This window comes from Rhipicephalus microplus, chromosome 6 (genome assembly GCF_043290135.1).
Source record: "Rhipicephalus microplus isolate Deutch F79 chromosome 6, USDA_Rmic, whole genome shotgun sequence".
In the NCBI taxonomy this organism is placed as follows: Eukaryota; Metazoa; Arthropoda; class Arachnida; order Ixodida; family Ixodidae; genus Rhipicephalus; species Rhipicephalus microplus.
In genome coordinates, this window is record NC_134705.1 from 167,514,598 (window position 1) to 167,802,955 (window position 288,358).

At 44.3% G+C, this 288,358-nt stretch overlaps 4 protein-coding genes across 8 annotated transcripts; 3 read left to right on the forward strand and 1 right to left on the reverse strand.

Annotated features, from left to right (window-relative positions):
- Nucleotides 1-12,132: 12,132 nt before the first annotated feature.
- Nucleotides 12,133-205,006, reverse strand: LOC119182319 (uncharacterized). Of its 2 annotated transcripts, none has more exons than XM_075866983.1 (3): nt 204,723-205,006; nt 132,874-132,981; nt 12,133-12,272 (listed from the first exon to the last, which is right to left on the reverse strand). In XM_075866983.1, the coding sequence occupies exons 1-3, from the start codon at nt 204,866-204,868 to the stop codon at nt 12,242-12,244; spliced, it is 285 nt and encodes a 94-aa protein (XP_075723098.1). In that variant the 5' UTR covers nt 204,869-205,006; the 3' UTR covers nt 12,133-12,241. The 2 variants fall into 2 exon arrangements, with proteins under 2 accessions (XP_075723098.1, XP_075723097.1); XM_075866982.1 differs by lacking the exon at nt 12,133-12,272 and adding an exon at nt 48,071-48,341.
- On the forward strand, nt 64,487-171,943 carry LOC142765644 (uncharacterized). Of its 4 annotated transcripts, none has more exons than XM_075866976.1 (26): nt 64,487-64,575; nt 95,994-96,068; nt 96,704-96,784; nt 97,338-97,430; nt 100,092-100,178; nt 101,992-102,072; nt 105,124-105,210; nt 121,929-121,982; nt 125,659-125,739; nt 126,450-126,503; nt 131,887-131,961; nt 134,266-134,343; nt 134,449-134,508; nt 136,388-136,429; nt 140,521-140,595; nt 142,088-142,204; nt 143,972-144,046; nt 149,358-149,420; nt 152,061-152,195; nt 154,030-154,101; nt 157,856-157,897; nt 160,011-160,070; nt 163,613-163,681; nt 167,119-167,184; nt 169,594-169,770; nt 171,679-171,943. In XM_075866976.1, the coding sequence occupies exons 1-26, from the start codon at nt 64,512-64,514 to the stop codon at nt 171,750-171,752; spliced, it is 2,037 nt and encodes a 678-aa protein (XP_075723091.1). In that variant the 5' UTR covers nt 64,487-64,511; the 3' UTR covers nt 171,753-171,943. The 4 variants fall into 4 exon arrangements, with proteins under 4 accessions (XP_075723091.1, XP_075723093.1, XP_075723095.1 ...); XM_075866978.1 differs by having other exon boundaries at nt 154,033-154,101; XM_075866980.1 differs by having other exon boundaries at nt 152,061-152,189; nt 154,033-154,101.
- LOC119182318 (uncharacterized) lies at nt 180,387-208,717 on the forward strand. The gene is made up of 8 exons (XM_075866981.1): nt 180,387-180,782; nt 184,609-184,692; nt 188,563-188,649; nt 189,028-189,117; nt 191,581-191,736; nt 194,898-194,963; nt 200,323-200,496; nt 208,526-208,717. The coding sequence occupies exons 1-8, from the start codon at nt 180,722-180,724 to the stop codon at nt 208,576-208,578; spliced, it is 771 nt and encodes a 256-aa protein (XP_075723096.1). The 5' UTR covers nt 180,387-180,721; the 3' UTR covers nt 208,579-208,717.
- Nucleotides 208,718-223,531: 14,814 nt separating this feature from the next.
- Nucleotides 223,532-240,115, forward strand: LOC119167924 (uncharacterized). Its single transcript, XM_075866984.1, has 5 exons — nt 223,532-223,742; nt 228,664-228,837; nt 232,185-232,496; nt 237,332-237,517; nt 239,816-240,115. The coding sequence occupies exons 1-5, from the start codon at nt 223,688-223,690 to the stop codon at nt 239,848-239,850; spliced, it is 762 nt and encodes a 253-aa protein (XP_075723099.1). The 5' UTR covers nt 223,532-223,687; the 3' UTR covers nt 239,851-240,115.
- The last annotated feature ends 48,243 nt before the right edge of the window (nt 240,116-288,358 follow it).

Here is a 288,358-nt window from a genome sequence, read left to right on the forward strand (position 1 = left end):
CAACGGTTCACGTCTTTCTTTGTGACATTATTCAACTTCTTGTAGTCGACACAAAAGCAAAGCATGCCATCTTTCTTTTTCACAATAACGACTGGTGATGACCAAGGGCTGCTTGAAGGCTGTATCACGCCATCCTGAAGCGTTTCTTTAACCTGCGTTCGAATTGCGTGCTGTTCGGTTGGCGACACACGATAAGGCTGCTGCCGTATGGGATGTGCGTCGTCGTAGGTGATAATACGGTGTTTAGTTATCGGTGTTTGACGTATCTTCGAAGAACGTGCAAAGCATGTGTGGAACACCAGCTACAGCTCGCTCAAATGCTGCTTGCTCGCTTCAGAAAGCGTTGGATTGATGTCGACGCTGCGGAAAGGCGCTTCAGCAGTACCGATAGCCTCGGAAGCAAAACACTCGGTGACATTGGCGACTGGGTCGGCATAGGCGATGACAGTTCCAGGAAAAAGGTGCCAGTACTTTTAGCTGAAGTTTGTGACAAAAACGTCGCAGTGATCATCACGAAGGTCAACAAGGCTTCTCGCTACGCAGACACCTTGAGACAGCAGAAGTGAGTGATTGCTTTCCACGACTGCTTCAACGTGCATCATTCCCTCCCATGCCACCTGAACCACAACGGTTGCATGGGGTGGTAACATGACAGCGCCGTCGACGACACGAAGAGACACTCAGGAGTGGCTGGGGTCGGCGTAAGCTGTTGTGGCGTTTGTGATCGCGAAAGAGACTAGACGTCGTCGAATGTCAATTATAGCACCATTCTCCCGGAGAAAATCCATGCCAATGATCAGGTCTCGAGAACACTGCCGGAGAACGCTCAAACTGGTAACAAATGTACAACCGCGGACTAGCAGTCTTGCCGTGCACATACCGAGTGGCGTGACGATATGCCCGCCAGCTGTATGAATCGGCGTTCGGTTCCAAGGCGTCGTTACTTTCTTGAGAAGGGCAGCCAGCTTTTCGCTAATTATGGAATAGTCCGCACCAGTGTCCACTAAAGCGCTGACTTCGCGACCATCTAGCAGAACAGGATTATCTAAGGAAACTCTTCCGCAATCAGCCTGTGGTGTCGTTGTCGATGTATTGTCGGTATCTTCAGTCCACGTCGATAGGGGGCCTTGAGCATGACCAGTCTGAGCCGCCTTGCCCCTGAAGGTCGCTTAGGCTAGTTTTCCCGACGCGGGCTAGGTGACCGGCCCTGCGCCACGCCCGCATAGGTGCGATGATTCGGCGAGAACCGCCGTGGTGATGAAGAGCGTCAGTGGTGCCGAGATGTCGATCCACGCTGCTGAGCAATGTAGTCAGCGATCTCCGGAGGCCACTGGCCGAACCTAGGAGGTGGGGAGTTGGCCGAAAAACCACGAAGTCCCAGCTGTCAATAAGTGCACTGTCGGTAGATGTGCCCAGGTTCACCGCAGTGATAGCAAAGGGGACGTCGATCGGGGGCCCGCCACACGTCTGATTTTCGCGGAATCGGTCGGCGGTCACTGAGGTACGGGCCCGCTTGGACTGCCTGAAGCATGGCTGGGGCTGTGGTATAAGGCGGAGTGAAATGTGGTGCAGGTTGGCGCAGAGTTTGGTCTGCTGGAAGCATGGCAGGGGCCGCGGTGGGAAGCGGAGCCAAAGGTGGTGCTGGCTGGAGCAGAGTTTGCGCATACTACATGCGAGGTAAGTCATTTAGGGGCCGCAGCTCTATCTGACAGGACGATTCTCGTAGTGCCTGCTGAACTTCATCTCGGATGATGCCGGACAAAGAACTGACAGTGGGCGCCGAGGGTACAGATAACTTCTGCAGTTCTTCGCGAATTACAGAGCGTATGAGCTCTCGGAAGAAGTCGACGTGGCCCCCAAGACCACCCATGTAGTCCGTAGCAGAGGCAAAGTTCACTTATCGCTTGTACATGTGGGTCTGTTGCCGAAGGGTGCTTTCAATCAGGACGGCTTCAGCAAGAAACTCTGACGTAGTCTTGGGGGGCTGCGTACAACACCACCGAACAACTGCTCCTTCACTCCACGCATCAGATATCTTACCTTCTTCTCTTCCGGCATGTGAGGGTCGGCTCGTCGAAAAAGACGCGTCATGTCCTCCACATACATTGCTACGCCTTCATTCGGCATTTGCATACGGCACTGGAGTTCACGTTCAGCTCGATCTCGGTGATCGGGACTTGCATACGTTTCTAGAAACCGGCGTTTGAAGTCCACCTATTACCTGAACACACCTGCCTGGCTTACGTACCAAAGACGTGCCCCGTCATTCAAACTGAAGTAGACATGTCGGATCTTGTCTGCGTCATCCCACATGTTATGAGCGGCAACGAAGTCATAGTGGACTAGCCAATCTTCAACATCCTCATGGACAGCCCCATGCAAGGGATTCAGCGTTTGTTGTTTGAACAGCGTATATTGCAATGGCGTTGCGCCTTCCATACCGGGTTTGAGCTGCTTGGGACGGCGCTGCCTGGAATAGTTGGGGCCGTCATCACATCTGGGAGAAGTCCGAACTCAGGGTCCAGTCCACAGATCCTGCGGCTAGCACGGTGAACAGGCGTAATCACCGGTGTGGGGCTGGAGCTTCTTGTACTGGGAGGGGTTCGGTGCATAGGGTACCCCGCACCTCCACCAGTTGTCACGCGCTAAGAGCTCGAAGGAAAGTACAAAGTGACGCGACTGTCTACATCTCAGAGACAAAGAAGGACGTCTTCGCTGGCACGCGTTGTTCGTCTTCGTCTTACTCGTTCACCGGCACAGAACTGCCCCACTGTTAACTGGCACAGAACACCAGGTGGCAATATGCTCTGCTGGTGCCCCGCGTTACGCTGTGGGGAAGCCATCACGCTGTCCAAATGGGAAGGTAATATTGCAAGTTCCGGATTTGAACAACAGCTATGGGCAGTCCGTCGGGCTCGCGACGCGGCAGAGAGACTTGGTCTTTCTGTTCCGACGTGGGAGTGGCCTACAACGGGCTAAAGCACGTTCTGAAGGACCAAATAAAGTTCATCCATCCATCTCGCTAGGACTAACCACATTGTGATGAAGGTGTATAGCGACGCGTTTCAAACTTTGTATATAAATTTGTTCATTATTTTCGGATGCAAGTGTTTTAAATTATCTCTATTTCTTACTGTGCGTGTGTGTACATGAATCTGTTCTTGCATTGCATTTTTGATCTTGCCCGCCAACTGCTTGTTGCGAAAAAACAAGGGGCACAGACCCCGTCAAGCTGTAATGTGGCTTTTTGTCTGTGTCCCTGTTATCTGTACAATGTATAGATGCGAAATAAAGTTCAAGTTCAAACATGCAAACAAGAATGCCCCCCCCCCAAAAAAAAACTACGTTCTCGCCATGAACATTATTATCACGTTTGGACACAAAATGATTTTATACAAAATGCTCACTCTTGCAGCTTTTGTTTAAAATGCCTTCTGTCTTGCTGGTTGGTTTCCGTAGAGGCACTCTGAAGTAAAAACACTTAATAATGATCAGTGAACTACCAGACGTTTTATTTTCGAAAAGGAAAGGTGTACTTTTCAACCAATACAGGCTCTAGAAATGTTGAATTATAGACCACTGCTTTCACATTGAAGCAATTAACAATATATAAATTTTTTGACGCAGTTATTGCCTCCACATTCAGCTGAAGGTATTCATATCTAATTCACTGCCGAATATTGCCGAATATTGTATTTCCATGACTCAAACAGAACACTTCGCATAGCTCATTCTAAAAACTTCAAGTACAGTTTTCTTTCATATATATTGCAACTCTACATTTTCATGCTGTGTAAGATTTCCTCAGGTGAGAGTCTTTTGGGTTCTCTTTTTAATTAAAACTGTGCAAATGGCAAACTTTTGACTGCGAAGCAAATTCAAAATATAAGTTTGAGTTCGAATTCAATCGAATATTTCCGGAACAGTTGACGAAGATTTGTTTAATATTTTTTGAATACTTCGATGAAAAACTTTAGGAAAAAGCTGTAGAAAATCCATAGGCACACTCATCTGAGATAGAAAGATGGAACCCTTTGTTTTGGCTGGGTTGGCGCAGTGTTGGTGGGCCGGTATACCCTTCTTGTCTTATCAAGGAATAGGCATTGCAGAGGCCAAATTATATCATTCACACTATTCGGTGCATCCAACACAGTGTCTTAACACTTTACACGTGTAGGCAAAGGACGTGATATCTTCGACCTCCTTCATCCTTTCACTTTTGTGAAGTGTAACCGTTAGGGCAGAGAAAGGTGCACTCTCTTTGACTTCGGAGTTGCTAATCTGCCTCATGAGTATCAAAATATCAGTAGTTCGGATATTTCGGGTGTTGGAAATGTTTGACGTCTGATATTTTGGACTTTCTTCTATACTTTCTGATCACTAGTTTTAATAACACACGCCCTGTTTTGTCGCATCTGTCATCCTCATGGATGAAAAAGCATTTTCTTGGTCCATACATTTGTGACTGTAGGACAAGGTGAAGGGCAGGTTTGTCGCAATGCGGTAGTTTTTTGGGGCATAGCACAAAAATAATTTGGATCATAAATAAATCATTGTTTAACGTATTTCTCTTGGCGAAGTTCAAATACTTCGAATAGTAAAATTTGGTGCAAATCGCTTCGAATAGCAAACATTATACGAAAAATGTTCAAAAGTTGGAGTATTCGCACACGCATAATTTCAATCCTTTTTTTTTCCAGAGTAGAGCTTCGTCTCAAACCGAGCAAAGTAGATGCGTTTCAGGTTTCACGCCAAGTGGTTTTTGTTTCCCTCTATTTTACTGTTTCTCCTCAGATACCACTGCCGAACACCTTACTAACTCTCAGATAGATTAATGTTAACGTGACCGCTATACACAGCGCTTGTCTGTGTGACTTCTTTTGTGCATCCCAGTGCCGATCATAGCCTTGTTTCTACTTCTTAATGCAGAGCAAACTAGGCCAAAGGTTCGCTTCACTAATATTGCGTTCGCATCAGTGCCATTGGTTATGAGCAAAAATTCGGACCAGATGGAAGTCACATACGTCATGCGCCAAGGCTAAAAAGAGAACGGGGCCTTCAGTGCCGCTACCTGGTGTTTACTTAGACAGCCAGGCCAGTTTTTTTAATGTATGAAAATTCCACCATACAATCAATCCTTCCTGCTATTTGAACAAAATTCATGAGTAAAATCTTCATACTTCCAGAAAAGAAGGCACCTCATCACGTGTTATATTGACGAGGAGTCGCGTTCAACAATGTGGTACTACGTAACAGCAGCATAGGCCCAGCCAATTCAAAGTGCTAACCCGTAAAAAATCATTATCAACAGCAAGATTATAAACAAAGCGTACAACAGCGTTGGAGTACGTATTTCATTGCGGAGGTGTAGCGGATTTTGCGCATAATGGATTATGATGTAGCGAGTACATCCTAGATTGACATTGTTACGAGTCGCACCACCGCCGACACTGTTGCGTTGTACAGCGAGGTCACGGACCGCCAAGGTTGTTCGGTAGCGCTTTTCTCAGCTCGCGGCTGCTTCTGCGCAAAGCTGATAGGTGAGCGGATAAGACGACGGTGAGTAAAAGCAAGATTTATGTACAGCGTAGAATAGAGGCATTACATATTCGGCACTGGGGCCGACAGTTTAGGAACTCGAAGATCCGAGGAGTCTTCGGACGCGCTAACGCTGTCGTCTTCTCTCTGACGCATATGTCGGCTGCTTGCATCGCGCCGCTTGGTTCTATACCGGCCCCGAGTGATCTCTTACGTCATACTTCCAATCGGAACCGCCGCTGGTCATGGCGTCAGAATCCTCCAATCGGAACTCGCCACTGGGTTGCGTCATGAACGAGTGGTATGGCCAGGCGTTGCGTAAGACAAGCCAGACTGGACGACGTCGACTGCATCATCGGGCTGCTATCGGACCCGTGTGTTGAGGGAGCTCGTCGTGCGTTGTGTAAGACGCACCAGCACCACCGGGCTACATGAAGTCGTTGAGGTGATGACGTAAGGCGGGCTCGCTTGCTCGCCTTGGCACTGGTTGCCTTCGCAGAAGCAATGGCGTTCGGTCTGGACTCCCAGGCATAACAACATGCAACAGGCATCCTGGGATAGATTAGCGTATAGTAGGGCCTGGAATCCGAGACAGGCAGCCACGCTGGCATAATGACCATGAAGCGGGAGTCTTTAAGAAAAATCGCAAATCGTAAGTTAGTATATGTTGATAGGAATAGTGAAATATATAAAAATAAACCTAAGTATTGAATATTTGGAAAAGACATACATAAAATACGTGTATAGGAAGTAACAAAAATAATCCCAATAATGGTTAGGCGATTGGAAAAATCAACCAATAACGAGTTAGTTTCGACAGCCTGAATCTCTTTGAACCTTCAATAAGTTCCTTCAAGATGCAGGGCATCAGCAATCATCCCGCCACTGTAATGAAGCGAAAACACAAACAGCAAAAGTACAGATCCTGCATTATAAATTAGCCCCGCCGCAGTGATCTAGTGGCAAAGATACTCGGCTGCTGACCCGCAGGTCGCGGGATCAAATCCCGGCTACGGCGGCGGCATTTCCGATGGAGGCGGAAATGTCGTAGGCCCGTGTGCTCAGATTCGGGTGCACGTTAAAGAACCCCAGGTGGTCGAAATTTCCGGAGCCCTCCACTACGGCGTCTCTCATGATCATATGGTGGTTTTGGGACGTTAAACCCCACATATCAATCAAATAAATAAAAAATAATCTATGCAGGCGAAAGAAAGCAGGTAATGGGGTTACTGGCACATTTTTTTTAAAGGTGAGCTTATTCTGTCACACAAATATTGTGTATACAGAAAAACGACTCTGAGCAAGTGTAAAGCGCTGCAAATACTGATAAGACATTTTATTTCATTATTAAAAAAATTTTCCATGGTTTCCTACCGACCTTGAACCTAGAAGGAGAAAACTTCCAAGATGGCTGCTTGTGCATCACCAAAACATGCAACATGGCTGATTGTGCGCCGCCAACAGAGCCATGTGGTGCATAGCAGTCGTTGAAACGTCACGTGACGAGACGCTCATATGAGGTCTCCTGAATTCGTGTGCACTTTCTGGACGTAGTTGAGAAAAGTGTCACGCCGGTTCCTCTAGTGTTACTGCAGCATGACACTAGCAGTTTTGTCGCAATGGTCCAACCAAGAGAAAAAGTGCAGCCACGCCACATACCTTGCGCTACTTGCACACGACAAGAATTCATGACTTAGCTAATGCTGAAGTGCCGATTACCTCGTGCAGCACGACGTGATATCGAGTGCAGAAGTGCAGGTGGCGGGAGCTACATTCGCCATAAAGAGGGCCAAAGCGCAGCCCTTTTGAGATAGCGTAGAAAGTGCAGCCAAATAGAAGAGACCTATGTTTTGATGTCAGGGTACAGTAAAAACCCAAACTAGTTTTTGGAACATATTACTGTAATTACTTTTCCAGGAGGCAGTCGCACTCAGCACTACAGCTTTTAGGATTTTGAGGGATTGGCTTTTCATTTGATGCAAAAAACCGGCAACTAAAAATTTTCCTATGAGGACACCAATCCGAAGGTAACAAGTTTACGTCACGACTGATGGCAGGTTATCTTTTCGTCTTGTTTACTTTCTTCTCCCTTATAACTATTACAAGTAAAATCACCTATAGTTTCCTAGGCACCATTATCTTTTAGTTTCCAATAACGCATGTACTGCTGAGACATGTTCTCTATTTTCTCTACCTCCTAGGGCTAAGTGTATAGGCGCTTTTGCAACACATACTTGAGTTTCACTTGTCTATGAAGTTCCTACATTACATTTTATAAGGAACTTTACGATTGTTTAAACACCGAAGTTTTTAAAGTTTTATATTCACTTGTATTTGATGGCCTAACAATGCACTTCTCACAAACAAAATGAATGACACTACTTAATAACGAAAAGTTTCTCACTCGAAGAGAACGTTGCAATGCCCAGTACACTACTCAAGCCAACGTAAGGGTGGATTGGGTGAGCATAGTTTTATTTTAGAGTGTGCTGCACAGACACACAAATACACGTCTACGTAAATAAGACGCCCAAACCAAAATGGTCACACTTGTGTTGATCGCTTCCCTACGTTTTAGCACAATTTTCATCTGTGCTTGCATAGCTGAAGAATAAAAAATACTTAAGTGGGACAAAGTGAACAAACCAGTCATGTCGGCGTATTATTATCGTCTCGTTTTAAGCGCTCTATTATTCGTCGTCTATCATGCACCAAGCATCCAAGTTAGCCGCAGCGGTCAAGTGTTAGTAGCGTAATGCAGAATTGGGTTTCCCATTATTGCATACAATTTGTTGCAAAAGAAAAGAAATAAACGTGCGCAGGCTAGTACTGAGAGAGAAGCGGAAGAACTTGGAAACAAGAACAGCGTCCGGTCTGGTTGCTTCGCCGATCGGCAGTTTTCCTTTAAATCGTGGTGCCGAAACCGTCGTGCGGACACGTTTCCTTCATCGCATGACTCGAGGGGACCTTCTACTCGACCACGTCGTTTTGCGGGTGGTGAGGACCGCAACGGATCGTTTCTGATCGGCGTAGACCGGACTAGACTCCAACTTTGGATCCGATGGATCACCTCAAGACCAAGCGCTCCACTCGACGAGCCCAGAATACCAAGCTCATGCAAGAAGCAAGGTAAGGTCACTGCTAAGTAACCCTACCGCGGAGAAGCCCAAGCTCACAAGTATTTATAATCGTTTGTCAGCGAGCAACAACCAGCTCTCGAAGATCAATGATGCGCTCGAGGAGCACGTAGCGGACGAGGATCTCGAAGCTGAGTATATCGCGGCAGCAGAGTATAGCGACGAAGCTATAAGTATGCTCGCTCAGACTCGCTGTAAGATAGACGGTTTGCGACATGGAGACAGTACAGCAGTGGCTGCTCCTTAGAACACAAACCCATCACCTTCTGACGTGCCGACCACAATTGGCCCAAGGCTGCCGAACCTTGGCATGCCACCATTTAGAGGTGATATACAGGAATGGTCGGCTTTCTGGGAGCAGTTTGAGCAAACTGTCCACTTGAACAACGCCTTGTGAACAACGACGAAGTTCTTACATCTACGTCATTATCTTGCGGGTGAAGCGGCAGCTACGATATGTTGTTTTCCTACTTCCGAAGCCTGGTATGCAGACGCTATAGAATTATTGAAGGAACGCTTCGGAGATTGAAAACTGATCGAGCAACATCACCTATCAGCGCTTCGCAATCTACCTCACTTCATCAAGTCGGAAAGCGACGTCCGTGGCCTTAGACGACTTTACGATGCTGTGCAGCTGAATATCCGTTGTCTAACTGCGCTAAATGTTCCTACGCTTAGCTTTTCCGCTATGCTGATTGACATTTCTGAGTGATTTCCATAATTTAAAAGTGGCATTAGAGGCACTGAGCCCATAAGGTCGTGGGTCATGACGTCGTAGTTGTAGTAGCCACTTCTGGCTAGTTTCAAGAATCGCTCAGGAGATGGCGTTGTGTGTATATGTACTTAACAATATTATCACTAGAAAGCTTTAGTGGCCTTAATATGAAAAGAAAAATATAACAGCATATCCGCGGAGTGAATAATTGACGAGTAGGGCAAAGCATCTGTCCGTCAGACGCGTGCTCTTGTGTGACAGGAGCTGACAGATAGATGAACGGACGTTTCGCCCCACTTATCATCATTGACTCCATGAATTGGCTGTGAATTTCTTTTCATACGGACAAGCAATGATGCAATCGCAGTAAATAAATGTTACTCTCATGGCTGAAATTAAGAATTGTATTCGAAATCAGGACCGAAAATAAACTGAGTGATATACACTTTCTACTTTCAGTCGAAGCAACACTTTGTTTTTAATGATGCAGGCTGGGGCAACCGAAAACAATGTCCCCGTAAAAGCAGCGGAAGTACGCATCCACGACTCCGCTGGTGCTGCACGGGCAACCACACTTGCCAACTATTGGACTCTCGTAATGCACACTGTTTGCAAGCACTTCGATCATGCTTTCAACGTTGCAAGAGGTGCCTCCAATTCTGCACCGGCAAGTTAAAATATGTTCTCTGGTCTTATTTGTTGAAGTTCTCAAAGTTTTTAATGCCATAATGTTTTCTTCAAGCGTCTATTCATGTCGATTTCTAACACACTTTTATTGTGTGAGTTTCAAACTGCGTTTTCTTAAGGAAGGAGGGGTATTTGCTTTGACCAAAAATTACTGTAGGGGCAACTCTGATTTTGATAATAATGAAGATCATAGGGTTGATTCTCCTGAGATCGTGGACTCCTACCCACTCAGTAAAATTGGCCAAGAGTGGATCACATATTCTTAAGCTTTCTCAAACTGGAGTACAGTCAAGACCGCTTTTATCGAACTCCCAGAAATGGGAAATAATTTGATGTATGAAACAAGTAGTAATGTTATTCTAACACGTGTTCGCATAAAATCTTCGTTCGCAAAATTAATTTTTGGCAAAAAAAAAACACAGGAATGAGCGTGGGTATTTTATTTTTTTTTTCTTTTTTCAATTTGTAGTTGAGAGTGCAAGCTAGACTCAGGAGTGAGTTATGGGCCAGAAAATGCGCTATCAAAGTAAACGCTGTTTCAACGTCAGCATATGCTGTTGTGAGTACTCGGGAGATATATACCAGCAGATCCTATAGTCTTCCTTGGCCCTGATGTTGGAATCGTTCTTTTTATTATTATAATATATAAGAAGACGTTGGCGCACAATTATGGCGCAGGATACTCCTAAGCCTTTGATTTAAACTTGAACATGTATCTTAAAGTAAAACATACAAAGCAGTACATGGAAAATACAACATTCCAGCACACATATGCAAAAGTACACATATGGGCACATATCACAACACAATGATAAGGAAACGTTCGAACGTCAACGAATAATATCCTCTGATAATATCCCTCGTTAATATTCGATCTAACCAGCACAAAACAATTGATCCTACGTCTGGTACTTATGAAGATGTATTCGCTCGTGTGTACATAACAGTCGACTTGTCATTCACATCAGCACACACATAAGATCGGTGTCTTATGATACTGCGCATAATAAGTACGGCATGTGTTATACAAATGAAAGTGTATTATTTTTGAGTACTTGTTAGCAATTCCACTGTCTTTTAAGAAGCGTGTTAGGGCTTCTAAAGCGTGCGTCTGTAAAACTCCAGTTTTCCACGGGCCTAGAAGTTTCTTCACGCTAAACGGTCTGCGGTCCAATACCAACAATTCCGATATGAGACGGCGTCTCGGCATGTCACGATGTGGACAATCTATGGAAAGCTAACATACGTCTTTACCTTTAAATCCACAATCGCATTCGGGGGTTCCAGCTCTGCCGATTCTGTGCAAAAAATGTTTTGTGTATGTGGTTCCTAGCCTTAATCGGTGAATAAGAGTTTCCATACTTCTATCTAATGCTAGTGTTATTTCGAGTTCAATGAATGGAACAATGTGATATAAACCACAGCTCTTTGTACTTTGGTCAAACCAAGCAGTTTCGCTCAGTCTGAAAGTTGTAGCCTTTATAATACTACGCAATCCACTTTTCGAAATTGGTATAGAAACAGTAGCATCTATACGGTGTGCTTGTTGTGCCGCTTCATCGACATCTGTGTTTCCAAGAATGTTGAAATGCCCAGGTATTCTCTGGAATTCGATCTCATGTTGCGCCTCTTTTGCTTTGGTGAGCTCTTTCAGCATTTCGTATGTCATACTATTGCTAATTGCTTTCGTGTTTGTACTAGAGAGTAATCTTAGGGCACCCTGTGAGTCGCTAAAAAGTACCCATTTTTTTCGCGTCTGCTGCCGAGTTTATAAACTTTATAGCATACAGAATAGCGAAAAGCTCAGCTGCAGATGACGTCGTGCGACATAATTTAAATGATTCCTGAATATTGGATTGCTTTATAATAAATGCTGAAGTTGAAGACGTTGTAATACATGAGCTATCTGTGTAAACGTATATGTATCCTGGATACCACATGTGTATCTGATAAAGCACTAGTTGTTGAGCAGCTTGGATGAACCTGTCTCTTTTTTTGATAACGCCATCTACTGAGAATTAAATGCTTTGTATTGCGAGCAGCCTTAGAGGATAGTTCATTTCAGAGCTCCGAAATTCATTTCTTGGTAATATATGTACATCACAGTGTATTGCTTCATAAGCAATGCTTCAGTGCCAATGGGTAGTCTCCAGTGCCAAAATCTTCAGTGCCAATGGTTGGTCCTTGTGTTGCATCTGTAAGCGAAAAAAAATGGCGGCATGTTTTGATTGTTCTCATGACTGTGAAAGGTGGTTGTCGAGTCTCTGCTATGACAAGGCTGCTGGAAGTCGGTCGTGGGACACCTAGGCAGACGCGCAATCCCCTAGCTAATAGTATTTGAAGGCGCTCTTCTGATGTGTGGGAAGGACTGTGTAAGACTGTGGCAGAATATGCAACCTTTTGTCGTAATAAAGCATTGTGAACAGCGAGCATGAATGTTACAGATCCGCCCCATGATCTCCCAGCAATTCTGCAGAGTATATTTGCTAGCGTATTCACCTTGTTTTAGAGTTTCTTTATGTGAAGTGCTCATTGATTGATATGTGGGGTTTACCGTCCCAAAACCACCATATGATTATGAGAGACGCCGTAGTGAAGGGCTCCGGAAATTTTGACCACCTGGGGTTCTTTAACATGCACCCAAATCTGACAACACGGGCCTACAACATTTCCGCCTCCACCGGAAATGCAGCCGCCGCAGCCGGGATTCGAACCCGCGACCTGCGGGTCAGCAGCCGAGTACCTTAGCCACTAGACCACCGCGGCGGGGCTGTGAAGTGCTCATGATAGCTGCCTATCAAGTATTACTCCAAAAAACCGATGCTTTGTCACAATCATTAGTGGTTCTCCTTCTAAATTTATATTTAAGTTCTTTAACTTTGCATTTCCGATGGAGGCGGCAATGTTGTAGGCCCGTGTGCTCAGATTTGGGTGCACGTTAAAGAGCCCCAGGTGGTCGAAATTTCCGGAGCCCCCCACTACGGCGTCTCTCATAAGCATATGGTGCTTTTGGGACGTTAAACCCCACAAATCAATCATCAATCAAGTTCTTTAGCTTCTTACAGTGAAGGGCAATACATCTGTCTTTGCGTGCGATAAAATCATTCCTCTTGTTTTGAAAAACTTGTTGATAATATTTATGCCTTGTTGCGATGCAATCTGAATTGACCGTATGTCCGTGCCAGATGCCTAAATGCACACATCGTCTGCATATAAGGAGTATTTCAACCTGGAAGGCACTCTTTTACCTAAATCAGCCATAACACAGTTGAAAAAAAAGGGCTGTGTACGCTTCCTTGTGGCACTCCCTGTCTGACGTCGTGTTGCGCACTCTTTCCTTCGCTCGTCTGAATGATATTTTGCGACCTGATAAAAATTTAGATATTCACCGCAAAGACCTGCTGGACAGTTGGAGTTCCAACATACTTAGGAGAACATAGGTGTTACTGACTGCGTCAAGTGCCCTTTTGGTGTCTAAGAACACTGCGACCGTCAAACTACCACAGGCGCCTTCATATTCCACATACGTTACTAAGTCCAGTATTGCATTCATTGCGCATCTCTGTTTCCTAAAATGAGCGAAGTAATTGGAGAATGCATTGGTTCTGTTGCACCACCACTGAAGTCACGCATCAATCATTTTTTTTTCTAATATTTTACATAAAAACTTGTCAGACTAATTAGGCGGAAGGATTCAAAGCTCAAGGGCGTGTTAGCCGGTTTTAGGATCCGAGTGATGCGAGCAAATATCCAAGGCTTGGGTACAATTTCTTTCATCCACACATTATTGTAAATATATGAGGGAATGTTTGTGCCTGTTGGCCTAGGGTTCTTTAGCATATTGTACGTAATGACGTCCGGTCCAGAAGCCGATTTTTCATGACATAATTCTGTAGCACATTTCAGCTCAGTTAACGTAAATATAGGGTTGCTAGTTGAGGTTGCTGGGGCAAGCATTAACTTTCTGGCTGGCTAACGCGAAAAAAATTGTGAAAAGAAGGCACATTGTGATGCGCTGGGCCTGCTGATAAGTTGACGAAATTCATCTGCTACCACAACTTGCAGTTTTTCCAAGCAAGAGCGCGAAATATGTAGCTCTGTGAAACAGGGCCACTGATTGCTCGATTTACAAGCCAAATTCATGGAACATGTGTGTGGGGAGAGAGCGTGCTACAAAAAAAAAAAACGCCAGCGTCGTTTACCTGAATTTTCTAGTCGTCTGAGCATTACACTGTGGATTTTCTGTGCATTTTTGTATGCTTCTAAACTTCCCCTGCGCTGATATGCCCTTTCGGAACGTCGTCTGATGGCTCTTAGATGTTCATACTCTCCGTCGACTGCAGCATAGTTTTTTCGGAATCGGGACCTTATTTGTACTTTTATTCGCATTATCTTGCAAAAGTTCAGTAAAGCTTCAACTGTCGTAAGTTCACTGTTTTGATTTGTTTGGCGGTATTGAAAAGCTTTCCAGTTTGTCAGTTTGCTGTAGCGCGATGTCGTCATTTCGCAAATAGGGGTGCCTTGTAGGATGAGAAAATGGTCACTTCCACGTGTTCCTACATCTGTGGTTCATCCCACACCATTCACTAGATCTTGGAAACAAATTGTAACATCTATGTAACTCGCTTAGTTTTACTTGGCGCGCTTCTTGGGACGTTGGCTTAATTGTTCTACGTCTGAGTGGGCTAATTGTCACCCACTTAGGAGAAAATTGCACGTTCTTTCATGTCACGGACCATCGTGTGAAGAAGTGTAGTGGGTAATCACAAAGAAGCTAAGAGGATAGGCATGCAGAGTCCTTCATTTGTATCGAAAACTAACTGTTCACGCTTTTATAGCGTGCGCATTTCCACATATTCTTCTTCACACATATTCAACTTCACATATTCTTCCACATATTCTTCTGCGCCGTCACCTTAGCAAGCTTCGGTCGGCAGCGCTGAAGTCTGTTTCAAGATGAATGTGTGTTCTCAATTTTTCAAGCTGCGAGCAGCTGAATGTAGTACATCTGTTTGGAATGTCACAAATTCTGTTTGGTCACATCAGTGTCTGTAAAAAAGAAAACGGTGACTATTTCACTCATAGAGCTTCTTTATTACTGGCATGCAACTAAGAAGAGGCAGTCAGTATGCCGACCTGCATTAACTGCGTCATTATCCATGGCATCTGTATCAGAGGCGCTCACGCACACTGTCGTTGCAGCCTCGACAGTCTCTAACTCAGGTGACGGTATCTGGTGATATATTGTAGGCGGGCGAACTCTGGACCTTTTTGTACATGACTAATGAAAGGGAAGGCCATCAAAAATTTTTGGCACGGCATTCGCCAAATGTTTCGGGACATCCCGCTCAGTCTTCACAACTCTTCCGATTAGACAATGCATTGTTCACGCAAAAGATCTCACTTTTATTGAAGTAATTTTCTCACACCAACTTGCGGGGAATCAAATGTGAAATGCCAGTTTCTTGTCACAGACACTCTGTTCACTTTCCAGGCAGCCAGAACATACATGTTCTTCGTCATTTACCTTCTAACTGAATCCACATCCAGGTACGCGAACGTACGCGACATCCTTTTTCTACCTTCAGCCACAACATGCTAACACCACCCATGTATTAGACGAAAAACGTGCAGTGAAGTGCGATGGTATGCAGCCGCCGTCTACCCTGTACCAACAGCGAGGGCGCAGGGCCACCCCATGGCCACCACTTGCAGTGCACAAAGCTCTCCCATAAAGTTACCTCTGAGCTTCATGACAAGTAAAAGTATTGAAACATGTTGACGCTTGGGGCATGGCCACAGGCGTGATAACGTGCAGTAATTTCCATTTTTTAGGTGGCGCGCACTCCTAATCCCATAATGCTCTCTCCATTGCAAGCAGAAACATTCATTTTGGTGAGGAAATGTCAGCCTTTATTGAGGGTAAGGCTACAACTTAAGGCATTTCGCACTGACTGATGGTAAATATATCAAATGTGACATCTATTTTTGTTTTCTTTAGCGATAATTGTTCTCACGTAGCAGGGATAAAGCAACGCCATGGGCTAAAGTATTTACATGTAAACGAGAATCTGAATAACCCAAGTCCAGTAGAGTCGGGTGGGACAGCTGAGGCTGCAGCGTTACTAAGAATGAACGATTAAATTTGAAATAACAACTCGTTTGACCATTTTTTTTCACGGGTGAGGCAGGGGAAAGAGAACATGAAACGAAATCACGTCCAATTTTTTGTCGACGATGATGGTGGTGGAGGAGCCTCAGGTGAAGTCTCGAACTTCTAAAGAACTTGTTCTGAATGCATCTCAATTTTAGACTTCTAAAGAAACAATTTAGCGCAGTCTTTAGAACAATCGAACAGTCAACTAAAATGCTTTGAGGGAAATTAATAACTGTAAAACATAAACAAGTAAAATATTAGCAAAGTTCGCTGCTAAACTCCTTTCAATCACAAGAGAACTAATTCACAGCTCTTTTGGGTGTCACAGCACCCCCCCCCCCCCTCCTATCTCCCCGAATGAGCGCATAACAACCAACCCTCCTTTCCTTCATATGTGACAGTTCCTGTTTTCCCTCTAGGAGCACAGGTGCTATTTTGCGCCTAAAAAACGAGCCCTCCCCCCCACTTAACGTTAAACTACCCTCACATTGTGTGAAGCTTGATCTAGGAAATTTGGGTAATATTAGTACATGTGGAAAGTAGGGTGATGAGACTGAGGCAGGAAATCGTATATTTGAGCTCGTTCATAGATATCAGTGGTAGGAACTGGTCAGCCGAGTGAGTGAACAAGTTTGCGTGTAGACTACGCTGCCCAACTGTGACAGATAACACCACTAAGCTACCAGGAACGTACGCAACTGAGTGACGCCTGCTGCCATATATTGCGTTTGTGGAGTATCTGAAGCTAGCTCGCATATGTATGCGAGGGAGTCGACAAGCTTTGGTAGTACAACTCATACTGTCAGAGAACAATCAGCCCATTAGAGGTAATGTTTAAATACTTGGGTGTTTATGTATTAGAAGTCATGTATGAATACTTGAGTGTTCTTATCACGACAAATCTATCTTGGGCAACTCACATCGACTACATTACTAACAATTCCAATCGCATATTAGGCTACATACGTCGTAACGTTTCCAAGGCACCGTCAGCATTAAACTTGCTCTGATATAAAATATTGGTAAGATTCAAACACGAATATGCCTCTCCTGTGTGGGATCCTTACCACAATAACTTGATCACTTCACTAGAACTTGTACAGAATAACTCCGTCTGTTTCACACTGTCCAACTACAATCGCATTACCAGTATAAATTCAATGAAATTCGACATAGGCCTCCCTTCAATTGCATCCCGTCGTAAAATATCCCACCTGGCCACTTTTCATAAAATATATCATCCCACCCTTCATGGCCAACTAATCCTCAATCTTCAGTACATATCTCATCGCACCCACCATCGTCATAAGGTTGGCATTGCATTATGCAACTCGCAATGTTTTATCCATCATTCATACATCGTACAACATCAGATTGGAACCATCTACCCGAAGACATAGTAACTATTACTAATCACCATCTTTACCGTCAAGAAATACAAGTTTTGTATTGTTAAAAAGTGTACGAAGTATTATGTTATTTATTTTAAGTATGATATTCATATTGTAGTTCTTACGCAGGTAATATTGTATAATGAGTAGATGTTGTTTTCTGAATAACTTATTTTTACTGCTGTAATTTGTTCCTTGTAATCTTGTAATCACTCCCCTCTATAATGCCGCATGGCATTGAGGGTAAATAATGAAAAAATGAAAATGAAAAGTGTAATGCGAAGCCTTGCATGCGTTAGCGCAATACAAGATGTCAACGTTCGTCGGCGTTGTGGATCCTACTTGGACCTGCAAGAAACTAAGCACGTAAATAGTTTGAAGCCTAGAAGGCGGAGAAAATCACACCGTTCTTATAATACGGCCTATAAAGCCAGGTAATAGGCGTGCGAATAAATCATTGTTGAAGTTCTGCTTTAGAAGGTTTCATAAGCATTGTGTCTGTGTGAGCTGAAATTATTGTTCAAGAACACGCGCTATTTTCAGCTCTGATCGTAATTATTCATTTCTCGCGCGATATCCTTTTCCTGCGTGTAATTTACAGTTGCTACAGTCAAGATGTGCTTGTATAATAAGAATTCTCGCTTAAAATAGCACCTTCACAATAAATAAAGATCACGTTTTTAAGGCAACGACCAAACTTGTATGCCATTAATAAAACTTCGCAATTGAACTAACATACGAAAACTCTTGTTTTGAGGAAACATGAGCGCCCTTTTAAATTTAGGCTATAAGCGCTAAACCTGAAGAAAAAAAATAGCACATGGAAAGAAGAACTAGATACCTCCAAAAATTAACCTGGAAATGAAATCAATAGCGGAAGCAATAATTATTTGATACCGAATAATCCACGCACTTCAGCTAGAGGAGTGAACTCTTCGCAAAAATCTCTGATTGTTAGGGGAAGACAAAAATAAACAGAAAGAAATCTTGACACTTTGGGAAATACACAATGTGAACGCTTTGAGTAGCTGAAGTTTTACTCTTATTCTGGATTTTTTAATGTTTTATGAAGGACTAACCCTAATAAAACACTCATATATTTGAAATTGTTGAGTGGCATAAACTTGAGTATGGTATGCAAATGGAGAAATGACAAAATGCATTAACCATTAGGGAAATTTTCTAATATATGTAGTTGCCAGTTATTTTAATTTTAAACTCTATACTAGTAGTAATAAATTTTCTTTAAATTGCAGGTGTTCCTCCCGGACCTGAGGTCGAAAGGGAAGTGCGGATGTGCCTTGGTTATCGCTGAATAATAAAGAAACTGAGACCACATTGTTATAAAAAGCTACACTAGACATTTCAATGAGCGTGTTAATGCAGTTACATTGGGGGTGATGATGCGATTTGTTTAAGAGCTCTTCTGTTTTAAAGAACACAAAGAGTGGACTCCCCCACTTTGGTTTAGTCATATATGACCTGACGCTCAGGGGAACGGTTACCTTTGTGTGTAACGTTCTTGCGTTCCATGAAGTAAAAAGCCAACGGATCTTTGAGTTTTGGGTGTAGCGGAAATTTCAAGACCATGATGTCGATACAAGTTCTTCTGAATATAGCACGACACTTGTGTTCACATAATTTGTTTGCACCAGAGATCATAACGGGACACCATCTGTTGAACTAGCCTGTCGTCGTTCATGATGTCTTCGCTAATGTCGCTGCTTCTCGTTGTGGCTGTTTCGCTTCGGCTTCGCGGGCCCTCAGCTCCGGGCTTACTTGTGACAAGCCTGCGCCGCTTCCACTGCGCAAGCATTCGCTGTCTCTGCATTGTTGGCTTGGGCTTACTGCCAGCGCTGGCGTCTCGCTTAAGCTCTCTGAGTGGAGTTTTGCACGAGGTTCCACCGATTTAGGACGCGTCTTTCTGCGCTTTCGATCTTACCCCGTTCCTCGCTCCAAGCTTATCGCGCGGAGCCCTTTATGGGCTACAAGTGGCGCCTCTTAGAGGCAACCAGAAAAAACCGCGCGGCAGGATGCTCTCACGGCTTCCCCGGCATCAGCATCGGTGCCAATCCAGCAGCAAGAGGCACAATCGAAGCCTGCACGCTCCAAAAATGAAACGCAGCCTCAAGAGGACAGCAGCCATAACACTTCCACCTTATCCCCGGCTTCGAGTGAAGCGAAAGTGAAAAACGACGCTGCCTCGTCTCATGCCAAGGCCGTTGCTTTTGCACGGGTTTATTCTCCCAGCAGCAACCTCCCTTCTCACCTCTCCAACACCACGGTTGCCGAGCAACGAGCACCCGCCCCCAATGCGCCGTCCATGCCTTCAAGCACATCATCACGCCCCGAATGTCCCCAATTCATTGGCGACCCTTAACTTTCTGTCTGTCTGGCCACTATCCTTTTTCAGCCGACCGGGAAGAAGACCAAGTTCCAGGCTGCGTCGAGGGATGCGATTGCCGCCTTTCTCTCGGGGTTCCCAGCCATCCACCGAGTGCGGGTGACTTTCCGGCGCAACCATGTTGCGATCGACACCCACCCTACTGCCGATCTGAACACTCTACTTCAGGTCGGGACAATTTGCGACACCAAGGTTCGGTCCAAACAACTCGACCTCAACACCTGCGTCGGCATGGTTTTTGGAGTGGACTCAACAATCCACTTCGAAGGCCTCGCCGAAAACATTGCTTCACCAGTGCCCTTCGTGTCCGGTGTGCGAAGAGGCAACTGGGTCACCCTCACCTTCGCTGAGACTAACGTCCCGCCGGATATACTCCTTTACAAGCAAAGGCGCCCTGTTCGACCCCACCAGCCCTGGCCACTGCAGTGCTCCCGTTGCAGCCGCATCGAGGAACGCAACCGCCACCTGCTCACTAGACGAATGGTGCCTGCGTTGCGGCTTCGAGCACTCTCCAGGATCATATGCAGCACGCCCTCACTGCATAAACTGTCGTGGGAAGCATCCCGCAACAGAGCCGCGCTGCCCGTCTTGGCAACTCCAGCACAGGGTTGCAGTCATCATGGATTCAACTGATGGCACCGTGACTGGCTGCCAAGCCTTGGAACACGCTAGGACCCGCGGCAGCTGCGCTACCATTATCTAGGGACTCTCTTTTCGAGATACCCTCACCGGTACCGGCGGCACAACCTCGGAGGCCGAGGTTGTGCCGCCGAGGTTGTGCAGCACCTTCTTGGCCCCCACAATTAACTTGTTGGTGCAATCAATACTTTCTGTGCTCCCGCTCCTCCCCGGACTGTGGACTGTAAGCAACAGAAATTTGCTGCCGCCGCCGCCGCCGCAACCGCAGCCGCCGCAGCCGCCGCCGCCGCCACCGCCGCCGCCGCCACCGCCGCCGCCGCCGCCGCCGCCGCCGCCGCCACCGCCGCCGCCGCCGCTGCCGCTGCCGCTGCTGCTGCTGCTGCTGCTGTCGCGGATTATGCCTCCAATTAGCTCCAAGCAGTGGGGATAACCGAACTTTCCATGTGAGTTTGGCGATCCCACTCTTCTTCCTGCCCAAGTTAAACTGTGCGCACCACTGTGTCCCCGGCTTTCTCGGTGGTCTTCTCGGTTGGCTGCGTGTCTCGAGCGTGTTTTATTACGCGCGTATGTGGAGGGTATCGAATGCGATTTTTTCATCCTTCCCTTACTTGTGAAGACGATAGTCATTTTGGAGACTTTCGACGAAAAAATTTTAGTCTGTCTCTGTCAGTACATTTTTGTGTTTGTCCACTCTTATTGGTACTCTAAACGACACCAAAGTGACCAAACGATGATCCAAATGGCCGACCCCATCCACAGCGCCCACCAATATTGGTCAAGGTTCCGCATTCATACTTGTAGGATTATCAATTAAAAAGCAAATATTCCGCATATCTGAGGCACTGTAACAACACTTCCATAATATGTATGTGTATTTTTTACTCTAAAAGGCATACATAGGTACCTTTAAAGATCAAAGCCTTTATATTGCTACATGCATGCGCATTGCTATTCTAGGGTGCGACACGCGTGTGTGCCTGGCGAAGAAGACGAAGGGTCGTCTCCGCTCGATCATTGGTCAACTGGTGACGCCATTACCACTGGTTTCAAACAACTCTAATCCACAGCCTCGTTGATATGGCGCCTCTTTTTTCCGTAACATAATTGGTGGAGGTAGAACATTCCCCGTCCTAACCACGAAGCTTCGCAGTGGCCGCACCGTTCAGTCTCCGGCCATGGCTACCAATGGCAACAACCTGTCAGCATCTCCATCCGTAGCTCTAGTCACTGCATACCTGACGATACCCTACCCCCGTGATCCCGGTACATTTTCCTCACCACCTGGGCTTGACGTTGACTACTGGCTCCGTATGTACGATCGTACGTGTTAGCCAGACACACCGATGGGACCATATCATGATGCTCGTCAACGTAATGTACTTCGACCGCACCCCACGTATTTGGTTCGACGTCCATGAGAGCGAGATCACCAGCTGGGATATCTTGTATGAGCGACTACGCGACATCATTGGGGACCCGTCCGGTTGCCAAATGGAAGCGCGAAAAGAACTCGCCACTCGTGTGTAGTCCTCAACTGAGTTGTATGTCTCATACATACAGGATGTGCTCGCGTTGTGCTGTAAAGTGGACGAGCAAATGACAGAGAGTGACAAGGTGGGCCACATACTCAAGGGCATCGCGGAAGATGCCATCAGCTTGCTCGTGTACACCTACGTCAAGACTGTAGATATGATTAATAAGGAAGGCCGCCGCTCCGAAGTGGTCAAAAGGCGCCGTGTTCTGCCTCAATTCACGCGGCTACCAAACACAGCTGTTTCATCAACCTGCGCCGATCTCGGTGCCGCACCACCCACGCAAGACAGCGTGACACGTATAATTTGACGGGAGGTTGAGGCATCAAGTCCAGCGTCATTTGCTTCACCTCCACTCGACCATGGCGCTGCACATACGCCTCCGGCGGTCTCCGTTATTCAAGCCATCGTGAGGCAAAAAAAAACTGCAAAGCTCGGTTTTTCTTGTGGCCTGCTCTGTCTCCCGACCCCCCTCCAGACCGATGACAAATGCACCGCGCCACGACTCACATTTTTTTCCGTGATCCCACCATCCGACGGAATGGACAACTGCAGACGGCAAACCGATCTGCTTCCGCGGTCATCGAGTTGGCCATATTTTCCGCTATTCTCGCAGCACTTGGACGCGCTCAACTGGAGCCCATTTTCATCTTCTCGCCCATACGACGACTCCTGTCGGTATTCACCCAGTCGTGTGTATCTTACTTCCGACGTTCCTAGCAGCCGCTCCACTGCTTGTTCACCGTCACCTCAATGCCGCTGTTCCCCATAGCCCCACAACGCCGCTATTCATCGCCGGTCAGCTAAGAATCCTCTCGGACAAAAAACTAGACCATGCAGCTCCGGGAGGTAGTGCTGCATCAATTGCGACTCCTCCAAATCTTCCGTTGACGCTCCCCGCTAATATGAACTTCATTGAGGTGTATATGGACGGCATTTCTTTAACGGCGTTAGTCGATACCGGAGCTCAAGTGTCTGTAATGAGTGCTCATCTGTGTCACCTACTAAAAAAAGTCATTACGCCAGCAGCGACTAAAGCCCTCCGTGTCGCTGATGGTTGAACTGTGGCCATCGCTGGAATGTGTACCGCTCGTATTTGCATTGCCGGCCACCATGTCCTCGTTTTATTTACGGTGCTCGAGAATCGCTTTCACGACCTAATCTTCGACAAGGACTTCTTGTCGACGCAGTGTGCCGGATCGATTGTATCGCCGGTACTCTCTGCCTAGAACTTCCTCTTCCTCCGGATTTTCAACCTTGAACTCGTGAACCGCTCTGCACCACTGACTTCTTCCGGCTACCACCCAAAACTTTCACATTCGTTGAACTGGCAACGTCATTTCCAGTGCTCGATGGTGAATACATCGTGACGCAGATTCCTGATGTTCTCCTATCGCGTGACATTACCATCCCACACTCCGTCGCAACCATGGCCTCTAACCGAACATATTTACATGTTATCAATTTCAGTTTCATAAAGCAAGTGCTGCCTCAAGGAATTTCCGTCCCCATGCTAAGACCCTTAATCTACGACCACGACACCAGTTTTGCAGCAGACGTATGTCCTGATCACCCAAGTCACCCGCAGGATTTCACATGCCTCGATGCGACCTTACGCTCCATGATCGCCCCGGACCTACAACCGGAGAATTCAGTCGCGCTATGCCGCCTGCTGGCTTCATACAACGACATATTCGACATCGACCATGATTCAATCGGCCAGACTTCACTAGTCAACAGGAAGTCACCAAGATGCTAGCCAAAGGGACTATTGAACCCTCACTGAGCCCTTCGGCGTCCCCCGTTGTGCTTGTTAAGAAGAGAATGACACGTGGCGCTTCTGCGTTGATTACCGCCATCTGAATAAAAACAGGAAAAGGACGTTTACCTTTTGCCCCACATCCATGACGCTCTCGATTGTCTCCGTGGCGCTCGATGCTTCTCTTCAATAGATCTACTTTGTGGCTATTGGCAGGTTACTGTTGATGAAAAAGACCAAGAGAAGACATTTCATTGTAACCCCAGACGGCCTATACCAGTTCAAGATTAAGCCATTGGGCTATGAGACGCCGCAGCCACGTTCGAGCGCATGATGGACTCTCTGCTACAAGGGTTGAAATGGTCAACATGTCTTTGTTACCTTGACGAAGTCCTTGCATATTCCCCAACATTTCAGACCCACCTTCAGCGCTTGTCAGCTATTCTCGACACCTTCCGCACTGCAGGCCTTCAATTAAACCCGTCTATGTACCACTTCGGACGCCGGCAATTTACAGTGTTAAGTCACCTTGTCGACGAACCCAGAGAAAATTCGTGCAGTTACCATTTTTCCCGTACCCAAGTCAGTCAAAGATACCCGGAGTTTTGTAAGACTTTGTTCCTATTTTAGAAGGTTCGTGAGAGCTTTCGCAACCGTCGCTCGACCCCTGACTGAACTTCTGGAGAAAGACGTCACTTTTACGTGGAGTACCGACCAAGCTGCTGCTTTTTATTACCTAATCACGCCACAGACGACTCCACCTATATGGGCTTACTTTGACCCATCCGCTCCGACAAAAGTCCGAACCGATGCTAGTGGTTACGGGATCGAAGCCGTCCTAGCCCAACGCCAACGGGGACACGACTGAGAGTTATCGCCTACGCTAGCCGCCTCCATACAGCTGCTGAGCGCAACTAGTTCATTACAGAGCGTGAAAGTCTTGCTTTTGTTTGGGCAGTCTCAAAGTTCCACACATATTTATATGGCACAACTTTCTCTGTAATAACTGACCATCTTGCGCTACGTTGACTTACGTCACTGAAGGATCCTACTGGCCGGCTCGGGCACTGTGCTCTGCGAATGCAAGAGTATACCTACACGGTGACGTACAAGTCCGGACGCCCACATCAGAACGCAGAGTGCCTGTCCCGCTTCTAGGTCGCTGAATCGAGCACTATGCCTGACACCGACACCGACCCTTGCGCCTTTCCCCTTCCCAAATGACATGCAACGGTGACGAGCAGAGATGTGATGCATCCCTACGTGCTATCGTCGAGAGCCTTGCATCACCATTTTCCGATCAGTCCCATCGCTCATTCATGCTCCGTGCTGGTGTATTATACCACTAAAAGTTTGAGCCGGATGAACTGGCCTTGCTGCTTGTAATTCCGAAACACCTTCGCTCAAAAGCTCTGCATGAACTTCATGACCTTCTCACTGCCGATCACCTTGTTGTGTCACGCGCTTATGACCAAATGAATTGACGCTTCTTTTGGCTAGGGCTTGCACGCTCAGTCAGGAGATACGTTTCGGCTAGTCAGAAAACTTTTAGCGCCGCAAAACCCCATTGACGCTTCCCGCCAGGCGCCTCACCCCCCTTGAAATTCCATCAGAACCGTTTTTCAACGTCGGCTCACTTTTACTTGGCCCTTTCCCCTTGTCTTCCTCAGGCAACAGGTAGATAGCCATGGCCAACGACTATGCCTCGCGTATTGCCATCACACGAGCTCTTCCAAGAAGCTGCGCCAGAGAAGTCGCTGACTTCCTCCTTAAAGACGTGTTTTTGCAACACGGAGCTTTGCAGCAGCTGCTTACAGACTGTGACCGCACTTTTTTTGTCGAAGGTCATAGCCGACATCTTGCAGTCCTGTGAAACGAGGCACAAGCTGAATACATCGTACCATCCGCAGACCAATGGATTTACGGTGCATTTGAATTGAACTCTTACAGACATGCTCTGTAAGTATGTTTCTACCAAGCATACCGACTGGGATCTCGCGTAGCCGTACGTAACATTTGCCTTCAATTCTTCTCGTTCTGACCCTGACGCTTAATACCCAATTTTCTGTTGTTCGGCCGAGAACCTACATTACCCCCAGATACAGTCATTCCGTCTTCCGCGACACCGACCAGCGATTATGCACTTGACGTTATGACTTGGGCAGCCCACGCACGCTAAATCACTCGCGCTCGCTTTCTGGTCTCTCAAAAGAACCAGCGGCATTTCTATGATCAACGACACCACGACGTACACTTTTCGCCCGGATCTTTGCTCCTGCTCTGGTCTCTGACACGTCGAGTTCGCTCGTCAGAAAAACAGCTTACTCACTACACAGGTCCATACTGAGTCTTTCGTGTGGTTACTCCTGTGAAATGAAATTCGTACTGTCGCTCAGTCGCCTTCATGTGCCCCACATGCTACCGATGTTGTAAATGTTGCGCGCTTGAAGACCTACAACTCTCCCAGTGAGGTTGACATTTAAATGCGACGAGACGGCGCTTCTGCTTCCGGGGATTATGCTACGTGCATGCATTAGGTATATTAATAATCTGGACAATGCACGTGTGTGCTTTACGAGGAAGACGCAGGGTTGTCTCTACTCAATCGCTGGTAAACCGGTCACGCTATTACAACTGGTTTTAAATATATCTCACCCACAGCCTCCATCTCATTCAGTGAACCGTATATCATCCATAGAAGCAGAAAGGTCAGGATTTATCCCTGGAGCAAAGGTGGAGGAAAACAAATGGCTGGCCCTGTTGTGGTTGAGCTGGCAAGGCGTCAAGAGAGACCAAAGATACCGGTTGGGTAGCCACATAACACGACACTGCAGAACCTTGAGTTAGGAGAACAGGCTCCATAGTAGGGTTCAGGCCAAGGATTGTAGCAGCACTGTCTTTGAACCACAATACGCTGGAGGGAAGTACAACGCGGCGAGTTAAACAGCGGATGGAAGGGGTGATAAGGACGTTACGATTGGCAATACTCGTAGAAGTGATGGTGACGAGTTGCTCCTGACCCGGGAGCAGTATTTAATCGGAAACTGTGAAAAAACGCAGTGGTGTTTTGTCGACGCGTTCGCTTCAGCGATCGGTATCAGTCATCTGGACTACAGGTTGATGGCAGGAAATAATACAGACGCTGATGAGAGAAAGTCCCAACCTAAATTTAGTTTATGAGCACACGAAATTAAGACAGCGAAGCTGATGCGATGACGAATACCATCAATGATGCACGTGCTGTACATTGGGCCCATATTCTAAATAGTGCTCAATTGGCACCAATCAAAGTTGATCTAAGATAGAGCGTCTTCATTTTCCGCAATCAAGAACATAAGTCGGCACGCATAAATGACATAGTCGCTTCCATGTCGAACAAAGCCAACAACCGCACACCTTGCACAGTCACCAATAACATGTTTGACGGTCGTTCAAGAGGACTTGGATCGATTCGCCACGATGGGGATTTCTCTCAAATAACTGTACTGTTTAGTATTCTGATCGCTAGGCAGAAAGTTGAGAGACAAGCTGAAGTGATAAACAGAGCTTCGGAGTGGTGAAGAGGAGCGTGGTCTGGAGCCACGTGTATTGTTGGTAGTATAAAAATGTGCACAAGAGACGGGGATGGGTGGTTGGAAGGCCTGTTGGCATAATGGTAGTAACCTCAAGCACATGTGTCATCACGTCCAAAAGTGGCATAACCACGACGTTCATCCTCCTGCCGACGTCGACAGAACCCGGAAATGTGTCCTCGAGTTCCACAGTAGTAGCAAATAGGCCGAGGGGTCTGCCAGGAAGAATGGTAGGTAGGGTTCGGCGGACGGGCGACAAGAGGTGTGACATTGTCGTGATCAGGCACAGGTAGTGGTATTTGAGACAGCGAGGATTGCATTGGAGCAATCTGTGCTTACGAAGCGGGTTGGGGGCAAGGTGGAGCGTGGTGGGAGCTTTCAAATGCTGACACTTCTTTTCTAATAATGCTACGCAGATCGCTAGAGACGAATTGAGCGGGAACATTGTTAGAAAAAGGTGCACTGTAGGCTTCCGATTTCTCACGAATTAAGGCTCGAATGATGGATTGGAGCCCCATACTGTTTGCCAGGCGGTTCTCAGAGAAGTTGGGTCACAGGCAGATTGACTGCACGTCATCAAGCCGCTGGCATACAAAGACGACGTCGGGAACCGTCGAAGTGTTGTGCAAGGCGAGGGCGCTGAAAGTCGTAGGTTCGATACCCTTCAGAAGGTGTCGGACATGATCAGCTTCTGGCATGGGGTCGTCGATACGACGGCAAAGTGCATTTTTCTGGTGATCTAATGAGACCTTGTTTTAACAAGTAGTTGGAAATCATAGTTGCTGCTCTTTGAAGCCGGGAACGTATCTGAGGACCTGTGACTGCCGAAGTCCAGACACAGATATAGTCTGCGTATATTGAGATTTTAATAGTACTTGGCAAGATTCAGCGAGGCGAATTAGTGCAAGATTGACTTTAAACTCAGCACAACGTTACGAGGTAGAAGTAAATGATGCCGTACGTGACTTCTGCGTAATGATTATCATGTTTGAATATGTCGTTTACCTTCGTCATCTATTCACGTCACGTGGTGCCAAATTTAGTATATGTAGAGCTAGCGAAATCACCGCGAGCACGCTATGAGCGTGGTATGTTGTCATGCTCTTACAAGACACGTCTGTCAGGATTATCATGTTTGCACCAGTCATATAATTCGTCATACATGGACGTCACGTAACACCAATTTTGGTGTATGTGAAGCTAGCACAACGGACACGAGCGTATCATGAAGGGCCCAATATACTCCAATGTAGCGTTTACGCGCGCGCACGCTGGGCACAGTGACGCAACGTTAGCAAAACGCGAGCACTCTATAGTCTGACGCCAAGCTCGACCAGCGTACGTCGGTGTGGCCTGACGACAACCGGTGAGAAAGGCGACATGATGCATTTCCAGCCGATGAGTTACCCAGACAAGACAGCCTCTACCTTCTTTCGTGACAGAGTGACGCCGGACGCGCTGAAACGCGCATGCGTCAAAGCAATGCAGCGCGGCGCGCACCTGCGAGTTTATGGCAACACCGGCGTCTGGCATGGCAACACCGGCGTGACGCGATGAAATGAACGCTGGTGAGCACGCGCACCACTTCACGTAAAAATGTATTGGCGCCTTGACTGTGGCATGCATAGTCATCTTTGCACATGACACACATCTCATGATTATTATGTTAGCACCAATCACATACATTGGTCATCCATTGGCGTCACGTAATACCGAATTTGACATATGTGAAGCTTGCGAAACGTGCGTGGGCGCACCATCACTGTGGGACGTAGTCATGTTGTTACTTGACACGCATGTCGTGATTATCATGTTTGTATATGTCATTTACCCACGTCGCCCGTTCGCATCGCGTAATACCGAGTTTGGTTCATGTGAGGCTAGCAAAACGGCCGCGAACGCACCATGAGTGTGGCATGTAGTCATATTGTTACATGACACGCATGTAACTAATTCATGTTAGGGTCTGTCGCTTGTGTTTGCCATGGAATCATGTCATAGCTTATCAATTTTGCAACATGCCATGTGAATGAAAACACCGCAAGAGCTACAGGACCTTGAAATGTGAATCGTGTTATTCGTGACATAAATGTCATGATTTTCAGGTTATGACTAGTCAAATATGTTCTTCATAAAGTCACGTTATTCTGTAGCAAGTTTGGTATTGATACCATTATAAAAACGGCCAGGAAAGCTAAATGCCGTAGGCAGCTAGACAGATAGATAGATAGATAGATAGATAGATAGATAGATAGATAGATAGATAGATAGATAGATAGATAGATAGATAGATAGATAGATAGATAGATAGATAGATAGATAGATAGACAGACAGACAGACAGACAGACAGACAGACAGACAGACAGACAGACAGACAGACAGATAGATAGATAGATAGATAGATAGATAGATAGATAGATAGATAGATAGATAGATAGATAGATAGATAGATAGATAGATAGATAGATAGATAGATAGATAGATAGATAGATAGATAGATAGATAGATAGATAGATAGATAGATAGAAAGAAAGAAAGATAGATAGATAGATAGATAGATAGATAGATAGATAGATAGATAGATAGATAGATAGATAGATAGATAGATAGATAAATAGATAGATAGATAGATAGATAGATAGATAGATAGATAGATAGATAGATAGATAGATAGATAGATAGATAGATAGATAGATAGATAGATACGCTGAATGTCGCCAAAGTTTGCTAAATTTCTTTTCAGCTTATCCTACGCAATTACAATTCATTGCTTTAACTATCATGCAGGCAAGTTAGACGACCTCAACGTCGTAGCTCGGCAATAGTCATAATAAGGGTTCGCTTATCCCGGTCACCTTAAGAACAGGCGCAGGAGCGCGTTTTTTTTTTTTTTCGGGCAGGAGGCAACAAACTATGTTCCACCGCAAATGAACAATCCCGCCTAACGGCCTGTTGAAAGGTCCTCGAGACAATCTGAACATCTGTGGTTAGGTATTCCAGATTGGCGCAAATGATTCCCACGACCTAACGACAAGGAAGCTACCGACTTTTTATAAGTGTTAGGGTAGATGTACCTGAAGCTTAGGTACCTGCCATTATGCGTGCCTTACCTGTATACGCTGAAAGATAGCACCCCGTTGTTCGTTTCAACTATAAAAAAAATCAAGATAGCCTCTGGTCAGATTCTATTTCCTCTATGACATGAATAGAGTGCGCTCGATTGTTCATATTGGTCCCCCAAAGCAGAGTGCTTCATTAAATAAAAAATTGATCACTATAGCACAGGAAAACGTTTGGAAAATAGTGAAAAGGAGTGAGAGTCCTATTTTATAGTCCGTCTATAGTGACGTTCATCGCAGTATTTGAGATGAAGATACCACTACGTGAACCATTAGCTTGCTTATAAATAACCTTATCGCAAGGTAACCTGCAAGGAACACCCTACTAGAAGGAAGGTAAATATGCACCTAATGTGTCTGTGAAGTGTGTTTTATCAGCAAGCACAAATACAGCTGCTCGTTGCTACCACGCAACGCGGAACATCATAAAAATGCTTGGAAGAATAGCGCCAATGTTCGTTTATAACCGTGAGCAGGAGCCTACACCAAAGTCACATCGTCTTCCTCGGCGCCTATCTAAACGCTTTAGTGGGACACTGTCTCATAACACAACCTGCGGGTGCTGAAGCACCGTCTCTGTGTTTTCTATGATGTTGCTGAGTAGTAAAGCTTAAGGCAAGATACATGAACAATGTCTGTAGGCAGTGAAGGGAAGGAGGAGGAAGACTCGAGCTATCTCGTAGGTCACATCTGTCACCTGGCGCAATACACGGTAAAGTCGCAAGTAGCGCAAAAGCTGTTTTTCAGACAGTCCAACGCGCCTAGTCAGAGTCCACAATAGCACAAAAGAACACGGAGTAAAGGAAACTTGGCGACGATGGAAGTTGTAACGCTGCCACTGCTGATCTTGCGATGCTAAAAGGCACTGAAGGGCAACTTCTCATGCACCGCGAGCTCTGGTAATAGCATCGTGGGCGTATTCGGTCGTCGAGTCGACAGCATTTGGAAAGATGGTGTCAAACGGTAAAGTTGGATGACGGCCAAACATGAGATAGAAAGGTAAAAAACCCGCTACATCGTGGCGTGAGGAATTACAGGCAAACTTAATGAAGAGCAATTCAACGTCCCAATCCTGGTGGTCGGATAATACGTACATAGCGAGCATATCAGTTAAAGTCCGGTTGAATCGTTCAGTGAATCCGTCTGTTTCCGGTTGGTAGGCTGTCGTAAATTATGTTTTGTCTCGCAGGCCTGAAGCAGGTCGTTGATAACTCAGGATAGGAAACAGCGCCCACGATCTGTGAGGAGTTGGTGTGGGTCGCTATGATAAAGTATGACGTAGTGTCAGAGAAAATTAGCAAAGACCGTGGCACAGCTGATTGGTAGAGCCCACGCCCCGGGCAATAGTGTACCGGGTTGTGTGATCTGTCACGACAGCTATCCACTTATTCTCAGAAGTGGATGCAGAGAAAGGGCCTACGAGGTCACGACCAAGTCGAAAGAAGGGATCGAAGGGAACGTTAAGTGGTTGGAGGAACCTGGCAGGACTCAAAAGTTTTTTTCGGCGTTGACACTGCTTGCATGAGGCAACGTAGCTGCAGGCCGAGCGATAAAGACTAGGCCAGTAAAATTAACGCTGTACGTGGTCATACGTCCGAGACAGTCCGAGATGACCAGCCGTGGGAGCGTCGTGGAGCTGGCCGGTCACACTTGTGCGTAAGAGGGAAGGTACCACAAGGAGCAGTTCGTGTCCATCAGGGTGGACGTTGTAATGGTAAAATGTGCTATCCTTGGGCTATGATGTTACGTAAGACAGGATCTCGGCACTATTCCTCGCGGTTTTTATAAGCGGAGAGACAAAACACAGGGCGCTTCAACGAACGCCTCAGGCGCATCCACTGGATTCCGAGATAAGGAGTCAGCGTCATGGTGTAAACGGCCAGATTTGTAGAACACCGAGTAGTTGTACTCTTGGAATCGTATTGCCCATCGACCAAGGCGCCCAGTGGGGTCCTTCAGAGATGCGAGTTAGCAAAGTGCGTGGTAATCGGTTGTGATAGTGAAATGTCGACCATGTAAATAGGGCCGAAATTTCGCTACCGCCCAAACGAGAGCAAGGCATTCCGTTTCGGTGATTGGGTAGTTTCTTTCCGCCTTCGAGAGGAGACGGCTGGCGTAGGTTGTAACACGGGCACAGCCGCTTTGATGCTGAGCCAAAACAGCACCAATTCCGTGGCCCCTGGCACCGGTGCAGGCTCCTGTAGGGGCGGCAACGTCAAAATGATTCATAACAGGCAGTTCTGTTAGCAATGTATTAAGTGTAGAAAATACCGTAGCCTGCGCAGCCCCCCATGTGAATGAGATATCCTTCTTCAGTACGTTTTTGAGAGGACGGACTACTTCCGCAAAGTTGTTCACAAAAAGTCGAAAGTACGAGTACAGACCGAGGAAGCTGCGGACTTCCTTAGTGCCGGTCGGAACGGGGAAGTTACACACGGCTTGCACTTTATTGGGATCAGGGCGTACACCAGAGGAGTCGACAAGGTGACCCAACATGTTTAGTTGCTGGCTTCTGAAGTGGCTCTTGAACGAGTTCAGTTGGAGACCGGCGTTGCGAAAAACAGCCAGTATTGAGAATAGGAGGTCGAGGTGGGTTTCAGAGATTAGAGAAATTACAATAATGTCGTCAAGGTAACATAGACAAATTGACCATTTGAACCCACGCAAAAGAGAGTCCGTCATCCACTCGAAGGTGGCGGAGCATTGCATAACCTTAAACTGGTAAAGACCATCAAGCGTGACAAAAGCGGTATTTTGGTGGTCCATGTCGTCGACAGCAATTTGCCAGTGCTCTGATCATAGATCAATAGAAGGAAAATACTTGGCGCCGCGAAGACAATCCAACGCGTCGTATATGCGCGGGAGCGGGTAGATGTCTTTTTTAGTGATCTTGGTCAGATCCCCTTTCAACCTTGTGCCAAGGGACCTCCTTCTGTATATACAAATAAAGATTTTTGATGATTTGATGTCTGTAGTCAACACAGAATCGCCAAGTGCTGTCCTTCTTTTTGACAAGAACTACAGGGGAAGCCCATGGACTACATGATGGCTCAATTATGTCTCCGGCGAGCATTTTCTCGACTTCTGCTTGAATTGATTGACAATTGGTTGGAGATACGCGGTATGGCCGCCGATGAATAGGGGACGCACCGCCGGTGTCAATACGGTGCTTTACAGCACTGGCTTGACCTAGTGGATGATCACAAAAGTCAAATACGTCCCAGTATGACTCAAGGACGTGAAGGAGTGTGTCAGCTTGATGCGGAAAACGGTCTGACGCGATCATTTTTTAAACGTCAGTAGACAGGCTTGCTTTCGAAGATCGAGCATGCGTGTAGCTGCAGTGTCCAACATCGTTCGAAGACACTGAGATGACGCATTCGTCAGAGGGAGTGAGCATTGCAAGGGCAATTACACGCGGCAGCACTTGTGGACAAAGAGCAAAGTTGCGCACAGGAATGGAGGCGCTGTTTTCACGTAACTCAATAACAGTGTGTGGTAAGGTAACGCTGTTAGGCAAGAGAATGGATGTGATGGGCGTGAGCACATAGTCGCCATCGGATACAGGTGGTGAGGGCGTTACGGTGGTGCAGGTCAGAGTCTGGGGTGACAAACAGACATGTTCAGCAGAGCCCATACGACATACGAGCTTGGGGTGGACTGGGTGGATCAATCAGATACGGTAGGTCAACTTGCACAGTACCAGCTTAACAATCGATGAGGGCAGAATGAGTGTACAAACAGTCAAGACCGAGGATCACATCATTGGTGCAGTGAGAGAGAACAGTGAAGAGAACTGAAGTTTGGCGGCCGGCCATAGTAACGCGTGCAGTACAGACACCAATAACAGAAGCCGTAACGCTATGAGCAACACGAACAGTGCGTGAAGGGGCTGGAGTAAAGACTTTCTTTAAGCGGCCATAAATGTGCAGGCTCATCACAGAAATATGGGCGTTAGTGTCCACCAAGGCTTTAACAGGTAAACCATCCACTTCAACGTCGATCAGGTTCTGACTGGTCGGGAGCGTCAACAGAGGAATCGGAGAGCAAGTCGTATCAGCAGCGTCACCTCCAGGAGCTGCAGCCGTTAGTTTTCCGAAGAAAATCGCCGTGCAGAAGATGGGGATGGGGAACGAGGTGGCGGCGGATACCGGGAAAATCTACGTCGAGGTGAAGACGAGTGACTGTACTGGGCAGTGGTTGTAGTGGTCGGGTCGTAATTAGCTGAGCCATCACGCCGTGGTGGTTGTTGGCCATACAGATGGGCTGGTAAGTGGAGGTTGGGGAAGCTTGAGTTTGCCCATATACGGTGAGGCCCACGTGCTTTAGCAATGGCGGGAAATGCGTCCAACTAGTTCACATCGAAAGCAAATTGGTCCGTCGTCTAGCGTCCTCCACGCATTTGGGTCACGGGTACGTGGAGCACGGCGGCGATAATTCTGGTGGTGGCTGGAGGTAGATGAACTGACAGTGTCGGGGCGGTGCACAGAACATACCGTGTGAATACCTGTGTTGGCTAGTTCTTGGCGAACAACGGTCTGTATTGACGAAATGGTTGGCCGAGGATAACTTGGTGCTAGTGCTCTCAAGGGTACCGGTGGCATGGCCTCAATTTCACGGCGTACGATTCTCGTAATGTCACCGGAGTGTGAATGGCGCTGGGTCGCTACAGGGAGATCTTCGCAAGTTGACGTCGCAGCAGTGTTGGGAAGGTGCGTAAAGTGGCGGGTAATGCGACGACGTTTAGCCTCTTGAAAGCGTTGGCACTCCAAGATAACATCTTGCACGGTGGAACAGCCTTCGCAAACAAGGAGGTTAAATGCATCGTCTGCAACTCCCTTGAGCACGTGCGCTACCTTGTCGGCGGCTTCAGCCATGATTCGGTCAACATTACGACAAAGGGTCAGCACATCTTGTACACACGCCAGGTGAGACTCCGTGGACGTCTGAACGCGTGTGCAAAGTTCCTTCCTGCAAGGCCTGCTTGCAGCCGGCAGACTGACCAAACAACCGGTTTAACTTGGTCTTGCATACGTCCGAGCTCGTGATCCGCATCCCCACTGTTAGAAACCACGCCTTGGCCATTCCTTGCAAATAAAAGATGATGTTTGCTAGCGTGAAGATTGGGTCCACCTGTGATTTTTCACTGACGAGCTCTTAGAAGTCAAGCCACTCATGCACGTCCTCACCGTCCATTCCCGAAAAGTTGCCGGGATCGCTGGGTGGAGCGGCCACGAGAAAGACAGGGGAGGTCAGCGCCGTTGATGCATTGGGCGCGGCAGTTGACGAAGCGTCGCTGCCGGTGGACATGTTGGGAGCAGAGACTAGGCGTCCGCTGCGTGACTCCTTCATGCGTTGTAACCCAGTATCTTCCACCAAAATGTTATGTGAAGGCACACGGGAAACTAGGCGTTTGAAGATATATTTACACAGCACCAATGCGCAAGCCAAGATGGAGCCCAAGAGCTGTAGATGTAGATGTAGTTGTAGATCTTAAACTCGCAGCTCACATCCACCCTGGGGCATCGGCCGAAAATTGAATAGCTTACCAAAAAAACGAATGTATATAAGTAAATACTGGCGAAAAGGTAATTACCAAAAAGTTGTTTTTTGTGAATTAGTTTAAAAAAATATTTTGATGAATTATTTCCTACCGACTGAGCAATAAATGACTGATATCAATGAAAATTTTTATATAGCCTGGATAGGTTAACTGAGAACCATTTGGTATTGAGGTTATTAAGTAAATCTCTTACACTTTACAATAAAATCTTGCACGGCCGCACACACTTTCCCGTTGCTCTACCCTAAGGGTATGTGCACCTAGGGACAGTAAATTTTACGTTGTCAAAGCTAAGCCAAGGATTCGTAATGGTATTTCTAGTATTACCTTTCTTAATGTCAGAACCTTTCTACAAGAGATGAATAAGCGCTCCACTGTTTCCTCTTCTCCACAAGAAGAATAAAGTGAGGTGGGAGTCAAGCCTGCTCTAAAGAAATAAAAATTCAACGGAGGAATACGACAGCGTCATCGAGTGTTTAAAGCATCCAGGCATTGTTTATGACATTAGGAAGTTTTCCAGCGTGTCATTAGATGGTTGAAATCTAGAGAATTTTTGAAAGATGGTGTAGATAGTTTTCGCATCATCATTTGCCTCCGAAATCTAGAAGCTACTATAGAGGCTGTTGTGGAGGTAATATTTATAGCTGGTCCGTCTGACGCCGCTTTCGCTAGTGCATCAGCTGTTTCATTTAGAGTTATGCCTTTATGTTTCGGCACCCATACTAATCGCACCTGGGTTAAGTGATTCGCTACTAGGGAGTTGAATTTGCCTAATGCTGTCGGATCACCGGATGCCGTGAGCGCACTGCAGACCTAAGGAGTCTGTAAATATTACGGTGGAATTCATTGATGTTGGCAGTTTTCGAAGAGCCAATACTTCGGCTAGAAATTCTGCAATAAATGTAGGTGTGAAATCTAAAATTTGGAAGGAAAAGGACAAGTCTAGAACGGGGCAGAATATACTGATGCCACTCTTTTCATCTCGCTGTGAAGCGCCCGTCACAATGACGACATGTGCTTGCATACCTAGCAGGTAATCCTGCAAAGTAGCTCTTAACAAATTACTAGGCAGGTGTTGGGCACTATTAACGAAAGCGTCATCAAAGTTTATTTGGAGAGAACTTGTGGAGCTACGAAATGACAGGACCTCGGTAATTTGCGCGGATAGTGGGTCGCGAAGAGATTGTACAAACTTTACTTGAGGTGTGTGAAATCTAGGCCAATGACAATTAAAAAATAAACCAGTTCGCGCAATGAAAACTGTTTCTTTACGCCTCCAATGAGATTCAAATGCCCTTAAGTACATTTTCACAAACAATTATTTGAATCTCGTGAGGAGTGAGGGAATTCTAGCTTCTTTATATAAAACGTTATTCGATACAAAGTTAGGTAGCCCTAACCGCAGGCGCAGTGCCTGTTTCTTCTTCTGAAGAAGGGGACGTAGCTTATAGGCAGGTGCCCCGGAGTATGAGACCCACCCAAATTCTAGAATCGGCCTCACATACATGCGGTATATTAATAATAACGTGGCTCTGCGCATTCCTAATCGCCTGTTGCTTATCCTCCGTAATAGGCCGACTGCCCGAACACCCTTTGCCGCAATATATTCGATGTGGTTTCCCCGGACTATAGAGCTGTCTTATATTACTGCTAGATATTTGATGATTTGAACTTGTGGAATGGTATAAGTTTTGTATGAGAGAAATATGTATATTGGGTCTTTAATCGGAAATGCTAATAATGCAGACTTGTTCACGTTTAGAGATAGATGAATAACGTCGAGCCAGTGCTCTATTGGAGATAAGTATATTTGGAGGTTTTGATAGAGAGCGTGAATGTCATGAGCGTACAAAAAGAACGCGATATCGTCCGCATATACATACGTCTGAAGATTCTCATTGCATGAGATCAAGCTCATTTAAATATTGAATACTAACGGAGACAGAACAGCGCCCTGCGGTACTCCTTTTTTTCTCTCTATAAGTACTTCACGAAACACCATCTTGCGAACAGTAAAATGTTCTATTTCCTAAATATTCTGTTATCCACGCTTCTAAATAATCCGGCAAAATTGATTTCTCTCAGACCACTGACTAGTCCACGATGCTCGACACTATCATACACTTTTGTTATGTCCAGGGTAACTAGAGCCGCGTACTGCCCTTGACGCCGCGCCAGATGTATGCGACTCTCAAGGTCGATATGCGCTTGCCAAATGGAGCATCCCTGCCTGAATCCAATTCGACATGGGCGAAGAACCCTGTCACTATCGACAAAATTTTGTATTCGAACATGCACTACTCTCTTTATTACTTTACAAAATTGGATGTTAGTGCAATTGGCCTGATATTGTCTAAAACGTAACCTTCACCTGGTTTTTTATAATAGGTATATTTTCGCGATTTTCCATTCAGAGGGAATGCAAGCTTTCTTATCGAATAATTTATTACACTAAGTACGTCCTCCCGTGACTTATCGAATAAAATTTGCAGAATTGCTGAAGTGACTTCATGCGGGTCTGGAGCCACCATAAGATTTTTTCTCATAACATCGGCCCCTTCCTCTATCAATATTTCAGCGAAACTGTCACTTGATCGTGAGATTACAGGAGGGGGATAAACATTAGTCGAGAATCTTCTTTCCAAGCCTTGAGCTATACTTTGCAATGACTGCTTCAATTCCTGAGGCGATAAACTTATAGATTCAGGATTTACTGCTTGGGGAATTAGATGGGCTTAGTTGTAAGTCAACTCCACGCACAACGCCTTTGGTGCATGCAAAATGGGGTTGGATATATGCCCAAACCGGTATATAGGCAAATGAAGCGCATTTCAAGAGATTCGCTACACAATTTTTGACTCGTGACTGGCACACGATACCTCCACGGCGAAACTGTCGTACCTCGGTGATGCTTTAGTACTCAAAGGTTATCGCCCGAGGCGGCTCCTGAATCGCCTAAGGGCTGTTAAACCAGATTGATCCATTACCGAAAGGCACTAGTGCAACGGGAATGCTGCTAACACAATTGTGTAGAAAGAGATCGATTGGAATCGCATCTGATCAAAGAGAGGCTGTCCATGCCGAACTGCTTTGCCCAGGAAAATTCCTGGCCATTGCTACGATCCCTTGACAATTCCTGAAAGTAAACTAACATAAAATGACAGATAAAAATATACTTAAACGATATCAAGCTACCCGATCCTTAACAATCAAAACCATCGGAACGGAGTACCATGCAGCGAAAAATGGCGCTTTGCTTTTTTGCACGTGTGCACGGGCAAGCAGGCACCACCTAGCTAGTCATCTTCTTCTTCATCTTCTAGATGAGTTGGACATAACAGTATTTATAAAAATTACCGCACACACGTGCATCAAACATCCGTACGTGCTTCATATTAGTAGTTATAAATAGTTGCGTAAGGATGCCAGTAGCTACATGAATATTAGCAACACCAGAAGCGTAAGCTGATTGAAGAGATGATTTCAGCATTCGTGCATGCGAAGATGGTAGCCCTTAACACTGTTACACAAATCAACTTCAGTGCAAGGTGCCTAATTTTTACGTTAACCCGACGTGACGCTTGTATCAGAGCTGTAGTTATAAGTAACGTATATCAAACTTGATAGCCTGTACTGCGGCCACATTCGGTGTTGCACAATGTTGCGTGAAAAGCATTCACATTCGAAGCATGTAATGCATATGTTCAACTAGTGTCCTGGCCTTTCCCAAATCTTCTAAAGATGCAGCAGAAGAATCTTGTGTATTCTTTAAAAATTTTGCGTTACGGTACACTTTGTGCTCAATGTGAGCGCTGCTCTAAGCGTGTTTTGATTGCACAAAGTAATTAGGCGCAGATATGGGCAAAGATACGAACGCAAGAACAGCTACAGAAGAATATTTACTTTCACACAATTTTTTTTCTTATAGAAAATGCCATCCAGGTCCTTTATGTCAATGAAGAAAGCCTATTTCTCTCTGCAACGATGGAAGTGGGTAGCTTCCGCATTTTTATGCCGCAAAGGCAGCCAGCGATAATTCATTGCAGAAAAATTCGACTTTTTAAAGACCGGAACAATACGACAGATCATTGGTTCATCACCCGAACTAAATCTGAATCTAATCTGAATGTGAAGTTAAAGTGTCCTAGGTGCGTGCATAAAGTAATATGACACATTTATGAAAAAAATCTTGGTGCATTTATCCACCACCAAGCCCCAAACTCGACAGATCCGAAGTGATGGACTGGAGGCAATCGCAAACTCACACCTTCCTTAACCCCATTCATTTTAAGAGGATATACCTATATTTCTATCCAGATGATAACTGCAACTTGTTTGACTGGACTCACGCACCACTTAGGCACGTTCTCCGGGAATGAGCAGTTCTAGCAGAAGAAAATGGAGTCTCCACAGAAGATGCTGTGGCGCGGTGCACAGCTGCGCTGCGCAGCTCCAACCTGCAGGATCAACTGTGGGCCATCCAGCAAGCCAGCGAGGTGGCGAGTGGACAGAGTCTCCAGTTCTCCTGGCCACAGATCTGCCAGACTGATTAATAAAATTGTAACCACCACCATAATTTTACGATAAGAATTTTATGCGCTCAGACGCCACAAAGGGTTGCGTCATTAGAAGCACGTGAGCCGTTTATGTCTGGATTCCTTGAAATCCAACTACGGCGATTTTTACACCATGTCAGGATAATGGTTCTTTTATGTTCCTTAGTCAACCTGCTCACGCGCCCGATAACTGAAATGCTCAAAATTTCACAAAATACTTTTTAATTACCGAAAAACCGCAACCGAAACCGACACCGAAACTCAACTGAGGGTGCTTTTATGTGTGACGTAAAGATTTGCTTGACGCTGCCGGAACCTGTTTGATTGCACATAATGCCTGCCCCGCCGCGGTGGACTAGTGGCTAAAGTACTCGGCTGCTGACCCACAGGTTGCAGGATCAAATCCCGGCTGCAGCGGCTGCATTTACGTTGGAGGCGCAAATGTTGTAGGCCCGTGTGCTCAGATTTGGGTGCACGTTAAAGAACCCCAGGTGGTCCAAATTTCCGGAGCCCTCCACTACGGCGTCTCTAGTAATCATATGGTGGTTTTGAAACGTTAAATTCCACATATCTGCACATAATGCCCGCCAGAAGGCACTACGTGTCTACGCCATCCTGTGTTATTGGCTAAAACGCTTACGCTTATATGATTAATATATGGCGAATCGTGTGTGGTTCACAACGAACACCAATTGCCACCTATCACACGCCCACCAACTCGTAAAATAAAATCGCACACTCAACCAAGGAAGCGCTAACCAAAGCCACACAATCCATAGCAGACAAGCAGACGATGCAGTGGCACTTCAGTATCGTCACTTCCGCCAGGCAAAACTCAACGTCACACACACAATGTTGCCATTAATTCTGGCAAGCGAAGTGAGCGTTTCAAGGCAAGCTATAAAATTTGTTTAAAAGAATCTGCGAAATTCTCAAGTCTGCAATTTGGCATGAATGGTGCAAACGTGCAAATGAACGTACCCAGTGAATTTCATTAAGATTCACAGACCTCGAAAAATTACCAGAGTTGGCCTTTAATGCTTATAACTGTAAAAAACGTCTTACATCAATGAATGCGCCCTTTCGTTTCCAATACAATGTGCTTCCAAGCTTGCAGCACCTGTGTGCTGCACTGGTGTTCCGCTGCTCCATTATTCTGAAGATGGATTGTAAGGAACATGTGCTTTCTGTAAAAACAGTTCACTTAGACATAACATTGTTGAACAGACACAATCAGGTATATAGCGAAAATTGAAATTGTTCGGTGGCAACCGGAAACGCTTGAAAGAACACGTGTGTAAATTTTGTCGCATGAGATCCGGCACTTCAGTGAAAAGTATCGGCTGATATATAGAGCCTTAAAATGAAGTTCGTAATCACCGTTTTTCTGCTGTGCATCATCATGTCGATAACTGTTGAAGGTAAGCCTGACCTTTTTATGAGCGGATTTGTTTTTCTACTAATGATGCTACCAACACGATGATCAAGGTGTTCAATGGTTGGTGGGGTATGTCGACCAGCGATTGGCTCTTCGATCTACTGATAGTGGATCCACCAATCTGAATGATATAGTCACATCCCTTTTTCAAGTGTTGTTTTCACCTCAAGGCACGTGTAAGTGCTGCCTTGCGCAACCGCGCCACTCAACTGAGCACCATAAAGATAATCGAATAACCTTCCATTGTGGTTACATACTCAGTGCGATAATTACAAATTTTTCTGAAAATTACGTGTTCCCTAGCGATAACGCTGGAGCCCCGCTGCGGTGGTCTAGTGGCTAAGGTACTTGATTGCTGACACACAGTTCACGAGATCAAATCCCGACAGCGGCGGCTGCATTTCCGATGGATGCGGAAATGTTGTAGGCCCGTGTGGTCAGATTTGGGTGCACGTTAAAGAACCCCAGGTGGTCCAAATTTCCGGAGCCCTCCACTACGCTGTCTCTAGTAATCATATGGTGGTTTCGGGACGTAAAATTCCACATATCAATCAGCGATAACGCTGGATAATTCGAAGGCACATGTATGAAGGCTGACGTGCGTCACTGTTTGTCAGTGGATCGATGGTTGACGCTCTGTTGGCTGCTACCACTGCCTGTGCGTACCGCTGTAATGTGACTTTCCGTTCACTGGCCACAAGTACAGCCAAATAAACAGCTTCATCTTAGACCTACAGTCTGCTCCCTTAGTCCACGTCACCACTCCGTGAGAACATAAGAAAACTCGTTTTCGCCGCAAGGGATGACGGGTCATGTCATTTCGCTCAGTATGATTTTGTACGTTGTCTTCGATGATGCAATGTAGGCGAGAATTTCGAAGGTATGTTTCGGTTCACATCCGGATTTCGTTGGTATATTGCCGGTAATTTGAACCTAAATGCTTGGTAAGTGTAGTAGTGGGCACCATTCTTTAACACATTATAATCTGCATGGATTGAAGCTGTGGTCCCCTCAGTTGGGTTTGTATAAAGCAAATAAAATTAAAAAGTGTAATACCAACTGCTTGCAGCCGAATGCACTTTTAATTCACCTCACGTTGAACGACTTCCTATATCTACGCCAAATAAGGTTGAGTTAACACGAAAATGTCTCTTTCTCAGAATATGTTAGGACTCATTTTTTTTATTATTCCGCCACCGTATCTTCGAGGTTATGTACTTTGAAAAGGTCCACACCTGGCAAGTCTAAAGCACCGATCGCTTGAGCACTATCTGCACAATAAGCAAAAACAAAAGAATTATGTTCCACGCATATATACCCATTATATTTTTGAAAACTAAGCCACAGCCTTTCCTAAAGCAACTATGAAAAAAATATGTGGTTCATAAGGGTATTCCTGAATAAGTATTAAATTTTAGTTCACATATTCTTTCCTTCGGTTTAGTACATTCATCTCCTGTTGACGTCGAAACTGTAGTTATCCTGGAACCTGCCATGGGTTCCTCACTGATTTGATCATATGTTTGTGGTTACACTTACAGAATATTTTATGAAATCCGTGTTTGTGGAGGTGATTGTGTTCAAAATGTATAAACACCAGAGATGCCCGTTACCACCTTGTGCAAGTCTTCATATCGCATTACGCTTCCTGTAGAGAATTGCAAATAAAAAAAAACTCTAGTAGAACAGCTTTTAGTACAGTTTAGCATTCTAGGTGACATCTTATATTTTATAATTTCCTGCAATCAAGTTAACGTTTGCAAGTTTCCCGTCAAAACTATGTAGTTCTAATTTTGAAGTAACATCTCGCTAGAACGGTCACGAGCTTCGCCAGAAAAACTGACAATGCCATCAGACTAATAAGAAGGGTTGCCAATTGGAAACAAGAACTTGGAGAAGATAACCTCGTAATGTTGGTGCACGGCTTTGTGATGTGTCATTTCACCTACGTTGCAGCCATGCACAACTGGCAGAGGTCGGAACGTGACAAGCTCAACACGTTAATCACAAAAGCAATCAAAAGAGTTCTCGTACTTCCTATGTACTTAAGCATGAATAGACTGTTCCTTCTCAGCATGCATAACACGCTGGAAGTAATTGCGGAGGCACAGGAAAGGGCGCAATTTGCCATGCTGTTCACCACACTTTCTGGTAGAAACATCCTGCGGGATCTGGGGATTCCAACGATAGAAATAAAGTCTTACTTCTGTAGCATTTCTCGTCAACAACGAGAAGAAACTACCGTTGTCCCCATCACACAGAATGTCCACTCAAAGCATAACGAAGGTAGAAGTCGAGCCAGAGCAAAGGCTCTACTACAAAGGACTCAAGAACATGCCGGGGACTGCTCCTGCATCGACACCGCCCGATATCCCGAGGAGAACGCGTATGCGGCAGTTAGCATCAAACACAAAGGTGGTATCAGCAACTCGACAACGGTCCGGACGGCGGTGGCTGAAATAGCAGAGCAAGTGGCAATTGCATTGGCCTTGCTGGATAACAGGAGGTCCCCAATTTACAGCGACTCGAGATCAGCGGTCCAAGCATTCGCCAAGGGAGCAATATCAGAACTAACCTTGGGAATTCTTCGCGAGAAAGAAATCGAGCCACAAAAACTTGTTTGGTTTCCAGCTCGTATTCGACGCATTGAGGGAGCTCCGCCCAAACTCAGCGAGTCAGCCCACATAGCTGTACGAGGACTAGTAAACCGCGTAGCTACGTGGCACTCATGTCTTTGAGAACCATGACCTTTCCATCTCGTATAATGAATTGACAAAACATTTTAACATGGCGCGGAGACAATACCCTCCACCGCACAGAAAACTAAGCAGACCTCAAGCTCTGACACTCAGGCTTCTTCAGGTGACGGCTCACCCTAATTTCGCGTCTTTGAACAAATTTTATCCCAAAATACAGCCAACAAATACATCTTCGTACTGCCCCAACATAGCTACCTAAGAACATTTGCTCTGGCGGTGCCCCGCGTTACGCTGTGGGGAAGTCATCACGCCGTCAAATTGGGAGGGTGCTTTTGAAAGCTCCGGACTTAAACAACAGCTATGGGCAGTCCATCGGAGTCACGACGCAGCAGAGACTTGGACTTTCTGTTCCTACGTGGGAGCAGCCTGCAACAAATTAAATCACGTTCTGAAGGACCAAATAAAGTTCGTCCATTTATCTCGCCAAGACTAACCATATCAAACATTCAAACGAGAAATCCATAAAAAACTACGTTCTTGCGATGAACTTTATTATCACGTCTAAAAACATACTGATTTTACATAAAATGTCCAGTCTCACAGTTGTGCCTTAAATTCCCTCTCTCCCGTTTGTTGATTTCCATAAAAGCACTTTGAAACAAAAGCACTTGACAATGCTCGGAGAACAACCAAACGTTTTTTTTTTTTTGAAACGCAAAGGTGCCCCTTTCCACCGGTACAGGCTCTAGAAAAATGAATGATAGACCACTGCGTTCGTTTTAAAGTAATGAACGATATAAAGTTTTCTGACACAGTTATCGCCTCAACATCCGGCTGAAGGCATTCACATCTCATTGACTACCGAATATTGTGTTTTCACGACCTAAACAGAACACTTCGCGTAGCTCATTCTAATATCTTCAAGTACCGTTTTCTGTCATATTCATTGCAGCTCTATATTTTCCTGCTGTGTAAGATTCCCTCAGATGACAGTCTTGTAAGTTTCCAGCCTAACTAGAACTGTGCAAATAGCAAAATTTTGGGTGCGAAGCAAATTTAAATTTCAAGTTTGAGTGCAAACTCAATCAAATATTTCTGGAACAGTTGTCGATGACTAGTTTAACATTCTTCAAATAGTTCGAAGCACAATCTTGAAAAAATGCTGGGGAGGATCTCTACGTACACTCCTATAAGATAGAAAGACGAAATGGTTTGTTTTGACAAGGTTGGCGCAGTGTTGGTAGGCCGGTATTCTCTTATCTTCTTATCAAGGAATAGGCAACGCAGAGGCCATATTACACCAATTTACATCATTTGGTGCATCTAACACGGTTATCATAACACTTTACACACGAAACCAAAAGACGCTATTCATTCTGCCTCTTTCAACCATCCACTTTCGTGAAGGCCAATCAATTTGGCAGACAAAGCTGCACTCCCTTTGATTTCGAAGTTGCTAATCTGCCTCATGAACATCAAAATATAAAATATTCGGTGATTTTGGTGTTTTAAATATTTGGCGTCCGATGTTTCGGACTTTCTCCTATAATTTCCAGTCACTAAGTGTAATAATACACGCCCTGTTTTGTCGCATCTGTCATCTTTATGGTTGGAAAATCATTTTCTTGGGACAATGCATTTGTGACTGTAGGTCAAGGTGAAGGGCAGGTTTTCCGCATTGCGATACTGTTATGGGGCAAAGCACAAAACTATTTGGGGGTTCACCATTAATCGATTATTTAACGTTTTTCTCTTCGCGAACTTCAAATATTTCGAATAGTAAAATTTGGGTGCGAATGCGATTGAATAGCAAACACTATACAAAAAATGTTTAAAAGTTCGAGTATTCGCAAACCCATATTTCAATCCCTTTTCCCCCAGAGTAGAGCTTCATCTCAATCTGAGCAAAGTGGACGCGTTTCTCGTTTTACGCCAAGTGGCTGCTTTATTTCCCTCTATTTTACTGTTTGTCCTCAGATACCACTGGTGAACACCTTGCCAACTCCTAAATAGATTCTTGTTAACGTGACCGCATTACAGAGCGCTTGCCTGGGTCACTTCTTTTGTGTGTCTCAGTGCCGAACATAGCCTCGTTTCTACTTCTTAATGCAGAAAAAACTAGGACAAAGGTTCGCTTCACTAATATTGAACACCTCGTCCCACCAAAACTTTTTTTGCGTTTGCATCAGCGCCGTTGGTGTTGAGCAAAAAGCCGGAACAGGTGGAAGTCACAAATGTCATGCGTCAAAGCCAAAAACAGAACGGGGCGTTCAGCGCGGCTACCTGATGTTCCACCAGAGAGACAGGCCAGTGGTTTTGTTTCTTGAATGTATGGAAATTTCACCATACAATTCTCTTTGTTATTCGACTAAAATTCATGAGTAAACACTTCATACTTTCAGAACAAAACAAAACCACCTCATTCAGGCGTTAAATAAAGGAGAAGTCGTGTTCAACAATGTGATACCGCGTTACAGCAGAATATTAATGCATCCGGTGTTCCTCTATACCAACATGGGTGACATAGAGTGGGTTGCTTATAGGCCCAGCCCATTCAAAGTGCTCACTCGTAACTAATAATTATCACCAGCAGATTATCAACAAATCGTACAACACCGTTGGAGTACGTATTTCATTACGGAGGCATAGCGAATATTGCGCCTAATGATTAATTATGATGTAGCGAGTACATCCTAGTTAGACATTGTTATGACTCGCACCACTTCGGACACTGTTGTGTAGGGCACCGTGGTCACGGGCAGCCAAGGTTGGTCGGCAGCGCGTTTCGCAGCACGCGGCTGCTTCTGCGCAGAGCTGATAGGCATGCGGAGAAGACGACGGCGAGTTAAGGCAGGCTTTATGTAAAACATGGAATAAAGGCGTTGCATATTCGGCCATGGGGCCGACAGCCTATGAACTCGCAGATTCGAGGTGTCTTCAGGTGCTTTAAGGCTCTCATCTTCTCTCTGATGCATAGGTCGGCTGCTTGGCATCGCACCGCTTGGTTCATTATAGGCCCCGGGTGATATCTTACGTCAGCAACCGCCAATCAGACCGCCGTCAGAATCCTCCAATCGGGACTTGCCGCTTGGTTGCGTCTTGAGCGAGTGGTATGACCAGGCGTTGCGTAAGACTCGCCAGACTTTATGGCGTCAACTGCATCATCGGGCTGCTATCGGACCCATACGCTGAAGAAGCTCGCCGTGCGTTGCGTAAGACGCACCGGCGCCGCCGGGCTAGATGACGTCGTTGAGGTGATTGCGTCAGGCGAGCTACCTCGCTGGCTTTGGCACTGGTTGCTTGGGCAGAAGCGAAGGCGTTTCATCTGGGCTCCCAGGCATACCAACATGCAACAGGCATCCTAGGATGAGTTAGTAGGGCCTGGAATCCGTGATAGGCAGCCACGCTGGTATAATGGCCATGAAGCGGGCAGTCTTCGAGAAAAATCGAAAATTGTAAGTTAGTATATGTTGATACGAAGTATGAAATATATGAAAAATGAACATAAATTTTAATATTAGGAAAAGAAATGCATAAAATACGTGCACAGAAAATAAGAAAAATATCCCCTTTAATGGTAGGGCGATCGGAAAAAGAATCAATAAGGACTTAGGATTCATTCGGCAGACTGAATTTCTTTGAACCTTCATTAAGGTTTTCCAAGCTGCAGGGCATATGCATTCATCCTGCCACTATAATGAAGCGAAAGCACAACCAGCAGAAGTACAATTCCTGCATGAGAAATTAATCTATGAAGGCCGAACAAGGCAAGTAAAGGGTTACTGGCACATTTTTTTCAAAGGTGAGCTCATTCTGTCACACAAATTTACTGTATACAGAAAGACAGCTTTGAGCATGTTTGAAGCGCTGCAAACACTGCTACGATATTTTGTTTCAATGTTAAAATAAAATTTTCCATTGAACATTGAATTCCCATTGAATTTCCATTGACCATTGACTTTCCATTAAATTGAATAAAATTTTGACATTGACCCGGCTTGATGTCAAATGCTAACGCTGCAGTCTGATAAGTTATGATGAAGTCCTAGAACAAAGCTTCCAAGATGGCCGCTTGTGCATCACCAAAACACACAAAATGGGCGATTGTGCGTCGCCGACGGACCCATGCGGTGCATAGCAGTCGTTGAAACGTCACCACGGACGCTTCGCCCCACTTATCATCATTCACTCCAAGGATTTGCTTTGAATTTCTTTTTTTTTCATACCAACATGCGATCACGCAATTGCAGTAATAATGTTACTTTCATGGCAGAAATTGATAATTGTATTTGAAATCAGGACCGAAAATAAACTGTGTGATATACTGTCAATCAAAATAACATATTGTTTTTAATGCTGCAGGTTTCGGCAATCGACGACAATGGCCCTGTAAAAACAGCAAATGTAAACGTCCACAATTTCACTGGTGCTGCTGGAGCAATCGCACTTGCCAACCGTCGAACCCTCTTAATTCACGCGGTTCGCATGCAGTTAAATCGTGCTTTCGAACTTGCAACAGCTGCTTCCGATTCTGCGTCGGCAAGTTAGATTACGTTTTCTCGTTTTGTTTGTTGATTTTCTCAAAGTTTTTATCATTTTTCCTCTGAATCTGTGGCATACTGTTTTTTCGCGGAGCGTCTATTTATGTCGATTTCTAATACACTTTTGTTGTGTTAGTTTCGAACTGCGTTTTTTTAAGAAAGGATGGCATTTGGTGAGACGGAAAGTTACTGTGTGGGGTGAGACTGATTTTCATAATGATGATGATCATAGGGCTGATTCTTCTAAGATGTTTGACACCTACCCACTCAGTGAAATTGGCCAAGAGTAGATCACACATTTTTCTGCTTCATCAAACCAGAGTATAATCAAGACCGCTTTACTGAACTCCCAGAAAATGGGAAAGAATTTGATGTATGAAACAAGTAACTCTGTTATTCTGGTACATTGTCGTATAAAATCTTCGCAATTCGTTTCATGGCAAGGAACCACAGAGCTAAGCGTGGGTTATTTTTTAGTATTGTTTTTTTTTATTTGTAGCTGGGAGGGCAAGGTAGACTCAGCAGTGAGTCAGGGTCCAAAAAATGTGCTATCAAAGTAAACACTGTTTCGACTTCAGCATATGCTATTGTGAGTACTCGGAAGACACCGGAAGATTCTAGTCTGCCATGGCCCTAATATCAGAATCGTTTTTTATTGATATAATCTATAAGGACATGTTGGAGCACAGTTATGGCGCAGGCTACTACGAAGCCCTGGAGTTAAATTTGAACACGTATCTAAAGTAAAACATACAAAGCACTGCATGGAAAATATAACATTTTGTACACATAAGGAAAAACACACTTATAGGCATATATTACAACACAAGGATAAGGAAACGTTTGAAAGCCAACCAATGAAGTCTCTGGTAATGTCCCTCGTTAATACTCGATCTAGCCAGCACAAGTACAGCTGAGCCTTATGAAGATGTATTCGCTCGTGTGTACATAACAGTCGACTCATCATTCACTTCTGCACACGCATAAGAAAGGTATCATATAATAAAGCGAAAAATAAGTATGGCATGTGTTATACAAATGAAAATTCGTTATTTCTTAGTACTTATCAGCATCTCCGCTCTCTTGTAAGAAGCGTGTTGAAGCTTGTAAAGCGTGCGTCTGTAAAACTCTAGTTACCCACGTGCCCAGAATTTCTTCATGCGAAACGGTCAGAGGTCTAATTCCAACAGTTCCGATCTAAGACGGCGTCTCGGCGTGTCATGATGTGGATAGTCTATGAGAAGGTGACATACGTCTTCATCTATAAATCCACGTTCGCATTCGGGAGCTTCAGCTCTGCCTATCCTGTACAAAAACGTTTTGTGTATACGGTTCTTAGCCACAATTGGTGAATAAGAATATCCATACTTTTATCGAATGCTAGCGTGATTTACAGTTTAATGAATGAATCGATGTGATTATAATAACAGCTCTTTGTACGTTGGTCAGACCAAGATGTTTTGCTCATACTGAAAATTGTAGCGTTCATAATACTACGCAATTCATTTTTCGAAATTGGTAAAAAAACGGTAAAATCTTTACGATGTGGTTGTCATGCCGATTCATCTGTAGCTTTGTTTTCTGGAATGTTGCAATAGCCAGGTATCCAGTGAACTTTGATCTCATGTTGCGTCTTGCTTGCCTTGGTGAGCTCTTTCAGCGTTTTGTATGTCATACTATTATTATATACTTTCGTGTTTTTACACAAAAATAATCTTAAGGCTGCCTGTGAGTCGATGAAAAGTACACATTTTTTTCGCGTCTGATGCCGAGTTTATGAAGTTTATAGCATAACGAATAGTGAAAAGTTCAGCAGTAGAGGATGATGTCGTGCGACATAATTTAAATGATTCCTGATTATTGAGCTGTGGTTTAATAACTTCAAAGTGTGGCAGTTTGGGCTAGTTGGTACGACAAGACAATAGTTATGGCACGTGAACGGAACGATGACAAAGAGACAAGAATGACACGAAGGTCTCATAGACAACTTCTCTGGTGCATGCCACATACCAGTTTCTGTGCTAACTCTACATTCTGTTGATGACTTCGTTTTCAGGTGGTTTGTGGATTTGGTAACGCTGATTAATTTGAACGGTGCAGAGAACAGGACACGAACTCACACTTATTTTCCAATTTTCTTAAGCCTGTAAGATATATGGTGTTTGTATGGAACCACGGCTATCCTTTCACGCTCTGTATGCGTGTTGCTCAGATCCTGTCACATCCTCTGCTCTGCCCTATTAGTCCACAGGATAGTCTCAGCAACAGAAGCGATAAACACCTCCGGAAAACCCGAAGCCTCAAGCCGGGAAACTTGAGCTTCGAAGTTCGCAGAGACGTTGTGAATGCACGACCTTTTAAGGCATTCTCAACACAGGTTCGTGCTATACCTCGCTTAACTAACTTGCTGTGAGCGAAAGAAAAAGGAAGTAAACGTTTCTGCGCACGTGGTTCATAACACCAACAAATGTGCTGTGGGCTAAAAAACACTCTTAAATTCAAAAAGCGTAACTTGTCATTTTCGGGCATTTCATGTGTCAACCCAAGAGACTTTAAACAATCGTCAAACACACCTATCGTTTGAGCCACAATGAAGTGAAACATAGGAGGGTTACGATCTGCAGAAAAAAAGGTGTTTAATTTGGATCAGGCATAGCACCTCTACTCAGTGATCTACTATTGGCGAAAATAGGCAATAAACTGCAGAAAACGTTAGCGGACACGCATGTCGACCAAGTATTCAGATACGTGGATGATTTCTTGGTTTTTATAAATTTTCACTTTTCTATGTTCCACTCGATTTCGGCTCAAACGATAGGTGTGTTTGAAGATTGTTTAAAGCCTCTTGTTTTGACACAAGAAATGCCCGAGAATGACAAGGTACGCTTCATGATTTAGGACTGTTTTCTAGCCCACAGCAAATTTGTTGGTGTTATGAACCGCGTGCGAAGAAACCTTTATTTCCTTTTTCTTCCGATCACAGGAAGTTAGTTAAGCGAGGCATAGCACGAACTTGTCTTGAGGATGCCTTAAAAGGTCATGCGTTCACAACAACTCTGCGAGCTTCAAAGCTCAAGTTTCCCGGCTTAAAACTTTGGGTTTTCCTGAGGCGTTTATTGTTTTCGTTGCTGAGACTATCCTGCGGACTAATAAGACAGAGCAGAAGCAGCGACAGGATCTAAGCAACACGCATACAGAGCTTGAAAATATAGCCATGGTTTCAAACAAACACCAGATATCACACAGGCTCAAGAAAATTGGAAAACAAGTGGAAGTTCGTGTCCTGTTCTCTGCACCGTTCAAATACACAGCTTCACCAAATCTACAAACCCCCTCAAAATGAAGTCATCAAAGAAATATAGAGTTCAGCATAGAAGCAGGTATGCGGCATGCACCCGGCAAGTTGTCTATAGGACCCCCCTTTCATGCGGTGCTTGTTTTGTCGGAACGACAGAAATGTGTCTGAACGATCGACTGAGAGAACACGCAAACAACTTAAGAAAGGGGGCAGATGGTTTTGTTGCTCAGCGCGGTAATTAGTGCAACTGTGTGCCCCTTTTCAAGGACACAGTGACGCTGTACAAGAACAGGGATGAGCGCACCCGAGCTATCGTCGAGGCCGCGCAGATGGCACGCGGACAGGTGACATGCATTGGCAAGCCCTCCGTATCTCTGCCCAAGAAGGAACTAAGGTTCCTCAAAGGTTTCGATGCGTACAAGTAGTTATAATACTTATTCTTGTCTGCTTCGGTTCCTTATAAACTTTGCTTTTTTCTGTGATTTTGTTTTTTCCCTCACTCATGCATTGCTCTTTGTGCCACACGGTTTTTGTCACATGGTTTACTCTCTCCTGTATCTGCTTTCGTGCTCTGCGCCATACACAAAGTTGGAAGTTAGCGCTCGTGTCCTTCTTTTCGCTTTGTCGTCGTTCTGTTCTTGAGCTATAACTATTGTTGTGGTATAATAAATGCTGATGTTGAAGACGTAATACTTGAGCCATCTGTTTAAACGTGTATGTATCTGGAGTACCACATGTGTTCGACAAAGAGCTAGTTGTTGAGTAGCTTGGGTGACCATGTCTCTTTTTCTGATAATGCCATTTACTGATAATTTGTTACGTGGTATTACAAGCAGCCATGAAGGACAGTCCGTTTCAGAGCTCCGAAATTCATTTCTTGGTAATACATGTACATTACTCTGAATTTATTCATAAACATTGCTTTTATGCATTCGTAAAATATATAGTGCCAATAGGTGGTCCTTGTGGTGCGTCTGTAAGAGAAAAAAATTACGGCATGTTTTGATTGTTCTCATGACTGGAAAGGGTGGTTGTCGAGTCTCTGCTATGACAAGGCTGCTGGAAGTTGCGCGTGGGACACCTAGGCAGACGCGCAGTCCTCTAGCTAATAGTCTTTCAAGTCGCTCCTCTGATGTGCGGGAAAGCCTGTGTGAGACTTCTGCAGAATATGCCACTTTTTGTCGTAATAAAGCATTGTGAACAGCGAGCATGGATGATATAAATCCGCCCCATGATGTGTCTAAGCAATTCTGCGGAGTATATTCACTAGCATGTTCACCTCGTTTACGAATTTCCTTATGTGAGGCGCCCACGATAGCTGCCTATCAAGTATTACTCCGAAAAAGCGATGCTATGTCATTGTCATTAGTTGTTTTCGTTCTAAATTGAGATTGATGCTTTTTAACTTTTTAAGGGTTTAGGGCAATACAGCTAGCATTGCGTGCGACAGAACTATTCCTGTTTCTTTTAAAAAGTTGGTAATATATTTATGCCGCCTTCCAATGCAATCTTAATTAACCGTATGTCCGTGCCAGATGCCTGAATGCACACATCATCTGCATATAAAGAGTATTTCAACCTAGAAGGTAGTCTTTTTGCTAAATCAGCCATAACACAGTTGAAAAAAAAAGGGCTGAGTACGCTTCCTTGTGGTGCTCCCAGCCTGACGTCATGTTCCGCACTCTCCCTTCGCTCATCTGAATGAACATTTTGCGACCTGCATAAAAATTTAGAGAACCACCGCAAAGACCTGCCAGACAGTTCAAGTTCCAATAAACTCAGCAGAACATGAGTGTGACTGACTCTGTCAAATGCCCTTTTGATGTCTAAGAACACTGCGACCATCAAACTACCTCAGGCGCGTTCATGCTCCACATACGTCACTATGTTCAGTATTGCATCCATTGTGCATCTCTGTTTCCTAAAACATGTTAGGTAGTTGGAGAATACACTGGTTCTATAGCACCACCCCTGAAGTCATCCATCAATCAGTTTTTTCTATTACTTTACATAAACTACTTGTCAAAATAATTGGGTAGAAGGATTCGAGGCTCAAGGGCATCTTAGCCGGTTTTAACATCGCAATGACGCGAGCAAGCTTCCAAGACTCGGGTATATTTTCTTTCATTCATAGATTATTGTAAATATGTAAAAGAATGATTGTGTATGTTGGCCCAAGATTCTTTAGCATATTGTACGTAATGCCGTCCGATCCAGAGGCTGATTTTGGTGACATGATGCTATAGCTCATTGCAGCTCACTTAACGTAAATACAGGGTCTAGTTGAGGATACAGGGCTCAATAGCAAGCATTAATTTTTTCGCTGGCTAACGTGACAGAATTATCAAATAAGGCACAATGTGATTCGGGGTTCCTACTGATAAGTTTACAAATTCATCTGCTACCACATCTTTCCGCTGGTCCAAGGCTACAGCAAGAGCACGAAATGGGAAACTTCGTGATACAAAGCTACCAAATGCTCGAACTTCAAGCCAAATTCTTCGAGCAGGTGTCTGGAGAGAGCGTGCGACGAAAAACACAGCAGCGTCGTTTACCTGAATTTTCTAGTTGCCTGCGCGTTGCACAGTGAATTTTTTGTGCATTTCTGTATGCTTCTAAACTTCCGCTGCGTCGATATGCCCTTTGGCACCATCGTCTGATGGCTTTTAGACGTTCATATTTTCCGTAGACTGCAGCATAGTGTTTTGGAATCAGCGGTTTTTTTGTACTACTAGGGTAAGATATCAGCGCCCGTCGAGGTTGTGGATCCTACAGGCACCTACAAAAACCTAAGCTCGTGAAGAGTTTCAAGCCCAGAAGGCGGCGAAATTTGCACCATTCTTATAATACTGCCTATAACGACAGCTGCTAGGGATGCGACTATATCATTGTTAAAGTTCTGCTTTAGAAGGTTTCATAAGGTTTGTGGCTGTGTGAGCTGAAATTATTGTTCAAGAGTATGTACTATTTTCTGCTCTGACCGCAATCGTTCATTTGTCGCGCTATATCATTTTCCTTCATTTAATGTGCAGTAGCTACAGTCAACCTGTGTTTGTTTAAGAAAAAGTCTCGCTTAAGATAGTACCTTGATAATAAATAAACAGTGATTACTGTTCCCAAGGCAACCACCACAATTGTAATCCATCATAAAAAATTCGCAGTTGAACTAACATACAAAACCTTATGTTTTCAGAAAACATGAGCGCTCTATTACGATTAGGCATAAGAGCTGAATTTGAAGAAAACAAAATAGCACACGGAAAGTATAGATACGTCAAAAAATTAACCGGTTAAATGCAATATTTAAAAAAAAGCTGCTCAATTGCGGACGCAATATTTATTTGATACCAAATAATCCACGCACTTCAGCCAGAGGAGTACTCTCTTCGTGAAAATCTCTGATTGTTAGAGGAAGACAAAACTAAACCAAAAGAAAGCTTGACAATTCGCAAAATACACATTGTCGACGCTTTTGAGTATACTGAAGTTTTTATCATATTCTGGATTTTTGAATGCTTTATGAAACACTCGGATATTTGAACTTGTTGAGTGGCATAAACTTCAGTATGGTATACCCATGTAGAAATGGCAAAGTGCATTAACCATTAGGGAAATATTCTAAAGAATGTAGTTGCAAGTTATTTTAATTTAAATTCTATACCAGTAGTAATGAATTTCCTTTAAATGTGCAGGTGTTCCTCCCGGATCTGAAATCGAAAGGCAAGCCCAGATGTGCCTTGGTTATCGCTGAGTAATAAAGAAACTGAGACCACATTGTTCTGAAAAGCTACACTAGATATTTCAATGACCGTGATATCAGTTACATTGGGGGTTGTGATGCGGTTTGTTCAAGAGCTCTTCTGTTTTAGGGAACACAAACTGAAGTGGGCTCCCCCATTTTGGTTCAGTCATATATGACCTGATGCTCAAGGGAACGTTTACCTTTGTGTGTAACGTTCTTGTGTTCTGTGAAGTACGAAGCCAAGGGACCATTCATTTTTGCGTGCAGCGAAAATTTCGAGACCATGATGTCCATAAACGTTCCCCTGAATGTAGTGGGACACTTGTGTTCATATAATTTGCACCGAAGATCATAACGGGACACCGTCTGTTGAACTAGTCCGTCTTCGTTATGTCCTCGTTAAAGTCACTGCTTCTTGTTGTGGCTGTTTCGTTCGGCTTCGCGGGCCCTCAGCTCCGGGTTCACTTAATTGTGACAAGGCTGCGCCGCTTCCACTGCGCAAGCCCTCGCTGTCTCTGCATCTATGGCTTGTGCTTACTGCCAGCGCTGGCGTCTCGGTTCGGCTTTCTGTGCTTTCACTTCCGGGTCCTGCAGGTAAGCCCGCACTGATGCCACTTTGCGAGCCCTCCGGTCCGCCACTGCGTTATCTTTGTTGATCATAGTAGTAGTAGTAGTAGTAGTAGTAGTAGTAGTAGTAGTAGTAGTAGTAGTAGTAGTAGTAGTAGTAGTGTAGCAGTAGTAGTAGTGTAGTAGTATGTAGACACGTTGTAGTAGCAGTAGTACTAGTAGTAGTAGTACTAGTAGTAGTAGTACTAGTAGTTGTAGTAGTAGTAGCATCGTAGCGCACTGACGGACGGCTGTCGAAACACAGCACATTTACGAAGTGAATCATAATGAGGGGGTAAAGCGCAGGGAGATCAAGGATTATCTGTCCGCGCTTCGTCCGTCCGCCTGTGTGTGCGTTCTTCTGCCCGTCCGTGCGACTGACAGCCATGTTTAAAATGACTGATCCCTCCGGCATAGAAGCAATTGGCTATCAAATATGACGTCCAAAATCGAACGCCGATGCGCTATCTTGTACACCCTGTTTTAAATGCGTCATCGACGAATTGTTCTTTATAGGCGCTACTAAGTTTCATGGGGCTTTACCCCTCACCACCGCCCACAGACGGTGGCACCACGCTGCCTCGCCATCAAAGAGCATTGTGCGAAATAGAATGTGTGAGAGATATAAGACTCGTTTGTAGAGGCTTTTCTGTTTACCTCGGAAGCTGAGAGGTTTGTTAGCCTGCCGCTATTATTAGTACAGATATCTTGACATACGAGTGGTCATTTTGGAATAATGTTCACTTCTTCACTGTTGGCGCAGAGTACGTATATGCCCTCTTTAGGCTGAGAAGACTCAGTCGTGTTTCCATATACGAACATTTTCATTGAAGTTGTATGCGTACCATCAATAATTTACTGAAAAAAATAACATACACTACTAGTGCTAACTTTATTTTATTCATAGATAGTTCACTAAACCATATGAATGACGCAAAACCGATTAGTTTTTCTTTAAAATATAGCCACGTACCAAATGGCGAAGCTGACAAAACAAAAGAAGCCTGACTTTTTTTTTAGATTACGCCAAGCTCTCGGTCAGATTCACAGTCACTATTTTTAGCCCTTCCAGCACCCAGAATTCGCGTCATTACTTTTATCAAAGTGTTGCGATGCGCTGAAGTTGGATGCAATAAATGAATCCGATAGAGTAATACATATTTTGGTACTTGAGTAGCATCTACCAGAAAGTGCTGCATTTTTGTTCGAAATACAAATGAATATGCGCCTTAACGTTTCCTATCGCATCATAGAAGCAGCCATGAAAATTGCGCTGCTTTTTTCGCTTATCTTAGATGCGATTACTTCGTTCATGTAATGATGGTGGGGCATCTCGCAAAAATATCAGAATACAATGAAATGTTCAATTGTTTTTTATTTGAAACAGGTTGGTGCAATATTTTTTCGCAGCATCCAGGCTGCATAAAACCTCATCGCAGAAATTTTTTAGACAATACCGTGGTCAATATGAGCCTTTAAGAATAAAACGTCTATTTTTAAATAGAATAAAATGTTTCTTATAGCCTTCGAATCGTCGCACGTTACGAATGCATTTCTGTATACCCTCGTTGTGCAATACTGCGTCTGTATACAATAAGGCTACTTGGCTTCCTTCTTTTTATAGGCACTAATATTATTGGAAAATTGGTTTCGCGGAATAAAGAAAAAGCGAACGCTGTCTTCGCTTTCTCGACATCCTGCAGTGCAATAATGTACGACTTGATCTATGGTACATTGTAGTGGCTATGCTTTTTGTACAAACACCTATAAATGCATATATTGTAAGAAAACGCCCGCGAACATTAAGAAAATACATATATTGTTTGCTAACTTGCTGACCCGCTTTCATGAATTTGGGGAGAGCAGAATAGTGTGAGCGCTGACTATGCACATCATCGTCCACATCTGTATATACAAACCATTAAAATCATCATCATGCCTAGTCATAGGGGCAGCGCCGCCGGAGTCTCACGCCACTGCAATAAAAGACAACAGTGCTAGTTTCGTATCAGATGTCGTCCTATGATTTATAACGCATCATTTGATTTTTTTCTCAGTTAGGGGATTTACTGCCTGCCAGGGCCTTTATGAAACACAAATGCACCTTACCATTGCTTCAAATATTGTCATTGTGGAATTACCCTCAACCTCATTTCGTGCATTGATTTCACTTTGACGTCAGAGTATCATTTATTGAATTTCCCCCAACAGCCACGTTAGTAAAACTGCCGCCTTAATTTGATGAGTATTGAATGGTTCATTTTTCAAGACAGCTTCCCAGTAAACCCTTTTGCAATATCTAAAAATCTGAAAAAAAATCAAACGCTGCTTTCTACAACCCTCATTCGATAATGTTTTTTAGTAGTAAAGCTCTTTTTTTGATGGCTTGCCCCCCTATCACCTAGCCAGCCGCTGATGACGCAGCCGATGACGCTGATAACGATGAAAAAAAGAACGTGCTAGGCCACACATTCTCTTTATGCTGTCACGGCACTGCACATTCTAGGTACCCGCTATACACCATGACGATAACGATGCAGATGATGGCAAATATGATCGCCACTTGTGTAGTTTATGGTGTGTCGATCTGCTCTACGCTGCATTTCGCATGACTGGCACCAACCAATAACTACCAAGGATGCCTGCACAGACCTCGTCTTTGCAAATTTCACGCTAGATCTGATACAACAAAGCTGTAATAATGAAGGTAAAACAAAATTGACAACTCAACAGAACATACCATTTATGACCAATAAACAGTCTATATAACTGTACGTCACTTTGTGACTCATATTAAATGCGTGAGGGGTCAAAGTCACGCTAACACCGAACAATACCAGTACTTCACCCATCCATCATCATTCACTTCAAGGATATGCAGGGATATTTTCGCCATAAACTTAGCTTCCTCTCTCTCGCGCGGCGTTGTCCGCCACCCTATTCTCCCATCTTCGCGCCTAGAAGAAACAGCATGCACTAGGTCATACTGTACTTCGTACACCTAATGCGGTGTTGTAGCATCTTATGTGACTTGAACATTATCCACAACACCACGGCGACAATGAATATTTGTCGAGAATATCTAAATTTTGCCAATAAATGCAGTAACTGTTATTGCGTGTAATTTTAATTGCCAAGGAGTGAAAATAAGTAGTACATGCTACAAACTAAGTGGCTGGTCTCTTGCAAGTAATTCAAACAATGTTTCAGAATACTGAAGTAATATTGAAAGACGGGCTAGTTGGTATGTGTGCATCGTAACTTATTTTTAGCGCACACTGACACACGGACAAAGAAAAGAAGGGTACAACACCAGCGCTACTATCAACTCAAGGTTTTATTCAAAAAAGGAACATTTATAGACCAATGTAGTCACCCTCTGCCCGTGCGCATCTTCGTAATTTCAAATCTGTGTCTATTGTACCATATCTCAAGAGTTCTTTATCTGCTTTAGCAGTAACACTTCTTTTTCAAAAATTGTCACTGACGGGCGGCTGATACAGGATGATTGCCTAATGTATTTGTGAAATGCCTCCACGATCTCTCCTGTGGTGTGATCACAGTGCTTAAAAAAGATGACTGCATTTGAAAAGCGTCCCTCACATCCACACTTTGCACAGTGTAAGGCCAAATGCGTAAGTGACCTGCCCTTTAAACATGACTGGTGCTTCCTTAGGCGAATATTTATGCAGCGATCAGTCTTCCCCACATACACTCGTCCACATGTGAGAAGAATGCAGTAAACAAGGTTAAGCGCACATGGAACAAAACACGTAGACATTGTGCTTAATCTTGCAAGTTTGTGCGCCTCCTAGTACAACATCATCCAGCTTCATCCCATCCTAACCATGCGGCACAGCTTCGCTAGTTTATTCTTGGCCGTGAAAATAACATTTAGCCCATACCTATGAGTGGTCTTTTTATTCGGTGGGACAGTGCATGTGCATACGGTATCGCCGCTACTCTGCCGCGTTCATGCTCCTGCTGTTGATTTTGGCAGCCTTTTATATCCTTAATAAGGCACCTACGAATTTTGTGCCAAACAGACTCGGGAAGACATAATAGCCTGCTCCCTGAAGCTCTCCTCTGACAAGTGATCACACGACTAACAGAGAATGATGCAAAGGGAAGTATAGGGCATGTTATAAGAAGTAATTGTAATGTTAATATGAAGAAACAAACGGGGATGAAGAGGTAACTTTTCACGGGAAAGAACCGAACCTGCAACCTTCGCATAACGCACGTTCGGTAACTTGAAAGCCGCGGCAACGAATGTCGGAAATTCTGGCATTGCCATCAGCCAAACCTAATGTTTTAGGTTTTAACGATGCAAGTGAACTTTCGGTACCCGCTCTGTTTACATTAACCGACAATGAGTATTTAATACTTCATCGTACATCAGCAAGGTTCTCTTTCGCAAATAAAAATTTTCTGCGGTGCTGTTCAGGCTGATATGGCATTGTTTTTTTATCGTAGGCTGTAACCGAGTGTATTATTTTGAAAGACCCTATTGCCAGAGGGAAAGCAAGCTAAATTTAGCAGATACCATTTGGAATTGCAATACGTGAGTAAATGACTTTGCATGTAATTTATTAGGGTCACTGCTCAAGCTTTCTCTGAGGGCAGCGAGCTCTTGAATCTAAAACGTGCGGCACAGGACATTACCACGAGGTTAATCACGATGGTGTATTGTAAACTTTCTCACTTCTTGGTTACGCCTTTCCCAAAACCTTAATTTTTATTTCCCACCGAAGTCTTCCTTCATTAATAGTGGAGCCACTGTGAGTAGTAGGATATGCCCAACTTCTGTGACACATATTTTTGTGCAATGGGTGAGTATGCCTCGTGTTTAAGGAACCATGTGTGCGTGACGTGGATGACACACTTGCCCTCGCACAGACTTGAGCAAAGAGTTTTTTGCGTAAATACTATGAAGAAAAACATTGATTTCACATAGTGGTATGCAGCTGTAGTGTAAAAGCATGTAAAATGCTCCTTAAAACAATGCAGAGCGTTATGCGCACCAAGGTAATACAATAGATGAGAAAGTTCGTAGCTCCGATTAGAAAATAAATATAAGCGTCAGATGCACGCCACAGTCCGCACCTTCTGAACAATGAATGATTATCACCAGGAGAATTTAAATTTGAATTTCAATCTAAGTATACACGTATTTTTGTATCCCTTCAACCTTGTTAATGCACGTCCACTGAGATTTCGAATAGAGCTCTCGAAGGTATAGCAACGCTCACATTAGCGCCTCACAATTTCACAATTTTTGTGAGATTTCTTCCAGCTGTGGCGGAACGGCTAAGGTTCCATGAAACATTAAAGCAGCTCTACTGTGATATAGGTGAAGCCACGTATTCGCAGCCTTTTGCTAGAAACAATGATTATTTCAAAAAATAACACGCTTCTACGTGAAAGATAATGCAGTGACATGTTTGTTCAACTCAATAACCTCTAGAATTTTCTCACAATAAGCGGGCTAGAACGTGCCAAAAATTATTTCCCAGTGTCACTGCACAGTGATATTCCGTCGTGTCAATAATGATTTAAGAATAATATTGTTACTGCATATGTGATTTGGGTGTAAGCCTCTGGGTAGCGGGCAACAGACAGATTAGAGAAGAGGACGTTCTGCTAGCGAGATAGGCCTCCGGTGCACGACATCTTCAAGTCTGCCGGTACGCCACCGCGGAATAAACACATTTCTAAACGTAACAGAGTGGTGGAGGTGCAGCAGGCACTGACCTTTGCATGGTTGAGAAGCCATGACCTTCGCTGTCAGTCATGACGGTTGTTGTCGGTGGCAGACCGGCAAGACGACGGCTGCGGCGAAGTTCAAACAGCTATGGCTCCGTGGTTTGTCGACGTGCTGTACCGCAGACCTCCACCACTCTGTTACGTTTAAAAATGTGTTCTTGAGCACCCTCGCTTCGCAAGACCGCTCGAAGACTCGTTTTGACCACCAACGTCGACACGTGACGTAAATCGCGGAGATCTTGTGTTGTTGTGGGCGCTAAATAGGAAGCGTGGGTAGTGTGAAAAATTGCTGGTGCACAATGCGGGAACTCATGTTGTTCTAGACCGTATAAGCGATTTAACTTACCACGTAGTACGTCTTCGTTCAAATGGATGACGGTCTGCAAAAACTGAACTTGTCCATATAGCACGTTTGAAGCACCATATTCCCAGAGAGACTCTTTAACTCGCCCGGTGGGCTTCTTCTGCATGGAGGAAAATGTTACTGCATATGTGATTTTGGTAGGAGCCTCTGGGTAGCGGGGAACATGAAGATTAGAGAAGAGGACGTTCGGCTAGCGAGATAGGCCTCCGGTACACGATACCTTCAAGTCTACCGGTACGTTGCCGCGGAATAAACACATTTCTAAACGTAACGATATACTCCAAGATATGCAGTAGTATTGAGCCTAAGGGGCATCGCGCTATCCTCGTTCAGCGAACTGGGAGCTCAGAGGAAGACACAGGAGTAGCACTAGAACTCTCTAAATAGTTTATTAGTGAGCACAGGTGTTGTGCGCCTCTTTGCTTCTTGTGTTTCTTTTTCCTTTTGCGATCCCAGTTCTTTAGCGATTGCAAACTACCAACCAGCCCACCTCTCTTTCCTGTCGTGTTATATATCGTGATATTCTGTGCACGCCGTAAACATGACATGCTATTATAAGACCCTGCACGTTAGCCTTTTTGGACAATAAGAATCGATTGTATAGTAAGGGTGAAACGACAGTGTTCAAAGAGCACTGTGTTTCATCGCAAAGGCCACCTAATAGACCATACATTAAGAATAATTGAAATGAAGAGACTATGTGAGCAAGGGCGTGCATTTAAAATTACAAGTTACTATTTAGGACAACTGAATGTTTCAATTCATATATTGGTTTTGAAACCACCATAAGCTTGGAAGTGGCAATTAGTGTCGAACGTTTTCTCAACTCCGTGAGAACTGAGGCAGCGTACGTCAGTTGGAGTAAAATTATTCCATTTGGATGTACTTTATTACATGAAGCCGCATGCTTTCATTCGTAGAAGAAGCAGCTGACCGCACAGGACAAAGCGTCGTTTTTTTAAGGGTGACCGTCATTGTTCTCTTATGGATCTTTGCACAACGCAGCAAGTGGAATGCAAACGAAAGTAACTCTTGTATGCGGAAGCCACGTGTACCGTTGTATGCAAAGTTCTTCCATGGACGCTGAAAAAGGATCAGCAGCTGTTCTGAAAGAATGCATAAACGTACCAAATTTAAAATTTTAAGGCAGATGTCCTGTGCCGCCTAAAGGACGGGTAATGACGTAATGCCCTTCGATAGCTGCATCTTTGGCAATGAATATAATTAAAGACGAAGCCAATAGACACGTTTCCTTTCAGTGTCCCAGTGTCTTTTGGGTGACCTACAATGAAGGTCCTCTTGTTCACCCTCACGGCTTGTCTTGTAATCTTCCTGGCTTCAGCCAGCAGTGGTAAGCCTGTTTTCCTAAATGTACGTGCTGAAGCAGAATGTTTAGTGCAGCATACCATAAGCTTGGCAAATGTATCACTCCCTTGCGAATAATATGTATCAGAAAGTTGATTAAAGCAAAATTACCAGAAGACGAAAAAGGCTAATGCAACAAGGGGATAACACTAAACACCTTATTGAAAAAACGTCCACCATAGGTATGGTGGATTCCACCATCCACTATGTTGGTGGATCATGGTGCTGTAAATGTTGGTGGTACAAGATGCATGGTGGCATATGGTGGAGCGGATGATGGATGGCACGCTCCAGCCGGCCGGCAATGCTAGAAAGCGAAGCAGCGTCAGAACCGCTGTGACAAGCTGCCAATAATAAATAATAAAAATAGTTGTATAAAAACAATGTAGAAACCACCAGTAAACAAAAAAAAAAAAGATGCGACAGCGCGGTATCGAACCTGCCACCTTCGGGTTCCCCACTGAGCACACTGACCACTGCGCCACGCCGACATTTTTTTCTTTATTTCAGCATGTAACATTCAAACAACAGCAAACACACTTGGACTAAGCTTCTAGCTCAATGTCACGGCTTCAAGGCAGATGAGCCATTTGCCAAACTTACCTAAAATGGTGTCGAATGACGAAATTCTTTTGGCAGTTCATCATTGTAACAATGTTTTGCATAAACATCTCGCAACTTGCACATATGTTCAATAAAATAAATACGTACTGGCCGTGCATCTAAATCACAATGTCTGACTGCCATGCGGCTTAGCCATATGCTGTATAAGCCAAGAAGAAAGAGCATATCATATTTTAGTAGGCCAGGTTCTATTGCTAAATATCGAATCCCATGTGAAGCTAGAGGTATATCTTTCTTAACTGTTCTCTGTAGAACATCCCGAAAAAAATTGGCAGCTTATCCACAGAGTGAATGATGGAGAGTGGGCCGAAGCATTCGTCCGTCCATTCCTTCTTGCTTCCGTCCATCCCTGCCATTCATCTGTGTGACCGTCCATGCGTCCATCCGCCCGTCCGTGCATGCGTATGTTCGTGCGTCCGTCCCTGCGTTCGTCCATGCATCCGCCCCTGCGTCCGTTCATGCATCCATCCATGCATCTGTCTGTGGGCCCATTCGTCCACCTAATCAACACTCCAAGTACCACCATCTCGCATCTTTTCATCATATATTCCCCATATAAAAGCACCGCCAACCAGCGGACATTCCGAGGACTAAACGAGAGATGGCACAAGCACACTTTCTACGGCTTGCTTTTCTGGTCTACTTCCCACCTTTAACCACCTCGAGTGCATGGTATATACTTGTTCACTGTATTCATGGCAGTGCAGCTCAACGCTTGCTAAACCTTTCTAAAACCAAGGAGGTTATGCCCAGCGAGTATAACGCAGCAATCTTTTCCTGTCAGATAGTGCTCAATGTACATGCCAATGGCTGCTAATAGAAAATGAGAGACAGAAGAATTGGGCTTTTACTCTCTTACGGCTTGCGCTTCGTATCTACTTCCTACCTTTAACCACCTCGAGTTCATAGTATATACTAGTTCATTGTATTCATGGCACTGCGGCTCAACTTTCGCGAAACCTTTTTAAAACTAAGGAGGTTACACCCAGCGAGTATAACGTAGCAACCCTTTCTTGTCAGATAGTGCTCAATGTACATGCCAATGGCTGCTAATGGGGATCACAGCGTGCGCGTTAACTAAAAGCCGAATGCTCCTGTCTCTCATTCCCCATTAGCAGCCATTGGCATGTAATTTGAGCACTATTTTTATCGTCCAACAATGTACGGAAGAAATCTCTCACCGGCACCACCTTGGAGGTCAAATTGTTATACTTGTTACACACTACAACAGCTAGGAGGGACGAACAGGTGTCGCTATAGGGAGCTTCGCCCCTAAAATGTGTCCCAGCAATCGATAAAAACATGCTCTACCGACTCAGGCTTTCGGCACAATAAGCAATCGGATCCCCACGGTAAAAAATTGACTCTTTGTCTAGCCACGTTTTAACCGGCAGCGCATTTGTGTGCAGCTAATAAAAGAACGTTTTAACTCCAGCTGTTACGATCATCTTTTTAACTCTTTTCAAAACGTCCTCTATTTGGCTTCCACTATACATAGAACGATACAAAAGAACAGGAAAAACAGTTCAATCAAATCTCTCGACAAACGCTTCCAAGTGACATTAGATAAGTACTCCAAACTAAATCTTGCACTAAGAAATAGAAAAGCCGCAACAATTCTCGAAGAAAGCTATTGACACCATAACAGAATTCATCATTCAAGGTAACGATAAAGTTCGGCAATGACGATGCTAGCCGGATTTGAAGGAAGGTACGTAAAAACGGATCTTGTTGATCTCGTAGAAAGAGTAATCTTGATACAACCTGCCTCAAAAAAAGTGTGGCAAGGCTAAAGCACCTCTTTTTAGCCTTAAGAAGAGGTTGTTGCGGCTTGCCCGTTCGTACTGGGATTGCCACACGAAAACAGCAAGAAGCCTATGAATCATCTGAATATTGATCCTGGAACACGACGGCACTTGCAGCAAGTAAACAAACCGCGATACTAAGAAAACGTTGCATATGGTCGCGCAAGCGAAGACGGACTGATCATGGCCTCCCCAGTTCTCTGTCAGGACAGATAGCCTTTGGGTTGTCTCGGCCCACAGATCATCGTTGTTCTTAAAAGCGGAACACCGATATATGTGTTAGGCTTGCTTAACAATTTGATCCGTTCATACACCGCTGGGAACGCTTCCCGATTTTCAGGCCACAGCCCAACACACTTGTCTATGTTTACAATGCTACTAGTAGCAACGCAAAACCTTCGTGCAATGCTCATGGAGGTGGGTATGCTCTCCTGATAGGTACAAAATATTGGACCATCATCAGCATATGCCAATATCTTCACCTCACACGCGCCTAAATGAAAACCTCGTATGTTTGATTTTTTTGTAATGGCCACCTACAGAGGTTTCCGGTACAAAGCAAATAATAAAGGCGAAAGTGAGCATCCTTGCCCCACAGATGAACATACATTAATTCTTCTAGTTAACTAGCGGTTCACAATCAACTTGGTTGAACAATTGTCATAAGCCATCTGAACACCCTGCAGTATCACAGAGACAATGCCAACTTGTTCTAACAATTTTAACAAAATGCTATGACAAACTAGATCAAAAGCCTTCGCTAGATTGATTCGCAACATTGCAACTCTTCTGAAGTCAGCGTCACAGCACTCCAATATGCTTCGTGTTACATAAATGTTCGTAAAAATTGATCTTCCTCTTATTCCACAGGTTTGGTGTTGGCCAACCAGTGTACATATTACTGTTTGTAACCGCATCAACAGAACTTTCATTAGTATTTTGTAGTCAGCATTCGTCAATGTTATCGGCCTAGAGTCAGACACATATCTATGTTTTACAGGGTCTTTACTTTTCGGGATCAGAACATTGTGTGCTTTCTTGAACGAAGGTGGTAGGCTATTCTTGTTAAAAGATTCAGTGAAAACCTCTTGTAAAACAGTGGTTAACTCTGCCTTGAAAGTCTTGTAGAATACTACCGTTATCCCGTCTAGGCCAAGAGATTTCCGGTTATGCAATTGGCCTATAAGCATTTCTATCTCTCTCGCAGTTATATCAACCGATAAACCTTCAGTATCTTGGCAATCTAGCGTTGACAAAAAGCTTAGAAAAAATTTTTAAAAGTGGCTTCTTTAGCTAGGTGTACGATTGGAAAATGATTCGCGATTATATTCTGCAAATCTATTCTTTAAATCTTCGGGTTTAGTCGTAAACTGACCATTATATTCAATTTTTGTGATGCTTTAGCACACGCATACTTTTTTGCGTGGTGAGAAATCGCTGATTAAGCATTTCATCTGCAAGTAACCTGTCTGCTCGAGCCCTGACAATCGCACCTTGGAATTTAGTGACGTCGATAGCCTCGAGTTTCTTTTTAATACCTCTAATAACTTCGTCGTGAAATCCAAGATTTTCTGTTTCTGCCTTGTTGTATTCCACAAGTAACTTCTTTAAACCATTCTCCTCCACTCATTGCTTGTACCGTATTTCTGCAGCCCTTTCCATGGCGCACATTTTCACAGTAGATTTAAAGGATTCCCAATTTTCCCGCCAGTTACTAAATGCAAGGGTGTTAAGTTTGTTTAATTCTTTTTCGATACAACTTAAAAACTTATCACTAAGAAGTTTGGCATTTAACTTCTAGAGGTCCCACATAAATGTACGTTTAGAAGCTTCTTTTTGGCGTAAGAAAAACATAACATGTGAGTGATCGTTGAATGAGACTTGTTCAACACCATAACCATCACAAACGTTTGCTAGCTTCAATACCACGTAAACATTTCCAATCTTGCGTGGCTAGATCCCTGAAAGTGGGTATAATGACGCTGCAATCCGCCTTTAGCAAAGAAAGCAACATCCTGAAGGGAATACATGTGAATACTTTCTTTTACGTAATTAGCACTGCCATCTTTTCTATCTAAGCAACTAGATCGATCATCTGTACTGGACACACAATTAAAAAAGCCAAGCACAACAAGTTACCAATTCGTTTCAAAATAAGGACACAGTTTTTTGAAAGAAATATATAAGCGATCTCGAGAATTTGTTGGTGCGTACACGCAAATTATTCTGAATTTTGCCTCTTCATAAGTAAAATCTGACAAAACAAATCTTCTATACATAAATGTAACCACTGTCTCTTCAACAATGCCTAAACATTTCTTAATAAATATTGCGCAGCGTGCAGAAGTACCTAGTGCATGGCTAACACACACATTATAACGCGTGCTGAAAGGAGCCACCATATGTTCGGTTCCACTCTCGCTTTCGACCTTTGTCTCTTGAACAGCAAGTATGTCCAAGTCTTTTTCTTCAATAAGATGCCTAAACGGATACTGTTTACATCTTGCAGACAATCCACGCACGTTAAGCGTGCCTACGTGAATTAGTCCAGTCAGACGCATCATTAACAACAGGTGTGAACAGACTTACACGGTTAGCTCAACACCACCAGTGCGCATCCAGGCTCAAGGCCACTTTCTGCGCCGTTCGGCACGCTCAGGCGACGAGGACGCCCATCGAGATTTGCAGATATATTGCCGTTTTGACCACCGGCCTTGGGTGACGGACACTCGTGGCGTTGCTGCTTGCAGTCGGATGACTTCTAGCTTGGCGAAGTAGCGTCCGTCCTCGGACGCTTTGTCGGCACTGCGCTATCCTCCGACACGTCACAGTCACGGTGGTCTCCGCATTCCGCTTGCTCCGCTACGTTTTGGTCTTCAGTCGTCTCTTCGACGGTGATCTCTGGCTCTGTCAGCAAACTCCCAGAACACTCAGATTGTCTGCCTGGTCCAGGTTGCGGAGAACTGTCTTCCGTTATCGGAGCATTATGGACGCCTCATCGGCGTCCATAATGTTCTCGTGGCTGTCGTCTACAGCAGGAGACGCGCCGATTACGCTGGCATAAGTTCTAGCACAGTCCTCCCTGATGTGCCCAAACGCACGACACCCCGTGGAGCGTGGCGTCTGGCAATCACGTCTGATATGCCTCCACCTTCGGCACCTCAGGCAAACTGGCGCTCGTCCAGGCACAACGACAAGTACAGAACCGTTGTGAAACTTCAACAGATGTGGTAGTTCCTCGACTGACACGCTTTTATTGAGGACCATCCGTAAAGCTCGCGTTATGGATTCTGCGAACTGAAATCCAGGAACACGCCGCTTGTCAAGACGCCTCCACTTACCCAAACTCACTCAGAGTCTTTCGAAGAGCCTCTCTCGGGATGTGGAGAGGCCCCCAGTGAATCTTCAGCGTAATTTCTTTCCTACAAGAATCAATGATTGCACAATATCCATTTATTCACACGTAAGCCGCCTTTGCCAACCACAGTGTCCTTTGCCTGTCACATGCGAAACTTGACAAGCCAGACATGGCTCATCTGGAATGCACCTATACCACTGACAGCCTTGACCTTGCCGGCTTCTTCAAGGGGTTCTCGAAAATCTTCGATTCGATAGGGCCTCTTTGAAAGGTCTCAGTGGAGAAAAACACAAAGTTCTATTCCTTCACCAGTCGGAAAGTCGGCAGTAAAAAGCGGTAGCCCGGTGGCGGGCACGAAACACCCTCCTCCCGGCCAGCGTCGGCTGTTTGTTCACCTCACAAGGAGCGATACATCCAACGTCTGGTCTAGTCGAGCGCCAGAAGCGGAATCACCGTGCCACTCCGACAGATGGCAGCGACGGTGTTAAGTAGTCAACTCATAAACTCACTGTGTAACTTCAGTTCTGTTTGTCGCTTACTCGAGATGGGCGGGATCTGCACCTTTTACTAAAATTTGCACAATTGATAAACACGAACAACGGCTGCCTGTAACGATTGCCACTGCAATAATGGCAACAACACTATGCTTTTGTAACAATTTACAACCTCAAGAAAAAAAAACTCAGTGTACTGAGGACCAGGTAAAGTTTATCGATGGTTACTGCCAAGTTTGATATCCGTTTTTTTGCTGCTTCCAAAGGGCGATATCTGTTTATGCTTTATGACGCTTCTATGCTCATTCGATTGATACGCCCGCACAACTGATTGTCATGTGTTGCGCGCAACGCAGAGCACAGTCTTGCTAGCGCACCGCTGTTGCTTTGTCGTTAAGAGCAACTACATAATGGCTTGGCCAAAACGAATGCAGTGCGCAAGAAATATTATGCTGTCATGTTGTTTCAGTAAGCATACGAATTGACGAGCCTTTCTTTTCGCATAAGAGCCAGTGAAGTGCCAGTGAGTGTGACGGGTGGCTGTCGGTGAGGGGAGGCGTACATTTGGTGGAAGTGCTGCAAGCGCGTCGAATCGATGTTTGTCGCTTCTTGCGCGGATACCATACACAACAAAAAAGGCTTCATTTAAGTTAAATGATGCCACAGCTGTGCTGTATTGTCCTTTTTACTCGTCAAAAATGTGTATTCTGAAACCCAGAAGCGCAAATAACACTTGTAGGGGCTCCGTCGGTAGTACTAACATTTGGTGGAAATCATGGTGGTAGAACCCAAGGGGGAGGGTAAAATTCGCTGGGGCTCGTCTGTACGCATTTCGAAAGTGAAAGTTTATGCATATTCGCACGCACTTTGTCAACTTAAAAGTACGGCTCAAGGAATATAATGTGCAAAAATTGCCAGAGCTGCGTTTCTAGCGTGGCGACATCAAGAGACCGCTGTTTCCTGCTCTAACAATAAAAGGGGCAATTGCTAACTGAAGCTCATTTATTTCTCGACAACTGCACGCCGATGTAAAGCATTCATTGTCACTGTTCCGTTACACCTTTAGTCTTCTAAGCATCACAACAAACAAAGACATTGCAGATGTCAAAGTGATGTAAGTACGTGCGCAAAATGTAAACATATTGTTACGTCTACGAGAGGGGTTCATTCAGAGCCGACGTAACGGTCGACAGGACGGTATACAGCAGTGAACACGCACCAGCGAGCTCTTGCCATCAACCGAACGTCCTCTTCTTCTGCCACCACCTTGTTCCCTGCACACAGGTGCAATACCTAAATTACATATGTGGTAACATTTCCGTCCGCGCAGACGAAGCCCACTGGGCGAGTCAAACAGTCTCTCGATGAATAAAGCGCTTCAAACGTGCAACATGAGCAAGTTCAGTTTTTGCAGACCATTGGTCGTACGAATGAAGATGCGCTATGCGGTAAACAAAATCACTGATGTGGTCTAGAACAAGATAAGGCCCCGCATAGTGCGCTAGCACTTTCTCGCTCAAACCGCGTTTTCTAGTTGGTGTCCACAGCAACACTAGGTCACGGCAATTGTACGTCACGTGTCGGCGTCAGTGGCCAAACGTGCCTTCGAGCGGTCTTGCGAAGCAAGGAGGAGGAGGAGGGGAAGGAATAAATAAGGTGTTAAGGAGTTTATTAGCCGGCAACGAGCGAGAATATATAATGGCGACAGTCACAGCCAAGCATGGGCTCTCAGCGCGAGCGGCGTCCTTGTTGGGTAGCCCCACTAGAAGGTACTCAAGACTTCCACCCATTTCAGAGTTCGGAGGCTTCGCTACAATTACCCCGGGGTCGAAGAAGGAGCCGCCTGGCGACCTAACAGCTTGTTATTATGAGTGGGTCATAATAAGCCTTCAGGCGCTCCACGTTGACGATGTCTCGCCCACGGCGGCGCATGTCCGAAGATGGTTCAACGGGTGCGATCAGATAGTTGACGGGTGAGGTGCGCTCGATGACACGGTAGGGGCCTTCGTATTTGGGACGTAGTTTGGAAGAGAGGCCAGCTGCAGAGGTCGGGATCGAGAGCCATACAAGCGCACCAGGAAGAAACGTGGGCTCAGAAGTGGTGGAGCCATCACGAATACTCTTCTGCCGCTCTTGCTCTTGCGTCGTAAAAGTCTTGGCAAGCTCGCGACACTCTTCAGCAAGCCTGGCTGTCTCGGAAATAGGTGTACACTCAGATGGATCCGGTGTGTACGGGAGTATCGTGTCCATGGTGTGCGACGGGTGCCTTCCGTACAGCAAGTAAAAAGGTGAAAAACCAGTCGTGCTCTGAGGAGCGGTGTTGTAGGCGTAGGTGACGAAGAGCAGTATATTATCCCAATTAGTGTGGTTGGCAGCGACGTACATAGAAAGCATGTCGCCGAGGGTGCGGTTAAAGCGTTCGGTGAGGCCATTCGTCTGTGGGTGGTAAGCAGTAGTTTTGCGGTGGACAGAATGGCACTCCGTCAGAATGGCTTCGACGACTTCCGACAAGAAGACACGGCCTCGATCGCTGAGAAGCTCTTGGGGTGGTCCGTGGCGCAGTATAAATCGATGCAGCAGGAAGGACGCAACATCGCGCGCAGTAGCCGCAGGGAGAGCGGCGGTTTCGGCGTATCGCGTTAAATGGTCAACGGCAACGATGGCCCAGCGGCTACCAGCCGACGTCAGAGGAAGTGGTCTATACAAATCGATAACTACGCGCCCAAAGGGACGGTCAGGGCAAGGTAACGGTTGCAGACCGGCGTGCGACATGTGGGCTGACGGTTTACGGCGTTGGCAAGTGAGGCAAGAGCGAACGAACTGCTGCACATAGCGGTACATCCCGCGCCAGAAGTAGCGTTGTCGAATGCGATGGTAGGTTTTCAATACCCCAGAGTGCGCGTTGTGGATCAGAATGGAAGGATTCACATATCTCTGACCGCAGACTGCGGGGTATCACGAGTAACCACTGCCGGCCGTCGGCGTCGTAATTGCGTCGGTGTAGAAGGCCGTCACGGATGGCTAAATGGCGAGCTTGACGACGCAAGGCACGCGTGGATGGCGTTGCGGATGGATCATAGAGCATGTCGATGAGCGGGCCGATCCAATTATCCTTTCGCTGTTCGGTAGCGATGATGTCAACATCAATGGCAGAAACAGCAGCCGAGGATACTGAGCAGAGCACATCACCTTCAGGCAGAGGGGAGCGCGAGAGGGCGTCGGCGTCAGCATGCTGGCGTCCGTTGCGGTACAGCACGCGGATGTCGTAGTCTTGTAAGCGAAGAGCCCAACGGGCGAGACGGCCTGAGGGATCCTTCAATCATGAAAGCCAGCCTAGTGCATGATGTTCGGTGACGACATCGAATGGGCGACCATACAAATAAGGTCGAAACTTTGTAAGAGCCCAGACGATCGCCAGGCACTCTTTCTCCGTGACGGTGTAGTTTTTCTCGGCTCTCGTAAGCGTACGGCTTGCATATGCTACGACATATTCAGGGAATCCGGGTTTTCGCTGCGCCAGGACAGCGCCGAGGCCTACACCGCTGGCGTCCGTGTGCACCTCCGTTGGGGCTGTAGGGTTCTAGTGGCGTAGAATGGGAGGCGACGTCAACAAATCGCGGAGCTTCGCGAACGCGTCGTCGCACTCAGATGACCGCGAATTGAAGGGCCCGTTGCTTCCAAGGAGCTTCGTCAGCGGTGATATGATCGTGGCAAAATTTCGTATGAAGCGTCGGAAGTATGAGCACAGGCCCACGAAACTACGCAGTTCTTTGACGGACGCAGGTTTGGGGAATTCGGCCACGGCCTGAAGCTTGGCTGGGTCAGGAAGAATGCCATCCTTGGACACTACGTACCCTAGGATGGGGAGTTGCCGTGTTGCAAAGCGGCACTTCTTCAGATTTAGTTGCAAGCCGGCATTGCTCACACGTGCGAAAACTTCTTTCAGACGTTGGAGATGCGTGGAGAAATCCGGAGCTAAGACAATGACATCGTCGAGGTAACAGAAGCACGTGTACCATTTCAAGTTGCGCAGAACGGTGTCCATCATGCGCTCAAAGGTCGCAGGTGCATTACATAGACCAAACGGCATGACGTTGAACTCGTACAAGCCGTCTGGCGTGACGAAGGCGGTCTTTGGTCGAGCGTCGTCAGTCATGGGTACTTGCCAGTACCCCGAGCGCAGATTGAGAGAAGAAAAAAAATTGGCTCCATGAAGGCTGTCAATCGCGTCATCGATGCGTGGCAGTGGATAAACATCCTTGCGAGTGATCTTATTGAGCCGTCTGTAGTCCACACAGAACCGCACAGAACCGTCTTTCTTCGCAACAAGAACAACAGGAAACGCCCGTGGACTGTCCGAGGGCCGAATAACGTCGCGTTGGAGCATATCGTCAACCTGATCATAATTTACTCGACGTTCAGCAGGTGACACGCGATAGGGACGTTGCCGTAAAGGTGGATGGGCACCAGTGTCGATGCGATGCGTAACAACGGACGTGCGACCGAGAAAACTTCGCCCGACGTCGAAAGAAGAACGATATTCTTGCAACAGGTCCAGAAGCTGGGAACGCTGTACGGCCGTAAGGTTGTCAGCGATGGAGGGGCCAAATACATCAGCAGATGACGAATCAGAAGTGGAAACCGCATTGATGGTACACGACCTGGGACCGCACGTGTCATCGGGTACGTCCAGGACTTGTGCGTCGTCGACTGGTTCCACTCTGCTGAGACATTCCCCTCGAAGCAAGGTAACAGCGTACGGGGACGGGTTGGTTACAAAACTGCCAGTGTAGCCCTGGTTGACCTGCACGGTCGCGAAAGGTACTAGCAACCCTTTCCTGCTGCAAGCGCGGTCAGATGGCGAAACAAGTCCAATGGTGTCGGAGAGACCAGCGCAGTAGACAGACACAGCCGTCGTCGAGTTTGGAGGCACTGTTGTATCGTCTTTCGTTAGAATCTTGCTCAGTGTCGGGGGACTGTCTTCTGGCGTCAAATGCGAGAAGGGTGAGAGCTCAATTTCGGCGGCGGCACAATGGATGACGGCGTCATGGTGGGAGAGAAAGTCCCATCCCAGGATGACGTCATGAGAGCATGCCTGAATGATGATGAACTGGGTGACATACATAACGTCCTGGATGACAACGCGAGCTGTGCACCCTGCTGTAGGATGAATCCGGTGCAAACTTGCAGTACGGAGGGATAACCCAGAAAGTGGCGTCGTCACTTTTCGAAGTAAGCGGCAGAGTTTTTCGTCCATAACTGATACGGCAGCTCCAGTGTCAATAAGAGCCGATGCACAAACAACATCCACAAGCACGTCAATGACATTCGAGGGGCTGCTCTGAGGGCTTTCACATTGCGATAGCATCGCAGTCCTTGCCTCGGGGACTGCGACGACTAGTTTTCCCGCTCATGAGCAGCCGCACTTGGCCGCATGGGGGACAGGGAACGACGTCGTGGAGACGGCGATCTTCGAGATGGACCTGGGCGAGACCGAGGTGACATAGATGGCGGTTCTTCGTGATAAGGACAGCTGAGTTGGCCAGCAACAGGTGAAGAAATCGGAGCCGGCTGTACGCGATGGCAATAACGGGCTACGTGACCGGCGTAACCACAGGCAAAGCAGATGGGCCGGTTGTCGGGTGTGCGCCATCTGTTCACCGGGGTAGGTCTCACCCATGTCGTAAGGGCCGATGGACGGAACGGTGGCTGCATGGTGGACTGAAGCTGAGGCTGAGGGGTTACGTCAACATACGTAGCGGGCATACCCGCTGCAAAGGACGGAGGTCGTGCAGCAGCTTCAGCGTAGGTCAGAAGGGCGGGTGCTTGAACGACTTGGGGCGGCCTGGCGACCACTTGCGCGTAACTCAGGGACGCAGGAGCCGGAGGCTGTTGGGGGTGGTAAGCAGGCATTACCTCCGCTATTTCCTGTTCAATCGCTCGGCGGATGGGAGGGAGAAGGGTAGTAGCCGATTGTTGAACAGCAGGTTGGTGGGCAAAGGGCAGGAGCGAGAACTGACGTTCGATTTCCTTGCGGATGAAGGACTTCAGGTCTGCCATCAACGCCACTTGGTCACAACTGGCCTCCAAGCCAGCAAGCGTTGCAGCTCGTGGTGGGGAGCGTCGGGTCATCGAACGCTGCCGGCGGAGCTCCTCGTAGCTCTGGCACAGTGTGATGACCTCAGCCACCGTGCCGGGGTTTTTGGCGAGCAGTATCGTGAAGGCATCATCGTCAATGCCTTTCATGATGTTTCGGATCTTGTCAGACTCGGACATGGTGTGATTGGATTTGTTACATAGGTCGAGGACATCTTCAATATAGCTGGTGAATGACTCACTAGCTTCCTGAGCACGTTCACGCAAGCGCTGCTCGGCTTGCAGCTTGCGAACAGCAGGGCGGCCGAAGACGTTGACGATTGCGGTCTTGAAATCGGACCAGGTGGCAAAATCGGACGCGTGGTTGTTGTACCACAAACTGGCGACACTGGCAAGGTAAAACACCAAGTTGGTCAGCTTGCCGTCTTCGTCCCATTTGTTGGGGACGCTCACGCGCTCGTAAATGGCGAGCCAGTCCTCCACGTCAGTGCCATCAGCGCCAGTGAAGATGGGTGGATCGCGGATTCTGGGGACACCGGGACAAGGGGGTGGCATTGGAGGAGGCGTTTCCTGAGAAGCGTCGTGGTACATAGTAGATGGCAGAGTACGTGATCGTAGCTCCAAAGGCATAGACAGGGATCGCAGCACTCTCCACCAAATTGTTAAGGCGTTTATTAGCCGGCAACGAGCGAGAATATATAATGGCGACAGTCACAGCCAAGCACAGGCTCTCAGCGTGAGCGGCGTCCTTGTTGGGTAGCCCCACTAGAAGGTACTCAAGAGTTCGACCCATTTCAGAGTTCGGAGGCTTCGTTACAAAGGAAGGACAGGGAGGTTAGCCATGCGAAGCATGAGTGCGCAAATAAGCAAGGCAGGAAGGACAGGGAGGTTAGCCATGCGAAGCATGAGTGCGCAAATAAGCAAGGTGTCTAGCTTCTTCTGCCCGACAAATGATCTCAGATATGCAAGGATCATGGTGGTCCAAACACGGGAAGATGGTATTCAGGGTATGACGAGGTGGTCGAGCATATAGAAAAAAGAAATGACTGTAGCCGGTAGTTTCATGATGTGCTGTGTTGAATGCATATGTGATAAAAGGCAGAATACTGTCCCAGTCCTTGTGATCTGATGCGACATACATAGACAGCATGTTCGAGAGAGTTATGTTCGTTGGTTTAGTTAGACCGTTGGTTTGGGGAATATATGGTGTAAAGTGCCGGAACCTTGAGGCACAGACACGAAGCATCTCTTCCACTACGTCTGCTGTGAATTGTCGGCCATGGTCACTGATTACAATTTCGGGAGGTCCATGTCGAAGAATTACAAAACGTAGCATGAAGAGAGACACATCGGCTGCAGTTGCCGATGGTATGGCAGCTGTCTCGCAGTACCGTGTTAAATGGTCGGTGCAGACGACTATCCAGCGATTTCCATCAGAAGACCGGGGAAAGGGCCCATGGAGGTCAATACCGACTTGCTCGAATGGAGTTCTAGGGGGCGGGACCGGATGTAATTGCCCCGGAGGAGCACTTGTTGGGCGCTTATGACGTTGACACTCGTTACAGCTAGACACGTATTGTTTCGTCGTCTGGCGCATTTTGGGCCAGTAGAACCTTTCTTGGAGACGGCAAAGAGTTTTTTCTGTGCCTAGATGACCGGATGTTGGGTCTTCGTGCATAGCCTGTAAGACATAAACGCGAAGACTCTTCGGAACCACCAGAATATATCGTGAGCCGGTGCTGGTGTAGTTCTTTTTGTAAACTAGCCCGTCTCGAATGCAGAAGCGTGTAGACGATGATTTTGGTTTGGTAGCAAGAAGTTGCTGTATGGTGCTGTCCCTTTGTTGCTCATCCTTAAAGGTCTTGGTATCGGGAAATGGTTGGTCCAGTGATGCGATTTAGGTGTCGAAGTTTTGCACGTCACATTCCGTCGTTAAAAGCGGTAGTCGCGAAAAACAATCTGCGTCAGTGTGATGTCAGCCGCTTTTATAGGAAACCGTGAAGTCATATTCTTGTAGACGAAGTGCCCAGCGCGCCAGCCGACCAGATGGGTCACGCAGATTGACCAACCAGCAGAGGGAATGATGGTCTGTCACGATGGTAACGGGGTGTCTGTACAGGTAGGACCGGAAGCGCTGCACTGCGAAGACTACTGCACGGCATTCTTGCTCTGTGACTGTGTAGTTACGCTCGGACTTGCTGAGTGAGCGACTTGCATACGCTACGACGTGTTCTTGGTTATTCAAGCGTTGAACCAGGACAGCAGCTACACCAATACCGCTGGCATCTGTGTGAAGCTCAGTGGCAGCCAGAGGATTGAAGTGCCGAACAATCAGATGACACTTCAAAAGAAACTTCAACTCCGAAAAAGCAGACTCACATTCAGGGGTCCAGTCAAACTGCGCACCTTTCTGAAGCAGACACGTGGGCGGGTATGCGATATTAGCAAAGCCAGGAATGAATCGGCGAAAGTATGAACAAAGCTCCAAAAAGCTGCGCAGTTCTTACCTCACCAAGTGAGGTTGCTGAAATGCTTCCACTGCGGCCGTCTTGGCAGGATCTGGTCGTATGCCTTCTTTGTCTACCAAGTGTCCAAGGACGAGTGTTTGGCGCTCCCCGAAACGACATTTATTTGAGTTGAGCACCAAGCGAGCTTTGCTTAGGCAGTCCAGCACGAGGCCGAGGCGCGTGTTGTGCTCACAAAAGGTGCGCCCAAAAATTACAACGCCATCCAAGTAATACATACAAACTTCCCACTTCAATCCACGCAGAATGTTGTTCATAAAGCACTCAAAAGTTGCAGGTGTGTCGCAGAGTCCAAACGGCATCACAATAAATTCAAATAGTCCATCTGTTGTAACAAATGTCGTTTTTTCCTTGTCTTTCTTGTGCATTGGATTCTGCCAGTAGCCTGACCTCAAATCCACAGACGAAAAGTAAGAGGCCGATGATCGACAGTCGATAGCATCATCAGTCCGCGGGAGTGGGTATACGTCTTTTTTAGTGATGGCATTGAGACGGCGGTAGTCTACACGAAATCGCCATGTCCCATCCTTCTTCTTCACTAGAATTACTGGAGCGGCCCACGGACTACACGATTCTTGAATTACATTTTTCTTGAGCATCTCGCAAACCAGTTCATTGATCACTGCATGTTCCGAAGGCAATACTGGATATGGTTTCTGTCGCAGAGGTCTGTGGGATGTCGTGTCGATTCGGTGCTTTATACGAGAAGCAGGAAATGACGGTGGATCATGCTGAGCGAAATTGAAAATACCGGCATGTTTGCGCAGAATAGTCGCCAGTTCATTACGTTCCTTGGTGCTGAGTGACTTGGCAATCATAGCCATAATAGTGGTGTCCCTGGCGTGCAGATTATCGCAATGGGTCTTATCCGGACAATCGCTGCTTTCTTCAAGAATGGCAAGCGGGGACACTATAAGTGTTCACGAATCTCTGCAAGCTTCAGACCCTCCGGAAGCACTCTTGGTTCGTCAGAGCAGTTAATCGATTACCCATAAACCAGTATGCCATTGCGCAACCGATAGCGTGCAGTAGGGTATTAAAACTGTCTTCTTTATGCAACCTAGATGCATGGGCTCCACAGTTGCGTCAAATGTTTTCTCACTTGCAGGTGAACAGACAAGAGGGACACATTTCGCAGACAATGGCGGCACACTTGTGTCTACGGACACGCAAAGACCACTTTCCTGACAGGGCGAGTTTTCTATAAACGCAACTGGGATATCGGAATCTACTGTAACTTGTCCTGTGTGACAATCGACAGTGGAACCACATAGCTTCAAAAAATCGAGTCCCAGAATAACGTCTTGCGTAGTGTGAGGGAGAAAAGCAAACTCTGCAACAAAGTTCTGGCACGCCAGACTAACAGTCACAGTGCAGGCACCAACAGGTTGTAACACCTCTCCGCTCACTCCACAAAACGTATCAGGACGGTCCCAACGAAACATAACTTTTCGTCCAAAGAAGCGGGTAAAACTAAACTCATCACTGACACGGTTGCACCTGTGTCCACCACCGCCATTGTTGATACACCATCGATAAGCACTCGAACCTTATTTCTAAACATGGAAGCTAACGGAGGTATATCTGTTGAAATAGAAGAGTGTCCGGTGACCTCACCTCCAACGGCCGCGCCGGATAGTTTTCTGTAGGAGGCGTGGAGTGGCGGCACCGAGGACACGGTGATCGGTTGGCGCGAGGGGCAGGTGGTAGTGTCACAGTGTGGTCAGAGGCCGGAGATTGGTTTCGTAGTGGTCCTGAAATTTCGTAAGACGCGCTTCCTGGAAATGTCGGTGCTCCGGTAACGCCGGAGCGGTTACACCTCGGTGATCAGTCGTACCTTGGCGGCTGCCTGTAGTTGCAATACCTGGCAACGTGGCCTTCGAAGCCACAGTTGTAGCAGACTGGTAGAGGACGCCCGCCGAACCAATGCTGAGATCGCTCAGCTTTGAAGGGTCGGTGACGACCTTGCTGAGCGGGGGCTGCCCACCTCTGTGTGGTGGGGCCATAACAAAGGCGTTGGCTATAGCGCTGGTCAGCCGCGAATGAGTCACGACGTGGCCACGGAGTTCCAGTTTCGCTGACGTCTGCCAGACATATCGATGGTGGCAAAGGAGCTAATGGCGCCGCCGTGTAGTAGGGTGGATTGGTAGGTAGATGAGTAATGGTTTCGTCAACCCCACCACCTTGTCGCTGCAGCTCTTCACGCACTATTGCCCGAATAGTAGCGGCAAGGTCGGTGGGCGGGCTCACGTCGACGCCGGCAACCATTGTCACATTTGCCAGCCTACCGAATTTCGGGGCAATCCTACGAGTGTTCAGTTTTTCAAACGTGCAGCAGTGCTGTTGGACGTCGGAGACAGAGGTGAGTTCATCCCTGCCTATCAGAAAATTGTAAACGTGTTCCGCTATGCCTTTCAAGAGGTGTCCGACCCTGTCTTCTTCAGACATCTGCGGGTTTATAATCTTGCAAAGCTTAAGAACGTCCTCTATATAAGCAGTTCACGTTTCTCCAGGAGTCTAAGCTTTTCCAGCCAGAGTCCACTCCGTGCTTTTTTCTTTGAGTCGGAGTCACCAAAACACTTCTTAAGTTCTTGAGAAAAAAGAGCCCACGTTTTTAAGGACTCTTCGTGGTTTTCATACCACATCAGGGCAGTGTCCGTGAGAAACAGTGCTACGTTATCCAGCTTATCGATACAGTTCCAGTGGTTGTACCGGCTCACCCTTTTGTAGTGCGGTAGCCACGCGTCCACATCTTCTCCTGCTATTCCCGCGAACGGGCGGGGTTCCATGTAGTGATGCCTAGGTGTAGCCAGCGTAGACCTGCGCGAAGTCGAGGGAGTTGATTCCCGACTTTTGCTTTCGGCCATGACGTTTGCTGTCGGTGGCAGACCGGCAAGACGACGGCTCCGGCGAACTCCGAACAGCTGTGGCTCCGCGGTACGTCGATGTGGCGTACCCAGCACCTCCACCCCTCTGTTACGTCTACGAGAGGGGTTTATTCAGAGCCGACGTAACGGTCAACTGGACAGTATACAACAGTGAACGCGCACCAGCGAGCTCTTGCCATCAACCAAACGTCCTCTTCTTCTGCCACCACCCTGTTCCCCACTAAACAGGTGCACATACCTAAATTACATATGTGGTAACAATATTAACGACCGCATATTCTACGCTCCACAAAAAATAAAGCGTCGTTGACACCGCAGAAATAAAAAATAAACGTGCTAGTAAGCGTATTTAGTACCGTTGGTTTCTTTTGACCATAAACATATATCTCTGCACATTCAAGAATGAAACACTACAAATAAGTGATTTCACCCACTGTCATATGCTTTTCCATTATGCCACCATACCCCACCAAGCTGCTATCATGCCACCGTCATCCACCTTGCTCACCAAGCCTTCTAAGAAACACGTTTTGCCTCACCACCATCAGCCGGCATTTTACACCGTCACCATCATTGGCTCGCCACCACCACCACTATCTGCCACCATTTTGTCCCCTCTAGCCATCATCAGCCGGCATTTTTCATCGTCACCACCATTGGCTCGCTACCACCACTACCATCTGTCATCATTCTTTTTTCACTCTCACCATCATCAGCCATTATGCCAACTACAGTTTCCACCATATCCACTAATATTTCCACCATATCCACTATTCTTTCCACCATATCCACCAACGATTCCAGCATCCACCAACGCAGGATTTTCAATAGGGCAGCTAGTTAGCTGCATTGAAATAGCAAAAAATACCATCATACCGTCCTATATATAACTGAAAAGTAGGAAATATAAAGTGGTACCATCTATAATTACTAAACAAAATATATTTAACACCAATTCAGTATCACACACAGCCCTTTAGACCTGTTAATATGTCTATACTTTAGATGGTTTGCACTTTTCTGATAAGTGCAATAGTTTGAAGTGTAAAGAACGTTCGCTATATCGATTTGTTGGGCAAAGTGCATGTGCAAGAGATGGGGGCAATGAGAACAAATATTTATGTTATGCAAAGAAAAGCAACATTTTCGCTCCAAGGACAATGCAATGAACGTGGTGGCAACATATTCGAATGTTTTACTAAGTGAGGGTGTCAGCAGACTCCTTTAGCGTGTGACCCGCTGCAATTCTTTATGACACTCGTTTACGGAAACGTGGCCGCTGCTTGGAGTGAAACTGACTTAATGCTGGCCATGACTCTCATGCAGAGCTTGTGATTCGAACAGAACACGTGTAAGGTATAAGGGTATTCGCCTGATTCCTGTAAATGCAGATGTCAAAGCGGGAGACATGCCTCGCTGCTAAAACTACAAATTTGCTGCCGTGAAGACAAGGCACCCCATCGGCTTCTTTCCTTGCACCTTTCGCAGGAAGGAGACGACCGACGTCTTTCATATCTACTTCCGTGGGCTGGGCTAGTGCGCTTTCACTCGGACTGAATATATTGATTTACCCATATATTTCTTTCTTGTTTAATTATTTACTGTTTATACTATATTGCTAGCCGCTGGATCAAGCTCAAAGCGGAAATGGTAGTAACAAGTACAAAGTGAAGTAATCAAATTAAGATGCAACGTCAAGTTACATAAATCAACAAGAGTGAGCAAAAAATAAATATCGCTGCTGAATAGAAATATAGAAAGCATATACGCAACGTTTCAAGCACAGGTATGCGCAAACTAATAGCTCTAATGACGCTTTACATACGACTCGCTAGGCAATAATACCTATTTGGAATGGCGATGCATGAACCTGACCAATTACTTTCCTTTTTAGATGCGAAGCAGCTTACGGCGGAGGTCAATCCGGTGTGCTGCGTGATCACCCTTACTACGCATGCGCGTCCCCTGTCCCTCTCTTTCCTGTCGTAAGCTCGCCTCACTATCTCCCTAGTCCGCGTCGAAGACAACGATACGCTTCCTCAGCAGTGCAGAGTCCACCCTTCCACTGCGTATGCGCATCCCCTCTTCTATGCGTTCTCCTTCTTCTATGCGTTTCACGTTTCCATGAGCAAGAGCGCGCCTGCTTCGTTCGTAGCCATTGAGCGTCGGTCTTGCGGCGTGTTACGTTTCTGCAAGACCACGTTTCCGTGATACTGCTTTCGTTAGCACAGCCTCACATTCAATAAAAAGTTTTAGCAAGCTACGGAAACACGTTACGAAAAGACGACCACATGTAACTGGCTGACGAGTGCGCATGCGAGACCATTGTACGTGCATACGGAAAGAAACCGCGTCGTGTTTCAGTAACTTGTTTCCCTAGCCTGCTAAAACTCTGGAATGCCTCTGGCATTGCATTTAGGTACCACCTTTTTAGCAGTACTACAGTCACGATCGCCGGCAGCATTTAAAGTGGTAAAAGGCATCAAACGATGGTCACCAGCAGCGTTAGTCAGGTATAGGTTCCGAATGATGGTGCACCTGCTTAAGACGACGAAAACGAGTTTATGTGGATGCCGTTCCCCGCTGCTTCGAATCCACACATGGTTCCCTTTAGTGGTAGATGGAGTAATTTTCTTTTTTACCCTCTTTCTTTCTTCTTCTCTTTATTTTTCTTTCCAGCGATTTGCACTATTCTCCTTTTTTATGTGTACCACAACAGCGTTAGAGAGCTCTTTTCGCAGATATACTGCTGTCGTCGTCGTTGGTTGTGAGTGAAAAAATCGGCGTTGCCATTAGAGAAAACTCGAGAGAGATTAAATTCAAATAAATAAATAACAAGCAATCTTCGCCCCGCCGCGGTGGTCTAGTGGCTAAGGTACTCTGCTGCTGACCCGCAGGATGCAGGATCGAATCTCGGCTGCGGAAGCTGCATTTTCAATGGAGGCGGAAATGTTGTAGGCCCGTGTGCTCAGTGTTGGGTGCACGTTAAAGAACCCCAGGTGGTCAAAATTTCTGGAGCCCTTCACTATGACGTCTCTCATAATCATATGGGGGTTTTGGGACGTTAAACCCCACATATTAATCAATTAACAAGCAATCTTGAACTGAAGTAAAGTTTGAACGGAGGTGTGAGTGGCGAGTGGATGTTATGCCCCAAAGTGCTTGAAATTACCTCGCTTGAAATTACCTCCCGAAAAACAAAAAAAGAAAAGAGTTCTATAAGAAGTTATTCTGATGGTGAGATAAACTAAGAAGTTATTGTGGGCGTTAGATAACGTACAGAAAGTTGTGTGGCAGAATTTTAGAACTGCACCAGGTGTCAAAACACGTGATTTGAGAAACCAGTGTGTGGTTTAAAGCTGCACGCCCTCTATAGAAAATCTGCCGCTGCGCTGATGCGCGCGGTACTCTACGCACGTATGCTGATTACTTCGGTAACTCGCAAACTAAACAGTTATGACTTATGGCGTAGTGGGCACTTGCAGCGTACATTCATGGAAAAAAATAAAATGGCTTATGTTACGCGCATGAACGTCTCTATATTCGAGGCACGATTGAAACCATTACACTATAGCGCACTTTGATCTTGAAGGCGAAACTCAAGCTTCCAGTAATTTTTTTTGTTTCCTTCGACCATTATGAGAATTCTGCATTCCCTCACGCACTTATTAGTACAACACATCGGTTTTTAGAAGTGTTGACTATTTCTAGAAGAATTCTTAGAACACTTTTTAAAGAACACTTCCATAGGAATTTTTAGTGGTGCTGGTGTTCACGAGCACAACTCGCAGCTATGGAGACGAGTGTAGGGCTCTTACTCCAGAAAGAGTCATGTGGCACGTCATCAATTACGGAATACACAACTCCGCACCGCAGTGGTTTAGTAGTTAAGGTACTCGGCTGTTGAACCACAGGTCATGAAATTGAATCCCAGCTATGTCGGCTGCGTTTTCGATGGAGGTGAAACTGTCGTAGACCCGTGTGCTCAAATTTGGGTGCACGGTAAAGAACTCCATCATCAACATCATCATTGTCATCATCATTGTCATCATCATCATCATCATCATGACTACGTCCACAGCAGGACAAATATTTCTCCCACATTCCGCCAGTCAACTCGGTCCTCTGCTTGCTGCTGCGAATTTATACCCGCAAACTTCTTAATCTCATCTCCCCACCTAACCTTCTGTTTCCCCCTAACCCGCTTGCCTTCTCTGGAAATCCAGCTAGTTACCCTCAATTACCAGCGGTTATCCTTTCTACGCGCTACATGCACAGCCCATGTCCAATTCCTCTTCTTGATTTCAACTATGATATACTTAACCCCCGTTTGTTCTCTAATCCACTCTGCTCTCTTATCGTCCCTTAAGGTTACTCCTACCATTTTCCTTTCCATTGCTCACTGCGTCGTCCGTAATTTAATCTGAACACTTTTTGTAAGTCTCCAGGTTTTTGCTCCGTAGCTAACTACCGGCAAGATGCAGCTGTTATACATCTTCCTCTTCAGGGATAGTGGTAATCTACCTTTCATGATTTGAGAGTGCTTGCCAAATGTGCTTCACCCCATTCTTATTCTTCTAGTTACATGAATCTCGTGGTTCGGCTCCGCGGTTATTACCTGTCCTAAGTAGGCATAGTCTTTCACAACTTGAAGTGCACTATTACCTATCTCGAAGGGCTGCTCTTTTCCGAGCTTGTTTACATTACTTTCGTTTTCTGCAGATTAAATTTAAGACCTACTTTTCTGCTCTCCTTGACTAACTCCATAATCATGAGTCAATTCGCCCCCTGAGTTACTCTGCAATGCAATGTCATCAGCGAAGCACAGGTTACTAAGGTACTCTCCATTACCTCTTATGCCTAACTGTTCCCATTCTAGGTATCTGAAAACCTCCTGTAAGCACGCGGTAAATAGCAATGGGGAGATTGTATCCCCGTGCCTTACACCCTTCTTGAGTGGTATTCTGTTTTTTTCTTTAGGAAGCACTATGGTAGCAGTTGATACTCTGTAGATTTCTTTCAGGATTTTTATATATGCTTCGTCGACGCCTTGATTCCGCAGTGTCTGCATGACTGCTGATCTTTGTACCAAATCAAACGCCTTCTCGTAATCTATGAAGGCTGTGTACAGTGGTTGGCTATATTCTGAGCATTTCTCTATTAGCAGGTTGATAGTATGAACGTAGTCATTTGTTGAATAGGCTGTTCGAAATTCTGCTTGTTACTTTGGTTCATTGAATTGTAATGTCTCAATTCTGTTAGCAATTGCCTTTGTAAATAGCTTGTATATCAGAAAGAGCAAGCTGATCGTCCTGTAATTCTTCAAATCCTTGTCATCTCCTTTGCTGCCTATTAGGATGATTTTAGCATTTTTCCAAGATTCTGGTACTGTTCCCGTCAGAAGACACCTCGTAAACAAGGTCGCTAGTTTTTCTAACACAATCTGTCCTCTATATTTCAGCAGCTCTGATGTTACCTGATTCTCACCAGCAGCTTTACCTCTTTGCGGGCTCACCAAGGCTTTTTTGACCTCTTCTATTATTACTGGTCTGGTGTCATCCGGCTTACTGCTAATTACTACATTGGGATTCTGGTTGGGCTGGATACTGTACAGATCTCTGTAAAACTCCTCCGCTAATTTTACTATCCTATCTATGTTGGTATTTACTTGGCCTTCCTTGTCCCTTAATGAATACATCTGGTTTTTGCCTATACCAAGTTTTCTCTTGACTGCTTTGACGCTTCCTCCGTTCTTCAGAACCTGTTCGATTCTTTTCATGTTATACCATCTTACATCGGATACCTTACGCCTATTATTCAACTTCGAAGGCTCTACTAACTTTATTTTTTCTGTTATACTTGAGGCATTCATGTTTAGACGCTTTTTAATGAGATTCCTCGTTTCGTGGGACAGCTTGTCAGTGCCCTGCCTAACTACAGTACCTCCAACTTCCACTGCACGCTCCATAATGATACTCGTCAAGTTATCATTAAAAAAACTCCAGGTGGTCGAAATTTCCTGACACGTCCAAACAACAAGGACGTGACTGTGTTGTTGCCTATGCCAGCCGCCTTTTTTTTACCTGCTGAGAGAAAATATTAAATAACTGAATGCGAAAGTTTGGCACTTGTTTGGTCAGTCAGGAATTTCGTCTCCATTTGTACGGTCGGCTATTCACAGTCAACACTGATCACCCCACCTCCTGCTGGCTTTCGTCCCTGAAAGACCCTTCAGCACGTCTAGGCCGTTGGGCCCTATGCCTTCAAGAATTTGACTGCTCAGTCCTGTACAAAACCGGCCGCTTGCATCAAGATGCCGACTGCTTGTCCCGATATCCTCTCGACCCTTGAGACGGCGACTCCTCTACAACCACCCTTTCGGTCGACGTTTTTTCTCTATGCGCATTTCATGACATTGGAATCGAGCAGCGACGCGATACTTTCTTGGACGGTATTATCCGAATGCTAACATCGATGAGGCCCAACCTTCCTTTCGGATGTTTCAGTTACATGTTGGTGCATTGTACCGTTGAAATACGCGTCCTGATGGCCCAGAAAGCCTACTTGTCGTTCCCCTTCAATTCCGTGAGACTGTTCTCGCCCTGCTTCATGATGCACCAATAGCCAGTCACCTCTACGTGTCACGGACCTACGACAGAGTTCACAGGTGCTTCTTCTTGCCTGGCATGTACCGCGATGTCTGCCGTTATGTTGCAACCTGCGACCCTTGTCAATGACGGAAAAAACCAAATGCACCTCCTGTCGGACGTCTTCAGTCACTGGACTTCCCACGAGACCCACTCTACTGTGTTGACGTGGACCTGCTTGGCCCTTTTCCTACGTGAGCTGCGAGTAATCGGTGGATTGCAGTAGAATTTGATTATACTACCCGATGCGCGATCACACTGGCACTTTCAACCAGCTGTGCAACTGATGTGGCCGATTTTCTTTTGGTGGACGCCATCTTACACCACGGCGCCCCTCGACAACTCCTTACTGACCGAAGAAGCTACTTCTTTCCAAAGTGGTTGATGACCTCCTGCACTCTTGCGCAACTAAACACAAGTTTTCGACTGCTTACCATCCACAAACAAATGGTCAAACGTAGCGCCTCAATCGCACTCTCAACGGTGAGCTCTCCATGTATGTCTCCACCGATCACCACGACTAGGACGTTAGGTTACCGTTTGTAACATTCGCATACAATTCCTCTAGAATGACACCGCTGGGTGTCCTTCTCTCAACTTAACCTTTTCTTTTCGATATATTTTAGCGCCAAAGAGAGTAGTTTTAACACCGGGAGGTAGTTCTGCAGCAGGGGGAATGACAGATGCCACTGGAGCAGCAGCAACGAGTGGTGAACTCTTTCGACTTCAAGCGCAATATATCTCAGGAATACAGAAACGCGTCTATTAAACTTCCGGGCTTCCCTTTTATGGAACATCGTATAGAATCGTTACTTCTTTTTTGCTACGAGGCACACGGAAATTATTTTTATATTACCGACACTTTTAGTTAGTACACGTAACAAAAGAGGAGTTACTCTATCGGACACAAGTTCCAATTATTCAACAATAGTATAAAAAGAAAAAAATACTCACGAATAAAGAGAACCAAATAAAAATGAGTGCATACACCATTCTAACATGCCCACACTACAGTACAAATCAGCAGAACGCAGGTGAGTCACTGAGTGCATTTGCACTGCCCAGCTCAACAGTGAAACTGATATTATGTAACACAAAAAAAATTGTGTTCAACTATACATACTCAAAGTTCTAACGTTCCTATACTTTAGAACGTCACTCTTAAACTTGTTCCACTTGTAAACAGCGGGTAAAATAAAATTTTTTAATAAAATATGTGTTACACCATAAATATTTTATGTGCCTAACGTGCTTCATCTGCGAATGTGACGTGTCTAGGCCGAGAATAGTTGCTATCTTCATTTTGTGAATGCCATGCAACAATTAAAATAGTAAGTTAACGCTGATGTCATTCATTTTGATCTGAGACTTTTTATTGAGTGCGTTTTTAGATAAGAATTGGAAATAAACTTTTGGGCGCGGCTTTGAACTCACTCCAATTGAGCTCTGATATTTTGCGTGTGTGGTTTATATATCCCGAATGCGTATACCATCAACAAAAGCACTGGGTATTTGTTAGCTCGAAGTTTTACTTCAGGCGCCACGTCACCGCGCTTCTACAGTGCTTATAATGCCTTCTATTACATATAATTTCTTTAGGTGTTTATAAACTCTTCTTGGTGGTAGCGAAATTTCACCTTTAGGTATACTACTCTGTCATTTGCAAAATCACCCATAAAAAGGTCAGGAAAGACACCACTGCTCATATCGCTCATATTAAGTAAGAACAGTAGTGGCCCTATGCCAGCACCACGGAACACCTTAACCTACCTTTTATTTCGTAGTAATAGCGCATTTATTTCAACTCATTAAAGGCGCTATGTTGCTCTTTATCAAATACGCTTTCATACAATTTATGAGATCACTTGGCTAAATGATGTTTAGTTTATGTACCCATTTCGGATGCGGTAATTTGCCGAAGGCTTTTAAAAAATCAAGAAAAATATTGTCAGCTGGTGCGTCATCATCTGCAATTCGTTTCATGAAATGTGTTGCTTCAGTGGGAATGATCACGGTCGATAAACCTCTTCTGATTCAGTGTTGTTGTTTTTCAATTAGTTGGTGCCCTTAGAGAAATTCTGTTGAGTGCTTAGTAAGCATTTGCTCGAGTATTTTAAAGGACGAATTTATCGAAAACTCGTACCTGTAGTTTTCTACGCTATATTCGGTGTCTTATTTGTGAAGTAGTATGAATTAGCTCATTTACAATCTTTAGGAATCCGTCCGTTATGAACAGGCTTGATAAATATGTCATTCGGATAATAGGAGTGCCACTCACTGTACCTTTGAAAGAGATATTGTATATTCTATTTAGCACAGTTTATTTCATTTCACTGATATTGAGAAGAAAGCAACAAACGTCTTTCTGAATTATCACAACGTAAGTTATTAGCACGCGCGACGGCCTAGGCAAAAGTGCGGCGACATGCTACCATCTTTCGTGAACTCAGAGTCTAAATTATCATCAAAGTGCAACAGAAAACTATCGGTAGCAGTAAACGTTGACAAATCTCGGTAACATTAGTTAACTCTTTCCAGCATGGTGGTCACCCCAGGCAACCAAATTTTCCTCATTTTTGCCTCTTAGTAGCTAACGCTAAGGACTGTGGAAATCAAGCGTTTTACTTGCACAGAAAGTGACCAGTAGATCCTGACTCCATGGAGGTCATTTTAAGTTACCACCTCATATCTTCTGAGCTAAATATGTCAACTTTTCCCTTTCTGCGCAACATCAATTTCTGCAATAAATTTCGCCAACTTTTCATTAAAACATTGTTACCCGCCAAAAATGGAGTTCTATGCATGGAACAGTTCAATATGCATCATTTTAATTAGGTTTTTGAATAAATATATAGCACTAAAAGATCTGTGGGGCTCCTTGACAATGCATCAGCTTGACTCGCTTCATATTCTAGTCAGTAACATCCTTGCTGTGAGCCTTACTGTGATGATCTATATAGTGGCTAAGGTACTGGGCTGCTGACCCGTGTCGTGGGATCAAATCCCGGCTGCGGTCGCTGCATTTCCAATGGAGGTGGAAATGTTGTAGGGCCGTGTGCTCAGATTTGGGTGCACGTTAAAGAACCCCAGAAAAACCGCAGGTGGTGGACATTTCTGAAGTCCTTCAATACGGCGTCGCTCATAATCATATGGTGGTTTTGGGGACGTTAAACCTAAAATACGGCTTGTGCTCGTATTTTCGCTGCTTCATCCACAACTTTGCATCAATTATAGTCCTTTTTACACAACTACTGAATGGTCCAGCTAATATTTTTAACTGAACCCCGGCATGTGACGAAGCCTTCCTTACACTGCGCTGCCTGCTTACGCTACCGCCCATTCTACGCCATTACGACCCTAGTGCTATCACTGATATGCACACAGACGCCAGTGGGCCAGCGGCGTTGGTCTGGGAGCACTACTCGCGCAACGAAAACCCCGTATTTCAGAGTACGTCGTCGCATATGCAAGTAGCGCACTCACGAAAGCGACAATGAACTACTCCGTAACTGAGAAATAATGCCTCGCAATCGTTCGGGCGTTAAGCAAGTTTCATCCTTACTTGTACGGACAGAGTTTCAACGTTGTGACAGACCGCCACGTACTTTGTTGGTTGGCTTCACTAAAAGATCCTTCAGGTCGCCTGGGACGTTGCACTCTTCGCCTACAAGAATTCTACATTCGTGTCATCTACCGTTCAGGACGAAAACACTCTGATGCGGATGCCCTCTCACGATCACCAGTCAGATCCAGCGCAGAGCTGCATTCGGACGCCAACTTTCCATGGCTCCCATTTCCGTCACAAGCATGTCGTCTGAACAGCAGAAAGACTCAGGATAACATCTCTCCTTACCATTGTTTCCGACTCCTCAACGTCTGCGTACCCACGCGCTGTTCCCCGCCAAGCCAAGCCACACATTTCGAGATACGGGACGCGCAACTATACCGCAGAAACTACCATGCGTATGGCTGTAAATGGCTCTTGGTTATACCACGCCACATGCGATCTGATGTCTGTGCGTATTTTCATGCCGACCCGCAACATGCTCATGCTGGTGTTTTAAGAACACATCACCAGATCTACCAGCGGTACTACTGCCAGGGCGTAGTATGTACACAAAATACATTCAGTCCTGTTCATTATGCCAACGATGAAAGACAGCGGCCCATTCACCGGGATTAATACAGCCTCTACTGTGATGGCGTGCCCTTTCTACCACGTTGGAATCGATCTATATGGTCCCCTTCCATACACCGCCGCTGGAAATCGATGGATCATTATCGCCGTCGACCATCTGACGAGGTGTGCTGAAACAGCTCCACTACCTACGGCTGGTGTACGTACCGTAGCCAATTTCGCCTTGCCACGCTTCGTACTGCGTCACGGGGCACCACGTGAACTACTGATTGATTGAGGGCGTTTCTTTTTATCCGAAGTTGTACAACTCCATCGGGCATGCCGCACGGTTCACCGCACCTCTGCAACTTGTACCACCCGCAGGCTAAGCGCTTCAACCGAACGCTGGGAGACATGCTCGCCATGTATGTCAATTCCGACCAATCGAACTGAAATGTCATTCTCCCATTTGTGACTTATGCGTACAATACCCCGACACAGTCAACCACAGGCTTCTCGCCTTACTTTTTTCTATACGGGCGTGAGCCATGCTCCTTGACACCATTTTTCCTTATCGTCCCGACGTCTCAGAGTTCAACGCTCTTTCTTAAATTGTGCACCACGCTGAAGAGTGTCGTCAGTTGGTCCGACCATTCATCTTGGACAAGCAAGCACTCGAAAAAGACCGCCATGACCACGACCAGCAAGTCGAGACATTTGCCATGGGCTTGCTCCTTTGGCTCCGACTGCCCTTCCACTCCCCACGTCTGTCCTCTAAATTTGCCCCCAAGTTTCACGGTCCTTATCGCGTCGTCGAACGTCGATCTCATGTCACATACGTGTTCGAGCCGGTCAAGCCATCTACAGACAGATGACGCCTTGGTCGTGAGACTGTCCACGTGAGTTTTGACAAGGCCTATCACGATCCACTCCTACTCTCGTCACCTTGACTTGCGAGGGTGGCTTGTCTTCGTCGCCGGGGTTTTGTAGAGAGGAAAAAGGTTTGTGGCGCAATGGGTCACGCTTTTAGCGAGAAGAGCCGAGCGCCAGCTGTTCCCCCGAGCGCTGCGATTTCTGTGTCGGTTGCTACCGCACGCTTTCCGTATCAATAGACCTGCTGTACAAGTACTACTTACGCCAATAAACCCCGTTTCACTTGCAACGCTGCCTAGCGTTGTCCCAATCGCCAAACATTGAGGGTGGAGCGCAAAGTCAGCCCCATACAGTAATATAATCTGGAGGGGAGCACTGGGACTCATGGTGGAAGGGGGTCCAATCGGCCCCATACATTGACAAATTAGGAGGGTGGGTGCTGCCACATACCTTCGCTCTCCCGCTCACTGAAGCAGAAGCTTGCACATGCCTATGGTCTTATGTAGGTTTCGCCGCAGGAAAGGGGCATTTGATAGACATTTTCCACATCACAGTCAACAAGCTTGTCCATATGCTTCGCCACGGATCCTGTATACCTTGCGCGAGAGCTTAGATGTTTCCTTAGTTTTGAGCATTGATTAGACAGCTTTCGGGGAGTGGAGAACACATTATCATATAGCATGGTAACATAGTTGATGCCCTGCGCTATGGTATGCACGCTCAGTATCACTGGAATCGTTTTTAGGAACGGCTTTTTAGGCGTGCTCCCCGCCATCACCACCGTCGCCTCATGAGTACTCCCCCCCCCCCCCACTCTTCCACCTGATTTCATCTCTCTTCTTCTTCGTCTCTGCCCTCTCCCTTGAAACCGGCGAATGTAGTTGCCTGCAGGACGACAGCAGTTTTAAAAATGATTTTGAGGATACATTTCTAGACATAAAAAAGTTGTATTCGTCGATATGTTCGGTGATCCTCTTACAAAGACATGTCATAATGTCATAGTGCGGAAGTGAATAATAAAAGTCTGTGACAAAGCTCGTTGCGTGAAAGGTGCTCGGTGTTTTTTTTTTTACGCGAGACGTTATACCGAGGTCAAAGCATTTTATACAATGTAAGGGTCATCAACACTTAGCATTGCTAATTTACTTTGTGGGTAGCCTGATACAGCGTGCTGTCATATGCCCTTTTTTGTGACAATCCTTTTGAATAAAAATTCAGATTTATGGGTTTTCGTGGCAGGGAACACAATAAAATTTTTTCTCAGTAATTTGACGTATTCGGGGAGGCGACGTTACTTGATAGTGTCTAATAGGCTCAGAACCGTTCTGTTTTTTTTTTTTTACTGTGGAGTGTTGCTCTGGGTCTGTTTAAAATTATTTTTAAGAGGGTTTTGCCCTTGTATAACATTGGTAAATGAAGAAGCGTTATATGAGATAAGAATGCCTCCAGAGCTTCGACTGACATCATTACAATAGAGCCGCTGGTGACGCAGACGGTACACAACAAACTGCAGTCAAGGTGTAAAGAACTGGGCGCTGAAACGTTTCACTCAAAAATTGGTGTGGTTACTGTAGTTTTAACATAAATTAAGAACATTGCTTCTAAAATATTGTCGTTGTTTACGCAGCACACTATTTTCGTGAAAAACGGGCATTTTTCAACATAGGTTGAGTACCTAAAAATTTTTACGCACAAGATAGTTGCTTCGCATTTTTTCTCATAATCAAATGTGCAGACAATCTTGAAATCATCTGAGAACCATTTACATATTAAGCAAATATAAACAAGTTTTCTAATTTAACAGAAAATTAATAAACATAAAACATTATACATTAAACATTTATGCTAGCAAAGCGATGTCTTAATCTGAAGTCTTATTTAGGCTCTGCGTTGGCGATCACGGTGTACCTTTAGACGAGTGCTATTTCCGCGTGCGCAAATTACCCGGTGTTCTCATTGATACCCATAATATTTCAGGTGGTGCAGGGGGCCTTACGACATCAATAACAGGTGGAGGTTCGGGAGGCAAGAAAGAGGTGGCAGGACAAGAAGGTAATTGCTTCGCGATTATCGTCATAACCATTTTGCCACTGACAAAGTAATATCTAAACATAGAGCACTACGTTGCTAACTTTATTCTGAGGGGCATGAATTTGCTACTTTCTTAGCGGAGCATCTGCAGAACTATTTTATCCACCTGTGATCGTCGTAGTATAGGAACAAGTTTGTGTCTAATGATGCTTTACATCGCGGGAAGTACAAGTGAATTATTTTAGCTGTCTACTGTCCCGGAGAAAACTCTAGCATATTTCCGCACGCACAGCATGTATTCCTTCAGAGGCGATGTTTCTAGCCATTGGTGAAGTCTGGGATGTTAGACATGAATGAATGAACGGTTTCCGATAGTCAAACGTTACGTAACATTTTATAAAACTCAGTTTCAACGATGCAATACACACATGTGTATATTTTAAGTAGGCCAATTCTTAAATCACGTTGCCTAGCAGTCGTTTGATCAACTAAGAATAAGATATAATCTATGTTAGTCGACTTGACATATCGCGGTAATATATGCAACAAGCTATGTTTTCAGAAATTGCGACAATGATATTTGCACCACACTGTGCAACTGCAACAATTATGGCAGTCACATGAGTAAATCCTTCATTACCATTGTTGTGATGTAGGTGCGGCAGGAAGCAGCGTATTATCCACGAGTGGATCAAGTACAAGTACTGAGTCAGGCACTTCGCTGACTGGAACTGAGGGTAAGTGTTTGTGCCTATTAAAACAGAAAACTAAGTGATCGACAGCATAGTATTCATGTAATAAATCAGCCAATGACTTCGTTCATTGAATGATACAGCGCCTTAAATCAACATAATTATCAATAACAAACTTTCGTTCAGGGCAGACGTGTTGGACAAAACGCCCGGCTGAACACTTTGTTTATATTACTTTGGAAGCCTCATTTTTAGATAACTGCAAAAGAAATGATGGGGGAGATCGCTAAGTTAAAGGTGACGTTTATTTCAATATTTTCTTGAATTTCCTTTGAATATTCAAAGAGAAACAACAATTAAATATATTGAAATTTGAGTATTACCTAAATATCAACACTTTGTTCTTATGAGATACTTTCTAATACCACATATTCAATTGATTCCAAATATTACTGTAGGTTGTCAGTAGATACACTTAACACTATTTCCAGAAACAGCGATGAGGTGAATAGTGGTCGAAACGTAAAACTACGACATTCATAGCATTCACACGATCAAAACTAACAGCGTATTCTTCATACTCATCGCGGTGATGCAGGTGGTGCAGTAGGAGGTGCAGCAGGGGGCGCGTCATCTACCAGTGCAACGACAACGGAGTCTGGATCTACTAGTTCAACAAACGAAAATGGCGGTAAGTGTGTCTATTAAAAACATATGTAAGTGATCTAGTTACACTGATAATCATATATCAGCACTCAAAAGATTTTACTGAATTGGAAGCTTTTTAAATTATATCTTCAGCGAGAAATAGCCGGACAAGAAACATTGCTGTAGCCAATAATTCAACAAGAGTGTTTCTTTTATTCGAGAAGCAGATGTTCTCACTTAACAACGTGTTTCATGCAAGCCTTGCGCACTGCTGCCATCCTATACGCTCTATCTGGCAAACTACTTTTCACATGTACGCATCATGAAACATAACAACAATAGAATACCTTAAAAGATGCCAATAAAAAAGTGACAGCTTTGCCAAAAGCAAATCAATGAACGTGATAGCAACCAATTGGAAGATCACGCGCTGAATGACCAGCAGATCGAAATGTGCCCCGTGTTTCTCACGCACAAATGACCCAAGAAACGTACTCTCATGTACAGATCAACGCGAATAAGCGTCCCAGTCGTTACCTTGCTGTGTCTGAAAAGCGCAATGTTTTTGGAAACATTGGCTGCAAAATGATTGCAGTGACTTTTGCGCGCCCAGTAACTAGAAAAAATTGCTCCGGTGAAAACCGTACGCCAGCCAAAACGTACGATGCTTACCCTACCGCGAGATGGGGGCACGTGAGTGAGCGTCGACCCCCTGCTTTTTGCGGGGCAAAGTGCACGTGGGAGGTGAGAGCACGGCTACAGCGTCGTGAGGATTTTGCGACGCGCTTAATGCGCCATCTTGCTGATAATCCTCAACACACGATAGTCCCCCCCGCCCTCTCCGTTTTAGATGCCAGTGAGCAGAGGTAAGTGGTAAATATAGATTACTTGCCGTTTGAACGTTAAAGGACGTGCTCCTCGGTGGTACAGTGGCTAGCGCCACGCACTCCCGATTCAGAAGATTTGAGATTGATTCCGTGCCAGAGTATTTTTCTGAATTTTGTTTATTTCTTCCATTATTATATATATAAATACGTATACATATGGTGAGTGACGGCGACGCCCACACCGTCGCCGGCGGCAAAATCCAGCCGAGAGTGCCCATAGAATTGCTGCCACAATAAACCAGTGACGTCCAATCACTTCGTATAGAGGGTTAACCAGCGAAAGTGAAAACGCGTGGCCTTAGTTGTGAGCAGTTGGTGCAACCCATCGTGGTACTGAAGTTTTCCACAATTCATAATTACATGTTCGTGCTTTTAATGAGGTTAGAAGCATACCTTTCGATAGGGTTTATCACAGTGTTTATTTCACATGCCATACGTTGTGCCTACTCTCATGATCACGGTTGATGGATAAGTGTAAAGATCAACTATATGCGTTTCGAAATGCATTGCTCACAGTGGTTGTCCTTGAACCATAGGCGGTTACAGACGTCGCCACCAAAGCTGAAGTGCCGCTGGAGAAACTCCCACTGAAAACTGGCGTTCGCCCCAACAACTGCACTCCCATAATCATGACGTTATCGCGGTTGCGCCCAAAACCGGGCTTGTTCGAAGCGGCGTTGTTACACGTGTTCGACAAGTTGAGCTAACTCAGCGGCGAGGTTTGCAGCATCAGCCCGCCATTCGCAATTTAGCGTGGCTTGGAAGGCTGCCGGATCATCCGTACGCTGTTGCTGCAGGCACTCGGTCTCTCGGGCCTCTTTTTCTGCCCGGGCAGAACTATCGGCACGGTCAATGTGAGCTCTCTCAGGTTTCCCCTGTCGGCGATCTTCTATAGTTTCCCACGGCTTATTCATGTGGAAGCTATCAGTAGGAACTGATGCACGCGTGCTCAGCGCTACGGCTGTGGCGGGATGGATGACGCCACTCAAAACACACGCAATAGCGCGCGTGTTTTCGTACGATGCTGAGGACAATGTAACTGATAGCACAGCCAATGAAGAACACTCTTGACACTGATGCCGATTGGGTTTTTGTTTCTCGTAGTACAGCTTTTGCTATATGAATCAGAGTTTCACCGCCACTGTGAAGCAATGAATACAATAGCAACAAATTTCAATGCTATGGGAAGTTAGGCTGGCTGATATATATATTTTTTGACTAATCTCACGCAACTCTACAAAACACTGGTTTAGGTGAATACAGCCTCTCCACTTCTCACGCCGCACGGAAAAGCGTATACGAGCCGCCCGCTGATGGCTGCCGAGAGAGTGAAGCAGTGCGTGCGACTGCAACAATCGTGCTCGTAAAATGAATGAATGCATGGTTCCTGAAGAAAAAAGGCACCTAATCTTTTTCAGCCTAATTAGTGACACGACACAGTGTTTGTAGGGTATTAGCGAAGGAGGATATTATGGAAAGATAAAGAAGACAGAGCACTTACTGCGCTGGAGCGGTAGAAGAAAAAGAGAAAAAATAGGAAAGATAGATACACAATCGAATGAGTCTGAGACCAGGGCACCACTCGGCGAGAGCTATATGGCATCAGGAGGTGTGAAGGGTGGGCCGATTGAGTATGGCCAAAAGAGTATGGCTTTAATAAGCACCCCGAGTAAATTGCTAAGCTCACAAGCCAGTGTTCAGATACTGGAAACAGGCACGCACACAAATAGAAATACTCGTACGATTTTCATGTCACTCGCCGAATGTACAGTTCCTAAAGGTTAAAATTACTGACTAATACGTACTAACTCTTCCAGTAACAGGTGTTGGTACAATCGGGACGTCTAGCTCCAATGCGTCAAGCGTAGGCTCTTCAAGTTCCACATCAATGAACGTAAACGCAGGTAAGTGTTTCTGGCTATTGGCAATGATCCCGATGACCAGTAAATAAATTTCACCGCTTGCAAAAACTTCTCAGCCAAACGTAAACAGAAAATAATTTAGTTTATTCAGTGAGACATGGGCAGTGAATTTAGATAGAAAAGCGAACCACTGCTGTTGCGAAGGCAAAATCAAGTGAGGACAACACATGAACCTCATGTGCACTTGCTTTTGATGCATTAATAAGCGTGCTTGTTGGCCACCTGTATATGCAGTTGCTCTCGTTATCGCTGTTCATTTGAGTAATACGGTAGCCAGAGAATCATTAGGTTGTTTCGATTTGAATTTGTGCAGGTTTAAGCAAGTACCTGTATAAAAATAATGTCGAATATTTATATCGCAGAATATTTACCAATCAATAAACTACAACTGTGCAAACTTCCCCAAGAACCACCAGTACATCTTATAATCAGATGCCTCTGCCACACTTTGCATATTTGCCATCAGAGCTAGCGCATAAATTTGTCCACACTGAAACAGGACTCGGCTAACAGGGAGAGCACTGAGAGAGCTGCTACCTTTTTGTATTATCTGTGAACTGCTAGTGAAACGCAAATTTATAAAAGGTAATACCTGAAATCATTGCTCAGGTAAAGATATACTCGATACGTGCAGCTTGGCTAGCGAGAAAACTATTTTGTGCTTCAGTCAGCACTCTGTTGTACTTTAACTAGCGCTGCTTTCCTCACCAATCATCCGCGTTTCTCTTAAATGCCAGAGAACATGGCTTTTAATAGTTTTGGTTTCTTCTGACAGTGGTGCTTTCAATGCGGCTTTTATTGTGTGGGCTGCGAACAAAAATTATCAATATCATGAACAGCCACGAGCTCTCATCGTTGTTTTCATCGGCATTATCTCTGTTGTCTTCTGCTTAGCTCCCAGAACAATCGCGCCAATTTTCCGGCGTGAAGTAGGAAGATTAGTAGGTTCACTTATTGCGTGGGCTTGTGCTGATAAGTTTCCGTACTTTCTTTTTTTTCCTCCCTTCTACGTATCTTCAGTTGTTCAACGGTGTTTGTTGTGTGCTTATTTCCTTCTTGTGTCCATGTTTTCATGCCCTGTCTTTCAAAACAAGCACCGCTTGAGTAAGCTAAAACATACCCAGACACCTCCTACCACCCAGCAAATATATTTTAGTGAATATTTTTCTTCTTACATTACGAAAAATTACTTCTTCAGTCACTCAAATAAATTAGCGATTCAAAGTGAAACTCAGCAGTTTTATTGTCAGAAGATCATGTTATCCTAAGTTGTTCTGGCCTGCTAAAATGCACTTGGTCGCGGTAATTTCAATTAGAGTTAAAAAAAAGAATATGAAAGAATGGTGATGTTTTCCCAACACACTACTTCCAAAAAAAAAAACATTCTTCAAGTTATATTCAACGTACAAAAGTACACGACGCAGAATATTTATTTTTGTCTTTTTTTATGTTCAAACATGCAGGTTATTTTTCTGTGCTCTGATTGCCTTTTGCGTTATCTGTGTATCTGACAGATTTTTCGGTTAAAACTGCACAAGCAAATGAAATCAGAAAAAAGATTTTATCCAGTAACTATGATTGACTACAAGGTAATTTCCTCTCTTGTAATAACGTTTAAGGTTTCTTTGTGGGATCACGATGTATCATAAGACGAACGCTATTTCCACATGTGAGTATTACTAGATGTTGTCGTTGATACCTGCAATATTTATATTCTTACTAAATTGCATGCCCTTTTGCAAAGCCTAAATAATCCCACCATGGTTTTCCTGCTTCGGTGTCTTTTTAAATTTAGGTGGCACAACAGGCAGTGAAACACCTTCTACAGTGGCCGGTGGAGGTTCTGGAGGGGAGACAGGGGTGACAGGACATGAAGGTAATTGCACCGAGTCTATCACCATGCCTCATGGTGTCACTACCACAGCAGTAACATAGCTTGGGACATACTTTCCCTCCATTTATTGTGAACAACACTACCATTGCTATTTTTCTGGCAAGGCAGTTGAAGGTTTTTCTTTTCCACGGGTTAGTGCCGTAAATAGGAGATGACGGGCTTTAAAGTTGAGTAAAATGCGAAATTGGGACTGCCATTAAAACTAAAGAAACGTGAAAAACGACAGAGAAGGTTGAATTGAAGGGGGGGGGGGAACTTACATTAGGAAATCCACCGGCACCCATCTATGCGGGCGGTAGTAGTGGGGTTAATAGATGTTGAAAAACAGTAGCGTCCGATTCATGGGTGAACGTCATGTTTTTGAAGCAACCATAATGCAATACAATGATTGTAAGGTTTTAGGTCTCCAAGCAACGATGCGATGCCCTAATGGAGAGCGCCAGACATTTCGACAACACAGGCTTTCTTGACGTGTGCCTTAATCTGAGCACATGTGCCTATAGCACTTCGTCTCTCCCGAATTGCGGTGTCATAGCAATGATTTACCCCGGCGATTTTCTGCAGCTAGACCCCCATAACTACTAGGCTACCACCTGTATGAGAGAACAAAAGAGACAGCCAAAATAGAATGGATTAAGCACTTGGAGTCTCCAATACACGTCATTGTCGTAGTATACTACTACTACTACTACTACTACTACTACTACTACTACTACTACTACTACTACTACTACTACTACTACTAGTATTAGTGGTTGCATTGAAGATAGATGTGGAAGACAAGTGTCAGTGAGGAGGAGAGAAGAATGGGGATAACGAGTGTGCAGAAAGATGAAGAAATAGAAATAGTAGTAGTAGTAGGAACAGCAGTAGTAGCAGTAGTATTTTTGTAGAAGAAACAGTAGTAGAAATAGTAGTTGTAGTAGTAGTAATAGTTGTTGTGGTAGCTGTTTTAGTAGTATTAGCAGTAGTTGTAGTACTAGTAGTAGTAGTACTTGCTGTAGCAATAGTAGTGGTGGTGATGGAAATAGTAGTAGCAGTAGTAGTAGTACTAGCAGTAGTAGCTAGCCAAACCCTCTGTATAGATGACTAACAAGAGAAGCTGAAAAGAGCAGCCCCGTTGTTTTTCACTGGCTTAATCAGCACGACTTGTTTAAATATCCCTACATTATTGGCCACATCTTTAAGGAAAAAAATAAGTGATGCTTGCTGCTAACGTGTTCACTTGTTAACTTTCATTGAACCACTGTGGTCAATACTGCCATTTGCGCAAGCTTCGTGGCACAAATGTGCTCCACGAGCTTTGCAGCGGAGCTAATATGGTCAATGCTTGTCGTGTGTCGTAAGCAGAAAATTGTCATCACGAACCGGCAGCCTCTTTCCCAGCAATCCGAAGGTGACCACCACAACCACTCGTCTATCCTGGCAAGCAAGTAGAGAAGAAGATAGTCCTATTAAATACGCGTAGAAAAGGGGCAGGACAGTGAAATGAGGGCGAGGAAGACAAATGTTAGTGAGGAGGATAGGAGAAAGAATATAAATAGGGAGAGAGAAAAAATCATAAGTACGGAAAAAAGAAAAGAAAGATAAAAGGTGAAAGAAAGACTAACGAGACAGATACAGAGAAAGACATAAACAATATGTAAAGACACAGAGATAAACAATGGAGAATACAAAAGAAATGAGTTAACAAATGGAGAGAAAAATACGCAGAATTTATAGAACCAGAAAAAAAACAGCAGAAAAAGGAAAAAGTAGAGCTTAAGTATGTGCAGTATGTTATAGAAATCAGTGCCAAAAGAAAAAGGTGAGAGGATGAAAGCTTAGCCAAGCCAGGACCAACTGGATGTCCACGAGCTAGCTTACCTTCGTAGAAGCTGCACCATTTTTTATTATTGCCTACTTGTTACTAACGGTTGGTGGCGTCTTGACGTCTCTCTAATCACCATGTTTGCGCAAATCTTTTTCAAAGGTGAATACCTGCTGAGTGGTTAGTCAGCGCCTGTGGCGCCTACCCTGCCCCTTTTCGCCGGTGCTCACCAGCCATGTCTTTTTAACATGAATACCTACCAGTTGTGAGCCTGCATTTCTGAAATCTAGACTTCTAGATTCACTGCATGTTTTGGTGATTTGATTTTGCACATGACTACCCAACAAAAAGCTCAGTTCTATGTCATTTTTTTTGGCCTACTTTGCACTTTTCTCCTCCCGGGAAAAGATCCCTTTTTCCATAACTCTGATGTCTTGTGTACGAAACGTTGTCAATATAAATTCCTGAACGTCATGCTGGCGTCTAATATTTTTTCTATATATTAGTAAATTGGCAGCCGGCGAAACTGCTGTCACTCTTTGTTTTCTCAGTAACGTCTCTTATCCACCTTATTTGGGATCAAGTGGTGCGGACGCCGATTAAGAGAAACTGTGAAGAAAGAACGGAGGAGTTACTAGAAATGGGTTAAACCTAGGTGTCCTATAAATTTACTAGTTAAGCCCACTTTTTAATTTCAAAGATTCTGCTTTGGGATCGTTCAAATGAAATGCATCTTGATTTGTTTGAAATTATTTACATAAATACCTTTTATAAGAGCGAAAGACACATGGTGGCCCTAAGCAGGGTTGTTGAAATTTTCATGCCGCCCTCCTTGGGTACCATTATAGTGCTGTTGTTTTTTTTTCACTCCCCTACCCTTTCAGTGATTTGAAGTACTCATTACCAAATAGCGCATTTTTCTTGCTATGATGCTGGTTCGTTCTTGAATTAACAATACCCACTTAATTACCCCCGTATTTGCAAAATCTATATACAATGAATGTATTGCAAACTGCTACGAAAATAACACGCGCATCCCGTGCTTTTACACTATTAATCAAATTAGGCTTAAATGCTTCATATATTTATGAAACCAGACAAAAATTTTTGGTTTCATTATTATAACCACCACTTTAACCTGAACCCCAAAAAGAGAGTTGTGAAAGTGTTCAGATAATAAAGGATTAACTCATTTATTTTTTTTCTTGTTTGGGGGTATATAGAGGGCAAAACAAGTGTTGTAACAAGCCCTACTGGAGCAGCTGGAGGATCGGCAGCCGGGTCATCAGCGACTGTACCTGATGGTGCAGGTGAGTAGCTAAAGCCAATAACACAGACACCACTTGTAGTAGCATAAGCCACAAGTTTGCCGCAAGGCGAATTACCATTTTCGTCTAAAATAACACAGTTTGACATCAAACTGGAAAGATTACGAGCTATACAAAGGCGTGCTGAACGACGATACAGACGCACAAGATCAATTTACGATCTGAGGGAAGAAGGCGGCTCCAGAAAAAGATTCAACGACGCATTTACAAGCTGGACAGCGAACGCTGGAAAGCATTCTGCGAATCTCTAGACCCTCATAAACCGCTGTCATATATCTGGAGAACAGTTCGTGGTCTTCGCTCCTCTCCGCAACAACGGCACACTTTTAAAGCTTTGGCACTCCATCAGAATTTTGCACGAGAGTTGCCGGGAATATTATGAACAAGAGCATCGACGCCGTGATCGTTCCTGAGACGCGATTACCAGAAATTGACATTCCATTCACCATGGAAGAACTGGAAGGTGCGTTAGTCGCTTCTAAGCGCATGTCATCGCCAGGTCCTGGTGGTATTACTTATAGTGCGTTGGGACACCTTGGGCAAAAAGCCAGAAAAGAACTTTTAACATGCTTCAACAACTCCTGGCTCAGCGGCAGTGTTCCCCGAGAATGAAAAATAAGTCGATTATTACCACTTTTGAAATCGGGAAAATTACCATTGGACTTGACAGCGTATCGCTCTATAGCCCTCGCAAGCTGCCTCGGAAAAGTGATGGAAAGAATGGTTCTATTTCGTCTCGAGTGGTACTTGGAACAATACACCAAATACCCTTCTTGCATGGCAGGCTTTCGTCGGGGCCGCTCCTCCATTGACTGTGTCCTTGACTTATCGACATTTGTTCAACAAGAAAAAAGTCGCAAGCGCATATCAGTGGCACTCTTGACGTGAAGGGTGCATATGACAATGTAGCTCACGATGCCATCCTCACTTCTCTCGCAGCAATGGGCATTGGTGGACGAATGTTTCAATGAATAAAAGATTATATAACTGGCAGGGGTTTCGTTGTGCAAACATAAGAGGGTACAACTGCTGAACTATATACTTGCTGCGGAGTACCTCAGGGAGGTGTTTTAAGCCCCACATTGTTCAAAGTTGCCCTCATTGGTCTGGTGAAGGTTCTGCCAATGTCGGTGTGCCTATCCATATACGCCGATGATATTTGCCCCTAGAGTGCTGCAGTTACTCGCCCTCAGGTGCGTGCACGAATACAGCGGGCAGCAACCCTCACAACAGCCTACCTTCAGAAACAAGGCCTAACTATATCAACTGTGAAGTGCGCGTTGGTGGCGTTTGCACGCAAACCAATCACGCCAGACCCTGTTTACATCAATTGGCAGAGTGTCAAATATGCACGGACGCATCGTTTCCTGGCCATAATAATCGACAGAAGTCTTTCGTGGAGCCCACATTGTGCGTACTTGAAGAAGAGACTGCTATCTATTGTGCATATTGCCGCATTCAACCTGCATAGAAGAGCTCGCACAGCCAGAGAGGCAGACGAAGCTCTTGCCCGGTCCTCTTTACGAGCGCCTTTCATTTTTAATTAAAGTGAGCTCTTGTATATCAAAATCCTGCTGTGTCTGCGTCGTGACAGTGGTGGAGGAGCTGGGTACATGTCCAGGACACCTTGCAACAGCCCGGGATCTAGTCCACAAAGACTTCCGCTCGTCGAAACACCCGTTCACCGCGCCAGCCGCCACCTGTTAGGCCTGAGCCCAGAGTTCGGTCCTTGGACGGAAAACATGACCGCGCCGGGAAGCAGTTGCTCCACCATGACGAGCCCAAGCACGACCCAGGTGACTGTTTTCACCCCAAAAACTCCTGTGGACTTCCATGGAAACACATATGAGGACGCAGATGACTGGCTTGAGGAGTTCGAGCGCACAGCCAACGTTAACGGGTGGAACGCCGCACAGAAGTTCGGGTACGTGTATTTCGCTCTTCAAGACGGGGCTCGCACGTGGTTCACGAATCGCGTGTGGTCAACGTGGGACGAGTTCTGACTGAAGTTCTTAGACACCTTCGCAAACACCGAAAGGCGGGAGCATGCACAACAAATCCTTGAATCACGGATTCAAAAGCCCAACGAGTCTGTTGCTATGTTTGTTGAGGACATGGCTCGTCTCCTTCATCGAGCCGATCCCGATATGTGCGAGAACAGAAAGATCAGTCACCTCATGCGTGGTGTTAAAGAGCAGCTGTTTGCCGGTCTCGTACGGAACCCACCTTCAAGCGTCGATGAATTTTCGAAGGAGGCGACCGCCATAGAACCCGCACTACAGCTACGGTACCGCCAGTACGACCGTCCAAACAACAGCGGACAAATCAGCGCAACCGCCGTGACCACTGTGACTCCTGACGAGCGTTCTTTGCATGACCTGATACGAGAAATTGTGCAAGAAGAGGTGAAGAAGCTCGCCGCCACACCGAATGACTGCGCGATTGCGTCGGTCACAGAAGTTGTTCGCCAAGAAATAAGGCAAGCGCTTTCACTTCCCGAGCCTAACACTGAAATAGTTAGGCAAACATATGCAGATATTCTCCGTCGACCACCTAAACCTAACGTGCCGCCACCTCAACAGTACCACCAGCAACATCCGCCGACAGTGCCTTGGTACTACAGGGAAACTTCGACGACGATGCGACCCCCACTCCGCAAAACCGACATAGGGCGTTTCAGCGCACACAGGCTCGAGTGATTGACAGTCAGAGAAACGACACTGATGTTTCACTTCACATTATTTGATGGACACGTTCACGTTCGCGTATATCTTCTATTGCTTCGGAGTTTTCTCGTAGCCATGGTTGTCTTTTCCTTTCCCTAGTAGGTCGTTGTCCCTCATAGTAGTTCGTAACATGTCTTACGCTTTGACCTGCAAGGTGGTGCCGGCGGGAGATTTCTCCTGTGCGTTAATGGAGAATAAAAAATTCGCAGCATGCGCGTTAACTAAAAGCCGAATTCGCCTGTCTCTCCTTCCCCGTTAGCAGCCATTGGCATGTACATTCAGCACTATCTGACAAGAAAGGGTTGCAACGTTAGGTAATCATTTCAGTTCGCTGTTCAAGCTTGAGCTGCTTGAGCTTCGAAATAACTGCGATACATGTCATGCACAAGAAACACTGTTTTTTTTATCTCGCTCAAGGATAATATTCAGTAGGGCTAAGGTAACTTGCGATCTAGTAAAACACACACATTATTGGGCGAGGAGACGTGAAGTATAACTTGCTTCTTGTGAGTTAGCAGCTGATCATTCATCGTCGCTGTAACTCTGTAGTATCGCAGTGTTTCACCTTCAGCAAAAACCCTCGTCGTCAAGATGGTTTCTTTCAGTATCACAGCTGGAAGCATTCTGAAGAATTTCTTCCACTGAACGAGTTTGACCAATCTACTCCATTGCATTTTCTTGCCGATTAGGACATTTTTCTCCAACTGTGGCCCACAAATAAATGGCTCAAAGCATGCTGCCACCTATTAAGCAAAGTACAAAATAAGTCGTGGAGCGCTGACGTGAGCAAGGTTGCTCAGTTGCAGAAAAGAAAATCACAAGCCCGGTTGACTTACCTCATACATTGTTAGAAGATTCATGCACAACAAAAAGCACAGATCATTGCTCTATGTTGTTGAACAAGGAGAGTTTCAACTCAAAAAGGTTTGACGATAACATTAGGCCAACCTGCATCACTACAGAAAACCTAGCGAACCTGATATGTGTTCGCCGTGCAGTATGAATGAATGCGCGAGTTGCCACGTATGTTTCTTTTTAAAAAATGGTGTAGTATCTGCATGTTACACTACAAATTTCGTCGAAAGACCATAGTCTTGCGTCTGAAGAGAGTGAACAAAATGGTTATTTGATGTTCCGCGCACGAAAGTCGGTGAATGGTATTCTGGAGGCGCTGCGTTGGAGTTCCTCAAGCATGCAGCGGGGCCGAACGAGTGCTTCAAGTCACGTCACACGTGAGACATGAGCGCTATCTGGCAGTTATCTTGGAAAACAAAGCGCGCGGCGTGCGTGCCCTTCTCGGAGGCGATAAGGTGTAGAACGCAAGGCGATTGGTTGGTGCCACCACCGTGCCCTCTTTGCAAAGCGTTAGAAACACTTGCCTTTTTGTGCAAGCGTTGCATTGTTAGTGCAGCGCGTTAAGTGCTACGGTACTTAGAATTACTTATGTATGCCTTTTCTAGTAAAAAGACACATATACAGAATATTGACGTGTTCTTATGGTGCCTTAGATATGCGCGAAAGGTGCTTTTTAATTGACAATCGCACAAATATGAACGCTAATTTTTTAGCAACATTGCTGGGCGCTGCGGATGGGGTCGGCCATTTAGAGTATCTTCTGGTGTCGTTTAGAGTATGGCTAAGAATGGACAAACAGACAAGTGTACACAGCGACAGACATACCAAAATGGTTGCGTCGAAAGTTTCCAAGAAAGACTCTCGTCTTCAAAACTTTACGTCTCGCAAGAACGAATCAGATTTATCGTGAAACAGAAGGCCGGTTTGTACACTGATCAAAATGTGGGCCAGTTGGTAATTCATTTTCTTCGTTCAGCGAACTGGGAGCGCAGAGAAAAACACAAAGGACGAAGCGAGGAACCACACAACACGAGCGCTCGTGTTGTGTGGTTCCTCGCTTCGTCCTTTGTGTTTTTCTCTGCGCTCCCAGTTCGTTGTACACTGATGCAAGAACCTGTGAACTCGTACTCTTCATTTTTGCTAACGCGGAACACTGAGGCTTATATCACAGCCGAACAAGCGAGCGAGTGCGTAGTGCTGTAATTGGGCCGCCTACACATACTCCTCGACAATATGCTCCTGAATTCCGCTGGGTGGCGCGAAAGTCCTTGGGTCTTGCGCATTGCAACTGCACTCGCTTTGGAACTTATCCTGGCGTGCATAGCCATCGAAGTGATTCTGGCGGCAAACCTGTGGATATTTGGATTACTAAAGATTTATATATCTTTAAAAATATAGAAGTGTAGAGTTTGGAACAATTACTTCCGAAAAGTCTGTTTTGCCGGAAACATACATGTGAAATATGATAAGAACCAGCCACCAAAATCTACCATATGCTGAGCCTGGTAACAACAGTTTTTTTCATTTTTTAAATGGCTAAATATACATTCTTGCAAATCATAATAGAAAGCCATTGATTAATTGCAATGCATATGCACAATGGCATAGAATGAAAATGGTGTCGAACTCTATTAAAAGTACTGAGGTGTTTTATTTATCACAATAGCCTAACACTCACTTAATGGTATCCCTCTTTTTGTCGACCAGTGACCCTACGTTTCAAGTTAACCTACACACAAACCGGCTGAAATAAATAAATTATTCTATTTTCAAAATGAAAAAGCCATGAAACAGAGCGAGAAAAAAAAACAAGTAACAAAAGTCATGAAGGTAAACTAGGCGCACGCCAGGTTTTGTATTTTACGTCTACGGGCAAAAGGGATTAAGAGTGCGAAAACATATTCAGATAAGGATGATATCGGCAGACTCACATGTACAATTGGAAAGGGCATGGAGTCTACTAATGCAGATATGTTTGTTTTATTTAGTTTAAGAAAAATGAACAACACGAAATAAAGATCTTGAAATCACTTCATTCATAGTTAACTGCATAATTTAAATACTGGGCGTCGTAATGTTACAAGTAGGCACCGATTCTGTCAGCTAGCGAAAATGCGCTGAGCGTTCATAATTGTAATATTTTACATATTGAGGAAGCACCATTTAGGAAGATGCACTTGTGCAGCTGTTAAAAATTTGAGTTCACTTTTTACATAAAAATTATTATATATTTCAGGAACATTGTGGTACACGTCTGTTCGGTTCTACTAACGCTTTTAATAAATCAATTCTTCCTACGGCTATCGATGAGTGGAACGGTTTGACGGATGCTATTGTCAGCGAACAAGTTGCTGTTAAATTTAGAGATTTATTACTAGCTACCCTTGACTCTTATTCGCAGTTTGTCTTTCTTTGTTGTTTGTTCTCTGCCGCCTGTATATTCTGGACCGCGAATGGACTGTTGAATATTTCGTTTGACATGCTCTGTTCTCTTTTTGTTTTTTGTTGCTACCTGTATGTTTTAGTAATTCAAAAACTGTAACCATGAACTGCATTTTCATTGAAATTTGTACTTGGATTGTTCCCCCCCCCCTTATGTAATGCCCCGAGAGAGGCCCTTAAGGGTAAAATAAATGATGATGATGATGATAAATAGTCGTATGACAGATGTTACGGGAAAGATTTAAAGTGTTCATATACTTCAACGACGTTGTTAAGATTTTTGTTCCATTTTGGCAATATAGGTAAAGCAGTAAACGGCGGAATCACATCTAGTGGGGTAGTCGACGGGCCTTCAGGATCGACATCATCGTCGACTTCAGTTGGTGAGAACTCATGTATTGTCTTCACTAGCTGTTCACCGGGGAAGTTTTGTGAGGCTTTGACTAACTTGACGGCGTAGATATTGCTGTACAGCAGAGTTAAGGGGCGACTTTCAATGATTTAACATGGTGAAAGCTAATGACGTTTTCACTAAAGACACAGAATTTGCGCTGGACACACGGATGAATATTGTCACCAATCTTGTCACCAATCTTGTCTTACTCAAGGAAACCTTCCGCAGAACTGCTCGTCAAGCTAGGAAAAACAAAAGCGGCCCAGTCCCAACTTCTTCGTCCTCTTCCACACGAAAACCACGCGAATTCATGCGGCATTAGTCCCCCCTTTTAAAAAGCATTGACTCGATGCTTCTAAATAAAAGAAGAAGAAAAAAAAAACACCACATGAGATCACTGTCACGTTTGCGAAGTAACTCGCAAGCACAGAGACTATTGTGTGTAGTACGGCTTGAGTCGTACGACATGCACAGTTTCGGGCCGATGTTGTCGACGTGACGACACTGTGCCGTCCGGAAGTACTTCGTATGTAAGGTCACTCACACGTCGGATAACCTTGTATGGTCCGAAATAACGGCTCAGAAGCTTTTCAGACAAGCCTGGTCGTCGGACAGGAGTCCACACCCACACTCGTTCACCCGGGTGGTATGCGACGTTTCGACGGCGAAGGTTGTAACGTCGTGCATCTGCGTCTTGTTGGTGACCGATGTTCACGCGAGCCAGTTGACGAGCCTCTTCGGCGTACTGCGTGTATTGCTCGGCTTCTGGAGAAAGAGCATCGCTATTATCGTACGGCAGCATAGCGTCAAGCATCGTTTGTACGTTGCGTCCATAAACAAGGTGGAAAGGTGAAAATCGGGTTGTTTCCTGCATTGCCGTATTGTATGCGAACGTGACGTATGGGAGGATATCGTCCCAGGTTTTGTGCTGCACGTCCACGTACATTGACAGCATGTCCGCTATGGTCTTGTTGAGCCTTTCCGTCAGTCCATTACTTTGTGGGTGGTAAGCCGTTGTTTTTCGGTGACTCGTGCAGCTCAGTCTGAAAATGTCCTCTAGCATTTGTGCCGTAAATGATGTTCCTCTATCCGTAATCACACATGACGGCGCGCCGTGCCGGAGGACGATGTGCTGCACGAAGAACTTCGCCACTTCAGACGCCGTGCCGCGGGGTAATGCCTTTGTCTCAGCATACCGGGTCAAGTAATCGGTTGCCACTATAATCCATTTGTTACCAGTGGCCGACAAAGGGAAGGGTCCTAGAAGGTCCATTCCCACGAGGTCGAAAGGTGTCCGTGGTGGTGTAATAGGGTGGAGAAGGCCCGCAGGTTTCACGGGTGGCGTCTTGCGACGCTGGCACTCGCGGCAGCCTTGCACGTAGCGGTGTACACTGGTCGAAAGTCGTGGCCAATAGTACTGCTGGCGCACTCTGGCGAGAGTCCGCGAGTAGCCCAAGTGTCCCGACGTGGGCTCGTCGTGGCACGCGAGTAGGATGTCATCCCGCATGTCGGCTGGTACAACGAGGAGGAAGGCTTTGTTGCTACCTCGAGCATTTTTCTTGTAAAGAATGCCCCTCCTTAGACAAAAAGATGACAATTCGCGAGCGATGCGCCGAGGAGTGTGAGAATTTCGGCCTTCTAAGGAATCAATAATAGGGCGCAATTCCTGATCGGCTCTCTGTCTAGACATAAAGTCAGAATCACTGAGGGCTCCGAGAAAACCATCAGCATATTCCGAGTCCATATCAGGATGTCCCACGGGTGCTCGAGAAAGTGCGTCGGCATCTTCGTGGTTGCGCCCAGACCTATACACAATCATGATGTCGAACTCTTGTAAGCGTAAACTCCACCGAGCGAGACGACCAGACGGATCACGGAGATTGGCCAGCCAACACAGCGAATGGTGATCGGTCACCACCTTGAAGGAACGGCCGTAGAGGTAAGGTCGAAACTTTGCCGTTGCCCACACGACTGCGAGGCATTCCTTCTCTGAAGTGGAGTAGTTGGCCTCGGCTCGAGAGAGAGTACGACTGGCGTAAGCTATGACATGTTCTACGCCGTTGTGCCGTTGTACAAGGACAGCGCCAAGTCCGACGTTGCTTGCATCCGTGTGAACTTCGGTATCAGCGTCCTCATCAAAATGCGCAAGAACAGGTGCCTCTTGCATTCGCTGCCGTAACTCTGTGAAAGCTGCTTCTTGCTCCGTAGTCCAGGCAAACGGTACATCATCTCGGGTGAGTCGCGTGAGCGGTTCGGCTATCGTCGAGAAGTTGGTAATGAATCGGCGATAATAAGCACACAAGCCGAGAAAACGCCGCACCGCTTTTTTGTCTGACGGCACAGGAAAGGTGGCGACTGCTGCAGTTTTTTCTGGGTCAGGCCGCACTCCATCCGCACTCACAACATGTCCCAAAAATTTCAGCTCATCGTAGCCGAAATGGCACTTCTGGGGTTTTAGCGTGAGTTCGGCCGAACGAATAGCTTCCAGAACCATTCTTAGACGCTTCAGATGTTCTTCGAAACTCTCGGCAAAGATGACCACATCATCAAGGTATACAAGGCAGCTTTGCCACTTCAAGCCAGCGAGAACGGTATCCATCATTCGCTGGAATGTTGCGGGAGCCGAACAGAGGCCGAAAGGAAGAACTCTGAATTCATAAAGCCCATCGGGAGTTACAAACGCTGTCTTCTCTCTGTCTCGCTCATCGACCTCTATCTGCCAATAGCCGCTCTTCAAATCTATCGATGAAAAATACTTCGCGTGTCGTAGCCTGTCGAGAGAATCATCAACCCGTGGGAGCGGGTAGACGTCTTTTTTTGTGACGCTATTGAGTTTCCTGTAGTCAACACAGAATCGCAGCGTTCCGTCTTTCTTCTTTACTAGAACGACTGGCGAGGACCACGGGCTGCTCGACGGTTGTATCACCCCGTCGTCAAGCATCTCCTTTACCTGCGTCTGTATAGTCTCGCGTTCTTTAGCCGAAACACGGTAAGGTTGCTGGCGGATTGGGCGAACATCATCGTCGGTAATAATTCGGTGCTTTATGAGGGGTGTTTGACCGACTCTAGATGAAGAGGCGAAGCAAGATTTAAATTCCTTCAGCAGGGTATGCAGTGCGGCCTTCTTCTCGTCCGAAAGCTTCGAACTGACGTCGATGTGGTCCAGAAACTTATCTCCATCAACCATTTCCTCGGATGCGAAGCACTCGGTGACATCCGCTACACGGTCTCCGAAGGCCACGGTGGTGCCGCGGAAAAGATGTCGGTGCTCGAAGTTAAAATTTGTGACGAGTATCTGCGACCGTCCGTCACGCACACGCAGAATGCTTCGCACTGCACACACACCTTGAAGCAGTAAAAGGGATACGTTGCTCTCGGCGACCACGTCACCGTCTTGGAGGTCTTCACAGGTGACTTCTACGAAAGCAGTCGCTCGGGGAGGCAACGTCACGCTTTCGTCGGCAACACGCAGCGCAGGTCTACGACAGCTATCAGCGCCTCGATCGGTTGCAAGTTGCGTCGAGAAAGTCACCATTCGCTCGCGGAGATTTATGATCGCGCCATTCTCTCGAAGGAAGTCCATTCCAAGGATGAGCTGACGAGAACAGTCGCGTAGTACGAGGCAGGTTACCACAAACGTTGACTCGCGTATTTCCACTCTTGCGGTACAGCGACCCAATGGAGTAATAACGTGGCCTCCAGCAGTGCGAATACGCGTCCCATTCCAAGGTGTCATCACTTTCTTAAGACTGGTTGCCAATTTTCCGCTCATAATAGAATAATCTGCACCTGTGTCCACCAATGCGCTAACCTGAAGACCGTCTATCAGCACGGGAATGTCGAGTGAGACTCGGCCACTGGGTTCAGACGCACAATCCGGCATTTCTCTCGCACTGCACTCAGACGTCAATTCAATGTCTGCAGCGTTTTGTGGAAGCGTCGATAGGAGGTCTTCCGCACTTTTAGTCCCAGCGACCTCGCCCCCGAAGGTCGCTGCCTTCAGTTTTCCCGACGAGGGCTTGGGGAACGTCCCCGTGCCATCGTACTGAGACGTGGTCCAATAGCTGCGGGTCGTCGTGGAAATGGAGACCGCGATTGACGCCGTGAGAAAGGCAGGCGTTGCTGCGCGAGGTAGTCCTCAATTTCTCTTGGCCTCTGACCAACTAGGGGACGAGGCGAATGAATAGAGAAACCGCGCAGTCCAAGTTGTCGGTATGGACATTCCCGGTAGATGTGACCGGCTTCACCGCAATGGAAGCAGAGGGGTCTTCTATCCGACGTACGCCAAATATCGGACTTCCGCGGAGGGGCACGGCGACCGTCGATGTCCAAACCAGCATGCGCAGATTGAATTGAAACTGGCGGCATCGTCTGGATTGGGACTGCAGGGCTTGAGACCGGCATGGAAGTGCGCAGAGCTTCGGCATATGTGCGGTTCCCAACATCAGTGGACGCAGGAGGTGGTTCTAGATTTGTAACCGTTGGTTGAGGGCGACGGCTGTGAAGCACCTGCTGGACCTCGTCCCGAATAATATTGGTGATGCTGCTTACCTCCGGCTGTCTCGCCCCGTGTAGTTTCGCGATTTCCTCGCGGACGACGGAGCGGACGATTTCGCGAATCCACTCAATGCTGTTGCTCCCGAAGCTGGCGGAAAATTCAGTAGGTGATGCAGAATTCACTTGCCGGTTGAGTAGGGCTGACCGCTGATGAAGTACCCTCTCCATCGTAGTGGCTTCGGTCAGGAATTCTGCTACACTCTTCGGAGGACTCCGCACTAGACCAGCAAAAAGCTGCTCCTTCACGCCTCGCATCAGATAGCGTAGCTTTTTTTCTTCTGGCATTGCCGGATCCGCTCGCCTGAAAAGCTGCGTCATGTCCTCCACGTACATGGTGACGGTCTCATTAGGCATCTGGATGCGTGAATGCAATGCACGTTCAGCACGATCGCGGCGGTCGGGGCTCCGGTAGGTCTCCAAGAGGCGATGCTGGAACTCGCGCCAGGATCTCAAGACATCACTTCTGTTCATGAACCACGTTCGGGCGCCGTCTTTCAAACACGCGTAGACGTTGCGGAGTTTGGCGGCTTCGTCCCAGTAGTTGATCGCTGCGACGTGTTCGAACTCGCTCAGCCAGTCGTCCACATCCTCAAACAGCTCTCCGTGAAAGGGACTAGGCATCAGCGGGTTCTGGACAGTGCAATAAATTGGTGCCGACGACGTAGGAGTTTCCATGACGCCTTGAGGCGAAGTCATAGTCGCTCTATGGATAAGCTGTGCCGGTGTCTCTGGTGGTAGGCCTCGTTGGCGGCGGCTTGTTCTGTGAACTGGCGTGTCCACGGGCACAGGGCTTGTGTTCCGGCTCCTGGGCGGGCTCTTGTGCATGGGGTGCGTCGTCAGTTGTCGTACCCAGCAGCTCCACCAATCTTGTCACCAATCTTGTCACCAATCTTGTCTTACTCAAGGAAACCTTCCGCAGAACTGCTCGTCAAGCTAGGAAAAACAAAAGCGGCCCAGTCCCAACTTCTTCGTCCTCTTCCACACGAAAACCACGCGAATTCATGCGGCAATATTTCTTATCCCATGCCCAACTACGTTCTCAACTGCCACCCTCTCCACCGAACACCTCTTTCTCTACGCTTTACCAGTTCCATGTCGCCAAAGTTGAACTCATGTCGTTCGTGAATGGACCTTTCCTATTATATGCTATGCCATCGATACCCTTTTCTACCCCTTGTCATACTATGCACGTCTATGCTATGACTTACCTTCCCCTCCCATTTTCTCACTCTTTCTCTCTCAATACCATTCCTAATCCCCAATTTCCTTTTCTACCTGTTTTCTCTGCTATACAAACATGCTTATGCTTTTATAGGAGCGGCGCGTCACGATCCGCGCAGGCCTTAGGGCACGAAGAAGTAGGCCTCAGACGTAGGGGCCTTAGAATTTAAGGACTTAGAAGTAGGGGTGGTGGGACGCCGCTTAGCGCGAGGCTTCGATTCCGTCGCGGCACCAACTCTTTCTATGCCCAACATCTCGTGCCGATGTACCGCGCTTGCTTCGTACGTGTTTTCATTTCTGGTTATCAGCTTTTGCGTGTTTTAATAATCAGGGGAGTGAGTAAAACCACAGCAAGGACAACTGTGTCAAAAGAAACTGTATACTTCTGTTTACCAATGGTCTGAAACATGCCGCCCGCGAACCATAGGTGGTGGCCCGCCACCCGCACATGATTGTCTTCATCCAACTTATTTTTTAGTAACTACGATCGTGAGTTACTCATGCATGAAAGGCATTGTTTTAGTGAGTCGCCTCGTGGGGTCACCACTTGCTGAATCGCAAACGCGATACAAATTTTTTTTCTCTACCGGCGTCCACATTGTAGTCAATTTGGCGATCGGTATCAACTTCTTAGAATAATTCGCTTCAAATTGAAAGCTGACCCGTACATCAGGCATGGAAAACGTTTTCCTTGAAGCGGTAACATGATAATATGATCCCCCCCTCCCGCGCTTACACGCCTCGCCCTTTCCCGGCTCTTGCGAGCAGCACAAAAAGAAACAGATGAACAAAATTTCTTTCTGGAACTGACAGCTAGCAACTTCTGTTCTCTCTTTTTTTTTCGTGTAGCCAGTCTTCTGGGTACATTCTCATACAACACACACCACTCTATTTTTTTCTACCTTTTCGTCTTATCCCCATCAAGTGTCGCAGTTGTGGTGCCCTCACCTGAGAGACTGTTACTGCCTCACTGAGTCCCCTTCTTGACCTTCTTCCATTCCAAGAAAATCTACCCTACTCCCCTCATCGCGTGAATGCGGCACGCTGGCTGAGATAAGTTGGAGAACTTTGGTGTGCACTAGAGAACCATGCCCGCCTTGCGCCTGGCATACTTAAAAAATGGTTATAATGTTGATTGATAAAGATGTTATATTTAATTAAGTTGCAATACGAAAAGTTAGGCGCTGCAGCACTATCTGTCTACGCTACCATAAGGTTACTGTGTCATGACTAGTTATTCTTATCTGTTTTTTATCTCTGTTACGCGAGTACTCCACAATGTTTCGCACATTGCATAGGACACAAGAGAGCCTTGACAATGCCGTCAAAATGTGATGAGTTTCGCTGAACCGCGAAAATCACTTCGTGGACCTTGATTTAAGAGCAACTGCAGTACCAATTGAGCTACGCCGGTTGGCTTCGTTTTGACCCGTTAATCGGTTGTTTTTATCTATGCAAATCAAAAATTATTAGTTAGCATCGCTCGTAGTCATAGCGACGTCTGTGGAACACTTTTTGCCTGCTGGCATGACATAGCACCTGATTGTTCAGAAAAGTAGACAGCTACTGGTTGTGCACACTTATTTGCCTCATAGAGTTGACAGAACAACAACCACCGTAGGTCAAATAGTAGAGCACCGGGTGTCCTATCAGGAGGTTGCAGATTCTGTCCTCGCTAGTGGCAAATCGTCTTTTCATCCGTTTTACAATATTTCTCTCTATATCACAAGCACTACAATAATACTATCTGAAGAGTGCAATTAATGTCCCCCATATTTTCTTTGGTTTCATTATCTGGTCATTATCCTGAAGGTCATCATTAGGTGTAGCACCATGCGGCGTCAAAGATACTCATACAGATTTGCTTTATACAGGAAACGGAACTTTTACCTAACGACCCCACACATTTATTTCTGTTGAATGTTTTCTTTTAGGTGCGATAAATGTTGCTTAGTAGATGTCTTTTTACAGTGAGGCCTGAAAAGTGCTGTTTCTTAAGTCCAAAATATTGCATTATTCGAAAACGCGCTTATTCTAATGTGGTCGCAAATGTGTGACTGTGTACTGAATGCATGTGTTACATAAGTTTGCCAAGTAAACTTGCTGCGCTAACTGTTTCATTTTGAAAGACGACAATGTTTCTAGGATACTTCATCGCAAAAATTATTGTCTCTCTCTCTGTCTTTGTTTTCACGTCCAAAGTTTCCGCCACCCGGGGAAAGTTTTGTCTCCTGCTCAACACCCACCTCCCTTGATCTCGTTTCTGCGTTTACACTTACGGTCATTGTCAATCAAAACCAAATATTACGCATATTTGAGGCACAACATCAATACGTAAGTAGTGACTGCAGTGTTTATTACGCTGCTCTGACAAAGCGATGCTATGAACAAAAAAGCGGGTGTTTCTCCCACTTCGACAAAAAGCTCCAGCTCTGCCACCTATCAGTGGCTCTGCATTCTAAAGAAACTTTCGTTTCTTCATATTCCTACCTGATGGTGCCATATCTCTCACGTTGGCCTTATACAGCGAAAAGGCTATCACCCTTCGACGACCTTTGCAAGAAAGCACGCAGGCACCTGGTCATTTTTTATGCGAACCAGCTTTTCGATTCGGCTGTGTAACGCTGTCCCTCCGTCTGCACCACGCTCCCCTGGCCACAGGTCTGGTGCGGGGCCAAGTAGGTCAAGTTTTCTCTCGCATTGCACGCACGCTGACGTCACTTTCTTCCTAGCTGGTCACCGCTCGCCGTGTATTATGACACCATTCGCAACATTCGACCGTACATCGAGCGAACAGTTGCGATGAAACTTATAGGAAAACCAACCCGCCTCCTTTGTCTTTGCGTTTCAAAGAAAAGTTCACTCGAGTAAATGCTACTCCAAGTTTCACTTCAGACCGTTTTTGCAGCACCCGCATCAATGCCCGCTTCAACCGGATCAACGCCGTGTGCACCACTGCTGCTTCGCATTCCATCAGGGTTCCCTTCGGGGAGATGGTACTCAATTTTTTTAGGTTCACGTTTTTTATCAAACTACGTCAAGCGCAATTCTTGCATTATTGATCGTTTAGTTGTTGAATATGAGTGTTCATTTAAACAAATCGCTTCTCTCTGTCTCATGTTCTCATTATTTAGGCGGAGGACACGGTGTCGAGTCTAGTGGTTCCGGAGAAACTTCTACAACATTGCTTGGGTCTACAGGAAGTGTGGCTAGGTGTTTTTATTACCCCGCTCGTTTATGATATCATTTCTTTTGGATACACTTCACCTTCGATATAAATAATTCGGTAAACACAGCAATACAGTTTGTTAGATCGACACTTTGTTAAGATATTAGAGGTTTAATTGAACTATTGTTACCCAACACTTTCGCAATAATGCATGGAAGCGTTGCTTGTTTGATGAAGCCGTACAGAAGTTAGGTTTATTAACAAGTTAATCTCAGCCCCGCTTCGGTGGTCTAGTGGCTAAGGTACTCGGCTGCTGACTAGCAGGTCGCGGGATCGAATTCCCGCTTTGGCGGCTGCATTTCCGATGGAGGCGGAAATTCTGTAGGCCCGTGTGCTCAGATTTGGGTGCACAATAAAGGACCACAGGTGGTCGAAATTTTCGGAGCCCTCAACTATGGCGTCTCTCATAATCGAATCGTTGATGATTGATTTGTCGTGTTTAACGTCCCGAAACCACTATATAATTATGAGAGACGCCGTAGTGGAGGGCTCCGGAAATTTCGACCACCTGGGGTTCTTTAACGTGCACCCAAATCTGAGCACACGGGCCTACAGCATTTCCGCCTCCATCGGAAATGCAGCCGCCGCCGCCGCCGGGATTTGATCTCGCGACCTGCGGGTCAGCAGCCGAGTACCTTAGCCACTAGACCACCGCGGCGGCGCCATAATCGAATCGTGGTTTTGGGACGTTAAACTCCACATATCCACCAATCACAAGTTGATCACAATAGTTGATGTCGCGGTGCCGGTAAATACTCTGCATTGCAGATATACACACGTACACCCGAAAAGAGGTCCAAGACGCTCTTCTATTATAAGAAAAGCATTAACGCAAACGGCGTGCATCTTAACCAAATTACCATTGCAAATGGCGTCAGTTTCTTTTGGTCAGCCTGGGGAGCACTAAGGCGTCATTACATTCACACCTCAAATAAACCACTGCATTTCAATGACATTCAAAGTAAATGACCATGATGCTGCCAAAACTGAAATGCTTTGTCGAATGAATGCTCGTACATAAAATATGCCGGATTATTTTTGCTGAAGTCATGAGAAGTGGGTGATAGGACGGGTGATGTCATCGTAAAACACTTAGCTGCTATATATGAAGTAAGAATTTAACACCTTCCAGAGACGCAATGCTTTTTGTGAAATCATATGAAATATTACCTACTATAAAAATTTCGTTCCATTGAAGTTGAGCTGTTTGTACTGTGAATGAAGGCTTATAGTGCATGTAATAATGGCGAATATGACTACGTCAATTCTTTCATAGGGAGCATGTCTGGTTCTTCGGGAGGAACCAGTACAGCTGGCGCATCAAGTCTTGGTAAGCAGTTGTGTGACTGACATGGCAGCCATTGATGCCCACTTCACAGGGCAACTTAGTCACCTGCAGTTCCTCTCGTTGCTGTAAAATATATATGCTGTTGGTACGACAATGATGTCCCGAAATCTTTAGAGTGCTTTGTATGTGATGTGCATTTGTTTGTACAAGAGAGTGAGGGCCACAATAGAAAAGGAAACTTTTAGTAATAATGTGGTATTTTGCCAACAATGTATGTCTTTATTTAGTCGGAAGGTAATAAGTTGCTGAGAAATAGAAAAACATCTCCAACCATTACAGGCGCGTTATGCATCCGGTGAATGGTCTTGGAACCAGTTGACATTGAGTTAGCAGTTAGATACAGATTTAAAAAGTGTTAGTCATAAATACATACCGGCATTCGTGCTGCTTTCAATGTGAATCTTGAGTACTTTAGCATTTTTTTTTCGCGAGACGGGTGGGAAAATTAAGGTAAAGATTGTACCTACGAGCAAATGCCGCAGTTTATTTCTACAAACAAACGTGACATTTCAACAGACAGCTTTGTTCAAATTCTATGCATTCAAATTCAACACTGGTTGAAGAGCAAGAATGCGTTTTCGCGCGATCAATTCGCATTAGTTGTGTTGTAGTTGCTATGCTTATTGATTTTTACATAAGCTAGCTCAATAAGTTGCTAGATGGCATCTTGAGCGTTAATAGGACAAATAATTACGCAGTTGGTTACTTTCTTTTTCATGCAATAGATGTATTTGAATTCATATATGTCCTAGTAAGCGAGCAAACTCAATTTATTACAGCGCTATTAAAGTTTAACGTTGAATTGAGGGGCGTGATGCATCACCTACACATTTCGCTGGAGGATCAACCAGAATATGTGCGCAAGCAGCACTCTCCTAGATGTCTATAGCTTTCACTGAACCATATTCTTGGCATGGTAAGGTACAAAATTGAACGACAAACGCCCAGATTAGACCTCTCTGAGAAATAAGTAACCATTGGGTTGTGGCCGCTGATGTTCATCGTTTAAAAATACCCATAAGAGGACACGGAACATGTGTAAATAGTATTATGCCTTGAAAAAGACGGGGTTCTCGTCGAAACGTCGGCACAATAAACAGTTGTTATGTGAAAGCGCATCTACTTTCATATTTATAACCTTGCGGCAACCGAAGTTATTCTTCTGCATATATATATATATATATATATATATATATATATATATATATATATATATATATATATATATATATATATATATATATATATAGGCAGGCATGGTGGTTGAGTGGCCGTAGCGTTGCATATAATCCAGTAGATCCTCCTTGAGCGGTCACAACGTGGTTTATTTCGACGTTTCGGCCTAGAGTCTGGCCTTCATCAGGATCAGGATATATATATCTATATATATATATGTATATATATGTCCTAGTAAGCGAGCAAACTCAATTTATTACAGTGCTATTAAAGTTTAACGTTGAATTGAGTGGCGTGATGCATCACCTACACATTTCCCTGGAGGATCAACCAGAATATGTGCGCAAGCAGCACTCTCCTAGATGTCTATAGCTTTTACTGAACCTTATTCTTGGCATGGTAAGGTACAAAATTGAACGACAAACGCCCAGATTAGGCCTCTCTGAGAAATAAGTAACCATTGGGTTGTGGCTGCTGATGTTCATCGTTTAAAAATACCAATCACACACACACACCCACACACACACATATTATATATATATATATATATATATATATATATATATATATATATATATATATATATATATATATATATATATATATATATAGGCAGGCATGGTGGTTGAGTGGCCGTAGCGTTGCATATAATCCAGTAGATCCTCCGTGAGCGGTCACAACATGGTTTATTTCGACGTTACGGTCTAGAGTCTGGCCTTCATCAGGATCAGGATTTATATATATATATATATATATATATATATATATATATATATATATATATATATATATATTTCATCCTTCAATCCTGATGAAGGGCAGACTCTAGGCCGAAACGTCGCAATAAGGACGTATTTGACTATATATATATATATATATATATATATATATATATATATATATATATATATATATATATATATATATATATATATATATATATATATAGATAGATACAGCAGGGCAACCTGGGTCTCTCACGACCTAATTATTTTTCAACATCGTCGGGAAGTACTTCACCAAAAAGAAGAGCTGTAAGGGACATCTTACTTTCATTCAGAAATGGCGAAAATTGTTGATCTTAGGGTGTTACTAAATCCGACAATCCACAGGGCACACTTTTATTCAAGACTGCCGCTGTGCTTTTCTAGTCTTCAAAGTCACAGTAGAAGCTTTGAAGAATGCCCGACTACGTTTTAAAATATAGGTTCCTCAAAATCCCTGTTCCAGCCACACATGCAAAAAAAAAAGAGCGACTACAAAACACACGAGAAATCTAGGCGCTATCTGTCTCCTAATGTTTGTCGCGGTTGTTATCCTGTATGAGTCGTGCTAATACAAGATGCCGTTGCATCGATTGTTTTAGTACACAGGCTAAAGAAGGTATAAAGTACATGTGGTATTAGCGTTCTTTGAATAGATGCTCTTATGCAAGCTGTACGTTGGCATAAAGCTGTAATACAGGTAAATTCCGAATTGGTGCAACGTAGAAATTTGCGAATGACAGCGATTATGAAATAGAAAATACTCACACTAATCTACAGTACAAAAAATTTATCTTATTTCTTGCTATATAAAAAAAGAAAGTCCATTGTGTTGCACTGTCACTGTCTAAACACAAGAAAGCTGATGCGAGTTGAACATAAAACTCAAAATATTGTGAATAACCAGCACATATCACTCCCTGCACCCTTTATAATGCGTGGTACGTATCAGCGCCAGGGCACCATCTGCCGTGTTGTAAGTGATACACAACTTGAATACACGGCTACCTCTTCAGTGCTGATGCGACACAGTTCATTGCCAAAAATGGGTAATATATTGTTTCACTGTATCTCAGCTGTAAATCACCATTTGTGCATCTCAGTAGAATATCACGACGTCATTGATTCTTTTACCTTCGTAAGACAGAACCAGGACGATAAAACGACAATACTTTTTGCACTGGAGATGTAATTCTGTAGAGGCAGCGATGTTCACGAGATTCTAGGTTGTGGTCACTGTTACCTTCTTGCTCTTTGCAGGTTTTTTTATTTTGTTTTCACTCAGATTTTTTTCTATTCGTCCTGTTTTCTTCTGCAATTTTTTATCTTTTTTTTTACTTCTATGCCTTTCTAAGAGTCTTTCGCTTCACGAATTAGGTATTTCTGTATTTATTTCTGTTTCTTTGTAACTCTCAGTTCTCGCTCTCAGTACACGCTCACTTAGACATCGAAGTTATCGCAGTGCGTGTTAGGGCAAACCGTACATATGTTTTGAAAGAGAAACAGAATATCAAGTGGATGACAAACAAAAAAAAGTACCAAAAGGGCACCTACCGATATCACGGGGCAGATGGAGTGCAAAAGTGGCGTTAGCAGTTGCTTAAATGTAGTGGTCTTTTGAGGGTATTTTTTACACTCATATGTTTCTGCAGCTGGCTTAGTTCGCTTGCCGGCTGAAATAACTATATACCTCTCACTCTTTTATTGCTATAATATAGGTGGTGAAGACAAAAGTGAGTCAACTACTAACAAACCTGCAGTGGGTCCCACAGCCGTCTCTCCGACAGAAGGAACTGTGGGTAGGTATTTTTACCACCATTCTTTGTCTTCCATCATTTTTTTGTCTGTGTCAGTTCTATGTGCCCAAATTGTACATTGATATTGAAATTAACCAAAATCGGCAATTTACTAAGTTTTATCCACGCATTGTCCCAATAAATGCAAACAATTTGAGCAAGCTGGTTCACCGAATGTTTTTTTTTATTTTTCACGTAAAGTACAGAATTGGTGCTAATATTACTGTGAAAACGAAATAAATTTGTATAACACAATATTAATCGATTATTTTTTAATGTTAGATACGGGGTGTCCAGTTTGATGGTGGATAAGCAAACAAGCCTCTTCAAAACAACGCAAAATCAATCACGCGTCATCAAGAAAAAGTGCAGGTAAAAAAACACAGTGGTAATATCGTTTGAGAATGTGAAAAAGACACGCGCACTTTAAGCACTTTACAACTGGCCTTAACCAATATTTCAAATTATAGCTTCAGCTAGTATGCCTCCAGCACACCACATCATTACACCGACATCACTGACAACCCGCATCACTGCATTGAGGGCAATATGCGCAGTGTTCTATAGAAACGGTGCACAGCAAAAGGTAAATAGCTTGTTATATTGATTATTACTTTGCACTGATGATGGTAATATTGAGATTTAGTTTTATAGACTGCGAATTCGATACTCTCATTGTGATACTTACGGCTGTCACAATATTTCTTGTGCAGGTGGCACATATGGATCCGTGGGAGGATCGACTACATCTGGCTCTTCAGCCGGAAGTAAGTACTATTGCTACCATTATTACAACAACTTTCACTGACTTCACGGGTCTACTTTTTCGAGTGTAGTTACTTCAGTCGCTGTAAAGTAAGTCCTTTAATCTGTATATATGACATGGGTGTTCGACTGTTCAACAAACCTTTATATTATGCAGAATATTGTGTACATACATTTGCTGGAACAGGCAGGTATCGCTACCAAATAAAATGACTAACTTTCAGCAGTAATATTTGAAGACGAGCTAGTTGGTATTTACCGATTGTAATAATTTTTCTCCTAGCACAGACTTGGAAAAAGCGCTGGCACCGGTTCATCTTTTTGTACATGTGTAAGTCTGCTCTAGAAAAAATAACTATGATGATTATGTTTCACCAAGACTTATTTTTGGCAAAAAAGCCTAATTTTTAATTGTTCTAGAGAAAAATAGGTTTCACAGTAGACGACAAGGTTTTGCTACAAACAAGTACATGTTACTTTTTTTTGTGGAGTTCGGCTCTGTCTTAGAACGACAAAGTGCTGTGCTAGTTGGTAAGTATTTATCACAAAATAGGTTTCTGAGAAGTACATTGCGCATATCTGATGGTTGGTGTAAAATATGTTTGCTAATGCTAGCTGCGTGACGAATATTTAAATAAATTCATCTTTTTTGATGAGAGCGAATGCAGCAATCTCTATTTAGAGAGAAAATGTTATGCTTCAATAGAGGTCATTTTTGAAGTCTTCAATTGAACGTTCGTTGAAGGAAAAAAGCGAATTTCGTATAACATGGAGAAAATTTCGTTGTGTCTAAGGTTATCACTATTTTAACTACCTAGCTCCCACTATGTTTTCTCTATCTCAGCAAGACCGCGAAACTTCTGTAGAGTGTTTTATGAGACTGCCATTAAGGTGTTTAGTTACGGGCACGCTTACTTGATTTTATGTAGCAAACGCGAAATTGAGTCTGTCTTGTAATGAGTAAGTAATTATTATTATAAATTGTCAGAGCTTGACACGAAAGTGTTTTATTCCAGGGTTCAACGCAGCTCCGTTAACACACTTCCATCAGAGTCATCAAGTGGTAACTTGGAAACAGGTTACAAAGAACCAAACGAGAAGGGAAAGCTTCACCATCGAACGTCGAACCTACTAACACTCGCTCTGCAGCGTGCGGCGCAAACGCACTACGCCACGAAGCGTCCTTAGTCCAGCTTGCCAACGGCAAGCTATTCATATACACCTAATACCGTTTCGTCGTCCTCAGATCAGCATTCATATACACTTAATCTGAGGACCGTTTCGCGGTCCTCAGATCAGCTCGACCACAGCGCGTTTTCATCATCAGCCGCGAATTGGCACGAAAGTCGTGATCTGAAGGTCGTTGCCCCTGGCGTAGCGTTAAGCATGCGCCTCTACTACCTCCTCGGGGCGTGGTATCGCACGCGGGCGTTTATCTTACATTTTTTTTTACATTTTAATAAGGTTGTTATGACCACATTTCAAGAAATGCACAACACTGATTAGACCCTTAGCCATAGGCTAGTAAGGGGTCTAACGGGAGAAAGTATACAAGCAGAATACAATTTGTATATAAGAAAAAAATCAAAACATCAAAAAACGTTGATTTTTCAACAAACGAACAAAAATACAAGAAGATACACATTTTTGCACTTTGTTCATAATTAATGAAGTAATCAAGCATATACAAAACATCAAACTATGTGTAAGGCTTAGTACATGGTCATTACTATTGATCTACATGTAGCAAATATTTTTTGAGTGCGCTCGAGAAAACCCTAGAATCTTTAATCTGAAGTGGTATGTCATTCCACACTTTAGCTCCTACGAACTGTAGTAAGCGTTCACCATACACGTTTTTAGTGGGTGGAAGATTAAAATTCCGCAATGTCATGCATCTAGTGACGCAGGACGAGGAATAAAAGATAGATATATCGAAAGGTACACTGTGTGCAATAACATTGTTGATGGTGACTGCGGTTTTATGCTGCCGTATGTAATCAAAAGGTAGAATATCTAACTTGTGAAACAAAAACTCACTGGGTTCATTATATGCCGCATAATCTATAATTCTAAGTGCATGCTTTTGTAATATCCGGATAGGATCAAGATAAGTTTTAAAGGTCCATCCCCATGAGTCTAAGCAGTATGATAGGTGACTATGAACAAACGAGAAATAAAGGACTCTGAGAATATTTTTGCTAAAATAATTTCTAGCAGCCAGTAGCATACTGCAGCCAGATGGTAGCTTAGTACAAACAGAGTTAATTTGTTTTTTCCAGTGTAATTGGCTGTCGAACACTACACCGAGATATTTAAATTTATTTACATGCTCAAGTTGGTAGTTGTTCATTGTAAGTCGAAATGACTCACACTTTACATTTCGGTAACGGCAGTAAAAAATGGTGTATTTGGTTTTCTTTGCATTGAGTGTTAATTTGTTCACTGTAAACCACTTAAAAATATTTTCTAGTTCTTCGTTAGCTCTACATTCTAGATCGGCTATGTTATCGGCGGTAACTATTAAAGCTGTGTCATCAGCGTACATTAGCAACTCGGCCGATTTGAGTATGTATGGCGGATCATTTACGTATAGTGAGAATAATAGTGGCCCCAGGAGGGACCCCTGAGGTACCCCTGTCTTTATGTTTAATAATGACGACGTAAGATCTTGCATGTTGACCATTTGATCACGTCCATCAATGTAGTTAGAAAAGAGGCTAAAAACTTTGCCGCGGAATCCACAGTGTTTTAATTTCATAATCAGAATAATATGGTCGACGGTATCGAATGCATTTTTTAAATCAATGAAGACAACTGCCACAAGAAGGTTGTTGTGCAGTGCTTTGTTAATCTTCTGTGATAACGATAAGACAGCTGTTGATGTGGAATGGTGTGATATAAATCCATGCTGCTCCGGGCAAAAAGCATTATATTTTTTTTAAGAATAGGCGCATTCGTTTTCCAAGAATCTTTTCAAATATGATGTTTATAATGCTTAACACAGATATGGGCCGATAGCTTGAAGGATCAGAGCGATTGCCCTCTTTATATACCGGCACAACTTTGGCGTTTTTTAAACAAGATGGGTACGTCGACGTACGCAAGCAATGGTTAAATACGTGGCACAAGATGGAACTCAAAATATCAATGTTATCTTTCACTAAGCGAGCAGTAATACCATCTATTCCACTGGTTTTGTTCGTGCTTCTATTGGATCCAGGAACGCACAAAGATCTCTTCGCTCGCTACCGTCGCCGCGTTCACGAAAGGAGCACGCTGCTCGCACACTTACAAGTCAGAATTGTGACAGTTCTTCGGGCTAGTTCTGTGTATACTTGTGCGTTCGCCTCGTACGTCTTCCGTTCTACTTGAGCCGCGCGCTTCAAGTGTGGAGCCGTGAGGGTTCCAAGTCCGCGCTCGCCCTGTGTACGCTCATTTCGTGCGTACATTCTTCTTGAGCTGCACGTTCTAGGTTTCAAGATGCTTGACATTCTTCATGTGACAATAGAATTAGTTGCTGTAGCTTTCATTCCTTCATCCTTAAAGTGAAACAAGGTACAAATTACACCATACCCCACTGAAGAAAATCAAGTGCAGGTGCAAAGAAGCGGCCGCCAACGCCTACACTACTGCTAACATTGACGCTGGAGCTCATCGCGGCGTTGCGAAAGGGCAGAAACCTGGAAAGGCATAAAGTACCCGGTGATAGACTGGTGGTTCCTACGTTGGTTCCTAGTGGAACATGTCAATTGCTGCCAATGGGCAATGAAACAGAGCAGACTCCGTTTGCGCAAAGAAACCCGCAGTCCGCTTTTAGTTAATGCGCACGCTGCAAATTTTCATTGCTCAACAATATAACAGAGAACTCTCCCGCTGGCACTACCTTGGAGGTCAAGATCCAAGGTCTATATTTATGGGATGGCCAGTAATTGGATATGCAGCACGAGCACTCGGTCTTGGCTTCCGTTTTCTCTCGGTTAAAATCGACGCAGGTGTACCTTACGATGCAGTCATGCTTCTGGGCCTGCAAAATATCTGGAAAACCCGATGTGCCTTTGAAAAGGCGGATGTATAAGTGCTATTTGTGCGCCAATATTCTTCCGAATCTGTGTGCCATTTTCTTCAAGTGCTGAGAGGCCAAGAGGATGTATCAGACTGAATTGTGCGCATGGAGCCGTTGTGAAGAATGCCATAGTATTGAATAATAGTAAGCTAAGAGATGACGGTACTTCAAGAAATTTTCTGGGTGTAATTTGTGACTCACTTGCATTTTGATCGATATGTATAGCTGTGAAAGTTGAACAGTCTTGATATTCAAGACAATAAAAAAAAGCTTGAAGTTGGTCTTTTCAATCATAAAACTCGCTAGCAGAAGCTGTCCGAATCGGCTTTGCGAGGGTAGAGAGGGGAAAAGCGTAGGAGAGAAGAAAACGACGGGCATGTGCTATCGGGGTGTGGACGCCGTGGTAAGAGTTGACTAGGAGAGCGAAGAGGAGCAAGAGTACATTAGTAGACGCTGCCTGCGTCGCAGTTGCGAGGCGAGAGAGGGGGTAGCATAGGGAAGGAGATAGAGGGATGGGGATGCGCATGTGTAGTTGAGCGTGGGTGGCAACGGATCAAACGTGCTCATAAACTGCTTCGAATCCCATAAACGCTCAACTACTTTTGTGAAGACACGTTTCACTTTCGTGTTTATCAAGTCATTTACAGGGGAATCACATGCGTTTTGTTTTCTTTTTCATCGCTGCCTGCTTCAGTTTTTATTTCTCTAGCTATGTCTGTCCTTTCTTCTAGCTCTCTCTTTCCCTTTTTGTGGGGCCCTTTTCTGTTTCTTGGTTTCTCTCTCTCTATGTGCGTTTCCTCTCTTTCATTGCTTTGTTTTTCTTTATACCTCTTTTCTTTCCTTCTGTGCAACTTTTTACTCTGTCTCTTTCCTCTTTTTTATTCTGTTCAGACTTGTTCGCCTTCCCGCCACCCTTTCTATATTGTACTTAACCAGCTATGCGGTGATCAGCCAGCCTGCCTGCATACAGGACTGGTCAGGGCAATCACCTTCAAATAGTGGGTACGTGGCTTAGAGTCTGCCTGTACAAGAAATTCATTTGTTATGTGGATCTAGTTCATTATTTGCTAAAGTTCGATCTATTTTTCTCCCTCTTTGTGTAGTTTTCTTGTTTGTTCTCGATACAGCATTTTATGGCGAAAACATCAGCGCACAAATTCCAATAGAAAAAAATAAAGGAACTTAACAACGTTACATTTACACTTTTTTTACCTAACTGCGCTAACCACAACGTTTGAACCAGCACTATCTTAGTGATCGAATTTAAAGGGTTTATGGAAGAAAAGTGTTTTTCTCTCTTTTTCTTCCTTTTTATGCAGGCGGTGTAAACTCTGGCGGGCCTTATGGCTCTGGAGCTGCTTCTGCAACAACGTCTGTGTCTGGTGGAGCTGGGAGTAGGTGTTTTTTAGCACTATGCTCAGTTGTTTCATCGCTAATGTCGTGTACACTTTGTCATCACTAAAAAGTAGTACATAGTGATGGCAATTTACTTCATTACATTGATAGTTCATTAAACTGAAATTGGTAGTCATTTGCAGAAAACTATAAGCGCGGAAGACTTGGACGTAAAGGAGAATTGTTTGCTTGATGATGTAGTACAAGTTTGTATGAATAACGCTTCAACTAAAATATTTGATGCCACGCTGATGAAAAATCTTTTCTCCTGTGAGAAAACACGCACGTGTAGTAGAAAAGCACTCAGGCGCAAAACATCGTGTTGTTGTAGGTTAAGGTTTGACAGTAATTACCAGTTACTTAATCAGACGATCACAACGACTGGCTAAATTTTAGATCAGTCACCTCAAGTAGCACTGCAGCTTCATTATTTTAAAACCACATAAACCAATTTCCCTATATCGAGGTTCAAGATACGTGGTCTTCAACAACCACGACTTTGTCAAAAGTGAAATACTTTGTCAAATCAAGATTTGTGCGCAAAATAATGCAGCTGTGCTTGTGTAGACGTCAGCGGTGGTCTCCATTGTAGCGTAATTAAAGTTCATCAACAAGTAGAACATATGGCTGGAAGTGATTTTCATCACAAGCGCACATAATCTCAACTTCACTTTAACAACACATTGTACGTTTCGACGCTTTCATACTCAATGTCGTAGCTCGTGCTTGCCTAGATTATGTCTTCTCAAATTTTGTGGAACAGATTACTTTTTACGTCTGATTTTTTCTGTATAGAAATCACTGAAGGGGGACAGACTGTCATATTTTCTGGTAGTTTCGTGCAGCTTGCAGTAAAGCTGACGAAAACACATGTAGCACAGCTCTCTGTAACACACATAGCCCAAGCTCACCTCAAGCAGAAGTATACTTGTTCTTGTTCTTCGATCGCGTAAATGACATCGAGTGTGGAGGAGCCCGGGCTCTCGTGTGTTCTCGTATGCTGATATCGCTCGGCAAAACTGCATGTAAATAGAGAAAAGAAGGAAGCCAGTGATAAATGTAAAGGGCGAGTAGAAAAGAGATAAAAATAGGTTGACACATTAATAAACATCAATAAAAAGAAGACTAAACATAGAAAATTGAAAAGACATTCAAAAGCAGGGGAGCAGAAAGGAAGATCAAATAAAAAAGAAACAAAGGAGGCTGCACAGCTCAGCCCTTCATTCCGGCTTTGCACCTTTAGCGTGAAGCTCCCTTAATTTTTAAGTAGAACACTATCAAAAAATAATTTCTAGTAATGCAATAAATTGGGAGCTCAAACACACTAATTAAGTTCAGCTGTTGGGTTTATCTGTACGGTAACACAGTCCACGGTATTTGGCACATATCTGCTTCCAGAGCGATTCAAATATCTTATCCGCAGTTATAGCAGTGTTTAAAGGGACAGGTAGCAGGTGAGAACATGAAATAAGATTATCTCACAAATGGAAAGAAGACGTGTTGCATTGGCTAAAACCAAACGAGGTTTTTGCACGAAATGAAGTTTTGTATCTTTATTTCTTTACAAAACTCGCGAAATAGCTATTGGTGTAAGGCCTGGTAAAAATAAATAGGATGCTCATGATTTTGATCACGTGATTTTTATTAGTGTTCACGATTGATGGCTTGTCTATTAGTCTGCGAATTCACAACAAGTCGATACATACAATGTTTACCAGCTTTCAATCTGTAAATACGCCGTCGTTTTTAGTGAACAGAACATGGCGCACCTTCGATTAGCGTGGGAAACAATAGCCCTAAGTGGCATCCTTAACGTTACTAGCTGAGAGATTAGCAACACCTGCCAACGAAACGCAGGAGTGCCACAAGGGCCTGCTTCACAATGTGGTAAAAGAACTTCATGTGACGACGAGCATTTGAGACACTCAGTTTACCTGCTTTTCCAATTCAACGAAAATGCTGAAAACGTCTGTGTGAAGGTGGGAATTTACAGTTTTGCTCAGTCAAGTGAAAGCAGAACATCAAGCCTAATGAAGAACTTGCGAGAAGAGCTATCGGTATCGATATCACTTTTTAGCTATGCTGCTAAAAGGTTTAACTCTTTTAGTAATGCCTCAGATCAAGCAACTCTACTTGCAAGTTATCAAAATTATTTTACATCCATTGGTGTAGCTTTATCTACTACTGAGTGCGATCGTTTATTGTAGCAAAACAACAGGCTTGTGAAGATTCGGTTGTCAGCTCTTATGAATATTGAAAAGAGCATTCTTAGTTTTTTTCCTTTCTTTTTTTTTGGCGTTTAGGTGCATTGGGAACCGGTGCTTCAACCTCTTCAACTTCTAAAGCAAGTACAGGTTTGCTTTCAGGCACAGTAATTGTAGGTAAGTTGATTACGAGATGCTATTATCATATAAGCACGAGTATCATGCAGCCATTAAAATCAATTCATATTTACTCATAAATCAAATTATATTATATCAATTCAGGCGGAACATCTGGTACGCCTGACAGCGTGGTCATTCAGGCGCTGCCCTCAGGTTCAGGAGGTAAGCACTTATGACTTCCATGGCTGGTATCTTTGGTGCCGACACAACCGTGTTCATTGATCTGTCTGGAAAAAAAGGTTACAGTGTTTGTTATATGCGTGCATTAAATGCTGTGGCAAGAAACATGGCCAAATATACATTTTTTTTGCCTACTGTATGGATATGTTTGTATCAACCAATGAGTACAGAAAGAAACTGGCTAACTTTTTGACATGAGGACACATTTGGTAGTCTTTTGGGGTGTACACTTTTGGGTGATCTCGAACTCGGACGATTTTTTGTTTCGGTTTAATCAAAAATATGCCGTATACTTGCACTTCGTAGTATGGGTCCGAACCTGTGACCTTCGAATAACGCAAGCGATGCGCATTTAAACGTGGAGGTGTCAATCAGCACCATGAGTAGACATTATGGCTGGTGTTGAACACAATTTTTTTTTCATTTTCGCATCGCGTAAGCACGTGGTCTTAATACAAGTTGTTAGCCGACCCTTGTTTTTTGTATACTCAATTGAATTTGTCGCAAATAAGCACAAAATAACCTGCTTAACTCAACAAAATTTCAATCTCTGTATAGGCGAGTCAAGGAATTATTGATTTGTGAGGTTAACGTCCCGAAACCACGATATGATTTTGAGAGACGCTGTAGTGGAGGGCTCCGGGAATTTCGACCACCTGGGTTTCTGTAACGTGCACCTAAATCGGAGCACACGGACCTACAACATTTCCGCCTCCATCGGAAATGCAGCAGCCGCAGCCTGGATTCAATCCCATGACCTGTATCAGGACTTTTAATATTGCAGGCCGCCGGTTTGGCCAAATGTAAAAAAAAAACTATTAGGGCTTTTGCAATGAACCCATAGTTCTTTTGAGAGTGCCAGTACGTGATCACTCGCAATTTTTTACTGGGCGATAAAAGCTGACCAGTTTTGTAAGCGTTATAGATTCTTATATATATTTTTTCTAGTATGTTGTAATCTTCAAAATAAAATTATTTTGCCGATCGGTTACCATGATAACATATGACGTGTATGACGTTTTTAACTTACTTTAAAAACCGTTTCATAAAAAGTTGGCTAGTCCAAACACAAGATTTTATATAATCACCTTTTTCTATCGTAAAAAGTGTTTTATAGGCAAGCAAGGTTTTGAGTGTGCAATTTATTTTCTTGTGTACACTTTCGGCCGCACGAAATGCGCTAGGCAAAAACGTATCTATATCACCAATGTGTAACTTACTGTACGTCGACAATACATTAGCTCCAGCGTTAAACGTTCTCTATACTGCAAGAAACATTCATCTGTTTAATACGCATTGATTTATAGTTTTCTTGAAACATTGACAATACATAATTTTTTGTTATGAGTCATTGTATTTCTGAGACATTTGAAATTAGTCGTAGAAATACTGATAAGTATGCTATTATAAATACTCAATATTCACCATCTACGTTTCTTTTCCTAGCTTAAAATAAATCAATAAAAATTAATAAAACGAGAAAGCACGAGTCATTTTTGTAATTTTACTATCCTATTTCACTGAATTATTTACTCTCTAGATCTCTGAAACACGAAAATAATTTCTATTCTTTACGGATTGTCGTCAAAAAATATTTGAATATTTTCATTCTACGAATTTTTCAATGCTGGTGGGTTTTTCGACGTATTACTTAAATCCCTGTGTTGCCACGAAGGTGCCATAATGTTTTGCTGTTTGCCTTTGAGAAAAAAAGACTGAACAGCGAAATAAATGCCACAATCTTCCAAACTTTGATTATAATGTAACGTTAGTTTTCACACTCAGAACCAAGTTTGAAAGTTTCTGTTTTTACTTTCCCGTGGTTTTGTCGCAACTCATCCAGCTCTGCCCGCACATGCAGGTGCGGCAGCGGGAGGTGGTTTGTTGACGGGAGCGCATGTTGGTAGGTGGTTTTTCTCGTTGCTTCGGCAAACCTTATATCTATATTGCATTAGTCGGTGAAAGAACATACTTGCACTGAACCTATTACGCGTGCAGTCTACACACAGTATGAACAATACATGCTGATGATTGTACGTATCACCATAAATTTATATGGGATAAATGTGCATATTTATTACACTAATAACAATTTTGTTGATTGGATTACTTTTTCCTTTCCTCGTGTCAGACATTTTGGTCAGCTTAAAAGAGTTACCATGCATACAAAAAGGAATTACACGTAACTGTGCCTTTTATTTGTCATTCAATGTTTCGTGATGTGTAGAACTAAAATAAGAAACTTGCTTGCGCAAATAAAGTTTAACCTTAGACATATACCATACATTTAGTGTTTATTACTATTAGTTTGAGTGAATTTCTGAAGGAAATATTTTCACGGAACGCATTTAGATCGTTTACACAATGTTTCAAGAAGAGTGTCCAAAGTCTTGAACAAATGAGGCAAATGTGAAATCTGCTTGCTGTTTCTACAAGTACTTTTTCTTGAGTGGCTGGCATCTTGATATGGCTGAACACATTATGTGAAAAAATAAGGAAGAAAGTTATATTATTCAAATTACTGCACCTATGAGGTTTTGTCAAACGAAACAATAAAAAAAATTGCGAAAAACCCATAAAGCTTGGAATTCAGAAAAGGCGGCCTATAATGATTATTTTTGCGTAACGAAATTCAAATGATTTCATTGAGCATACAGCTACCGAAGCACTGATGAGCGCAACCTGTAAAGAACATGTTGCCGCTTACACCAAAATTGCGTCATGCAGGAACATAGCAGTGATTGAACAGTGTCCAAGAGCACCATTGCTTCATGTAACAAAATGACTTCAAACTACGTAGGCTCCAGGTGGCTTACTATCGTGCCCAAGAGTAAATTTACAACCTTGCAATTGTTACGAAAATGATGCGCTCCAAGGTATACAAAAACGAGAGATGACACAGAGTAATGCGAAAACAAACAACTATTATATTTGGATCGTAGGCATCTATATTGGCTGTACATGAAGGCATGACGATCATTGGTTGTCCATGCTCAAAATGAAGTGGTTGTTACCTTGCGCTTCCCTCTGTGTTGTCTATGTTTTTCTTCTTTCCCTGCAACGTATCAACTAGCCACCTTGCAACCTTATTAGCGCTTTCAGTAGCTGTTAACCATGAACACAGCAGCAAAGTGGCGCCGTGCACCACTTAAGGTGGGTTGATGCTTTTCATCACGCTTTTACTTTGTCTCTTCCCCACCCCCCTTACTTTCTCTCATGCTAATAATAAATTACCGTTCGCACATACTTGCTATATCATACTTTACAAGCTATGCTATCCTCCGCTAGCTTGCCTAGGTAGCTGACCGGTCAACACATATAGTAGGTAGGGGAGCAAGTATCCCCACACTAGATTCTTCTGCTTGCCACTCACTTCAATGTGTTTTCTATCGTCTCAATTTCACTAACTTTATTTTCTGTTTCTATATATATTTATTTCTTTCATTCTGTTCTTTGCCTCTCATGCCAAAAAGATGAGTCCACGTGTTCTGGGAGTGATGAAAGGGAAGAAGATCAGAAGGATAGAAAGAACTAAACCTTGTTGTACCTTTAAATTTTTTTACTTAACTACGACAGAGCAATGATTGAATCAGAAATATTTTGGTGGTGAAATTTAGACTGCTCATTTATGAAAATTGCCTTTTCGCTCAGGCATTCTTTCTATACAGCTGGATTTTTTAATCATGCTTTTAAATGGAGAAAATGGGAGAAGGTGATTGTACACCTCCACACGAACCTTCCATCACTGCTGTTGTATGCTCTTTGCCTTGAATTTTAAAAACGTGTGTAGTGGTGGCAATTTACCAAGGTATACCGACACATCGTTAAAATGAAATTCATAGACTTTACAGCAAACTATAGTCGGTGAAGAAATTCGCACGCAAAGTACAGAAGCCTTGTTTGCTCGATGATACAGTACAAAAGTTAGTTTGAATGACACGTTTAGATTATTTCATTCTGCGTTGGCCGGACATCTTCTGCGAAGCGGTAACATACGCATGTAGCGGAAAGGAGTTCACGCACAACACACTGTATTATTTATTTATGAGCAAAAATATTTATGAGCAAATCAATCACACAACCACTGCCACGGGCGGAAGTTTTGTTGGTCAGCTCGGGGAGCCCTGAAGCTTCATTATATTGAAATGTCTTGTAACAAACTTAATTAGTTTTGGCTGTAAATACAAGGTGCTCTACAACCACGATGTTGGTAAAAATCAAATACTCTGTCAAATCAAGGCTTCCACGTGAATATATTGCAGCTCTGCTTTTGACGAGGTCATTTAAAGTCATTGTTTGAGCTTAACAATGCTCACTATTAGGTAGAACTTCCTACTGTAAATGATGTTATTTATCGGCTCACACCCTAATTGTGCGTTGTACGTATAATGCATACTCCATGCAGTATACAATGCACCTGCATGCTCGATGTCGTTGCTTGAGCTCGCCTATATTATACTTTGACTGATAGCCTTAAAATGAATTTTTTTTTGTTTCATACTTTTTTGAGTGTAGATAACAAAAGCGGCACGGACTTACGACTGCATTCGTCGTTTCAGGTAGCTTGGCGTAAGACCGACGATAGCACGTGTGGCATGCATGGCCATCAATAGCACATTGAGCGCGAGATCACCCAAAGCAGAAGTCTTCTTGCTTTGTTGTTTGACCACGTTTGTGAAATGGATTGTGGAGCACTCTACAGGCCTACGCTCTCGTGTAATGTCGTATGCGGTCGTCACGTGTCATAACGCACCCCAAACCTCGTATGAGTTCAGAAAAAAAGAGGAAGCAAGTGAGAATTGTGAAGAGGTAGTAAAAAGGAAAAAAATAGGAAGAAAGTATAAATAAACAAGAATAAAAAGTGAAAGAACAAAGACAAAAAAGGAAGAGACATTTAAGAAAAGTAAAGAGAGCAGGAAGAAGGAGAAAACAGGGGAGGCCGCACAGCTCAGCACTTCCATTATGCTGGCACCGCTAGTGCAAATCTGCCTTGATTCTTTTAACTTGCGCACCATAAATAATTTTCTAGCAGTGCAATAAACGAAAGCCCTGAATACTCTTAAGAAGTTTTGCTGTATTGTTCACCTTCTCGGCTAACTTAGTTCGCGATAATAGCAACATATCTACTTGCCGAACGATTTACATGTCTGTTGTTCCAGTAGTGTTAAGTGGGACAGGTAAAGGCTGAGAACATGAGTTAAGGCAATCGCACAAACAAAATGCGGAGATATTACATTGACCGAAACCAAAAGTGTTTTTTGCATGAAAGGAGTATATGTTATATTTGTTAAGTAAACTGGTGCATAATGGCTATTGGCACCGCTCCTGGCAAAATAAATACGATTACATAATTTTTATGGGGGTTCCTGGTTGGTGGTTTGTGTGACACTCACTACACCATACAATATATATTTGAAACTTGAAATGTGGAGATACACCTTCATTTCTTGAACTGAACATGGCGCAACAATAGATTGCTGTATGAACGGAACGGATGGCCATAAACGGTAGCCTTAACGTTGCCAGCTGAGGCCATCCAATTGCAGGAGTGACACAAGCATATGCCTCGCGAGGCGGCACAAGGCCCTCATGTGACGACGACCATTTCAGACGCCTATTCTACCCGCCTTTTCTATTTCACAAAACAGTTAAAAATTTCTGTACGAAGGTGGTTAGCCACAGTTCTACTCAGTCCAGTAAAAGCAGGAAATTGAGCGTAAAGAAGAGTGTGTGGTGAGAGCTACATGTAGTTATATCGCTTATTAGCGATGCGGCTACAGGAACTAGTGCCTTTATTAGTTTCACCGATCGATAAACTCTACTTGCTAAATATTTATTATCTTTCACATCAAACGCTGTAGCTTTCACTACTGCTGAGTGGAAGCTTTTTTTTTTAATTACAAAAACCGGTTTGAGAAGGATTGGTTGTCGGCCCTTTGAACAATAAAAAAACGTTTTTACGTTTTTTTTTTTTCTCGTTTTGGCGTATATGAGGAGTGGGAACCGGAGGTTCAACTTCGACAACTTCCGGTGCGACTACAGATACTACGTCAGGAAAAATATATGGAGGTAAGTTGATTACAAGGTACCATTATCATGTAAGCACGAGTAGAATGCTGCCCTTGGAATGAATATATTCGCTCATAACCTCAATTATACCAATGCAGGCGGAATATTCACTGCTCCGGGTGGCGTGGTCATACAATTATTGCCCCAGGGTTCAGGAGGTGAACAGTAATAACTTCCATTGCACGTCCAAAGATGATAATAATGATACCCGTGTCATGTAAAAGTTGACTAGATGCTACGCTCATAGCGTGCTCACGGCCGTTTCGCTAGCTCCACGCATACCAAGTTTAGTATGACGTGACGTGAATAGATAAATAAGGTAAATGACACGTCCAAACATGATAATCATGACATCGAAGTCATGTACAGTATAATTTACGTCCACTTTGTAAAGTTGTGCTGATCTTAAATTGACAAATCAACCTTCCTCATTTGTGGTTCGCAAATCATCCATTCCCACTGTACGTGCACGATGAGGTCTGCCAATTTTTTCATACCATACAATAAGCGTGTTCATTGATATGTTCTGAAAGAAAGCTACTGTCCTACTTATGTCTTTTCATTGAATGTTGTGGCAAGCAAGAAAGCCAAATACCCGATTTGTTCTGGTTACTATGCGGATGTGTTTACACAAATGAAAGTATAGAAAAAGAAACTGAGAACTTTAGGGCAATGACACTTTTGGGCGACCTTTTGGTGTGCATTTTTTGTTTTGGCGGTTTCTGACTTGGACCATATTTTGTTCCAGCTTACTCGGAAGTACTTAGTAGACTTTCACTTAGTATCCTAGGTGCGAACCTGTGACCTTCGAATAACGCGTGCGATGCTTTATCAACTGAACTATGGCGGGAGTCATTCCTTCATCCACTTTATAGGTTAAATATATCCATTTAGGATGACTGCCAGTTGGGCGTGTTAGTAAAGGTTCATGATGAAACAAGCACAGAAATACACACACTCAGAGAGGACACAGACAAACGCTTACCAACACGTGTGGAAAGGAGACTAATTTTTAGGTCCAGAAGCTGAATGCGTGGTTTCTTTGGCACCTCAAAGGTAAACTGTAAGCTACACCCGTTTTTCTTAAAAAGCTTTTAAAACAATAACTAACGTGCTCATACTCAGATCGTTTTTTATCAAAACAAGGTAGTAATCTACAAATCTGAACAACTTCAGATTCATACCGTCTTGCTCCATACCTACTGCTGTGTCAAGTTTGCTCACTATAATAATTGAAATATGAGAGTGTCATTCACAGCCGTCAGTAGTCATTAAGGCAAATATTGGACACTATTTTTTGCCTGTTGATGCCATGACGCACAGGATCTTATTATGAGTTGGTAGTTGACGCATATTACCTCGTATACTACACTGAAATCTATAAAAGCACGCACGAAAACGACTTGCTGAACTCGGCCAATTTTCGGCCCTTTAAGCGAGCCAATCATTTGCTGCTAATGGCTGCAAACGTAACAAAACATTTTCACCGCAGGTGCGGTAGTAGGCGGTGGTGCAGAAGGAGGTGCGGCACTAGCAGGTGGAGCAGGAGGAAGCGGCATATCAGGTGCCACTGGCGCACTCGGTGGCGTGGGGGGAGCAACCGGCAGTAGTGCGTGATTCTGACTATTTTTACGTTGTAAACATGTACATAAGCTGGCCCACAAATATTTAAAGCGCATTTCGGTTTTAGCATAAATAATTTCCTCTTCATTTGTGGTAACAAATTAGAGGAAATAGCTTTTGTATGCTAGAATGTGTACGCGTTCAAATAAGTTGCAAAAAAGCGCTTCAAAAGAGCGTTTTTATGGGTATACGAATGGATGCAGGTCAAGCATTATGTTGTATTCTCTGTAAAAAACCATTTCAAGCCGCGTGTATATAAAAAGCGTGAACGTAATATATTCGCCACCACTATCCGTGGTGACTGTATTTCTATAAGATGGTGTTTTTTGTTATGTTAATGACTTAGCACAACTCTTGCGCTCATTTCTTTCGGTGAGACAACCTCGCCCCTAAAGTTGAGCATCAAAGATTATAAAGTATTACCATTGTAGTTCTCGCTCTATGGTAATGCAGTAGGTCTAATTGGACAATTTTTTAAACGCCTATATAACTCTGGTTTTACCATAAATACAGGGTCTTTGAAGAGGCGCGTCGGATAATCGTAAGAGCATTCGGAAAAGAAAATACTTTCCCTTCAATCATAGTTATTTGTTGTAGCTACATCCTGCTAATTGAACCTTTAATGGTTGCAGACAACCAGTTCAGCCACCTGGGATAACTATTGGGTACCTTTTTGAATTGAGCCCACAGTTCTTTTCCGATTTTCCGTGTCGGGCCACTCGTGATATTAGCAGCATAATAAAAGCTGACCATTTTTACAAGCGTTATAGCTTCTCAGCATTGCCAGCCTAATTACTTGTAACCAATAAGATAAAATTATTACACAGATTGCTTGGCGTCATAACGTATGACGTGTGTAATGTTTTCAACTTATGATAAAAACGGCTTCATAAAAAGCTGGCTAGTTTTGAAATCAATTCTAATCAAATCACTTTTGAACTATTATAAAAAAAACAGTTTCACAAAGAAGACAGGGTAGTGCGCATGCAATTTATCTTCTCGTGTATGCATTAGGCTGCGAGGAATGTGATAAATAAGTAATACATCACTAATGTGAAATTTTGTAAGTCGACAAGATATTAGCATGCAACACTACTAGACTTTTTCACTACTGCAAAAATGCTTTTTAGTTCTCTTCTTTACCTCAACACACCCATAATTTAGATTTCTTTAAAATCCAGAAAATAAATATTTTGTCACTTTGAGGAATGGTATTTCTAAGATCTTGAAAGTTTTCTCGTAAAGAGTCTGGCAGGTATGCTAACAAAAGTTTTTTTTATATTCACCATCTACATCTTTTACTTTTTTAACTTGCAAGAAGTATTCAGTTGCAAAAAAAGGCGAATGCTGTTTGTAGAATTTTACTTTTTTAACTTGCAAGAAGTATTCAGTTGCAAAAAAAAGGCGAATGCTGTTTGTAGAATTTCAGAATCTTCCATGAAAGGATCGTTTACTCTCCCCTTCTCTGTTGCACGAAAATGATTTTTTGTTTTTTACGAGCTGTCTTTGGAGAATATCAGAATACTGTATTTCTACCAAATGTTTAATGAGCATGGACTTTCTGACGTATTACCTGAAAGGGCCGCGTGCAATCAGGCACAATATTTTTTCGTTGTTTGTCTCCAGAAAATAACGTAGAGGAGTGAAAGTAATGCTAGAACAAGAAGGAAAGATTTATTACATTTTTAGCGATTCTTTTGAAACTAAGCACCAATTTTTAAAGTGTCTGTTTTTGAATTTCTATGAATTTTAGTGCCAACTCAACCAGCTCTGACTACGCATGTAGGTGGGGCAGCGGGAGGTGGTTTGATGCCAGGAGCACATGTCAGTAAGTTTGCTTTTTTTTTTTCGTAGCTTCACCACCTCATGGCAATGATAGAGGTGCCAACCGAGAATTCTTTGCATAAAACCTATTATGCCTGCCACATATTTGTCGTATGAACACCTATGTATACTGGTGGTTGCATGTATCATGATAAAGTTAGGTCGTAATAGTAAATATTTAAAACATCATTAACAAGTTAGTCGCACGGAGTACTTCTTCTGTATTCTAGTGAGGCACTAAGACAGAATCAAAAGACGTGTTATACATAAAAAAAGCTGACCTTCTATATCACCCCTGTCATCTCACAGTGCTCTTTGTAACGGAAGAAATGCATCATGACCATTGAATACGTGATTAGGCCCTCAAACGCGGTGTTTTTACATGTCCATCATATTCGGTGCGTTTCAAGTAAGAAAGTTTAAGTTTTTTCAAGAGTCAACACACCGCCAGGCGGTCACTTCAGACCAAGCATAGTATTCGCAAATGGCATCAATCTAAACAGAAAATAGCTCTGTGACGTGCACTCCGCGCTATTCACTTGTGCTCGTCCCGCCAAATATTGTGTCCAGCCAGCAGAGAAAACGCGATGCGCGCCGCGTTTTTCTCTAAACGAGGCAGTGGCATTTAGTAATTCTAGCATGCTGCGAATAAGCGACATTAGTTCAAAATCGGCATACAGTAAATCACGCTCTTCTGGCTGGCACGCCACTTTCTTTGGTTCCTGTCTCACCGTTAAGTACTGCAGCTATCACAGGCATCCAGGACCAGAAGGACACATTCAATCATTAATAAATATTATTCATAAAGGTTAATGCCAAGAATAGAAATGTATGACTGAGCGTCACTGTTAAACGTTGCATATACGAGAAATGGTGCTTTGGCTGTCGAACACAAACATACATTTTGTAAGCTCTTTTATATAATGCACAGTAAGATTTAAACTACTTCTCTAAAAAGGCGTTTTACTTTCGTGTTATACCGATTCCGGTGACCGAGGGATCAACTCCGTTTTTAATATGCCACTGCGGCAGTCTCGGACATGATGAGGAGGGAATGAAAATGGCAATGTCGTCGCGGCACGCTTAGTGCGCACCGTCATGCACATGACGTTCACGTCAAAGAAATCTGCACAGCCGTACTGCAATTACGTAAATAACTACGCGGCGTTATTGTGACTCGCTTCGACAGCATGGACTGTCCTACCCATGACCATGCTTTAGATGGATGATTGGAAGATGTGAGTGAAAAATTATATAAACAGCTTTGAGACTAATTTAAGGTGCGTCCTCTCGAAACTTTTCAAGAATTTCGGCCACGCGAATGATGAGACTCTCTAACACATTTGAGAAAAATGGCGGTGGGTTAATGTGGTGTCTTCGCGAACTGAATCAATTTGACAGCACCAGTCACAGCCAAATGAGCTTTATCACGTATGTACACCAAAACGTCACTGATGCGCGTACATATGCAAGACAAATACGAGCAATTACATTATCACCACACTTGTGTGAAAGTGGAGTGCAAGTGATGTGCGCTGCACTGCACAGTTTAAAAATGACAAAAAAGGCTGATAAAAGAGCTCATTTTTTTTAACAGAACATTATTTTGACAAACAGACAAAAAACCAACGGAAGTAAAAGGGATGCCATTGGTAGTAATTATGACTTCAATGTGAAGAAATTACAGCGTGGAAAACGGTAGGTTGCCTCTTCTAGGGACTGAACATGTGACAATCGAATAACGCGTTTTTGTTCTACTAACCGAGCTACAGCATGGTCCTCCCTCCATCCACATAGGAGGGACGACCATGCATTTCCCCCAACGCCGCTTGCATTTGTAGTTTGTCGTTAGTATCCCTGAGAAAGATTGGCGCATGTCGTATTTGTATAAAGCAGGGCGCTAGGAGCGAGAGATGGAAGGTTTGTGTGAGGGATAGCAGGTCATGGGCTTGGACATATTTTCCTTCAGAACTAATTATAGTTGTGGCTCCATGCATACATACATGCATATAAATTGGAGTAAAAGGGAGCTGAGATAGTTGGTTTGATTGATTGATATGTGGGGTTTAACGTCCCGAAACCACCATATGATTATGAGAGACGCCGTAGTGGAGGGCTCCGGAAATTTCGACCACCTGGGGTTCTTTAACGTGCGCCCAAATCTGAGCACACGGGCCTACAACATTTCCGCCTCCATCGGAAATGCAGCCGCCGCAGCCGGGATACGAACCCCTGAGATAGTTGGTAACTACTTATTTAAAAAAAAACAGGACATACAAACACTGACACAATATTGAATTTAGGAAGCCACTAACGTTGACAATGAGTGGATGAGGAACACAATGGCGCAAAAAAAGAACGCATTAAACCTTATTTGCGCATACACATTCTTGCGTCCGTGTTTTCATCCCTGTGTTTAGATGAATACATATATTGTATGCATTTACCGTGATGCCGAAGGCCATGCTACGTTAAACTCGTAAAAACCACCCGGTTTGAAAAAGGCGGTCCTTTCTTAGTTCGCTACCTCCATCGTCATTACTCAATATATGAACTGGAGGTCCAAGGTGGAGAAATATTGCGCGCATTGCAACAAGTCAAGTGCATCATTTGTACGGGACAACGTATATAAAACCCTTCAGGTGATCTTGTTGAGCGCGCAGTAGTCAACACTAAATCGCACCGATCCATCCTTTTTTTTTGCACCAAAGCGCGCAATGACCAAAAATTGGCAGGGTGTCGTATGATGTTTCTTTTTAGCACGTATAGTGTTGTGTTCCCCGTAATAATTTTGCGTTCGGCCAAAGAAAATTGGTAGGGACAATGGCGTACATCAGTCTAACCATTAGTGTCGATACGATGAGGTGAAACTGTGGTCTGTCTGAGTGTAGAAGTACTGGCGTCGAATGACGCCTGGTGTTTCGTGAGCAGTGCGAACAACGCCTCACGCTGAGGAGCAAGAAGGTCAGAATTTACCCCGACAGCAAAGGTAGAGGAAGTAATAGGCTTGCCCTGTTGTAGTTGAGCTGGCAAGGCGTCTAGGGGGACCAAAGTTACCCACATAACACAGCAACACAGAACCTTGTAGTAGTAAAATAGTCTCAATAGTGATGTTTAGACGGATGATTGCCGCCGCGCCACCTTTGACCTGCACCAGGCTGGAGGAGATTACAATGCTATGATCTAGTCAGTGGCCGTAAGCAGTGATGAACGCATCACCATTATATATCTACGGAACATGACGACGACGGTGATTAGAAAAACCCGCCCAAAGTCGCTATATAAAAAAAGAGAAGCCACATGTGTTCGCCACGGTGTGTTGTGATTTTATCTATGAGGTGCACCTAAAGCTTCACTGTTTACTCAAATTCACGGGCGTGGAAATGGCTTTAATTTTTCGCAGCGGAGTGGTTGAAGCCTGGCGTTACGTGGCTGTTGTGCCGAAAAACTATCACCATCATGAACTGACATGCGCGTTCTGCGTCCTCTTCTTCAATTTCTGCTTCACTTCGGGAGTACGCGTGCAAGTTGGCGCAGCGGTAAATGATAAAAAGAAACAGTACATGGACAGAAAGTAAATATAAGAAGAACTAGAAACAGTCACATATAAAGAAAGAAACAGATATAGAAAGAAAAAGAAAAAAAAGAAAGGTTGAAAGAAAGACTAAAAACAACACTAAGGCGAGAGAATGAATGCAGAGAAAAACACAAAGGGAATATTAGAAAGAAAAGAAAAGACAGCGAAATGTAGAACTACACAGAAAGAAATGGAATGGCAGAGAAAGAGATACAAATCACGATGCAAAAAAGTATATAAAAAGCGGCTGCAAGACTGGCCATGTATAGTATTGTATGGCAATTTTAAGGAGAAGAAATAGGTATTTGATTTCATGAGGTGGAAGAGGGCTTATCACAGATTATCACAAGCGCCCTGCGTGTGAACGAGGTAGGTCGGAGCGTTCGATCTCTATATATAACATGATGGCAATGGCGCTGGCAACGCTTACCACAAGAACACTTGAATAGTGTCCATTATCCGCTATCACACTCGAAATTCCATGAGAGTTTCGCATGTTGATTGAAAATTACAAACACATTTTTGAATTTTTTTGTTCTTTTGTAAAAAATTGCAGTATTTTACATGCCTCCTGTAAAACACAGGTGCAGAAAGATTGAAGGTGCTGCTGCTTCTAGCAAATAATGACTAAAAGTATAGCCTTCTTTTCTTTTTTAGGTGTACACACACTCTAGCTAAGCAACATGTGCTTCTCAGTTCTGTCTCTTCTTTTTGTTCTGCCAAAGAAGGGAAGACCGAATCAATAATTTGTGTTGAACTGACCAAAACAATTTTGAAGCTGTCCTTCAGAAGAAGCATGGAAACTATCAAACCGATATGAATATTATCAATTGCAATGTTGTTTTCCCAAGCACAAATAATCAGGAAACAATGAATTATGCTACCTTATCATACATTTTTATGGTATTGCCTGACATCTATTTGTTATGTAACATCCATCATCTCCTCGGTGTTTTCATTCGCAACTCTAATGCGGTCTGTTCTGACCGGTCATGGCAAAATCCGTTCGCCTCGTTAGAGCAGTGGCAAGGGTGCTCGCGGCTCCTGACCAGAAGATCGTGTGTCTGTGGCAGTCGCATTTCAAGGGAAGCGAAACAATAGAGACCCATAAGCTGCAATGTGATTAAACGTTAAAGAACCTCTGATAAAAACATTTTCGGAGCTCTCCACTACGGCATCTCTCAAAGCCATACCATAGCTCTGAGATGTAAAACCACGCATATTATTGTGAAAGAATCCGCTTAATTATTTCTAACGAATCACTGGCTTGATTGTAAGTTACTAAATGCACAATTCGGAGCTTCCTGCAAGAAAAAAATTATTGATATGCTTCTCGAGCAATTGAATTTTGTGTAGGATCACGTTACTCAAAAACTTTCGTTCACTTGATGCCCCGGCGTATTACGGGGAATTCATTAAAACCGTTTTAACTATCTTTATGCTTTTGTGCATAATGCATACAAGCATGAAAGCTTAGATTGGGTGCGTGCATCTCTTTCTGAAGAGTTCGTTATATTTTTTTGTGAATGTTTAAAACAAATATTCACTTATTGGCTATCATTCCATTACTAAATGTCAAAGTGTGAAGCCAACAGACGGCTCTCAGCTCTCTCATAGTAGAGTACCGAGTACTATAAATCATTAAGCATCTTTAAACATACAATAAATACCTCCATTAGGAAAGTACCAATATATAAACTATTTCTATATCTTTGTTCCACAATTATTCGTGGAGTAGGGCAACAATTACCGGCTGGACATGGGCATGGAGGACCGGCAGTGGCACCAGGGGCTGCTCTTGGTATGTGTTTTAATTATTACACGGGCTAACTTTTATCTGTACACTAGAGACGAATTAGCCCCTACCTAAATTGTTCACGTCGACGTTTGAATACTAGACAATCTATGGTGCCCGATGTGTACAGAATGCGTTAACATGCATTTTCGCAAGTACATACGTGTGAACGACAAAAAAATCAGGTTAGGTATATTAGCAAACACTGATGTTTCTTCGTGGAATACAGTCCAGTTGCGTGTTATATAGCTCTGAGGTAAAAGGCGCGAGGATGCTGACGAAGAAGAGACACACACACTGTGCCCTTTACAGCAAGGCTTATTTTGCGAAAAACATGCGCGCAACTCAAGCATACAGAGCTGTGATACAAATTATAACTGCACAGTCGCATACACTAAATATAGCTCTTTCTGCGATAGAGAACACGAGGCCCCACTCGCATAATCACAAAATTCAGAGATTTTTTTGTTTCATCAATCAATATTCTATTTTGGATTCTGGATTCCTGCTATATACAGAGCAGGCGCGACAATGAGGTGAACACTTGTGATCTCAGCCATAGATTTCCGGATAACGCTCTTTGCCATTCGCAACAATATTGTAATGCTGTCTGATTTTGTTCATTAAGCATTGTTTAGTTTGGCACGCGTGATTTTTGCGTCATGATAGGGGAATATCACAGACCTTTTCTACCTGCGCTTCAATATACTTCATTCCGCAGTTAACGGCAAAGTTTAGCGAGCAGATCATCCTCATTGACGAAACAAGCTCTCCACAAGCTGTTTTAGTTTCTGTGGCTGAAGAAATTGAAAAAAAATCTCGAACCTGCCAAACAGGCAAAGACTCACATGACGTAAAAGGGAAGGTAGCTGCGACACTGTAGGTTCATCGCGTATTTTATTACCTGAAAAGTATTGTCGTGCTAGCAATCAGGTGGTCTTGTTGGCGCCTTCAGAACTGTGTATATTTCGCCCATTGTTAAGTCTTGTGGTTTTCAGAAAGCAAAAATCTTCCCCGGTGACTTCTCAAAAAAAAAAAACATACGACATAGAAGGTGGGAGCTGTCGGGTATATACTCCTCACAAGTAGCAATGGGTACGCGGGCCCAATTGAGCAATGCCTAAACATGAGCGCAAACAGCGTTGCAGTATTGTTAGAAATGGCAGAGGAGGTCACCTGGCAATGGATTGCCGAGAGTGCGAGTGTTCATCGGTTTTTCACGCTTCTTCTGTGAGTCGATATTCGTTGAACAGATGAGTGGTTCCGGCGAACAAGAATGTTTATTCAGGTGATCCATGCGTGAGTGTGGCCTCCATTTCTTCATCATAAAAAAGCGGCACCTTGGAGTGGGACTGCGCAGTGATATGGAATGTGACAGTGCAGTTTGTATAATTAGCACATAAGTTTTTTTTTTTACCTGAATAAACTTCGCTGAAAGTAGCAACCTGTGCGTGTGCATTTCCGTCAGGGAGAGGTCAGGAAACTAGGATTACATTGTTTCATTGCACATCGAAGTATACAGTTATTCAAAATAACTCAAGCCAGCTATTAGTGCACTTTTTCGTAAACAGAGAGCGAAAATGAAGGACCCTGCGCTGCACCCACTTTTGACCATCTGTGACTTTCGTATTTTCGTCACATCGAAACGCAACTGCCGTGGTCGGAAATTAGAAGCATGGCATCCTTTTTAGTAACCCAGTACGTTAGCCCGTTAGCCGCTAATTTGCCGACAACCATGCTGTGTGTCATTCGTTGCTTTCAATCTAGAAGCAGATATTCCCTATATATCTCACATATAAAAGATTGACCGAACTTCCATCAGGCTTGCTGAATCGCGTGACCAAGCCAAATGAAAAAAAAAACAGGGTTTAGTGGATAACAAATTGGGTCCCCAAACAGGAAGCCATCCCTTAGGTTCGCTACCAACGCTGGTGCCTTTAGATGAGAATGTTGTTGAAGTGAAAATACTCAGATGCAAGTCAGCGCTCGTTTGTATTTCGTGTGTCTCTGCTGTCTTCGTCTAATTCGTGCTGCATTCGTTTGAGTATTACCCTATAACAAACCACCGTTTAGTCAAGACATTATTAGCAAAGCACAATAACATAGTTTACGAATTGGTTGAGAGCTATATCATAGGTTCTTGTTTTATATACGTCAGATTTGCCTCTCATCAACTTATAATGCTCAAAGTATAATACTCAATCGGTAAACATTCGCGTATTACATTTGTTTGAGTGTCAGTGACTAGACACGCTTTGTCACGATGTTGTGTTATTTTCTGTGTATTCCATGTTATTGATGACCGCCCTATTACTCTTTGAAGTTTGTACCCCCCTTACTCTATGCTCTCATTGAGCTTGTAAGGTATCATAAATAAATAAATAAATAAACAGAAAAATTATGGGCAGCGATCATGTAACAAAATGCAATGCATAGAACGACAGTACGGCCGTTACCTTCAAAAGTTTTTTCACTTCAAAGTGAAAGAGTCTTCAAAAGTTTTTTCACTGTTACATTTAGGGGTGAATTTGGTTACGCCTATAATACCAGTTATCAGCAATTGAACTCCGCTTGCTTGTACTCTCGTAAAGCGAGCCAAGGGTTCACTGCCTGTGGTTCGACAGATAAAGAAACCTTTCATTTCAGGTGTTGGATTAGGTACTATGGCAGGAACAGGTGCGGCCTTTGCGGGTGCACTAGCAGCTGGAATAGGAGGGCATGTCACTCCAGGTGCCGCTGGTGCAGGCGCTGGTGTGGTGGGTCCGGGGGCAATGGGTAATGGTATGCCCTTCTGACTCTACCTATAGGACTGAAACGTGTATTAAGCTTGCGCAGAAATACCTTCGAGATTCTCTTGCTCGTAGCAGAAAAGATGTTCCTTCATGGTAAAAAAATGAGGCTAATTACTTGTGTATGTGAGGCTAATTTACTTGTGTAAATGAGGCTAATTACTTGTGTATACATCCAAACAGCATCCCGAAAAATTCTCCAAGAGAGGGCGTTTATCCCTCAAACAACATTGCTGCAGACAAAACAGCGTGTCGTAGACTTTCAGTGAAAATCGGCGCACGGCGCGTCTAATTGAAAAATGTGATTCTTAACACATTTGGGACCACTGCAAGTGAAAACTCTGTTTCTTCAAAATGGTGCTGCTTTAACGTGCAATTATTATGATGAAACTGCTGGATCATCTAGTCCTGCGTCAGTAATAGTGCCTAACGACTGCGGTGGTTGTTCTTGCCAGCGGGTAGTGTAGTAGCACTACTTGAATGGTCTTCCACGCACGTCAAACGCAAGCCTTAGAAGCGCAGGATTTTTCGGGAAATGCGCTCGACAATCCTAGAAAGAAAAGGGAAGTAGAATATTTTCTTGCTGTATTCATAATTATTTTTCTGCAGCACGAGACATCTTAAGATGACTGCAGATATCGCTATCGTTACGATATCACTATCGCAGATATCGTAACGAAGACTGTTGGTCCTGCCTTGTGGGAGAACTGTGGTCCTTCTAGCTAAGATCCTATTTCTCCTTCGGAACTTTCAAAAAGTTCCACTGGTAATTTCAGCAGGGGGATGAAATCTGAGTAATCTCACCGGCGCTATAGGTTCTCTTTTTTGCCAAACTAATGTGTTATGACCATGAAGAACTAATGTGTTCTGCAGCAAAAAGAGAGTGGTAAAATGTATTGAATAAAATTGGATTGATTGATCGATTGATTCATTGATTGATTGATACATGGGGTTTGACGTTCCAAAACCAACATATGATTATGAGAGGCGCCGTAGTGGAGGGCTCCGGAAATTTCGACCACCTGGGGTTCATTAACGTGCAACCACATCTGAGCACACGGGCCTACATCATTTCCGCCTCCATCGGAAATGCAGCCGTCGCCGCCAATAAAATTGGAGTGATCAGCACCGATTTACGTTCTCATGTACTTAACCAAGCTGCATAAAATGCGATGGATTGGAATAAGTGGCGATATTACAAATCTGTAACGTTTTGTTGTTCGGCTTTACATTATCACCAGTATTCAACTTTGTTTTGAGCTGCGGAAAATACTCGATTTTTTTTCTCGTTTACCCTAATATACCATTGTTCTTAATGTTTTAGAAAACCTCTCGAAAATAAACGTTTCGTTTGCGATACAGGATCCTATTCCTGAAGGATCTAGTGTGCTGCTTGTTAATATTTCGGCATGTATCCATTAGAAATGATATTACGCATCGCTGTTGCTTTGCTTCTTCAGCTTAAAATCAATCAGTTGCATGAAAAAGCGAGTGTTGTTCTCGTAGTTCTTGAATGTTCTTTATTAGGGCAATTTACACTGCACTCTTTAAAGCACAAAAATTGACTCATTTTATTTTTCAGAGCCTCTGTCTTTGGGGAACAGCGAAATAGTCTAATTATGAATTCCAGTAGCGCTGAATGTCGAGACGTTATAAAAGTGTGTAGTGGATTCTAAGCACAATCTTTTTTTCCCGGTTCACCAACAAAAAATGTACGGAAGCGTAATGTGTGCGAAACAATGAAACTTGGTTCTATGTTTACCGCTTCCCTGCATACTCGGAAATAAGCTGCCTCGTTTTTTCTTTCTCAATTTTTTTCTTGCCAGCAGGCTTCCCCGCTACAAATTCGCATTTAGCTGGGACAACACCAACTGGTTCATTGCCAGGATTGCAGGGCGGTGAGTATTTTGTCTAATTACTGCTCTAGCGAACTTCCTAAGGATATGGCAGGTGTCGGCCCAGAAAATACTAGTATATGTACTACGGATGTTATGCCTATAGTGTGCACAGTAAAGATCTATTTACCCAGTTAGTTACATGTATCATTATGAAATTAGGGTAAAAAATAAACAATGACATTTGCGACAACAAGCTTCTGCCACAGAGTACCATTTGTTTATTCGTGTAAGTATTTGGAGTCAATTGAAAACACATATTGTAAGTATAACATCTCATTTATTTGTCTCGTCAAGTTTTCTATCAATACTTTTGAAAGTGTATAGCTAAGTCAAAATATTTGCTTTAATCAACAAGTTTCACCTGGAATATATTACATATTTGGTGTTTATGATGGTTGGATGGTTTACCTATTAGAAATTTATGTGAGCAGATCTGAAAATTGAGTTTTTACGGTGTACACAAAGAACGTCTAAAGACAATGGCTATTTCACACTTGACATATACAAGCTGCTTGAATGAAAATAAACGTCGCGTGTTCTGATGAAACACAACTGTTTCAGGTAAATACCACAAAAACTTTGGCACCAGTAAAAAAATACACCACCTCCCACTCAAAAAAACCATGTGTAGATGTGAAGCAGCGGGCGCTAAAGCTTACACTGACGGCCGCATTGTCGCTGGCACTCATCGCGGCGTTACGAAAGGAGAAAAGGCTGGGGAGGCGCAAAACACGTAGTGATGAACCGGTGTTTCCTGCTGGAGCATGCCAATGACTGCTGATGGGCAGTGAGTGACGAGAGACTCCGATTGGACACAGAGACCCACAGTGTGCTTCTCGTTAACGCACAAGCTGTAAATGTTTTTTTGTTCAACAACGCAGAGGATAAATTTCTTACTGGCATTACCTTGGAGGTCAAGATACAGTGCTTATATTACGGGGTGGCCTGTAATTGGTCGTTCAGTGCGAGCAGTCAATTTCCTAAATCTAGAAACTCGCTAGCAGACGATGCCCGTGTCGGCGTTGGGAGGCAAGAGAGATGGTGAGTGTGGGAGAGGGGAGATGGGAAGTAGACGCTCATAGGCTTTAGATTTGCAAACGAAAAAATAGTGTATTTGTAAGAATGGTCGCGCCGCACACCAGATGGAGCTCAACAATAAGATACTTCGCATCTAATAACCATGCAGATACTCATAACACTACCGCATTAAACTTAGAGGACGCTTGATCTTGTTCCTCCAGAGTAGAACACGACAGCGTAATCGGACCCCGTTCGTACCACCTCCTCGGTTCACTTTCTGGTGGACGCCACAAATAATAATAATAATAATAATAATAATAATAATAATAATAATAATATATTGGGTTCGCCATAGCAAAACTACCATATCACTATGAGGGACGCTATAAAGGAAGGTGTTCTTAAGGTGCATTAGTATCGCACAGTACACAGGCCTCTACACGTTCGATCGCCTTCATAGAAGTGTGACCTCCGCGGTAAGAATTAAACCCGCAAATTTTTGGTCAGCAGCCAACCACCGTAACAGCTACGCCACTGGGGTGGACTGAGACCCAGCCTTGTATGACGTTTTGCAAACTGCACTAATAGGCCTTAGTATACCTTGGGGTCTAAGCTTGTTGGCGTTTCATGTAGTCAGCGTATGCGATGTAGTCATGCTTCATCGTAACCCCCGAGAGAGAGAGAGAGAGAGGCTTTACATTATAGGGAAAAAGAACATTACCCCCGAGGGGACTTGGTGACGTCAATCGAGTTTCGTAGAAAACCCATGCAACGAGGCTTTGCAACGTCCACGTCTCGTGTGGTTATGGTGTGCCATGTAGTCACAATGTGGGATGTGGTCACGCACGGTCCAGCATAAAAAACAAGTGAGATCCACAAATTTTACGTGAAACCCACAATGGTCCATTGGTAGACTAAAATAAAAATGCAACAAAAAGCTGACGAAGTCAGTGTACAACTGAAACGCTCATTGCTACATGGCGTATGAAACTAAAACCGCGTATGTAGAGCAAAAAGAAAAAAACACTGCATCATTCACGCCACCGCAAGCTTTACGTTAGAGGACCTGAAACACACTTTCATACATGCTTCACTTGTACCCAGTTTTAACGCGATAGCGTTAGAGAGCTCGTGTCGCAGAAATTTCGTCATCGGTGTCGGTTCCTTTGGTAGTGAGCGCAAAATTGTCCTTGAGTGAAATTTCGAGAAAGCAGGAAAAAAATAAAGCACCTAATTTTCGGCCCCATTGGAGATTGAACCCGGGCCGTTCTCGGGGCAAGCACGCGTTTTACCACAAAGCCACGATTTTACTTGCAGCTGCTTCGGAAAAAAAAACTACATAAATGCCATGTTGTGGCAGGGATCTCCTAACGCATTTTGTTTAACAGGTGTCACGACGAAAACAAGCCCATTCGGTGATTTGTAGGCGGATGTGGGAGGCCACTAAACTACGTCATAAAAGGCCAGGTTAGTGCAGCCATCGCAGCTAAAAACACACAGGAACTTTGAAACAGCTATAAAAATGGACAACTATGTCCATCTAGCGGAAAGCATATCATGGCTATGGCTTTGCAGAGGCGTTGATCAAGCAAACAGCAAACGCTAGAGAATGTGCTGCCATCTGTGAGGCATTGGAAGACTCTTTATGGCCTTCGAGAGGGTGAGCATGCGGCGTCTATTTTGGAGGCTATGGGACTCTTGCTTCAGATCCATAACTTATATTTACCATTCGCGCACGCGCATATGTGTGTGTGTCTGTGTGCCATCTGTGCGACATTGTGATAAACGTGTCTCGACTACAGCAGAGTGCCCTTAAGGCAGAGGGAAGTGGCCATACTGCACAGTCACTGCATTACTATAGAGACGTCGCGCTAGTGCGCGCGCGTGTTTGTGTGTGTGTGTTTGTGTGTTCGTGTGTGTAACAAAACATAATATAAAGTATTCACTTAGTGGTAGAAGGGTGCACTAGGTGCCGAGATTTCGCTATCACGTTCAAGTCTAAAAGGCTAAGCTGAAGGGTTTCCAAATTTTTTGCTTTTTCTCGGTCTCTCTGTATGCCCGACTTCATGTTCGTAAATCTTTAACAATTTTTCTTTAAAATATATTACCTCGTCGTTCAGAGCTTAATGCCTCCTTCACCCAGAGATAAGCTGATCTTAATCTAGCTGATCAAAATATTTAAAGAAGCTGTTCATTTATTTTGGTATATGTAAAATAATAGTGCTTATTACTTAGTTGGGGTAATTGGGGTAAAAGCAACATTCGTTGCTTTTGGACATGAAAGATAATTTTTGAAAAGGCATTCAGCTTGTCTATAGACGCGATATATAGCACTGTAGCATAGCAATATTGCATCATGTAAGCTTTCATACTGCAACTGTACGCTGATACTTGAAATACCGGCGCACTGCTCTAAACATTAGAAAAAACATACATTCACCTTTACACCTGCGTTACTGTGTCATAGTAACCCTAAGTATCATTAGGTGTATTGCGAAAACAAGAAAAATCAACGGCGCAAAAAGTTTTGTACAACAGAAGAAAACAACTTGAGAAATCATGCCACAAAGCTTCTGGGTGCGAGAAATGTCTTGAAGACAGAACAGGAAAATCTTGGGAGGCATAAAATACTTTTTAATATTCTCTTCAACAATATGCTCCAAAAATTCTTCAATATACTGTCACTTGTTAAAAGACTTCCAGGTTAATAACAAATGGCTAAAAATTCTTGCAGAGGGAACTGGCACATACGGCCCAAGCTCAGGTGTTGTTGGAGGTGAGTGCTTTTGAAAATTGGCATCTTAATTATGATAGCTGTAATATGCCACATACTGTTTTAGCTTTAACTGTATGTATGTGATTATCAGTGGCTATAAGAATGATATTCATTGAAATGTACTGGTAGCGTGCAGGCTTTAAAGAACTACAGAAACGACAGGCTGAGATAAATGTGTCAACCTATTTTTTGAACGGGCCTTTTGTCGCAGATGTTTTTGACGTAGTGACGCTTAAATAGGGCCCTGCGACCACGATGGAGAGGAGATCTCACGAAAGGAGGAGAGCGAGAAAGGTCGCATGCTGTAGCTTACGTAGAACGGACATTTCAAATAGTGGACAGAAAATGGGACACGAGATCGAGCTAAAGTAAGTAGGATATGGTGGGCGAAAAAACAATAAATTGCAGAAGGTAAATTGGAGTGACAAAAAACACTTGGAAGTAAAAGAGGAGTGTATATGGCAACCAATTTCGACCAGAGGTTTTGAATTCAACTAAATATTTGACTTAGCCTAAATAAAGAAACAAAAATAGGAAACTTAAAAGTATGTGGGAATAAACCACACATACTCGTCTCCAATGGTATGCGCCACTCTGTGTTGAAGTAACATGCTAAACTAGTGAGTCAAGATTGGAAGTCGCAGAATAAAAATGAAAACACAGCCCAAACGAGAGCCTCGCCATACACAGAAGCCCACTAGGCAAATTTTATACGCCGAGTACCTCTCGCTCTTACTGCGTCTCTCGTTTAATGTCTGTTTCCCCCAACAGTCCCACGATAGCGCTTTGCATCACAACGCAGTTAAGCTGTCAGTCTGTGTCCTACTATATTGCATTCCTAACGGCACGTCCGGTCATGAGCCTCACGTAGACAAAATAAATTAACATCGTAATAAATCAAGTAAACGAACTCAGATGAAAAAAATGCGGGAAATTTGCCTTACGTCACGCACAGCACTGGACGAAAATTGTTTGAATATGTATTGTGACACGATACAAGACACTTGGGCCAGAAGTATTGAAGATACAGATACAAGGTGCTATTGCAACAAGTGCATCTGAAACTTGATACTTGCCGACTGTATCTTAAGATACTTGATACGTTCGCAATTTGTTGTTATGAGCCCCACTATTTTACAATAGCGAACACCGATGCCCAAGAAGTTGTGCTTCAAAACTATTTTAAGTGGAACTAATTTTGTTCCATTTGAACAAAATATCATTATTATCTCAAATGTTTTGTCCTTTTGGGTGAGAGATAATATGTTTACTTCCGCAAGAACTTGTTACGGTTTGTTTTAGCAGCCGTAAAGGCGGCTGTTTTGACTCTTCGCCAACAGTGGTTCTTGCTTCTTATTTTGTAATAATTGGAGTTACGGCTGAGCTTGAGACAATTTATGCAATGCAGGGCGTTTCGGTGTTCATATGATATTCGTTTACGACGACGCTGAAGCGGGCTTTGACACTTGCCAGTTGGCCTCAACTGTTATACAATGGTTTGCGCTACCTATGTGAGCTATTATCAGCTTTTTTTAACTAATGGCTGATAGCAGCTTTTTGGTAGTGTAATAGGCCGATTATAAAGAAAGAAAATTGTTCTTTATCTATATATATGGTATCTGTTCAGCAAACGTGTGGTGCAGAGAATATGTAACATATGCCAGATTATCAAAGCAGTTCTTGTGATGAGGAAGAGTTTGTGCAATTAATACAAAAATTGGTTCTCACGGTAACAAGGTTTTGTGATTAAAGCAATATTAATATTTTTATTTTACAGCCCCAAAATAATGCCCCATTCGGAGCATTGCGGAAGGAAAACGCTGAAATTCAAAGATGTACTTCTCGAGTGCCTGCCTATGAAGTAATATATGTTCGCCATAACTGCGAATCAACCGCAAGCGCAGGATGAGCGAGTTAGGTAGAATGCATTGCAATCATTGAAAGTATGCTCATGTGTTTCTAGGTACCTTATGATGGAATAGGCAAAAGATATGCTTCATTGGCTGTGTTATAAATAAGTATCCGCCTCAATAGATGCTGTATATTTATTTAGGGATTAATTCTGATGTATATATACCTTCTTTTTTTTCTCCTACACCCAACTGTACTGTAGGGCTGGCACCTGCAGGAGTGAACGGAGGTGCGGAATCTGCAGGAGCGTCAGGTACTATTGGTATGTGTTTCACTTTACTGCACGGTAACTTTTACGCGTACACAAGACAGACAGGCAGACATTAAGGTCCTGAGGAACAATACCTCAAGCAAGTATAGAAGCGGGCCACTTCCACATCGGAACGGGTAGGCCGAGCCTCAATGTCACTTAACGTGCTCTGGACAGTCGTGAGTTTATGTAAACGTTCTGAGCTCCTAAGTGCCGAGCTCCATTCCTCTTCGAACTCTGTGATGAGGGGTGCTACGAGAGCATGTGGTTTAACCTAGATGTGGCGCCAAAATCTAGGCATGTTGGATCAATGCCTTCGATGAACTGGCTGAGGGAATGAAGATTGGAATACGACCTGACTCAAAGCATGCGGAGGGTAGGTGCATGTGCCCAACAAAGTTTTTAATGGGGAATGGGGAAGACCGTTCTGTCCAGTTCGTAGTGTTCAGCCACCTCATAGAAAGTCAGGAGGACATCCATAAATACAGTTAGGTTAGAGCCTGAAGATCCTCCAGGGTGCACAGCATGGTATACGTTAACGTGCTCGTGTGCGGGCGATCTTGTGTAGGCTGGACATGGAGGCCAGATGGGATCCGAGGTGAGCAGGAAACCAGATGATGGTGTGTTCAGAAATATCCTTAAGGCCTAAAATGCCAATTACTTCAGCCGATACCCATTCAGATGCAAAAGCATGGACCACCACTCGTGAGTCTGTGTGGATGTGTTGCCGGCGATCGTCAAGGAGAGTGATAGCTAAGGTTAACTGTTCAGGTTTAGCGGGAGTGGCATTCCTGTTAGACGCGGAGTCGATAACACTACCTGACTGATGAACTGCGATGATTGGGGAGAGTAATTATCATATGTAAGTACCGCAAATGGTTTAAGTAACATTTTTTACTGTGAAGTTGTTTTTGCGGGCCTTGCACACACGGGAGCTGTTGGATAGCTGTTGTAAGAAAATGGTCGCGATAACAAGGCGGACAGTAAAAAATCTGATAAAAGTAAAAGAGGAAAAAGAGGCCAAGTTCTGGAATTAGCTTAAGACGGGTGATTCAATATATTATAAAATGAAAAAGAGGGTGGCGTGATCAATCTCACCTAAAGTGGACAATTTCAAGAATGTATTGAAAAGAAGGTCATGTGATGAAGCTTTCGTAAAGCAGTGTATCAAACAGATAATTTAGGGGGAGCTGTTGACCCGGTGATGGCAGAAGGGAGAATTGGGGTGACAAGAAAACCGTTTGCGAAAAAATAACAAAACAAAAACAGAAGAGTATGTAATTTCTAACCCACGCCCACCAGAGCCATCGTCTACAGCTAATGTACTGGCTTAGGTTAAATAGAGAAAACAGAGAAATGATATGAAAGTAACCAGACACAAAGAAATCAGAGCTTTGAAACACCAATTTTAATCTGCAAATCAGTTTTCTATATACCATGATCGACTAACAAGGCAAGACTGGAGGTAGCACAAAAAAATTAAGCAATGAAAGCGCACAAGCTCACCGGGTTATTGTACTTTTTTTCGAGAACTTCTCCTTTCAGTAGCATCTCTCGTTTAATCTGTGCTATTATGGTTCCTCAGACGGTATAGTTTTCAAAATAACTTGCGTTACAGGTTCATGAAGCTCTCAGTCGCAACACTGTTACGTTACAATCCCCGCAAGAGAATGAAAGCTGAAGGTGTCTTCCACATCCCATCTTTCCAATAACCGTAGTTTTCGACAATCAGTATCTTGCCACAAGCTCATAGGCAGAAATTTTTCTTGGTGGGAGGGGCAGCTCTTTTAATTCAGAAGTGGGGAGGGGGCAGGTTTCTTAAATGGTCATTTTTCACTGTATATACCATGGCGAGAAATATTGGGGGAGGTGGCGGGCACTGCCCAGGTGCGCCATCTTTGGGTATACACCGTTGCATCATACATCCATCACCTACCAAATTCCTATTTAGGTAAAGCGTCTGCGAAAACTAGAGCCACGTAAAGAAGGACGTGTTAACGGTCATAATTGACATGAAAGCATGTTAACTTCACAATAGTTTCAGATATATCAAAATAAGCATCAGGAACAAAAAATTCCGCCATATCCACGAAGTGAATGATGATGAGTGGGCGAAGCTCCGGAGGCAAACCTGGTAAACCATGAATCCTCTGTACATTTTGCCCACTCGATTTTATTACATCGCTCCCCCTAGCGTACGTCGCCGCACTAAATCGAACGATTGCCTTCAACCAATGACACGCGCCATATGTGACATCATTCCTATTTTATAAGATCTCGCGTCTTTCATCAACTACAAGTACCGCTTTCTAGTTTATAACATCTTGCATCTTTTCATCATCAGCTACAAGTACCACCATCTAGTAAACACTACAAGAACTAAACGAGAGGTGGCTACATACAGGAGACGGTACCGCCATCTAGTGAACACTGCAAGAACTAAACTAGAGGTGGCTACATACAGGGGACGGTACCGCCATCTAGTGAACACTGCAAGAACTAAACTAGAGGTGGCTACATACAGGCTACAGGGGACGCACAGCCCACGCCCTAAGGAGCTTCGCCCCTAAAAGTAAAATAAGCCCCCGGAGGCTGTCATTTTCCCAGCAGAGTTGCAGTGCGCAGAGGGTCAGGACACTTCAAAGTAACAGCCTAACCCCCCCAGTCGGCTACATTGAGGTCTTTCTTTCCTATTATGAGGTGCATGATAGGGTACAAAAGCGCGCTGACGTAGACAAAATGGCTAATTTGGAATACCCATGTGGCATGCACCATTATGAGCCTCACGTCCGCCATAGTGGACAAATATTTAGGTGCTCGCGTGCTGAACCGAGGGTGCCTGGCCGTGGTGGTCGCAATTCGGCGGAGGTGATATAGTAGAGGCCCACGTACTGTGTGATATCAGCTCACGTTGAAAAAGACCACATGGTCGAAATCGCTCGAGCCCTTAACTGCGGTGTCTATCATGACCCGGTCGCAGTTATGGGACACTAAAAGCCCCCACGATAACAGTGTTGTTAATGATAGTATTATTAGGCGCCACACGTTGCAAAAACAAAAACAAATGAAATAATGAATGAAAGAGTAAATAAATATAAATGATCACTAAATAAACAAGCCATACGGGTCTAATACCAACATTTCACGCTTGCGCTTCAAAAGTCACCTCACTGAAACGTTCGTGTCACCTGGATTAATTTCGACAGGGCTTTTTTTGTCGCTAGCCTCTGAAAATGAGTAAGAGTGGTAGTTTCAGTAGCACTCTGATTGCATTCGTTTATTATTCGCGGTCACAACTAGGTAGCCATGTATCTCTGACCTCAGGAAAAGAGCGAGTATTCGTTATTTATCGAGTCTATACCTCCTCCTTACAATTTAAGTATACATACAAAATATTCGCTATGTGCCCTGCATGCTACTTTTAGCACACTGACTCCTTAAGTAAATCAATTTTCTGGAGAAGTTCCTATTAGGTAATGCACGCTCCCGTCACTGTATGAAGACTAAATATACCACTAATGTCTAAGCTGAATGACAATCCGGCAACCTTGCAGGTGTTGCAGGTGTTCCTGGATCGATGCATACAGGCGGTGCACTTCCACCTATAACAGTAGCACCCGGAGGTGAGTGTGACTGTGCACTACTATCATCATTATTATTATCATACCTACATTTATTATTTCTTCTTTTAACTTTTACTTTTTTGAAGGAATAGGACTCAGGTGTTGTGACCCACAATTGTCTAACTCTTTCATTGTCACTGATGTACTGGTGTGTTCCGCCAGATTCATGTACCGTTTTGCGTTCATCCCCTTCAGTACGTACTGCGTTATGCGTTCGAAAATTCATGCCAGACAAAGCGCAAAGCATGCAGGACTCTGCTGGTTATGTCATCTCTGCAATTTATCTAGAAGACCGTATTTTTGCTCCTCACTGTGTTGGTACACAACATATGACTCCAGAGTGACCATGCCCATACTACTTTGCTAAAACGCTTCGTCGCTCCGCGCGCACGCTGCTATCTACTAAGTGGTTCTTAAGAGAGAAAGGAAGAAAAAAGTGAGCCCCGTAACTATCTGCTTCAGCGAGCGACACCTCAAGAGTAGCTCACAAGGGATGGGGGTGAGGAGGGATTAAAAGGGTAGGAATAAAGGTGTAGAAAAGAGAAAGAGCGTGAGGTGGTAAGCCAGAGAGAGCGACGACAAATCGAGGGGATAGGAGAGATAGGAAAGATGGAAACGCAGTCACAGGAGTCCAAGGACGGGGCACCACTTGCGAGAGCTCTTGTCGGCGTCAGGAGATGACGTAGAGCAAGACCAGTCGGCCAGAGCTACGCGGACGTCGGAGATCGCGAGGGCGCAACCGGTCGGCATGGAATCCAGCAAGCGAGTCTACGCTGCTATCTACGGGGGAGTGACCATGCGGTGGGCGTGCGATTACGAGTACAGTGGTTCTTCCGATACCGGCTGTGAGGCAGCAGGGCTGTTTACAATTCAAAGGCGAAGCAGCCTATAAGGTCTCCGTGTATCAGCGTGCTCATCGTCTGCTGCTGCGGCTGTCGTGGCGGTGCTGCTGTTGAAGTGAAAAACAGGGTGCCACCACAGCAACACATGCCGCGTGGCGACAGAGTGCGAAGGGCACTCGTTGACTGTGGAGGTGCTTTTGCTGCCATAAACTCTGAACTAACAACTTCCAAGACGAGACTGCGTGCTCTCCCACGAAAGTTGATACTGACGAAGGTACGTCCATTAGCAATTTTCTTGACTGAGAAACCCAGTTCCTGGCGTTGCACAAACATTCACTGGCCACCCCGTTTTTATATGGCAAAAGGCCATTGTTTTGGCCTTCCTGGTTGACAAACATGATTCAACTACTCAACGGCAGCCATCCACGCCTTCAACGTGACACTATGTGTAAGGAAGCCTATCGCATAGTGGCATAGTGAAAGGCTAATGCATTACTACTCTCGCGTGGTTTCCCGCTCACATAGGGTTCATCAGGCGAGGCCCCATCAACCTTAACAAGCTGGCTCATTCCAAGGCAGGAAGTTTCACTTTCCACGACTTGATTAATATGTGGGGTTTAACGTCCCCAAACCGTCTGCAGCGTCTCTCGTAATATATGATTACGAGAGACGCTGCAGTGGAGGGCTCCGGAAATTTCGACCACCTGGGGTTCTTTAACGTGCCCCCAAATCTGAGCACACGGGCCTACAACATTTCCGCCTCCATCGGAAATGCAGCCGCCGCAGCTGGGACTCGAACCCGCGACCTGCGGGTCAGCAGCCGAGTACCTTAGCCACTAGACCACTATGGCGGGGCACACTTCCGGCGACCATGCAGAACTCCACCGCCAGCGCGCAGTTGTGGAGAACAGAGATAATCCAACCACTTGTAACGAATTTACATGGCACGTTTACCTCGGCAAGAGAAACTTTCTCCTTCGTAACAAAAAGTTATATCAAGCGCAGGCGTTGACTCTGAGACTACTGCAGACGGGTTTGTGTCCCAGCCCAGCTTTATAGCAAAAAAAAGTTATCCTGACATTTTTCCCAATAGCTCCTGTAGACACGGCAACGAATACGCTTGCCTGAGACCATATGATCTGGCATCGCCCTTAGTTACGGAGCACGGATCAATTCAATGAAGACAACTGGCTATCCGCTATCAAGAGCCCCAATGACGGGGATTAACTGTTCGCTGTCCAGAGGGCCCAGGATGCAATGATCGGGCTTGGCCTGACTGTCTTATCGTGGGAGCGGCCCGCTTCATGTTGATTCATGTGCCTCTGGACTTACACAAAAAGTCTCGCATCCATCCATCGTTCATTGGGTGTATCAACATGAGTTATCGCGTGAACACCTTCGTTTGCTTTTCATTCTATTTTGTGGACACAGTCTTTTGGATAGCTCTGGGAATGGCTGGGTTGGTGTGCAACATCCAGAGTTTCCTGGTGGTATTTTAAAAGGCCCTGACATAAAACCTTATTGCGCGATATTTAGACAATCTAGCTCAATAAATATGACCTTGATCTAAGCACTGTTCGGTAACTGCAGCGTTTTGATGGTTTAGCGAATTTCTACGCTCGCTTCCTTCCAAACGCTTAAACTGTTAAAAGTTCTACTAGATCACACGCAATCCCCAACACCAATGCAAACAGGGACTGACACCACAACATAAGTTGGCCTAGTTATGAAGACAAAACAAGCCGAAGTAATTATGCTAATGCATCAAAGGCACGCTGGTCTTGCCACACTTAAGGATACTTCTGGGCTGCCTCTCGAAGCACGCACTCAGAAGTTAATTATGGTTAATAGAACGCCCCCCCTCCCTACTTTGCTCGATGAGCGCTATCTTGCTCTTAGACGCGCTATAGACATGTTCCCATAAAAACGTTTTCAGTGTTCCACTGACGTGAAAGAGTTTTGGTTTTTTATTCTAAGGATATAATTTCTTGTTCACCTAGAGTAAACTACCAAATTTGAAAGTGAGTTCTGAAGGGATTATCCACTTGCCGAGCAACGCCAGACCTTCGGTCACCGAGACTAGGTGTTCGGCTAAGGTTGTTTTGTTTTTTCCTTCAAAATATATTTTTTATCACCTTTCATTTCCTTTTATTATCTTGTGCAGGACATGGCAGCAAGCCGGTATCAGAATTCACAGCTCTCTGTCTTTCCGTCAGTTTGTCTCTCTTGGCTGGCCTTGGTGACCATTAAAAACGTGTGAGCATGTCATATGGGCACGATGAATATTCCAGTTGCTGTATTGAATCAGTTCGAATGAATACAACTGGAAACGAATACGCACAAAGTGCTGCCACCCACAAAAATGAAAGAAAAGCAACCTTTCAATTACTTGGTGAAACTGTATTTTTTTCTACTTACTAGTATTTCAACAGCCACATAAACATACCTAGAACGATGACCCTTCAAAATAATTTCAGGTGTGAATATATGACTGTTTTGTGTAAATCAATTACGCTAATTCCCACGAAAAAGTTCTGGTTTGTACTTTTGTTTTGCTGATTGCATAACACAACGAAACATCACAATCTTCTTTAGGGCCAGGCGGCATTCTCCTAGTTCCACAGCAACCTGGGGGAGCATTCAGGCCTGGACATCGGCCTGGTAAGAAAGCATTACCATCTGCGATTGAAAGTTACTGTATATTGAACAACAAATACATATTTGAGTCTTAAGGAAACAAGCCGGATTTGCGCCATTTATTTGTAAACACGGTACGCGCAAGTGCAAAAATATAGGCTTCTGTGGAAGTAAACAGTAAGACGTCTAGAAGGAGGTAGCGTAAACACCTGGAGTGCGCAACAGGCCGAAATTCAGATAAAGTTGCACACTGTCTTTTTCATATCTTGAGACATTCTACACTCTCTGCTTTAGTTGCCCAATAGGTATTGAAATTTACGTGTTGTGAAACCCCGAGTTACATACATCCCACTTTTTCCCACTTTACTATTAAGGACAAAATAAAATAAACTTGCTAAGTAAGACGAAGAAGACCATACAATATTCTTTTAGGCGGAAATCTTTGAAAAGCAGTAAGGCTGTACTACGCGCATCGAGATATACGAAGTACTACTGCTGCTGCTTCCATTTCATTTACATACATGTCGAGGTACCAAGTGTCATAAATAAATATATATATATATATATATATATATATACTATTGGTTTATTGGTCAGCTGCCAGCTCGTAATAAAATAAGTTCACGTGCTACGCGACGCCACACAGGCTCATAAAAAGAGTGTACCACACTCGTCCCCATGGCTACAGGTGGCGCTGACTGACACTCTCACGTTTAAATTCACATATAAATGCAATACTGTGGCTGGGGGGATAGCCGCCGTGATAGCTCAGTGGTAGAGTCGAACGCGTTATTCGAAGGTCCTAGGTTCGATTCCTGCTCACGGCAAGTTATTTTTTCACCCACTTTTCTTTCTTCCTATTTACATTACATTGGTTCTAGTAACTTGCCCTATACGATACGTTCCTTGCAATATTATCTATTAAATCTGATATGTATGCTGCTAATGTCATATATATTATCGTTGAGAGTTGCTGAAATTCGTGTCCGTAAGAGTCGTTGCAAATTGTGGTGCGTAATATTCGCAAAGTACGTTTGGGAGATTGCTCTGGAGTGGAGCAGTAAGATATTCACATAACTTCCTTCCTTACTGAACCACTTCCCGTATACACATTTGCATAAATGGTCAGACACACAATGTAAACAAAATATGAAAAGAACTCCTCTATAACTGTTACGGCTAAGAAGATTGCGTGACTCAATTTTCCAGCGAAAATAAGGTAACGAAATAAGATGGCTTTCTTGGGAATTTTTCGTCTTTTCTACGTATCACTGACGAGTAAGTTCAAGCAATAGGAATAAACGTACCTTACGACTGCGCGTGACACCCGGCATTTCGTTTAGTTTCCTCCTGAACTAAGGGCACATTCAAGCTCACTTCTGCAACAAGAAAGAAGCAGATTAGGAAAAACTTGGAATTCGCTTGAGCCTCGCCTTCAAAAGTAGAATAATGAAGGCGGAAATTTTTTAGTCCCGTGTGCTGAGATTTGAGTGCACGTTATGAACCCCAGGTGGTCGAAATTTTCGGAGCCCTCCACTACGGCGTCTCTCATAATCATATGGTGCTTTTGGGACGTTAAACCCCACAAATCAATCATCAAAAGTAGAATACGATAAGGTAATCGGACACTTTGGGCATCACCTTTCAATCACTAACAAGGCTTTGCTTCTCGATAGGCACCTGCAAAATACCACATAAAACTGAACATCTGAGGCACTGCGCACTTGTGAATCAGTTTTTTCGAACTATCCTAGAATGCTTACTGTAACTGCAGTTCTAACCTTCCCACTACAGCACGATTCTTCCTCCTGTGAGTGGACGAGGTTTCCTCTATGCAAACGTATGTTCCTCTATGCAAACGTGTGTCAACACACGCACCTCCAGTGTTCCCCATGATAGTATTTATTATGTCTTCTGCTGTTTATTACGTGGACTTTTAATCAATCATTTCTTTCAGAGCTGTTACACTGAGTCTTTCGTCATGTCTACACTTCTTAGTTTTTCCACAAATGTCGCACCAACTTGCCCAGCCAAAAGCGCTACAAAACAAAAATAAACGCAAAGGCATACTGAAGTGAGGATATGTACTTGAACATTTTACAGGAGTGTACTCAAGTGTCTTGTAAATTAGGCATGTTGTTCTGTAACATAGTTAGCAATAAATATTTAATATGCATTACAGACAGGCGCAATTCCCTACCTTCTTTATTTCGATTTTTTGATGTACATGATCACTTAAGCAATTAAAAACAATATGATCACTTAGGCAATTAAAAACAAAACATTGTAATTGTCACTAGCTCTCACAGAGAGTTGCTATTAGGATAGAATTTACTAACATCTGCCGGACGGCTTCCGGTTGCTGTAGTTTCAAACTTGTCGCAGCTATTGCAATGTACCACCATAAGGAGTGCCATTTTTCTGACATTACAGGTGGGAGAGTCCAGGGATTACGATGTAAAAATGTCGCTCCAAAGCAGAGGTGCAAATCACATGTTAGAAGGTGGTACTACGACAGCGGTATTGGCGAATGCGTTCGTCACAACGTTGGAGGCTGCAAGTTTCCTCCTGGCTATATACTGTGCACCCGTTGCGCAGTATCATGTATGGGTGAGGCTACTTGATTCTCTTGCAGTCGACTTTTGCTTCTTGCACACAGTCAATATTCTGATTAAAATTAAAAAAAGTAATCTTTTCCTTCATTCCTAAATTAAAAGTAAAGCGAAATGAAGTGTAATCACGAAATTATTCAAGAAAACAAACGTTGTCACCTGTTCTTACTGATGGTATAACGTAGAAGCTATAAATATTTGGAAGAACTTTATTTATAGTCCTGAGCAACCTGACTAATGCTACAGCCATGTTTTTTCCCGCTTCACAATATTAGCCAGAAACAAGCACTATTACGCTGGCGTTAACGTTTTTTATTTTTGTTTTGTGCTTCACCCACCGAACACGTGCAATCGGAGCACGCTGTGACGCTGCGCCGAGAAGTCCGCCGAAGGAGGCATCGATTCGGCTGGCAAGTGAATACGTAAAGAGAAAAGGAAGCATTAAAAATAAAGGTTGGGAGACTGAGAGAGAGAGAGAGAGAGAAAAAGAAAAAAACGTAGAAGAATAAATACTCATAATTAAGTAGACGAAGAGTAAAAAAGACACAAAAAAGGCCTACAAAATTAGAGATCATTACAAACATATACTAGGCAAAAAATAGAACAACACAGACTTATAAGAAAGGGAAGAACGCAATAGACAGAGAAAAAAACGAGACAAATTGAAAGAGGCAAAGCAAAATCGAGGGAAAAGGAAAGCAATATAAAAACAGCCAAAAACAAATTTTATTTCAAGAGCCTACTTTGCGCTGTGATGGCTAAGCGATGCCCAATAGGGCGTGATCAACATGAAGCCAGTTTTAGTGATTACAGGGTGATCCGGTCCCCATTTCGTGCACAAGCGTATTAGAAATGCAATGGTGCCAAGACAAGCCAGTTTAAAGCGAGTGCTGACAATCTCTCGGCTGTTCCCCAGCTTTGCGCAACTCTGCATGTCATTTTGGTTAAGCAGTTGTTACCAATAATTAGGTACACATTCAATGCGTGAAACTTGCAACGCGTTCTTAATTTTCTTTCGTCGAAGTGTGATGGGGCCGTTTTTTCAGGGTTACTATGTCCTACATCGATTAGAGCTATATTATAACATTGAGGGAACACCATGATATGTTTGTACGCTGCCTGTTTGAAACCCAACAAAACTTATTTCTGCAAACGTGTACACAAAATGTACACCAGGTATGAGGCCTTACCAACACACGTGTTTTATCATATAAAATAATAAAGGAGTTTGCAGCAGGACTGTGATGGTTTTGGTTGGTGAACAAACCGGCACCACCGATTCCACAATGGGGGAAGGCTAAGGCGAAGTGGGATGCCCTGGTAGTGTTAAAATGCTAAGTGATTAGTACTAATTAGAACTGGCAAACAACAAAGAGGAAAGTATCGAGGAAGTTATGACTATAGTAACATCTATGTGTGCAGGAAAAAAAGCAGCCATTGTGCTGACTGTGGAACGTTTGTTTTTTTGCGTATTGGCGTCACGTTCTGATGCTAACACGTAAAGAGAGTGTTTCGCACTCGCCGTATTGGCTACTGGCGGCACTCACTGACGCTCACACATTTATATGCACATTTATGGTCTATAAAGTAGACGAACGAATTACCGCCATCGTAGCTCGTTATAAAGAGCATCGGAGATGTTCTTCGAAGGTCGCAGGTTCAATCCCTGCCGGCGAGAAGTTTTTTAGTCCTCTTGTTTTTCTGCGCATTCGTATCACAGTTAATACATTGTTTACTAATATAATTCTCTCTGTTTTCTCTGGCATCATTGTCTGTTAGTTTTCCCTTATATTGTGTCTAAAAAAGATAACGAGACTTTTTTAGGACAGTTTTTGCCGAAGTGATAAATGCGTAGTTTTGATTGTTTTTTAAAAAATGTTTGTCCAAATATTTTTTCTGTTTGCAGGTCTCAGGAATGCCACACAAATTAGGGCTTTTTGCAACTTTCCACCCTCAAATAAGAATCGCAAACAAGAATGAATTTCGAAGATATGCTCCACGACACTAATCCAAAAAAAAATGAATATATACTTAAAGCTGGTTACGATGAAACACCATATCATAAAATATCACATCGAGCATAGTAATTTGGATTGACCTTGATGTTTCATATATGAGTATGCACTGCAAACCTCGGTTTGTACGAAATAAAATTACCACATGAATGAAAAGCAACAGATTACCTATTCCTCTCCGGAGCTCATAAGCCTTGCGTGTTCATGCGACAAAGTCAATGCCAACAAAGCACATGTATGGCTGGACGAGGCATATGAGACTGCACTAACGCTTTCAGTGAAATTTTCGGTGACAACTGTTCACTCATATCTGTATGCAATCGGTTTGGTACGTCAATAGTGGCGCGTACTATGACACTGCAATTTTTTTTAATACCTTCAGGGCCAAAAAGACATTAAAGAGGGGAGTGGGTAAAGACATGAAAAATACAAATAAACAATGCAATAAATACAAATAAAACAATACAATAAATACAAATGAAACAATACAATAAAAGACAGATAGTATTAACATTTCTGCAGAATGTATTATTTCCAAATATGCAAAAACTGAAGCAATAAGCATAGGTAACAGATTTTCTTTGTTATACAGTGTTAGCTAATGTTTCGTGAAAAAGTTTGAAGTCAGTGATGATTGCGACATTCGAGGGAAGGCGGTTCCAATCATGAGATGTGCGGGGAATAAATGACTGAAAGAAAGACCAAGTGTGACATGATGCAATTCCTACCTTATTGCGATGATCAACACGGTTTGAGATGTACAGAGGCTGGAGTATCAGGTCATTATGAAGTGTAGGGTGATAGAAAATTTTATGAAACAGTGAAAGACGGGCGATTTTTCGTCGGTGAGCCAATTGAATAAGTGATAAATTATTTTTCATTGAAGTCATACTTGCAGTGCGGTTGTAGTTAGAGAGAATGAACCTAGCAGAGTTATTTTGTACTAGTTCAAGAGAGGTGATGAGATTAGCAAGACTTTGATCCCATATGGCGGATGCATATTCGACTTTGGGGCGTATGAGAGACTTATAGAGTACTAATTTCAAGGAAGAGGGTGCTTTGGAGAAGTTACGTCGTAAGTAGCGGAGCATGCGATTAGCATTGTTAATCACGTACTCTACATGAGTTGTCCAACTTAAGTTGTTTGTCATGTGCACGCCAAGATATCTATAAGACAAGACTGAATCTAAAGGAACGTTGTTTAGGTGGTAGGTGTTATGATTCGAGTTAGTTCTTGATACGTGCATTATCTTACATTTCTTAATATTAAGTTCCATTAACCAGATATTACACCAATCAGCTATATTATTTAGGTCAGTTTGAAGTGTTTTAGTATCATCAACATTGGTGGAGGCAATTAAATGGAGGCAATGGCAGCAAGTAAAGAGTTCAGTAATCTTCATCAAACTTTGATGAAAACCTAATTTAAGGGGGCAAGAAATCAACAAGTCCTCATGAATTTTTCAAAGAATTATGCGCAATGCAAACTTAATATCTTTAAAATAAGCTATATTAAACTCATCATCCAACCTAGCCATAGCAACGTTCAAGCGCATTACGTGGTCAATATCAGGGCTGCCCGAGAGAGAATACTGGTAGAATACCGGGGCTGCTAATTAACGCCAGAGAACGAAAGTCGGATTCTGTGAAAAAGTTTAATGCTCAGGCACAAAATATACTCCGATCTATTGCCCTAGTTGGAAACAGAAGGAGGGGGCTGCAGGAGGGTAACCTACTAAGAATCTTCCAAGCCTCCTTCATCGGCCAAGTCACCTATAAAGTACCGTTCTTCCATTGCAGTAAAGCCGATTAGAAAAAAAATTGATACGCTTATAAGAACTGACATCAAAAGGCTACTCAGCTTACCGCAGTCTGCCACCACGGAGTGGCTCTTACAGCTGCTTCATAACATGATTTAGGAGCTAATCTAGGCGCACCTCAGCACCCAGATCATCAGGCTCCCATCCACAAAACCGCGTAATAATATTCTAGGTGAAGCAAGAATCTTCCCCAGGCATGTACCAATTGATAGACTTCCTTTATCCAGCTAAGCTAAGGAAGGCATAATGGTAGAACGCATACTGAGAAGTGTTCATCCAATCTATAATAAGAATCGTCGCAATGCACATGCTATGTGCACTGCGTCTCCTGTGTAGAGAAAATTGCTTTACAAACTCTAATTTTTAAAACGTGCTTACATTAGGTGCTATCCACGAGTGCGCTTTGTCTCATATGACTTATTTTTCGAAACGTTCTGCGAACAAAAGGAGAATAGTTCTTTTGGAATCCCGGACACCCAAGCTCATTCGCACCGAGTTTGATCTACGCTGGTTACGACAAGATGACGCAGAGGAAGAAACAGATTTGACCCCGGTAATTAGTATTAATGCGAAAACGTTGAGTTTAGTGTCGCCCCCGTAGCACACACATCGTATATCTTGGCGCAGCCAAGGCAAAATACTGCTACGTTTTTCAAAAACGGCTTGCGCATGCACACAGTGAACACTGGACCTAAATGGAAACAATAAAACTCTACATTCTGGCCCATGATTCCTTAAATATGCACTTGCTCGGTGGCACCGGTGTCTTGCGTTGGTTTTAAAAGCAGGACGGCTTAAGACGGTAAAGCAACCTTTAGGTGTGTCGCTGCGTGGTAAGATACGCCAGCGCCTAAGGAAGGGTAAAACAAAGAGTGTGTATCAAAAGAAAGAGCAGCTGAGAGAGTTGCACAATATATATATATATATATATATATATATATATATATATATATATATATATATATATATATACGTAGATCCAAGTACGGAGACCATCACCTTTGTGTTTTGCATGTTCAAAGCAGGCACATCCCCAAGAGTTTCACGCGAATATATACATATTTGACTCCATATTCACTCTCTACTCTGCGCAGTGAAAACAAGGACAAGCTGTGCAGAAATATATTTAACTAACACGGAGGAAAACTGACTCATTTACCTACAATGTACAAATATGCGAATTTTCTCGATAAATCTTCACCTTATCCATAATGGCAGTTGGGAAGAAAAAATTGGATTGTGTATTTTCATTCTGGCGAACGGTGGGGTGAGTTGATGCGCCATGCACGTGTAAATACTATATTGTGCATTCGCACCTACAGGGACTCTAAATGATTTATCATAATCAAGTTGCCATAGAGTGGCTTTAAGAGATATTCTCAAAGTGACAAGCCAGTCTCTTACCTTAGATCACACATCGCAAAAAAAAATACCAAATTTATTTCCGAGGTTTGCACGAGCTAAAATGATGATATTGCCACGTTCCATTTCCCAAGTTTTTGTTATCGTCCCAAAACACCACACAATTCTCAGCGCAAACCGCGCCTGCAGTTTTCGAGAAGGTTCCAGACTGTAGTAGATCATTTTGATAAGATCACACCCACTGTGCGAACGGTACAGATTGTTCTGGAACCTACGCCACCGCCAGCGATAACGCTAGAACATTCGACGGCAGGAGTATAAATGCCGACGCGCTTCGCCGCTTGTCAGTTGTTGATCGAAGGCCGACGCTCCGTTCGCCGCTATCAGTCCGAGACTGCTATCTGTGCAAGATTGCTGCTGTAATTGGACTTTCCGTTTACCGGGCACAGGTTCGCCCAAATAAACAGTTACATCCCAACACGAAGTCTCCTGTCTTCAGCCACGTCATGACCCCGTGACAATATAATAATGACGCGTGCCATGGTGGAAGGCTCCGAGAGTTTCGACCTCCTGTGGTTGATAACGTGAACATGAATCGTAGGTAAACATAAATCTAGTAGTTGGCCATATTAATAATAATGGCACCACCGCAGTAAGAATGGAATCTACGACATTCGTGACAACAGCCTGACTCACACTTGTGACCCAGGCCTGCACCTGACTGAATTCGTCCTACAATCTTTTAATTTACATAATAAGCAAGTGTGTGAGCTACACAGACGTGATTAGTCTAACTTATTGTTTTTGTGAAGCACCCCATGTGGCCGACCTGGGGCTGCCATGTGCCGAGGCATGGTTTTGAAAGAAAAATAGTATTTCCTAACGGAGGTCCAGATTTTTTTCGTTGAGATAAGTATCCACATGTTGTTGGGTGAAATTCTAGCCCCAAATCTTCTTTCAAAAGAGGCCGTGTTGGAGATAATAATTTTTTTTCTTCAAAGTTATGAGTAGCTCAAAACTTCGCCGAACTATCTTCCTGCCACTTTTCTTGACTACCTCTCCCCCTCAACCAATCTTACAGTCTGCCCTGACCTGGCCCTGGCGGGGCTAAATACCGCGACTGCGGCCCACCACTCGAGATAAGTTATAAATATCTACCATAATTGATCACAAGAGAGCATCCAATTCAAACATACATCACCACTGACGATTTGAGAGCCCACATAAGACACATCTGCCGAGTTCATGGTCACAATGTTGCAGTGTTGCCACTTCAAAGACCACAAGCGATGTTTTCAAAGATTATTTCTGCTCCGAGAGAATGCCTTCCTTTTGGCTTCACTTCAGCAACAAGACCAGCGTCACCTCCGTGGTGCCTACAACCACAGGTTTGCCTCACTATTCCGGGAATAAAGAACAAGAGCCGTCATTCAACAGTGGTCCTACGACAGGTGACATTGTCGCTAGTCAACGAAAAATACGGCCAGAGGACCCGCATTTACACCGATGGATCGGTCTCAGCTGACAGCTCCACAGGTGCTGTTGTCATCTCGACGTACCAGGTCACTATAAAGTTCAAACTGTCACATAGAACAACATCCACAGCAACGGAGTTTGCCGCCTTACGTGCTGCTATACTTTATATCGCGGAAACCCGACCTCAAAAATGGGCTGTGTTCTGCGACTCCAAGGCATTCCTTCAGAGCTTGCAATCAGCTTTACGACAAAGGGAGCATCAACAACTAGTGAATGAAATTAGAGAAGTGATTCACAAAGTTTTATCGAAAGGTCATGATGTGGTGTTCCAGTGGTTGCCGGGACATTGTGGTATTGTTGGTAATGACCTTGCTGATAATGCTGCCCGACCCAGACAACACCATTTCCATTGTCAAGAACCGACGCTGCAAGGGGCCTTCACTCGTTCGCTAACACCATGTCGGAAACTTGGCTGAGTGACCCCAGTGTCAGGAACAGCCGCCTACACAAATTGGAACCATCGAGAAAGCATCAAGTTCTATCGGAACTCTCCCGCCAGGATGCAGCTTTACTGTGCCACCTGTGGTTAGGAGTAGCTTTTACAAAGGTGTACTGCTTTCGCATAGGAATGGCGGATAGCTCCCGATGTGAATCATGCGACACTGACGAGACAATAAAACATCTACTGTGTTGTTGTGAACGTTTTGCGAGCGAACGCAACTTGCTACGCGAAACGTTAGACACACTAGACAGTAGACCTTTTTCCGGAGAGAAGATCCTCGGTTCATGGCTCTACGCGTCACAGGCCAGAAAAGCGACGCGGGCATTGCGAAGTTTTCCAAAGACGACCGGACTACGCGACCGCTTATAAGCGTGCGACGGACAAGGTCACATCTACACACACGTTGCCCTTCACTTCTCTCTCTCTTCTGCTTTAATCCCCTCACCCCTTCCCCAGTGCAGGGTAGCAAACCGGACGTGCGTTTGGTTCACCTCCCTGCCTTTCATTTCTTGCCTTCCTCCTCCTCTTCCTCTGCCATAATAATTGTATCATCATGGCGGCTACTGAAGCCAAATCAAGATTCATTACTAAAATCATACGTCGATGTAAGGACATCTAAAATATTATATTCTGTTTTGTAAAGCAAAAAAAAAATTAAGGGTGCACCAAGTGGGTAGGCGGTGCAGTATTTAAAGTCTTGCTTGCTTGTATTTACTTTTCCTGTTGTTTTCTTTCTCTTTTTTCTTTCTTTGTCACTGTCTCCCTGTTTTCATAGCTCTTTCCATCTCTATTAAACTCCAGTTTGTTTATTGATACGTGGTATTCAATGCCCAAAAACCATATGATTATGAGAGACACAGTAGTGGAGGGCTCCGGAACTTTCGACCACCTAGGGTTTCTTAACGTGCACCCAAATCTGAGCACACGGGCCTACAACATGTCCGCCTCCATCGGCAATGCAGCCGCTGCAGCCGGGATGCGAACCTGCAACCTTGCGGGTCAGCAACCGTGTACTTTAGCCACTAGACCTCCACGGAGGGACAACTCCAGTTCTTTCTCGCTTCCTCAATAAAATTGTTTCTTTTTTATTGCGTATATTTCTCTGTTCCTTCTTTTTGTCCTGCTGTCTAGTTTTTCTATCTCTCTTTGTGTCCGCTTTTTTTTTTGCCAAGTCGATCTTCTTCTGTCTTTCTTCATTTTCTTTTGCTCTGGTCTATATTTGCCGATGACTGCATAATTTACCGCCAAATAAACAACCTTGATGACCATATCACGCTTCAACGAGGCCTTGAAGTAGTAAACCAGTGTTGTATTACATGGCTCATGACACTAAACGTGTCGAAGTGTTAAACTATGTCTCTCACCCGCAAACCTGTTAATTAACAGTTTTCTTATCACATCAACAATAATGTCATATCGCCGACCGGACCTATAAGTATCTGGGCGTGCACCTTACACCTAATCTATCATGGTCAGAGCACATAACTTGCGCATGCACCAGTGCATCCAAATCATTATAAGATCCGTGCGTCGAAACATGCGCAGTGCACATTCCCCCTTGCGGAAATTTGCGTATCTAACTTTTGTGCGACCGCAGCTTGAGTATTCGTCTCCGATTTGGTCACCACATCGGAAATACGTTATCGAAGCATTATAAATCATTCAGAATAGGGCAAGCCGTTTCATTGCTCACAATTATAGTAACCACTCTAGTATCACGCAAATAAAAAGTAAACTATCATTGCAGTCGTTAAGTACCCGCCGTATTATTGCATTGCTGTCACTGTTCCATAAGGGGGTTTCACTCTGACGACTTATCACTACCCCGCTTGAATCATCAAGTCTATACATCGTGAAGATTGCACAACACTCTCAGTTACGCCCGCCTATATGGTGCGACGCAATCATTCAATTTTTTCCCACTACCTCGCGCTATTCGTCTCTGGAACAGCTTACCAGACAACATTGCTTCACTTAAAGACCATGACGCTTTTTGTCTTCAGTGGAACAAAAACTTTTCCGTACACTTGGCTTAGTATCCTTAATTTTTATTAGTAAAACTTCTTTTTGATTAGCTATTGTAAGGGCACTCTTCAAACTGATGGTGTCTGTCTTTTTATACCACTGTCACACATTTTTTTTGTTTTTTTTACAGTGACGCAATTGTATGGTGGCTGTTATAATGTGTATTCTGCCTGTACTTTGTATTATATTACTCCCACGCAATACTTATTATGTCGTGCGCAAATAATTTTTTCCTCGTATAGTTACCTGTTAATCTCTTTTCTACTAGTTATTTTATTCTGTGTTATTTTATTCTACTGACCTGCAATTGTACTCTATGGAAATCTTCCTTTACAATGTATTGAATTGTACTGTATACCCCTTCACCCTATGCCTCCAGGGGCGTGTGAGGTATTCTGAAATAAATAAATGAGTCGAAGTCTGCGTCAATGCCTGCCCTCTTGTTCATAAGTTTTTAAAAAGAATGCTAATAGAGCCAATGTGGATATCTCCACAAGTTGACTTTTAAAGACAATAACTAGTCTTCCTTGGGGTGCCTCGAAACATGAAATTCTGGCCTGTATATCTGTACATTTGTCTGTTTGTTTGCCGCAACGATGCCCTATACAGCCAACCCCATCCGCAGCGCCTACAAATATTACTCAAGTTTCAGCGTTGGTACTTCTGCGATTGTCAAGAGTAAAGCAATTATTCAGCAGATCTGAGGGACCATAACAACACCCCTATATTCTCTTTCTGTGTCTTTATACTAGAAAAGGCATACATAAGTAATTCTAAGGACCGTAGCGATGATCACGCTGCTCTGACACTGCAAAGCTATGCCCAAAAAGGCAAATGTTTACAGAGCTTTGCTAAGACAACACGGTCGTGGCACCTCCCCGTCGCTTTGTGTTCTACACCTTATTGCCTCTGAGACAGGCGCGCACGCCTTTCTTTGTTTTCGAAGGTAACTGCCAGATGGCGCTCGTGTCTCACGTGTCTCGAGGCACTCGTTCGCCTTCGTTGCACGGATCAAGACACTCCAACGCCGCGCCTCGAGAATACAATTCACCGATTTTCTCACCGAAAAAATTCTATAAATGTTTTGTCCACTCTCTCCAAACGCAAAACTATCGTATTTCGATGACATTTGAAGTGAAATATGTAGATACGGGGCCAAATTTTTTTTAATACTGCAAGGCAGTCTGAAACAAGCGAATGACTTTGAGACGCTATTACTGAAAACAGCGCTCTCCAACGCAGTCGGTTTAACCCAACATCTTGTGTTACCTTCCGAACAATACATTTTTAGCACTTACGGGTTGTGCAGCAAATAACAGCTGCAGACCTGTCGAGTATACTATATAATGATATTGTTCGAAGCTACATTTGTTCAGAGGAGAACACCTAAAAACTTTGTCGACCCTGTGGTACTAACAATTGTTGAAGATATAATACTTGCACATTGAAGAAAAAAAAAAAGCAGCGGAAAGGACTGTTTTTTTCCTTTTACGAAATTCAATTCACTATGGTGTACCCCGTAGCACTTTCAATAGCGGAGTACTGAAGCATCCGCTTGGAGTAGTATTATCAGGGCATGATATACTTATTTTTCGCGGTAAAACAGCACTTAACAAGTGATAAAGTTATAAGTGTACTGACTCGATCTCACAGTCAAACTTCACACCTCACTTAGACGAATAAAGTAAGTGAGGCAGCCACAGGAAAGGAAAACTATAACGTTGTATGTGTGTGTCCTAAAAGTTCACAATGAAGTTTCCACTAGCCACACTGGTGACTTACTTCCTGCTCTGCCTTATTACTGCTCAAGGTAAGCCTCATCACGCATTTCTCTCTTGCAGCGATGCTGACATAGATTTTTCGCCCAAGCACAAAAGACATGATATTCGCAGGAATTCAAAGCTATTGTGGCTATCACAAATAGCATGCAATAACGATGGCAGAAGTGTAGTATGATTCTTCTATACGAAAATAATGCATTTAGAGCGAATGGGCTCTGCATCAACCAAGTATAGTGGCGGCTTTGTGGTGTTTTCTTCACCAGAAGGCATAATTTTATTCTTGTGGTATGGAATTGCGTGTCAGCAATAAAACATTACGTAAAATGTTTGAAATATGCGCTTATGAACTATATTACCCTTCTTCACAAAAAGCAAACTCAAAACAGACCCAACATTTTTTCTTGGTATTGCTGAGTTGTTCATTACCAGTAACATTACGCTATCCAACAGCTGCGTTAAAGCACTGCAAAGCATTATAAAACGAGAAGAGTTCTCTTTCGAAGTATTTGATATTTTTTTAGCACTTCGAAGAGAAGGGAGAAACAGTGGCTCAGTGAACATGCTCCATCGTCTTCGACGCTGCTATTATGCAAACTTAGTATTCTTGCTCAGTACACCTCTATTCAGAAGCGAACACAATTGTTTTGCGACTATTTGGGGACACGATATGGGCAGTCGCAAAAGCTAAGGCAGGCTAGCTTATTGGAAATGACGGTGCGAAAGAAAGCCTAGAGCGTAACTATAGGCAAGAACCCCGAGGAAAAACACCATAATAGATGCGTGTTGGCAAGTTCTTCAGTAAAAGGGGGGTAATTGTGACACGATGCTTTCTTTTAAAACTCAATGAAGTAAACAGGTATCGAGAACTTAAAAAAGCACCATCGCCTGCTAAAGGAAACCACATGTGGATGCGAAGTAGCACAGAGATGGCGAATGGCACCTACAGAAACTCGTCTACGTCACCTTAAGCAGGCGCAGCTACATTCAGAGCCTCTACCTGACTAACGCTGTCGTTTACCGTCGCTTGCTGCCGGTGACCACTGCCGTCAACGCTGCCGGTGACAAAGGCTGTTAGTGAGAATGATTATAGCATTGGTAAACAGCCAGTTTCTCACCGCACACGCTAGGGACATCGAACGTGATCCCGTGCTAACCAAAGTGGGCGCGCTCTGTCTCACGGAAACGTGTCACGTCGCCAGACCAACGACCAACGGCTACCAAGTGATCATGTGTACTAAGGATGCGTTCGTTGCCTTTGCCGCCGACGTGAAGAGAGGGGGAGCTTAGAAGAGGAGGGTGGAATGCGTAGGGGGATGGACGCTGCAGGAGGGAGTAAAGAACAGACACAACTCTCGCCATAAGCTACTTCGCATCTATTATCGTATCTCGACACAGCTTCCTTTGGGAATCAGACTTCGTACTACCTTTCGAATTTAAACTCTCAGTAGTTGTTAATCATCTCAGTCGATGGAGAAACAAGAGTGTGGGCCACCTCTGTCAATTGTAGTGATGACAGACAAGAACTTTCCGCAGTGAACTTGGCGTGGCGCTGCCTTTGAGATCACAGTGCAAGTTCATTGCACTTCAAATGGTTTTGCGGTGCCTGAGTTATAGATCCACCTTTCCCCTAGGAATTATCCATCAAGAGATGGCATTATGATATCATGATCACTTTACGAATGTGACGGCCATGTCATGACACCATGATGTTACAGGTCGAGGACGTCAGATGACAATGAATTTTTCTATGATCGTGTTGACCCAACCAACATTCACCTGTCGGGCTTTATTAACCCCTTGTATAACAGGTACCACGTTTATAGCAATTTTGTTGATTTGTTTCGCCATCTAAATTTCACAAAGGTACTCCTAACTCCTAGCTTCCACAAACATGGAAGTCCAAGCACACATACTTGTTTGGTGGCACCATTAGAACTCTCTTTAAGTGATGTTTCTATTGTAAAATGGACAACACGCACAGCCAAGAAGAAGTAAAATTACGTGGCTTTGTAGTAATTCACTGTCAGTGGTTATAGACAACGTCGTGTGCAGTTTAGGCTTGCATCCACGTTTGTGACAATCTTGACTAGCAAGTCCAGTTTTCTAGATATTATAAAAGGAGTACTGCAGTTTACAGTGTGACGAAGTGTTTTCAATAAATTCCTGCAAAAAAAAAAGACTTTTGGAGCACCTAAAGTCTTGAACACGTTTTTATTAAGGGAGCAAGAGGTCAAAGACGAGCTGATTTACGACATTCTTGGTCAAAATAAATACCGAAGTGGAAGTGAAGACAAAAGTGGGGAAACTCATATTGCGCAGAAGAGCATAGTTTACGTGTCAGCTCACCATGCATGGATAGTGAAAGCTTTACCTATAGTCAGAATGAAGAAGTTGGACTTGTATACAGTCTAATGAACAAAGAAAAACATTGCCACTGTGAGATAATGATCTCAACAAAACAGAAAAAAAATGATACATCAAGTCAGAGAAACAATGCTAAAGAAATCAATTGATTTGAACGTTTCGATCCCTTATGAAATCTTTCTAGAGTCTAGTACATGCTTGTCCAATTGTCAACAACACATTGTTGGCTGTAACAAACGTGGCAGTAATAAAATTCCTATAAAATGTAGAAATACTGATGCATGCTTATTCTAAGTAATCTTCAAAGAAGTATTTCCGGAAAACATCTTTTTTCGGTTGCGTTCATTGCGCAGACTGTACATGAGGAAGAAAAGTTTGATAATATTATGAATTCACCCTAGAAGATCCTCTACATTGAAGACTTTACGAAGAAGGCATTCATGCAGGACTCTGGAGTCAGAGCTCGGAAAGTGTTCCTTCCTGAATACCACGTTACCGGACCAATAGTGCCCACGCATCTAATACGAGCTGACTGAAAGATTTTTAGCAGACGCGTCATTGTCAGCAGACTCGTCGGCAGGCTGATAGACCGATACTACAGTCTCACTTGACTGAATTGCTGAACTACCATTGACTGTGCCCTTTTCTGGCAGGTCAGAACTTAAGCATTTGTAACAAGTGCCCAAACATAGTGGTGGTTGCATGTGCTAGCTCAAAAAGTGTATTTTCCAAGGGGCTCCTCCTGAGAGGCGTCATTGCTCATGCCCCAGTCGAAGATGTCACGGAGATACCCTCGCACGTGCTCTGTGCGCAAACCACCAAATTATTCCTCCTCAGTTGGCCGCAGTATTGTGCTCACAGGGTGCCATAACATTTACATTACTCATCGCATAACGTTAAATCTCGAAAATGTGAACGCTGTGTGTCTGCCCCATCTGCATATTCTTTGCGCGTACCAGTGTTCGGGCTTTCATGTGATGTCATGCCATGACAAAATGTCCTAGTCCTCTGTGAACCACGGCGTTGTGCGTGCGAGCGACTAATGGTTATATCTTCCTATTTTCTATAAAAAAGTATGTTAGAAATATGATCAAGCCTTTTGGTACCAGGTGTGACCATTTGAAATAAACACATATTAGAATGCAAGTTAGACTGAAACCACAGGCAACGCAGACAGAAAGAATTCTACATACATGCTGCAGTCAAGTTCGCAAATGTCAATGATGACTATTTATACCTTGAGAAAATGTCCTTCGTAGCAAATATAGCTCCACAATCTTGGAAAACAAAAGCTTAAAAGATTTCTGCTTTGTTATTTCTGTTCGATGATGATAAGTGGCCATTTCAACAATAAATGAATAACCATAATTTAGCAATATCATTATTCTTAAATATACGTTTTCGTAATGAGGGACATGTATTATTCAGCTTGTCATTTAAAACCCAAATATTCTATTAGAGCCTATTTTTATGTTTTTATTTTACTTGCAGATTATGAAGCGGGCAATACAAAGTCAAGTTGGTCTTCAAAAGGTGGATCCGGTCCTTATTCACCACGTCGACGGACACTGGAAAGTAGGTGTTGATACTTGCAATACCTTACTGAGAATGAAAAAGCAGTCAGAAACAAAACGGTTAGCTTTACTGTAACCTGTTGTCTACCATAACGAAGGAGGGAAGATGACAAATATAGAGAAATAAATATAAAGAAGATAAGAAGGATCGAAAAAAAGAAAGAACCAACCAAACAAACAAATACCTTACACGCACGCGCACATCGTGGTGCGCTCCATGTATACCCAGAAGGTACCCAATAGAAGCGAGTGTTGGGCAAGTTGGTATTCTATCTTGAATGACATTTCGTGCCAAAAAAAGGGGGGGGGGGCAAGAAGGAAGAGAACACAGACCATGACAGACCAACGTGAGAGTGTGTGCTCTCTTTCTTCTTGTCCGTTTTTTTTTGCGCAAAATGCCATCTACGGAGCTAACGAAATGTGAAGTATTTCGCAGCCCAATTCATCCTTAGTAGCACTACATAAATAAGAATGCAATCTTTCACGTTATTGAAGACTTGCAAGAACAGGCTCTAAGACACCCAGAACTTGCAGTGCACTTCGTGATAATGGCGTCGCTATTCCGTCGAAATGGAATGTATTGCGATTATCGATAACCTTACCATAGCCATGACTCATGTGTTTTCGTCATGAAGATCATCAGTGCAATCTTGCAACACTCTGTTAGTGCACAACCATGGTAGTCAAAGCCATGAGACATCCGCGGCCAGTTTCATTACCTCTAACCATTTTGGTTCAACAAATTCAACACGTTGGCTCGTGGTGGTGGGGGTGGGTAAAGTTCCGTAGCTGGGGCAATTATGGTACAGGCTCTCCACTGAAGTATATTGCAGTGATTGCCTTCATTCATCCACAGTATTCCCGCTCTCAACCGGAGCATCACTGTCCCTGTCTGACAATACAAGCAGCTTATTTTCATCTTGAGGGATCCCGCATCATATGTTTTATTATGGTCCGCTTTTTTTCATTATTAAGCGGCCTGTTCATGAAGCTACATACACTTCATGGATGTTGAGACAATGATGAGAAGTTGCTTCGCAGAATTGTGAACTGGGAGGTGTTGTACAAAGTAAGGAATAGTCATCTTAATGCAAACGTCACTCACAAGACTCATTTTCTGGCAATATTGTAGTCTTGGTGTATAGTCACCTACCTGATGAAAGTGATCTGCACTATCTAGGGATGACAGCCGTTTTCGAAAACAGCTTTACGGGACACTACTCATCGTGTTGTTTCCAAATTATGCACAATGAATCGCAAACTGCCACAATAAATCACACTGGAGCAAAGATATATGGAATGCTCATTTCCTATCAAATGTCAACATCTAGTCACGCTGACATATGAAAAGCAATTACATACTATCCTATATGAGCAAGGAAAATTCTATGGTTAAGGCAGTAAATGTACCTGTAAATAAAAATGAAAGCTATTAGCGACTACAATTCTAAAACTCAATGTTAGCGCCATGGTTCACTTGTGAAGCAAAGTAATGATTTCAGTATTTGCAGGTAATGGAAAGAAGGGTTGATTAGATAGCTTAACAGACAGACAGACAATGAACTTTAATTGATGAAGAAGAGTTACTGACAAGGCCCCCTAACGGGTGGCTGGCGTAAACGCTGGTCACGCCCAAGTATAGGACAGAACACCATGACACTCCACCCTTTCCTGGACCTCCTAGATAGTCTGATTTAGCTTTCAGACTAACATGCTACTTGTGGCCTCTCATTCGACTTTGCTTGAGAGGAGGTTGTTTCGCAACGTGGGATATCGCCAGAGAATGTTAGCCAAAGGACAAAATCTTTCACTGCAGTCAGGACAACCAGGATTGACGTCCAAGTACTATTTACTGAGTCATTCCTGCAACGGGAAGCACCCCGTCCGCAACATATTCAGAGTACCCGACTCAATTCTGCTAAGCTTCGAGTGAGCAAGAGGATAGGCTCTCATGCCTAGCTGGTAATGTTTAGTGACTTTATTGTATGTTTGAAGTGGGTCATTTTGCTGAGTATCTTTCTGCCTCTGGGGAGCCTCCACACCGTCGCCGCGTGAGTTCTCACGGACGATCATGGGTTGGCTCATTGAGGTTAGGAATCCCTCGAGAGCATTCTTTTCCATGTGTTCAGGAACCAATTGATGAATTGGGAGGTGGGGCATAACCCAGTCTTTAGAATACACGCCGCCTCTCGAGCGAGGTTGCCTGATTCAAAAGCATATCTGCTTTATATAACTATTGTGAAAACAAAATGGCACACAGAAAAATATCTGACAGCGTCGCGTCTTTATCGCTTTTTATAAGGCCAGGTTTGGAGCCGACAAAGGAAAAAAGAAGGAAGAAAGAAAGGAGGGAAGAAGACAAGAGTCTTTTTCTCTTGTCTTGTGAAACTGTGGATAGAATGAGCTAGTGAGTGTGCCTGAGACATAGCTTTTGTCGTTTCAATGGCAAGGCGTATCTTTCTTAAAAGCGTATTGTTATATTTCGCGCGTTATTTCTAAGCCGGTTATAGTTGACATCATATCCCGTGGTGTCATTTGTCACTATTGATAATCCCAGCTGGCAAAAAAGTAAATATAAAGATGCCTTTAACCGAGTACCCTTAGTGAAGGAAGACTGTAGGGTGACCCGAGAATGGCCGAAGGAAACAAAAGAGAGAGGGGGGGATAGGAGTGGCAAAACAGAACAAGTAGTACATGGCACGTCGAAAGAAGAACCGGCGACCGAAATAAAGAGCCCGCTGACCGAAAGGTGTCCATACAAGCTCTCATAAAGGCTATTGGTGTTGTAGTACATCTGTATACTACAAAGGAGGAGGAGGATTGAAAGAGGAAGGACAGGGAGGTTAGCCAGTTGGCTGCACAGATATGGAGGGTGTGCGCATAAATGTCCTTCACCTAAATGCCTTTCACAGATGTACACTACAAAACTGTCTACTAATGTAGGCATGGTTCTTCATGAGGCTCTACGTGTATGTCAGGCTGATTGAGTACCCTTATTATTCTTAGAGCTGGCGCACACGTTCCCACGATGAATATTTTTCGTTCGCATTCTGGTCATACAAAAATAACTCCATACTATGACTATAGAACCCCGCGCGTATAACCACCTTTGTCACACGCAAGCGCTGCGAAGCAAGGTGTGATAAATGTGCCAGTTTCTGTGGCGAACAGGCCTTCACACCTTTTGAGGGCATCAAGAGGAGTCAGTGGTTCCCGCAATTGGTAGCGTAGTCTTCATTATTAAAAGAGATTTTATCCCCAAGAAATAGGCTTTGCATAACGTGAATTGGCCATTCGAAATTAAAATTCAATAAGCGATTGCAAATTACTGTGCGCTACAGTGCAAGTGAAGATATATATAGCAGTAAAGTGGCCTCACGCAGAAGCCAATGCGTTTCGGTAGAGTTTAAAACACTACTGACTAGCAGCGCGCACTTCTAACTACTGCTACTACTACTACTACTACTACGTTACTACAACGTTATACGCCATTTTCCCCTCTGTCTATTTGATACTGACATTTCCCGCTTTTACCACTCTAGGCCATCACAATGGCAGTTGCCGCTGCCGCCAAGAACCTGCTTCTTCGCTTCGAAATATTTGTGCGTCAGGTGCAAGGACGTTTTACACAAGTTTACAGACAATCAATCACTATGGCAAATGCTTTTGAAGAGCACTTAAGAAAAATAGGAGCGCCCTTTTTTTATATAATAAACAGTGCTTTTTTTAGAAATAATGCGGACATTTAGAGCATAATTATAACGTACAGAATAAATTGCCAATAATAAATAGGAGGCTTATATACTATTTCAGCTTATACAGTGTGCGAATTCATAAACAGTTTCAATGTTTATACTCCTGTTCCTTTGAGATGTCGAGCCTGCAACACACTTGACGCCAGCAAGGGGAAACCCAGCTGAGGAGCCGACTGCTGGGCGGATGTCCATAGGAACAAATGGTGAGCGCTCATAGAGCCCTATCATGTACGACCTCGTTGCACGCAATGAAAATAACTGAGGTCATTCTTTTGCTATAATAGGGACTGCGGAATGAGGGGTCTCATTCTGTAGCTATGATTTTCACACTTGTGGCCTTTTGCAGCATTCCCTGTAAGAGTTTTTAAGGCGATGCTGCAGCATTTGATAATGTGCGCTGGAAACCTTCCTATTTGTGGTACAATCCTGAGGCTTCTCAATATGCGTTTTTACAAATAATGCAGACATTCAAGGATTACTTCAAACTTATCTAATAAATTGTCCATAGTCTCTAATAACAAACACAAATACAGTGTGTCAACGAATGCCTGATATAAATGTTTGCTCCATTTCCCGTTAAGGCGCAGAGGCTCCAACAAGCACGATACCTACAAACTGGCCTACAGCAATGCAGCCAACTCCTGAGAGGACTGTGTTCATAGGAACAAACGGTTAGTATTTATACAGGTACAACATGTTGTACGATCACGTTGCCCACTAAAAAACTAACAGAGGTCATTATTTTGATATAATGGATTGCGGAATCAGAAGTCTCACTCTGGAGTTACGATTGTCATACCTGTGACGTTTAGTAGCATTGCTTGAAAGGTGTCTAAGGTGGCGGTGTAGTATTCACCAATATGTATTAAAAACCTGCGTGTTTGCGGTACAATGATGGAATATTTCAACAACATTCTAATTAGTTCCAAATTCGTTTTGGTGGTTAAGGTTCAATAGTCTTTTTTTTTCATTCGTCATACATATATGTCCATATGTTCTACATTCACTTAAAAAGATGTGTGCGTCCTATACTAAAGTGACGTGACTACACTACAGTGACTTGACACAGTTATAAAACTTTAAGCTTTATTTAGTGAATAATACTGTCCTGTTAAGAATAAGATACTCAGCCAAGTAACTGCTCTATGAAAAAATAACCATACTTGTAGAGGTTTGATGTCCAAAAAGCCAGGATATGTATTTATGCGGGAAGCCGGAATTTTCCACCATCTGGTTCTCTTTACGCGCCTTTAATATCAAAATACACGAGTCCGTGGCACATAACCTCGAACTAAATGTGGCCTTGCTGGCCAGGATGTAATCTCACAACCTTCGGTTCAGGGGGTCAGCACAATAAACACCAGACACCACGGTGGTTTTATTAAAAGATCAATAGGAGTCAGTGCTAGGCAACAGAATTGATCAAGCTTCAATACTATGGTCATACAACCAAAATGAAGTGCTCAATATGCTCCTTTTTATTAACCGCTGCATTATCTAAGGCAACAGTATAAAATGGCCTCGAGCACAATGTCGGCGCAGCACCAACGTTCTCCAGCACATCTGGCGGTTCCTGGGGCGATGGTATGTAGGCGGTCGAAGTCTGGACCCTATTTTTCTGGACAAATACGCTAGAAACTCGTGGAAAAACCTCGGCACAGCGTCCGATGAAAGTTTGGGAACATCGTTCGGCGTCTTCACACCAAATCCGATTAACCACTGGTCCACATGAAACATGTCACTCCCATCGAAGTGCTTTTCACTCCCCCACACATGCGGGGAATCAAATGTTAAACCACTAGTTTGTCGTCACGGTAGAGCGCTCTTGAACTTTTCCTGCCGTCCGCTCTCCAGTTAGCCAGAACATGCATTTTTTCGTGATTTTCCTTGTAGCTGATTGTATCCCCCGAAAGACTGCAGGTACGTGGCATCCTTTTCAATCGTGAGACGCAGAATATTATGCACAAGACTGAACATTCGGTAAAAACTGCGCAGTAACATGCCACGGCGTCAGGCGGCACTGCTGCCGTCGGCCTGATGCGACCAATGTCTCCAGTGAAGACACAGCACTGTCCCACACCATTTGCTTGCAGCGCGCAATGCTCTCCCATGGACGTCCGACTCTGGAGTTTCACACACACGTAGCGCCACCTTTCGGAGCAGTTTTAGGGAGCCCAAAGTCCGACTTCCTTGCAAAGTTCACTGTGTAACTAGGTGCAACTATATAGCATGTGCGAAACAACCATTTAACTAAATAGAGTGAGCTAAGTGGCGTGTTAGGGGTCTTTATGCGTTGAACATCCAGAAAAAGAGCTAGAAATTTCTCTCCGTTAGTCGGACGAGCAACCGAACTGCCCTGAAGTGCTTGCTGGATCACTTGCTGGAATGACGGCAAAAACAAGCGCAGACTAAACAGCTCCGCGCGCTAAGAAGAAAGGCCTCACGACCAAGAACTATACCATAATAGCGCGCATAGCAATCACAACGAGACAGGAAGCCATCGTGTTTCATCGCACACATTCAGTATGCGATATGTGCCGGCATAAATTTTTCATTTTGTGACATCCCTCCATGGGTAGCTGTAAGCGCACTCATTCGAAAGAAGTAAGCAAAACTTATTTAAAACGTGCGACACATTTTTTGTGATGGCAGAAAGCGGGGTGCAGTATGTAAGAGGGACTAGAGATGAAAAGGAAAACAGAGGCGCCTTTAGTTCATGTTGCGTACTGTACCCCACTTTTTACATTCACAGTGAACCGTTACCAACTAGCCCTAATGTCTGTTTTACTACGACAAACTCTTGAAATTCATCACATTCTTCACACATTCAAAAATCTTTTTGTGGCCATCGATTCGTGAGGCAGTCTACTCTGATACTACACCTTGTATACTGCGAAGGTGTTTACGTCTGACGTGCACATCGGGAAACGGCAACGAATAACCTCTTGACGCCATCGAGGCTCAGCGCTAATATGTGGGCATCTCAAGGCTACTTATGCTTAGCATCACATAAAGTGCGCTAGACGTTCGTGACATCTGCATATAGGTAAGGGAGCTAACACATTAAGTTCATTCTGTCGAACGGAAGTTTCACTGCATGTACCATGCAAACTAAAGGCATGTTCTTAATGTAGGCAGCGCTGCAGCAAGAGGAGGAGCAGAAGGTGGGGGACAAGAAGACGCGAGAGTGCCAGACACGGGTGCACCCGCTGTGGCAGCACCAGGCTTCGGAGTTGGCGGAGTATTTTTAGGGGCTCCAACTGCCCTAGGAGGAGGTGCTTTTGTTGCAGGTTTGTTGATATTTGCAGCCGTGAGAAATATCTGCTTGCTGGCATTCCCGTACCTATGCAAGCTCGTTTCTACATTCAAACACTATTATAGCGTAATGGTGTAGGGAAATATATATATATATATATATATATATATATATATATATATATATATATATATATATATATATATATATATATATCATCATCATCAGCCTGACTACGTCCACTGCAGGACAAAGGCCTCTCCCATGTTCCGCCAGTTAACCCGGTCCTGTGCTATATATATATATATATATATATATATATATATATATATATATATATATATATATATATATATAGATAAATAGATAGATAGATAGATAGATAGATAGATAGATGAATATATCCTCTAATATGGAAAATTACACAAAAGGAAGTATCTGTGTGCTACTTGTCGCGTTTCCTTTACAGTGACAGAAACGCGTAGAAACGTTAACCAAGGCACTCACTGCAAAAATTAACAGAATAAACTTTTCTTGTGATAGCAATTATATGGACGCTCTCGGCTGGATTTCCCGCCGGCACCGACGCGGACATCGGCGTCGATGTCATGCACCGTATATGTATACGTACTATATTCATGAAAACACAAAAAAGTGCCGCCATATCAACGAAGGGAATGATAATGAGTGGGCGAAGCTCCTGAGGTAAACCTGGGAAACCGAGAATCCTGCGTACATTTTGCCCACATGATTTTATTACAACGCTCCCCCTTAGCGTACGTCGCCGCACTAAATCAAACGATTGCTTTCCACCAATGACACGCGCCATATGTGACATCATTCCTATTTTGTAACATTTCGCATCTTTCATCATCAACTACAAGTACCGCCGTCTAGTTTAAAACATCTTGCATCTTTTCATCATCAACTACAAGTACCACCATCTAATGAATACAGCAAGAACTAAACGAGAGGTGGCTACATACAGGGGACGCACAGCCCACGCCTTAAGGAGCTTCGCCCCTAAAAGGAAAAATAAAATCCCCAACAAAATTCAGGCGCACGAAATCGTACGTGCGACCTTCGCCTCGTGAATGTGATGTGCTAATCACTTAGCCACCGAGGGGTACTTCCTTCCACATGCTAACGGCAAGCTATCCATATCTACCCGTTACCGCTGCTGGCGCGCATCTCGGGGGAAGGGGGGGCTATCATGTTTTCAGCATTATAAGCAAGATGACGCAATGCGCGTGTGGCGGCTCTCATCTCTCACGCATACTTTGGCCCGCAGAGGGGATGGGATGATCTCTCGCGCACCCTTCTCTCCCGGTGGGAAGAATCTTACGTCTTGGCTGGCGTTCGCCTTTCACTGGAACGATTCTGTTGTAGTTACGGAGCGCACAAAGATCACTGCAATTGTTGCGCAGCCTCCGTTGGCAAAAAGGGGTGCGCTTTTCCGACAGAGCGAAATAACAACTGAGACACTTATTCGCGTGCATCTGTACCTGTGAGCTCGTTTCGTGGGTCATTTGTGGGTGAGAAACGCGGGGCACGTTTCGATTTGCTTGCCATTCTGCGCGTGACCTTCCAATTTGTTACTTGTGCATTGATTTCTTCGCCTTTGCGGCGAATCTGCGACCTTTTAACTAGCAGAACAAAGCAGTCGAGTCAAACGAATGACTTTAAATCCTTCCTACGAATAGCGATAGCCAGCTTCAATTTCTGAATGGCAGCCACCTCGGAGCGATGAAATCTGGCTAAATTAACAAGCGATACTAAAACTAACGCACCAGACATTGCATCTAACAGTCGCTTCAAAAACACAAAAGCGATTTTCGTAGAATTTCCGTCAAAGGCATCATTGTCGTTGGCTGTCAGTGAAAAGTCATCCTTCTCTTTTGGCCAAAAATGAAAATGAGAGACATTAGAACAACATAAATAATAGAAACATCTTGATTTGAGTGAGAATCGAACCCGTATCGTTTGTTTCGTAAGCAGGTGTTCTACCGTAAAGCATACACGCGTCTGCTTCGTCTGCTCAGAAAGGATGCGAAAATAACTTTCAAGCTCTACAAGCGCACGTGTGGGTTACAGGCTTCGCAATACAATATGTATTAACGCAGTGACATTGCGATGTGCAACGATACATTGTCAATTGGTGCCAAAACATGCGTATACTGTAATAACATTGTGGCTTAAAGTCAGCCACCCATTACAAAAGGCACACACGTTAGTGCGCGCATTTGCTGAGCACTACGTAGTGAGCGCATTGCAAGTTCCAGAGCATTTCAGGCGCACAATTACTTGTGGTATATATCATGCTATAGCCCATTACGCAGAATGCAGCCATATGCTAAAGCTTCACTGACGAAAGTCACTTTCACCATTATAGATAGCATTGTAGTAATGCACAATCTACACTTCTCGAGTAACATACTATAATAAAAAGTATGCACTACGTGGTTGAAGTACCCACTTGGAATGGAATATAGCTGTCGTGTTCAACTTTGAAGGGGTCCTTGAAACGGTTTTTTTTGAGTTCCATTTTTTATTAGACCACTACTGGAGCAAATAATCGCACCAGAGTTCAATCGAAACGCCCATTATAACAGAGCTACGTGTACTAATAAAGGACTCTCGTCCTCCACTCCGCCTTTCCCCCTCAACTCTTCCTTCAAGCGCTCGGTGCTAAGCTCCGCCTTTACGGCGCCTGCATCATGATGTGGCTTGAGACCACGTACGCGCAAACCACGCCGCCGGTCCGATACCGGCAGTCCGTGCTGCGCGTTCCACAGCGAATCAGATGAGCTGAAAACGATGACATCAGCGTCGTAGAGCAAGTCGCTTGGTGTATAGGCGGTTTAAAATGCGTTTGGCTGAGTCGCAGCGATCTGCAGCGATTTGGAACGATTCATACCTTTAAGGCGTTGTAATAAATTACACAGTTTACGCAGGGAGCTGAAATTGGTCACTAAATTACTCGTGGGGCTTCGTCAACCGGCCCAGTGTGTTTGTGAAAAATCGTCAAACATGTTTCAGGTTCCCTATAAAGGCGAAGCTTAACAATCACCCAATTTTTTGTTACCTATTGAATACACCGAAAGGTAGCGATAAATTATTAATACACGAAGTATCGTACACATCCTGTCTGAACAAATCATAAACATTCAAAATATTTGTTTTCCTCAAATGCAGGACGTCCAGCGCCGCAGTATGACGATGGCAACTACGCAGGCTCACGAAAGACGTTCTTTGGGAAAGGTGAGTGAAGTATTTTTCACTTAGCATTGTTAGTGAGAACCTACTCCCGGCAGAGGAAAGAGATCAATGAGCACTAAGCAGTAAAAGACGCTGATTGCTTTTATAATCAATGCAAAAAGAAAGTGATGAACAAAAGGCAAGCAATGAATTTTGTACTGCACCCATATGTTCAGTCGTTCGCACACCACTGTTGTATCGAAGATATGCTAAATGCGGTCCATAGATGTCCGCTGATGTTCATGCATGTTAGGAAACTACCGTTTCAAGAGAATTAAGCTGCAGAGCACGGCTCCGACACGGTTTAGATTCCGAGCCACGAAGGTCATAGCTAGATGAGGACATGACGCAAAACGAGGGTGCATATAAAAAAAGACGACAGTCTTTCTTGACATGCTTCAACGCAAAAATTTTGGTCCTTCTGTTGGTGCCTTTGTAACGGTTCAGCCACTCGAAGAAAGTTTAAGCCCGTGCTGAAAGCCCTCTCATTTTGATGGAGTCGCTGCGTTCATACTAGTGAAGAACAATCAAAAAGCAAGCATTAGGCATATTCGAGGCACAACATCAGTGCTTAAGTGCTATAGCACTTAATACACACTGCCTATAGGCAGTGTGTATCATGTACACACTGCCAATTAAAATACACACTGCCTATAGGAGGTGTGTACTTTTTTTATTTAGAAAAGTCTAAGCACGTAGTTATAAAGACTGAAATGCTTATAACGCTGCGCTAACAATGAGACGATATGTACAAAAAAGCAAGCGTTTCCTACGCTTCCCTTAAGAATTCAGGGACTTCTACCTAAACGACCCAGTGCTGCCACCTGCCCACGGCTCTGCGTCCTAAAATAAAAAAAAACTCGTTTCCTCACATTACTACGAGATGACGCCATATCTTACACAGTGCCTGCAGAGGGAAGACTATCGTATTTCGACGTCCTTTCCAGGGAAGCGCGGAGATATACGCCCTGTTATTTTTGTGCACATTAAAAGACCCCTGATGAAGACAACTATTTTCCACCTTTTCAATCCTCTGCGGGAAATATCAAACTGATTGCATCGATCGGCGCCTAAAGACATGGAATATAGGTTTTTTTTGTGTTTGAGGAAAGAGGATCATGGCGCGAGCACACAACAAGGCGCAGACTCGCAAACCGCTCATTTAGGAAGTTGCCGGAAATAAGCAGCTCACAATCTTGTACATATTATTTTTATTGTGATTCGGACACAAAAACAGCTGACATAAAAAAACTCCACCACTGTCTAGTTACGTAATACTCTCTTTCTTATGACTTGTGAAACTACGGAAGTGTTTCATGAATAGATAACCACACCCCCCTGCTTGTGATTTATGATAACGCATTGTTACATTCAGTTTACATGGAGGAATTCCGGCTTGTTTTTGATTTCTGATCACATTGGCATAGCTGTTTTTCTGAACCCAAGAAGTACTCTATTGTGCAACGCAAATTCTGGCTTTCCAGAAAAAAGTGCACGGAGAGGAGGAGGAGGAGGGATGAACAACAAGAGAGAAGGCAGGGAGGTTAACCAGGCAGATGCCCGGTTTGCTACCCTACGCTGGGGGAGTAGGAAGGGGGTATAAAATTAAGAGACCGGGAGGAAAGAGAAGAGAAAGAGAAAAAAAGGGATAGTCAGTCAATCGGCTGGCGCGTATGCAGCGGTGGCACTACACAAAAGTTAAAGTTGGTCACGTAGGCCTGTAGTCCTCAAAAAGCACAAGACAGCTTTGACCGCTTTTTGAGCCGACGAAAGGCGAGGACGGTGTTCCAGTAGCATCTGTATAGAGAGTGGCCGATCGTCCAATTGTCACAATGCGTCCGAAAGCTTCCGTTTTTCAGAGGAAAATCGAGGGCAATGGCATATCAGATGGTCGATGTCTTTTTTGGTGCAGCAGACGTCGCATTCCGCATTGTCGGTCAATTCGATGAGGGTTCTATATGCTTTTGTGAAGGCAACCCCCAACCCAAGGTGACAAAGAAGCGAAGCTTCACGTCGACGAAGTCCAAATGGAGGTCTAAGTTCCAGTCGAGGGCTTATTTGGTACAGTCTCGTATGTCTTATGCTTAGGGTGCTCCACTTCTGCAGACACAGACAACGTCCCAGGTGACGAAGTTGCTTTGCAGCGTCAGTCCTTGACAAAGGAATCGGAAGTATATGCTCTTCTTGGTGCGATGTGCGAGCCGCGTTGTCTACTGATTACACAATGGCCAGGAAGCCACTGAAGCTTGACCCCGTGGCCTGTTTCTGTGACGTGGTGAAGAAGCTTGACAACTTCGTAAGTTACCTGTTCATGGCAACCTCGTCGAAAGACTGACTGCATGCTTTGTAGGGCCGGTTTCGAGTCGGAAAGCACCGCCCAAAAGTGCACAATCAATGGCTTACTACTAAAGCCAGTATAAAGAGTGCATTGAATGTGACTTCATAGAATAATCATTAGGGGCAACTTAAGTGCACAGATCATTCAATTGTCTTAAAAAGGGAGCGCGCGCGCGTGCGGGGGGGGGGGCATACTTTAAAGGTAATAATCATAAAAGTCTTGAAATCAGGATGGTGCAGCTTAAACTTCGTGGCGCAGTTAAGCTCATGAAGCGTATGTTTTTAGGGGCGAAGCTCCATAGGGCGTGGGCTGTGCGTCCCCTGTAGCCTGTATGTAGCCACCTCTAGTTTAGTTCTTGCAGTGTTCACTAGATGGCGGTACCATCCTCTGTATGTAGCCACCTCTAGTTTAGTTCTTGCAGTGTTCACTAGATGGCGGTACCGTCTCCTGTATGTAGCCACCTCTCGTTTAGTTCTTGTAGTGTTTACTAGATGGTGGTACTTGTAGCTGATGATGAAAAGATGCAAGATGTTATAAACTAGAAAGCGGTACTTGTAGTTGATGAAAGACGCGAGATCTTATAAAATAGGACTGATGTCACATATGGCGCGTGTCATTGGTTGAAGGCAATCGTTCGATTTAGTGCGGCGACGTACGCTAGGGGGAGCGATGTAATAAAATCGAGTGGGCAAAATGTACAGGGGATTCATGGTTTACCAGGTTTACCTCCGGAGCTTCGCCCACTCATCATCATTCACTTCGTGGATATGGCGGAATTTTTGTTTTGACAAAGACCATAGTTGAATGTCACTACTTCATGGTAACTGTACCACTTTTGCTTGCTAGGCTTACGTGATTCCAGTAGATACGTATCCAGTAGGTGTATATGTTTTGGCGAAAGATGATTTTCAATGCCGACCAGTCGAAATATGTCAATTCTCTGTATTACTAGAGTGACGAGTTGAAGTTTACAGGCCATGACAGCATGCAGTAAACAGCCAGGCATCTTACTTGTACCATCTTTTCGGGTCTAATAAAGTGATCACCACCACCGCCACCTCTTCGCGACATTTCTCCTATGCCAGAGCGATCAACAGCAGAGCCACTCAAAGGATACATACTACTACAGTCGACTGCACATCGCTTCTTGCAGCGAATGCTCGTATTTTCAATATACGAGTTTTATAGCTGTTAATCCTACCTTGAAAGAAGTTGATGTGCACAGCATTGCAATGCTGGTCTGCCACATATAAAATTGAGAAACATCACTCTTGACTGAAAAACGACGTTAATGCTTGTCGTCGTGTGCGGCCTGGTAAGTTTTCTTTGCATTGGGCCATCTGAATGAAAAATAGGAGCATATGTTCAGTGACTCCACGGCAGCCATCCACGCCTTCAGCATTGGTGCCGTGTGTAACACAGCTTATATATCGCATACCGGAGGGCTAAAGCAAAGCCACCCACACTCTCACTTGGTTCTTCACTCACAAGGGTACATTAGGGATCGTAAGGGGTCCCATAGGGGACTCCCTGCAAACCTGAACGAGCTGGACCTCTCCAGGGCACGAGTTCTCGCTTTACGCGACCATAGAAAGCTCCCCCAGCAGCCCGCCGTTGTGCACAACAGAGATCATGCGACCATTATTAACAAAATTTCACGGCACTTTTATCTCGGCAGTAGAAACCTTCGTTTTCCTGGCATGAACATAGGTCAAGCGCAGGCGTTCACACTCAGACTACTGCAGAGGGGTTCATATCTCAGCCCGGTTTTATTGGATAAAATTTATCCCCATATTTATCCCAATAGCTCCTGGAGGCACTGCAACAATTTTGCAAGCCTTGAACAAATGCTTCGGCGTTAACCCTCGTTACGGCGCACAGACCAATCCAATGACGACAAGTGGCTATATGCTATCAAAAGCCTCAATGTCGGGTATCAACTGCCGGCTGTCCGCAGGGCTTACGATGCAGCGGTCGGGCTTGGCCTCACTCTCCCAACTTGTGATGCCCACTGCGCGTTCATTAATTGATTGATTTGTGGGGTTTAACATCCCAAAATCACGATGCGATAATGAGAGACGCCGTAGTGGAGGGGTCCGCAAATTTCGACCACCTGGGGTTCTTTAACGTGCCCCTGTGCATTCAGTCGTTGATAGATGGATAAGTGGGGTTTAACGTCCGAAAAGCACATTATGATTATGAGAACGCCATAAATTTTGACCGCCGGGGGTTCTTTAAAATGTACCGAAATCTGAGCACATGGACCTATAGCATTTTTGCCTCTATCGAAAATGCTACCGCCGCAGCCGGGATTGGATCCCGCGACCTGCGGGTCAGCATACGAGTACCTTAGCCACTAGACCACCGCAGTGCGGGCACGTTCAGTCGTGCATTTCAAACTTACAATAACTTTATGCATCCATTCATCCATTGACTCACCAGGAACAATTTGCTAAACAGCTTGGCTCTTAGAATTCTGAATGAGAACCTGTAACATGCTTCAAACTCCACGTTTCATCGTAAACTTTGATGCCTTTCAGTCCTAGATTCGCTCGCCAACATCAAATCCACTTTTGGTTACGGAACCAAGTCAACCCAACACGCTCTGTGTTTGCCCCACTATGCAGCTAGTTTGTGAGATAAAACTCACGCTCCCTTCAAACACTGCCGTTGAGATTATGGTTAAAAAAGCAATGTCTCACTGGACCCTTAATAATTGAATTTAACATCCTGACTCAGTTGCATAACACCACACCTCGTACCAACCATGGAAGCATTATGTACTTTATTTTATATTGCAAAACTTACGGATTCAGACCATCTTTAGTCAGTTGTGATGCCGTTAAAAAGACGCCACCAAGTAACGTACTTCATGTCGCCCCTCACGTGTGTCATGACGCCAATTGATATTTCTATGTTGCACCTTCTTTTGCACCGTTTGAGCGGACACCTACTGCACATGATGTTTCCATTGGTAATATAGATTCAAGACAACCTATTAGTGCTATTTTTTTTATCTACCAGGTCGCAGATGGCGAGGCCCACGCTGCTCAGTCGAACCTCCGCATGAAGAGTGTACAGGTGGTATTACAATGTGGTTTTACGATCCAGAGAACAAAACCTGCGCTGCTCACGAAGTTGGCAACTGCTTCAAACTCGGCTTTTTCTTTTGTCGAGCATGTGTGGCGTCATGTATGGGTAAGAACACCTTACTTCTATTCAACCTACGTTTTTAGAATGTTCGGTGCCAGGGCGAAGCAGCGACAGGTATCCTATTCAACGCTTCATACCGCTAAATACAAAATTCGAATTTATTTATTGAGCTTCTAGATGGAAACTTTAATGACCCCTCCGGTGATATGAATAAGGTGTCCACTTCGTCCACGCTTTTGTAGTCAAGTTACCACCCAGTATGTTTCAGCTTTCGGCATTGATGCTTATGCAAGGTACACACTCTAAAAAAATTGCGAGTAAAAAGGGTGTCTTTTTGTCCCACAAGAATTATATCATCTATATTGCATTCCATTCTTGCGCTATTGCCCTGCGCCCGGTACATTCCGGTCACAATCGACATGCCCATTATCAAGGTTACATAGCATTCTCGATAGGAAAGTGGCCAGCACCGAGTTTTCAAGAAAGGGAACGCACGTAAGCCTGATGATTATTGTTGTGGGACAAAAAGACACCCTTTTTAGTCGATATTTTTTTAGAGTGCCGCCGGCCAAAACTTTAGGTATCAAGCGCAACGGTCAGTTTTTTGTATGTCAGCGTCGTATGATAAAACGAAGTTTAAAAAAATTTTGTTTTGTGCGCATGTGCCTTGTGGGCATGCACATGTCCGCCCTGTTTTTGGAACCTAATTTATTCATATAGAAAAAAAAATGCATTGAAAAAGATGTCGCTTATGCATAATAGGTAAAGATTTGGCCGACTGTACATAACAGGCGACGCCGTTTATCGCTTCATAAACAGTCACTTCGCGACTGCTTTAGTAAAATAAAGGAAGTCAAAGTTACGTCACGCTGTCTGTAAAAAAGTTAATATTATATAAGAACTGATTTATGAGTACAACGTAAATACTTTTTTACTTAGAACAACACTCGAATTTCATCAACTCTGAATATGGAACATAGAAAGCAATTTGTTCGTGGTAGCCAACATTTAAAAATGTGCACAGCACGTCAATATGCCACAATCTTTCTCAAGTGACTTTTGTTATGAGTTACAATTGTTGGCCTCTCCGTGACAAAGAACGGTTCTCTGTTAGGACGAGAAGACGAGGTTGACATTGGACACTTTCGTGTGCGTTTTCTTTTGTGGCGTAGAATAGATCATGTTGCTTGCCAGTTACCGAGTTTATGTAGATTTGTTTACATCTCTCAGCCACCTTTCGTCCATTCTCATGACTACGTAATTTTTAGGACAGAGAGAGAAGTGCAGTTATAGGAATTTGTTTTGACGCATACACAATGAGTGTTTAGGTCTAACAAATGTGTTCTTAAACCATTTATGAAATCGATTCATCCTTTGCAATGAGGAAAGGGACCCTCTTCTGCTAACAGTGTCTTAACTAGAATTAGGTTCACTGTTGCCCGACATTGCTGTCAGCAGGCGCAAGTTAAGACAGGTGTATGCTTTATGACCACCTACGCACAACAAACGAGTTTGAGGTTCTTAGGAAGTTTTCACCTCGGCTCCTAACTTGAATCGTAAAGGTACTACGCAAAACACCCTTCAGTAGTTTTAGAAGGGGGGGGGGGGGTACGTACGCAAAGATGGCAATGCTTGTAGAAGCGAGAGGTCCACTTCGAATTTTTCAAGCTGTTGGACTGCACTAACAAGCCACTTAATTCTCAAATAACACTCCAATTTGGCTTATATTTAGGTATGAATAGAGGCTTCACTAGTCTATATTGCCGATAAAACAGCCTCATTGTTTTCAAAAACCCAATTGATTTGTGGTGCAGAAGGTTCGAGATTTGTCTACAAAGTTAGCTTGTATTTTTTGAAGCCGTGCAGAGATCACAATGGTGTTTCATTATTCTGTTCTCAAGGTACGGAAAATACGGCCATAAGTGAAGCCGATAAAGGTATGAGGTGTCTGTAAGAGAACTTAACTGCGCCATATGTCGAAAGAAAGCGCTATGTTTCGGCTCGTCAGACGCAACACTGAAGCAAACACGGTACGGAGACGGAGCCCTGGTGACTTTCTGCAGCAGCTAGAATTGGTGCCGCTTCATACCACATCTCTCTCTCTTTTGATTTAGTGCCGCATTATGTTTCTGCAGAACAGTTTGTGTTTTTATATCTAGATGGCGCCGTAGGTACTTTTGCTGGCGTTGATGCGTGCGCCAGTTTGCAAAAACAAAAGGGGGGGGGGCATTGCACTGACTTTTCACAGACATAACTTGCTAGTATTTATGACTATCACTTATTATGAAATGAATAAGAAGATATCTAAGCAGGAATATATTATTTCCATGCAAGTATGCACGGCACAGGAATAAAACTCGCAGCCACATGCATCAAAAGTAAACAACACAGCCATAAAACCATAGGACCTCCCACAATATCTTCTTTGTTGTTTCACACGATAACGTATGTACAGTCAACCACAAAAGTATGCAAACCACGTGAACGTATGCGAAGCTGCTTGTCCGCACCACCTAGTACGTAGTGCGCCTTCCACCATCGACCGCAGTGTCGGGACGGAAACGACTCTTCTTATTCACTGGCCTTTCAAGTTTGTAACTCTGCGTAGCGCATTGATTGTTCGCATTTTCAACGCCTCCTTTTTCTTTCAATGCCAGTGCAGAGGTCCGCTTATCAACGGGAGCCGTCGGTCCACCTTCGTTCAGGGAATGATCGTGATGCAACGCTACATTAGGGGTCGCGCTGCATGCGTTATACGTGCTTCCGAGTGTTTTCCGCGCTGAGATGCGATAGACGTGTGTCGAACCACAGTATCGTGCGCCTGTCAGATTAGTTCTATCCTGCTCTTTTTTTGTAGCTCGAAGCAACCGCACCACCACATCACGGCGCAGCGCATATATAGTAGCTTTGCAGTGACCCTCCCCATTGGTGGCCCGCATAACGCCACGAACGACGACACGTGATCTCAAAACACTATCTTTTACCGAGCCAGCGTGACTGTCAACATAGTGAACAAGAATAATGCAACACGCCACCCCACGGAACTGTACACAACTGAACAAAAAATCGCTTCGCATGATTTCAGTCGTAGGCACTGCATGAGGGGGCTACTTCCCCCATGACAGGAAAGCACACGCGAAGGCTAGTTGATAGGAGAGAGCAGAGTGTATTAGAGGAGAAGGTGGTAAACAGCCGGATCGGGCACATCTGGCTGGCATTGATAAAATAGAAGAGGCGTTGAGAGTTTTCACGTGATGCGTTTATCTGCATTATGACCGTCACATTTTTATTTTCATATCAGTATGGGCACTATCACGGCATGCCTGGAACGGTGTTCCGTTGGCTATGTATCACTTTGTGATAAAGATTGTGTCTGATAACAGTTCTGCTCATAAACTGCTCTCGAGGCAGAAGCACGTAGACGCAGATGCCAAAAAAATGTGTCGCGTTAAAAAAAAGATTGGTGCGATCTATTGGCACCCAGTCTTAAAACAGACAGGTCATAGATAATAGAGGGATGAGTCTCGGGCACTGCGATGCTGTCGACAGCCACTAACGTTGCGGAAGTGTCGAGAATAGACTTTTTGGGTAGGCAGTCGCGTGGTCCGTAGACTTTTATGGTCGACTGTACCTAAAAACACAGCCACCGTGATCAGGGCCGGTGGCACAATGCGGCTGGTAACCCAACAACACTTCAAACTTCTCGTAGCATCGGCATGTGTTTGCCCTTGAGGCACGTGTTGGCGTCACGTGCTACGTGATACTAACAGGCAGAAAAAAGTGTGTTCCATTCTTGCCGCCATGCCTTCTTGCAGCGCTGACTGACGCTCCCATCTTGCCGCCATGGCTTCTGGCAGCGCTGACTGACACTCCCACGTTTCAATGCACATATACACCCCATAAAAACGGGTAGGATAGCCGCCGAGGTATAGCTGAGTTGGTGGGGCATCGGACGTATTATTCTAAAGTCGCGAATTCGGTCTCTGCCCACGGCAAGTTATCTTTTAGTCCACTTTTTCTTTATTCACACTTACATTAAATTTACTTCCCAAAACTACCCATATACTTTCCTTGGTAGTGTTGTCTGTCAGTTATCACTAAAATTCTGCCTAACAAAGAAAAAACGAGCCCAAAAAATTTCCTCTTTCCTTCATTCTTGTGTTTTTCAATTTTCGTAGCACTTTTCACGCTACGGGATGTGCAGAATTGCACCTACTGCGGCCTGAGTGACGTAAGAATGCACAAAAAGAGTACAATATAGTATTACTTACCACTCGTGTTCCTGAATGTGCCGCGAACACGGCTCACCCGTCAGCAGTTTCGTTATCCACAACGACACGCTCGCTCGAGTAACCGGGCCATCGCCACACCATAGCACTTGCAGTGCGGCATCTTGCGCTGTCGTCAAACCACTCATTCACGTTCAGCGACCAGAACACAGTAAGCCTTGTTGAAGAAAACGCGCGCCATGGCATAGCAGGGCAGTTCAAAAGCGTCGTTCGCAAGGCCGTGGTAATCCCACGACTGCACTTTTTCACTATCACCGACGCACGCGGCCGAGTCCAGCCTGTGGTAGCACACACTGCCATATCAGAACTGAAATGACTTTCTTCTCGCGTTTTTTTTTTTATTGTCGCGTGCACATGCGTGGGATCATTCTTTCCTTCTCGCTCGTGTTCCGATGGAGCACGCGGTCTGCCGCTCTTCTAAGGTAGAAGGAAATTTTTCTTTCTTCATCCCTTTCAGAGCGGCTGCGTTAGGAAAGCTGCATTTTATAAATTTTTTCGTTGGGTTTTCTCAACAGCGTATTTTATTGCATGCGTTGGGACACACCGCCCTTGTCCGAATCGTTGTCCAAAAGGGTATACTGAATATACATGCGGTAATGATCGGTCCCTTCGAAGGTTTGCAGGTAGTCCTTTCAGGAGTAAAGCTTCTTAAGCCGTGGGTCGTGTGGTCCCGATGTATGTAGTATGTAGCCACTAATCGTTTAGTTCTTGAAATTTCCGCTAGATAGCGATACTTGTATATGATGAAAAGATGCGAGATGGTGGTTGGAGTGTTCACTAGTAGGGCGGACGGACGGATGGACAGACAGACAGGCAGCGCAGTCAGCGGATGGCGGAATCACGTTTTACCGATAAAAACTTCCGAAGCTTCGCACCACTCATCATGATTCACTCCGTGGATATGCTGTGAATGTTTAGTTTAATTTGGATTTTGCGGTAAAACAACTTGACCAATGTCATTTTCTGGTCGAATCACTGCGTGAACTCGAGCCCAACTGTCCGAAGTGAGCCTGCTGCAGCACTCTGTAAGACAATACGTATCTGTCGACGAGGGGAAGAAACATTAGATTAGCACGTTATTGAATTTATTGAGCACATTGAGAAATGTGAACTGTTAGGTACTTTGAGAAACATTTCTTTCGCCCGTGCAGCTACATACATTCCCGCCAGCAATGAAGACACTATAAAAAGCTTCGGATGAAATAAGGGAAACATATGCCAGAGAAAGCAAACAGATTGGTTCCCTTTAAATTCTTTTGAGATGACCTTTATGTCAAGCGTAGCATCTTGCAGTGAACGAGAAACATGATACTGTTACGCAAAACTAAAAAATAACGACTAAATTGTTTAAAAAGCAAAAAATTCAGCCTCTCATTTTGTATATTAGAGTGTTATCTTAATCAACACGTCCTTCAGAATCTGCCAACTCGGCCAATGAAAAATATTTGTGGAGCGTAAACTTGACGACGAATTCACCCGAACACAACATAAACAAATTGTGCATGGCCACGTCGCTTTTTGTGGTGATGATTTCTGACGCAAGAATGGATTATGGACGTGGCCCACTTTCATTGAAACAGATGCAGGATTCGGCTTATTTTGAATTCGGAACTGTACTGCTAACTTCACGTTAGTGTAAAAATTTGGGGCAATTTCGATTATTGTAATAAATGTAAAACATAATTAGGCCCACTTTAAGCAACTGCGAAGTTCAGCTCAGTTTCGGTTTCTTGGTTAGGAAGAATGCTCTTCGGGGTGGCTCAGTGGTTAATGCCTCGCTGTCACGACGCAGAAGTCAAATGTTCGATTCCGCGCGCCGGAGTTCTTTCTGCTGGATTTTTTTTCTTTCTTGCGTTTTCTTACGTAGAGATACCTATACATATACGCTGCATGCCGTCGACGCCGACTCCAGCGGCAAAATGCAGCCGAGAGTATCCATATAACCACTACCGCAATAAAAAAAGGCAGCAGAAACATCATAGAGGCACTTTCCCTTCTGATGGGCGGGTAACACCGTAAATAGAGAGCAGGAACACGAGTAATCAAGCTGGCGCAAACCTTATGAAGAGCGCTGATGCTCTTAGAATCGAAGGCATTGTAAGCTTTCTTAACATTGCCTTCTTTTGTACTACACCCGGGCTCTGTGCACCTGCTACCAAGCAGCGATTCATATGATCACGTGATCAGGTGATGTCGCGCTACTTACGTCATGGTAACCATAAATTTTGGCCCCATCACGTGACAAAGTTATTTTGCAGCACTGGTGTTGACCCAAAAATACATGCTGCATGGCGAGCCCATGCATGCGCTGTCCCTGTGTTTTGAGTGCGCAACCATAGTTGCCTGCCAACTGTTGTTAATGACACTGACGTCGGACGCCGGAGGTCTTTGCCTTAAGCTGGACTTTATATGAAAATGCCAACGGGCTAATAAATGAACTACCCGTAAACAATGTTGAAAATTCTAATACAAAATGTTACAAACGCCACCAACACAGTAGTGAGTGCCGTCGTAGTAAACTTACAGATTTAATAATTCCATGCAATAAATAACTGTAAGCAGTACTTTTCGTGGTAGTAACGTGAAGATCTTGGCAGTCACTGCGAGCACTAGACACACATGTGTAGTGAGTTTTGTATGATAATTTACTATTTCAATGTTATAAAGTAGCAATACATTTTAAGAGAGGAGCCGTTCATGCAACGCTTAGGCCCATATACACAAACCAACCTCGGCCTTACCTCACGTTTTCTTCAACTTCCTGTACTATTTACATGCGTTAGGAAGACACAAAATGGTAACAAGGCGGAAGGTAAGGACAAGACTGGTTCATGTAGACTGGTGCAATTTCTTTATCATATGCAACAAAGGTTTAAAACCAATAAGGAAACTTCGAGAAAAGTATGAAGTTGGTTTGTGAATACGGGGCTCATTACATAAAGCGTTCGAAAAAGTGTCGTTATCATGCCGGTGCACACTTCGTAATCTTTTTTTAGCTTCTACACTTAACGTAAACTATAATAACACGAGTGAAGTGACATGTTCCAGCGAAAATCATGTTGCGCTGGTCAGCTGTGATCTCGACAAATAAGTCACCTAACATTAGTCACATGACATGTTCCAGCCTAACAGATGCCATTTAAGCGGAGCAAGTGCATGGGCTTGGAAGGGCAGCCTCTTCCTCGGTAATCTGAACAGCAGATGGTTCCACCCTTGCACCACTAACGTTGTGTAAATATTTTGGTAAAAGGCACTAAAGAGAAACAATGACTTTGTTAATATTGATAAACTCTACACCGAGAACGTTGATGTCATAAGTATCACTGTCGTAAGTTCATTATTAGCAGAAAAAGTCAAGGTTGATGTATCATTTTTAAATTTTTCGCCAAAAGCTTCACGCTTGACGAAGCAAATTGCACAATGTGCGTTTAGTATATTTGTGACATTGACTCGAAGAACTTTTCAGAGACCTCGTAAGGTAAGTCTATGGCACCCACAATGTACTTCATTTCTATCGAGTAGAAGCCCCAGTAGATGCCTTCAAAGCTAACGTCATAATGTTTGGTGCGGGAATATCATGGTGGTGTTTTCACCCGCATTTTCTTTTCGCGCGTTATCTCGATTACTGACATCCTGTCACGGTGAGAGTGGTTTTTTAGCGATTGTGAAATTGTACTTTACTCATACGTGAAAACTATTTTGTTTCTTAATGCCCTTTTAAAGTGGTCATATCGCCATATTTATTCACGTTGTGATTTTATTCCGTTTCCTAATGTCTCTCAAAGGTATCTTCTGGCGACGCCGAGAAATCCAGGAGATCTGCCAGCTTGCTGATTGAACGTCAGCCACTGGAAGAGGCATTGCTTTCGTAATGGAATATCCACGCTTCCAACGTGTAGGTATAGTTGAATCAGTAATAAAGATATGTAATCTTCTAAAACTAACACAAATCCAAGAAATAAAAAAACATAATATTATGTTGTGTTTCATTACCTCTTTTCATTCACTAATTAGTACTGGTAGATGTAGAGCTCACCGTTGAAGCGGAATGACATTTATCAGCCATAAATGGTTCACAATGTTCTAAGAAGCTTCTGGATGGAAAATATACAAAAATATAACATCTGTACAATAAAAATGCATACATAAGGCTCACTGCAAAGTGCGTCGTCTACAAGAGCGAAGCCAAAGTATGTCCAGCGTCAGCACCACGTAGAAAGCTTACTGGCAGAATAAAACTATTTTGAGCCACAGTGTCATAGACGAAAAAAAACAAGCTTCCGATAGGGCAAGCAAACAACACTTCATTATTTATTCAAGGAAGGCGTTGTAAGGTTTATTAGCGGGGTAATTAAATAAATCTGAGCAGTTGTTACCTGGCGCGACAACAGTTAATGCATGCTTTGAACATGTCTGGAATGTTCCTTTGTGTTCATTTAAAAAAAACTTGCTCTATTTAGCTTGAAATGAATATGAAATTAGTGAAAAAGCACTTACCTTCTACCAGTCTTCACATTACTTCTAAATTTCAATACCCGTACTTTTTTTACAAAATTCTTTCAAGAAAGTGTTCTGACAATATTTATTTAACATAGACTTAGCACCAAGTCCTCAGCTTTCTTCTCAGTACACGTCGATTACGTCTAAGCATTCTGCACAGCTTTGGAACATTCAAAAATTGTTCTAAGGTTCTGTAAGCGAGATACTCATTAAATTCAAGAAAAGAGCCAGGCCTAAAAATTCACAACAGTTCGCTAGCTTTATAGGAACCGCAATCAATGAACGTGGTGATTGAAGATCATCCTTTCATTGCATAAAAGAAGAAAAAATTTTAGATTTCTTGTCCTGAAACAAAGCTTCTTAATTGAAGAAAAAGTGGTCCCTGTACATGGATAGGACTCGGACTGAGAGCTTTCCATGTGGTCACTCTAGAAGTTGCGCTAACCCAGTTTCTAGATTTTTTAAGCGTGAGGCCAAACTAATAAATAACTGGAAGCACATGGACAAAGAAAGTTGAAGATGAATTTTGAAGAACCGATTTGCAATACATGTTATGGGATTATATATGTTTACAGAACGCCTAGAAAGACTCTTGTTACTCATTCGAGTTTGGTCACTGATTGCAGGTAAAATAGGAGATTGAAACAACTCATTCGCAATATTTTTGTGGGATTATTGACGTTTCAAAAACGCCAAAAAATGTTCTTTTTACTTCGTCGACTGCAGTCACTGATTTCAAGTGTAGTCATGAAAGATCGTCCCCACAATGATGTTGTTTCCCTGAATTTCGCATGTCTGCCATGAACATAGGTCAGCAAAAAGCGAGGAACTCCCTTACCCACACTCAAGAAATATATCGTTACGATTAAGTGTACCTGCAATTGGAAAATGACAGAAGCTGGAGAAGAATAGGAGAATGACGACGCTTCTTTTGTGATCACCGTCGTATTTCGTGCTTCCGCTCTCATTTAGCTCTTCATTTCAATCTTTCCTGTGTGCGTAATAGATTAAGGAAGGTGCTGGGTAAGACAAAGGTTACTACTACCCACTACTACCCTGACTTCACCACAGCCGTCGCCTTGCCGATCTCCCGCCATCCCCTATTGAGATGTTCTAGGACCAGAGCTTCAGCGCTTTGAGGACGACACCGATGGGTTCCCTGCCATACTACCCAATTCCTCCAAACCATGGCAGGACGGCTGCAGAGGATGAGAACGACTGGCTGAAGAAATGCAATAGGTTGAGCAGAATCAATGGCTGGGACCCAACAGAACAGTTCTGACATATTGTGCTTTCACTAACTGACACAGCACTCTTGTAGTATGAATACCACCAAGACATATTCACAGCTTGGCATTGTTTTGTGGAAGAAGTAAACAAGTGCTTTGGAGATTCCAACGCGAAGAAGAAGCCGGTAGAGCAGACATTGGCTCACAGGGAACAGCTTCCGTGTTTCCCCTTGCAGGTACACTTCTTTGTAACAATACCTTGCGCTTCAGGCTCACTTGGACTCAGACTCAACAATTGTTCTTCAACCAGGACTCGCTCAGACTTAGACTCGCCAAAATATTAGTCACCAGAGCTCACTCAAACTCATACTCAAGGCTCGGTTGGTGTGCGAGTTAGAGGGAATTAACTTATATGGTGAGTTCGCTGGTTTATGGTCATGATCACGGGTCATGACAAGCCCTTACTGCCTCAAGCGTGAAAGTGCAAAGCGCCTATAAGGCTCTCTAAAATCTGGCAACCATTGTAGGGAATAATGGTCGCTCACAAACTTCAGTGAGAGCTACGCAATCACACAAATAATGTTTTCCTGATAAGGCCTCTCCATGGCCTCTGCATATATTCGCTACTTTGTAGAAGCGGGCTACAGACTTCAGACGTTAACGTGAAATAGTGCTACAACTTGTATAACTATTTAGAATAGTTTACTTAGTTTCATCTTCATTGTTATACATTGCAACTTTCAGGATTGAGGCTAGATTCTATAGTCGCACTTCGTCATATACCAAACATTAAAACATTAAAACATCTTCTAAACATTAAAATATCTTCAAAGCATTCTGCTACTGTGCCTTTTAACTGTAACTGTAGGGCAGACAATAAAACTGTAGCAATAATTCTCGTCTTGTGTACCATGTTATACTACAGATCAGTCATAAGATATGTGTAAGTAGCCTTGAGTAAATTATAGAAAAGTTTATGTAATGCATCTAGTGATCAAATGATATTGTCGCAAGTCATAAAACACAGATGCTTTATTCAGGAAAGAAATACGGTGTGTAATCAAAGAGACACTCAAGGAAAGAGAGCTGCCAATAACTTCGGCTTCCTCACTATTTTGTGCTGCACCTCTCAAGTAGATCATTGGCTTATCTTGACGTCGCTGGTGCACAACTAGACACAACTACGGACATGGTATTACCCTCCCCAAAGAAGGAGCACTGTCTAGAAGCTAACCAAGTAGTCGTCTATGCTTAAGTTAGCCAGTGGGTGACCACATCACCTAGAAAAAAAAGCTTCCTTCAATCCGTGCGCATCGCTGTCAGGAAGATGCTGACAGCTTTTTGGACAAAAAAAAAACTATAGGCCACGTTTTGCCTGCATCGCTGCAAAGGTTGTCTAAAGAATATTCATCTGTCTGGAGACACTGTGTAGGGTATGGAGGCCATCGGCCAGTAATGTCGGGAAATGAAAACTTGTGTAAACTGCATAGTCAAGGGTAGGTGGCAGCACCGGGTCGTAGGGAGGTGTAGGAAATACCCTTCATAACGTCGCATTGTCAGCGCCGCATAACATACACTACGTTATCTAAAATTATGTATCTATATGTTTTCTACTAAAAAAACACACTACCTCGTGCATAACTATTGGTGTTACTTCTCAAATTTGCAATATTTGCTTGTTGATTGACATTGTTCACAAATATGAACGCTTCAAATGAAGATGGCTGGGTGGTTAACAGAAGCTTAAACTTTAGCAGGGTGGCTGAATCATGCGACAGACAAACAAACAGACAAACTGATATTTTTGCTTTGAAATATCTTCAAGTAACACCGTATAATCCTTGTTGATACCCTCAGCCGCCATTGCATACGTTACGTCGACCAGTCAAAAAAAGTGAATTGGTCCAATCGGTCATACCAGTTTCTAGCAATTGGTCCTAAATGGAATGAATTGGAAAGCAACTGGGATGTGGTGCTTCAATGTGCAGGACCAATTGGACCACACAGTTACGATTGATAACTCGGATAGGCTCACGAGTTTCCAATCGGCCTCCCAATTTGAATGCTTGTTGGTCCAATTGAATGTGCACGCCCAAATTGGAAAAGACTTTCCAATTGGAGAAGACCCTTTATTGGAACCATTCTAGTTGCAAAGAGTTCACGTTGTGACTGTTCAACTGGTTCACCTAGTAGAAACCAGTTAATTTCAACTGGCTGACTAGCTAAAGACCAGTTCTTTTCAACTGGTTGAACCTATGCAGTGCCATGTGCAAGTTCTGTGAAATTGGCAATGAGTGAAAGTGGTAAAAATTTTGTAACATTTTTTGTAAATCATAACACACCTTACTACAGTACTGCTGCACACTTTTCTTGCCACTTGACATCTTTATCACGCGAGCAGCCGCCGCAATTTATTCATAAAAGAACACAGCGAGAAAGCGGCTGAGCAAGCATTGGTTTAGTACTAACAACTCTTACAAAAACGCTGCATTTGAAGCAATAAAGTAAGGTCAAAATAAACTTTGAAAATTAATTTCTCATTACAACATTTTGTATTGTTTTTGGATCAAAGCAATAGTCATGTAATTTATACTTTCATAAAGCGCATGCACTCACAGTGCAAGCGCGGTGGCAAGTGCCATCAGCATAGTCATCAGCAGCGCACCACCGCAGCGAACACAAGTCATAAGCTTTATCGGCGTGTTTTATATCCAGCGTCTTTGCAATAATCAAGTTGGCATGATCCATAGAATCAGCCCCATTTCTTCGCAATCAAGGCAATTATTTTGTTTTTGAGCCACCCTAACTGTTGTATTATTAGCACCTTTTGCACATTTTGTACGTTACCCTAACTAGTGTTGGCTCGCGACTGCAGCGGACACGGTGCACGGACGCAGCAGACATGAAGTGTGGGAGCTACTGTATGCGGTAAGCCTTGTTACATCGATAACATTTCCATCCTTCATGCAGAGGTAACCACACTTGTCTGGAACACTCGAATGACGCGCTCCGAATTGCACTGTTGATGTTGGCTTGCATGACCGCTTAGGACGAATTCTCCCCGTGTGAAGTATCTCGTACTACCCGATCTGGAAAGTGCCAGATCCTTCAGTTACAGCATTTTAGACTGTGTATTAAGCTGTTTACTCCCGCCATGTAGCTCATTTTTCTCTGTCCTATATTTTTCTTCAGCACATGATTCCTGCCTGCATGATTCCTGATGCAACTCGGAACAAAGAAAAAAAACTCAGCACCAGCGACCTCCCTTACAGAAGCTGCAGCAGAACAGGCGGCAGTTTGACTACAAATACCTTCACTAGCAGAAATTGGCAGTTTTGCTACAAAGCTCACTCTGCGTGAGACATTTTCGCAGAACTATTGTTGTCTAATAAAGGCTCTTTGTGTTGAGCACCAGTTTGCTTTAAATGAATGAACATTTGCGCCAGTTAACCAGTTGGCAACCAGCCTAATTCAACTGGCTGTCCAGTTGAGCACCTGTTACCTTCAGTTGACTGACCACATATATTCACTTGCTTAACAAATTGAAAACCATGTGCCTTAGACTGGCCGTCTAGTTAGGCACTAGTTCTCTTCAACTGGCAAACCATTTAAACGCCAGCTACCTTCAATTGGATGACTACACCTATTCCAATTGGTTAACCAATTGAAGACCATCTAGTTTCAACTGGGGAACCAATTACGATTAACTGGATTACCAGTTACACACCAGTTCACTTTAACTGCTTAGCTATTTGGGCACCAGTGAGCTTCAATTGGATGACCAATTGGTCCCCCACCTACATCAACTGGTCGACCAATCAGCCACCAGTTCTGTCTGAATGATTATAACCAATTGGATATAAGCTGGTTCACCAATGAGATATCATTGGTACGTTTACAACTGGTGGCGAAATTCCAATGGGTTGAAAACCAATTGATGTCAATTGGTATTTTTCTCATTGGACCACTTGAACTTTTTTGACTGGGCGACACGACGGCCCAGGGTCAGAAGTATCGGCGTAGGAATTTTTCCGAGAGGCCTCGGCGTCGTACACGGAACAAAACCCAGACTCTTTCAACATGTTTATAAACGAAGGCTCGTTAGCGGAGATTGCACTGTGCGACTAAAGTTCTCGCTGGTTCCTTATTCTGACATTAACAAACTGTGTTACTAGCTCGGTGTGCTCAGTGAAATCCGCATGCGGTGCTTGGCTCTGAATTGTCGGTGTCATGAGGCAGCATGACATCAAGCATCGCAGTAACTTCGCAATCAATTAGTGCAAACAATGTCAATTTTGTTGTTTTTCCGCGAATCCTAGCTACGCGAACATGATGTACGGCTGAATTCAGTCCCAATTCTTGTGTTTCACGGTGACGTACATGCAAAGCATGTCAGGGATAGTTGAGTTGAGTGGTTGAGTAAGTCTATTTGTTTGTGATAAGCGGTATCTTCCTACGCACTGTACCACTAAACGTAAACACAGTGCGAAAATTTTGTGCTGTAAATGCAGCACTTTTTTCTGTTACTACCACCAAGGAAGCAACATGTCTCAGAACAATCTTCTCAATTAAGGCACAGACCGCTTCTTCCGCAGTGCCACTCGACATCGGCTTTCTTTCCGCGTATCGGGTGAGGTAATCTGTCGCCAACATAACCCGTCTGTCGCTGCTGTCCGATGTTGGAAAAGAACCAAGATAATTCAGTCCAATTTGATCAAACGGAGTTTCCAGTAATGGAACGGGATGCAATAGCCCAGCGCGTTTGACCGGTGGCTCTTCACGCCTCTGGCAGTCAATGCATGCTCACACCTAATGTTTCACTTCCACTACGCTTCTTGGCCAGCAGTATTTTTAGCTGCGCAGTTCCTTAAGCCCGCAATCCAACATGGCCGTCGCCGCATCGCCGTTGAAGCTCCCTGCCGCACGACTGCTCACATAACTCTCTCACCGGTATCCTCTCAATGTTTCTTCGACTCTGCCTTCTTCCGTCAAACCGGCGAGCGTGCAAAACTCTCGTTTTTCCCTGTCATGTTCAACCCCGTGGCATTTTCGGGGTTTTAGTCAATTCTTTAGTTGGTCCATTGCCTGGGCTAGATCGAGCTGCAATGAGCGCTATACTCACACATACTCCCTCAGTTGCTTCCGCCACAAAGCACAACAAACGCCCACCTCCCCACCCGCTCGCCACTCCACCGCCTTCATGAAAGCCAGCAGTGTGATCAGACGCATAGTCATCAGTGTCCAATTTTTAAGAAGCTTCACTCGTCCATTATTTGGTGCAGAAAACAACCGCTATTTTTTTTTACGCGTGTCAATGTTTCTTTGAAAACGAGGTGTCCAAGGTGGCTTTCTCGAGATAGAGTTGCGAAATTTTCTTGCGAAGAGTTTCGGAAAATTCTATCAAATAGCATTTCTCTGTTAATGAGAACTTCTTTCTGTAGAAAAATTGCGTTCCGTAAATATAGTAATGAAAGTTCCTTGAAAAGGCTCTTGGTGCATTCACGAAACATCCTTTCAGAAATTTTATCGATTGAGTTCAGCTGGATAGTTTTCTGATGCCGAGAGATGACAGTCGCATCAACAACTCCTAAAAAGTATGCGTATTTGTCAAACTTCAAAGTTGGTGGCTTAATTGATGATGTTGGCTGGCACTCAAGGATCTAGAGCCGTCAAGAACGTCTTCTTAACTGTTTTGTGCTGCGCCTCTCAAACGGATCAATGGTCCTTTTTACGTCGCTAACGCACAGCGACATGAACGCATCAATATTATGTAAGATACATAGATCACTGACCGCGTTACTGCTCGCTCATAAAATAAACTAAAACAACCCATTGTGGTAACAATGCTACATTTAACGGAGCAAGTAACACATATATACATCGTAGGTGTTTCGTCATGTACCGGAATATGAAATGATTATTTCAATCTAATAATATCCGAAAAAGAAAACTTCAAAGCCACTTTTGAAGGCACATGTGCACGACAGAGTTTCCATACTGGTGAAAGTGTGTCAGCACAGTCAGTTAAAGACACAATTGATATATTATAAACAATTTGAAACCTCGCAAAAACATTTGGTGGTATAGGTGTGCTGCAGTATCACATAAGGATCCTTTAAGAAAGTTGCTCTGAGAAATGAATATGCTCTAAATAGGAAAATTATTAAAAGATACAGGCCTATTCAAATGCATGACGCAACAGGTGTGCAAGTGCACTCAATTGCTGTTCTTGCGTGGACCTGTAAGTATACTCGGAGCTCGTTGACTCAATTTCTTTCAGAAATATTTAGTTTAATTTTCTCCCGAAAATTATGCGAAGCCCCTGAGCCCTGTTTGGCCTCCTCAGTTGGCAAAGTCCTGAATTTTTAAATGAAACACCAAAAAATGCTCCGCTCTCACCGTTTATAATATAAACATTGACTGAACAAAAGCATGGTCACATTGCTAGAGAAAGTGTGTTTAGCAATAATTTCAGAAGACAAAACACTTTATCATCAAAAAAATAAACAACTAAAGGCATGAACCACCATCTCGGTATAAATAGACCAATATATGATATATTTGCAGCATTACGAAACGTCCGTGTTGTGTTAAAATATCGTGCAACAGAGTATTAGCCATTGTCTTGGTATGAAGCAAGCATTGAATGAAACTTATTCAATAATACTAAATTTTCATGCTGTTCAAAAATATCCTGTGACAATCGCACAGCAACAAAAATACTTTCACACTACTTTACATATTGCTGCATCTTCATCGCACATATTAGTATTCATGGCGTATGCCAGAATGTGCTGGGTGCGTTAGAAATTTCTTCCATACAAATTGTTACAGATCGCCACAATCTTGACACCTGTTTTTGCATTTCAGCAGGCTAACTTTACTTTAGAGAGTCCGTTTCTGCTCATTTAAGGCGTGTAGGCTGTGAAACGTTGTCTGGCGCTGTTCCTTAAAATTTTCTTCCCTACACATTTTTGAGTATCAGGAAAAATGCAGTGGATAGTTCAATTTTTTTTTCATGTGAAATACTGCTAAACAGGTTGGACACTGTGGACGGCAGTTCTTTAATCAATAACTCCGTTCTACTGCACCTTTGTACCTGTTTCGGGAGAGATAAAATACATCATGCAGTGCTTAGGTTTTCCCATTTTATCCGCAAGCTTGGGTAGGCAACGTGGCTGATTACTGAGCCCTCACGACGATTTGCAGCAGGTGGGCACTGGTCAAACGCACTTCCATTTTGTATATGTTCACGATTCTAACACCTATATTTTATCAATTCAAGCCCTGCTAAGTTTCATAACATTTTTCGCACACAAAATACACGTATCCTACCTACATAATAAACTGAACCATACTTTATAGAATTGTAGTTCTCTATTTTTATTTGAGCGAATAACTTTCAGAGTAGAATATATTTCGCAAGTGCAGACCCTGCTAAAACTTTTATTGCCGTAAACATTATATGAGCACTCTCGGCTGGATTTCGTCGCTGGCATCGGCGTCATGCACCGTATATGTATTCACATCTGTACATATATAAACGCAAAAAGAAAAAAATCCACAAAAAAGACTCCGACACGGGGAATAGAACGTGGGACCTCCGCGTCGTGAATACGAGTCGTTAACTACTGAGCCACTGAAAGATACCTCCTCTAACATTCAAACGGCAAGCTATTTATATCTGCCACTTACCGCTGTTGGCGGGCATCTGGGGGGGGGGGGGACTATCGTGTTTTCAGAATTATAAGCAAGATGGCGCAGTGAGCGCGCGGCGGTTCTCATCTCTCACGCGTACTTTGCCCGCGGAGATGAGGGGAATGGACGATCTCTCGCAAGCCCTTATCTCCCGGTGGGGAGGATCATATGTCACGGCTGGTGTTGGGCTTGCATTGGAACATTTCTGTTGTAGTTAGGGGGCGCACAAAGTTCACTTCAATTTTTGCACAGCATCCGTTAGCGAAAAGGGCGCGCTGTTGAGACACAGTGAAGTAACAACTGAGACGCTTATTCGCGTTCATATGTACCTTTTAGTACGTTTCGTGTGTGATTTGTGCGTGAGAAACGCAGAGCACGATTCGATCTGCTTGCCATTTTGCGCCTGACCTTCCAATTTGTTGCTATCGCGATCATTGCTTTGCCTTTGCGGCAAAGCTTTCAGACACACTTGTTCCAAAGATAGAATTTACCGAAAGAAGCCTACAGCTATAGATGTATTTTTAATACAACGCAGAACGCACAAATGGGTTTCTCAGAACCGGCGCCCAAATTACAAAAAACCTCTAATCAGTACAGACTTTTTCCCATGTTGTGCTGGCCAGCCGGCTTGGAATGAAAAAGAATGTAACCTTGTTTTGAAAGTACTTCCGCGCTTTACATATGTATACTCTTGCAATTATGACAACGAAGTTGCAAAAATTTGTAAGCATATAAGCTTTAAACCTATTTTGCAGTTGTGTCCGTATACAAAGAAATTACGGTGCTGTATTTCTGAATTTTACTCGGCATGTGAACTTGTTGTGCATCATTTGAACTTGCCCATGTACGGCCACACTAACGAAGGCATATTGGAAGATCGCTGACAAACGTTAACGTTGGTGACCACAGCTGCACAGTCACCAGCTTCTAATATGAGATTACATCATCCGATAGCGAAGACGCCATCGCATTATTTTTTAGTGACATTTTCCTCACCAAACTTTACAAACAACCTAACAGTCTAAGCACGCAAGTCCTGGTGTAAAGGCGACACAGTGGATTGTGGAAGTTAAAGGGCGATGCACATGAGCATGTGTGCTCAGGTGCGTCCCGCTGTGACTCCCGTTCTTCACTGTCAGCTTTTTTTTTAGCCCTCTCATGCTAACGCTGCAAACTCTTGAATAAAGTCACAACTTTTTCGCAATGGGGAAGCAAAGAATGATAGCAACAGATTGGAAGGTCACGTGAAGGATGGCAGGAAGATCAAAATGTTCCCCACGTTTCTCACGCACAAATGACGCACAGAACGTACTGACAGGTACAGATGAACTCAAATGATCGTCTCTGTTGTCAATTCGCTGGGTCTGAAAGGCGCGCCTTTTTCGCAAACAGAGATTGCGCAACGAGTACAGTGACCTTTTTGCACCCGGTAACTACAAGAGAGAGTTTGAGAATTGGGAGTGCACGACACTGGGTGTGAGTGAGTGATTTTAAATGAAAAGAAGAAAAAAGTGAGCCACGTAACGGTCTCTCAAGGGGAGGACACCTCAACAGTAGCTTCCGAGGGGTGAGAGTAAAGAAGAAATTAAAAGGATAGGATTAAGAGGTAAACAGATAGATAGAGAAAGGAAAGAGAGAGCGAAGCGCAGGGATACCGAATGACAGAAAACGATGGTAGTGAAGAAGAGATATGAAAGATGGACATGGTCGCAGGGGTCCGAGGACGGGGCACCATTCGGTAAGAGCTCTTGTCGGCGTCAGGAGATGGCGTAGGGCGAGCCCAGTCGGTCAGAGCTGTCGTCGGAGATCGCGGGGGACAACCGGTTGGCACAAAATCCAGAGAACGAGTTCGACATTGGGTCCCAAAACTGCAATGCGTAGGTTGCTCCTGTGTTAGGAGTATCAACAGAGTTTGATAACTGGGTCAAAGGCAAGCTGCGTTGGGTCAAGCGCACGGAGTGCCACCCATTACCAAATTGAATGATATGCGAGACGTCAGCCATACGCCACCGTGGTTCACGCCGCGTTTGCTTCATCTCACTTGCGACCCAAGACGCCTAGTGGGCCCAAAGTTAGTTTTTGAGTTTCGGGCCTTGGGTCAATAGAAACCCAGAAGCACATGATTTGCTTAAGTTCTGCGCATGCGCCCAGGTGGGTTCCAAACTTCTTAGGTCCCCAAGCTTCCTGGGGCCCCAATTTTTAAACTCTATAATATAATCGTTGTGGTGAAAGTGCAAGGGGTACAATGCTCCCCACCGCGAAATAAGCGCACGCACGCGTGAGCATTCACTCCCCTCCTCTCCGGGGGGCAAAGTTTGCCTGAGAAATGAACGCATCAGCACGCGTTGGTGCGTTGGGACGACCTGACGACCTGGTGACGCTTACTCATTGCGCCATCTGCCAAAGAGGCTGAAGACACGATAGCTCCCCCGAGATGTCCATCTTCAACAGCAAATGGTAAGTATTATTAGCTTGGCGTTAAAACGTTGAAGGAGGTGCTTCTTCTGTCACTCAGTGGCTAATGCCTCACAATCACAAGCAAGAGGTCGGACGTTCGATTCCGTGCGCCGGAGTCTTTTTCTGGATTATTATACACACACACACACACACACACACACATATATATATATATATATATATATATACATATACATATATATATATATATATATATATATATATATATATATATATATATATATATATATATATATATATATATATATATATATATATATATATATATATATATATATATGTATATATATGCAACCATGGTGGTTGAGTTACCGCAGTTTCTGCTGGGTTTTCAATGGTGCACGTGGAGTTCTTCGTCAAGCAACGAGAAGCCCCGCCGCGGTGGTCTAGTGGCTAAGGTACTCGGCTGCTGACCCGCAAGTCGCGGGTTCAAATCCCGGCTGCGGCGGCTGCATTTCCGATGGAGGCGGAAATGTTGTAGGCCCGTGTGCTCAGATTTGGGTGCACGTTAAAGAACCCCAGGTGGTCAAAATTTCCGGAGCCCTCCACTACGGCGTCTCTCATAATCAAATGGTGGTTTTGGGACGTTAAACCCCACAAATCAATCAATCAAGCAACGAGAAAAAAAAACGGTATGCCGACGAGCTACGTCGCGGTTGGATGTGAGTCATGTCTCACAACTTAGTTTTGTTTGTAAGAGCACATCGCAGCCCTCAGCGCTTATGGTGGAAGTTATATGCGGACGTCGTTATAATTTTCCTATTATGTAGACATTGGCCTACCTGTGTTTACACACATGGAATGGGCCTATATGGCAGGACCGGCGTCTGACGTGGCCATGCCGGAGTGGCGCGACGAAATGAACGCCGGCAAGCATGCGCACCGCGTCAGTCGAAGTGTATTGGTGCCTCGAGTGTTTCATGTAGTCATGTTGTGACATGACACGCATCTCATGATTATCATGTTTGCACGAGTCACATACCTTTATCATCCATTGACGTCACGTAATACCAAATTAGATATATGTGAAGCTAGCGAAACGACCGTGAGCGCATCGTGTGTGGCATGCAGTCATGTTGTTACGTGACACGCATGCAGTAATTAACGTGTTTGATTGTGTCATTTACTTATGTCGTCCATTCGCGTCGCGTAATACTGAGTTTGGTACATGTTAAGCTAGCAAAATGGCTGCGAGCGCATCGTAAGCGTAGCTTGTAGTCAAGTTGTTACATGACACGCATCTCATGTTTATCATGTTTGCACAAGTATCTTACCTTCGTCATCTATTCACGTACTGTAATACAATATTTGGTATTTGTGATGCTAGCGAAAATGCCGCGAGCGCATCATGAGCGTGGCATGTAGTCATGTTGTTACATGACACGCATGTCATGACTTTCGTGTTAGGTTCTGTCGCTTGTGTTCGCCATGCAATCATGTCATACCATACCTGTTTTGTAACATGCCATGTGAACGAAACCACCACAAGAGCTGCAGGACCATGAAATGTAAATCTTGATATTTAGGACATATATGTCACGATTTTCATGTTATGTCTAGTCAAATATGTTCTTTATACAGTCATGTTATGCCACACGAAGTTTGGTATCGATAGCAATATCGAAACGGCAAGGAGAGCTAAAAGTCGTAAATGGCTAGATAGATAGATAGATAGATAGATAGATAGATAGATAGATAGATAGATAGATAGATAGATAGATAGATAGATAGATAGATAGATAGATAGATAGATAGATAGATAGATATATAGATAGATAGATAGAAAGATAGATAGATAGATAGATAGATAGATAGATAGATAGATAGATAGATAGATAGATAGATAGATAGATAGATAGATAGATAGATAGATAGATAGATAGATAGATAGATAGATAGATAGATAGATACGCTCAGAGCCGCCGAAGTTTGCTTAGAAATGCTTCGCATTTAAAAGCAAGAAGAGTGCCATGGACACATCTGACGTGGTTTGGCTTCCATTGCAGAAGTCGCAGTGGCATGCGGATTCCCAGCGCACCTTGAGAAGAGTGAACTCTCAGTTTTCGACATATAAGTTGACAGAAAAAGACAAAGTTATTCAGATAGTTGTTAAATCACTGTTAAACACACTTCGAGTGTTGGTCGGCAGGCTGAAGTCACCACACATTGAGACCGCACAACATGTACTGGACGTTCTACGTACATTGCCTGCAAGCCTTCGTCACGAACAAACCGGAAAACCACAATACTCGTGGCTGTGTATACCAACAGCTCCAATCGCCACACTTCAGATGCTACTTGCCGTCATTCACCTTCGAACGCATCGCGTGGACATGTTCCACGTACTGTTACGCTTCTCACGCAATCGACGCTTGGGAGCACCTCCTGTTTGCCACCCACGCAGTACTACTCCGGCTAATCTCTGGTGCATTGCGGGGTGTACTATCCTTCGAGATCCCCACAGACCCCTTCTAAGATGCGTAACAAACCTCTGGATCTGTTCAACCCTTCTGAATTCAACCAATCTTTACTTAATGTAGGAATGAATTTCGCCTTGGTCATTGCCACTCCGTTTAGAGTGCCCTTTCTGATTGAGATACTAGTGTGACTTGTCTTTCAAGAAGCATATTGTTTGTATCCCGGTCGCTACAACTAGACAAATTTCTTAGTTCACAGTCGATTCTTCAGTTAATTTATTCAGTTTTTAAAAAAACAACATTGGCGATTCTACTTGATTCTAGCTATTTTAAGATTTGAAAGCGTGTATGCAACAGCAAGTTCGACTACTTGAAAACCGAGCCTTGAAATAAAATGGTTTCTTCTCTTTTAAAACCCATCGACAAGGCAGTTATTGTGGAACACTTGCGTTTGAAAAACCTGCCATAAGCATTTGCACTTTTGTAGTCGCACCATTGTTAGACATTGTGCAGATACTGAAACGCTTCTCCGGTATTTCTCGGCCTCCTTTGGCCAGGCATGGGAAGCTAAGAGTAAACAGTTTTTTTTTCGCTCTGATAGTATGTTAAAGTGCGTTACTTAGCAATGCGAGTCCGGCTATTTACTTTCGTCGCATACTTCGCATATATTCAACCAGATGGTAAGCTACGGCAATATATCTATATAAAGCGTTATAAATGTACCAGCTCCGTGTCCTTTGTGCCCTTTCGAACTCTTACATTGCTGGTTTACCACTCGGGTACTACAGAAGCTTGATAAAAATAAACTTGGAGAGATTTAGCGAAAAAAGCTCGAGCAGTCTTAAGGAGTTTTTACGCTGATAGCATCCCTGTGCCGTCTGCAAATAGCTACTCAATATGATTGATGCATGATCTACTAGTTTCAATGCATTCTGCAGAGTACCGGTGCATGTCATAGTCAAGGTTTCTTATGGTTTATGTGTGAGTGTGCCACTGGGCTACATAGAGGGGTGTCTTGCAGGGTCAGTTGGTGCATGTTACTGAGTTGAGAACAGGGTGAAACCGGGACGGTAGCTAAAGAATGAATAACAGAAGCCCTTGTGTTGTTTTTTTCCTTAACCTTGTCCTGTGTTGCCACCGTTTTGCACCCAGTGCTGTTAGATGGTCGAGAGAACATATTTAAAAGCTAAAAACCGTCGTGCGTGAGAAGATCTGTGACTTTCGCTATTCTACGCACGTGATCATGCACGATATCTGTACTGGCTTCATGCAGCTGTTTTACAGGAAACTTGTATGTGATTAGAAGCCGGAAAATATTAGCATTGGCTAAGCGCACCTACGTCACACTATACGTAGCTTGATCTATGGACGAACGGACGGACGGATAGAGAGATAGGCGGGCGGACGCATGCACAAACGGAGGGACTAGTTAGCGAGCTTACGCGAATAAAGCGCCCACCCACTAGTGACACGTCACTTAGGCGTAGCTTTCGCAAAGCAGCTAAAGAAAGTAGCGTGGGTGATCATGTGATCCGCACAGGTCGCGGCCATCTCGTGTGGCACGCGGGACGGTGTATATAACACTAGGGGCTGTCAGAAGATGTACTAACCCAGCACCTTCACGAGCTGTCAACCAGCCACAACGAGAAAGAAACGTGCAAGCCAAAAAGAAAGGCAAGCCGCAACAACTGTTTATTTCATCGCGCTGACGTGCAGCTGAAGACATGACAGAACTTCAGTGCCGGAAGCGATAAACTGACCCGGTTCCCTCTCACGCGCTTGCTTTAGGGGCGGTTTCATTAAGACGCGGCTCTGATATAAGCTGATTGACGACGCGTTCAAGACGGAGCGCTGATACGTTCGTCACTAGTAAAGTGAGAAATATTGAAAGTCATAGCGGCCATAAAAACAGACAAGGAAACTTGGTCACTATTGCCTGTGTAGACAGAGAACTCAGATTCGAAGCTAGGCCACTGAGTAGCAGGGGCGAGCAGAAATTCCGAAAAGGATCTCACGCTCCCCACACTTAAATCTCGCCGTATTCTTCAATAAATGCTTCATATCTCTTTTCGGCTGCAACGACGCCATGCACACTATACCAGGTTTCGCTTGGTATTAAGGAAGGTTAGTCACAAGCATAAGTACGCATTAATATTGCTAAAGGCAATGACCTTTTACGGGCGTCTATACGCTGACGGTTCTGAAACGAAGTTCGCTTGCAATTATTAGGAAAAATGAACTTACATACCCTGGCTTCATTTAGAGCATATATATATATATATGTGACGCTAGATGCGGGAGACGTGGCCTGGCTCATACCCCATGTTTATTGCATTCTGCACTTCTTCCTCATCTTCTACCAACCGTCGCTCATACGTCACACGATTCCCCCTCCCCCCGAAAGAAGGCACGGATTACGAACGAGAAGTAGTAAACAAGGAGAGATTGAAAAGTCACAAATGTCAAAATTCATAATCGGTTCTATGCTTCAGGGGAGTTCCGTAAACTTTCAAAGACTTCAGGAGATCGTGCAGCAGTCCGGTTTACGCAGAAGTTCTGGTGGGCGAGGCTGACTGTGGCGTTCTGGAGAAGATAACCGCGTCCTGCACAACTGCACTGACCATGACACGGCTTCAGCAGCTGCGAAGAACCAACGATGCTGGACGTCCTTGTAGAATTTGAAGGTCGGACGTCGTAGGCGCCGAGTTTTCTGCCGCGGGTGCTGTATTCTTTGTCGTGGCTGAGACAGAAGCATTGCTTCAGGATTGCGTTCACGAGATCCGAAGTTGATGATACGATGCCTATGTACCCGCAATTTGCAAATGGTAACGTTCAGTCTCTTTCGTGGTTTTCTGTGGTGGTATCTCCATCGGTAGGAGAGTACACGAAGCCTTGATATCTTGTACAGAAGACTTCTTTGACGTTTCCTTCTACGAATATGGCTCAAATGTTGACTTGGTCTTTCCTTTAGTTGGTGTCGTTTCTGACGACCATCCTTAAGCCACAGATCTGCTTGTGATCTCATTTTAGTTCGTCGTTGTGCTTGATGTAACTGCCGTAGTTTCAGGAGTTCTTTGAGGTCTTGATGGCACTGCTGATGTTGCGGAATCTTACGAGGTGGTACTCGTTTAGTAACACGAGCCTGCTTTTTCTTCATAGTTGATGTGACTAGTAGATAGTTGGTTGTCGTTGGGTTGTCGCGATTCTCGAAAGAAAATGAAGGTGGTGCACTAGAATCGACAGAGAAGTCTTTGGAGGCTCTTGCAACGCCGTTCTTAATAGACGCTTCTGGTACAGGGCAGTGCTTGAGAGTTGATTTTTCCGAGCCCACTGTGTTTTTTGGACTCTTAGGTGGCTGGGAACTCGACGGCGACACTGACAAACGCTTGATTTGGTCGGATTTTGCTTGGGATTGTTTCTCTGTCTGCGCAACTTTGCAGGTCGACTGTTCTGATGCATGAATATGGACGATAGACCCTGGGCTTGGCTGAGTATATTCGGAGTTCCTCAGCTGTATACCAACCGTAGCGAGCGTGTGAGGCGTGAGGTGGGCGTTGTCAGTAACTGAAGAGCAAAGTGACGGAAAACCAGGTGGTGGGCCAAGTGTACGATGCGGGGAGTACAGTGCACTGGATGGTTCGGTAACACCAGTCCTATGGTGCAGTAATGGTGTAGAGGTCAATTGTCGTGCCGTAGCAAAACAAGGTGGAAGATTAACTCTTCGTGGAAATAGACCTTGATGTCTTTCAGTGAGCGGATGTTTGAAGAGGTCTTGTCGGAATGGGATTGGGCGACTCGATTTGGCTGTTTTAGTGCTTGAAGACTGCTGGTGGTTGTGACAACTGAGATCGATTGCCTTCAGATCACGGGTTGTAAGTGAATCCTCATCGTAATCTTTAAATCGAATGATCATTTCTTCTTTGATTTTTTGCCATGATTCGTCGTTGTCGAATATGTGGGTGAGGTAAAATTTAAAAGCCTCACCAGTGACGTAGTCGGTAAAGTTGGTGACCATCTCCTGTTCCGACCAGGATGCAGCGGTGGCGTGGACCTCGAATAGGTTGAACCAGTCCTGTACGGGTCCGTCGTCCGCTGATCCGGTGTACTTTGGGATGTCGAGCTCAGTCGATGGTTCTGTCATGGTGCCGGTAACTGAATGCGCCTGAGATCATATATATATATATATATATATATATATATATATATATATATATATATATATATATATATATATATATATATATATATATATATATTTATATATATATATATATCACATGGTTGCTTACATTATACGCACATAAACACAGCCACGTCATAATCATCATCATCTTCCTGACCATAGGACGAAAGCCTCTCCCATGTTCTGCCAATCGACCCGGTTTTGCGCTTTCTGCTGCCACATTATGCCTACAAACTTTCTAATCTCATGTGCCTTTATAAATTTCATGTCTCTCTCTGAGGCGTATGCCTTCTCTTGGATTTCAGTCAGTACTCTCATAGACTAGCGGTTATTCTGCCTAAGTGCTTCATTCCCGGCCCATGTCCGTCTCTTCATGATTTCAAATATACCATCCTTAACGCCCCGTTTGTTCCATCGCAAAACGTTGTTCTCTGCCAGGGCTGTTTCATAATACTTTAGTTTCATGCATAATAATTTTCAAACTTATTATTCTGCATTTTATGTTCAGCTCAGATATCATGAGTTGTGATTTCTTCCCTGAGTTACTCATCAATGCTATGTCATTGGTGAATTTCAGGTTACTATAAACCTCTACGTTAGCACTTATCCCTAACTTTTCACAATCGAAGGCACTGAAAACATCCCTAAACAAGTGTCGACTAGTATTGATGAGATAATTTCTCCCTGCCTTACACCCTCCTCCATTTTGATTATGTCACTTTGTTTATTTAGGGCTATAGTGGTGGTGAATATGCTGTATATTTCTGTCAGTATGTTTATATAGACTTCGTTGACGTTCTGACTTAGCTGTGCCTGCAGAACCATTGATATTTTCACTGAATCGAATGCATTCTCATTATATAGGAAGGCTTTATATCGATAGGTTGGCTGTATATTGGGCAATTCTCTATTACCTGTTTTATAACACGAATATAGTCTATTGTTAACTAGGCTGTACCAAACCCTGCTTCTCTTTTGGTTGATTGAGCTCTAATCTTACAAAATCAAAGCAGAGATGTATGTCAAATAACTATTTCGACGCAGTTTCTGACCTGGCAAGTTGGTTTATGTATTACTGTAACACGGTATGAGATTGGAAAATGAACGACGGAAATGATACAATTATTACACAAAACGATATTTAGTTACACTCAACTTCATAACCTTGAAACTTGCTTCATTCGAGAGAGAAAAAAAAAACAAGCAACCGTTATCGTGCAAAAGTCACATTTTTTGTTATTTTTGCTTGCACTGATACCGCTTCCTTTGCGGCGGAAACGTACAATTCTCTGCTAAAAATTAATTATGGACTTTATGCTGGAAGTTAAAGGGAACAGCTGTTCAAGTTTTCAACACTTCGTGAGTGATAGTTTGCTTGAAAGCAAAACTGCTTCGGAAAATATGCTTCTCTTCCACAGGGAAGGCATATGGCTGCCATGTGATGCCAAAAGAAGGCGATGACTGTGAACCAGATATAACTAAATGGTATTACAACCAAGAAGAATTAAAATGTCAAAACTTTATGTACGGAGAGTGCGAGTCACGGGGCAACACGTTTGATTCGCAAAAACAGTGCGAAGACAGCTGTAAGGGTAAGGCATTTTTTATTACTTGCTAAGATTACTGTATGAAGTATGTGGTTTCTCCATATCGAATTATGTTTGACCGTTGTGGAGATGTGTTTCTATTTATCAATGTGTGGTTATTTTGTAATTCATCTCTAAAAAGAACTTCTGTGCTCGGAAAAAGTGGGAGTGAGATTAAAGTCTATAGTGGCACAATAGTTGTTTCAGCAGTAGAAATTCAGGCATTGCGACCTGTAAAGCCTTTCTATTGCTATCTTTTTTTTCCAAGAAAAAAGTACAATTTTAAGGTAAATAATACTTTTAAAGCGTAATGTTGTTGTTAAGGAGCACCAAATGCATTGCTGTATGCATATCACTGAGAGTTAGTCAGGCCTGAGGGGTCTGAAGTGCTGTTTCCAGACTGATATCAGTCCGTCTTGAAAATTTAGCGAGTTTACTGCTATAGCGCATCAGCGCAGTAACAGTATACTGAAGGCATATGAATATCGCTTGAGTGCTGCTTTAAAGGTGACTCAATAGAGAGCAACAATTTTTTTTGCTTGTTGGTGAAAAAGAGTTATACAATGACGAAAACACCGATTTTACCGCAAGATGACGCTGGTAAGTAAAAAAAAAAGTGTCAAAATAAAATAGGGGCGGCGAGGCCACACTGAGATTCCCACACTAAACACCATGACATCGGCTTATAATTAATTACCTTTTATAGCAAAACTCATGACATTACAATTCTCAGAGTGCAGTTTATCAATCTAAATCAAGGTCCCTTTAACATTTAGGCAAAAATTTACCTAAGCACGACTCACTTTCAACTATAATGAAAATTATCTTTCCCTACTCAACTGCCCACAAAACAATGCGTTCAGGATGTTGAAAAAAAATGATAAAACTCACTGTAATTTCTAACGTACATTTTAAAGGGTACTATCCAGAAAAAAAACGCCCCCTCCAGGCATGGTGTTTATGTTTCAAACTAAACATTGAGCATCTATCTATCTATCTATCTATCTATCTATCTATCTATCTATCTATCTATCTATCTATCTATCTATCTATCTATCTATCTATCTATCTGTCTGTCTATCTATCTATCTATCTATCTATCTATCTATCTATCTATCTATCTATCTATCTATCTATCTATCTATCTATCTATCTATCTATCTATCTATCTATCTATCTATCTATCTATCTATCTATCTATCTATCTATCTATCTATCTATCTGTCTGTCTGTCTGTCTGTCTGTCTGTCTGTCTGTCTGTCTGTCTGTCTGTCTGTCTGTCTGTCTGTCCGTCTGTCTGTCTGGTTGAGCGTGCAGCGGAGTCGAGTCCCACGTGACACAAGGGAGCTATCTGGCAGTTATCTTGGAAAACGAAGCGCGCGGCGTGTGCGCCCGTCTGAGAGGCGATCAGGTGTAGAACGCTAATCGACGGGGAGGTGAGACCACCATGTCGTCTTAACAAAGCGTTGGAAACACTTGCCTTTTCGTGCAAGCGTTGCATCGTCAGCGCAGCTTCATAAACGCTATCGTCCTTAGAATTACTGATGTATGCCTTTTTACTATAAAGACAAACATAAAGAATATAGAAGTTTTGTTTGGTGCCTCAATAAGTGCAGTATTTGATTTTAATTGACAATTGCACAAGTATGAAACCTGAAAATTGAGCAATATTGCTGGGCGCTGCCGTGGGGTCGGCCGTTTGGTATTTCGCTTGGTGTCGTAGGGGTATCGTTAAGGTCAGACAAGCAGACAAATGTACAGACAGACAGGCAGACAGACAGGAAGACAGACAAACAGACCAAAATTTTTGTGTCGAAGGTCCTCAAGAAAAACTATCGTCTTTAATAACGGAGCGCGAAGACTGGCCATCTGTGCCGAGGTTACTCTAGCCGAAGCTATCTGCGTAGTCCCATAGCGGCGAAAGTGGGAAGCTGCGTTGACCCATCCCGCTGATGTCGCTTGGCTTGCTAATGAGTGAAAGTGCAAAGATGAGTACCAGCGTGCTCATTGGAAGAATCGAACGAGTGATGAGTGGGAACTTCGGCGGGCGTAACATTAAAAGAAATCAGAAAGCCGCCAACGTTGAGCTTTAGGAGCGGCGATCGATGCCTTGCATTCGAATTCACCGATGGCTTCGGCCAATGACCGAATTACAGTACTAAAGGTTCGCAGTACAGCACATTCGTCTTACCGTATCGTTCGACTGGCAAACTCTTCTTCGGCTACGAGCAAAAATGAGCGTAACTAAATGTAACAAATGTTTGATGCAAATAGGCAACCCAGTTTAGCTAAGCTCAATGACCCCGTTTTGTCAGTTCTGTAACTAATGATAAATAAAGCTAGCGATAATGAGCTATGGATGCGCTGAAGTTGTTTTACACTCAACTTGTTTTTCTTTTATCTTCAGCGTATTGCGAACTGTTTCATACGATTAGCTTGCTAAAACCATTAGCATCTATTGCGGTAGTGGCCTCGATAGCATGATTCCTATTTTCTCTTACTACATACATACAATAGCAAATTTCTCCAACTCTTCAAATATGATACTTGGTTCGTTTTATGCACAAATGAAATGCAATCAGGTTAAGAATTTTCAATTTCTCCTCTACTTGGAACGTCATACTTAGTTGGCTTTATGGAGAAATGCAATACCTTTGATTATTGAAATAACATGGTCGCTAAGCTTTACTACCTATTGTAAATTCGTAAAGTATTAAAGTTTATCATTGTTCTACTGACGGTCTTTATTTAGTATATAGAATAGGTTGGAGTTACGTTGAGTGAATAAGACACACATATGAAGGTGGCTTTACACCTCGCTACACTCTGGATACATCGCAAATGTACAAAAATTGAAGAAAAATTGTTTACTGGCGCTGCGTATCAGCGTAGTCGGTAAGTTATAAGTGGTATCTCCGCCAACATGGAGGTTATCGCGGGTCTTTATATGTCACTGTAGCTGCCTCTTTTAGCCTAATACATAGGATGTAATTAATCTATTAGAACCATGGGCAGCCACGCTCCGGTAGGTGCATATTAATGTTACATAGTGACACAAACCGTCTTCGGTGAGCCGAATATGGCGGGCGCAGACGAAACCTATTTAAATTGTTAATAAATAGGGCTGACAACAAGTAACCGTGTTGAATGTGTGTCCAGTGGGGCCAGCACGAGCACACAAGAAATTAAGCAAAACAACCATTCCAAGTTTTGATTATTGTAAAGTGCCCTAACTTCGACGCATAATATGGAAATCATGGGAAGACTGCAGCGCTAAGTAGATTTCGTGTTACTTCACACGCAACTCAACATGGCCCTACCTTAGTGTGAAATTTCATAGCGTTTCTATGCAGGCGCTGGAAAAAGACCCCAGCGTCCAGCACCAAGACCGACGCAGCAGCCTCCTTGGGAAGCTCCTCCCAAGCAGCCACCTCATAGACCAAGCCCTCCTAGAGATCATCCTCCTAGGCCACGCCCTCCCAAAAGACATCCTCCAAGGCCATGGCCACCAAGGCAACGTCCTCCTTGGCCAAGACCTCCTCCGTGGGCTCTTCCTAAGCGACGTCCCACCAGGCCAGAGATGCGCCCAAAACGCCCTCGTAAGCCTGTAAAACAAGAATCAGGCGAGGAAAGCGGAGAGAGCAAAAAATGGAAGCCTCCTAAACGTGAGTATTTAAAAAAAAAACTTATTTGAAACTTCCAAGCAAACGACCTTATGAAAACCCAGTTTTGGTGTACTTTGGATAATCGGTTTTCAGCAGAGCTGAACAGTTTAACAACGGACGGGTTGCTGGGAAGGCGGAGGGCTCCATAAAAAAGCTAATAATACGAAAAGGGGTAACTACTTCTCATTTCAAGGATGTCAGGTGAAAGTACAAAGTCTACAAAGTATACGCTGCAGTGATATCTGAAGCTTTGTACTGCATATGAGAACTCCTTGGTATGTGTCGGAAAAACCTGCACCTATTTCGGTATCGCATGCGTCACTGACATTGTCAGTAGAACGAGGTGGTCTCGTCATTGAACATGATATCGCGGAAATCATCTTCCTGGCCACCATTTTTATTGCTTGAGCTGTCACCTTTAGCAGATCTGTCAGCGTCGGTAGGAACATCTTCATATATTGAATAAACAGCGATGTATTTATATGCGAAGCATTTCTTAGCGAACTTCGGTGACTTTGAATCTATATCTATCTATCTATCTATCTATCTATCTATCTATCTATCTATCTATCTATCTATCTATCTATCTATCTATCTATCTATCTATCTATCTATCTATCTATCTATCTATCCGCATATGTTTGGGTGCTTTCGTGGTCACCCGCTTAGCTTGGCGTGAACCAAAATTGGCATGGGAGGGTGAGATGGTTTGACGAATATGACACGCTGGTCAAGACATGAATAATGTCACAACACTGTTGCGTACACCGTCAAACACTTCCCGCTGGGCAGTGGCACAGGGACAGTGGCACAGGGCCAGTATGTGCCACTGGTATGCGGGTATGTGCCACAGGTGATTGACCCAGGAACGACGAGAACACACGTGGCCAATTTCAACGCGCGAGCGTTAAGAACTACCCGGCATCGGTAGCATCGACCCGACGAATGCAAATGGTGCATGCTAGAATCGATCGAACCCAAGCGTTCTGCGTGGCAATGAAGAATTTTACCACAGAGCGACGCCAGGTCTCGGAACTATATACTTTTGAAATATACGTTAATTTTTGTGAAACGTCCATAGTGGTTGCAGTACTGCCTACCCAATTTTATAAATAATACATACGTAGTCTTTTATTACAGTCGCCACGCCAGGTTAACGTCAGTTGTGGTTGTAGTTGCCATGCACTGAAGTTGATTTATGTAGCATGGTCCAGGGCCAGCATCCTCGTGAGTATCAGCGCCTCATATCAGCTTGTGGTATTGATATTACGCATGTTTCATTTGGCATTGTTGCGCGAGTGCAGACAACGAGTTCTATCAACATCTGCAACTCTTCGACATATGTCTGTGCGTGCAACATTGTAGATATACTTAGCGTCATTTCATGGCATGTCGCTCAATGAAAAAAATAGCAACACGGCCACCTTTCTTCCACATGTTTCGCTCTACAGCATCAATTCCCAGGTACGTGAGATCTGCCGAATTTTCAGCATGGATTGTAACTTTATGGTGAATTTCGCTTGTACTGTCTAGCACCCCACATCTAACCCTTTTTATGCGTGATAATTAGTGTAGGTTACCGCAATAACAAAGTCGTCATACCTTATACTTTTAATCTTCAGCGTATTTTAAACCAATACTGGCTGTAGTATAGACTCGTACACTGTGGACTAAAATCAAGAAAGATTCGCTCTAAGGGCAGATAGGTTTTTGCAGGTGCAAACATTCAGAGTCCATTGCGGGGAAGCGCCAAGCTGGCTCCAAGGTTGTTGGGGTATGCTTGGATGGAAAATTTTAGGGGCATTCCGTTTAGAATGGTGCGGCGACCGTTGTACTACCAAGTTTGGCAAATAAAAAATAAAAACATTTTGTTATTTTTTTGAAAATGGCCTAATGCCTCAATAGTAAGTTTGAAAAAATCTACTTTACAGCAGAACAAACTCCAAATCATGATCTCTCTGTCGGCCCTTTAAGGAAGAAGGTCCTTATCTTTGTTATCATTTTTGTCATTTCTCTCTACTTTCTGCCACCAACTACTTTTACTTATTTCTGTTGCGGGCGTGTTGAGTTGGCGTCAGCTAGGAGGGGCTGAATCTTCGCTAGAGAAACTCCTAAAGGTGAAGCTTAAATGTCTTTTATTGGTCATTACAAATTATGCTTCCCAAATGAACGCCGTGGTTGTAAATGTTTCGACAAACCGAGTTTGCATGTGACCCGTGAACTTTGCTTTACGCACGTGGCGAAGTGTCACATAGATGAGCAGTGATGCTTCCACAAAATCGCATTGGAAATTCAGACTAAAATTTTCATATGATGTTTGGACTGGTCAAGCAGACCGGTATTGTGAGAAATCATATAAACAGTATGCCAGTTAGGTGATGCTACGCCGTAACTTAACAAGTCAGTCTTCCTCACTTGACCGAATTCGGAACGCCATAACATTATCTCACACGTGCCAAGCCAATTCTCAAAGGAAGTGAACTACAATTTGTAAGGTCGGTTTTGACCATGGTCCTCGCAACTTTTAATTTCACGCAGGCCTGGCAGTGACATAGACACGCTCATTGTACTGTACCATGCATTCCCATTCTCATCCCGCAAGGCCACTGCCGAATCGCACAATGCTGGTTGCCTTGACGAACTGTCGAGAAGACTGAATATAACAGGCAAACACTTCTTTGCTAGCTAAACAACTGGTGGTGAGGAACGCTGACCACCGTGCCTGAAAGTGTTAAGGCGTTTGTGATGTGTTAATTTTCTAGTTGGAATAAATTGTTCTCGCTGCAGAAAAAAAAATTGGCAGATTCCACGTACAGTGTGAATCAATGATATGCACAAATGAAAAATGTTATTGATATGTCACTTTAAAATCAGCACAACATTACGAGGTGGAGGTAAATGATGTCGTACATGACTTCCGTGTCATCGTTATCATGTTTGGCAGTGTTGTTTTCCTTCGTCCTCTATTCACGTCACGTGATACCAAATTTAGTATACCACGCCCATAGCGCGAGCACGCTATGGGCGTGGTATGTTGTCATGTTCTTACATTCCACGCGTGTCAGGATTACTATGTTAGCACCAGTAGTATATTTCGTCAGCCATTTAGGTCAGGTAACACCAAATTTGGTATATGTGGAGCTAGCAAAACGGCCGCGAGCGCATCATGAAGGGCCCAATATACTCCAATGTAGCGCTGACGCACGCGCACGCTGGGCACAGCGACGCAACGTTAGGAAAACGCGAGCACTCTATAGTCTGACGCCAGGCGCGACCAGCGTCCGTCGGCACGGCCCGACGGCAACTGTCTCGACATATGACATGCTGCGATTCGCGCTGATGCGCTCTCTCTTTTCTAGACGGAGGGACGCTGGGCGCGCTGAAACGCGCATGCGTCAAAGCAACACAGTGCGGCGCGCGTATGCGAGTATATGGCAAGACCGGCGCCTGGCGTGGCAACGCCGGCGCGACACGACGAAAAGAACGCCGGCGAGCATGCGCAACGCGTCACGTCGAAATGTAGTGGCGCCTTCACTGTGAGATGTAGTCATGTTCTCACAAAACACGCATCTCATGATCATGAATTTTGCACCTGTCAGATACCTCCTTCGTTCATTGGCGGCACATAATACCAAAATTGCTATAGGTGAAGCTAGCGAAACGGCTGCGAGCACATTATCAGTGTGGCATGTAGACATGTTGTTACATGACACGCATGTCGTGATTATCAGGCTTGGATGTGTAGTTTACCTATGTCGTCCGTTCACGTCACGTAATACCGAGTTTGGTACATGTGAAGCTAGCGAAACGTCCGCGAGCACATCATGAACATAGCATGTAGTGATGTTGTTACATGAAACGCATCTCATGTTTATCATGTTTGCACCATTAACATACCTTCGTCATCCATTCACTTCCCATAGTATCAAATTTGGTATAAGTGAAGCTAACGAAACGGCCACCAGTGGATCATGAACGTGGCATGTTGTTACATGACACTCATCTCATGATTATCATGTTTGCACCAGTCACATACCTTCGTCATCCATTCACGTACCGTAATATAAAATTTGGTATATGTGGCGCTTGTGAAATGGCCGCGAGCGCATCATGAGCGTGGAATGTAGTCATGTTGTTACATGACACGCATGTCATAATTTTCATGTTAGGGTCTGTCATTTGTGTTCGCCATGCAATCATGCCGTACCGTACCAGTCTTGCAACATGCCATGTGAACGAAACTGCCACAAGAGGTGCAGGGCCATAAAATGTAAATCATGCCATTCATGACATACATATCACGATCTTCATGTTATGACTAGTTGAATACGTTCTTCAAACAGGTATGTCATGCCATGCCAAGTTTGGGATCGATACCATTATCGAAACGGCCAGGAGAGCTAAAAGTCGTAGGCGGCTAGATAGATAGATACGCTCAAAGTCGCCGAAGTTCGCTAAGAAATGCTTCGCAGTTAAAAAACGCAAATTCGTAGTTCAGTTAACTGCTCTTTACGAAGGAGTGCCCTCGTTCTCTTTGTCGAGAGCCGCAAAACAAATTTCGATAGGTATAGTTCATAAAAGTGTTCATAAAGGATGGCAAGCAATGCAATCCCTCCCAAGCGCATGAAAAAAAAAAACAATTGAACGAAGCACTGTATAATATTCGGTGACGCGAAAACAAATGATTTTGACAGCACCGTGAAAAGCAGTTCATTTAAGTCTCCGCTGAAGCTCTGGTGTCATGACAATATTTAAAACTTGTATACTTGAAATTAATGAAGCGTAGACGTCGCATACTATAGAAATACAATCAGAACACTTATTTCCTCTTGCAGCAAAGAGACCCAAGAAAGGCGGACATTGTGGTGCCAGGCCACGAATAGGAGGAGACTGTGATGACAGTTCTGACAAATGGTTTTTTAATGGCGGTTTTTATACATGCAGCAGAGTTAAAGCTGAAAGATGCCCTACGGTAGGATCATTCTTCGACAGCTGCGAAGAATGTCAGCAAAAGTGCTTGAGTAAGTTAAACCCTTCTAGTTTTTTCTAAGCTGACATTAGTGAATAACAAATGTACTGTTCTTATTGAGATGTTAATATTGTGGTTCAGCAAGCATTTTTTGTACTTTTTGTAATGACCGCATTCTTCGAAGGAATGTGTATTGCGTATTTTGTGACTGACTATAAAATGTGTTTTCCTTGACAGGCATATTTGCTACGTGTTACCGTTAATATCAGTTTTCAGTCTTTAATTTCTGGTGTTATAATTTAACGATTAAGGTTTGCTTTGCTGTTCCTAGTGAGTCTGACCATCGAATGAATGCTCAAATCATGGCCAGCCAGACAAGGCGAATACACGGACGAGAAGCCCATATTGATTCGTTTCTGACATTTGTTTGGTGTCACTCAGTTGTTCTTTTTCTATAGCGAATGACAATATTGTCTTTAACTAGATTGACGTGCACGCAAATGTGCGTGGTTTATTTATCGACAAATACTTTAAAAGCTTACATTATTTTAAAAATAATTACTCAGATCAGCAAAATCAATAAATTCTGCGCAATTAATACGCTTTATATCAAAGCGCAAAGATATAGAGGTTTTGAAAAATAGCCTTTAGCATCATTTTAACTTCACTCAGTCGAGGAGCACTGGAGTCGAGGAGTCAAGTCACTCAGTCAAGGAGCACTGCCCATGACCGTTCATATATTAGCTGTGACCAATATGCATTTTGTCAGAAATTCAGTTACTAGGGCACACTCCTCTACGTAGTTGACCACTCTTGGTTCACGACATAGATTATTGAAGCTGCACAAGTTCATAAATTTTTCGCTTCCCATTTACCAGTGTCTACAACAGTTGAGTCACACACTAACGCTTCCTCAAAACTCGAGAACATTAATTATTACAGACGCCTATCTTTCAGTCCATTTTTTGTTTCAGCATTCACTGTATCTGCTGATTAGTTTCAGACATATTTTGATGACGTTATGACATAGGCTAGTCATGCTGTTCTTTGTGGAAGTTTATCTTGCATTCAAAAGAGTGGCTAATAATAGTGTCTGAGAAATTGAGATGAAAAGCAATAATTGTTTACACAGTAAGAAAAATGCGGTAGTAACCAATGTAGCTGACGTTTTCGTGAAGTGTGCTGAAGTATATTGCCAATTTTCATTAAATCATATCAAAATAACTAGCGATGAACACCTATACATTGCATATAAGATAACGGTAGCTTATCCCGCATTATTGAATGTTTTTCTTTGTGCTATGGCAGCCAAAAATCTTATATTGAAGTATTAAATGCCATTGAAGAAGGCGGAAATGATTGATTGTTATGTGGAGTTTAATGTCCTAAAGCCACCATGTGAATATGAGAGACGCCGTAGAGGAGAGCTCCGGAAATTCAGACCACCCTGCGTGCTTTAACGTGCGCCAAAATCTGAGCACACGGGCCTACAGCATTTCCGCCTCCATCAGGTGTGCAGCCGCCGCAGCCAGGATACGAACCCGCGACCTGCGGGTCAGCAGCCGAGTACCTTTAGCCACTATAGACCACAGTGGCGGAGTGGCGGAAATGAAGGCAAGCAAACAATAAGTGTAGAGGGGTCATGGTTAATATATTTGTTAAAGAAACTAAATTTAGCTTTCACAATACACAGTATTGAAGATGACTCATCAAACAGCTTCAGTTTTTCCAAGCTGATATTTACTGCATTGCATGGCTTGCTGAGCGCTAAGAATTGATAAAGTTAGTGGTAGATGCGCAACTGGATACATTGGGCTTAGCCGCTCTCCGAGAGTAAGGAATATTAAATGTTATTACTATTGGTGAGTCCCGAATGGACAGAGCTACGTCTTCAAAGGTAAGCATCAATTGTCTTTTGGTGACCTGCGCTTCTCCTGATCCTTTCAAGAGAAAATAACAGCCTTAGTAGAGTTAACACGAGTGTGTAGAGTTATACATGTGACAAGGCCAAAAAACACCAAGCAACATGTAAATCATTTTTCTCTGTGAGCTTTTGTATGGCTGTTTCATGTTACACCGTCTTTGCGCTTTACCTGCGCTAAGAACTGATCCAAGAATTCTGCTGCAGCATGCACATAAATGAGATGTCGAACATGACTATGATTGTTAAATTAAGTGCGAAAGAACCAATACGCCGTGAAGACCTCACAACACCTTTCATCTCAAGTTAGAAAAAATGTGCATACCTATTTGTTATTCAAGCATACGGTATCGCCCACTAGTATATTTCTTCATGCTCTGTTGGAAAAAAGCTGGGTCAGTTTTCATATACACTTTTCTTACTTTTCAGGACACAGAAAAAACTTGTGCGATTATCTTCACTGAAACGTTGGTGCCAGCAAGAACAGAAATGGACGTCATTTCGTCTGTCCGAAATTTTCAGGAAGATATGAAATACTGTATGAAATTCTCATGTTTCTATTCAAATTTCCGAGCAAAGATTCAAATTTTCGATTCTATTCTATTCAAATTTCCGGCATACAGCCATTAACATAATGGTCAAAGCTTAGCGCAACCTTCAAAACATTGTATTAAACAATCACTTATGCTTATACACACAGTGAATAAAAAAAGTTGCAATTTCGCCACAGGGCCGTAGGAATAAATGCGATAGCAACCAGTTGGAAAGGCAAGCCAATGACAACGTGATGCACAGTGCTCACGCAGAAATGATGGAGGAAAACAACACACACAAGACGAGAGCTAACTAACAACGCTTACAACTACACGCTTAACGAACTGTTTAAACATAAACGACGCATGAAACATAATCCCAAATACAGATGAATGCAAATGATTCGGTGTGCCAATTTTGTACCTCACTCTGTATGAAAAGCGTACTCTTTTCGCAAACGGGGCCTGTGCAGCGACTGAAGTTACTTTTGTGGGCTCGGCAACTAAGGGAATCATTCCGGTGAAAACCAATGGCGCATGATTCTCCCCAACAAATGATAAGGATGTAAGCACAAGCATCTAACGCCCACTCTCATAGGCGGGGCAAAGTAGGCGTGAGAGATCATGGCCTCCGAGATTGCGGGCGCGGGGCGCGTTTCTCTCCGGCCGTCCACGGAGAGTGCGTGTTTTCAGAGGGGGGGCGTGACCCACTCTTGACTCCGCACCGCGGCGCTCTTTCTTTCGGTCAGAAAGGCTGCCGTGCCTTTGGCGAAGCTTTTATGTGGCGAGAAAAAAATGATTTTGTGATTCTATTTAGCTTCATATTTGTTTGGAACTGTCGGGTCAAGGAGTACGAAAGAGAAAACCAATGCTGGGGCGTTTCATTTTCAAATGGGGTTTTTATTTGGCAGTAGTTTGGCGCCGCTCATATTAGAGCAGTTAAGAGTTGCGATGCCTCTGCAAGAGATTCTTATGTGCTCAAAACTAAACTTCCGAATTCGTGAGCTGTATAAAAGGTGGGGGGTAAGAGTTACCGGGAAAGAAAAAGGAAAAAAGGCAGCCCGATCCGCAAGCGAGGTCACACGACTGCAACGTTCTACACCCATAGATTACTTTTTACACTCGATTGCATGAACTCTTTTTGCTCTCATTGAACTTGCGCGGCTTTTTCATTGTAACGCTGTTTCGAGAATTCTTGCAGACGCCCTAACGTGATCACAGCTGTGCCACGACGTGGTTTATTGCTTCTTAGAAGCGTTCTTCGCTTCTTAGGCTAACACGCGGGCCGTCCAGCCATGTTCGCCAGAACTAGTCTTCCCTATATATGAGGAACGTTCAGTGGGGCTTGTCAATGACAAGCAAAACGCTGTTCGGCGCGTGAAGGATAAATAAACAAAGTTACAGCATTTGCAGAGAGTGAATGATTAGTTGGGTAAAGCGTCCGTTCATTCGAACGCCCATTCGTGAATTCGTTCCTCCATGCGTCCGTTGACTCTTATCACACTACAGCACGCATCGGACGGATAGACGCTTCGCCCCACTCATCATATCATTCGCTCCGTGGATATGCTGGCTACGCCAAGTAGATGTCGACGACCGACCAAGTGATGCTATGAAAAGCTTCGTTCCTACAAGCTATAAAAACCACGCCGTGCTACGCGTCGCAGCTGTGAATACGTCAGTGCGCCTGTAATGATTCTTTAAGTAGCATCTAATTTAAATCAGGGGCAGTTCCACGAAAGGAACAACAAAGTGACCCGTGTAACGCATGAGCGCAGAACACGGCATTCTGATTTCACTTGTGAATTGGACTTTTTACTAAATGTGGAGCATTTTATATTCACACCTACTCGAAAATTAGGCGTCGGCGGTGCCGTTGACGTTGCCACTGCGCATGCAGGCGTCTCGTGCCCAAGTTTTCTTTCCTATCTAAAGTGCAGAAGGGCACGCATCAGTATGACATATTCCTGAAATTAAACGGAACAGCCAAGACCTGACGACACTTTGTCTAACAGGAGAAACTACAGCACTGACATAGCCTCAATTGTATAAACCGTAATAAGTCGGCAACTTAATTAATAAATCGCTACAATTGAATCAGACATTCATTTTGACTTGCACTCCAAAATTTACTTCCCTCTATGGAGAATGCCAGCAACGCATGCGCGCAATCGAGGTAAGCACGCAAACGGCGCAGCATGAGCGCGTAACGAAGAACTAACATCCGCTGGAGAGGAACGGTCGCTGAAACGACCAAACTCGGCGCTCAGCATCAGAAACTGTTTTGCTCTCTCCTCTCAATGTTCCGACGCCGTCAAGCCTGGCGTGATATACGCGCTCTCAAAGCGTACAACGCTTCGCCCTTGCCCGCGGCGCGAGGTTTCCCCAGTTTCCCTTTCCAACTACCTCCCGTCGCACCGCAGAAGCAGGAGACAGGGAGGAGGTCTAGACTTCGTCTAGACTGAACGTCACCGGCTCTGCGACGACCACAGGCTGGTTACAGGTGCGCTTTGGTCACATACGGTCGCCCATTCGCACTGTGAGTTCTACGGTGTTCGGTCGATATGTTGGGGAATGTAAGAATGAACATCGAGATGGTTTCCTTGTAGGAGAAGAACGCTGCACGCGTTTAGAGTTTTGTGTATCTGGTATGAAACACTGCTCGTTACACAGCAGTGATAATTCACACTTTTTATTCTTCAGTAGTCTACCTCGACGAATACTTGGTTTACTGAAAGACGCCGATCAGCCACATCTGCGATCTTTTGATTTGGATGCAGTCGAGATTACTGTAAATGAACACGATACTGATATTGCATTGTACAACAGAACATATTCAAAAGAGGGATGACGAAAAAAAGGGACGATGATAAACAGAGCACTTTCACTCTGAAGGACGTCGGGAGTAAATATAGGTCGGCTAATTGTAGCTTCTCACAATATTCCGGCAAAATTACTTATCAGAATAATAAGTGACAAGATCATGGATCTTAGTTACCTAGAGCGTAAAAGGAGTTCGCTTGACCACCTGATAAATATCAGTATGCGATAAAATAGTGATACGATCTCCAACGATAAGAGGGCAATGTAATCCAACGAGGATAACTTGACCAGTTTTCACCCATATCCGCGTCTCCGGAAAGGTAGAATGCTCTGATGCGTCTGTCACAGACGAAATAATACCTGCTTGCACTGATCTATATAGGAAAAATTCAGCTGTTGCGATGCTTTTATTCGCCAATTGGACATAAATAAAAGCCGTAACAGAAAACAAAATGCTTGCCTTCAGTGCAGCCAGAAGATTTGTCGGTGATTTTCGCTCACACGCGAGAAAAAAAAATGGCAGACCCCACGTACAGTAGGAATCGATAATATGCGAAGCACGAATGAGGAAGGTTGATACGTAACTCTAAAATTAGCACGTAGTCATGTTGTTACATGACACACATCTCATAATTATCATGTTTGTACCATTCGCGTACCTTCGTCATCCATTCACGTACCATAATACCCAATTTGGTATATGTGACGCTAGCGAGACGGCCGCGAGCACATTATGACCGTGGCATGTAGTCATGTTACATGACACGCATGTCATGATTTTCTTGTTAGGTTGAGTCGCTTGTGTTTGGCATGCAATCATGTCATACCATTCCAGTTTTGCAGCATACCATGTGAACGAAACCACCACAAGAGCTGCAACACCATGAAATGTAAATCATGACATTCATGACATACATGCCATGATTATCATGTTAGGACAAGTCAAATATGTTCGTCATACAGTCATGTTATGGCACACCAAGTTTGGTATTGATACCACTATCGAATGGCCAAGAGAGCTAAAAGTCGTAGGCGGCTAGATAGATAGATAGATAGATAGATAGATAGATAGATAGATAGATAGATAGATAGATAGATAGACAGATAGACAGATAGATAGATAGATAGATAGATAGATAGATAGATAGATAGATAGATAGATAGATAGATAGATAGATAGATAGGTAGATAGATAGATAGATAGATAGATAGATAGATAGATAGATAGATAGATAGATAGATAGATAGATAGATAGATACGCTCAAATGCGCCAAAGTTCGCTAAGAAATGCTTCGCATTAAAAAAAACATACGCACGCTGAAATCACGCGCACTCTGCTTTCTGCCGAGGCCTGCGCCGCTCGAGAAAACCACATTAAACGCGCCCTCTAGTGGCGCCAGCCGCGTGAAGCGCGTTTCGCTGGCTTTTCTGGGGAGCGCGGCGATTGCGACGCCGTGAGAGAACCACGCCACGCGCTCGCAATCTCGGAGGCGATGGGAAGAAGATGAGCACGCGTCGGTGCATCGTGACGAGCAGCGCGTCAAGCATGGGCGGATTTTTAAAGTCTTTCTTGGGGTTTTTCGACAGCAAAATTTTGGTCTGTCTGCCTGTCTGTCTGTCTGTCTCTCTGTCTGTCTGTGCAATTGTCTGTTTGTCCGCCCGTAACGGTACTATAAACGGCACCAAAGTGGCCATGCGATACTACAAACGGCCGACCCCATCTGCAGCACCCACCAATATTGCTCAAGATTCAGCGTTCATACTTTTGCAATTGTGAGTTAAAAATGAAATATTGCGCATATCTGAGGCACTACACCAACAGGTCAATATTCTGTACGTGTGCCTCCTACTAGAAAAGGCATACATAAGTAATTCTAACGACCATAGCGTTTATCACGTTGCATTGATCATGAAACGCTTGCATGACAAGGCAAGTTTTTCCAACGCTTTGCTAAGACGACACGGTGGAGGCACCTACCCATCGCCTTGAGTTCTACACTTTTTAACCTCCGAGACAAGCGCGCAGAGCGCGCGCGCTTCGTTTTCCAAGAAAACTGCCAGATAGCGCTCATGTCTCACGTGCAACGTGACTTGATGTGCTCGTTCGCCTCCGCTGCACGCTCGAGGCACTCTGACGCAGCACCTACAGAATACCATTCACCAATTTTATTGCGCAGAATATCAAATTAACGTTTTGTTCACTCTCTCGAAACGCACGACTATCGTCTTTCGACATTTGCAGTCGAAACGAATGCGACACAGGGCCATTTTTTTTATAGAGGATAGACTTTCTTGGGGACCTTCGACGCAGAACTTTTTGTCTGTTTGTCCACCCTTAACGGTACCCTAAAAGGCACCGGTCAAAACCCGAAGCTGCCGACCCCACCCGCAGCGCCTACCAATATTGTTTATGATTCAGCGTTCATACTTGTGCGATTGTCAATAAAAAGCAACTATTGCACGTATATGTGGCACCATAATAACACGTCAACATTTTGTATATGTTTCTTTCACTAGAAAAGGCATACATGTCTAATGACTGTGGTGTTCATTTTTCTTTTTGTGTGTTCGTATATATAAATACGTGTACATATACAGTGAACGACGACAACAGTGGTGGCGATGGCAAAAAAATCTGGCGAGACTGTTCATATATTTGCTGTCCCAATAAAAATAAAATACCAACCATTATACATCTCAACCAAAGCAAGTATTAACGCGATAACTTTAAAGAGTTCACTTCGCTGATATTCCGGCGTCAACGTGGGCGTCGGTGTTGGCGTCGTTGGTTGTGGTGCAAAAAATCATCATCTTATGAAAGACCGAAATATCTAGAAGGCTGCAAACAAAATAAATGAATGATAAAAAGACCTTGAAGCAGAGTTATTGGGTTATTGGGGTCTGAATTGGGATCGAAGGCCTCTGCTTGCGAAAACAGTGAAAAGAACTTCCTCTGCATGGAAATGCAGCGAAAGTAGCATTCATGCTTCACAAACACACTCGTCCTGTAAAATGCTTCACAATACAGCGTAAAATATTGCAGTAGTAATGCAAGGTCAAGCGTCATTACGGACGAGCGTCATAATATGTGATTATCATAATGGCTCTGTCACCAGAAGCTGGTACGCCACTACAAAAGGGACACACGCTACTGCGCATATTCCCCAAAGCAAAGTAGTAGGTGCATAGCGAATTCTAAAAGGTTTCATGCAGTAAGTGTTTGAAAGCAGGATGTCGCAATAACGTTCAAGTACTAAAGGCAAAGCTTTCGGGTCGCCTTGTTTTAATAAACAGTCGCATATAGACTGCGACATCAAAACAAAACAAAGCTTAAATGCACTTGTAACAGCCAGGAAGGTCAAAATATTCAAAAAAGTTTGTACACGCGCATCTACAAACATCTTGCTTGGTACAAACCCACCATGTATACTCTAAATATAGATAACAATTGAGGAATATCGTAATCATTACTATATATTGAATTATTAAAACTGCAATTATCGCATTGTACTGTGAATTCATGTTTCTGGGCTTCAATCACTTCAGTCGTAGTTACGCATGAGCATCTTTATTTGATTATGTTTCAATCATTGTTAGAGGGTGCATGCTTGTATAAAAACAACCCGATGGTTTGGTGCGCGTATATCAGGATCAATTAGGCATATCTGTTTATATATCAACATAAAACATGACTAATTTAAGATACTTATGCTTCATCGTTGTCACGAGGCTAGTCAACCCACAAGCTCTCATGTAGGTTCTTGTGCATACAAACCGATGAGAAAACCCACATCGGTAAAGAGAACACGAGACCGTTTATGCACACAAGAAAAACAACTAAATATATTTTCAATAGACTAGATAAAGAGAAAGGAATAAGAGGAAAAACAAACAAAGCACACAAATTTGAGGAGAAATTAACCTAATGACCGCGAAATGGTTAGGATGCGTAAGTTCCGCAATAGCAAAAGCGACTGTCACCGTTCGGTCGCGGCACTCTTGTAGACGGCGAGGGTTGATGCGATGGGGTGCAGACAAGGTAGATCAGAGGTCCAAGCGTTGCTCGTGGTTGAAGGTAGCTCCGGGCGCACCAAGGTCAGTGACCTCTCAGCGTTCGTCCTCCGACGCTGGGATGTAGCCCTGGAAACGAGACGAGCCTGGCCAACGCCAAACGACGAGCAGCCTGGCCAACGCCAGACGACGAGCGGCCTGGCCAACGCCAGACGACGAGCGGCCTGGCCAACGCCAGGCGATAGATTATGCTCGGGTGCCCGACCAGGTGGGAGCCCGCAGCAGCCTTGCCTCAGGAACTCGGCCGCCACCCCCGCGCCCTGGTAGCCTGCTTGCCTCCGTCGCGTCCCGGCCACGTCTGCCCCATTCTTCGTTCGGGCTTCTTCCAAACCAGCGTGGGGGCCTCCCGTTGGTCTGAACTTCACGCGCCTCGTCTGCCCATCGTCTTCCTCACCGAATACATCACGAAAGCGCGCATCCACACCATCGGTCGTCGTCGTCTTCTTTCCTATGCCGGTGCACTCGCGCATGTTTTAAACCGCACACTGGTTGCACTCGCGCACTTCACGAAACGCGCACTTCACTCATCACAACATGCCCCTTTTTCGAAAAAGTTTTTTCACAACGGAAAAAACTGCCGGATGCGTGTTTCACCACACAGGATACGTTCTTGGAGTTCGCATGAACACATGCACACTGGTATCACTGCAACAAGTCTTAAGGAGCACACTTACAGGAAAAAAAATCCACATATGGTAAACAATATTCTGATGGTTGGTTGAAATGCTTTGCCTCCCATCTTTAGCAACACCTGAATTCGTATCTTTGGCCGTAACCTGCTCATGAAGTCGGCACCTGCGTTTTCAGAACCTTTGATATGTTGAATATGAAAAGTGTACTCTTGTAGTACTAGACTCCACCTTAGCAACAGTTCAGGTGTTTTGCCTTCGCTAAGTACTAGACTCCACCTTAGCAACAGTTCAGGTGTTTTGCCTTCGCTAAGTATTGTAGCGGTTGATGATCTGTCTGTACGATAAACTGTACTCCGTACAAAAAAATATGAAATTTTTCTACCGCCCATACTAGCGCTAAGCATTCTCGTTCGATAGTCGAGTAATTCTGCTCCCGAGGCAACAGCTGGCGGCTGGCATACGACACTGGGTGCAACAGCCCCTCGTGTTCTTGCATGAGGACTGCACCGATGCATGTGTCGGATGCGTCTGTGCGGAGTATGAACACACGTTTTGGGTCTAGTGCCTTCACGATCGGCCCAGAAGCAAGGGCTTGCTTCAGCGTTTGAAATGCTCCTTCTGTTTCAGGAGTCCAACAAATCTTGTTTTTCTCTCTTTTTCTGGTTAGCCGAGTTAAAGGCTGTGTTTTCTCCGCATAGCGAGGTAGTAAATCTCGGTAATACCCAGCTAGTCCCAGAAAAGATCGGAGTTGCTTCTTGGTGTCAGGTAGAGGTGCACTGGCTATCTTCAAAACCGTAGTTTCCACAGGTTGAATAGTCCCGCCTCCTAGACGATGTCCCAAGAAGACTATCGACTCCACAGCAATTTCGCACTTCTGAGGCTTGATGGTTAAGCCAGACTCCCGTACTTTCTGCAACAAGCGTTGCAAGGTGTCTATGTGCTCTTCCCAGGTGTTCGTGGCTATGAGAACGTCATCGATGTAGTGGACTACATTTTCAAGGCCCTGTAGGAGTGTTCTCATTAGACGCGTAAACACCGCAGAAGCTGTCTTTATGCCAAACGGCATGTATATAAATTGGAAATGACCGGATTGCGTGGAGAATGCCGTTACTGGCCTCGATGTCTGGTCAAGTGGGATTTGCCAATACCCCTTTGTGAGATCAAACTTTGAGAAGTATCTCTTTGTGCCCACCTCTGTAAACAATTGGTCGGTCTTAGTTATGGGTTCAGCGTCGGAAACCGGTATCTCGTTGATGCGACGGAAGTCGACGCATGTGCGATAGGTGTTATCCGGCTTCTTAATAAGTACCAAGGGCGAATTGTAGGGCGAATGGGATCGCTCAGTCACACCCAGTCTTAACTTGTCCTGAACTTCTTGTTCTACTACTTCCTTCATGGCAAAAGGCAAAGGATACTGCGGTGTGTTGATCGGTTCAGAGGTCGTCAATTGAAGTCGGCATTCCAACAAATTTGTCTTTCCCGGTATCTCAGAGAATACATCTTGGTAGGTGGTTAGAATCTTCCGAAGTTCTGTACGTTTGTCGTCTTCTAAGCTACTGCCGATCGGAATCGCTTCTACACCCACAGTCGGCTCAACTGTGCAAGCTGGTAGAGGGGTATCTGTCTCGTCCTCTTTCATAACCACAAAAGATGCTGTTTGTGGAATTGTGTCTGGTTGCCGGTCTTCATATCGTTTTAACATATTATTATGGAAAAGTTTGGCGTCATGCCCCAAGTCCAGCCAATAGTCGTAGTCGCCCTTTTTCCCAATGACCGGAAACGGCCCTTTCCATTCCATCAACAACTTATTCGCTGTTGTAGGAAGCAAAATAAGAGCTCGGTCTCCAACTTTCAGCTGACGGCTCTTGCTCTTCCGATCATAGTGATATTTTTGAGTCGTTTTCGCTCGTATCAGGTTCTCATGGGCTAATTTTAGCGTTCTTTCCAGACGATCCCGAAGATTGAGGACATATCCATAGGTCGTTTTCACCTCCTCTTCGATCTTTTCTCCAGTTCACAGCTCCTTTAACAAGTTGAGTGGTCCTCGGACGTATCTCCCGTAAATGAGTTCGAAAGGAGAGAACCCCATGCTGGCCTGAGGAACTTCTCGATATGCAAGTAGAAGTGGTGCAAGCAATCGATTCCATGATTTTGGATCCTCTTGGAATAGCTTGCGCAGCATTTGTTTCAAAGTCCCATTAAATCGCTCTACCAAACGATTGCACATGGGATGATAGGGCGTCGAACTCAGATGTTTGATTGCCAACAGATCGTTTAGTTCTCTCATCAGGTCCGACGTGAAGCACGAGGCCTGATCGCACAAGATTTGGCGGGGAAATCCAACGCGCGAAAACATTTGGACCAACCCGTCTGTCACAGTCGCGGAGTTGATCGCCGGCAAAGCAGTGGCGTCAGGATAGCGCGTAGCGAAATCGACCATGGTCAGTATGTATCTGTTGCCCCTATTTGAGACCGGCTTTAGGGTCCAATAATGTCCACGGCCACGCACTCAAAAGGAGTGTCAATCAGGGGCATTTTCCCAAGAGGAGCCTTTCCTACTTTGTGCTTTGGATACATTCTTTGGCACGTGTCACAGGACCGCACGTATCTTTTAATATCTTCCTGGACCCCTGGCCAATAGAATGAACCTAACACCTGATCAATCATTCTTGTTACTCCTTGATGCCCGGACATCAAACTCTCATGGGCCATCTTCAACACTTGACTTCGCAGCTTGAGAGGAACTACGACCTGCTGTATCAATTTGCCAGAGGATAGTCGGTAATTTCGATACAACAATGACTTCTCCATGACAAAGGAATACTGGGTCGATCCCCTGCCATAAAAAACCTGCCCTACTTTGTCCGTGCAAGCTTCCAGGGTCTTGTCTTCTGCTTGGTCCCTTTCGAGCTCCCTCCTGTTCATCTTCAAACTTCTGACGCTAACTGCAGCTGAATCCGGCCGGACGCTCGTGCTCTCTATACTACCAAGTGATGCCTTTTAACGATGGTCTTCTTTCTTCTTATACAAGGTCTCGGTTACGCCGTTCGGAGTGAAGTTCCCTTCAGCCAGTTTTTCTTTCCATTTCTTGTCAGGGTCATCAGCAGCACGAGATCCTGGCACATTGCCAACGATGATGTCATATAGCGGGGAGGACATGCATTTCACGATACACGTGCCTGAAAAATATGGCGAAAAAATCTCCACCTTCGCCTCTGGTACCGTGATCCGGCTCCCGTCTGCTAAGAACACGGCCGTCGTGGTTCCTGTCAGTGCTTCATCTGGCACTAAAGAACGCCGAACCACCATTGTATTGCTTCCTGTATCCCGTAGGACGGAAGCAGCTTGGCCGAATATAATGCCCTGCAGCACTGGCATCGGATGTTTTTCTGACTTTGGCTGCGTATTTACCGCACTGGTCATATTCTCCTCCTGCTTGTCCGCAGGTATATCATTCACTACCTCTGCCTTTTCTTCTGGCGACAAGATACAAGAAGTCCTCTTCGTGACGTTCTGCTTTCTGGCACATACATTATTATCATGCCCCGTTTTGCGACAGTAGTCACAGTATGGTCTTGTCCGAGCACGACATTCTGCTGCCCTGTGACCTGTTTTATCACATACAAAACATCGAGTGGGAGACTTCCCCGCTGTACTTCCGCATTTTCCTGCGGCGCCGTTCTCCGTTTTGTCGCGAAAACCCAACAAATTTGACTGTCGTTGGGCCTCTAAAAAATTGTCCGCCGCCTCGGCCATTTCATCTAGCTTACGACATTTTTTTTTCGTAGGAAAAGCGCCACGCGGTTATGGCATTGATTGATAAACTGTTCAGCTACTATCAGATCTCGAACAGACGAATATTCTTTTGCTGACTTGGACATCTCCACCCATCTGTCGAAAAAACTTGCCAACCTGGTTGCATACTGCTTGCCTGTTTCTCCATCTTGAGGTCTGCTATGCCGGAACTTCTCTCGGTAGCCCTCCGCCGTGAAACGAAAACGCTGCAGTAATGCTAACTTGGCTTTCTCGTAGTCAAGTGCCTCTTCTGAAGACAAGCGACCAAATACTTTGAGAGCTTCTCCGCTCAGACACAGACTCAGTGCCGTGGCCCACTTATCCTTAGGCCATTCCTGACCGGTGGCCACATTCTCAAATCTCTTGAGATAAGCATCAAGGTCATCCCAGTTTTCATTAAATCCGGGTATGAAATTGTGCGGGTTAACGTTACACGGTTCTCGCACCTGTCGACCATGGTCCGACGCCGCGGATCCCTTGGCCCCTTCCACCTGAGCAAGTTGAAGGCGCAGTTGAATCGTCTTCTGGCATTCGGCCTCAAGTTTTCGTTCCAACTCCGCCTGTTCCATCCTCTCCTTTCTTGCCTCTCGCTCAGCTGCCCTTTCTTCGCGAGCTCGTGCCTCACGCTCATCAAGCCATGCCTTCAACTCATCGCCCTCTAGCCCCATGCGTATCGCTAACGCCGTTAAATCAGACGTAGTCATTTTCTCTCCTTCTGTAAAAACCTTAATTGCATAAACAATCTCGTCCTGTCGCAGCGGACGCCAATTGTCACGAGGCTAGTCAACCCACGAGCTCTCGTGTAGGTTCTTGTGCATACAAACCGATGAGAAAACCCACATCGGTAAACAGAACATGAGACCGTTTATGCACACAAGAAAAACAACTAAATATATTTTCAATAAACTAGATAAAGAGAAAGGAATAAGAGGAAAAACAAACAAAGCACACAAATTTGAGGAGAAATTAACCTAATGACCGCGAAATGCTAAGGATGCGAAAGTTCCGCAATAGCAAAAGCGACTGCCACCGTTCGGTCGCGGCACTCTTGTAGACGGCGAGGGTTGATGCGATGGGGTGCAGACAAGGTAGATCAGAGGTCCAAGCGTTGCTCGTGGTTGAAGGTAGCTCCGGGCGCACCAAGGTCAGTGACCTCTCAGCGTTCGTCCTCCGACGCTGGGATGTAGCCCTGGAAACGAGACGAGCCTGGCCAACGCCAAACGACGAGCAGCCTGGCCAACGCCAGACGACGAGCGGCCTGGCCAACGCCAGACGACGAGCGGCCTGGCCAACGCCAGGCGATAGATGATGCTCGGGTGCCCGACCAGGTGGGAGCCCGCAGCAGCCTTGCCTCAGGAACTCGGCCGCCACCCCCGCGCCCTGGTAGCCTGCTTGCCTCCGCCGCGTCCCGGCCACGTCTGCCCCGTTCTTCGTTCGGGCTTCTTCCAAACCAGCGTGGGGGCCTCTCATTGGTCCGAACTTCGCGCGCTTCGTCTGCCCATCGTCTTCCTCACCGAATACATCGCGAAAGCGCGCGTCCACACCATCGGTCGTCGTCGTCTTCTTTCCTATGCCGGTGCACTCGCGCACATTTTAAACCGAACACTGGTTGCACTCGCGCACTTCACGAAACGCGCACTTCACTTATCACAATCGTATAAGGTACCAAAATGCTCGAAATATGGAGTTGTTATCCTATTTTGAGTGTGCAAAAATGTGATCTCTTTTACATTTCTAGTTCATGGACGGCTTTTTCTCAAAATAAAAAAAGCTATTATTTCGCATTCGACACACAGAAGCAACTACAGCCCTAAATAAGTTTTCAACAGAAGCAAATGCTGCGATATCGCGGTGTCCACCTATTACTTTGAACAGCGTTCACTATTTTGGTCTTGTATTTTTGTCATGAGAACCTAAGCGATCCTAAGAGAAATTTAGCACTTTTTGTTTGGTGCAGAACTGAAACACTGCTGCAAATTGACAAAGAAATCTGCGGAAGCTTTTGCCTTCGTCGTAATATGGAGCTATCAAACCACTTGAGTTGTGGAAGTTGTCGTATTTGAGAAACATCTACCAGAATTCAGCGCAATCAAGCTCTCACATTTTTGATGCAAGGGTTTCTACAAAAAAATTCGCCCCATAATAACATGTTTTACTGCAAATATCGTGCCGAAACACGATAGTCTTGCGTGTGGAAAGAGTGAACAAAACGTTTACTTGATGCTTTGTGTGAGAAAATCGGTGAATTGTACTCTGGAAGCGCCGCGTTGAAGAGTCTCGATACATGCAACGAAGACGAACGAGCGCTTCAAGGCAAGTTAGACACGAGCGCTATCTGGCAGTTATCTTTGAAAACGAAGGAGGGCGGCACGTCCAAAGAGGAAGATGTGCGCATCTCGCGAGAGCGATAAAGTTGACAACGCAAAGCGATGGGCAGCTGCCACCACCGGGTCGTCCGAGCAAAACGTTGGAGACACTTGCGTTTTTAAGCAACGCGTTGTTATGTCAGCGCAACGCGATAAACGCCACAGTCCTGAAGTTACTGTTACGTGCCTTCTCTAGTATAAAGGCACACATACAAAACATTGACGTATTGTTATGGTATCTCAGATAAGCGAAATTATCGCTTTTTAACTGACGATTGCACATGTATGAACGCTGAAACTTGATTTGATTGATTGATTGATCGATTGATTGATTGATTGATTGATTGATATGTGGGGTTTAACGTCCCAAAAGCCCTATATGATTATAAGAGACGCCGTAGTGGAGGGCTTCGGAAACTTCAACCACCTGGGGTTCTTTAACGTGCACCCAAATCTGAGCACACAGCGCTGAAACTTGAGCAATATTGGTGGGCGCTGCGGATGGGGATGGCCTTTTGACGTATCTGTTGGTGCCTTTAGAGAGAGTGTTACTGCGGACGAACAGACAAATGTACAGACATACAGACGGCCAGAAAGACAGACAGACCAAACTTTTGGCGTAGGAAGTCCCCGAGAGAACTATCGTCTTTAAAACAGGTGTGTTCTAAATCAGCGAAGGCTACACATGAATACAAATGAGCTGTGAAATCATACGTAATTAGCAAAACAGAGTTAAGTAGGTATGTTTTATTTAATGCACAAGGAGTGATTCCGTGACAGGAAACAAGATGGAACTCGTATGGCGCACTGCTGCAATACTATGCATTCACTACTTTTTTAATAACCCACGGTTGTTAAAAACATTTCAACTGTGTACTCTTTAAAAACTAAGAGAAGACTTTGGGCTCCGTGGAGCAACGTAACTCTTCAGATGGTGCTAATTCATAGTTTGCACGGAAGAACAGTGTGCAACGCAATATTAGAGTATACACTTACTGTGCTAAGGGGCCTTAATGACTTCAGTAAAATTTGAGCCTGTTTTTGCTGTACTGGAAGACTTAAAGAAGATTTAGGAAAAAATGGATGTTTTTTGGAAACAAAAAATAAATGAACAAATAATCAAGAACACCTGAGTATCTTCTAAGGTTTTGTGTATACAAAACAATTAGGTTAATCTGATACACAAAGTAAAAAAAATACTAAACGCCACTTATGAATAAACATTTTGCTCTCTGCACCAACGCAAAGTGTCTTGTGTAATGACTGAATTGTAGCTGCTGATTTCAATTACTTTGTGGCGTGTAGTTCTTTCTGCACGCCAGCCGAGGAGGCAAGAAGACGACAAATTCAGTAGCACGTGGGGCGTGCTGTTCCCGGAAAAGTATCTAGGGTCTAGTAAACAAACCATACTCGCTGATGAGCTTGTTTTTTGCCGTTGGTAAAGTGTAAATACAGTGCTCTGTGGGTGTGACCTGCGGCTACTGAATTTTCTGCAATTCCAAGCAAACCTTTCCTAAGGACTACCCCAGAGGATGTTGACAAATAGTTCGGCGACCCAACTTCTATAAAGAGCAAAACATAGAGCGACTTTATTTGAGCAAGCACAACGTCAAGTACACTTGAAAACTCCTGGTAAAAAAAACTGGTTCCGTGCATGTTTCACTACAAATGTCGGCAATAGACGATAATCTTGCGTCTGGAGAGAGTGAACAGAACGTTTATTGGACGTTCATCTGAAAAAAATCGGAGAAAATGAATGGATTGTATTCCGGGGGTGCTGCGTTAGAGTGTCTCGATCTGTGCAGTGAAGGCAAACGAGCGCATCGAAGCAAGTTAGACACAAACGCTATCTGACAGTTATCTTCGAAAACGACGGAAGGCGTGCGCGCCCGTTTCGGAGGCGACAAGGTGCATACAGATAGAGCACAAAGCTACGGGAAGGTATAACCACCATGTCGTCTTAGCAAAGCGTTGGAAACACTTGCTTTTTTGAGCATGGCATTGCTTTTTCAGCGCAGCGTGATAAACACTATGGTTCTTAGAGTTACTCATGTATGTCTTCCCTAGGATAAAGACATACAGAATATTGGCATGTTGTTATGGTGCCTCAGATATGCACAATTATTGTTTTTAATTGACAATCGCACAAGTGTGAACGCTTAAACTTCTGCAATATTGGTGGGTTCTGTGAATTGGGTTGGCCGTTTGGGGTATCGTTACGGCGGGCAAACAGACAAATGTACAGACAGACAGACCAAAACTTTTTTGTCAAAGTACCCCAAGACAGACTATCATTAATAACTACATCGTGGCATGGACACCACAATATTAAAGACGGTAGTCTTACTTGGAGTACTTCGATGCCGAAAGTTTGGTCTGTCTGTCTGTTTGTCCATCGTAATGATACCCCAAATGGCCCCAAACAAATGATACCACAAATGGCCAACCCCATCCGCAGCGCTCACCAATACTCCTCAGGTTGCAGCGTTCATGCGTGTGTGATTGTGAATAACAAGTGAATATTGCACATATCTGAGGCATTGTAACAGCACGACAATGTTCTGCATGTGTGTCTTTATACTAGGGAAGGCATACGTAATTATAAGGACCACAGCGTTCAGCACGTGGCGCTGACAATGCAACGCTATGCTCAAAAAGGCAAGTGTTTTCAACGCTTTGCTAAGACGACATGGTGGTGGCACCTGCCCGTTGCTTTGTGCTTTATATGTATACACCTTATTGCCTCCGAGACAGGCGCGCATGCCTCCCATCGTTTTTGAAGATAACTTCCAGATAGCGCTTGTGTCTAACGTGCTTCGATGCGCTCGTTTGCCTTCCTTGCACAGATCGAGACACTCTAACACAGCGCCCCAAAAATACAATTCACGAATTTTCTCACGCAGAACGTCAAATAAACATTCTTTTCGTTCTTCCTAGACGCAACACTATCGTCTTTCGACGACATTTGCAGTGAAACATGAACATACGGGGCCAATTTTATAAGGCTATATAAATTAGGTAAAGGGATCGCACAGTATAGGTTGCTGGGTGAGAATAGCCATTGAAATGTATAGGTTGGCATGCATTGCGATGTTTCAGTTGTAAAAATACAGAGCTACTTTAAAATTACATAAACAAGAGCTTGTATAGAGGGTATAATATATGGGCTTTCGAGGATGACTGACGCACCGGCGGAGCCTGTTTATTTGGAACCTGAAGTCGAAGTAAATTTCTGTTGATTCATAGAAAATAAATCTGCAGATGATCTCCAAGTTTTCGAAAAGGCAGCAGGTGCACTGGGAAGACGGGACGCTAAGACGTAAGCGAACTTCTTTTAAATCTTTATGTTACGCCAATGATTTTAAATGAATGCGCTTTCCTGGAAATAAGTTTTTGCTCCCACATATTATGAGAAATGTTCTTGCAGACCATCTCTCATTTGCGTGTTACAAAATCTATTGTCTCAGAAAATTTTGGTTCAAGCATTATGCATTGTTATGGTGTTCTGCAGCTGTCGCGTGCATGCACATTTTCTTTTCTAAGTGCGTATGTCCTGTAAGCCATTCTTGTTTCACAATTACTGCTTCATCTGACTGAAGCTTTTGTTTGACGCATTTTAAGGTAGAGATACCTCTTATAAAACAATATGTACATTTAGAGCTTCCGCGCATTGCAGTGACCGCCATATTCCAAAGCAGTATGGTGGTCGTACTGTTGTGGCAGGTCTGGACTCGTATAGGCACGCCAAAGCAGCTACCGCCCTTTCCCCACACACAGCAGGTTCAGATAACTTTCTAAGGCATAGAGCAGACTGTATAACAAGCAGGAATAAAAAACTCATCTTGCCGGTACAGACCCGGGAATGTTATTCATCATTCTAGATCAAGATCCCCGGTCGGCGAAAGTCAGTGGAGCTCTGGACCAAGGGCACCAGCCAGTTCACTCTTAAACCTATGTTACCGCTTCGCTGTAATAAACTTTCTCCTTCTCTTCCCATAAGATTGTAATTTCAACAAAATTCATGTGTGCCTCGTGCATTAACTGCCCCTCCCCGGACAACTACTCACAACTACTCACGGTATTTCACACGATAGTGAGGCAGTATATATGTACTGCCGTCTATCATTGCTAGATCCGAAGTTACCTTACATAATGTATGAACTATATTTTATTTTAGTGTACTCTTCCAATATATACAGATCTTCTAAAAGCATTCTTCGAAAAAGAAGCTGTTGATCATTGCAGAAGGTTGAAAAAAAAACAAACAAACGCGGAAACATTCTGAGCGTCATTAGTGTTTTTATGAGTGCAAGACTTCAAGTCCTCACACAATAGTTACTCAGAGATGTCGCTATAAAAGCTAAAGTGCTATTTGCTGCTAACTTTGTGCAGCCTGTCAAGCTCACTAAAGTTGGTATGCTGGAAGACTCTACTAATAGCGAATCTCTAAGCAGCTTGAATTAAGCCGACGGAATTGTGCTGCTTAGTAACACAAACGATGAGCAATAGCGTAATACTGAGATCAGCAGCATCTGATTGTATATGTAGCTTTGAAATTTTATTGCAGCATAACAGTTTTTTTAAAAAATATCTGTATGTTAAGAAAGATGTAAACGCAGCATGCGTTTTGGCATATGAAAATTAAATAGCAAATATAGGTTCTGATAATTTCAAGGAAGTTTAAAATTTTAAAAAGTATATATGAAGTAGGATCTGTAAAATTACGCTTTTCCTATGCATGGTACTGTCAGGGTTGCAACAACGAGATGCATCTAGGTAGACGTCATAAAAATAACGCTAAACAGCATACGTTTGTGACGCATGATATGGTTAGCACGCGACAACTTCCTGAACAATAGTAAAGCGAGAAATTGAGAAGGTACTGATGGGTTAATTGAAGCAGCATACTTTCTTTCAAAGCTCTTTGGACTATGTTGTTCGAAAAAAAGTACAGTCTGCCTGATTATATTATGTTACGCAGTCGCAAGGGGCATCTTGTGCACTGTCGGATTAATTCTAAAGATTGCTTTAAAGTGTAGGATTCTTGTAAAGTAACGATAAACAAACAACTCAGGATGTATTCTGAAATATACAAGTTGCTTTATACGTGGAAAAGATGAACTCATACACTTTCCTTTTCTTTTAATAATTCCGTCTCTTCAATGGATGACAACAATACTAAACAAAGTATTTGGAAGTTCTTTCGAAGAATGAAGGAAGCCTGCATTGAGCTTGCTACACGGATGGCTTGAATAGAAAAACACTCTTTTGTCCGCCTCTTGACATGTCCAGCTGCACAAGAAATCAAACTGTGCATTGAATTGAAAACAATGTTTATTGTAAACGTCTGGCAATTGTACAGATCCCCTTTCCCGAAAATAAGATGATGCACTGGGAAACGGCCATGTTGTCGTGACGGTGAAGGATAGGGCCACAAATCCATTACTTGAGCACATAATCTTTTGTTCAGAACGATCAGCCAAGCAGAGCAAACTACTCTCACAGTGAAGCAAGCGCTTGCTGTGCACAGGGAATTTTCCAGATTATGTTTTTTCCCCATCCTGTATCATTCTTGCACGTGATTTACCCAGACGCATGTTTTACCATCATCTCATACTTCTAGTCGCCCCGATCTCAGTTTGAAAGTCAAAGCCCTCTTCACCCTTACTGAAAAATACAAAAAAATTGCCATTGTCAATATGAATAAAAATATGGAATACATTACCTTCGAGGACTCCTAATGTAACTTTACCTTCCTTGTTTTTTTTTTCAGAATTACTCACGTAAATAGAATCATGTAACTTTCATGAGCTAAGCTTTATCTAATGTTGTATTGCCTGTTGTTTTGCTTTCATTGATATTTATGAGTTTTATTACAGTAGAATTGTATTGACCTACAAATATTTACTTTCTGCAAAAAAATCCATTGTATTTGTGTGCCCCCTTCTCTATGTATTGCCCCTTGTGGGCCCCTATGTTACTGGAATAATTAGATAAACGAACAAACGAATAAACAAATACACAAAGAAATAAATCAATAGCAACAGGCTTAGTAATGAAATTTTTCCGTCAGGTTGAAAGCGTGGGAAGATACAGTGGGATCGTTATCGTCGATAATGGAGTGCAAAGTGTGTTGTCTTTTTTGTCTTCTAAGCATTAATAAGTATCCAGCAGTACAACAAAATAAGTCATCAATGAATAAAATCTGCGTAATGCGTAATGGTAAGTGCAACAACTTGGCATCTGTATGCATACGAGAGAGTATACTAGTGGTGTAAAAAGACAGAAAACTACTTTGCTCGTAAGATGTTACGTACCATTGATATTTGTCCGCGAACAACCATGGTAATTTGATCTGCAAAAATTACTGCTGCGAACAAGGTCCACTAGTCAGATGGACGCCTATGGCAGTGAAGCGACTATACGGATGCAGCAAAAAAAATAGCACGTGGCCTAAACCAGTAAATGCCGGTAAAGGTACAGGCTGCTGTTGTGGCGTAAAACTGAGCTAGCATCGGCAGAGAGCTAAGCAGCCAGTTTCAGGGCGTCCTTAGGCTGGTGGGCGCCTATAATGGCAAGCCAGCCCCCGAAGAAGGCATTAACCTTCGATGTCGTCACTCTGAGGGGCAAGTCCTGAAGACGTCATTGACGCGACGTTTTCAATAGTATGAATCGAAGAAGTTTATTGTGTCCAGCATTTCGGAGACCGGAATTATGAAGTCATCGTGAACAGCGAAGCTGCCCTAGCTTAAATCGTGGATGCTTCACACCTCACCATCCGAAGAGGGAGCGTCGCCATCGTACCCCTAGGACCCCAAGTCACCCAGGTAACTGTCCTGCTCCTGCCGTGCCGCGTCCGCTGTGAAGTCCTCGCACAAGCACTGTCCCCCTACGGGAAGGTGTCTCATATCACCTGAGGACTCATGAAATTGCGCCCAACCATGACCAATGGGACACGATACGTCCGAATGGAAATTAAGGCATCGTCACCGGTGCCCAACTACCTGAAGGTCGCAGGCCATCGAGTGACATGTGACTATATAAGGATACAGCGAGTGTGCCGTCGAGGTGGAGGATATGGGCACTTCCGCATGAACTGCACAGCTCCGTTTTGTGGAAGGTGCGGCATTTATGGCCAGGGCAGGAAAGCCGCGGTAACCGACAACATCCAAGGTGCGCCGATCGTGACGCTGCACCAGACGCCTACTGTGTCCCCAAGGATTCTGGACCTGGTAATTCCTCCAAGTTCTGAAAACTCAAGTTCCCCGTGTCCTGTGGCCGTTTTTGAGGAGTCTCGTAAGTATTGCAAGGCACCTGGTAAGTATTGCATCTGACGCTTCTCGCGTGGCTGCTCAGTCGATCACAAGTTCGGGTGTCATCAAGAAGTATACATTTTAAGACAACGACGCCTGCATCTACGAGGACACCAACAGCACCACGATTGAGGCGCCCCTACAAATTGACGAAGACACCAGCCCCAGTGACATAAGCCAGGACAGTGTAGACACCTTTGTACCATCCTCGCTCAAGAACCCGAACGCCAAACGCCACCGAATATCTACTAGTGTGTCAGAAGTCCCCACGAGAGGCAGAAGTCTCCTGCGAACTTCTCCGCTGTCCCGGAAGCTCTCTGCCTCCGGTCGATCGCCTGGCAGTAATAAATGACTCAGCCACTCGCGGGGCACCGGCTCCCGCGCTTGCTAAAGGTACCCCTAAGTTTGTATGATCCTATAATACAGTTTATTTTCCCCACGGCTCTAGCTCTAAACGTTATCACTTTTAATCTTCAAGGTTTCCGCAATTTACAAAAACAGGCTGAGGTATTAGCTCTTGCGCGTTCAGTGCACTGTGATTTGTGGTTCGTGCAAGAAACAAACTTTTTCAAGCTTTCTGATGTACTCGCTTTCAAGCGAGCATTCAATATGGATTGTTTCTTTTCGTACGCCAGCACGCATTCGACTGTCGTCGGTGTCATTTTTTTAAACCGAGGTCTTTTGGCTTGGCCATCATGTTTCCTTCGATGCCTTCGTACGCGTGCTGGCGTTCGACTGCAGCGTTTTAGGGGCGAAGCTCTTTATAGCGGCACCTGTTTGTCCCTCATGTCGTATAGTAGTGTGTAACATGTATTACATTCTGACCTCCAAGGTGGTGCCGGTGAGAGATTTCTTCTGGGCGTTGTGAACAAAAAAAGATAGTGCTCAATGTAAATGCCAATGGCTGCTAAGGGAGAATGAGAGGGGAGTTCAAGGGGAGGAAGACGAAGTGATTCGTTTACGGAACACATCTTGCTCGTCTTTGTGCTTTTCTGGATTTTTCGCCGCAGTTGTGGGGTCTATCGCCCCACATATCGTGGTGATGAATGTTAAACCTCACGGGGCACCGTCCGAGTCCGGTTCGACTGCGGGGACTGCTTCGAGGAAGCGAGGAAACGCGTCTAGTGAGAGTGAGGACACTGAGCTATACTCCGCATCAAGTGACGAGTCCTCGGACGACGGCTTCCAACCCGTCCTGTACCGCAAGGCTAAACGACGGATCGTCAATGCAACTTCGGCATCAAGCACGACTACCGTGACAACTGCCCCTCAGCGATGGCCTCACTCTATCCTGTTTGTGCCACTGAAGGCTACCGACAGTCTACGCGGACTGAACAGGCAAGCGCTCTCTGTGTATCTCGGGAATATTACGCCAAATCAGATCAAAGAAATACGTCTAAACGCAAGAAAGAACATCTTGGCAATCGATGTGCTGAACCCACGTGCGCTAAACGCGCTTCAGAAAGTAACGCAACTGGGTAACATCAATGTCAAGTCTATAATACCAGCTGATAGCACCACTTCAACAGGAGTCATTTATGACATGGCCACTGAAATTCCAAACTCGGATCTTTCAGTGCTAATAAAACCGGCCAATGAAGATAACGTCATTGTGAATGTCAGCCGCCTTGGTAACACACATTGCGTGAGAATTACGTTCAAAGGGAACTGTCTCCCCTGCCATGTGAAGGTTGGCCACTTTCGTCACCAGATTCGACCATTTATTCCAAAACCTACGCGATGTCATAAGTGCCAGAAGATCGGCCATGTGCAGGGAGCGTGCAGGAACTCGGAAGTGTGCCCCCGGTGCTCAGAACCACATACCGAGGACAAATGCATCGCAACCTTACTAAAGTGCCCTAATTGTCAAGGTGCCCACAGTGAATCTTCCAAAGACTGTCCACGCATAAAGAAGGAGTTTACTATTCTTAGACAAATGGTGCGAAACAGCTCTACCCACAAAGAGGCCGCGGAAAAAGTCCGGCGAAGACGACGACGTCACCGTCGAAGATCTTCGCGAAGAACGCAGTCAACTACAAGAAGTAAGCCAATGCATCTGGAAACTGCGCCCACTGCAGGGCACACCGCGGTGAACGCAGACGATGGAAGACAGAAAACAAGTAGATCTCTTTCTACTGAAGAGTGGCTGCCACTTACGCGCACGCAACTTGTAGAAGAACCACATCGGAAGCCGCATTCATCAGAGCAAGCTGCGACAACAGAGGAGCAGCGGAACTTGGATAAGCAAGTGATTGCTCTTCTACGACCCATAATTAATGCCATTCGCACGGTGTTAAACAAGATGCGCACAACGTCAGCCAAAAGTGCGCTTCAAGTACTGGACGCTCTGAGTCCAGTACTGGCGGCTCTTGAGTAGATAATGGCCCACCAGCCACTGTCTTTCAGGGAAGAGGTCAAAAAAGCAACAATTTTTCAGTGGAATGCACGGGGACTGAAATCACGCATTGCAGATTTCCATCGGTTCATTTCCCCCAATATGTTTCCCAACATCGTCATCTGCGAGCCAAATTTATCGAGCGCTATTACACTCTCCGGATACGAATCCTTTAAGTCAGCTTGTTATAGTGTAAACAGCAAGGTCCTGCTGTTTATTCGACGTGACCTGACCTACATTATATGGCCTGTACCACCTGACAACGATAACCAATATATATGCTTATCAGTGAACAAAAGGGGTCTTACTGTCACTGTTGTCGGTGCATACCTGTCGCCATTAAGTAGATTTGACCACAGAAGACTAGGACACATCCTATCATCCACTCTTCGCCCATGGGTGATCATCGGAGACGTCAACGCCCACCATACACTATGGAGGAGCCCGAGGATCAGCGCTAAGGGTAGAAGTCTGATAACGTTTGCTTCAGACAACAAGCTGTGCTTGTTAAATGATGGCAGCCAAACATTTTCACGTGGCCCTAGATACAGCAGTTGCCTTGACTTGGCTTTTGTTTCTCGAGGTCTTGTCAGATGTGCCGGATGGTTTGCGGACATAGAAACACATGGGAGCGACCACGTTCCCACATATGTCAAGATCAGAGGATTATCACCTTGCAAGGTACGCGAAACTATCCAAAGAGTTGACTGGAGCAAGTTTGAATCTCTCATGGAAGAACGCTGTCAAGAGAACACCTCATTTGACTTAGAAGAGGTGATCAAGTCCACAGTGCAAGACACAGTGTGCACCCTCACATGCTCTTCGAGAGTAACCGAATTTGATGTGGAATTAGAACGACTTCGGGCTCTCCGACGGTGTGCGGAACGAAGGTACCGACGCACGAAAGCAATCGACGATTTAAGAATCGCTAGACGTCTTCAGAACAAGATACAACGCCGCATAGACAAGCTAGAGTCACAACGTTGGGTAGCCTTCTGCGCTTCGTTAGATCCTCGCAAGCCTTTATCACACTTGTGGAGGACAATAAGAGGGCTCTGGACATCTCCCATTCAGCGGTCTCCATTCAAGGCTTTAGCCCTCTCTCAACAGAGATCGGAGGTCGACGTGGCAGACAAGTTCTGTGCCAACTTATCTGGTCACCTCGCAGATCCCAACATCTCCACGCTCTCACGTGGTGGCACGACATCACACGATCACCACATGGACCAATTTTTTTCTATTCATAAGCTTAAAGCAGCACTGGCTTTGTGTAGACGGACATTAGCACCCGGACCTGATGGAATATCATACAGAGCACGGTGTCACCTTGGTGAGTGTGCGAGGAGTGCCCTCCTCGAGATATACAACGACTCGTGGCGAGAGGGCACCCTCCCAGTTGACTGGAAGACCAGCCGTTTGGTTCTATTGCTGAAGCCTGGCAAGTCACCATTGGTGCTCACATCATACCGCCCGATTGCACTGGCTAGTTGCTTGGGCAAAGTGATGGAGAGGATGGTACTTGGACGTTGAGAATGGTTCCTGGAGCATCACAACATCTACCCGGACACTATGACGGGATTTCGCCGTGGCTGGTCATCAATTGATAGCGTCATAGACCTGGTCAGCTATGTGCAACACGAAAAAGGCCGTAAGCGTCTCTGCGCTTCTTTATTTCTTGATCTTAAAGGGGCGTACGATAACGTCACACATGAAGCTGTCCTCACCACTCTCAAGGAGGTAGGAGTGGGTGGTCGGATGTTTCAGTGGCTACGCAGCTATCTCTTTGAGCGATCCTTTTTCGTGAGAACCGTGGATGGTGACACTTCGCTACATTACAGCCACCGTGGTGTTCCCCAGGGTGGCATACTTAGCCCTGTACTATTCAACCGGACGCTAATAGCTCTCAATGAGCATCTGCCAAGTACTGTCAGATTGTCAATGTACGCGGACGACATCTGCGTTTGGACGTCTGCCGTAACACGTCTACAGCTGCGAGCGCGAATTCAGAGAGCTGCCACTCAAGTTGCTATTTACCTCCGTCAACGAGGTCTGGAAATTTCCTCTGAGAAATGTGCACTAGTGGCATTTACGCGCAAACCAGTGCATAACTACAGCGTTCTGATAAACAGCGCAAGAATACGTCACCTCCGATCATACAAGTTCCTAGGTGTTATAATTGACAGAGACCTCTCATGGAGCTCACATGTATCATACATGAAATGGCGATTGACTGGCATCTGTCATTTGTTCAAGTTCTTCGCTGGAAAGAACTGGGGAATGTCCGCAACTGCTATGTTGCGACTATACAGGATTCGTTTCCTTGGATTCCTTCGGTACAGCCTACCTGTGTAAACAAACGCAAGTAAAACAAGCATACGAATGCTTCAAAGTCTCCAGGCTCAAGCACTCCGGATATGTTTAGGCTTGCCCCAAAGTGCGTCAAAAGCGGCCACTATCGCCATCGCAAGGGACAACCTCATCAAGACCCACATTATGGTGGAAGTGCTGAGGACACATATACGACACCTTGCTCGAACCCCTCGACATCAACTAGCCTCTCTACCAGTAGTCCGACCATGCGCATCTTACTGCAAAACAGTGACCGCACATGGTGAGTCAGTTCTCTCCTGCCGCTAGACCTGTGACTCTACCATGGTGCCTCGCTCAACCAATGATTATTATTAACATACCTGGCGTCGAGAAAAAGGCCAATTTGTCGTCACCAGCTCTTAAACAGCTCACACTACTTCTCTTGTATGAGAAATATCAAGACTCCACACATATCTACACTGACGGATCGGTTCAGCCGGACAGCTCTTCAGGAGCAGTAGTGATACCAAGGTTGGCCACGACAATTAAATTCAAGACATCTCACGCAACAACATCAATGGCAGCGGAATTGGCAGCACTTCGTGCTGCATTGCAATTTGTAGTTGATCAACCTACACGCAAGTGGACTATTTTCTGCGACTCGAAGGCGGCACTGCAGTCTCTACTATCAGCCTTACGCCATGGACCACACGAGCAGCTGGTAATAGAGATAGCAGAAGTTATACACCACCTGACTGAGAAAGGGCACAAAATTACATTTCAGTGGTTGTCCAGTCACTGCGGAATCATCAGCAATGAACGGGCCGATCAAGCTGCCCGCTCAACCCACACAGAAGGTCATAAACTGCGACTACCACTTTCTTGCACAGATGCTCCACGAAAGCTCCGCAGACTTGCTCGCCAGCAAACCACATCGCAATAGAATCAGCCACACTTCAAGCATGCCCGACTGTACTCGCTTGACCCTACGCTAAGTCTTCAAGTCCCGTCGAGGCTTCGCCGAGCAGACCAGACCCTGTTGTGTAGGCTGTGGTTGGGCGTTGCGTTTACCAACGCTTACGCTTTCCGCATTGGGATGGCCGACACCGCAGCCTGTGGCCAATGTGGCAAAGAGGAAACCATTCAACATATTCTTTGTGAGTGCCTGGCGTATAGTAAACAACGACTACGCCTTCGCAAGGAACTCAACAAATTAGATGGTCAACCTCTGTCGGAGCAGGAAATTCTTCAGTATCGTCAGGATGCGACTTCACAGAAGAGGGCCCTGAAAGCGCTACTACACTTTTTGTGATTGACCAGCCATACTGAACTGTTGTAGCTAGGACGCCCTTCCTGTGTGTGTTTTCGTTTTTTTATGAGTGCGCGTGCGTTTTTTTTTTCTCTATCTAACCCCTCTTTCATGCCCGTACTTCCCCACCCCCAGCGCTGGGTAGCAAACCAGATGCCAATATCTGGTTTACCTCCCGGCCTTTCCTTTCTCACTCTCTCTCTCTCTTGTATTGTTCAACAACGCACAGAAGACAAGAAAGGGTTGCTCGTTATACTCGCTGGGCGTAACTTCCTAGGTTTTAGAAAAGTTTAGCGAGCGTTGGGCCACAGTGCCATAAATACAGTGAACTAGGTAGTATATACCAAGAACTCGAGGTGGTCAAAGGTGGGAAGTAGACACAAAGTGCAAGCCATAGGAAAGTGTGCGCGTGTCTCCTCTCATTCAGTCCTTGGAATGTCCACTGGATGGCGGTGCATCTATATGAGGAATATATGATGAAAAGATGTGAGATGATGGCACTTGAAGTGTTAAATAGGTGGACGAACGGCCACACAGACAGATGTATGGACGGACGCACGGATGGCTACACGAACGGATGGACACATGGACGGATGCAGGAGCACATGCATGGACGAAAGCAGGGACGGGCGCACAGATGAACGAGCGGACGCACGAACAGACGCACACACGGATGGGCGGATGAACGCACTGGCGGATGGACGCACGGGCGGCCACACACCCGCACGCATGGATGGATGGAAGCAAGAACAAATGGACGGACAGATGCTTCGCCCCACTATTCATCATTCACCCCATGGATATGCTGCCATTTTTTTGTTAAGAATAAGATTTGTTGGCGTGGATGCCCCAGCGGCACCCGTGAACTCTAATGCGTTCTTCCAATCTCTTGATTCGTTCCTTTTAAATTCACATAATGTGGTACTCTTAGGAGATTTCTATGGCGTCTGAGACTTATACGCAGACGTTCGAGGTCCGGGTCACGGCTGGTCAAACTTAAATGCCAGAGAACTCGAACGTCTAGTGCAGCGATTGGCATTGAGTGACATTTATGGAAGTTTACTTCATGGCAGCAATTATGCCTATACTTAGGACGAGCAGCGTTGAGCAGCAGAATTTATCGAGTGAACGCATCCCCCATTCTCATTACTTACATTCGCGACATCGGGGTTACGTTGTTGCCTCCAACACGAGTGTACATTAGCGGCCATCGCCCGGTTACGCTCTCTCTCCACCTGCCAGTGGGGACGCCAATGATTCACAGACCACGGCGTCTTGATCGCCGCATCTTCCAGGACTCTCAATCTACGGAAAAATTGTCCCGAGCGTTACGCGCATCGCTCGTTGGGGCGGTTATAGTTGATTGGGATCGCCTCAAATAAGAGTGGCACCATCATTCCAGTGCGTCGGGCAGAAGACTTCGCACTCGTATGTCCAAAGATGCGTCATTGTTAATCTAAAAAATACGCATTGCCCACCGGGATCCCAGCCCTTTCCCTTTGATGCGGGCTTGGCAACAGGAGCTCGTCGAATGGTACCAACGTACTATGTGCGCTTCTTCGCTCTCGGCTGCAGCTTGGCGCTGTAGACGTGCACTTTGTGCACACCCTGAGGTGCTAATGTATGCACGTAGAGCTCTGATTCATTCACCAGGCTCGCCTGCCTACTCGTTAAGCTATACCGCACCAGCTTCTGCGGCTACGCGCGACTATTAGGCATTCACTCAACATTTCGATTGATTTGATTTGATATGTGGGGTTTAACGTTCCAAAACCACCACATGATTATGAAAGACGCCGTAGTGGAGGGCTACGGAAATTTCGACCATCTGGGGTTCTTTAACGTGCACCCAAATCTGAGCACATTAGCCTACAACATTTCCGCCTCCATCGGAATCAAACCTTTTCAGTGAATTGCTCAATCTGTTGCTTATGTCAGTTACCCAGGATCCACAAAGTTACCGCGTATCCACAAAGGCACGCACGAGCGTATGCACCCTTACAAAAGTGACTGATAACATTGAGTAGACCACATGTACCAAACGTGTTTTCCAGCGAAGAATCCGCGAAAGAGCGTTTTGATTCTTGTGTAGTTCCTTCAGTGTGAAATACAACCGTTGTTCCAGGTGTCTGTATCATGTAGGGGGCCTAACGTAAAAGACAGGTCCAGTTTCGTGATTACGAATTTTTATTTGTTAGAGCGTGGCTGAGGTACACGCTGAAAACTTCAGAATCAAGTATTACGCGCTGCTCATTTTCGCAGATTAATAGGATGGCAAATATTGTTTAGGGATCGCAGCTTGAGACATACATTTGGCACAGCTGAATACGCATGCTCATTAGGACCTATGTCGACAGCTCTATGGCCAAAAGCACATTGAAGGCCGCATGAAAGCCTGATATTTAGGCACGTGTGCTGGTCTTCCCTTAACGAATCATGTGTAGGAAGTGGTTCAGTTGTTCATGTATTTCAGTAGCCACTCTTATTAGAAGTCACTAAAATGCGACTAGTCACATTTAGTGGGATACTGAAACTAATTGTGCTTATCCATCCTTTCGAGCCAACAGAAAACGCTTTTAGCGCTTGAAAATTTGTTAAAAGCTTTTCATATGCTGAAAAATTGTTATTATTTATTTTTATTTTTATTTTTACATACCGCAACCCGTAAGGGCTATGGCAGTAGTGGGTAACAGGCCGGTACAAAACAAACGTGGTGTAATACTTTGCGAAGGAAAGCAAAATACAAAGTGGCAATACATGGCATCACACGGTGGCATAATGAAGACATGGTGGCAAGGAAGAGAACACAGTAAACAGTGAAACGGAAAAAGAAAAACTGTCAAAGGGATTTATGGATAACAAGAATTCATTTAAGGGCAAAGAACGTATGTCACCGGATAAGTTATTCCAAAGTTCAACAGTTCGTGGAAAGAAGCTAAATTTAAACGTGTTAGTACGGGCGTAGAATGGTGTCATATTGAAAGGATGGTATTGGCGTGTTGAAGGTCTGGAACATGTTAAGTAGAGATCTTTTGAAAGTTTGCACGTCGAATAAATTATAGAATGTAATAACTTGAGAGACTCAATGTTCCCTCGCGATGAAAGTAGAGATAGGTTCAAAGATGGTAATGCTGACGTAGGTGAAAAAGCAGAGTCATAACGTCTGAAGATGAATCTAATGGCCCTTTTCTGTACCGATTCTATTTGTTTTACTTCGCACTGGTTGTAGGGGTTCCATACAGGTGACGCGTATTCGAGCACAGGGCGGATAAGGGTCTTGTACACAGTTTTGTATCGCTAGGGGCCGCAGATAGTGTACGCCGGAGGTAACAAAGTTTTTTTAGCGCTTTAGAAGTAATGTAATCAATATGATGAGACCAGGACAGGTTAGGAGTGAAGAGCACGCCAAGGTATTTATATTGGTAAACTTTCAGCAAAGACAGTCCATTAAATGAGTAGTTGAAATCCGAAAGAACTAATTTATTAGTAAAGGACATTACCACATTATCGCCTCAACTTTTGTTATCGGCCTGTTTCAATGTAAATAATTTTCAGCGCAAACCACGCCTACACTGTTTTAGAAGCTTTGCGACGGTTGTAGACCATTTTTTTAAGATTACGCTCATTTCGTGAAGATTACCAATTAATCTGGAACTTATGTTGCGGCTAGGGATAACGCAAGAATATTGGATGACAAATGTAAAAGGCCGTCACGCTTCACCACTTGTCAGTTGATCGATGTCCAAAGCTATGTTCACCGCTATTAGTGCCAGTGTCTTGCTGTTCTCTGACATTTCCTTTTGCAAGGCAACCAGTTCGGCCTAAAGAAACGGTTTCATCTGCGACCTCGAGTATACCTTCGTTCACGTCACAACCCCGTGACATCTGGTGGAGGTGCTTCTTCGTTCATGTACCAGACAACCCCGTCAAGCCGTGAATGCGGCCGACATCGCGAAGAAGACACCGATGCCAGCCACGACCACCGAACAAGCAGCAGGCAGCAAGGTTTACCACCGGAGTACGGTCATGTCCAAGACAAGGCTCGGGAAAGACCAGGGTCATGAGATCGACCACGGCAACGATGACAACTGCGGCGCCACAGCCCACGATCGTGATGTATCAGCCAAGGAAACCACCGATGTTACATGGGTCATCATTTGAAGATCCAGAGACCTGGCTGGAGATCTACGACCGAGTGGCCGCCCTCAACCACTGGGACATGGAAAAAAAACTCCGTTACGCCTGTTTTTTATTCGGAAGACGCGACAAAGACCTGGTTCGAGAATAGAGAGTCTGCCCTTTAAATCTGCACTCCATAAAACTTTACACCTTAAAAGGTGTAAAACGAATGTATGCATTAAAATCACTCTTATGAACACCCTTTTTACACCCAATATTGAAAATTTGAGGTGTTCGTGAACAAAACACTCTAAAAACACTCCATTTGCTCTCTTATATTAGGGGTGTAATGAACAAGGCTACAAATGATTGATATGTGGGGTTTAACGTCCCAAAACGACCATACGATTATGATAGACGCTGTAGTGGAGGGTGCTGGAAATTTCGACCACCTGGGCTTCTTTAACGTGCACCCAAATCTGAGCACACATGCCTTTACAAGGGTATACAAATGCACGACATTTTCAGACCGTTTTGCTTATAGTGTTAGTAAACATTAACCATCTTGATACCAGCAAGGCTCCTACTACTAGCTGCTTGCGAATCTAGTAATGAATCGAAGCAGGAAGTAATGTGACCAAAACGTAGTTCTCATCGATAAAGCACGCGAACTACTATAAGGTGGAAGATACATTACTTGTTCAATAGAGTAAGAGCCTATTCTCCTGTACCTGTTTCTTTCATCTGTGTCGTTTGCGGGATATGTCAACACTCACAAAGCGCACTGATTGCCTGAACAAGGTAATGTTGCGCACATTGGTGTAGCCATGCATAGAACATTCCCCCCCCCTCCCTCCGCCCCCGATAAGATCGAAGCTTTTAAAGCTGGAGATAAAACGTCCGTCACCTGTGAATAAACAAAAAAAAACAAACAAAAACAACAGCACAGTTGTTTAGCCATAACCACCACGTCAGCAGGTCATCAGGTCTCTTAAAAACGAACATTGACGTCATGTATTTTTAGCAGGCACGTTTTAGTTAATTACTGTTGCGAATGTTCCTCTTCGTGTGTCCTTAAAAGTGCATCATGAAACTTAGGAAAAGGACACCGACCATAAAGAAAATGTAGAATAAGGACATTTCGGTGACCTTGGCACAGCCTTGCTCACAATTACGGGAGCCTTGTTGACTAAATTGCGAACAAAGCTCTCCTCAGGGGAGCCGAAACGCATTCTCTTGTTCTCTCTCTCTCTCTCTCCGTTTTTTTGTTAATCCTCTTGTTTGAATTTCTGTAACTTCCCCAGCAGACGTGCTTCGGTCAAAGCCTTGACTTTGTAGTTAGTGGGAAAACAACATTGCTGAAATATTTTCATCTGTGGTCTTGTTCCAAGGACTGCAAGCTAAGTACAAGTGTATCGCCGCAACGCGAAGGAAGAAGTAGTAATTAACAGGTTGAGAAAGTAGCAGCAGGTCTGTATGTTTATTTACTGCGCGCCAGAGCGTTCCTCTTCTTTTTTATTATTGCTTGCTGCATAAAAGCGTGCAGATGTGCGTATGCGCTGTCGTCTTCGTCTTCCTAGCAGTACGCACGTGACAATATGTTCTCATCAAATAGTGTGACGGCAGATGCATGCAATGTTGCAATGTCTTTACCGAAATGAAAGTGCTGATAAAATATCGCCTGCGTGACCCTGAATGTGCAGTCCCTATAGACCCATAGAGCTAAGCAAAAAGCATCAGCTTAGCTTTTTTACCGAAATTCACTACATTAGGTCGGTGAAGGTGCGCTAAATATTGCTGCTGAATATTACGAATGCGTGTTCTGACTATAGCAGCTCGTGCTGGCCGCACTCCACTATCACAATGCTCACTGCGATTCAGGTGCACTGTTATAGAACAAGTATAACGCAACAAATCACTGCCGGAAAAAAAAAAGCAGCGCCCGCGCTATCAGCAGACGGCCGGAGCTAGCGTTAAACCGCATCTAGCTGGTCTGAGAGCGCCACAAGGCGCCATCAAGTCTCGTCGCCTATCCCCGTATTCTAGAACGTCCCTTCACTCCACACTTCACCTTCACTTGAGAAAGCCGATGGGAGCGCCATCTGTAGGCGCGGCAAGTCACTGCACATCAGCGATAATCTGCTGCGATTCTTTAGCAGCGCTTCCTCATTCTCCGCCTAGCAGCAGCGCAGTGCTCAGCTCTATCAAGTGGAGGATGAAAGTCGAGTCGAGTAGCGTTTGTGAATACGGGGGCTAGAAAACCTTGGCTGCCCGGTATTGCTGCGCGGCGGGCGCACAGCGCGGGAAAGGTGTCGACATCGTCTTACGTGTCACTGCGTGCGCTGGCGAAAAACCCTCCCGTGTGTGTGTGCGTGTGGTGCGCGTGGCTCCTCAATCGTCAAAGTTTATTAGTCGGTGTTTAGTTTGAAATGTGCCTGCGCTCTGTGCTCGACCTGTGTGTTCTGTCAATGCTGATTATTGCGACGGTGCACAATCCTGAAAACTGGACCTGCGGATTCATATTGTGAAGCACTCGAAGTGAAATAGTGAGTACCGCTCTCACGTTGTTCCGTTCAGCACATTGTTAACTGTGTGAGCACGAGAATATTGCCTTGAAACAATTTTATTTTCAACTAGTTGATGACAAATCAGCATTTCTTTACTTAGCGAGAATATTTGTCCAAACTGTTTCACGGGGATGATGGCGAAGTGTGATTGTGGGCAAGTCTTTTTGTTTAGATTGTTTGAAGTACAAAGCAGAGTTAGCATGCGCTGCTGAGATTCAGCTAAGAAATTGAACAGATTTTTGCGGTGCCCTTTGTTGGCAGCCGTTTTTAGCGGGGCTGGCTCGTTATGCACATCAATTTTACTTTACTAATTAATGCATGTGTGGGGACGGCGCCTGTTAGCTCTAAGCATCAAATGTATCTAAGGCGCATATGCTTGAGCATGTTGGTATTTCATTCACTCTCTTTTTTTCTTATTGCACAAAAAGACCGAGAACGGAAAACAAGGGCGTGGTGTCCATGTCGTTCTTTTTAGTTTTTTTTTCGTTTTGTGCTTTAACACTACCGTGATAACACGGGTTGATGCATCGGGTGACAACACAGCATATTGCTTCACGTTAGGTGCGCCTCGCAAAGTTTGCCTACTTGTTATTACATTGAATTTCGTCAAATTTGTCTTCACCGGCATTTTCGTTCACCCGCAACGTAGCGTAACACTGCCGACAGCCGTGCCTGTGTAGCGGATCGAGCACTGAAGCTGGACTTTTGTTTGAACAGACCTTTGGTCTGTGTGTAGCCGAATAGCCTACTTGAACAGCGCAAACGTTTGTTTGAACATAACTGCTAACGTTCCAGCTCATTTTATTCAGATTATTTTCTTCGTGTGTAACTTTCAGAATATTTTTGTTGTTCAGAGTTTTATTGCCATCAGCTCGCTTTGACGTTTAACTTCGCTAAGTACTTCAAATGTTAGAGCTATTTCCCTATGTGAAGCGTATGATTAGTTTTTTTGTTGCACAAAAAGACTTTAATGTTATACATACTGCACGGTATCTAAGCATGTGTTGCAGCCAAAATGTAAGACTGGGCAGCATATTTATCTGGAAACACAACACGCACAGCCACTTAACAGCCTACGCTGCATCGGGAGGGAGTTATGCTTTCTCAGCCTGCCAGCATGATTAAAACAAAAGGCCCTAATTTAGCAGTATGCTATGGTCATTGAGTGAAGCTAACAGGGTCACTTTATTCGAAATTTCTCTGCCAATTTTGCGGCTATTGTGAACGTGTTTGAAACAAAAAAACAAATTGTGCTGATTTAATGTACTGAAAACAGTGAACTGCTTGAATACTTCGGAGAAAAAAGTTTTTGTTCACGTGGTTGCCTTTCAAACTTTTCAGAATGTTGTTTGAGTGTTGTTTGTGAAAAAAAAATATTTTACAAGCATTGCTCCTTTTTTTATACCAAGTTTGGTACATGTTAAGTAACGGGGCTTATGTAAGGTGATTGAAACTCGGCAATAATATTGCAAATTTTCGGCCACATTTGGCTGCACGAATTTAGCCAAAGTGTGTTATGTTTGCATTTTCTCATTGCGATACTGCACTTTGTATGAATATCTGAGCTGTGACTACTTTTTTCACAGAGAAGATATTTTGATGAAAAATTATTTTTAGACATGTTAAGCTGTTAACCTCTACGAGAAAAAAACACTCATTTCACAGAATTGTCATTTTTGTCCGTATTGAGACGCAATTAGCACCATGTGGTGGTCCAATAAAAAATCACCTTTTACCTAAATTGAAAGCAAATAAACAGTTCTTTGTATGTGACGAGTTTCATCATTACAATTTCTATTTCAAGGAATCAAATAATTTTTGAATTTTCCCATCAACGGCAACGGGGAACTTCGAAGCGTCGGCTGCCGTATGACCATATGGCGAATGGGGAGCTTGGAACTTCAAAAATTATTTAGGGGCAAAGCTGTTGAGGGCATGGGTCATTCCCTCTTCTGTAGTCGTACTAGTATTACGTAGCCTCTTGATGAGTTGCACAATAGATAGCGTTAGTGGTTTTCACAGCATATACACGGACAAAATGATGATTTGTCCAGCGAATCGTTCGTCCGTACATTTGTTCTTTCGTTGATTAGTCTGTGCATTCATCCATCCGGGCTTCCGTGTGTCGGTCTGTCCGTGAGTCTGTCCGTCTTTCTGTCCGTCCACACTGGCGTCAGTCTGTCTGTCTATCCGTTTGTGCGTCCGGGCGGGCGAACGCTACGCCCCACTCATCATCATTCACTCCGTGGGTATGCTGTTATCTTTATCTCAAAACATAAATTGCTATGACAAAATTTGGCACATGAAAAGAACTGTTTATTTGCTTTCGATTTAGGTACAAAGTCTATTTTAATTCAACCACTATATTGTCACTTGCTAGCTCAAGAAAGATAATGGCAGTTGTGCATGTGCCACGAAGGACTACGAAATGGACGAAAAAGAAGAACTCGCTTGCGCGTTCCAAATTAAAAAGATCGACCTGCTTGTGGTACCTCAATTTCTGCGGCAAGACGTCTGTTTTCAAGTCGTGACCCTGGTGGAGGTGCTGGAGCCTACAACCGGATGCACGACAGTCTTGCTCGGACCCGTTCACTTATTCCAGAGACCCAGCCCCTCGTCACGACTCCCGTGCACCGATTCAGTCGGTGCCTACGAGGCCTAAGTCCGGAGTCCGCACCTGTTCCGCCTCTAACCAGCATGGCAGCTCCTACCACATCCACGGCTACCCTTCCATCGCTGACCACTCTTCCCTCCCAGGTGACTCTTGAACATCCTCGCGTTCCTGAAGTGTTCCATGTGGAAGAGTACGAGGATGTCCAGGACTGGCTCGAACAGTTCGAACGGGTCGCTGTATCTAACCACTGGAACGAACAGCACAAACTTGGCCATGCATATTTCGCCCTGGAAGATAGCGCTCGCACGTGGTACGAGAACCACGAGGCTATTTTCTGATCTTGAGAAGATTTCCGTCGAGAGATTCTCGCCACATTTTTGAACACGGACCGACGGGATCGCGCACAGCAACTGATTGAGGCTCGTGTACGAAAACCCAACGAAACAGCCACCATGTAGGCAGAGGGTATGATCCGTCTGTTTCGACGAGCTGATCCTGACATGCCCGAGGGGAAGAAGGTGCATCACCTAATGCAAGGTGCCAAACAACCAGTGTTTGCGGGCCTCGTACGAAATCCACCTACAACAGTAGATGAATTCATAAGAGAGGTGACTGTCATCGAGCGCGCACTGCGACAACGATACCGATACTTTGACCACCTGCCGAGCCACACGGCAGTAAGTGCTGCAGCTGAGAACACTGCCGTATGTGAAAGTTCACTGCGACAAATTATTAGGGAAATACTGCGTGAGCAACTTCGGGCCCTCTTCGTCTCTCCTACCCAACCACCCGTCGCATCTGTTGCCGAAATCGTCCGCCAGGAGTTGAAGCAAGCCGTTACACCACCCGCGCCCAATCCTGAACCACATTCAGTGAGCTACGCTGATGCGGTCCGTCGTCCTCCAGCGTCATTTGTGGCGACACCCTTCCAGCCACGACCCGCTGCCGTACCTTGGTGGCAACGGGATTCTATGAGACGACCACCAGTTCGCCGAACTGATTTATGGCGCATGGCCGATTGTCGACCTATTTGCTTCCGTTGCGGAGAACCCGGTCACATTGCTCGCTATTGCCGTCATGGCGATTCCCGGTTCGGGAACTTTTCTCGTCCCGCTTTTTTCCGCTATGAAGACCGTTGTGCCCACGATGCTGATCAACTGTCGACTGGCCAAGCAACTACACCGCGTCGCTGGCGATCCCCATCTCCTGCGCGTCACCGTGACTTCTCTCAGAGCTACGCGGACGTCACCAGAGGTCGTTCGCCCAGCCCGCGCTGGGTAAACTAACTGCTGCGACCTCCGGGGGCAAGGTTGCCAATCGTCGAGACACCGAAAAGTTCCCCTATCATCGCAGGAAGATATGACGACAACTACGACGAATACTAATGCCGGTGAAGTGGTACGTGCTTATCTTGGCGTTTCATTGACGAACGTCATGTTACAGCACTAGTCGACTCTGACGCCGACTTCTCAATCATGCGACAAGAACTCGCCGACCGCCTTAGAAAGGTTAAGACACCGTGGACAGGGCCGCACATAAGGAGTGCTGGTGGTCAGCTGATGACTCCCACGGGTAAATTCACCACTCGACTTCGCATTGGGGATTCTAGCTTCGTGGCCACTTTCGTCCTGTTGCTACACTGCTGTAAAGAGCTAATTTTTGGCATGGATTTTCTTCGAGATCATGGGGCTGTTATCAACATCCGTCAACGTATGGTGACGTTTTGCACACATCCGTATGTCGACGACGGCAGCGACGAACTACGCGGCCGTTTGGGAATAGCCGACGATGTGACGCTCATACCGAGATACTGCTGCGTGTCTGCGTCCAGTAGGTGGCCTTCCTATAAAGATGTGATAGTGGAGCACATAGTCGCTCTTTTCCTCACGCAAGGCATTTCCATAGTGAGAGGCATCCTAACGCTTACTGGTGGACAGGCAGAAGTGTTCCTCACAAACTTCAGCAACGAGCGCCGTCAAATCCCGAAGGGTACCGCAATTGCCTACTTCGACAATATAGACCAAGCCGGGGATTGCTGTGCTTTGCAACCAGACGACGCGACAGTCCCTGCCTCGACAACTTTGTCGGTGGACATCTGCTCCACGCTACCACTCTCGGATAGGAAGCGCCTGCTTGGACTTATACACCGGTTCAAAGACTGCTTTTCACGTGCGTCAAAGGTCCAGCGGACACCATTGACCAAGCACCGCATCATTAGTGAAGACAACACGCGACCGATTCGGCAGAACCCCTACCGTGTGGCTCCAAAAGAACGCGAGGAGATTCAGAAGCAAGTACAGAAGATGCTCATGGATGACGTCATACAACCTTCCAAAAGTCCTTTGGCGTCCCCCGTGGTTTTGTTCAAGAAAAAAGGCAGCAGCTTGCGTTTCTGTATTGATTATCGCAAGTTGAACCAAGTCACGAAGAAAGACGTCTATCCACTGCCTTGCATAAACGATTCACTCGATCGGCTGCGTCATGCGCGCTATATCTCTTTCATGGACCTCCGAAGGGGCTACTGGCAGATAGAAGTCGACGAGAGAGATCGTGAAAAAACGGCCTTTGTGACGCCTGATGGCCTTTACGAATTTAAAAGGCTTCCTTTTGGGTTGTGCTCGGCGCCAGCCAGTTTTCAGCGTCTCATAGACACCGTACTATCGGGCCTGAAGTGACAAACATGCTTGGTCTATCTGGACAATGTTGTTGTATTCTCAGCATCATTCGAGGAACATCTCAGCCGTCTATTCACCGTACTCCAAGCCATACGCTCGGCAGGCCTGACTTTAAAACCAGAAAAACGTCATTTTGGTTTAAACGAACTCAGCTTCCTAGGCCACGTCGTCAGTCACGAGGGTGTTCGACCTGACCCGACTAAAATAGTCGCCGTAGAGCAATTTCCTGCACCACGTGACAAAAAGGCTGTGAGACGCTTCTTAGTGTTGCGCGCCTAATACCGGCCATTTATCGAAGAATTTTTGTCTAATGCGGCGCTATTGACACGACTCACACGTGAGGACGTCCCCTTCTTTTGGGGTGAAGAGCAGCAAATGGCATACAATGAACTACGACAACGCCTGCAAACAGCTCCAGTCCCGGCGCACTTCGACCAGGACGCCGCTACAGTACTTCACACGGATGCCAGCAATGTAGGTCTAGGTGCCGTTCTGATGCAATGGCAAGACGGCTGTGAAAGAGTAATAGCCTACGCCAGCTGAACTCTCTGGCACGGAGGAGAACTACTCGACCACGGAGAAGGAGTGTCTCGCCGTGGTGTGGGCAGTAATAAATTTTGTCCGTATTTGTACGGCCGCTCCTTCAAGGTTGTTAGCGACCATCACTCTTTATGCTGGCTCACCAACCTTAAAGATCCATCTGGTCGTTTGGCGCGCTGGAGCCTATAAGGCTTCAAGAGTTTGTCATGACCGTCGTCTATAAATCTCGGAAGAGGCACACCGACGCCAACTGTCTCTCACGGTCGCCAGTGGAAACTGTCACTCCTGATGACGTAAACATCGATGCGGCATTCTTGGGAGTTCTCGACACGGCCACTATTGCACGAGAGCAGCGCAGTGATCCTGAGCTGTTACCACTCATTGAATATTTAGAAGGATAACGTAAAGACATACCGTGGTTATCTGCTAGAGGACTGCCATCTTTTTACTTGCGAAACGATGTTCTCTATAAGAAAAACTTCTCACCAACCGGAAACCATACTTTCTCGTCGTGCCTGCCTCTCTTCGAAAAGAAATTATGGAAGCGTGCCATGATGAAGCAACTTCTGGTCATCTAGGCTACACCCGAACATTGTGCCGACTACAATGAAACTATTACTGGCCAAAGTTACCTGCTGCTGTTGACCCTCGCGTGCGAACTTGCACTGACTGCCAAAGACGCAAAGTGCCTCCCAGCAAGCCAGCTGGTCTTTTACATCCAGTCGAAGCACCAGAAAAGCCGTTCACCCAGATTGGAATGGATTTTCTGGGTTCCTTTCCAACTTCCACAACAGGGAACAGATGGATTATGGTGGTCACTGATTACCTGTCCCGTCATGCGGAGACTAAAGCGATGCATCGCGGCACAGCAGCAGGAGCCGCTCAGTTCTTCATCGAAAACATCGTCCATCGGCATGGCGCTCCAACAACAGTGATCACAGACAGAGAACCTCCTTTCACCGCAGAGCTTTAGGAGTCGGTTCTCAGACTCAGCGGTACAGCTCACCGGGGAACAACTGCATACCATCCATAGACAAACGAACTGACGGAGCGCCTCAATAGGACCCTCACAGACATGATCAGCATGTGCGTTGACACGGAACATAAAAACTGGAATCAGATATTGCCGTACATGGCCTTTGCTTATAACACCGCTCGACAAGAAACCACTGGAATGACACCGTTCAGTCTGATCTATGGTCGCGAAGTCACGACAACATTGGACACCATGTTGCCGCATGAGTGTGACGACATCCATGTTGACGCCGAAGAATTCACTCAGCGTGCCGAAGAAGCCAGACAGCTCGCGCGCGTGCGCATCTGTAATCAGCAGCATCAAGATGCACAATGCTATGACACCCGACACCACTTTATCAGCTACATACCAGACGACAAAGTGTGGGTCTGGATTCCGATACGTTGAGGTGGATTGTCTGATAAACTGCTAAGACGGTACTTTGGTCCATACAGCGTCACGCGACGCTTGAACGACGTGAAATACGAAGTTGTTCCCAACAGTGATTGTAGTTCTAAGCGCCAAAAGCATTTGCCCGAAGTCTTGCACGTCATGCGTATGAAACCGTATTTATCGAGTTAATTAGCTCCTAGTTGCCGTTTTCGTACGACCACTTCATACGCCTGGTAGAGCACCAAAGTTGCGCATCGGAACGATGCTTCTTTCGGAGGAAGGCAAATGTCACGTGCTTGCTCAAGAAAGACGATGGCATTTGTGCATGTATTACGAAGGACTAGGAAATGGACGAAAAAGAAGAAGTCGCTTGCGCGTTCCAAATTAAAAAGATCGACCTGCTTCTGGTGTCTCAATCTCTGCGGCAGAACCTCTGTTTTGACGTCGAGACAATATGGTGCAAGTTGCATCTCATTATAGACAAAAGAACTATTTTGTGAAATTTGCGATTTTTTTCTTGCAAAGTTTGAGAGCTTGAGAGGTCTAAAATATTTTTCCTCCAAATATACCTTGTCAATTAAGCATTCACTCCTCAGATATTCATTCAAAGTGCAGTATTGATATTGTAGCGGTGAGAGAAGAGAGACGTTAGACGGCGTCGAAGGCGGCAGACGGGGCCGTGCTGATCTCGCCACATTCCACTCGCACCTACCCGGCCAGCAGCCGACCACACTCGGCGTCCCCGCTCCCGGCCCCTGTCCCTGTCTCTGTTTCGTGGTCTACGACGGGCCCCAGCGCAGTGCCTTCGCGGAGCCAGAGCCTGCCCTCATCGTCGGCGTCGACACCGGCAACCACCAAAGCAACTGCCACCGTCGCCCCTCTGCCCGTGGCGCCGCAGTAGGCACCTGCGTCGTGACCCGGCGTCGCACAGGTGGTTTCGGCCAGCCCCAGTCCTCGCACCTCTGGTGCCCCTCGGCTCATCCAGCCGAAACAGCCACAGTTTCGCGCTGCCGCTCGACTGCCCAAGCTGTCGAGCAGCAGCGCGAACATGACCACGCCTTCGGCAGCGGCGATCCCCCGGTCCCAGTCTCCCCGGGCGGCCCAGCACAAGGCCACACCGCGGCCCGCGCCTGTACCGGCGTCGCAGCTGCTGGTCAGCTCCTCGACGGTGCCCCCTGCCGCTCCACCACCTGCCACTGGTGCCAGCAATGGCCTGCCGGGTGCCTCGCCGCAACATTGGTGACCCGGAGAACACGCCCTTCGCCGAGCGGCCCGCGGCCATGTTCCCGCAACTCTGCCCGCCAGTGCCGCCGTTCCAGTCGACCTACCCCAAGGTATGGTTCATGCAGCTCGATGCCGTTCTGGCGTTGAATGGCGTCACGGACCAGCCGCTGATGCACGCCATTCTTGAAGACGCCCTTCCGGTAGAGTTGCGTCATCTCTGTGGCACTTCAACCTCTAGCCAGCAGCCTTACGATGACCTCTGCTCTGCGGTGCTTGCCAGCTATGGCCTCACCTACCACCCGCTGCCGTTCACCCGCGACTAAGAGGTTTCGTCTGCGTCGCAGCGTGCGGTACCCTCCAGCCCGAAAGTCTTCACTGACCGGGACCTAACTTCCCCGACTACGTCTCCTACAACATCTCGTCCGGCCACTAGCGCAGTGAGTCCTGCACCCGGTCTCGCACCCGGTCACAGATCCGACGAGGTTCTTGAAGTCGTTCCTGCTGCCGACAACCTATCCACCACGAAGTGCGTTTTTTCGAAGTCCTCGGCCGATGGTCCTTCTTGCATGCTTGCTACCTGCACGTTTTCCACAAAAGCGACGGCACGCGACACCGTGGCCCTCGCCGTTTCCGCGACCACCAGCTCAGACGTCTCGGCCTCCTCCTCGCCGCTACAATATAGAAAAATGCAGATATTACATATTTCGGCTAAATAATTTGAGGCGTATGTGGTCGAAAAATGGTAATAATAATACTCAGCTTCAAACACTTTACGCAAGCCCTTCACTTAACTTGTAGACCCAACTTGGCAAGGAAGAAGAGATACTTATGAAATAATTTTTTTCACAAACATCCAGACGAGATTCCGGGAAGTTCAGGAGGCAGCCACGTGACCAATAAATTATTTTTTTGCGAAATATTCTTGCAGTTACGTTGTTTAATGCAGTAAAATCAGTGCGATTTTTTTTTCGAATACATTTGCGGTGGTCCCCATAATGGCTGGGACGTCTGATGTGGAATGACCCAATAGCCAATTCTTCCATTATATAATCATGTCAATGTCAGCCCATTCAAGAACACTAGTATCATTCGCATTTTAGTAAGTAACTGTACAGTACTTAATTTTACAAGTTACCTGTACTGAATACCTTCTGAATGCGCATACCGTCATGTATGCTCAGTGGCATTGTGCTTTTGTGCAGTACAGATAAAATATGTATATTTTGCGCGTCGTACTGTATTCCTTTTAATAAACTAATCGAATGAGTACCAAGGTAGATCTGCAGAAATACACATGCAGCTGTGTTGATGCATACTTAAGCATAGAACTTGACATTCACTTAGATTGGTCGATGCATGCAGCTAATGGAACATTATCAACTTGGAGCAGCACCTTTTTATTTGCCTGCGTGAGCAAGCTGAAAGAGTAAAGTAAGGTTCGTATCTACGGCATGAAAGGTATAATTATTCTGCCACAGCGTGCTTTTTATGGAGTTTATTGCTCAGCATACCTTTTCTAGCATTTCTGACTGCAGTGGAGCCCGATGCCACTGAATATGCTTGCTATGCACTCAATTTATACTTACACATAAGAAAGCAGTTAGTTATGCAGAGTGCATATACTGTACGTGTCACTCTTTGTAAAATTTTGGTCATTGTTGCTTGTGTATTTATTTTAGATTTCCGGGATTGAATTTCCTGTACAGAAAGAACAGCTTCGCCCCACTTCTGTCGAAGGCACCAGTCATCTCAGCTGCTGAAGATGATTGTGAAAACAGCAGTGACGAGCTGTGGTTTTGCAGTCAGATGTATACCAACACTGACTTTACATTAGTACAACCCCAATTACACTACCTTGTCGAATTTTCTGTTTCTTTAATGTCGAAATTTATACTGCGAGATGTAATAGGTTGTAAATGTGACTCCAAAAACTCGCTTACTCTTTCTACAAGTTTTTTTTTATTGTATAGGTGGCAATCGACGTCATACCTCTCAGTCGTTTGCCCGACTAGCGCAAATGTTTTTGAAGGTTGTGGATATTTATTGTATTCAAAACAATGAATTTCTATTACAGAGAGAAAAAAACTTGTTCACGTGAGATAATTCAAATTGTTGCAGAATGCCATCAGAGTCCTGTTCGTCAGACTTGCAGTTTTTCTATAATAAAGGCAGATGTTAACTTATGGGTTTAATTGTTTTTTGCTTCGGCGTTATGTTTCGTTAAACCTTACGCTACAGGTTACTGCTTGCACTACTGTGGTGTTGTGTGTGTGTGTGAGTGCCTTCCGCGTCTTAACATGTCGTTTTCGGCCCAGTCTACGTACACATATATACACTGGTCTCAAGCAGCTCATTCAAGACCATGGCACCTTATTTTATCAGCTGCATACATGCGGGTATAAATGCAGTGGGTGACACCAGTGTCTTCCTTCTTCCATGTCAGCTGCAGAGAAGGTTCATATATGCTTTTCCCTGAGTACAATTGAGGCTTGGGCCAGTTGGTGATGCATATTTGATGGAATGAAGTGCTATGAACGGCTCTCCTCAACACACGAGACTAAGCGTAACTTTCTGTGTCTGATTTTGTTGTCTCGTTAATCACGCTTGATTTGATCAAGTATGCGTATCCATATAACTGCCATCGATCAAGGGGTTTTTTAGTGTTACACCCCACTCGCATGGGTGTAGCTTCATCTAACACCCATTGTTTAGGGGTACTCATAAACACCTAATAAAGTAGGGCGTAACGTTTCTTTACACCCTACGGTTTCAGGGTGTTTCTAAATACCCTATTGTTTAGGGTGTTCTTAGACACCCTAAAGGGTATTGCCCATGGGACAAAATAAATACTCCCTTATGCGTGTAAAATCTTTATAGTGTGGGATCTCTTCCAAGGCGCATTCCTGGATACGTTCACGAGTATCGTTCGCAAGAAAACAGCTGCGACGCTGCTGAAGACGAGGGTGCAACTGCAAAATGAAAATGTAACAATCTTCGTAGAAGAAATGAAATGAATTGAAGGAACGAATTTCGTTTTCTCATGCAAGAATTTTTCGCTGAACTTATCCAAAACCCCTCGAAGAGCGCCCAGGAATTCCTGTTGGAAACAAGATCAATCTAGAAGACACTGGAAATGCAAACCCGCCAGCATAATCAGTGAATGATGGAAGACAGCCAAGCTCTTCATGCTCTCAGCTCCGACGACATTCGCGAAACGATACGAGCGATCGTAGAGGAAGAGCGGCGTAAATTGTTGCCATCCTGTTTGCATCTCGTTAACCCGATCACAGATGTTGTACGCCAGAAAGTCCAGCAACATTTCCGGACATCCGGACCAGTGCAGCCTAAACCACAAGCCATGAGCTACGCTGCTGTAGCCCGACGCAACGTTTATCCACCACGTCCGCGTCAAGGGGCCACGCCGCCGCATTTCCGTCGCCAGACATTACCGCCACCTCCACCGACGCTATACCGTCCACCCGCCAGCCAGTGCCACGCTCCGAGAAAAACCAACGTGCGGTGCGCCCCCGACCCCCGCCCTCTTGCTACCACTGCGGAAAAGCTGGCGAAACCTACTGCCGCTGCTAGTACCGCCAAAAACGGGTTTGACCTTCCAACAACTATGAGTCACCAATTAGTCACCCCAGTCACCTTCCTGTAGACTCGACCTTTCTGCAGACCTGGTCTGCAGAGTTTAAGCAGACGCCGAACAGAGGGCAAGCAGATTTTAGGAAGAAGCTCCTTAGGATGTGATTCTGTTCATCTTCCGATGGTGTATGTGGCTACCGGTGGCATATACCCGAACGAGTGGTCATTAGAATGCCCACTAGATGGCAGCACTTGTATTTGATGAATACATGATGAAAAGGTGTGAGATGGCTGTACTTGAAGTATTTGTTAGATAGACGGACGGACGGATGAGTGGACAGACAGATAGACTAACGAAATTACGGGCACAGAGACAGACAAAGGGGTGGACGGACGCATGGACGGACAGACAGACAGAGGGACGGCCGCAGAAACAGACGCTTGGACGAACGGATGGACAGGCGGAAAACGGACGTACGAATGGACGCATGGACGGACAGAAGAAAGAACGAATGGGTGGATGAAAGCACGAACGGCCTGACGAATGCTTCACCCCACCAATCATCATTCACTCCGTGGATATGCTGTGATTTTTATCTGATAATGCGCGTTGAGAGTACGTGCGCGTAGACGTATGTAATACACATGTAAACATCTACACATTTTAGAAGGTGGCACATTTGATGAAAATGATTTAATAGGTTTCACCTTTCAGTCATTTAGCAGTCACCCACCAGTCACCCACCAGTCACCCTCATGCAGACCTCATCTGCTGATTTTCTGCAGATGCCGAGCAGAGGGCAAGCAAACTTGTCTGATAATCTGGGCCCTTTGAGTGCGTGTGTGGATGTATATATTACACACATATTATCTATACATTCTTAATCATGACACAATTTCAAAACAATAACTAAATGAACTTTACATTTTAGTCACCGACCAGTCACCCTCCAGTCACCCCCGCACAGACCAAGTCGGTAGATTTTCTACTGACGCCGAGCAGATGGCAAGCGGACATTTGTGTTAATCTGGGCCCTGTGAGGACCTGTGCGGATGTATACAGGGTAACCCACGTAACTTTAGCCAGAGCTTGAAATTATGCCGGAACACGTAATTAGGACACGAGCAAACGCATATTGCTCACCGTTGCCTAGAGTTAGAAAGACTATTTTTTGTGTTCTTTAAATATTGTTTGATTAGATGTGTTTATTTAGCTAACTTTTCAAGAAAGGGACATAGACAAAAATACGATGAGAAAGTTGTAGATCATTTTCCAGAACGTTCGATTAGACAGTTGTGAGCTTTATATCTGTTAGGTATAGTGTTTTTCTGCTAATTTGAAATGCCCGCGAAATACAAAAAATACCACGTGACAACCCCACTCGTGCGCCAGTGTGCGTAATGGTTGTTATGTTCCCTAACGTTCCGCATACGAACGACCATAGCGTTTGCCCCATTGTGCTGTCTCGGCAGGGCCGCAACGATGGTGGTGGCTTAATGATGAACACGTTTTGCTATAGGCCACAAAAACAACAACCACTGTGACTGCTTATCACTGTCATGAACCGGTGCGAGGGAAGCGTGTCGTTTGTACGTGGAACGCTCGAGAGCACTCAAATCATCGTGTGCACTTTTGCGCGAGCGGGTTTGTCATGTAGTATTTGTTTCATGTATCTTGTGGGCATTTGTAATTAGCAGAAAAACACTAATACTTAACAGATATAAAGTACGAAACAACCTATTTAAACGTTTCGCAAACCGATCTACAACTTTCCAGTTGAAACTTTTTATCCATTTTAGTTCCTTCAAGAGTTAATTATTTAAACAGATCCAATGAAACAATATTTGACAACACAAAAATACTCTAACTCCAGGCAACGGTGAGCAACATGCGTTTGGTCGCGTCGTAATAACGTGCTCTGACATATTTTTAAACTCTGGATAATGTTACGTGGGACACCCTGTATATTAATGCATGTATATCTAAACATTAAGGGTCATGACACATTCTATCACAATAAGGGGCTGCACTTTTCAGTCACCCACCAGTCTTCCTAGTTTGCAGATTGTCTGCAGAAAGGCTGCAGCTTTTCTGCATCCCCATGTAACAGCCAGTCAGCTGGTAAATAAAGTCACTAACTAAAAGAACGTTGCCCATTTGACCAGTGTAGATTAAAGCTATGTCTATTTTATTGTTACCTTAGAGCCACGATAATTCACTCTGTGCACGTACAAATGTGAAATTTCAAAGCATAAGAATTTTTCTACCGTTACTCAATGGCTAGTCAAAATACCATGGCTATATATACCAGGTAGTTGGTGTTAGGTTGTGAAGGGCGAGCAGTTATGTGTTTGGTATTTACTTTGATGTTGTTGCGTTTATGTGTTAGCCACTTGTTTGGTGGGTGCATGCATGGGTGGCGCTGCATGTTCTTTGACTGATTGTGCTAACGCAAATGGTCGCTATTACGTTTGTTCACCACGACAAAACACTGTGGAATTTCTGCAGATGTTCCGCAGATATTCTGCAGGCATGCTGCATTCTGCGTGACTACAAATGCGCGGCAGACATTCTGCAGAGCAGGTACCCATTGCCTACACGGAGGTGAGAGGGGGTGACAGAAATTTGTTACTTGTCATGATTTATTCTGTATCGTGGGTGACTAATGGTCTGTAGCATTTTTGCAGA

What these genes read in the sequence shown, in the direction of transcription:
- LOC142765644 (XM_075866976.1), top strand. Translation starts at nt 64,512, where the DNA reads ATGAAGGTCCTCTTGTTCACCCTCACGGCTTGTCTTGTAATCTTCCTG. An exon ending in ATCAATGAACGTAAACGCAG is followed by an intron (nt 100,179 to 101,991) that starts GTAAGTGTTTCT and finishes TTTTAAATTTAG; the next exon opens with GTGGCACAACAGGCAGTGAA. An exon ending in GTCAGGAAAAATATATGGAG is followed by an intron (nt 140,596 to 142,087) that starts GTAAGTTGATTA and finishes TTTTCACCGCAG; the next exon opens with GTGCGGTAGTAGGCGGTGGT.
- LOC119182319 (XM_075866982.1), bottom strand. Translation starts at nt 204,868, where the DNA reads ATGAGTGGTTTGACGACAGCGCAAGATGCCGCACTGCAAGTGCTATGG. An exon ending in CACATTCAGGAACACGAGTG is followed by an intron (nt 132,982 to 204,722) that starts GTAAGTAATACT and finishes ATTTACATGCAG; the next exon opens with TTTTGCCGAGCGATATCAGC. An exon ending in CAAGTATACTTCTGCTTGAG is followed by an intron (nt 48,342 to 132,873) that starts GTGAGCTTGGGC and finishes TTTTTCTCGAAG; the next exon opens with ACTGCCCGCTTCATGGCCAT.
- LOC119182318 (XM_075866981.1), top strand. Translation starts at nt 180,722, where the DNA reads ATGAAGTTTCCACTAGCCACACTGGTGACTTACTTCCTGCTCTGCCTT. An exon ending in CTGCCTTATTACTGCTCAAG is followed by an intron (nt 180,783 to 184,608) that starts GTAAGCCTCATC and finishes TTTTACTTGCAG; the next exon opens with ATTATGAAGCGGGCAATACA. An exon ending in ACGTCGACGGACACTGGAAA is followed by an intron (nt 184,693 to 188,562) that starts GTAGGTGTTGAT and finishes TGTTCCTTTGAG; the next exon opens with ATGTCGAGCCTGCAACACAC.
- LOC119167924 (XM_075866984.1), top strand. Translation starts at nt 223,688, where the DNA reads ATGCGAGTCCGGCTATTTACTTTCGTCGCATACTTCGCATATATTCAA. An exon ending in AAAATGGAAGCCTCCTAAAC is followed by an intron (nt 232,497 to 237,331) that starts GTGAGTATTTAA and finishes TTCCTCTTGCAG; the next exon opens with CAAAGAGACCCAAGAAAGGC. An exon ending in ATGTCAGCAAAAGTGCTTGA is followed by an intron (nt 237,518 to 239,815) that starts GTAAGTTAAACC and finishes CTTACTTTTCAG; the next exon opens with GACACAGAAAAAACTTGTGC.